General features: G+C 43.1%; 4 protein-coding genes and 1 long non-coding RNA gene across 28 annotated transcripts; 2 read left to right on the top strand and 3 right to left on the bottom strand.

Annotated features, from left to right (window-relative positions):
- Nucleotides 1–35,496: 35,496 nt before the first annotated feature.
- EPM2AIP1 (EPM2A interacting protein 1) lies at nt 35,497–43,221 on the bottom strand. Its single transcript, XM_027958010.3, has 2 exons — nt 40,494–43,221; nt 35,497–37,474 (listed from the first exon to the last, which is right to left on the bottom strand). The coding sequence occupies exon 1, from the start codon at nt 43,118–43,120 to the stop codon at nt 41,294–41,296; it is 1,827 nt and encodes a 608-aa protein (XP_027813811.1). The 5' UTR covers nt 43,121–43,221; the 3' UTR covers nt 35,497–37,474; nt 40,494–41,293.
- Nucleotides 43,222–43,494: 273 nt separating this feature from the next.
- On the top strand, nt 43,495–127,004 carry MLH1 (mutL homolog 1). Its single transcript, XM_004018218.5, has 19 exons — nt 43,495–43,722; nt 46,016–46,106; nt 48,189–48,287; nt 51,647–51,720; nt 53,263–53,335; nt 54,434–54,525; nt 56,109–56,151; nt 56,280–56,368; nt 58,565–58,677; nt 60,736–60,829; nt 61,926–62,079; nt 65,964–66,340; nt 68,792–68,940; nt 119,537–119,645; nt 121,506–121,569; nt 124,519–124,683; nt 124,954–125,046; nt 125,338–125,451; nt 126,685–127,004. The coding sequence occupies exons 1-19, from the start codon at nt 43,607–43,609 to the stop codon at nt 126,850–126,852; spliced, it is 2,277 nt and encodes a 758-aa protein (XP_004018267.2). The 5' UTR covers nt 43,495–43,606; the 3' UTR covers nt 126,853–127,004.
- Nucleotides 98,469–100,171, bottom strand: LOC105603612 (protein FAM98B). The gene is given in 2 exon segments (XM_012100303.4): nt 98,469–99,055; nt 99,057–100,171. Coding segments are annotated over 2 exon segments (1,251 nt in total). The 5' UTR covers nt 100,146–100,171; the 3' UTR covers nt 98,469–98,893.
- Nucleotides 121,749–238,119, bottom strand: LRRFIP2 (LRR binding FLII interacting protein 2). Of its 24 annotated transcripts, XM_042235836.2 has the most exons (29): nt 237,886–238,119; nt 216,686–216,810; nt 213,487–213,630; nt 193,948–194,034; nt 192,675–192,725; nt 187,139–187,195; nt 186,999–187,043; nt 181,796–181,837; nt 180,336–180,401; nt 178,254–178,328; nt 176,803–176,853; nt 176,677–176,721; nt 175,791–175,838; nt 175,275–175,331; nt 172,986–173,054; nt 170,658–170,747; nt 164,242–164,286; nt 162,767–162,883; nt 159,749–159,820; nt 154,939–155,109; nt 146,083–146,175; nt 143,574–143,666; nt 138,464–138,565; nt 138,084–138,216; nt 136,390–136,439; nt 131,686–131,806; nt 130,257–130,336; nt 129,573–129,677; nt 121,749–129,155 (listed from the first exon to the last, which is right to left on the bottom strand). In XM_042235836.2, the coding sequence occupies exons 3-29, from the start codon at nt 213,574–213,576 to the stop codon at nt 129,045–129,047; spliced, it is 2,166 nt and encodes a 721-aa protein (XP_042091770.1). In that variant the 5' UTR covers nt 213,577–213,630; nt 216,686–216,810; nt 237,886–238,119; the 3' UTR covers nt 121,749–129,044. The 24 variants fall into 24 exon arrangements, with proteins under 24 accessions (XP_042091770.1, XP_014957714.1, XP_014957716.1 ...); XM_015102228.4 differs by lacking the exon at nt 216,686–216,810; XM_015102230.4 differs by lacking the exon at nt 216,686–216,810 and having other exon boundaries at nt 176,803–176,850.
- A 5-nt stretch (nt 238,120–238,124) lies between these two features.
- On the top strand, nt 238,125–243,903 carry LOC121817208 (uncharacterized). Its single transcript, XR_006057000.1, has 2 exons — nt 238,125–238,461; nt 242,554–243,903. It is a non-coding gene; the product is annotated as an uncharacterized LOC121817208 (long non-coding RNA).
- Nucleotides 243,904–266,793: the final 22,890 nt, after the last annotated feature.

Genomic DNA, 266,793 nt, shown 5'->3' with positions numbered 1-266,793 from the left:
CCCGCCCCCGGACCTCTCGTCCCCTCCAACAAAGAAACTAGGGGGACAAGCCCCGGGTAGATGCGCCTCGTGCCCATCAGCTCCCACTTACTACCTGCCCCGGCTGAGTCTTATCTTGGACATGGAGTACTTCTTGTGTGCTCGGCCTTCCATTCTGGGGGTGCTGGTGGAAAGAAGCCGGCAAGGCCCCAACATCTTGGCGCCGGTGGAGGAGTAACCCTCTCACTGCAGGAGGGAATAGAAAGGAACCTCCTGGAAGGGCAGTGGTCCCCGAAGGAGTTGGGGGGGGAGCGGTTAGGACGACCTCAGACTGCATTTCCCTGGCGCAACAAGCTGCACAGCCTCCTACCCATCGCCTCTGCTTGGTCCTCAACTTCTCAGGGACTGGGATCCCTTTCCTCCACGCTGGGGATTTGGCCCAGAGAGCGGAGCCTGCAGCCCTCCCTTGAGCCTACTGGGGCCTACACTGCCTCCTGGTGATTCTCACACCCGTCTGGGGGAGCACTACAACCGAGGGGCTTGAACCAGAGGAACAGTAGAGTTTTCAGTGAGACAAGGAAGATTTGGTGACCCATGGACCCACCTATGGATGTGAGAGTTGGACTGTAAAGAAAGCAAGAGCCCAGAAGAATTGATGCTTTTGAACTGTGGTGTTGGAGAAGACTCTTGATAGTCTCTTAGACAGCATGGAGATCCAACCTGTCAATCCAGAAGGAAATCAGTCCTGAGTATTCATTGGAAGGACTGATACTGAAGCTGAAACTCCAATGCTTTGGCCACCTGATGCGAAGAACTGACTCACTGGAAAACGCCCAGAGGATGAGATGGCTGGATGGTATCACCGAAGAGATGGACATGCGTTTGAGTAGGCTCCGAGAATTGGTGATGGACAGGGAAGCCTGGCGTGCTGAAGTCATGGGGTCACAAAGAGCCGGACACAAGTGAACGACTGAACTGAACTGGGCACACCTAAGGCACACAGCTTATGGTACTTAACTGCAGCACTTCTGAGTCAAAAAGTAGCCTATTAGTCTAGCCAGTGTTCTCTGTGCTTCTCTAATCTTACCTCCTCCCATTTCTTCAGCGCATTAATCTCCCCAGACACCGAATCACATCACATACAGTTCAAAAACTGTCAATGGCACCTCTATTGCCCTTTAGTAGCTGGGCACTTGAGACCTTCACAATTTTATCCTACCCTTCTAGGCTTAGCCTCCTCATACACAGTCTACCCCAGTGGTTCCATGAGTTGACTGCACACTGGAATCATCTAAGTGTCTTTCAAAACTACTGGTGTTGGGGAATTCCCTGGCAGTCCCGTGGGTAGGACTCTGAACTTTCACTACAGAGGGCCTGGGTTGGAAAACTAAGATCCTGCAGGCCTGTCATGGGAGGGGTGAGTGGAGGGCAAAATAAAAGAAATTACTGATGTCTGGCCCCTTATCCTACTTAATCTGATTTAATTGGTATGGGGTATGATATGGGCCTGGGATGTTTAAAAGCTCACCTGGTGACTATGGTGGTGGTGGTTTAGTCGCCAAGTCCTGTCCAACTCTTTTGCGACCACATGGACTGTAGCCTGTCAGGCTATCCATGGGATTTCCCAGGCAAGCATACTGGAATGGGTTGCCATTTTCTTCTCCAGAGGATCTTCCCGACCCAGGGATTGAACTTGAGTCTCCTGCATTGCAAGTAGATTCTTTACTCCTGAGCCACCAGGGAAGCCCCCTGGTGACTATAACATGGGGCAAATTTGGGAAACAATGTTAGTCTCCAAATCATTGAAGCTGTTTGCCATTTCCCAGACATCATTGGTCCTTTCACTTTTAAGAAATTTGACATATCCTTTCTTCATTTCCCCAACATTTCCCAGTTCTGCAGTTAGGAAAGGCCCATGCAGCTTCTTCTAGCATGTCTCTCTGTCTCTGATGTGGGTTTTTTTTTTTTCCCAACTGCAGGGAATCACTTTTTCCCAGAAGGCCTAGCCAAGTTCTTACAACAAGGAGGGCAAGCCAGGAGATTGGTGAGTGCAGAGAGTTTAAAAGATGCCTCTGAATTTCGATGCTTTGACCAGTTTCTATAGCATCTCAGAATCTTTTTGTCATACTTCTTCTGTTTCTTTTACCATAGTCTTCAAAACAGTCACATCAACTTCGTTCTCAAGAGTTGCCTTCCTTTTAAAAATTTATTCTCTCCCTACTATTTTTATGTCTTTGTCAAAATTATTCATTCTCACAGTTAAAAGAGCAGTCCCCCCTTCCTCCTGACCTATCCACCCGGGGGCCACAAACCACTTTTACCTCTGTCAGTCATTTTGATGGCTGTGTTCATGTCCTGAAAAATGCTCCATTTCTTGTTGTTGTGCCTGTTTTTTTTTTTTTTTCCAGTTTTGTTCATCATCAAATAATTTTTTTTTAAGATTGTACTTGTCTGAAAACCTTCACTCTCAATATCATTTGGCTGGGTATAGAATGCTAGGTTAGAAATCATTTTCCTTCAGGACTTCGAAGCTATTATTCCAATGAGCACTAGCTCTCACTATTGCTGTTGGAAATTCTGAAAGCATACAATTATCCAATTTATGTGACCTCTTTTTCTTTTAATTTTATGAAACACCCAAAACCTTTTTATCCCAGTGCTTTGAAATTGCACACTGATAGTCTGTGATGTGGGCCTGTTCATCCATCCACTGAATACTGAGTAAGTTCTTTCAGCATTTCAGGCTCTTTGATTCTTGGAAATTATCTTAAATAATTTTGTTATTTCTTCTCCTTCATTTTCCCTATTCTCTCTTTTGGGGAACCCTATTATTCAAATAGTGGACTTCCAGGGTTGATCCCTATCGTGCTGCTGCTGCTAAGTCACTTCAGTCGTGTCTGACTCTGTGCGACCCCATAGACGGCAGCCCACCAGGCATGGACACTGGAGTGGGTTGCCATTTCCTTCTCCAATGCGTGAAAGTGAAGTTGCTCAGTCGTGTCTGACTCTTCACGACCCCATGGACTGCAGCCTATCAGTCTCCTCCATCCATGGGACTTTCCAGGCAAGAGTACCAGGGTGGGGTGCCATTGCCTTCTCCGGATCCCTATCATAAAGTCCCCTAATTTTCAAGCCACTTCTCGCCTATTTTCCATCTTCCTGGGGTTTCTGTTTTTTTTCTCCCTAACCTCTGAGAGAGTTCTTCTGATCTTTCTAAATGAGGCTTTTGTTTTTTTAATTTCTGATACCACATTTTGATTTTTCCGAGAGCTCTTTCTTATTCTGCAAGCATTCTTTTAGTGGTCCCCATTCTCTTTTCCATGATTACATACCTTTTCTAATTTCCCTGCAGATATGGTAGCTTTTGTTTTCTCTACATAGGCTCTGTTCCCTGAGTTCCTTTTTCTGTTTCTGCTTTTTGTTTTGTTCTCCTTGTTATGGATTTTCCTCAGATGGTTATCAGTTCAGGATTAAGAATGAGGGAACTAGATGTGCATTAACAGAGAACAACTGAATAAACCATGATATACTCACGCCATAGAGAACTATGCATGCTTTTGAGTCATCAGGAGGATCACTATTAAACACTATGGGGTAGTGGGCAGAAAATACTAAGTGGGGAAGAGTAATAAGGAGAGGTCAATATTTTAGTGCATGAGCTTATATTTTCAGAACAATGGAAGGAAAATAAAAAACTAAGACAAAAGATTACCTATAAGGGGAAACAGAGTAGAGGGGAAAGACAGGGAACCTAGGCTTCTTTAAATATACCTTGTTTTATAGTTTTGGCTTAGAAACCAAAGGAACCTTGAATATCATTGAAAATTTAAACCTAATTTCTGAAAAGTAGTTTCTAAAATTGAAACCATACTGTAACAAATTAATGTATATCAAGTGGGTAGCACCACCAAACAAAAATTATTTCAAATGACTTTAAAACAGATTTGTTTTCCCTAAGGGAAAAAAGAGCCAGCAGAGAAATCTTGACTTTCGTAGTCTTACATCCTTATTAAGTAATATTGGTATGTTTTACAAAAATTCTTAAAAGCATTTATTTAGAGACATTGCTTGGAAATATCTTTATTACCCAGTAGTGTGTATAAATTAGAATAAGCAAATAGTCAATTACAATCAATTTCATTCAGAATCAAGATTTTCAGTGTAAGAGAAAAGAAATACAAATATAAAATCAAAGAAGTTAGGGAAAATTGTATAAACTGAAAACTAAAATGGAAATATCAGAATGAATTTGCAGTTTATTGTCTGACTCTGTACATTCTCTTCATCTTTGATGTGATGCATTATTGCTGGGTTTAATAATAGCAGGCATCCCTGACACACAGGGATAGTCAAAGCTATGGTTTTTCCAATAGTCATGTATGGATGTGACAGTTGGACCATAAAGAAGGCTGAAGACCAAAGAATTGATTCTTCTGAACTGTGGTGCTGGAGAAGACTACTCCCTTAGATTGCAAGGATATCAAACCAGTCAATCCTAAAGGAAATCAACCCTGAATATTCACTGGGAGGACTGTTGCTGAAACTGCAGTTCCAATACTTTGATCGCCTGATGCAAAGAGCCGATTTATTGGAAAAGACCCTGATGCTAGAAATAATTGAAGGCAGGAGAAGAAGGGGGCAACAGTGAATTAGATGATTAAATAGCATCACTGACTCAATGGACATGAATTTGAGCAAACTCTGGGAGACAGTGAAGGACAGGGAAGCCTGGTGTGCTGCAGCCCATGGGGTCACAAAGAATCAAACACGACTTAGCAACTGAACAACTGGCACCCAGGAGGCACTCTCTAAACACCATTTCTTTCTACAAGGAACCAGGACTCTTTAAAGAAAATCATTGATTCGAGGATGGAGAACGAAATGCACAAGTTGAACCTGGTATGTTCTGTTGTTCCACAAAACAAAGAAGCTATCAGAGAGAATGAAAATGAAGAAAGCCTATGTGAATTATAGGATCATTGTTGTTTAGTCGCTACATCCTGTTTGACTCTTTGCAGCCCCATGGACTGTAGCCTGCCAGGCTCCTCTGTTATGGGATTTCCCAGGCGAGAATATTGGAGTGGGTTGTCATTTCCTTCTCCAGGGAATCTTCCCAGAAAGAGGTTGAACATGAGTCTCCTGCATTGGCAGGTGGATTTTTTACCACCAAGCTACCAGGGAAACCTGAATTATAGCATACTATCAGACGAAACGCTGGACTGGAAGAAACACAAGCTGGAATCAAGATTGCCGGGAGAAATATCAATAACTTCAGATATGCAGATGACACTACCCTTATGGCAGAAAGTGAAGAGGAACTAAAAAGCCTCTTGATGAAAGTGAAAGTGGAGAGTGAAAAAGTTGGTTTAAAGCTCAACATTCAGAAAACAAAGATCATGGCATCCAGTCCCATCACTTCATGGGAAATAGATGGAGAAACAGTGGTAACAGTGTCAGACTTTATTTTTTTGGGCTCCAAAATCACTGCAGATGGTGACTGCAGCCATGAAATTAAAAGATGCTTGCTCCTTGGAAGAAAAGTTATGACCAACCTAGATAGCATATTCAAAAGCAGAGACTACTTTGCTGACTAAGGTCCGTCTAGTCAAGGCTATGGTGTTTCCTGTGGTCAGGTATGGATGTGAGAGTTGGACTCTGAAGAAGGCTGAGCGCCAAACAATTGATGCTTTTGAACTGTGGTGTTGGAGAAGACTCTTGAGAGTCCCTTGGACTGCAAGGAGATCCGAGCAGTCCATTCTGAAGGAGATCAACCCTGGGATTTCTTTGGAAGGAATGATGCTAAAGCTGAAACTCCAGTACTTTGGCCACCTCATGCGAAGAGTTGACTCATTGAAAAAGACTTTGATGCTGGGAGGGATTGGGGGTAGGAGGAGAAGGGGACGACAGAGGATGAGATGGCTGGATGGCATCACTGACTCGATGGACGTTAGTCTGAGTGAACACCAGGAGTTGGTGATGGACAGGCAGGCCTGGCATGCTGTGATTCATGGGGTTGCAAAGAGTCGGACACAACTGAGCAGCTGAACTGAACTGATCAGACAAAGCAACATGTTATTGGAGTCCTTGAAGGAGAATCAATGGAGAGAGGAGCAGAAAGCTTATTTAAATAATGACTGAGAACTTCCCAAATCTAGGGAGAGATTTAGATATCCAAGTTTATGAAACTCATAGGTCCCTAAACAGATTCGGCCCAAAGAGATCTTCTCCAAGATATTAAAATAAAACTGTCTAAACTCAAAGACAAAGAGAATATTTAGAGTAGCAACATAAAAAATTCTCACATACAAAGGAACCCTCAACAAGCTATCAGTGAAACTTTGCAGTCCAGGAGAGAGTGGGATGATATATTAAAAGTGCTGAAAGAGAAACTGCCAACCAAGAACACTTTACCCTGCAAAGCTGTCTATTCTTCAGCAACAAAGGAGAGATAAACTCTTTACCAGGCACACAAAAGTTAAGGGAGTTCTTTACCAATAGATCTGCCTTACAAGAAATGCCAAATGGTGTTTCTCAAGCTGAAACGAAATGATGCTAAATAGGAATATGAAAATATAAAATAAAGGTAAGTATATAATCAAATCCGGAATACTTAAGTACTGTAACACAATGATGTTAATAACTTAATAATAGTATAAAGGTTAAGGGCTTCTCTTATGGCTCAGAGGGTAAAGCATCTGCCTGCATTGTGGGAGACCCAGGTTTGATCCCTGGGTTGTGAAGATACCCTGGAGAAGGAAATGGCAACCCACTCTGGTACTCTTGCCTGGAAAATCCCATGGATGGAGAAGCCTGGTAGGCTCCAGTCCATGGGGTTACAAAGAGTCGGACATGACTGAGTGACTTCACTTTCACTTTCAGAAAGGTTAAAGAACAAAAGTATTAAAAATAACAGAAAGATTGAGGGCAGGAGGAGAAGGGGATGACAGAGGATGAGATGGTTGGATGGCATCACTGACTCGATGGACATGGGTTTGGGTGAACTCTGTGAATTGGTGATGGACAGGAAGCCCTGGCATGCTGTGGTTCATGGGGTCACAAAGAGTCGGACACGACTGAGCGACTAAACTGCTTGACAGTTGACCCTTGAACAGTGAAGGTATTAGGGGCACCAACCTTGCACATAGTCAAAAATCCACATATAAGTTAAGTTGGCTCTCATATCTAAGGTGCCTCTTTATCTGAAATTATGCCTCCACATATTCAACCAACTGCAGATTGTGTAGTAGTACTTACTATTGAAAAAAGCCATGTACAATTGGGCAGCAGGTACATGAAAATGTGCTTAACATCAGTAATCGTGAATGAAATGCAAATCAAAGTTACAGTGAGATATCACTCCTCACTGGTTTCTGTTAGAATAGCTGTCATCAGAAAGACAAGAGACAAGTATTGGTGAGGATGTGAGAAAAGGGAACACTTCTGGACTGTTGGTGGGAATATAAACAGTATACAGCTTCCTCAAAAAACATAAAAGGAGAACTGCATGATCCAGCAATCCCACTTCTTGATATTTATCCAAAGGGAATGAAATCAGTACATTGTAGAGATATTGTAAGCCCATATTCACTGCAGCTTTCTTCACAATAGCCAACATTGGATATGGATAAAGAAAATGTGATAGATAGATAGATAATGTATAATGAAATATTATTCAGCCATAAGAAAGGTCACTTCGGATGGTGACTACGGCCGTGAAATTAAAAGACACTTGCTTCTTGGAGAAAAAACTATAATCAACCTAGATAGCATATTAAAAAGCAGTGACATTATTTTGCTGACAAAGCTCTGTCTAGTCAAAGCTATGGTTTTCCGGTAGTCACGTACAGATGTGAGAGTTGGTCCATAAAGAAGGCTGAGTGCCAAAAAATCAATGCTTTCAAACTGTGGTGTTGGAGAAGACTCTTGAGAGTCTTTTGGACTGCAAGGAGATCAAACCGGTCAATCCTAAAGTAAATCAATGGTGAATATTCATAGGACGGACTGATGCTGAAGCTGAAGCTGCAATACTTTGGCCACTTGATGTGAAGAGCCTACTCATTGGAAAAGACCCTGATGCTGGGAAAGATTGAAGTCAGGAGGAAAAGGGGCCAACAGAAGATGAGATGGTTGGATGGCATCATTGACTCGATGGACATGAGTTTGAGCAAGCTCTGGGAGATGGTAAAGGACAGGGAAGCCTGGCGTGCTGCAATCCATGGGTTCTCAGAGTTGGACACGACTGAGCAAATGAACAACGACAACATAAGAAAGAAGGAAATCTTACCATTTGCAAAAACACAGATGAACCTAGAGGACATTATTTCTGTGAAATAAATTGCACAGAAAAAAATAAATACTGTATGATCTTAGTTATATGTGGAATCAAAACAAACAAACAAACAAAAAAAAACCCAAACCCATAGGAACAGTAGAATGGTGGTTAGTAGGAGGAAATGGGGGCACACTGGTCAAATCTTTCAGTTCTAAGTTCTGGTGATATAATGCACACCAAGGTGACTCGAGCTAACAATACTGTATCGAACGCGTGAGGGAATTCCGTGGTGGTCCTGTGGTTAGCACTCTGAGCTTTCACTGCCAAGGGCTCAGATTCAATCCCTAGTTGAGAAACTAAGATTCTGTTAGCTGTTCAGGATGGCCAAAAAAAAAAAAAAGAAAGAAAAGAAACCCACAATAGACACTTGAAATTTGCTAAGCGAATAGATCTTACACATTTTCACCACACACTCACACACTCACATACACATAGTAGCTACGTAAGGTAATGAATGTGTTCATTCTGGCAATCACTTCACAAAGTATACGTATATCATGTACATCGTGTTGTACACTTTAAATATGAACAGTTTTATCTACCAACTGTACTCCAACAGAGTTGGAAGAATATTAATTTGAAGGAGCAGAAAAGTCACCTGGCAAGAGCATCCGTGTATCTCTCTCATCCGAGTCTGTAGTTTGTCCCTTATTATAGTGTTTTCAGGGCCAGAGCCTTGAGCCACATAGCTCTCTGCTTTTCACATGCGGTTGGTTGGATTTTTGATTGGTTCGGTTGATTGAAAGAATATAAGCTCTTTTTTCTTGAAAGTGTCCAAAAGCTCACTTCCGTGACCTTGAAAAACTGAAAATTGATGGGCAAACTGGGGAATTAGGCCAGAATCATCACTGTCAAAAATACCGTGAACACAAATGACAATTGAGTGACTAGGAGCCCCGGTGGCCACTAAACCAAATGAAGATACGGACCCAACACAAATAACTAACCAAGCAAGAAAGACAAATACTTAGATAAATTATCAGGAACATAGAGTACACTAATAAGTGTCAGCTGATTTTTTTTTTTAAGAGAAGAGCTTACCTAATGAGGAAGTACAATTTATTTTCACTCAATATTTATCAGCATTTATATTTTTTAAGTCTTTATGATAATTAAGTTGTTGTCAAGAGAGTCCGCCAATTAAGTCTGATATTATTAGCTCCATTTTAGAAAATGAGAAAGTAAAGAAATAAAAGGGCTTCCCTGATGGCTCAGTAGGTAAAGAATCTGCCTGCAATGCAGGAGACCCCAGTTCGATTCCTGGGTTGGGAAGATCCTCTGGAGAAAGGATAGGCTACCCACTCCAGTATTCTTGGGCTTCCCTTGTGGCTCAGCTGGTAAAGAATCCGCCTGCAATAAGGGAGACCCTGGTTCAATCCCTGGGTTGGGAAGATCCCCTGGAGAAGGGAACGGCTACCCACTCCAGTATTTTGGTCTGGAGAATTCCATGGAATTCATGGGCTCGCAAAGAGTCAGACACGACTGAGTGACTTTCACTTCACTTCACTTCAAAGAAATACAAGGTTAAATGATTTATTAGACAACCAGTTTGTCAAAGGGCTAAGACTAGAGAACACAGATGAATTCAGAATGGACTTGGCTATGCTTTTTGGACTCTGAGTTCTGTCCACCCTGGAATCTGGTGCTGAAGTATGATGTCATTGAAGACCATTGGGGTTATCACCCATTCATTACACATACTGTGTAACATCTTTTTTTGGCCATGTAGTACAGCTTGCAGAATCTTAGTTCCCTGACCAGGGATCGAACCAGTGTTTTCTGCAGTTAAAGTGCAGAGGACCACCAGGAAATTCCTAAAACTGTTTTTCATTTCAGCTTTACTAGAGCTGAGTCTTAGTGTTCTGAAAGTACCGATTAAGTGTCATATATGTCACTAATTAATCTTGCTGACATAGGAGGAGGGGCCGTGTGGACTATGTACAGTCCAACCTTGAAACACACAGATATCTATAACCACACACAGATACCTACACCCACACTGAGAATTGTACCTTCTCAGAAATGTGTACACAATGAGTAAACCAAATAACATGCTCGATCAAATCCATGCAGCTACACACACAGACACACACACACACACGGACCGCGTGCTCTGTTTTCATTTCCCCATCTTGAGCACACCTATTCACATCTGATGGAGAAGGAAGTGGCAACCCCTTCCAGTGTTCTTGCCTGGAAAATCCCATGGACAGAGGAGACTGGCAGGCCTCCCTCTGTGGAGTCACAGAGAGTCAGACACAGCTGAGCATATATACACATTCACTCGTGAGCCCACCAATGCTCCATTCAAACCCCTGACCAGCAGGAGCCACCCTCTCAGTCTCTGAACCAACCCTGCAGAGGCCGGCATTTAATCTGGAGCCTTCATGCTCACATTCCTGACCACTGATGACATCGACCTTGAAGGGTCAATCCTGGAGCCTCCCGTCCCCTTAGAACCGTGGTTTTCAACCAGGCATGAGTTTTCTCCCAGGAGACGTTGTGCTTATCATTACTCAGTGGGGGACAGAGGAAGGGTCCTGCTGGCATCTACTGTGTAGAGCCTGGGATCCTGCTAAACATTCTACAATGCACAAGTCAGCCCCTCATGGGGCAAGACCGAGAAACCTTGCCTTGAAGAATCAGGGGACAACTGTCCTGGCCTCAGCAACTTGCTAATAAATCGCTTGGGGCTGATTCCTCTGTGACAGCTGGCCATGGTTTGTGCCACAGGACCCCACCCCTGGACACAACTGTTGTAGGAAGGGGGAGGCCCCCCTACAGGGCCCCAAGAGCAGGCTCTTGTCTAACACTCGGAAAAGAACTGTCCGAGGAGACATGTGCTGACAAAGCAAGAGATTTTACTGGGAAAGGGCACCCAGGTGGAGAGCCGTAGGGTAAGGGTACCCAGGAGAACTGCTCTGCCGCATGGCTTGCAGTCTCGGGTTTTATGGTGATGGGAATTAGTTTCCGGGTGGTCTTTGGCCAATCACTCTAATTCAGAGTCTTTCTTGGTGGTGCACGTATCACTCAGCCAAGATGGATGCTAGCGAGAGGGATTCTGAGAAGTGGACAGACACGCAGTGTCTCCTTTCGACCTTTCCCGAACTCTTCCGGTTGGTGGTGGCTTATTAGTTCCGTTTTCCTTCCCAGGATCTCCTGTCATAAAACAACTCATGCAGATGGTTACTATGGTGCCTGGCCAGGGTGCTTCCCCTGACACGACCACCTGGACTAGATTGGGCAGCCATAGCCGACTAGCCGGTTCCCAGTGAGCCCAGCTGGTGCGAAAGGGGTTCCGACAGGGACCACAGCGATACTCTGAGCCAGGCCGTTTCTCAGTTGCTGTGAACGAACTCTAGCCTCCAGTTCCCAGTAACTGAGAAAACTGTCGAGTAGGGGCTTCCCCAGCGGCTCAGCCGGCAAAGAACCTGCCTGCAGTGCAGGAGACACAGGAGACTCAGATTCAGTCCCTGGGTTGGGAAGATTCCCCTGGAGAAGGAAGTGGCAACCCGCTCCAGTATTCTTGCCTGAAAAAAATCCATGGACAGTGGAGCCTAGGGGGCTTCAGTCCATGGGTCGCAAAGTCTGACACGACTGGGTGACTACGCACGCACAGAGCTAGAGCGGACACCCCGGGCAACTGATAATGGAGAGAAAGCAGCAATACGGGTCAGACAGATCAACCACGTTTATTGTCACTGATAAAACTAAACGTCTATGCCCGATCCAGTTGGCAATGGGAGGGAGCAGGGAGCACCTCAAAGGGTGGTTTGCCCTGACCTCCTGAACTCCAGGTAGCATGAAGAAATAATGTTGTTTACACAGGCTGTTTTTGCAGCCTGATAATGGCCTTGCTGCCCTCTTCCATGTGGTAAATTCCGAAAGTCTCTGGATGACTCATCTCCATCCTTACCTCCCTTGTAAACCCGGGCTGACCATCCACCAGCCCCGCCTCCCCCTCTTCACCACTTCCTGCTCAGTACTCAAGTTACAGCGCCTACCACAATTTACTTGTCATCTACGCCAGACAGCATCCAAATCTAGGATTTTCTTATCTTGTTGGTTCCGTACTCCCAGCTCCCTGGCACTTAGCTGACACAATGCTTGCGGAATTAAAGAGCAAATAAAACGTTATCCGTGAGGAAACTAAGGTCTCCTGGAAACTGCTGGCTGGGGTGGTGGGTGGGGGGAGGAGGGTTATTCAGCAGGATTTTGCCAAGAAATTTGCATTTGAACTGCGCGAAACCGATTTTCACGGGGCGGGGGTGGTGGGGAGGGAGGAGCAAAAGAAGAACAATACAGAAACGAAACCGAAAGCTTTTAAAAGGACTGAAAACCCTGCTGGGTTTTGAGGGTGACGATAGAAGAGGGCGCTGGGAAGACTGCAAGTGAAAGTCATTGGTGCGGGTTGTGTAAGGACGACGGAGGTGGCGCTTCCAGCGCCCTAACGACGGCCACCGCACTTAGGAAGGGCTTCCTCCCCAGCTAGCGGCGCCCTTGCTGCTTTGGAAATGCGCCACCGTGAGGCCGAGCGTACAGCTATACCCGGGGACGGGCTGGGGATTTACCTCCACCAGCGGAAACCGGTCCCATCACGTCCTGGCAAATAGTTGGGGGGAAGATGGAAACAGTGACAGACTTTATTTTCTTGGGCTTCAGAATCACTGCGGACGGTGATTGCAGCCATGAAATTAAGACTCTTGGTCCTTGGAAGAAAAGCTATGACAAAACCGAGACAGTGTATTAGAAAGCAGAGGTGTTACTTTCCCTACAAAGGCCCATATAGTCAAAGCTATGTTTTTTCCAGTAGTCACGTAAGAATGAGAGAGCTGGACCATAAAGAAGACTGAGTGCCAAAGAATTGATGCTTTTGAAGTGGAGAAAACTCTTGAGAGTCCCTTGGATAGCAAGAAGATCAAACCAGTCAATCCTAAAGGAAATCAATCAACCCTAAATACTCATTGGAAGGACTGATGCTGAAGCTGAAGCTCCAATACTTTGGCCACCTGATGTGAAGAGCTGACTCATTGGAAAAGACCCTGATGCTGGGAAAGGAGGAGGAGAAGGGGACGACAGAGGATGAGGTGTTGGATGGCATCATTGGCTCAGTGGATGTGAGTCTGAGCAATTCTGGGAGATGGTGAAGGACAGGGAAGCCTGGTGTGCTGCAGTCCGTGGCGTCACAAAGAGTCGAATACAACTGACTGAACGATTGAACTACAACAATGAGCAGAAACCACTCTGGCTCAGCGCTTCAGGGATGCACCTTCAGTGGCCTCTCAATAGAAACACAGATTTCTCTTACAGCAGCTGAGGACAAGCAGAAGGAAGACCACGTGCCACTCATCTCACAATCCGCCATGCCTGCCTCGAGGCTGACTGCTTGTCTCCAGTCTTCCTTCTAACTAGTCTGTAGACACTTTAGAGACAGAGATTTACTCATCTTTGCTTTCCTACGGGGCCTTACACTCTGTGTGTGTGTGTGTGTGTGTGTGTTTTTAAAGCTCTTTTTAGTGCATGTATATGAAGATGATGTCTTAAGCAAATTTGTTTAAAGCTCCTAAAACAAGTCAAATAAGCCAGGCCCCCAAAGGACAAAAACTGTATGATTCCACTTGTGTAAGATACCTAGAACACTCAAATTCATAAAGAAAAAGAATAGTGGTTACCAGGGACCAAAGGGAAAGGAAGAGAAGCAGTTGTTGGTTAATGCTTTTAAGACGTGATTGGAATGATGAAAAAGTTCTGAAATGATACAGAGGGGATTGTGAATGTACTTTATGCCACTGACTTCTACATTTTTACATTATGTACATTTTACCACAACTTTAAAAATGAAAGAAAGGAAGTCTAGCTTTATTAACATCACATAAAACAGAATTTAGGTCAAAAAGCATTAGATAGAGTCACTTCACTCTGACAAAAGTTTCAAGTCATTGAGAAGAATGACTAATTCTAAATATGTGTATACCAAATAACAACTTCCATATATGTAAAGCAAAAGTTGTCACACTATTTCTTCAATGAGAAAGTTACATGATCGTGGGAAGTTTTATCAATGCTATATAAGTAACCCGAAAAAAGTTCTCCTACACATCTCCAAGACATGTAAAAAAATGTTTTACAGCAGCATTATACACAATAGCAAAAACGAAAAACAACCTAATATCCATTAGTGGTTTCTGTTGTTTACTTGGTGAGTCCTGTCCCACTCCTTTGCAACCCCATGGACTGTAGCCTACCAGGCATTTCACAGACAAGAATACTGGAGTGGGTTGCCATTTCCTTCTCCAGTCCATCAGCAGAAGGGATGAACATATTAAGGGAATACTACCCAGCAATGAAAATGAATGAGCTGCAGCCTCAGGTAAAAACCATGGGGGAGCTTTAAAATGTAATGATTTTAGAGGTTTTCTTCCTTTTTCAGCTGGAGCAAGGTTTTATTTAATTTTATATTATTTTATTGCAGGATAGTTGATATAAAGTGCCGTATTAGTTTCACATGTACAACTAAGTGATTCACTTATATATGTACATAATGTGCATTTTTTTCAGATTCTTTTCTCATGTAGATCATCACAGCATATTGAGTAGAGTTCCCTGTGCCATACACTGCGTCCTTGTTGGTTGCCTACATTATATATAGGAATATATAAGGTAGATATATACTTATATATAGAAGTATATGTATGTTAATCACAAATCTTGATTTATCTCTCCCCATCACATTTCCATTAGGCTAACCATAAGTTGGTTTTCAAAGCCTGGGAGTATGTTTCTGCTTTGTAAGGTAATACAGTTCGTATCAGTTTTTTGATTCCACCTATAACTGATCCCATATGATATTTGACTTTCTGTGTCTGACTTGCTTCACAAGAGATGGTGATGTCTAGGTCCATGCTTGTTGCTGCAAGTAGTAATATTCCATTCTTTTTATGACTGAGTAACATTGCACTGTGTACAGGTACAACCTCTTCTTTATCCATTCATCTGTAGATGGATGCTTTGGTGACTTCCAGGTCCTAGCTACTGTCAGTGGTGCTGCAGTGAAGGTTGGGGTACACTTGTGTTTTCAAATGAGGGTTTTCTCTAGATATATGCCAGTGAATGAGATCGCCCGGGCCCTATGGTGTTTCTGTATTTCGTTTTCTATGTAACCTTCATAATGCCTGTCAGCAACGTACTTTCCCACCCAAGCAGAGGAGGGAGGGCTTCCTTTTCTCCAGTCCCCTCAACATTGATTTTGCGTAGACTTTTTGCTGATGGCCATTCTGAGTGGTGTGAGGTGATACCTCGTTGTGAGTTAGATTTTCTTTTTTTTTTTTTGAATAATGAGCGATATGGAACATGCTTTACTGTGATTTTCTGTATTTGAGTGTGAGTAGATTTCCCTCTGAAATTGGATTCTTGAAAGTCTGGCCTGTTTTGCATTATTTTTCAATGCCCTCTCCCAGGACATTTCTTGAAGGCCCATGTCATTTATAGGCCCTCAACCTCTGTGAAATGCCCCGAAGCCCATCTACTAAAGTTGATGTTGAGAGAAACGTCCACACGGGGGCAGCACCTCCTCCTGCCCACCCCTCTGATAACTCAGTCAAGCAGAGTCCCAGAGACTCCTGTGCCTGGGTTGGAAATGAGAATGTCACATGCCAGAATAGTACCCAAGGACTTATGTTCCAGTATTTTTACTCCTTAATTTTCACCCCCAGAAAAATCCCAACCCCTGCCAAGCCGAGGTATTGGGGGTATACCACTCGGTTTCTGGTGCATCTCTAAGGAAGGAGGCTGGAAGTGGGAACCCCACCACCTGGATGCATGGAGCTCTGGTGACTTTTGAAACCTCTTCTACCCACAGGGCCAGCATCCTTTAGCTACACTAGGCTCCTTTACCTTCAGAAGCCCCCTTCTCCTGGCTTGAGATTGTAAAGTTGCTGTTGCCAGAAATGTTGTTACCAGAATTTTTGTCCAGAGGGTACCAGGCACTAGAGGTCCACGGAGGTGCTGTCTGCTGGCACATTCTCTGCAGCAGCCTCTGTCCCCGATACTCCTTTCGGGAAATCAGGACCCTCAGGGTTAACAGAGGTGATGGCATTGCAGGTCACCGAGGTCTCAGTGGAATACAGTAGGCAGTCTGTATGGGTTTTTCTTTCTTCCTTTCTGTTTTAGTTTCCTCTCTCTTTCCTTCTTTTTCTCTTTGTTTTAAATTTTATTTCTTACCTTATATTGGAGTACAGTTGATTTACAGTGTGGCACTTGTTTCTGTTGTATAGCAAACCGTTGCAGTTTTACATACGCATATAGAGTCGGACACGACTGAGCGACTGAACTGAACTGATATTTATTTTAAAACTTAACCTATTTATGTATTTTTGGCTGTGCTGGCTCTTCACTGCTGCTCATGGGCTTTCTCTGGTTGTGGTGCACCGGCTTCTCATTGAGGTGTCGTCTCTTATTGCAGAGCATGAGGCTCTAGGGCACCAGTATTGAGTAGTTGTGGTCACAGGCTTAGTTGCCTCGCAGCACCTGGGATCTTCCCAGTCCAGAGAGAGAATGTGTGTCCCCTACATTGGATAGGCAGATTCTTATCCACTGGACCACCAGGAAGTCCTGTTTTTATTATTATTATCATATAGGTTATTGTCGCGTATGTTGTAGAATTTCCTGTGCTGTTCAGCAGATCCTATTTGATTATCTGTTTCAAACATGTGTATGTATATATATGTTTATGTGTACCTGTTAATCTGAGTCTCCTAATTTATTCCTCTCCCCCCAGCTTTCCACTGTGATAAGCATAAGCTTTTTTCTAATCCTGGGACTCTCTTTCTGCTTTGTAAAGTAATTCAACATATATTGGTTTTTCCATGCAACCTGTAAGTGATCGCATATGATATTTGCCTTTCTCTCTCTATCGTACTTCACATGGTATGACGATGTCTAGGTCCATGCTTGTTGCTGCAGTTGGTACGATTTCCTTCTTTTTATGGCCAGGTAATATTGTATGGTGTATACCTACCACCTCTTCTTTATGCACTCATCAGTCGATAGACCCTTATCTCACTTCCGTGTCCTCTCAGGTGATAATAGTACTGCAGTGAACTTGTGTCTTTTCCGGTGAGGGTTTTATCCAGTTACAGGTCCAGGAGAGGGATTGCTGGATCCTATGGTGGCTCTGTTTTTTTTTTTTTTTCTATGGAACCTTCATAATACATGTCAGCCATATGCTTTCCCACCCACAGCAGAGGAGAGAAGGTTCCTTTCGGCATTGACTGTGGGCAGACCTTTTGTAGATGGCCCTTCTTAGTAATACGATGTGGTACCTCGTTTGGGGTTACATTTGCATTTTTAATAATGAGTGATGAGGAGCATGTTTTTCTGTGTTTTTTTGTTAAAGCGTATGAGTAGCATTTCCCTCTTGAAATGGATTCTCTAAAGTCTGCCCTCTTTTACATAGCTTTTCGATGCCCTACTCCAGAACATCCTAAACGATGATGCTGTGAAAGTGCTGCACTCAATATGCCAGCAAATTTGGAAAACTCAGCAGTGGCCACAGGACTGGAAAAGGTCAGTTTCCATTCCAATCCCAAAGAATGCTCAAACTACTGCACAATTGGACTCATCTCACATGCTAGTAAAGTCATGCTTAAAATTCTCCAAGCCAGGCTTCAATAGTACGTGAACCATAAACTTGCACATGTTCAAGCTGGTTTTAGAAAAGGCAGAGGAACCAGAGATCAAATTGCCAACATCCACTGGATCATGGAAAAAGCAAAGGAGTTCCAGAAAAACATCTGCTTTGTTGCCTATGCCAAAGCCTTTGACTGTGTGGCCCACAACAAACTCTGGAAAATTCTGAAAGAGATGGGAACACCAGACCACCTGATCTGCCTCTTGAGAAATCTGTATCCAGGTCAGGAAGCAACAGTTAGAACTGGACATGGAACAACAGACTGGTTCCAAATAGGAAAAGGAGTACGTCAAGGCTGTATATTGTCACCCTGCTTACTTAACTTCTATGCAGAGTACATCATGAGAAACACTGGCCTGGAAGAAACACAAGCTGGAATCAAGATTGCCAGGAGAAATATCAATAACCTCAGATATGCAGATGACACCACCCTTATGGCAGAAAGTGAAGAAGAACTAAAGAGCCTCTTGATGAAAGTGAAAGTGGAGAGTGAAAAGGTTGGCTTAAAGCTCAACATTCAGAAAACGAAGATCATGGCATCTGGTCCCATCGCTTCATGGCAAATAGATGGGGAAACAATGGAAACAGTGTCAGACTTTAGTTTTGGGGCCTCCAAAATCACTTTGGATGGTGACTGCAGCCATGAAATTAAAAGATGCATACTCCTTGGAGGAAAAGTGATGACCAACCTAGACAGCATATTAAAAAGCAGAGACATTACTTTGCCAACGAAGGTCCATCTAGTCAAAGCTATGGTTTTTCCATTGGTCATGTATTGATGTGAGAGTTGTACTATACAGAAAGCTGAGTGCTGAAGAATTGATGCTTTTGAACTGTGGTGTTGGAGAAAACTCTTGAGAGTCCCTTGGACTGCAAGGAGATCCAACCAGTCCATCTTAAAGGAGATCAGTGCTGGGTGTTCATTGGCAGGATTGATGTTGAAGCTGAAACTCCAGTACTTTGGCCACCTCATTCAGAGAGCTGACTCTTTTGAAAAGACCCTGATGCTAGGAAAGATTGAAGGCGGGAGGAGAAGGGGATGACAGAGGATGAGATGGTTGGATGGCATCACCAACTCAATGGACATGAGTTTGAGTAAACTCCAGAAGCTGGTGATGGACAGGGAGGCCTGGTGTGTTGGAATCGGTGGGGTCGCAAAGAGTCCCGTACCACTGAGTGACTGATCTAACTGACTGACTCCAGAACGTTTCTTGAAGACCTGTCATTTACAGCTGTTGTTACCAGATATGTCCACAGGGCGGCAGCACTTCCTCTGATAACCTCAGGCAAGCAGCGCTCTAGCGATAGTCCTGTATCTGGGTTGCATACGAGCGTGGAATGTACCAAAACAAGACCCAAGGATTTGTGTTCCAGTATTTTTACCCCTTAATTTTCACCCCCAGAAAACCCCAAACCCTGCCAAGCTGATGTACTGAGGGTGGACTCAGTTCCTCATGCATCTCTAAGGATGGAGGCTGAGGTGGGAACCCCACCGCTTGGATGCCTGGATGCATGCAGGGGACTTTTGAAACTCCCTTTACCTGGGGAAGTCCCCTTTCCAGGTCTGGAGACTGCATTTTTGCCCAAAGGGGACCAGGTGCCCCGGAGGTGCTAATTGCTGGCACATTCTCTGAAGTTCCCTCTGCCCAGGATACTCCTTCCAGGAAACCCAGGACCCTCAGGGTCAACGGAAGTGAGATCATTGCAGGTCACCAAGGCCTCAGGGGGATACAGTAGGCATTTCTTTTTTTTTTTTTTTCATCTTTCTCTCTATTTGGTTTCTTCTTTCTTCTTTTTAAAATTTTCTTCTTGCTTTCTACTGAAGTATAGTTGGTTTACAGTGTTGTGTTTGTTTTAGGTTTAAAGCAGACTAATTCAGTTACACAGGTATCTGTTCTTTTCTGGATCTTTTTCATATAGGTTATTGTCAAGTGTGGTGTAGAATTCTCTGTGCTGGTCATTAGATCCTGTTTGATTATCTGTTTCAAACGTGCACATATATGTGAACTTGTTAATGCGCACTTGGGTGCTGAGTCGTTTTAGTCGTGTCCAACTCTTTGAGCAACACTGTGGGCGGTAACCTGCCAGGCTCCTCTGTCCATGGGGATTCTCTGGGCCAGAATACTGGAGTTGTTGTAGCCACGTGTTCCGGGAAACAAACTCACTCAGAAGGACAATGCAGATAGTGGAGTGCAGTTTATTATACCGGCGGCCCCAAGGCAGAGTCTCCTCTTAGCCAAGGACCCTGACCAGCATTTGTGAAACTCTTGTATACCCCATGTGCACGTGTCTGAACCCACCACCCCAAATTCCTTGAGACTTACATAAACCAAGGAAAATACAATCCCAGTAACCCCATCATTCATGTGCTATAAACAGTCAAACAATTAGCCAATAATCAATAAGCCCGAGGTTACACTCCGATAGATACAGAAAAGTTTCTGGCCTGTCTGGAGGAAAGGGTGATTAGTGTATGTTTTCTCTTAGGCGATGAGTAACCTAGATACGATCTTCAAGGTTCCCCTGTCTCGGAGCGGTGGGGTTGGGGGGGGAGGGGAGGTCTTATCCTTCTGTTGTTGTTTTCATAGGCACTAAACACAGTTCAGAGTCCATTGGAAAGGTGGCAGCATGAACAGGACCAAGATGGAGTCCAGGCCCTATGAATTCCTTCTTTAGAGTGAGCTGCCATGCCCTCCTCCAGGGACTCTTGTCAACCCAGGGATCGAACCTGCATCTCCTGCATTGCAGGCAGGTTCTTTACCCACTGAACCACCTGGGAAGCCGACTTGCTGATGGGACCCTCGTAATTTACTCCTCCACCCCTTTCTTTCCACTGTGGTAACCATACGTTTGTTTTCTAAGTCTGGGAGTCTGTTTTGTTTTGTTAGAAGAGTTCAGTTAGTATCAGTATTTCCATTCCAGCTCTAAGTGAGCAAACATGCTTGCCTTTCTCTGTCTGACTTAATACACTTGGTATGATGGTGTCTAGGTCCATGCTTGTTGCTGCAAATGGCATTGTTTCTTTCCTTATCTGACTGGGTAATATTGCAGGATGTATACCGACCCCCTCTTCCTTGTGCACTCATCTGTCAATGGACCTTTTTACACTTCTGTGTCCTCGCTGCTGATAATAGTACAGCAGTGAACATTGGGATGCACGTGTCTTTTGGAGTGAGGGTTTTATCTGGATATACATCTAAGACAGTAATCCAAGTCTATGCCCCAAGCAGTAACACTGCAGAAGCTGAAGTTGAAGGCTTCTATGAAGACCTACAAGACCTTTTAGAACTAACACCCATAAAAAATGTCCTCTTCATTATAGGGGACTGGAATGCAAAAGTAGGAAGTCAAGAAACACCTGGAGTAAAAAGTAAATTTGGCCTTGGAATGTGGAATGAAGCAGGGCAAAGACTAATAGAGTTTTGCCCAGAAAATGCACTGGTCGTAGCAAACACTCTCTTCCAACAACATAAGAGAAGAGTCTACACATGAACATCACCAAATGGTCAACACTGAAATCAGATTGATTATATTCTCTGAAGCAAAAGATGGAGAAGATCTATACAGTCAGCAAAAATGAGACCAGGAGCTGACTGTGGCTCAGATCATGAACTCCTTATTACCAAATTCAGACTGAAATTGAAGAAAGCAGGGAAAACCGCTAGACCATTCAGGTATGACCTAAATCAAATCCCTTATGATTATACCGTGGAAGTGAGAAATAGATTTAAGGGCCTAGATCTGATAGATAGAGTGCCTGATGAACTATGGAATGAGGTCCGTGACATTGTACAGGAAACAGGGATCAAGACCATCCCCATGGAAAAGAAATGCAAAAAAGCAAAATGGCTGTCTGGGGAGGCCTTACAAATAGCTGTGAAAAGAAGAGAGGTGAAAAGCAAAGGAGAAAAGGAAAAAGATAAGCATCTGAATGCAGAGTTCCAAAGAATAGCAAGAAGAGATAAGAAAGCCTTCTTCAGTGATCAATGCAAAGAAATAAAGGGAAAGAACAGAATGGGAAAGACTAGAGATCTCTTCAAGAAAATTAGAGATACCAAGGGAATTTTATGCAAAGATGGGCTCCGTAAAGGACAGAAATGGTCTGGACCTAACAGAAGCAGAAGACATTAAGAAGAGATGGCAAGAATACACAGAACTGTACAAAAAGATCTTCATGACCCGGATAATCACGATGGTGTGATCACTCCTCTAGAGCCAGACATCCTGGAATGTGAAGTCAAGTGGGCCTTGGAAAGCATCACTACGAACAAAGCTAGTGGAGGTGATGGAATTCCAGTAGAGCTATGTCAAATTCTAAAAGATGATGCTATGAAAGTGCTGCACTCAATATGCCAGCAAATTTGGAAAATTCACCAGTGGCCACAGAACTGGAAAAGGTCAGTTTTCATTCCAATCCTGAAGAAAGGCAATGCCAGAGAATGCTCAAACTATTGCATAATTGCACTCATCTCACATGCTAGTAAAGTCATGCTAAAAATTCTCCAAGCCAGGCTTCAGCAGTACGTGCACCATGAACTTCCTGATGTTCAAGCTGGTTTTAGAAAAGGCAGAGGAACCAGAGATCAAATTGCCAACATCTGCTGGATCATGGAAAAGCAAGAGTTCCAGAAAAACATCTATTTCTGCCTTATTGACTATGCCAAAGCCTTTGACTGGGTGGATCACAGTAAACTGTGGAAAATTCTGAGAGAGATGGGAATACCAGACTACCTTACCTGCCTCTTGAGAAATCTGTATGCAGGCCAGGAAGCAACAGTTAGAACTGGACATGGAACAACAGACTGGTTCCAAATAGGAAAAGGAGTACGTCAAGGCTGTATATTGTCACCCTGCTTACTTAACTTCTATGCAGAGTACATCATGAGAAACGCTGGGCTGGAAGAAACACAAGCTGGAATCAAGATTGCCGGGAGAAATATCTATAACCTCAGATATGCAGATAACACCACCCTATGGCAGAAAGTGAAGAGGAACTAAAGAGCCTCTTGATGAAAGTGAAAGAGGAGAGTGAAAAAGTTGGCTTAAATCTCAACATTCAGAAAACGAAGATCATGACATCTGGTTCCATCACTCCATGGGAAATAGATGGGGAAACGCTGGAAACAGTGTCAGACTTTATTTTTTGGGGCTCCAAAATCACTGCAGATGGTGATTGCAACCATGAAATTAAAAGACGCTTACTCCTTGGAAGGAAAGTTATGACCAACCTAGATAGCATATTCAAAAGCAGAGACATTACTTTGCTGACTAAAGTCCATCTAGTCATGGCTATGATTTTTCCTGTGGTCACGTATGTATGTGAGAGTTGGACTGTGAAGAAGGCTGAGCACCGAAGAATTGATGCTTTTGAACTGTGGTGTTGGAGAAGACTCTTGAGAGTCCCTTGGACTGCAAGGAGATCCAACCAGTCCATTCTGAAGGAGATCAGCCCTGGGATTTCTTTGGAAGGATTGATGTTGAAGCTGAAACTCCAGTACTTTGGCCACCTCATGCGAAGAGTTGACTCATTGGGAAAGACTCTGATGCTGGGAGGGATTGGGGGCAGGAGGAGAAGGGGACGACAGAGGATGAGATGGCTGGCTGGCATCACTGACTCGGTGGACGTGAGTCTGAGTGAATTCCGGGAGTTGGTGATGGGCAGGGAGGCCTGCCGTGCTGCGATTCATGGCGTGGCAAAGAGTCCGACACGACTGAGCAACTGAACTGAACTGAACTGAATGGAGGCTCCATCCCTCGTTTTTTTATGGCACCTTCATAGTTCCTGTCAGCAACTTATTTTCCCAGCTACAGCAGAGGAGGGACTGCTTGCTTGTCTCCAGTCCACCTGGCACTGACTGTTTGTAGGCTCTGTGCTGATGTCCATTCTGAATGGTGCTAGGTGATACCTTGTTGCTGTTTAGATTTGCATGTATTTAATAATGAGGACAAATTTGGAAAATGCCAGCAAATCTGGAAAACTCAGCAATGGCCATGGGATTGGAAAAGGTCAGTTTTCATTCCAATCCTGAAGAAAGGCAATGCCAAAGAATGTTCACACTACCGCACAATTGCACTCATCTCACACGCTAGCAAAGTCATGCTCAAAATTCTCCAAGCGAGGCTTCAACAGTATGTGAACTGTGAACTTCCAGATGTTCAAGCTGGATTTAGGAAAGGCAGAGGAACCAGAGATCAAATTGCCAACATCCGTTGGATCATAGAAAAAGCAAGAGAATTCCAGAAAAATATCTACTTCTGCTTTATTGACTAGCCTTTGACTGTGTGGATCACAACAAACTGTGAAAAATTCTTAGAGATAAGCATACCAGACAACCTTACCTGCCTCCTAAGAAACCTGTATGCAGGTCAGGAAGCAACAGTTAGAACTGGACATGGAACAACCGACTAGTTCTAAATTGGAAAAGGAGTACGTCAAGGCTGTATATTGTCACTCTGCTTATTTAACTTATATGCAGAGTACATCATGTGAAATCCTGGCCTGGATGAAGCACAAGCTGGTGTAAAGATTGCTGGGAGAAATATCAATAACCTCAGATATGCAGATGACACCACCCTTATGGCAGAAAGTGAAGAGGAACTAAAAAGCCTCTTGATGAAAGTGAAAGAGGAGAGTGAAAAAGCTGGCTTAAAACTCAACATTCAGAAAACGAAGATCATGGCATCTGGTCCCATGACTTCATGGCAAATAGACGGAGAAACGATGGAAATAGTGTCAGACTTTTTTTCCTGGGCTCTAAAATCACTTTGGATGGTGACTGCAGCCATGAAATCAAAAGACGCTTACTCCTTGGAGGAAAAGTTATGACCAACCTAGACAGCATATTAAAAAGCAGAGACATTACTTGGTCAACAAAGGTCCGTCTATTCAAAGCTATGGTTTTTCCAGTGGTCGTGTATGGATGTGAGAGTTGGACTATAAAGAAAGCTGAGCGCTGAAGAATTGATGCTTTTGAACTGTGGTGTTGGAGAAGACTCTTGAGAGTCCCTTGGACTGCAAGGAAATCAAACCAGTCCATCCTGAAGGAAATCAGTCCTGAATATTCATTGGAGGGACTGATGCTGAACCTGAAACCCCAATCCTTTGGCCACCTGATGACTCATTGGAAAAGACCCTGATGCTGGGAAAGATTGAGGGCAGGAGGAGAAGGGGACGACGGAGGATGAGATGGTTGGATGGCATCACCGATTCGATGGACATGAGTTTGAGTAAGCTCCAGGAGATGGTGAAGGACAGACAAGGAAGCCTGGCGTGCTGCAGTCCACGGCGTCACAAAGAGTCAGACACAACTGAACAGCACCAACAGCAACCCAGGGGGTCAGCATCCTTAGCTGCCCGAGGCTCCTTTACCTGCTGAGCTCCCAGCCCCTGGCCGGAGATTGTGGTTTTGTGCAGAGGGCACCAGGCACCAGAAGTCCACGGAGGAGCTGATTGCTGGCACAATCTCTGCAGCTCCTGCTGCGCAGACACTCCTTCCAGGAAACCCAGGACCCTCGGGCTCAGTGGAGGTGACACCATTGCAGGTCACCAGGGTCTCAGCGGCAGACGTTATACAGTCTATTTTTTATACTTTCTTTCTCTTTTATTTTCTTCTTTCCTTCTCTCTCTTTTTTTTTAAAAACTTCCTTCTTCCCTTATGTGGAATATAATTGATTTGCAATGCTTTGTTTGTTTTAATTGTACAGCAAGTTGTTGCCATTATGGAGATACATGCATCTATTTTTTTCTAAATTATTTTTCCATATAGGTTATTGTTGTATAGTTGTAGAATTCCCTGTGCTGTTCAGCAGATCCTGCTTGATTATTTATTTCAAAAATATGTCTATATATGTATATGTATATTTATGTGTACTTGTTAATGCAAACTTCCTAATTTTTTCCTCCGCTTGCCTCTTTCCACTGTAGTAAGCATAGGTTTGTTTTCTAAATCTGGGAGTCTGTTTCTTCTTTGTAAAGTAATTGAGCTTGTGTGGGTTTTCAATTCCATGTGTTGGTGATGCCGTGTGATATTTGCCTTTTTCTGTCTGAGTTACTTCACTTGGTAGGTTGATGTCTAGGTCCAGGCTTGTTGATACAGCTGGCATTATTTCCGTCTTTTATGACTGAGTAATATCGCGTGGTGTAAACTTACTATCTCTTCTTTATTCATTCATCTCTCGATGGACATTTTCCACGCTTCTGTGTCCTTGATGGTTATAGTCGTGCTGCAGTGGACACTGAGTTCCATGTGTCTTTTTAAAGGAGAGTTTTATCTGGGTAGAGGTCTGGGAGTGGGGTTCCTGGGTGGCTCTGTTTTTCATTTTCTATAGCACTTTCATCGTGCCTGTCAGCAATTTCGTTTCCCACCCACAGCAGAGGAGGGAGGGCTTCATTTCCTTCAGTCTCCTCCGTCACTGAGTGTGTATAGCCCTTTTGCTGATGGCCATTCTGAGGAATGCTTTGTGACACCTTGTTATGTGTTAGATTTGCTTTGTTAATAATGAGCGATGTTGAGCATGTTTCCCTGTGGTTTTCTGTTAAGGAGGATGACTAGCACTTCCCTCTTGAAATTGGACTTTTGAGAGTCTGTCCTGCTTTGCACTGCTGTTGGATGCCTTACTCCAGGACATTACATCAAGGCCTGCGTCATCTACTGCTCACACCCTCCTCTTAGTTCAGCTCAGTCGCTCACTCGTGTCCGACTCTTTGCGACCCCATGAATCGCAGCACGCCAGGCCTCCCTGCCCATCACCAGCTCCCCGAGTTCACTCAGACTCACGTTCATCGAGTCAGTGATGCCATCCAGCCAACTCATCCTCTGTCGTCCCCTTTTCCTCCTGTCCCCAATCCCTCCCAGCATCAGAGTCTTTCACAATGAGTCAACTCTTTGCATGAGGTGGCCAAAGTACTGGAGTTTCAACTTTAAGATCAATCCTTCCAAAGAAATCCCAGGGCTGATCTCCTTCAGAATGGACTGGTTGGATCTCCTTGCAGTCCAAGGGACTCTCAAGAGTCTTCTCCAACACCACAGTTCAAAAGCATCAATTCTTTGGCGCTCAGCCTTCTTCACAGTCCAACTCTCATATCCATACATGACCACAGGAAAAACCACAGCCTTGACTAGACGGACCTTAGTTGGCAAAGTAATGTCTCTGCTTTTCTTTCTTTTTTTAAAAATATCTCTTCTTTTGAATATGCTATCTAAGTTGGTCATAACTTTTCTTCCAAGGAGCAAGTGTCTTTTAATTTCATGGCTGCAGTCACCATCTGCAGTGATTTTGGAGCCCAAGTCTCACACTGTGTCCACTGTTTTCTCATCTATTTCTCATGAAGTGATGGGACCAGATGCCATGATCTTAGTTTTCTGAATGTTGAGCTTTAAGCCAACTTTTTCACTGTCCACTTTCACTTTCATCAAGAGGCTTTTTAGTACCGCTTCACTTTCTGCCATAAGGGTGGTGTCATCTGCATATCTGAGGTTATTGATACTTCTCCCAGCAATCCTGATTCCAGCTTGTGTTTCTTCCAGCCCAGTGTTTCTCATGATGTACTCTGCATATAAGTTAAATAAGGAGGGTGATGATATACAGCCTTGATGTACTCCTTTTCCTATTTGGAACCAGTCTGTTGTTCCATGTCCAGTTCTAACTGTTGCCTCCTGACCTGCATACAGGTTTCTCAAGAGGCAGGTCAGGTGGTCTGGTATTCCCATCTCTTTCAGAATTTTCTACAGTTTATTGTGATCCACACAGTCAAAAGCTTTGGCATAGTCAATAAAGCAGAAATAGATGTTTTTCTGGAACTCCTTTGCTTTTTCCATGATCCAGGGGATGTTGGCAATTTGATCTCTGGTTCCTCTGCCTTTTCTAAAACCAGTTTGAGCATCTGGAAGTTCTTGGTTCAGGTATTGCTGAAGCCTGGCTTGGAGAATTTTGAGCATGATTTTACTAGCATGTGAGATGAGTGCAATTGTGCTGTAGTTTGAGCATTCTTTGTCATTGCCTTTCTTTGAGAGGGGCTTCCCTGGTGGCTCAGAGATTAAAGTGTCTACCTGGAATGCGGGAGACCCTGGTTCGATCCCTGGGTCAGGAAGGTCCCCTGGAGAAGGAAATGGCAACCCATTGCAGTACTCTTGCCAGGAGAATGGAGTCTGGTAGGCTAAAGTCCATAGGATCACAAAGAGTCGGACACAACTGAGCGACTTAACTTTCACTTTTTTTTTCTTTGAGATTGGAAGGAAAACTGACCCTCCTCTTAAGCTCCTCTCATAAAGCTGTTGTTACCAGAAGTGTCCACAAGGCGGCAGCACTTCCTCATGCCCACCCCTCTGATAACTCAGGCACGCAGAGCCCTAGAGACAGTTCTGTGCCTGGGTTGTAAATGAGAGGGGAGAGAGTCAGAAGAGCACCCAAGGACTCGCGTCCAGTGTTTTTACTCCCTAATTTTCATCCCCGGAAAAAGCTCAGACCCTGCCAAGTCCCTATACTGGGCATGCAGTATTCTGTTCCTGTTGCATCTCTTAAGGAAGAGGCTGGAGGTGGGAACCCTACCACCTGGATGCGTGGAGATTAGGTGACTTTTGAAACATACTTTTGCTGCACTAGGCTCCTTTACCTGCAGAAGATTCCTTCCCTGGTCTGGAGATTGTGGTTTTGTCCAGAGGGGACCAGGCACTAGAGGTCCACAGAGGTGCTGATTGCAGGCACATTCTCTGCCAGCTTCCTCTGCCCAGGATACTCCTGCTGGGAAATCAGGATCCTCAGGGTCAATAGAGGTGACACCATTGCAGCTCACCAAAACCTCAGTGGAATACAGCAGGCAGTCTTTTTTTCTCTTTCTGTTTTATTTTCTTCTTTCCTTCTTTTTCTCTTTGTTTTAAAATTTCTTACCTTATATGGGAGTACAGTTGATTTACAATATTGAGTTTGTTTTATTTGTACAGCAAACTGTTGCACTTTCACAGATGCATATATATATTTAAAGTGAGTTAATTTATGTATTTTTGGCTGTGCTGGATCTTCACTGCTGCTCAAGGGCTTTCTCTAGTTGTAGTGAGCAGAGTCCACTCTCTAGCTGCAGTGCACAGGTTTCTCATTAGTCTGGAGCATGTGGGTTCAGTAGTTATGGCATAGAGGCTTAGTTGCCTCACGGCACGTGGGATCTTCCCAGACCAGGGATAGAACCTGAATCCCCTGCATTGGCAGGCAGATTCTTATCCACTGGACCAGCAGGAAAGTCCTCTCTCTTTTTGGATTCTTTTCCTGTATAGGTTATTGTCAAATGTGTTGTAGAATTCGCTGTGCCGTAATAGATCCCCGGAGAAGGCGATGGCCCCCCACTCCAGTACTCTTGGCTGGAAAATCCCATGGACGGAGGAGCCTGGTGGTCTGCAGTCCATGGGGTCGCTAAGAGTCGGACATGACTGAGCGACTTCACTTTCACTTTTCACTTTCATGCATTGGAGAAGGAAATGGCAACCCACTCTAGTGTTCTTGCCTGGGGGATCCCAGGGATGGGGGAGCCTGGTGGGCTGCTGTCTATGGGGTCACACAGAGTCGGACACGACTGAAGCGACTTAGTAGCAGCAGCAGAATGTATGTATGTATTTATGTGTACCTGTTAATGTGAACCTCCTAATGAATTCTTCCTCCCTAATCTTTCCAACGTGGTAAGCATAAGCTTTTTTTTTTTCTTAGCCTGGGACTCAGTTTCTGCTTTGTAAAGTAATTCAACTTGTATCAGGTTTGCGATTCCACCTATAAGTGACCACATATGATATTTCCCTTTCTCTGACTTACTTCACATGGTTTAACGATATCTAGGTCTGTGCTTGTTGCTGTAATTGGTATTATTCCATTCTTTTATGACTTAGTACTATTATATGATGTATACCTACCACCTCTTCTTTGGATAAAGAAGATAAGTGGAAGAATGTTCATCTGTCGATGGGCCTTTTTCTCACTTCTGCGTCCTCATTGGTGATAACAGTGCTTCAGTGAACTCTGGGGTGCACCTGTCTTTTTGAGTGAAGGTTTTATCTGGATATAGGCCTAGGAGTGGGATTGTCGGATCCTGTGGTGGCTCCATTCCTTGCTCCTGCTCCATTCCTGACTAGGACTTTCCTAGTAACTTAGTCATGTTTGGCTCTTTGCAACCCCATGGACTGCAGCACGCCAGGCTTCCCTGTCCATCACCAACTCCCGGAGCTTGCTCACACTCATGTCCATTGAGTCAGTGATGCCATCCAACCATCTCATCCTCTGTCGTTCCCTTCTCCTCCCACCTTTGATCTTTCTCAGCATCAGGGTCTTTTCCAATGAGTCAGGTCTTCGCATCAGGTGGCCAAAGGATTGGAGTTTCAGGTTTAGCATCAATCCTTCCAGTGAATATTCAGGACTGATTTCTTTTACGATTGACTGGTTTGATTTCCTTGCAATCCAAGGGACTCTCAAGAGTCTACTCCAACAACACAGTTCAAAAGCATCAATCCTTCAGTGCTCAGCTTTCTTTTTAATCCAAAACCATAGCTTTGACTAGACGGACCTTTGTTGGCAAAGTAATGTCTCTGCTTTTTTTTCTTTTTTTCCAGTTGTCTTTTATTTTATTTTTGCTTTTTAATATGCTGTCTAGGTTGGTCATAGCTTTTCTTCCAAGGGGCAAAGGTCTTAATTTCATGGCTGCAGTCACCATCTGCAGTGATTTTGGATTTTCCTAGTTCCTGTCAGCAATTTACTTTCCCACCCATGGCAGAGGAGGGAGGGTTTCCTTTTCTCCAGTCCCTTCTCGTATTGGTTGTACACCCTTTGCTGATTGCCATTCTAAGTGGTGTGAGCTGTACCTCGTTGCGGTTAAGATTTGCATGTATTTAATAATGAACGCTGTGGAGCTTGTTTTTCTGTGGTTTTCTGTTAAAGAGTGTGACAAGACTTTTTATCTTAAAATTCGAATTTTGAAAATTTACTCTAGGTTTATTTTTTGATTCCTTACCGCAGGATATTTCTGAAGACTTTGTGTTATTTACAGCCCCCAAACCTCTGTATATGAAGTGCCCTTCAACGCTTCTTGTGAAGTTGTTGTTACCAGAAATGGCCGCAAGGCGGCAGCACTTCCTCACGCCCACCCCTCTATTATAAACTCAGGCAAGCAGAGCCCTCCAGACAGTGGTATTCCTGGGTTGTAAATGAGGGTGGAATGTGCCAGAACAGCACCCAAGGTCTTGTGTTCCACTATTTCACCCCTCACTTTTCAACTCCAGGAAAACCGCAAACCCTGCCAAGCCGCCGTACTGAGCATGTGGTACTCCCTGGTGCATCTTTAAGGAAGAGGGCTGGAGGTGGGAACCCCACCCCCTGGGTGCCTGGAGACCAGTTGACTTTTGAAAACTCTTCCACCCAGAGGGCCAGCATCCTTTAGCTGCACTAAGCCCCCTTCCACCCGTCTTGGATTGTGTTTTGTCCAGAGGGGACCAGGCACTAGAGGTCCACGGAGGTGCTGGTTGCTGGCACATTCTTGGCAGCTCCCTCTGCCCAGGATACTCCGCTGCGAAATACAGGATCCTCAGGGTTAATGGCGGAGAAGGCGATGGCACCCCACTCCAGGACTCTCGCCTGGAAAATCCCATGGACGGAGGAGCCTTGTGGGCTGTAATCCACGGGGTCGTGAAAAGTCGGACACGACTGAGTGACTTCACTTTCACTTTTCAATTTCATGCACTGGAGAAGGAAATGACAACCCACTCCAGTGTTCTTGCCTGGAGAATCCCAAGGACGGGGGAGTCTGGTGGGAGCCTATGGGGTCACACAGAGTCGAACACGACTGAAGTGACTTAGCAGCTTAGCAGCAGCAGGGTTAATGGAGGTAACATCATTGCAGCTCCCCAAGGCCTCAGGGGAATACGTTAGGTTTTTTTTTTTTTTCTTTCTTTCTCTCTATTTAGTTTCTTTTTTTTTTTCTTTTTAAATTTTCTCCTTGCTTTATATTGGGTTATAGTTTATTTACAGCGTTGTGTTTCTGTTAGCTGTAAAACAGACTGATTCAGCTATTCATATATCTGTTCGTTCTTGGATTTTTACCCATATAGGTTATTGTCAAGTGTTGCATAGGATTTTCTGTGCTGTTCTTTGGATCCTATTTGATTATCTGTTTCAAACTTGTATGTATGTGTGTGTGTATATATATATATTTTATGTTAACCTCCTAACTTTTTCCTCTTCCGCCATCTTTGCACTGTGGTTACCACAAGTTTGTTTTCTAAGCCTGGGAGTCTATTTCTGGTTTGTAAAATTGTTCAATTTGTAGCAGTTTTTCCATTCCACTTGTAAGTGATCAAATATAATTTCCTTTCTCTGACTTACTTCACTTGGTATGATGTCTAGGTCCATGCTTGTTGCTGCAAATGGCATTGTTTCATTCTTTTGATGACTGAGTAATATGCGTTATGTATACCTGCCACCTCTTCTTTATGCGCCTGTCTGTCGATGGGCCTTTTTCTCACTTCCGTGTCCTTGCTGGTGATAATAGTACTGTAGGGAACATTGGGGTGCAAGTGTCTTTTCGAAATCGGGTTTTGTCCAGATGTGGGTTCAGGGCAGGACTGCCAGATCCCATGGACAGAGATGCGTGGCAGGCCTCAGTCCGTGGGGTTGCAGAGTGGGCCACGACTAAGCGCCTAACGCACACCTGGTGGCTCCATTCCCCGTTTCCTTTGGAAACTCCATGGTTCCTGTCGGCAGTTTACTTTCCCACCGGCAGCAAAGGAGGTAGGGTTTCCTTTCCTCCAGCCCCTTCTGGCATTGACTGCTTATAGACCCTTTGCTGACGGCCGTTCTGAGTGATGCGAGGTGATACCTTGTTGCAGTTTAGATTTGCATGTATCTAATAATGAGACTTCCCTAGTGGCTCAGACGGTAAAGCATCTGCCTACAATGCCGGAGACCTGGGTTCAATCCCTGGGTTGGGAAGATCTCCTGGAGAAAGAAATGGCACCCACTCCAGTATTCTTGCCTGGAGAATCCCATGGACAGAGGAACCTGGTTAGGCTACAGTCCATGGGGTTGCAAAGAGTCAGACACGACTGACCAACTTCACTTCCACTTTCAATAACGAGGACGATGTGGAGCTTGTTTTCTTGCGGTTTTTTGTTTTCTAATGAGTGTGACTAAAGTTTTTCTCTTAAAATTTGATTCTGGAAAGTTTACCCTGTATTTAATTTTTTTTTTGGTCCACTACCCCAGGACATATCTTGAAGACCTGTGTCTTTTTTCTGCCTGCAGTGCGGGAGACCTGGGTTCAATCCCTGTGTCGGGAAGATCTCCTGGGGAAGGAAATGGCAACTCACTCCAGTATTCTTGCCTGGAGAATCCCATGGACGGAGGAACCTAGCAGGCCACAGTCCATGGGGTCGCAGAGTCAAACACGTCTTCACTTTAACTTTGTGTCTTTTTTCAGCCCGGCAGCCTAACTATTAAGTGCCCTTAAGCGGCTCTTGTAAAGTTGTTGTTACCAGGAATGTCCACACGGCGGCAGCACTCCCTCATGCCCACCCCTCTGATAACTCAGCCAAGCAGAGCCCTAGAGACAGTCCTGTGCCTGGGTTGGAAATGAGAGTGGTATGTGCCTGAACAGCACCAAGACTTGTGTTCCAGCATTTTTACCCCTTACTTTTCATCCCCGGGAAAACCCCAGACCCTCCCAAGCCGCTGTCATAGGAGTGCAGTACTCTGTTCGAGGTCTGTCTCTAAGGAGGCTGGAGGTGGGAACCCCAGCACCTGGAGGCGTGGCGATCAGGGGACTTTTGAAACATCTACCCAGAAGGCCAGCATCCTTTAGCTGCTCTAGACTCCTTTACCTGCAGAAACTCTCTTACCCTGTCTCGAGATGTCGGTTTTCTCCAGAGGGGACCAGGCCCTGGAGCTCCATGGAGCTGTTGAGTGCTGGTACATTCTTGGTAGCTCCCTCTGCTCAGGATACTCCTTCTTGGAAACCCAGGACCCTCAGGGTTATGGAGGTGACGCCACTGCAGGTCACTAAAGCCTCAGTGAAATACAGTGGATAGGGCTTCCCCCCTTCAGCCCCTTTTCTTGTAAGAACAAGTTAACTATCATACTTTACATGCAGTTGCGGAGTGAGTGGGTGTTAGTCGCTCAGTTGTGTCTGACTCTTTGCGACCCCGTGGACTGTAAGCCTGCCATGGGATTCTCCAGGCAGGAATCCTAGAGTGGGTAACCCCTTTCCTTCTCTAGGACATCTTCCCAACCCAGGGAGGATTCTTTACCGTCCAAGCCACCAAGGAAGCCTGCAGTTTAGTGTTTCTTAATCACCTATAACATCAGCAAAGTTATATAAAAAAGTGGTGTTTGACTTCTTTCAGTTATTTGTAATATAAAGTAAAATGTACCAATAATGGTACATTTAAAGAAGCCCTTTATTATGAGTGCTTCGGCATGCATGCGTGCTAAGTCACTTCAGTTGTGTCTCTTTGTGACCCTATAGACTGTAGCCCGCCAGCCTCCATTGTCCATGGGATTCTCCAGGCAAGAATACTGGAGAGGGTTGCCATGCGCTCCTCCAGGGGATCTTCCCCACCCAGGCATCAAACCCACGCATCTCTTGTCTCGTGTATTGAGAGGTGTGTTCTTTACCACTAGCGCCATCTAGGAACTATAAGTGCCTTTGGGTTGTGCTTAGTATTAGCACTTATTCCAATGCCCTCTCACCCCTCTTCCCCCATTAGTACCTAGCTATTAGCATGTAACAGTAAATTTTAACAGTGTAATCAAATTGGTGAACAGTAATTCATAATCAGTGGAAGTATAAACAGGACCTTACAGATTTCTTGAATTTATCAAGTAGGTTTTACTTTTTTTAATCTCTAAATCCCTTTCAGGGGTTTAAAGACTGCTGTTTCAGTAACTATTTTATGCATAGGGCATATTTGCCTCTTATTCCACATACAACAGTAACTGACTTAATGTAAACCGGTGTCATGGCTTGTTACAATGATCTGTGTAGATTAAGTTACTTTCCTCGTGATCCAGTCATTAGGGCTCTGGGCTTTCACTGAAGGGTTGTGGGTTTAATCCCTGGTCAGGGAATTAAGGTCCCATAGAACCTGTGGCACAGGAAAAAAAAAATTGTCTACGAAGATTACAACCGCCCTAAGGATGGGGTCAAATAATCTTCAATTTGCCAGCAGTATGTACTTCAGAGTAGAGTGCACTGGGGGAGGGGAAGGGCTAAAGGACATGATGCAAGACGAGGTAGGAAAGAAAAGGGTCCTGCAGGTGGGCCACGATGAGGACCTTGGAGCTTATTCTAACTGTGACCGTAAGCCACCGGAGCATGCTGAGCAGACAGCTGGCATGCTCTGATCTACGTTTTAAAATACGATTAGTTCGTTGCTGTGTGACTCATTATGAAAGGAGTATGGAGCAGGGCATATACCAGAGAGAACAGTGGGAAACACGGGCGCACACATCCAGTGCAAGACAGACACCAGAATGTTCGTAGGAACTTTATTCGTAACAACTACAAACTGGAAACAACCCAAATTTCCACCAACAGTAGAATGGATTCATAAATTGTGGTCTAAGTCACACGAAAGAACACTACAGAGAAGTATTAATAAACGAATCACAACATGGATAACTCACAGATACAATGTTGAACAAGAGTACACAGAATTATTTACATGAAGCTTCAAAACAAATATAATCTCTGGAGATAATGGTCAGAACAGTGGTTATCTCTGGCAGGCTGGGGGTGTGCCTAGGCGGGCAGCAACCAGGGTGCTGGAAGCGTTGATGGGTTCTAGGGTGTACACAAAACCCCACAAGGTGTGCAGTAAGTCTTTGCATTTTACTAACCGTTAAACTTCACCGCAATTAAAAAGAAAAAATACTTTCAAAGAAATTTTGTAGAGAGAGAAATACAGCTATGTGTTAGTTGGTAGTATCATCTTCCAAATATTTCTGCTTTTCTTCCAACGCAGGCGGAAGGATCACACTCCTTGGACTTGGTATGGCCATGGGATCTGTCCTGGCCAGTCAGAGTGCTTAAAAGACCTGTAAGTGACTTGTCCTACTTTTTCATTTCCCTAAATGAGCAGCCACACCCTAGGTGATATCCGTTCGGTCAGCTCGAGCCCCAGAATGAGGACCATTTAGAGCATGGATCAGTGAACACTCTGAAGGCTCACATAGTGAATACTTTACATTTTGTGGGCTGGACACTTTCCTCTGTAAATCCACAACTCTGCCAGGGTAGAAGAAAAGCAGTCATAGATAAGGCAGAAACAAACAGGTAAGGCTGTCTCCTAAAGAAACTTTAGACGAACAGGCTGTAGGACACACCTTGCCCATGGCCTTCAACCCCTGACTTAAGAGCACCAGCCCTCGCCAGACCACCAGAGAACAGCTGGGAATTGTGGCTGTTACCGCATGGCAACCTAGCCCATTGATACAGAAATAGGTTCTGTTTTCAAAAAATCTAGAGTACTGAACACTGACTTAGTTGGCAGGTATTCTGGAAGTTGCTGCTGGAGAATGGAAGAAGTGATTTCTGCAGGGTAATGCCTGTTATGGAATGGAAGAATTCCCTGGAGAGAATCTGGAAGGCAGAGAATCTATCTTTAAGACAAGGAAACAAAATATTTTATGGTAGCTGTTGGTCCCATTTGACAAAACAGACAGGAAAGAGATGAACTCAGAAAAGAGTTCATCAGTTTGCAAGCAGAAATACAAGGGGATAAAGAGAGTTCACAAACTCAAGTACTTACTGGGTAGGAAGAGGCTACGTCTCAATTACAGAGAGAGATAAAAATGAGAAATCCTTTATGCCAAAGGTTGAGTAAAAACCAGTTTTGCAGCAAGGATCAAATCACTGGATGACAATCACATTCACTGTTAAAAATCTCTGAATTAGTTAATGGGCCTCAGGCTAAAAGTCCAATTAAGAGGGTAACACCAGTTCATCCCTTAAAACTGGAAAAAATGGCTCACGGATAAAAGAGACGAAGGGTATGGCTCTTTCACAACACCTGGAAGCCCAGGTGACCCAGCAAAGAAGTTCAGAGAGGCATGAGACCAAGGAAGCGAAGGAACAGAGCAGCTCTCAGCAGCATACAGTGAGCAAATAGCACTTCCGGGTTACCTTCCTAGGGGAGGTGACGCGTGATGAGGACATTCTGCAAGTAGGAAAGCATGTGAGCTGAGTACCTAGTGATCAGAAGGGCTGACTGGGTCCTTCTTCTAGTATTTTGTGAAATTTACTTACTTTAAAATCCCAGAAGAGCCAGAAACCATCTGTAAAGGAAAAGAGCAGGTGATTTTCTCCCAGAGTTGATGCTTACAGAAGGAAAACAGATATCAACTCTTAAGCAGGTATTATCTTTTTCTGGAACCGAATGCAACTGAAGTATTGTTTTAGTCCACTACCAAGTTGTCCAATCTTTCTCATCCAGGTTCCTTTGTAAGCCTGCCTTTAGAAATTAGAAAGAAAGAAAAAATGAAGACTTCTATTATCAAGGAGGTAAAGACAGTACTACATGGTGGATTATATGAGTATACTTCATTTTACTACTTCAAGTTTACAAGGGCCAATTATAGTGTTTCCTCAACAACATTCACACAGTAAATATTTGAGCCACATGCCACGCACTGAACTCAATTCTAGGAATACAATTCCCTAGTCAGAAAGAACTTAGTTTCATTTCTTAATTGGCAATCGGTGGATAAGTTACCCAGCAAGCAGGTCGTGGCAGAACTAGAAAAGGTCAAAGACTACGAAAGGGCTGCAAAGAGTAGAGCAAATATTTACTCATCCAAATATTTACTGAAAAGCTAGGCATTGTGCTAAGCATTAGACGGAACAGTGAGCAGGCATGTACATGGTCCCCAGGCTTGCAAAGCTCACAGTGTAGCAAGGATCAACAAGAAGGATCAATGAAGTGTGCTAAGTATGTGGCTGGGGAGAAACAGGGTATTTATCGATGCATAGTAGGGGCACTTAGTCTAGAGGGAATGGATGAAGGCTTCCTGGAGGAAGTGGCATATAAACTGCACCTTTTCCTAAGAGCAGTGGGTGAAGCAGAGGAGTGATGCGACCAGACTTCTGGAGCAATCTGGCTGCAGCGTGACAAGGGATCACAACCAGACAAGGGGAGATTGAGGGGCCACTGCTGTAGTTTAGGTAGGCTGATGGCCTGAACCAGGAGAGTACACTGGAGAATGTTTAGGCAACAGACCTCACAGAAAGGTGTGTGTGAGTGGATGTGCCGGATGAAGAGGGAAAGGTCGGAGACCTGAGTCTGGGGCTCGGGCTATGCCAACTGGATGGCTGGCAGTGGTGGTGCCATTCACAGACGGAGGGACCAGGAGAGGAGGAGCAGGTTTGGGGGACAAGGTCAAGGACATGTGTGATGCCTATAAGACAGCAAAGTGGACTTGAGTTAGCAATCAGATACGGGAACCAGGGAAGGTCAAGAAAGGAGACATTACCTTGGAGTCATTTGCGTACAGTTGGTAACTGAAGGGATGAAAGAAAACAAAAGATCAGCCGAGGAGATGATGTAAACAAGATAGCTTAAAACCAAATGAAAAAATCCCAAGGACACAGATGTTTAAGGGAAAGAGGTGCCTGCAAAGAAGATGGAGAATGCGTACTTGGAGATGGTCTCTCCCCAAAGCCAAACTAAGCAAGCGTTTCGAGGAGGGTTGGTCAGTGGTGGGAAGAGGGTAGGCGTATTGACAAGGACTTGGGAAACTTGGTAGAGTGATCAGAGCACAATACGGACAGCGGGAATACAAATATTTGAAGAAAAATAGTAGGAATGGGAGATATTGGGACACAAGAGTTTTTTTAAAAAATAGTACTTACTCTAACTATATTCACTGATATGACAGGACCAGTAACAGCTATTTTATAAAACATAACTTGTAAAGACTGCCATGCAGTTACAGAATTACTTAGTACAGAAAACAGTAAAATACACATTTTCTTTTTACAAACAAGGCTAACTTACATAGCAAATTCTCTATTTTCAGGGCTAATTTAAAATTCTGGGCTTATATCTCCCCCAGTCAGTGACTACAGAACTAATTTTATGATCACCCTAAGCAAAACATACAATGGAACTTCACAAAATGTACGAAACTTCAGTATTTGAGGAACTGGAGTTAGAAAGCAGAAGCAGCTTCCAGGTCTTCTAACTATCCTTTCCATAACGCGCCTGCCAAGTGAATACTCCAAACTGCTGGAAAATTACCGGCAGATGTTTTTGTTCTTTTTTTTTTTGGTTTTTTAATCTGTTTCTCCAGATGTTCAAGCTTACTCCCTGTTAACCCAATCTTAACTTGACCATTCTCGCTAAGTATCTTAGTAATATAGAACACTTTCTTTTCTGCCCTAATGTGTGTAATAAGACATATGTGGAATTATGTGTAATAGAACAGAGCCCTTTAATCTGGCCCAGTGCCAACTATTGATTTATAAATGCTACTGTGAGCTACCAGAATCTATCAGGGCCTTGACTGTATCTTACCAGCCAAATCTGGAATGCTGGAATTCATTTCCACCATCAAATGTTATCAATTAGCCTAACTTGCCCTTCTAATTCTGCTTCTACCGGTAATTTGCCTTCTCCTTCAAAATCAGATGACATACTCGGGTGGGGGGCGGTCTGCTGGAACTTTGGGAGGAGTAAGTTTCTACTGTGCAGTGCTATCCTATGCCCCCATGGGTGGGGGGGGGGGGTGTCATTCATGCTTCCATGCCAGCAGAACTTCCTCCTAAGGAATGTCACAATTAAAACCAGTCTCCTTTTTCCCCTACATTCTAAAGGAGGAGATACTGTCTGATTGAGAACCACTGGCAAGATTTTGGTTCTATTTTGATTGCTCAGGGTTCAATTCCTTCTAAACTGTTTATTCTAGTTCCTTGAATTTGCTGAATTAGTGACCACAGAGATATGCAGTCCACGAGTTGCGACAGGACCTGAGCACACGTTTTCAAATTGTACTTGAGCAGATCTCTAAGGTGGGTCCTGTCCTTAAATCATTTCACATATTTGGCTTTACCGTAAGATTTTTTAACGGCTAACATAAATTTAAAAATGACTGTTTTAGTCCAAAGCAGGTGTCTCACTAAAAAGTATGGAACTGCTACAATCAGTAAATAAAGCTGCTTCTGGAGAGTTAAAATATTTCCCCTTGTGCAGTCTTAAATACACAATGTGTGAGACAATGGCAGGTTGATAATAAATCCATTTAAAGTCACAAACAACATTTGATACATCACGTTAAAATAAAGGATTGCCTTTTAGCAGATTTCTTTATAAAGCCGTAGCACCCAGGCCGATGGGACAAATAAGCTAAAATAGCTCACACCTCCTGATCCTGTGATGCAAACATCTTCTCTTTCTCATCCTTTTTGACAGGGCTAAACTGTCTAGAGTACAAAAAAGAATGACTAGTGGGCAGCCCCTAAGAGTCTATACTTACCATAGTCTTCTACAGGCAAGCTCATAAAAACGGCACTCGGCTGTGAAGCATTCAGGGGAAACTGCCAAAAATTGGTTAGTCTGATCTCCAAACTGTAAAAGCCTCTTAAACCAGCAATTTAAAACAATTCTTGCTCCTCTGACTAAAACTTTACTCAAACTGAGTAAAATTTCCTGTCTATCATTATCGCTACCACGGGGCAAGGGAAGGTGAGAGACAGGAAATATGTCTAAAGTAAGTAAATATATTTACTTTAGACTCAGAAACATGTCTAGAAAAAAAATAGTCTCCAACATTTTGATAATTAGACAAAACACCTCTACTGTATGTTCGCTCCTCCTTTGCAGAAGCTTCTGCAGTTGCCGTGTGAGTTTCTGCAAACTGGCTCAAACATATATTTAAGAAGCTGATACTTTCAGACTATACGCATCAGAATTTTAACACTTTTTTGGTTAAAATAAGAGCAAAAGCTTCTTCGAGACACCTTAAAAACAGACTTCTGATTCAACTCACATTTTAGTACTAAACTTTTAAAAAAACAATTATATCATAAAAGCAAAAGATAATGACTTTGCCATGAAATTCTGTTTTAGAAAAAAAAGGTATCTGCAGGTGTCAGTCCCACGCTGCCTCGAGATGGGAAAAAAAAAAAATCTGTCTAAAGCGTGTCAATTGTGATCAATTTTGATGAAGAACATGATGCCTTCCCACAATCCAAATTAGCACACTTGAAAATCAAACAGATGTTTGCTTTTAGAATTGGATTCTTGTTGAGTATTTCAATGTTGTACTACAACAGTTTATGGATTGGATTCATTTCTTCCTCTCACAAGATCATCCCAGCGCGGCTCTATTTCAGTGGTGGCAATCCGAAACAGGGCGTGGAGGTGTTCGTCTGTCAAAGGCTGGCTCAAAGTGTGTTGGTTTCGAGTCAAATATGAAAAAGCCTTTTCACAGATTTTGCTGCTATCAAACAAGGATGCCACCTTACAGGCAACCCCTTTGATAATCGGGTAAGATTCCGCAGACAGTCCAGCATAGAACTGCCCTAAATCTTTGGTTCTGTATTCCTCCCAAAGGTTAGCACTTGCCTGAAGTTTTGTGAGTTCCACCCTTACTGAAATAGGTGCATATTCAGGTTTAAAGCTAAATGGATTAGCAAAAAGCTCTAAGTCCTTCTTAATGAACTTGAGGTCCTTGAAATGTCGCTCAAACTCTTTCTGTAGGCGACAGATCACCCCTCGATACCTCTCAAGATCGAGTATTTTTTCATCTTCTTGAAGATTCTCTTTAAGCTCATCAACCACTTGGCTCAAGGCAGCAAAATGGGTCAGATTTTTTTCTTCGACTTGTCTCTGAAGTAAATTCAGCTTCACCTCAAAGGCACAGATATGGTCAAAGGCGGCGGCAGCGAAGACTCTGTTCACTCTCAGTAGTTCGCTGATTTCTCCAAGGTGGTCCATAATATCCACCAGGAAGCCGAAGTCACAGAGCCATTCCTTGTCTGTGAAATGGACCGTCGTGGCTCCTATCGAGACCAAGAATGTTTCTATCTCTTTTCTTAAGGAAAATATTAGTTTCAAAGTCTTCCCTTTCCTAAGCCAGTTGTTTAGACAGCGTCCGTTAACCCTTTCACCGTGCTCTGATTCAGATTCAGTCAGTAAAGCCTGAAATTCCGGCCGCCTAACGCCTCTGGTCTTAATCAAAACTATCCATTCAGATACGGCATTTATGATCTGATTAACATCCACATCGTAGGAGCTCAACAGTTCCAAGTGAAGAAATCCCGAATAGTGGATCACATTCCAACAGTTGGGGCTTACAGCCTTTTCTCTCATGTATGACACCAGTCCTGAGTTCTCACCGATCATCCTCAGAGTGTGGGTCGTGGTCAGTCCAACCATGCGCTGCAGGCTAAGCCCGGCCGTCTGCAGGGCCTCAAGGATTGCCGCCATGAGGGCGCCAACACTGAAGTGATGAGTCAAGTTGATTATGGTCAGAAGCTCTTCGTGCACTTCCAAATCGTGGCTGACGCCGCGGACAAAGACCAGCAGGTAGTTCTCATAGGCCACAAAAGCTTGGTCGTCCAAGGCAAGGGAATAGGCTTTAAATTCCTTGGCTCGGTTAAAAAGTTGACTGCGTAGATTCTGGTGAATGTCCAGGACCCTCTGCCGCGTGGTCTCTGGAGATAAATCGATGCCATCCATAACGCCTACGTGGTCGGGCAGCACGTCTCTCAGCATCACCGCCATGCACCGGTGCACAAAGTCCCCCTCGCCCCAGCCGCAACCCTTCAAGGCCAAGAGGCGGGCGAGTCCCAGGCCTGCACGAGCTATTCTCTGCTCCGGAGTGAGCGGGGCGGCCTCCGGCAAGTCGCCCCGACGCAGACGCTCCACCAGCGCCGCGCGCTCGTCCTCCGCTACATACCGCTCGTAGTACTCGTGCTCGGCCTCGTAGTGCTGCTTGACGTCGGGTTCGCCCGTTGCTGCGACCAGGCGGCGACAGACCAGGCACAGGGCGCCCTCGCCCTCCGGAGGCTCCACCACCAGGTACCGCTGGGTCCACTCGGCCCGGAACGCCCGAGACTCGTCGATTTCCATTTTGCTCCTCTTGGGCGTCATCCACATTTCACGGAGGCCACAGGAGATGGGCCGACCTCTGGGAGGCCGCAAGCAAAGGGGAAGGAGGAGCAGAAGAGGGGCCCCAAGCGCCTCCTCCGCTCTGCGCCAAATCACCCCAGCGGCGGACACCAACCTGGGGCACCCGCGCGTCCTTTCCTATTGGCTGGAGATTTCGTATCCCCTAGCCCCAGGCAGGAGCCAATAGAAAGAGCAGGCAGCGATTGCAAGCGCGCAGGCGCACATCCTTCTAGCTGCGAGGCGAACGGAAGCCGTGTTAGGGCGGGACTAAGAAACCGGAATCACGGACTTCACGGGCATTAGAGCTGCCCAATCAGTAGCTTCCTGGTCCGGAAGTGACGCTACCGCCCGAGGGTTAGTCTGGATTTCGTCAACAGGATTGAGGGAAGGACGTGGGCAAGAAACTGTATGGAGATTGGCTGGAGGTACTTCCAGTGAGCTTCACGGCGTGACCCGGGATCGTCTGGCGCCAAAATGTCGCTTGTAGCGGGGGTTATCCGGAGGCTGGACGAGACAGTGGTGAACCGCATCGCGGCAGGGGAAGTTATCCAGCGGCCAGCTAATGCCATCAAGGAAATGATTGAGAACTGGTACGAAGGGAGTCAAGGCTTTCTCCAAGGCCACTACATAACGGACCGCTGCTACGGATAGCGCGGACACGCCTCCCTGCCCTGAACCCAAGAATGTGTGGTTGCGGCGGCGGCGGAGGCCCAGGCTGCTGTCTGCTCCCCTCACGTGTCCTCGAGCGTTGTCGCGAGACTTTAGGGTTGTTGGGGGAGCAAGGACAGTAAACCAGTATTGTTTTAATGATGCTATTAACTAAGAAACCCTTTAAAAACTATATATGCAGAAGGTGCAAGTTTTTGAATGTCTAAAAGTTTTATAATTTAAATTCCTTTCTTCTTTCAAACGGTATCAGTTTCTTGCTTATTCCTGAAGTCATCCATCTACGTTCAGCAGTACAATTCACTTTGAGTTATATTCAAACTTAATTGCTGGGATTTTAGGAGAGAACAGTGAACTTAGGGTTTAATTTGTGATTTTCCTATTATTGCCAGGTTAGCTCACTTTCGCTTTTCACTTTCATGCATTGGAGAAGGAAATGGCAACCCACTCCAGTGTTCTTGCCTGGAGAATCCCAGGGACGAGGAGCCTGGTGGGCTGCCGTCTATGGGGTCGCACAGAGTCGGACACGGCTGAAGCGACTTAGCAGCAGCAGCAGCAGCAGCAGCAGTCCCCATTTAGGATTTTTAAAATTAATTAAATTAGAGGCTAATTACAATATTGTAGTGGTTTTGCCATACATTGACATGAATCAGGCATGGGTGTACATGTGTTCCCCATCCTGAATCCCCCTCCCACCTCCCTCCCCATCCCATCCCTCTGGATCATCCCAGTGCACCAGCCCTGAGCACCCTGTCTCATGCATTGAACCGGGACTGGTGATATGTTTCACGTGTGATAATATACATGTTTCAGTGCTATTCTTTCCAATCACCCACTTAGGATTTTCTTACCCTTTTTGCAGAGTCACTTTGAAGATCCCTTATCTTTTGGGGGTATTCCGGGAATTCTGAAGTTTAGAACTGTCACACAACCATTGTGGAGGGAAGAGGTTAAAAACGTGGAAAGAAGGTTAGGTGTAAACTAAACTTCAGAAAGGACAGAGGCTCGTAGTATACCTAAATGTGTCGGATCTTTTGTGTTGAAATGCATTGATGTGGGGCTTTCCCGGTGGTCCAGTGGCTAAGATTCCGACCTCCCAGTGCAGAGGGCTGGGGTTCAATCCCTGGCCAGGGAACCAGATGCCACATGCTGCAACTAAAGATCCTGTGTGCTGCAAGCTAAGACCTGGTGCAGCCAAATATTTTTTTAAAAAATGCATTGATGTTAATACAATCCATACGTTAAAGGGGAAAAAAAATGCTCCAGTTGGAAGGTTTGTAAAGGGATTCTTCTGAGAACATAAACAACCATGGGGGTAATGAAAGAACAGTGGGTCAGAAAGGACCACCAGAAGAAAGGAAGAGAATTAGAAGGTGGACCAAAGAAGAAGCAGGGAACCTGAGCATTGTCTCTCCTTTTGACTTTACTTACATAGTTGGCAAAGGCTGGCTTTTGTTCTCCAATTTTAGAATTAACTAACAGCAATTTAAGTGTGTTGAGGTACCGTTCAGGAACACTACACACTGGCTTACACTTAAGAAATTATATGGAGTCTAGCTCTGCTGTTTTTAATAGACAAGTTGAGGTGGCTAAATGAAACTTCAATTCAGGGACTCCTGAGTAAGTTCTTTGATATTTAAGTAACTTATTATCTTATTTCTGAATAAATAATTGTCTTCCTAAGGAGGAGGTAACTTCTCTTTCTCATGCAGCCCCAGGCTGATTTATTTTCTCTTGCTCTATAGATGCTCTATGCTTGTAGGCTATTCTTTGAAGGGGTAATAAGGTGTATTTAATTTTCTGCAGCATCCTTTTTTTCTTTCTCCTAACATATCTTTTCATAAAGAGGCTAGTGGAGAAAAACTTATAGAATTTTTTACTCAGTGACATTTTATAAGGGTCATGTAGGATCCTGGGGCTGAATAAAGTTTGAGTAATAGATGGTAATTAGTTTAGAACTAGAGGAGCAGAAATATCGCTGAATGTCCTATTGGAAGTGATGGCTGCCCCCTCTCCCCTTGTCTTCTTTCCCTCCCTCTCTCACAACATGTAAGCTGATAACATTGTGGTCTCAGAGCCTTTAAGACAAAAGAAAAACACATTCATCTGTCTTGTATTTGTCTGAAATTTGTTCTTATGCCTTGATTCATTTTAAAATATGTGCATTGGAGAGTAACTGCAGACTGATAAATTACTATTTTTTGTTTGATTTGCCAGTTTAGATGCAAAATCCACAAGTATTCAAGTGGTTGTTAAAGAGGGAGGCCTGAAGTTGATTCAGATTCAAGACAATGGCACTGGGATCAGGGTGAGTAAAACCTCAGAGCAGCAGGATGTTTGTGTGCTTCTTGTGTTGCATCTGCAGGAAGTGGTGGAACTTTGCCCTGTTCTGGAAACTTCAGGCTTTTATGGATGGGATTGTTTGAGAACTTCAACACCAACAATAAATATTTATTGAATACCTATGCCATGCCAGGCAGTGTTTAGGAGAGTAAGGAGGTCAGGGATCGAGTCATGAGGCCGTTTAAAGGTTGAGTGTTCTGAGCAGAGAGAACGATACACACAAAAACGGCAAAATGAGAGCTTGCCTGACATGCTGAAGGACTAGCAAGGAGCTTGGGGTGCCTAGAACAGGGTGGTGGGGGGAGTGCAAGAGTAGCAGGAGAGGAGGTCTGAAGGGGAAGCAGGCTGAGCATGCAGGAACTTGTGGGACCTTCTGCAATCTTTGGCTTTTACTCTGGATGAGGAGGGATATGATTAGAACATTTTGAGCCAAGAGGTAACATGGTTTGGCAAGTTGTATAAGAACTCTTCTCTCTGCAGTGTGGAAAATAGACTGTAGCAGGACAGGACAGAAGCAGTGATATTCTTTGTTGGTGATGGTGAATAAAGCTCTCAGAATTTGCTGGTGTAGGGAGTAAGAGAGAGGAGTCAAGAATGACTTCAAGGTTTTGGCCTGTGCAAATAGAAAAAGAAGCTGCCATTTACTGATGGGAAGGCTATGAAACAGGCGGATTTGGGAAGATCAGAAATTCATCTGGGGGTGTGTTAAATTTAAGATGCCTGTTAGTTGGATCCATGTGTGCATTTGAAGTGCAAAGTAGAGGTTTGCGCTGGAGATAAAAATTTGGTGTATTTGCATTTAATGGTATTAAAAGCCATGAGACTCACACGAAGAGAAACTTGACATGATTAGTCATTAGGGAAATAGAAATAAAAACTTCAGTGAGATCCCACTTGACATCAGTTAGGATGGTTGTTATAATTGATTAATTAATAAAAACATTGTCACCATATCCTGCCTGCCATGTGCTTCATACAGTGGGGTGTCACTCCCGGACCTTTCTTCAGATGTGTAAGCTGCCTCATCCATTAAACCTTTGGTGTCTCAAAAAGGAAATATTGGCAAGGATGTTGAGACATTGGAGCTCTTGTACGTTGCTGGTGGGAGTATCAGATAGTGCAGCCACTGTGGAAGAAAATTAAACAATTGCCATATGATCCAGCAATTCCACTTCTGGGTTTGTACCCCAAAGAGTTGAAAGCAAGGTCTTAAAGAGATTTGCACACTCATGTTCACAGCAACATATTCATGATATTCCAAAGGTGGAGGCAAAAGATGAGTGGATAAGCAATATATGATAAATACATAGAATGGAATGTTATTCATCCTTAGAAAGGAGTGAATTTTTGACAAACGCTATTACATGGATGAACCCTAAAGACAGGATGCTAAGTGGAATTAGCCAGTCACAAAAGGACATATACTGTTTGTTTCCACTTACATGGCACACCTAGTGTAGTTAAATCTTTAGAATCAGAAAGTAGAATGGTGGTTCCCAGGGGCTTGGGGGAGGGGGAATGGAGAGCTTTTGTTTAATGGGTACATTTTCCATTTGGGGAGATTTCAGAGTTCTGGACGTGGAAGTTGGTGATGGTTGCACAATATTGTGAATGTACTTCATACACCTAGAGAGGGTTAAAGTGGTAAATTTTGTTAAATTTTTTTTACTGCAATTAAATATATCTAAACTTTTAATAAAGGAGTTTCCTAATACAGTAATAATTTTTGTACAATCTGTGAGCCTGCATGAGATCATCAAGAGAATGAGTGTGGACAGAGCAGAGGTCTAGGGATGGAATTGTGGATTATCTGCTGTCAGGGGAGCTGAGACAGAAGCAGCAGGCCAGGCTGAGAACCAGGTGAGTGAAGAGGAGGGAGTGCCAGGGCCTCGTGGAATTCTGGAGCCCAGAGAGGAGGCTCCTGCTGAGTTAGAACTCTTCTCCCAAGAGCATTTTCTTCCTGGAAGTCAGTCAAGAAAAGGGAAATTCAGAAAGATTGGGAAAAACGAGTAACATAATCATTTACTTGTTTCTTTGCACCTTGTAGAAAGAAGATCTTGAGATTGTGTGTGAGAGGTTCACCACAAGTAAACTGCAGTCCTTTGAGGATTTAGCTCATATTTCTACCTATGGCTTTCGGGGTGAGGTAAGCTGAGGATTGAAGCAGAGTGTAAATATCCTCCTGTGATAACATTTCTGCCGTTTGTCAGCCTATGTTTCTCAACAGGTCAGTAAGATATCATATTCTTTACTTGTTCAGTTCAGTTCAGTCGCTCAGTCATGTCCAACTCTTTGCAACCCCACAGACTGCAGCACGCCAGGCTTCCCTGTCCATCACCAACTCCTGGAGTTTGCTCAAATTCATGTCCATTGAGTCGGTGATGCCATCCAACCATCTCATCCTCTGTCATCCCCTTCTCTTCCTGCCTTCAATCTTTCTCAGTATCAGTGTAGTTTCAAATGAGTCAGCTCTTCACATCAGGTGGCCAGAGTACTGGAGCTTCAGCCTCGGCATCAGTCCCACTAATGAACACCCAGGACTGATTTCCTTTAGGATGGACTGGTTTGATCTCCTTGCAGTCCAAGGGTCTCTCAAGAGTCTTCTCCAACACCACAGGTCAAAGCATCAGTTCTTTGGCACTCAGCTGTCACATCCATACATGACAGCTGGGAAAACCATAGCTTTGATTAGATGGACCTTTGTTGGCAAAGGAATGTCTCTGCTTTTTAATATTATGTATCTCCAGAGACACCCAAGTCTCCTGATGGAAGAAGACCATACCACCTACCAAGTTTTCTTGTCCCAAATCAGATGTGAATCTCAGGCAATACTTAGATCTAAGTACCAGTATACCAAAAGTACAGAGAGTGAGGGAGCATGGTACAGGGGGCTGAGACTGGGAAATCACGTGATAAAAAACTTGTTTCCTATAAAGTAAACTGCACAGGGGAAGAAAGGCAAAGAAAGGAGCAAGAATCAGAGGTTAGGGGGATTTAAGAGGCATATGAGCCAGCTCCAACGTGTGGATATTACTTGGATCCTGATTTGCACAAACTAAAATTTTCTTGAGACAGATAATTGAACTCAGATTGATTATTTGATTTTATTGAGAAATTACTGTTAATTTTCTTGATATAAAAAGTTTTATGGGGTTTTAATTTTTTGATTCCTAATCTTTTAAGTTATATTCTGATATATCTATAAATGAAATTATATGGCCTGTCATGGGGACATATGATATAGAAAATGGATAAAAATACTTTTAAGACTAAATAACTTATATTTTTATGACAATACTCTGGATATAAAGATATCATTCAGTATGTGTAGGACTACATAAATTATAATGGGTATATACTGTTCTATTACTTATATGTACTGTAGTCTATTTAAAGTTTTCCTGTTGAACATTTATGCTCTTTGCCATTTTTTTTATGCCTAATGCTCTGGTGAACATTCACAGTACAGTGTGTTTTGTTCAGTTAATTTTCTTAGGATAAGTTTATAGATATAATGTTTGTGAGTAAAAATATGCATATATTTCCAGTAACTTGTATTAGCTTCCTATTGCTGCTCCCCCAAATGACCACAATCTTAGTCGTTTAAAACAACACACATTTGTTATCTTATGGTTCTGGAGGTAGGGGACATGGGTATCACTGTGCTAAAATCCAGGTGTTGGTCAGGCAGTGTTCCAGCTATATTCTGGGGGCTTTGGGGTACCAGAGAAACTGTTTGGGGGTAGTTATTTGGGGGGGTGAGAGGGAAGGGAAGGGAAGGGAAGGGAAGGGAAGGGAATGGAGCCAGCTATTTTTCATTTTAGGCCTTTTTGTAGTTTTTAAATTTTTTATCATGTGAATGTATTTTTACTTTGATTTTTTTCTTTTTTTAATTAAAAGGCAGCTTTTTATGACCCAGTTGCCACAATTCTGATCAAATCCAGGTGGTCTGAAGCACCCTCCTGCTCACAGTGATCCCCAAGTTGTTCAGGAAGGAGTAGCATCAGACTGTGAACCTTGAGGTTCCCCTGACTTCAAGTAGGTCTCAGGTCAGCCCTGGCAAAGCAGTTTCGTTCTGACTTTGCAACTCCCCGAGTCAGTTCCTAAGCCCAGGGCTTTCTGCAGCCTTAGCCTAGTTGTAGGATATCTTTGGGGTTGTGATTAAACAGGGAAGATTTACTGAGGGATTGCTATGTGCCATCCATGGTTCTCAGCCCTTTGTGTGTATTAACCCTTTCACACTTGACAACTCTGAAAGAGTAGGTTCTGTTATTATTGCCCTGTTTGACATATTGGGAAACTGACTCAGACTTTAAGAAGTGTGGCTGGAGTGTACAGCTGGAAAGTGGCAGAATGGGGAACTGAGCCCTGGCAGTTAGACTCCAGAGTCTGTGTTGTTATCCTCTTCCCCCAGTGCCTGTACAAAGGCCCCTGAAACAGCTGGATCATCTGCCAGTGGCTGGCTTTCTTCATGGTGTTGGGTAGTGTTGTAGTATTGGATGTATTTCATGTCTTTCCTTATCAGAATCTCAAAATCATTTAAAAAAAATCAAGTCTCAAAATCGTTTACATATTTAATAATGAAAATTAGGACTTCTCTATAACTTAGATGGTAAAGACCTGCCTGCAATGCAGGAGACCTGGGTTTGATCCCTGGGTCAGGAAGATTCTGGAGAAGGGAATGGCAACCTACTCCAGTATTCTTGCCTGGAGAATCCCGTGGACAGAGGAGCCTGGTGGGCTATAGTCCTTGGGGTCGCAAAGAGTCAGACTGAACTGGGTGGAAATTAGCTCATCACAATTCACCAGGGAAACCCAGCTAGGACCTGGTAATCTCTGAGCCTGAGCCATGGTCCTTGTTAATGAACTGAAGCTGCCACCACTGTATTTACTGTTTGCTCAGATGTAGTCACATATCACAATGCTTAGGTTGTGTTTTTTAATGCTGTGATGTCCTGTGAAAGGAGATACAGATTCCAAAGGGCCAGTGAATCAGTCTTGATTTTCAGGGGGAAAAATAGTCATTTTAAAAAAAATTTGTTTCATCTTAATTGAATAATTAAAAAATTTTATTTCTAAACATTAAATTGCTTACAGAAAACAGTTTTGAATACAGTTTACAACATGGTCAATTTGGAGTGGTTCCATTATCCTGTTTCTGAAGGCAGCTTTAAAATTGTTAGAAGACAAGTCATTGAGAATATTAAATATGCCTATAACTCTACACCTGAACACAGTTGCTGTTAACGTTAATTCTTGGTTGTGTTTTCTTTTTGGACTTTTATATGTATATATTTTTTCCCCTCTTGTTCTAGTAATTATGCTGCAGATTCCATTTGATAGCTTCCTTTTTTTTTTTTAACATGTCATCAAATGAGTGAGCAGAGTGCTCGTTGTTGCCATTTGTTAATACAAAACAGAAGAGCCAATTTAGGTAACTTCTCCCTTAATGCGAGATGGGGGTGATGGGGCGTTTCTTTCACTCCATGTCCTTTCCTTCCTTAGGCTTTGGCCAGCATAAGCCACGTGGCTCACGTCACCATTACAACCAAAACAGCTGACGGGAAGTGTGCGTACAGGTATAGTGCTGGCCCCTGCTTAGCGTACAGATTCATCCAGAAACATGCTTTTGGCCTGCAACTCAATGTAATCCTGTCTAAACAAGAATATTACCTATTTTTGCCTAGATCTTGGGTACATTTTCTTTCCTCCCTTTGTATTAGTTGATAATCCAAAGGGGTGGTTGTAAGTAATAATCTTCCTTCATGAACTTGTGAAAGATATGCTGTAATAGATTACAAGTGCCTAGCACCGGGTCTGTTATGCCGAGGAGGGCTGAGTCTTTGGGAGCTGGGATGTCACTCTGCCCCTTGGCCCTTCAGCAGGGCATGGCTTTGGCCTGATTACGCGGCTGTGAGGGGTGCCAGAGGACTGTGACTCCTTAGCTGCCTCTGATCCCCAGCCGCACATGAGTGCCCCTGTGGATTCCTTCCCACAGGTGCCCACTGGCTGTCTCTTGTGCTGGCACAGAACAGGAAGGGGATTCAAGGAATCAAAATCATACCTTTGCTCTCATAACCATTGGCCAGTACTAGTGAAAGATGGGTATTCAAATCTAATTCCTGCCAAAAAGGAGACTTTTTTGCTTATCATACAGAGTGTTAGTTTGTATAGAAAACAGCTTCAGCAGAGGGCGGTTCTGTCTGTTTCTCAGCCCTCTCCCACAGATGAGTGTGTGCCGTCATGGACGATGGAGCATTTCGGTCTGCAGCACTTGGTGCTGAAGGGGGTTGACTAGATGCAGATTGCAAATAGGGGAGGCGCTTGTGAGTGAATGTCTTCTGAAATAGCCTGGGGCACAGGCGCCATTTCTTTGCCTCTGGAGTGTTATGCCCCTGCTTGGAACCTCTCATAGCTCCCCCTGTGTGGCAGGATGAAATCCAGAGTCTTCGTCATAGCAGCTCATGCACTCCCCAGGTGCTCAGTCCATCTTTTCAGCCTGTCCCCACAGCCATGCTGCTACATATTCTAAAACTTTTGTGCTTTTGTCTATCTTTTCCCTTCCTGGATGGACTTCCTTGCCCTCTCCAGTTGAGAAGACAGCAGTCTAGGACCCAGGTGAAGTGTCATCTCTTCTGAGAGACTTCCTCCCATCCTACCCCAGGCTCAATGTTTTCCTTCTCTGGACCACTTGACACCTTGTCCCACACTTCAGGGAACAATCTGTCCCCTCACGAAATCAAGAAACTCCCAAGGCCTGTCTCTGTTTCAGGATGTTTACAGGCCTGATACATGATAGCCCTTCAATAAATGATTGCAGAATTATTGAAAAAATGTTACTGTCATCTTAGGCAGTGTCATAACTTTTGTTTGTAGCCCAGAACTCAGAAACTAAAAATGCAGTAGTTGGTAAACAAAGAAAAAAAATAGGGATCTTCTCCCCCCTTCTTTGGTACCCATTTAGGATGGTTATGGAAGTAGAAAAAGGGAGGAAGCTGGTAACTCGGATAACATATAACATGGCTATATTTTAATCTGTTGTTGATGTAACTTCCTTTTTTACTCTTTGGGGAAGTATCTCTTCTCTATTAGCTACCAGTATCTTTTATGTTTTGTGATAGAGCTCATTACTCAGATGGAAAGCTGAAAGCGCCTCCTAAACCATGTGCAGGCAATCAAGGGACCCAAATCACGGTAAGAATGGTACACAGGACGTGACATTGTTGAGAAAGCTTTGTATAAATACTGAAATAAAAGGCAAAGTTGTCTCTGAGTTCTCAAAGGATTGCTATAATGAATATTTACTAGTTAATAGAAGCCTCAATATATCACCCTGTAAGAAAGAGAAATGATGGTTGATTTTTATGACATGGCAGCCTGCCCACAGCCTCTTTTTTATAAGAGGCTGGGAGATTCTTCTATTGAGATGGCAGAAATTGGTGGCAGGATAGCTGCCATTGAAAGAACCTTAAACATGACTCCAGAAGACAAGTCCAGAGTCCTAACCTTGCCACTCAGCGGCAGCGTGTCCAGAGGCAAGTCATTTAATGGCGGTTCATCTTACTTTGCTCCTCTAAGAAAGAAAGATGGCACGAGGCATATCTGACCACTCATTCAAAGGGCACTTGAGTAACACAGTTGTGTCATTAATCAGGAGAAAGGCTGTTCAGCTGCCTTATTCCTGTGGTGCCATGTTGGGTGTGCTTCTCTTCCAGGATCCCGTAAATCACCCCACTATCACGTTACCTGTCCCACCCCTGCACCCCCAGCCCCAGTCAGGGCACATCTGCTTGAAGGCCCCAAGCCCTGGTCTTGATGAGGCAGGTCGGGGGCGCAGCAATGAGGAAATGAACGTGTACTTTGCATCTCATGTTAAGCAGGATCTTGTACCTGGGACCACCGTATGATTTCCAAGAACCCCCAAAAGATCTAATAATTATTTCTAGTTTGTAAAAGTTTCATACCATGTGGTGTCACAACGGTTTATAAGTTTATCTTTGCCCCACTAAATCCTGTGCTGTTTTGGGCAGGACTGTGTATTTTATAGGTTGTCTTATTCCCAGCACAAGGCAAAGAGCCTGACATGGAGGTGGACCCCAGTGCCTATCTGAGAAGTCAGTGAGTTAAGTGGGAGGCTTGCTTTCTCTTGTTAAGGCAGCCCCGTCTCCTGCCCTGTCTTCTAACACTTAGAACTGTGCTGGTGGTGAACATAGTTGGAGTCTCTGCCTTAAGACCATGCTGTGCTTCCATATACTGCTGTGAATTTACAAAAAACATCAACCTTCTGTTCAGGTGGAGGACCTTTTTTACAACATATCCACGAGGAGGAAAGCTTTAAAAAACCCAAGCGAAGAGTATGGAAAAATTTTGGAAGTTGTCGGCAGGTACAGTCCACAACCTGGGCGTGGGTTTCTGAGTCACTCTGTCACCAGAGCAGTGTGTTCCGGTGCTTAGAAATGGAGGAGAGTTGCAGAGCTGAATGGTGAGCAGCAATACCAGCCCGTAGATTGTTTCTGGTCAAAGATTAGGTCAAGGTTATTCTCTCTCTCTGAAAGAGAATAGCAGTGCAGGAGGTGTTCAGGCTACATTCTCAACATGTCTTTAAGACAGCCTAGATCTTTTGAGTTTGTGAAAATAAAACTATAGGCAAGGAGGAGAAAATGAATTCTGGGTTTTCTGTCATGTCCCCAGGAGAGAGCAGTTGTTTGCTGTATCTGTGAAGGGTCTTTGGTGGCAGGCAAAACAGACTGTAGCTAAACTAGGCCCAAAAGAAATTCACTGAAAGGCTAGGAGTGACTCAGCAAGTAAAAGAAAATGTAGACAGCTGCTTCTTGAAGAGGTCAAGAAGCAAGGTGGCTTCAGGGGTTTAATGTAGTGTCTGCATCCCAACTCTTTTCATTCCTCTCCTGAGTCTGCTCAAGGGTGTCTTCTGGGAGAGCGCATCTGATTGGCATAGCCTGGGTCCCCCCTTCATGTGCCCACATCTGTGGGGAGGTGATTTCTTGATTGACATTCTGAGAAAGGATATACAGGTGGAAGGGGGAGAGGTGGTGTCCCAAAGGAAAGAGTAGGGGCTGTTAACAGGGAGAAGGGACCCAGGGCAGGTGAAAACAGCATCATGTCCAGGATTGACTTAACCTGCTAGTACAGTGGCTGCAACGTGGCTCTTTGAGCCTGTGAGTTCTTGAGTTGCAACAGAGGTGTGTTACCTATTTCTAGTATTGCTACAAAATCTAAAGTCAGTAAAACATGTCCCTCTAATAAGGTGGGATGGACTTTGTTAGATAAAGTCCACTTTGTTAATAAAGTGGAATGGACTTCCACATCAAGTTTCTTTGCTTTTTCCCCTGGAGTCATATGAATCAGTATCAGAATGTTAATTAGCTCCTGGAAGTAGAGGCATTCTGGATGACTGTTTTGGTTCTAGGTGCAGTAAGTGAACTGTTACTGAATAAGCGCGTTTTGCTAGGCACAATCCTTCAGTTCCTGGGGCCCATGGAGGGAGGAGAAGTAAATGGGAGCCAGTGGAGAAAAGGCTGAGAGATCCTGAAGCAGGACCTCGTGGGGAGGAAGACATGGGTGAAGAGGGGGCTGTGTTAGGGACTTGGAGAGAACAGTACAGGGGGTGTTCAGGCTACATTCTCAAGAAGTTTTTGAGGCCACTCAGATGAGTTTGAAGATAAAACTAGGCAAGGAGGAGATTGTATTGAAATACCTCGAGTCTAGTCAGCAATGCATGGAAGCAAAAGGGAAACCTATTTTTTGTTCATTTCTGCCACATTTAGCAATGAGATCTTCATGCAGTCTCTGCTGGTTTATTTTCATGTGGGCAAAACATGATATTTGAAGATACTTTTGTATGTACGTATCTTTGTTTAGTTAACCCCACTGATTTAACTGCAGGGGACTCTTCCTCATATGGTGCATTTGGCTTCTCTTTTTTACTATTTTGTTTTTTCTCTGCCAGGTATGCAATACACAATTCAGGCATTGGTTTCTCAGTTAAAAAAGTAAGTTCTTAATTTATAAAGGATGGATATGTATTATAAAAGAAGAAGGGTTGTTTTTTTTTGTTTTTTAAGAGTTGGCTGTGGAGACAAGGTCATGGTATTTCAGTCAGCCCTGTTCTGTTTATCAGCAAGGTGAAACAGTAGCTGACGTCAGGACCCTGCCGAATGCCACCATCGTGGACAACATTCGCTCCATCTTTGGAAATGCTGTTAGCCGGTATGCTGATAACTTGCATTTTTAAAAATCTTCTGTGTTCTGTCACATTATTTTGGAATCTGTTTACACTTGCCTGAAGAGTTTTCTTTAACCAAGTACAGGCTTGTTTTTATGCTTCAGGCTTGTTGTCGTGCTTCAGATTATTTCGTATAATCAGTGCTTCTTGGGTGCACGTCATCTCCTAGGTGGTCTGGCTGCAGACTGTGTGTTCTCTCTAGGTCTCTGTCTTCAGAACATCTCTGGTGTAGAAGAATTCTGTCCTCCATTGTTCCCGCTTGTCCTGTATTTTCATAACTGTCACTTGGATTGCATGTATTACCACTCAGCGTTTATTAATTGCCTCCCATATTCTGGGCTTTGTGCCAGAAGTTAAAGATATAAAGACAAGTAAAATGTTTCTGCCCTTGAAGACATCCCTTGCTTGTGGCAAGCAGTGTCGTGTCCCTAGATCTTCATGGTCAAAGCCTCAGCAGGAAAATTGCTTGTATTCTAGATTTCTCATGGCACTCCCGTTGATGGGTGAAAGCTGCTGTTTCCAATACATATCCGTAGCTTAATCTCAGGGCTTTGCAAAGCCCAAAGTGTCTGCGTCATAATCTGAGGGGACAGTACTAAGCGCCTTCTGTATGCCAGGCAGGCCCCGGAAGCTGGAGGTCACAGATGAATGAGACCGCCCCTGACTTCACCTTTTCCAACAATCTTAAAAGCGGGAGCAGTAGTCCCACGACTGTTTTCTACTCCAAAGGGGACAAATTACTCACCCTTTGAACAAAACCAGGTTCCTAACTAGAGAACAGTCAATTTGCTTTTAATTACCCTTTTGTTACTAATCGAGTGTTAAAGAATTATTTTTCCAGTGTGCTCCCAGAGCAAACAGAGAGTTCTGTTGACCAAATTTTAAGACCCAGTGAAACTTTTAAGAGCTCCTTGGCCAGATTCTAAGATTCAGAATTGGTTATTAGTTATTATGAAACTCTTAGAGAGTATAAGAAACTGGAAATCCCACGGAGGAGCAGCTCCCAAAAGAGGTTTCCAGAAAACCAGCCTCTTTTCTGGGGAGAGAGGGCCTGCTGGTTCGCTGTGTGGGGAAGCATGGGAAGCTGTGCTCTGCGCAGACTTGGAGTACACACCACTGCCTGTGGAGCATCAGCCATCCTTCCAGCGAGTGTGTAATGAGCTTCTGCTCCTTGCTGGCCACTGTGCTGTGGGGTAGAGATGGGAGGAGGGAATAAAGCAGGAAGGGTTCTTGCCCTCAGACGACTCATACTCTAATTGGGAAGACGCAGGGAATAATTATTCCATTCATTAGTGACTGCTCAGTGGCTTAAAGGAAAAGTGAAAGGTGGGGCGTCTCCTGAGATCAGGGAGAGAGATTGTCGTGGAAGGCTCTTCAAGGAGGCGATGCCTAGATACGGTGGTAAGGAGGAATTAACTAGCCGGTGTGTGTGCCAAGTTGCTTCGGTCGTGTTTGTGCGAGCCCATGCACTGTAGCCCTCGGGGCTCCTCTGTCCACAGGATTCCCCAGGCAAGAATACTGGAGTGGGTTGCCATTCCTACTCCAGGGGATCTTCCTGACCCAGGGATTAAACCGGTGTCTCTTATGTGTCCTGCTTTGGCAGGCAGGTTCTTTACTACTAATTGCCACCTGGGAGGCCAAGCCAGCAGAGGGAACGTTCCAGCTGGAGGGACTAGCACTTGGGAGGCCCTCAGGCAGAAATGAGTGTGGCTCATGGGGGGACCTTGTTTCATCTTAATAGGTGCCCCTGCTCCCCGCAAACACTGGGGGGCACCACACAGGAGCCTGTCATGTTCCCCATCAGCAAAGTAAGAGATTCTCAGCAGAGATGATTTCTTTGGAATCTCATCTTTGGGACTGAGTTACTAAGGTACATAAAGGTTTCAGCAAAATAACATCTCAGAACTTGACTTGCCATGTCCCGACAGTGACGATTGACATATCATAAATGCTTGAAAATAGTAGCTAGGTGGGTGAATGGATGGCTAGATGGGTGGATGAGACGTTGGATAGACGGATGGATGGGTGGGCCTGGACGATCTTAATGAACCAAGTCTCTGGGATCCTTGGCAGGGTCAGTTTATGGGAAGGAGCCCTGATTTTTCCAACTCTGATTCTTTAGAGTGTTTTAATTTTCCAGTTTTTTGAAAAGCCTCAAAATTTCTCTCTTTTCCAACCAGAGAATTGATAGAAGTTGGATGTGAGGATAAAACCCTTGCCTTCAAAATGAATGGCTACATATCCAATGCAAACTATTCAGTGAAGAAGTGCATCTTCTTACTCTTCATCAACCGTGAGTGAGAAAGAGCTATGTGAAGAAATCTCTCCACAGGGAACTTTAAGGGGCCATGGAGGAAATTCTTATCCACAGGTTTGATTACACCCAGGGAAACCTTATGCAGGAACGTGGTTTAATTAGGAAGTAGTTACAGTTTCTGCCCTGAGTCTCCTCAGTCCTCTCACAGGTGCTCAGGGTTGGCTGCCAGTTGTGGAGTCTGGTTCTTGCCTCTGAGAGGATGCCCAAGAGAGGGCATCCCAGCCCCTGTGAGCCAGTGCAGCCTCCTCCCTGCTGGCTTCAGAGCCTTACCAGCAGGCCCAGGGCAGACCTTTGTTCTCTTCTTACATCAAGACCCACTGTTGGAAATTGCCCAGCACGGCACAGGGAGGGGGTATTTTAGGTGCAGGCAGTGTTTTTTCCTTTTTTTAATTGAAGTATAGTTGATTTACAGTATTGTATTAGTTTTAGGTATACAGCAAAGTGAATCAGTTATACACTTAAGTATATATTTTCAGATTCTTTTCCATTATAGGTTATTGCAAAATATTGAATATAGTTCCCTGTGCTATACAGTAAATCTTTGTTGTCTGTGTAACATACAGTGGTGTGTATTGGTTAATCCAATGCTCCTAATTTATCCCTCTTCCCCCTTTCTCTATTGGTATCCATAAGTTTGTTTTCTATGTCTGTGAGTCTGTTTCTATTTTGTAAATAAGTTCAATTGTAGTAGTTTTTACATTCCACACAAAAGTCATACAATAATTTGTCTTTGATTTATTTCATTTACCATATTGCTGCAAATGGCAATATTTCATTCTTTTTTATGGCTAATATTCCCACTGTGATATATATATATATATGCACACATAAATGCTTACAAAAATATACACCACGTCTTTGTCCACGCATCTGTTCATGGACATTCGAGTTGCTTCCATGTCTTTGCAGCTGTGAATTTTGGGTGCATTTGTATCTTTTTGAATTGGGGTTTTCATTTTTCTCCAGATGCTGGATTAAATGGTAACTCTATTTTTAGTTTTTTAAGGAACCTCTGTACTGTTCTCTGTAGTGGCTGAACCAATTTACATTCTTACCAAAGGTGGAGGAGGGTTCCCTTTTCTCCACACCCTCTCCAGCATTTATTATTTATAGACTTTTTAGAGGTTAGGTCAGACTCTTATGTATGTCGATCACTTATCTACACACTGGGCAGGCTCCCTCGGGTGGCAGGGACAAAGAACACTCCTCCAGCGTGTCTCAAGTTCAGAAACCTCAGCGGAGGGCCCCTTTTGTTAGGTTACGCAGCACAGCGACATCACCGAGGCAGCTGTGGTGACGTGGTGAGCACTCAGAGTAATAGTCTCCTCGCTCATGAGATCACTGCCTCTCTTTCATTGGAAATAAAGAGAGGTGACCCATCCTCCGCTCCACCAGGTCAGGACTGCAGATCGTCAGCAGGCCAAGAGTCTGGGGAGAAAAGAGAGCCGTGTTGTCTGAGAATAGATCTTCCTCTGATTAGTCTTATCTCTCCAGCTTTCATCCTTTTCTACCCTCTCAAGCCTACCTCATCTCCTAAATTACTCTCAGCACGTAGTCAGAGATTTGTACCCCCTGAAATGCCTGGAAAATGCACTTGCCCGTAAGTCTCTGTTCAGCTACCCCAGTGTTGGAGCTCCCTGAGCCAGTGTGGCTGCCGCCTCCCCCACCATTCAGCACACCAGCTCCAGTGGTGGTCCTTACCGCAGGGAGCTGGAGCTAGTTTTATTCACCAGCGTTTGTTTCCCTGCTTGTAGCCCAGAGTGTATATTTGCAGAATGAGGGTCTGAGCCTGGGCTGCCAGGGAAGGGTGAGGAAGGGAGCAGGGAGGCAGAATGGGCAGTTGCTGCTGCCCTGGGGAGAGGAGAGCCCCACGCCACCAGTGAGGTGCTGGGGTATCGTGATGGTAAAGGGGAGTGGATGTGGATGTCACCCCAGCCGTGCTCTTCCTGAGCTGATGTCCTGGCATGGTATTGCTGTGTACCTGTCTCCTCACCCTTTAAGACCGATAGGAGCTAACTGCCTTTTATTTTCTAGATCGTCTGGTAGAGTCAGCTTCCTTAAGAAAAGCCATAGAAACGGTGTATGCAGCGTATTTGCCCAAAAGCACACACCCGTTCCTGTACCTCAGGTAAGGCAGCACTGAATTCCTCATCCAAAACTCGTAGGGAAGGGAAATTCTATCCAGCTGTCCTCTCTGAAAGAGCTGTGGACTTGTTAATTATTAGCCCAGTGAGAGTGAGCCCCGTACCCCACTGGCACAGGGTGTTCCGTTCTTTTCACAGGTAAAAGGCACAGTTTTCCTTTATTTATTCACTTCTGCTGTAGAATCCCACCGAGAGCCTCCCTTGTGCCAGGCAGTATGTTAGTGAAACAAAGGTGAACATCACCTTGCCCCTGAACCAAGAGGAACCTGCTTTAACCTGGCAGAGAAACCCTTTTCTCCTACGGGTCTGTCCAGCGCCCTCTACCGGCAACACTTCACACCGCCATGCTCCCTTATTGGAGCTTGCAGTGATAGATGCTGTCTTTGACCTGAGGCAGTAAGCTGATGGCACAGACTCTAACCTGACTTTTGTGCAGCATTTTAATGTTAGAAAGTTCTCTCACATATATTATATTTTGTATATGTTTTTATCTCCACATAATACTGAACAGTTAAGTAGGGACAGGTTCGTGGTTACGTATGGGAGAACCAGTCCTGAGAAGTTAACACATTGTTGGCTGGGGAATTGTTGCGGAGACTAACTGACACCTGTCATTGATGAGTTGTTATGTACACGAATATTGAAACACTCTGGTCTATAAAGTTTGGGTAACAAAAAACATATTAAGAGGTTGCTGGTCAGCGAATTGTTAAATGCCTTGGCCGTGAGTTATGGAATGAGAAATTCCGCTGGCTCTGGAGTGATGGTAGTAACAGCTGATGGATGATAAATGTGCCGGGTGCATGCGAAGTGCTTTACATGAATTTAATCCCAGCACGTATTAGGTCCAATTCACGGGCATGGAAATCGAGGCATAGAAAGATGCTGTAACCTACCCGCAGCCGCTCAGCTCTCAAGTAGCAGAGTCAGCATTTGAGCCAAGGTCACTCGGATTTGACCTTGAAGTCTTAACTACGGCATCATTTGGCCTCCCCAAGTCTCCTGCCCACCGCAAAGACCGAGTGAATTTCCCCCGCGTTTCTCACTGTGTTATGTAACTCTTCTCCTTTTTCCTGCCAGTCTAGAAATCAGCCCCCAGAATGTGGACGTCAATGTGCACCCCACGAAGCACGAAGTTCACTTCTTGCACGAGGAGAGCATCCTGGAGCGGCTGCAGCAGCACATCGAGGACAGGCTCCTGGGCTCCAACGCCTCCAGGACCTACTTCACCCAGGTGGGGGCACCTCCCCAGCTCTTTCTCCGGGGCCTTTGCCACCGAAAATGTGCCCTGTCACCCAGGAGCGCCCAGACATTTCACTGTTGCCTTATAGGACTTTCTACTTCTTTGATAATTTTCTTTTTTTTTTTTTTTGGCCATGTCCTGCAGCATGCAGGGTCTTAGTTCCCTGACCAGGGAATCAAATGCATGCCCCCTGCAGTGGAAACTCAGTGTCTTAACCACAGGACCACCAGGGAAGTCCCACTTTGATAGTTGTCTTTCAGCACCTTTCTTGAACCCAACTCTGAAGGTTCATGGTGTTACCCCTGAGCCTGGAGTTGTAAGGCCTTGAGTTCTCTCTCTGCCTCTTTCTGGGAGCCTTAGACCGCCTTCCTAGGAAGAGGGGCTGTCTAAAACAGAGTGGGGCGCCTCTCCCCTGCATTCCCCACTGGAGACATTCAGAGGAGGCTGATCCCCCATATCTGGGGCAGAGTGTGGGGGCAGGGCCCTGGGCAGGGCCTTTAGTCAGGCCCTGTTACCACTGTGTGACTGACTTTCCCTGACCGCCACATCTCCCTCAGTAAAGATGGAGCTGGTCATCCCCACACCCAAGGACAGTTATAAGTGGTTAGTGAACAGCAAGTGGAAAATGTCTGGTCTGGGACCTGGCACCGTTCAACTTACTACAATTATCCAGGTTCTAACAGCATTGATTATAAACTGCTCCCCTTCTCTGGGGCCTCAGTTTCCCCATCTGTACAATAAGCAGTGTCTGGTTGCAGCTCTGAGGTGACTGCCCAGAGTAGTGAGGGTGGGTTCATCAGAAGCCAGCGGACACCGCAACTAGAGAAATGGAGCCTTTTCCCCCCTTAAGTCACACTGGGTCCTGCAAGCAGGAAATGGGCTTCTGTGAGCCCTGCTTCTCTGAAAACTTTCAAAATGGCCAAGCAGGTGAGAGCCTCCCCAGGAACATTCATGGTTACCTGCAGAGAGCCTCGACAGGGGGTGATGTGGGCTCCAGCAGTGAGCAGAGTGCCCTTGGGGCAGCCGTGCCTGCCCGGGGACCTGCACGCCTGCAGGTTGTTGCGGCCGAGCCGGGGGTGTGCGTGAGCCCTCAGAGCGGGTGCTGAAATGGAAGGGCTCCGTAACTGTCGGTGGTTTTCATCCATTGTTGCTGACTCCGCCTCAGTGCCCTTGACTGCTCCCTCCCCAGATACCCGCAGAAGCCCCCTGATGGGCTGCTGGGGTTGCAGCAGAGAAGGATTCCTCCCTTCACTGAGGCACCCACGGTCTAGAGTCCACATCCCACGTGAGAGAAAAGCAGACTGGGGAGGGAGGGGGATTTTGTCCCAGACTTGAGCCTCAGAAACGTGAAGGAAGGAATGTGGTGCCTGGGCCCCAAGGCTGAGAAGGAATTAGGTGGGCAGAAGGGGACCGGGGTGCACAGGGTGCTTCTGGCAGAGGAGAGGATGAGGATACAGGCCCAACCGGATGGTGGGCGAGGGCTGCAAGATAACAGGTGTTGAGGATCTGAATGCTCAGCGTGCTGTCAGCGTTCTCCATGCTGGCTGCCTGATGGGAATCACCTGGGCCCTCCCCGAACCAGTAAATCTGTCTCAGGGGTGGGTCTGGGCGCCGGTAGTTTTTAAAAGCTTGGCCAGGCATGGGCATGCATAGGTGGGGTTAAGCAACACTGGACATGTGTGAAGGCCTACGCTCACTGCAGAGTTCAGGTCAGTTCGAGGGGTTTTATCAGCAAGGTAAGGAGTGTAGACTTCAGTGTGATGGGAATGGACAGGATCTGGTCTGCATTTTACGGAGAGCTCTCTGGCTGCAGCATGGAAAGCGGATGGAAACCCACAGCGACTTGGGCAAAGTGAGGAGGGAACCTGGACAGAGGACGTGCCTCTGATCACTGATCAATAGTTGAAATCTGGAAATGCCAGCACCTGGGCCTTGGTTGGCTGGTGGGAAGGGGAGGAGAGGCCTGGAGGAAGGGGTTCACCAGAGTCCCGGGGGCGTCTGTGGCTCTACCAGGAAAAGAACCTCTTGACTTCCCTGCTTGTCCTGTCCTGCCTGAGGCAGATTTGTTAGATTCCATTTTATTTCCCGAGATAACTCTGCGTGGGTTCTGACCCGTGTGTCTTTAGAAGGAAGGTGGGTTTCTGGATCAGAGGACCCACCTCTGTCGGTCGGTTCACTGTTCTGGGTGAAGGTCTCCAAACTCAGACTGTCCCCGCTCCCCTGGGGTCCTCAGAACACCTTCTTGCCCTGGCTCCTCACTTTTTGGCCCTGGGTTGCCTTCCTCCTCCTCCCCAGCTTGGACCTTGCACTTCGCTCCTGGGGCCAGGGCAGCAGCAGCCCTGATTTGCTGGGTTGCCGTTCAGTGTGAAAATTGGGAACCCTGGTGGTGCTTGTGGTTTGTTCCAGCTCCGTCATCTTGGACGAGGTGTTTTACTTTTCCGGACTTTAAAGTGACTGTCTGCCAAGTAGTTTTGTTAGTTTCTGCCTCCCCAAACCCACTTGTGGATTGCACAGGCGGATGAAGTGAGTACATGGCAAGTAAGTATCGCTATGATGAGATTCATCTGGGCTCAGCTGCCGACTGCCTGATTCCTTCATCATGAAGGTCGCATTAGTGATTAGTTTCACCGTTCCTTGATCGTCATTGCCTGAGCCAGTTATTTTGTTAAGATTGTGAGATTATGATTTTCTTGTTTTTATCATTTCTTCTTTATTAATAAACCAATTTTTTTCTGTAGCAAATAATTTTCACTCGTTAGTTATTAGGTTATCCTGAAGTACAGTTTATGCCAGAAAGAAAAGATGAATGCTGAGTTCTTTGCCTTTGGTGATCAGTTTGCGGGGAAGTGGGTTGGTGTCCTAGCAGTGTCTGTTTAATGACTTTTTTCTCCCTATCTCATCGCTCTCCTTCCTGCTTTCCTTTCTTCCTCTCCATTTTTCTCTTTCTCTTCTAGTATTTTGTCATAGCTGTTAACAAACATCATAATTCAACTAGTTGTAGTTAAATTACTTCATCCTTGACCAGCTAAAACCACTTCAGGCTGGGGCTCTTGTCCTTTTAACCCAATTACTTGAATCTTTGATAATTTCCTTGTTTCTGATAAGATAGGATTTTTGTAGGCTCACCATATAGTTTCCCAGCCCATGTCCTGAAATTGGCCACTTTTCCAAAGAACTGCTTTATTTTGGTGGGAAATGGTATTTAGAAACTGTAATCTGGGATTGAGGGGCGGGGGTGGGGGGGCGGTCCTCATTGCTACTGGGTGGTTACTGCTTCCAGGCCTTACCAGTGCACGGAAGCAGGAAATACATATATTTAAAAATAGACAGTCAGAAGGTGGTTGCCAGAAGCTAGAGGAGAGTTTCCACTTGGGAGGATGGATGTAGGTGATGGTTGTGCAGTGTTGTCAATGTACTTATGTTACAGGACTGTACACATGAAAATGGTTAAATAAATTTTATGTTGTGCATATTTTACCACAATAAATCTCTTATGGCAACAAAAAATGGACAAAAACATGAGCTTTACATGAGTATTTTTATATCAAACCAATTTTTAAATTGTAAGGATTTTGCTGAATTTTTGATTTTATATTGCCTATTTCTGTCTTTATTACTTTTTTGGCCATGCTGTGTGGCATGTGGGATCTTATTTCCCTGACCAGGGATCTAACCCAGGCATTGGGAACTACCGGACCACCAAGGAAGTCCCTATATTTGTGTATTTTTAATTTCGTACTTCAAATTTTGGTCAGAATTCCTTCTATAATAATTCTGTAGTGATAATTATACCTGGTTCTAGCTTCTGCTCCGTTTTGGGGCCTGCGCTTCTCTGCTTATTCTGAATCTTCCCCCCATCTTCTTTTTTGGCACAGACTTTATTGCCAGGTCTTACTGGCCCCTCTGGGGAAGCGGTAAAATCCACAGCGAATGTGACATCCCCATCCACTGCTGGAAGTGGTGACAGAGTGTATGCCCACCAGATGGTCCGCACAGACTGCCGGGAACAGAAGCTCGATGCCTTCCTGCAGCCTGTGAGCAAGGCCCTGTCCAGTCAGCCCCCGGCTGTTGTCCCAGAGCACAGGACAGATGCTTCTAGTAGCGGGGCCAGGCAGCAGGATGAGGAGATGCTTGAACTCCCAGCTCCTGCTGAAGTGGCTGCGAAGAGTCAGGCCTTAGAGGACGATGCAACAATGAGGACTGCAGAGCTGGCCGAGAAGAGAGGGCCCTCTTCCAGCCCCGAGAACCCCAGGTATGATCTTGGGGGAAACGCAGCTGGCCTTCTTTGTTCTTTGATGAAACTGCCTTCTAACTTGAACTGTCACAAACTCCTTGCACCTTCTCTCTGCCTGTTCACCACCTCCCTCCAGCGGGATGGTCCACTGTCTGCCTTTGACCACAGCTTGAGAGTCACCCATCACAGTAGCCTTTGAAATACCTTAAATGTTCATGATTCCAAATATTATTTGAAAACACGTCAGAAAAAAAAAATCACATTTATCATTTAATAGTGAATTCTAGTAAAGCCTCAACAGCAGAGGTGGCTGGGAACGGGGACCTAAAATACCTGGAGGGTTCTTCATCCTTCTCCAAGCTGTTGTCACTCCTTTCAGAAGAAGCAGAGTTTCTCAGTTTAAGTTATGAAACTTCCTGAAGCGCATGGGCTAGTGGTGGAGAGCTAGAGAGAGGGGGACAGGAACTGCTGGACCAGTAACTGTCACTTTAATTCTTTAAATTGGAATATATTTGCTTTATAATCTTGTGTTAGTTTCTGCTGTACAACAACGTGAATCAGCTAATTGTGTACGTAAACCCCCTCCCTCTTGAGCCTCTACCCCCATCCCACCCATCTAGGTCATGACAGAGCACTGAGCTGAGCTCCTTGTTCTATATAGCAGCTTCCCACCAGCTATCTAGTTTGCTCATGGTAATGTATTTATGTCAAACCTACCCTCCCCTTCCTCCTGTGTCCACACGTCTGTTCTCTGTGTCTGTGTCTATTCTTGCCCTGTAAATAGGTTCATCTGTACTATTTTTCTAGATTCCACATATATGCCTTAATGTACAATATTTGTTTTTCTCTTTCTGACTTCAGTCTGTATGATGGATTCTGTGGCCATCCATATCTCTACAAATGACCCAATTTCATTTCTTCCTACAGCTGAGTAATACTCCCTATATATAAACACATACCACATCTTTATCCATTTCTCTGTTGACGGTCGTTTGGGTTGTTCCTGTGTTTTAGCTGTTGCAAGTAGTGCTGCAGTAAGCACTGGGGTGCGGGTATCTTTTTGCCTTACGGTTTTCTCGGCATAGTAGGATTGCTGGGTCATATGGTAGTTCTGCTTTTAGTTTTTTAAGAAATTTCCATACTGTTGTCCACAGTGGCTGTGCCAACTTACATTCTCATCAGCAGTTGAAGAGGGTTCCCTTTTCTTCACACCCTCTCCAGCATTTATTGTTCTTCGGTTTTTTAATGATTGCCATTCTGACTGATGTGAGATGGTACCTCACTGTGGTTTTGATGTACATTTTTCTAATACTTAATGATGTTGAGCATCTTTTCATGTGCTGCTTGGCCATCTGTATGTTTTCTTTGGTGTCCAGTGTACACTCTGTGGGTGCTCTAAGGACATCTCACTGGAATCTGTAAGGTACGTATTCCTTTCTCAGTGTGCAGGCACTGTCCCTGGAGCTCTGGGTGAAGTCCTTTGCCCAAGGCCATGTGTCCACCTGGTGGCTGACCACCAAAACCTTGGCTCTAAATGCCCACTGGAACTTGGGCCTGTTACTTCACCCTGGTTTGCTCATTTCCAAGTCAGTCTAGCAAGACGACTCCTAAGGATTTGTTTCCAGAGGATAATAAAGGATGCTAACACTTACTGAGCATCCGCTGTGTGCCAGATACTTTGCATTAGCTCAGTTCATGATCTTAACAGCCCTGCCGGGAAGTGTGACATTTCTGTTGATCACTTGGGAAGATAACGCTGTGAGCCATTGACTGCACAGCAAAGAAATCTTTTTAAACCAGGAACCAGAGTATATCACTCCTTTCTGAAAACCACTTGGGGTGAAACCAGCCTGGCCCCCCCAGCCCATCACTCTCCTCCCCTTTGTGGCCCTTTGGCCAAATTAGTCCCTTGGCGCAGGAGCTCTTTGACCTCTTGTCACCCAGGTCTCAACTCAGATGTCACCTCTCACCAGAGACAGTCTTTGTCCATTTAATCTAAAGTTCTTTCCTTTTCCCATCATTCTATTACCTTGTTTTATTTTCGTCATAGCAGTTGTTGCTACTTAAAATGATCTTTCTCCTGTTGCTGTTTGTCCCACTGGAAAGGCAGCATGGTGAGGGCAGGCACCTTGTCGTGGCTGTATAAGGTTGGTATTATATGACAGTGATGGACGGAGGGCTGAATAAATGAGACGTGGCGAGATCAGCACACTTGCTCGAGGCCCTGCAGGTCTCTGGGCTGAGCCATGTCCAGTGGTCCCTTGCTTGGGCCCCAGAGGTGTCTGAGAAGCAGTATCCAGGAGAACAGACTGATCTGAGTGGCTCCCTCATGGGAAGGTGCCCCCCTGCAGTATGTGCAGATTTGGCACATAGAAGTTACTTCCTTCTCCAAAATGCGAGACAAAACTTGACTGACTTTAAAAACTTTAAAGATAGTGTTGACCTGCCAGTTCTTCATCTCCTTTGCAGAAAGAGACCTCGGGAAGACTCTGATGTGGAAATGGTGGAGGATGCGTCCCGAAAGGAGATGACAGCTGCTTGTACCCCCAGGAGAAGGATCATCAACCTCACCAGCATTCTGAGTCTCCAGGAGGAGATTACCGAGCGGGGACATGAGAGTACGTAAGTGCCGAGGCCGCCTGCGCCTCCCGCGGCCAGAACTGCTCTGGTGAAGGTTTGGGAAATGCAGGAAGCGTGCATGTCCTGATGGTCTCTGCAGTGCGCTGATTGAAGCTTGCTTTCTTTACTAATCCATGGCAGCATCAGCTTCAAGATTATCAGCACTTGGGAGAGAAGAGAAAAAGTGATTCTCTGGTTTCAGCCAGAGCGAATCAGTACTCTGGTTAAATCAGGGAAGTCAGAGTAGAGTGGTCATTTAAAGCGGTGGTCCCCATCCTTTTTGGCACCAGGGACTGGTTTCATGGAAGACAGTATTTCCATGGACTGGGTCGGGGGGCGGGGAGTGGGGAAGGGGGGATTGTTTGAGGATGATTCAAGTGCATTACATTTATTGTGCACTTCATTTGTATCATTATTACATCAGCTCCACCTCAGATCATCAAGCATTAGATTCCAAAGGCTGGGGCCCCTGATTTAAAAAATCTTCAGTTTGTTTCTATCTTAGCTAAATACGGGGTATGCTGTGGCTGAGAGTACACAGGTTCTGGAGGGCCCTAGTTTGTATCCAGGCAGCTACCATGTGTGCTGTGTGACCTTAGCCTTTCTGTGCCTCAGTTGTTCCTTTTCTGTAAAATGAGGTTAATTTTACCATTGAAGATTACTGGTGCTCATTAGAGATAGAATGTAAGTGAAACACTTGGTACAGAGTAAGGAGTCAATAGCCATTTTTGTATCCTGAAGATAAAGTGAAAAATCATTATTATTTTCCTCAGAAATAGCTTTCAGAACACCCAAGTTATAGAGCTCCAGTTGAGTCCCTGTTACTCCTAAATGATGTTTATGGTTTTAGAAATGAAAAGAGGGCTCATCACCTCCTGGGGGTAAATTGATGCAGGGACTGAGGTTTGTGACAGTGACTTGTCCCTAATAGAAGTCCTGACCCCACTCAATGGGTCACAGTCATGCTCTGGGTAGGTCTGTCGTTGCTGGGCGGTGTTGCATCTGAGTCTGTGCAGTTCAGCCCTGTCCTTGCCATTTTTCATCTACGGCACATTTTTGATTAAGCAAGTTGCATTTTATAGCAATGTTGAAATTTATCTTAAAATATGACAACCTGGATTAACTTTTAAATGAAATGAATGGCCGAGGACCAATTCAGGGCCTTTTCCACTGATCCTTAGCCTTATAAACAGCTGTTGTGGCTCAGATGCCCCTTCCCTCTTCTCTCGGTTACCACTCGTTGGAATGAAGAGAGGCCTCAGTTTGCCTTTCCTTGCTAATTCTTTCTCATCTTCGCACTCTGGGCCCTTGTCTGTCTGCATGTGGGGAAAGACGTGGGGTCTGCTGCCTCGGGAAGGCTGCATGTTTCCTGTGATTAAGGCCTTGCCAGTTGTAGATGGCGCTGCCAACTGGCTTCTGACTTATGTTTCCGTGAAGATTTGTTCCCCTTGCTTCTTTTCCCTCCCCAAGCTGGGAGCTTTTAAAATCATTCTTAAATAATGAAAGGAAGGTGGGCCATGACTTGATTTATTTAGCAGTCTCCCTCACAGTTGTTTTAATTGACAGACTCCTTCAGATTTGGAATTTACTTAGTTTTCTCTAAGAGTTTGTATTCCTCATGCAAAGCAGGCTATTTAAAAGTTATAATTTCAGTGAATTTCTGAATAGTTGCAAACTATTTTCGGTAAGGTGTAAATCTAATCTATACCAAGTTTGGTTAGGTTTGGAGTCCATTGCTAAGGTGATGATGAATCGAAATGTTCTAAAATTGTATGTTCATGCATATTACCTCATTTAATTCTAGAATAGTCTTGTGAGGGAGGCAGAGCAGATGCTGTTATCTCTGTTTTAAAGATAAAGAAATGGAAGGTGGAGAGAGTAGCTAGCCTGGGTGCCTGTTTCGTGGAGGCAGGGGGGTTGTTCCTAGCCCAGCCTGCAGCAGGGGGGCTGGTCCAGGGCTTACATGCAAAACTAGATCAGCTGCTTTAGATCACGTGGTGGGATGAGCATGCCACGTGATCCCTGATCCCTCAGACTGAGGCTGTTTCCAGATGAGCCAGGGCCGGGTTTTCCAGAGGAGTCCTGATCTTGGTGTGGAGAGTAGGGCTGCCCTTTGGAGCCAAGAGAATTCGTTGAAGCTCCTATCACCTATACCATTCCGTAGCCAGTCAGAAATCTATTCACCTTTGTGGGGTACCTTTTGCATGTTCCGTGAACTGGTGCTTGTGTTACAGCCCTTACTTGGCTGTTGTGATGAACACCTGAGACATCTGAGCAAGGGGAGGGAGGGGACCTCTGACTCAGGTCCTGCCTGTGGCATCTGTTTATACAGCCCCAGCAGGGAAGCTGGTTGAGTACGCGGATCCCTCTGAAGCTTGGATTTGGGGAAGTAGGCTAGACCCTGGCTGTACTCCCACAGAGCTATGCCCTGGCCCAGGAAAGAAGTCAGATGCTTTTGATCTTAAGTGGCCTGGGCCAGCTTGAAGCAGGACTTGGATTCCCAGCCAGAGGTTGAGGTTGGGTCACAGCAGTGATAGTGTCAAGTCCTAGACACTAGACCAGTGGTCATTGACAAGGCCCTGGCCCTTTGGCTTTGCGGGTAAAGAATTCCCACAAAGACAGAAAGCCGTGAAACAAGTAAAGTATTTATTAAGAGGAAAAAGTTAGGTCCAGGTGGATAAACACAGCTGTACTGACACTGAGGGGACTCAGACTGTCGCTGAGTCTCGCCCTTGAGGCAGCTGGAATTACTGTTGGGGGCATTTTTTCCGGTTTTTCTTCGGCCAGTCAGTTTGATCTGCCTGGTTCAGAGCCTGTGTTTGGTATATCTCATGTGTGCACACTCATCTGTCAGCCAAGATGGACTCCATAGAAGAGGTGTAACTTAGCATCGCTCCCCTTTGCCCTACAAGGCGCTCTCTATTCAGGAAGGTCTCCTTTGAGACTGAGAAAATGTGTGGTCTCTTATCTGGGGAGGGTCCAGCCTCCTCTCTGGATTGTCTTGCTGTTGATATTTAGGAGTTTCTGTTCCCAGGGAACGAACTTCAGTTGGTCACATCTACCACCTGCCTCAAATCCTCCCTGAGAGACATAGACCCCAAGAAATTTTTATCAGGAGATAGATAAAGGGTAAAACTTTTGTAGCTTCTTAAGCTGGCCAGGGCTTCGTAGACCCTATGTAGCTGGGTTCATGGAGCGCTCTCCCTGTCTCCTTAAAGGGCGCCAGGTTGCTCTTTCAGCAGGGTCTGCTGACTGGAGCCATTCGTCACCCCGTTCTGTGATGCCCCAGAGAGAGCGAATTACTTAGAGAAGCAAGGACTAGAGGCCAGTAAAAGACTGTTGCAGTCAGACCCAAGCAAGGGTAGGGTCTGGTTACACAGGGCCAGCGTATCTTTGTTAATCTCTGGCTTAAATTTAGTATTTTTGTCTATTTCTAAAATAAAAGCTCTGAATCTGTTGGTCCCAGGCCACCTCCTTGGACTGAAAGCTCTTAGTTGCAGATTTGCAACAGTATGGAAAACAATGGTGAAAGTTGTTCAGTCGTGTCCAACTCTTTGCAACTCCATGGACTATACAGTCCATGGAATTCTCCAGTCCAGAATACTGGAGTGGGTAGCCTTTCCCTTCTCCAGGGAATCTTCCCAATCCAGGGATCAAACCCAGGTCTCCCGCATTGCAGGTGGATTCTTTACTAGCTGAGCCACCAGGGAAACCCACCAACAGAGCACTGGGCAAAATATAAATCAGTATGGCTGAGAAGAGGAAGTTTGTAAGAAAATGTTGCTAAGGAAAGGGTTAGGCAAGAGACATTAGAATTTTCTTCAATTGGAAAATGAACAATTCTGACCCTGTACATTACTGTTCTGAGTCTAGGGTCTCTGGTGGAAGACCATTTTCCTTCAGGAACTTGGTTAAAATTCCTTACGGGATGGGCTTGTGGTAAGCAAATCCAGCTTTCCGTCAACTCAGTGGAAGAAGCATGAATTTGTGCATTGCGAGCCAGAGAGCTCTCTGTTCATCCTGTGGATAAGGGAAAGAGGTATAGAAAAGCTAAGTCAATTAATAGCTTCATTGTAGCACCAGTCAGGCCATAATTGAGTCACCCAGTGTGGGCAGAGAAGTTCAGTAAATTCCAAGAGCAAGAGTGAGAGCAGAGAAGACAATAGTTATCCAAACCTACCAGAACACATCAGTTATTCTGTAAGTGGATTGGTGTACCAGAAGGCAAAAGGAAGATAGTAGCTATTGCTTAGCCTAGTGTCTAAGATGTCTTTTTGTCCTTTTTGATTAAGAGGTTTAGGTCTCGGAGTGGCTTATTCTTCCACCTGGAATTTTCAGGCTGTCTTGGGTCCTCTGGGTCCTGTAGAGCCGTGCTTCTGAACCTTTTTGGCACCAGGGACCCGTTTCAAGGAAGACAGTCTTTCCATGGACCAGGGTTGGGGGGCAGGGGATGGTTCAGGCGGTAATGCAAGCGATGGGGTGCAGCAGATGAAGCTGTGCTTGCTTGCCCACCACCTCCTGCTCTGTGACTCCGTTCTTAACAGGCCTCAGACCACTACTGCTCCACGGCCCAGGGCTTGGGGACCTCTGCTATACAGACTTGGAGAAAGGGGTGGATTCACAGGGATGATTGGAATGTGGGTCTTCAGGTTCCTGTAACATATCAGTGGAGACAGGTTTAATCCTGGACAGATGAACCCAGCTGGTGACCCCCTGGAGTTTGCTGTAGGAGTACTCGGCAAGATTTAGTAAGGACCTTTCCATTTTGGGAGTAGCTAGTCTCCAGGGGTTCACTTTCTAGGTCTTTAAAAGTACCCAATCTCCAGGGTAACTGGGACTGTCATCTGGAGAGGACTGCACTCTGTTGCCATAGTCTTGTCTAGCCTTCTGGACCTGGCCTAGGTTTATAATGTATCTGAGATGAGCCTGGGTTTCTGGGTCAGTTAGCATGTCCAGAGTAAGGAATGGCCTTCCGTGTGTCATTTTGCAAGGGCTTAACTTAGTGGTAGTTTCAGGAGCTGCCCTGACCCTTGGCAGGCTGTTGGCGGCAGGTGATACCACAGCTCTAACGTTTCCTGACAGTTTGCCCAAGGTTTTGTTTTGAGTACGATTATCCTGTTCCACTTTTCCTAAGGACTGAGGTCTTCAGGACAAATGGAGGTGGCACTTCATTCCCAAAGTCTGCAAAATCTGTTGTGTGATTTTTGTTGTAAACGGAGGTTCATTGTCACTCTGAAGGTGATGGGCAATCTGAATCTAGAAATAGTTTCCTTTAGGAGCACCTTAGCCACTTCAGTTACCTTCTCTGTTCCATTAGGGAAGGCCTCCATCTATATAGTTAGAGTACCTATAAAGACTGGTAAGTATTTGAAGCCCTGGAAAGAGGGCATCTGAGTGAAACCTATTTGCAATCCTCTTCTGGGTAAATCCCACATTGCTGGACTGGGCTGACGAGGGGAAGGCTTGACTTTGCCTCCTGGATTATGGGTGGTGCAAAGGGCACAGCCTCGAGTTACTCTTTGAATTGTCTCCAGGAGCCCTTTCCCTGTAAAAACGTGGAAAACAGCTATGGGCATTGCGTCTCTCCCCAGATGGAGAGAATCATGTTGCCCTTTAGTAATTTTCTGGTGGTTGGAGAAAGCAATGAGCTGTTTCTGATCTCTGTGTCACCAGCCATCTGTTCCCTTCATTTCCCCCTCTGTTTCCTGCCTAGGTCTCTTCAGAAATTGAGTACCTGGGTATAACATTAGAAGGGGGAAGGGATAGGATTAAAGCCATTTTTGTTATGGACATTAGGGCTACTTTGCTCGCTTCCCAGTCAGCCCTGTCATTTCCTCAGAAAATTTGAGAAGTTCCCTTTTGGTGCCCATGGCAGTGGATGCCTGCTACATGTTTTGGTTTTTGAACTGCTTCTGTGAGATGTAGAATCTCAGCCCCACATTTTACAGGGAAACTTCTTGCGTTTAGAAGTCTTCTCTGTTTCCAGATAGCTGTGTGGCATGTAAAACGAAGGCACAGTTTGAGTCTGTGTATAGGTCTATAATTTTTCCCTCCCTTAGGATTAAGGCTCACATTATGGCTCTTAGCTCAGCCTTTTGGGCTGAGGTGTTAGGTGGCAGAGATTGTGCTGCTTTAATACTGTAGTTGCTCACAGTAGCATACCCTGCCCTCCTGACTCCATCTTTAACAGAACTGGTGTTAGCGCTTCCTTCGTTTTCTACGGCCTGGTCTACAGGTCAGATCAGCGGGCACAGACCTGGTCAAGGGTTTTGAGGCAAGAATGTGTTAGCTCTGGGCTTTTGGTGGGCATTAAGGTAGTGGGGTTGAGTGTGTGGCAGATTTTGAGGGTTTGTTCTGGAGAGTCAAGGGGCAAAGCCTGGTACTTGATAAAGCTCCCTTCTAGTTTGCCTGTTATCTCTAAAGTTGCTGGTACTTGTGAGGAGTCTGGATTTCAAGTGGCTGTCCAAAGACAAGCTTGTTAGGTTTTTCTACCAATAATCCAGTGGCTGCTACAGCCTGGAGGCAGTCAGGCCAAACTTGGGCCACAGAGTCTAGTTGCTTGAAAAAGTAGCCTTTAGGCTGAGGCACTTCCCCTAGCTTCTGTATAAAGACCCCCAAGGCTGTCCCCTGCCTTTTAGCCATGTACAAGATGAATGGCTTTTCCAAACCGAGGGGACCCAGAGCAGGGGCGCTGGTGAGGGCCTGCTTGATATTATTAAAAGACTTCTGTTCTCCATTCCAAAGTAACAGTTCTGTATCTGGGCCTTTAATGGCTTCATATAGGAGCTTAGCCATTAGTCCAAATCCTGGAATCCAAACTGTACAAAATCCTGCCATGCTCCAAAAAAGATGGAGATGTTTCTTTGTCTTTAGAGTACTTAGGCCTAAGATAGTTTGTTTTCTGTCTGGAGACAGTTGTCTACTTCTGGAGTGTTAAATATATCCCAGATATTTAACTTGTTGCCTCGTGCCTTTTTCTGAGACTCTAACCCCAGGCCCCAAGGAAATTAGGGATTCCGATGCTATTTGATCTGAAGCCTCCATGGAGGGCCTCCGTGTTAAAATATTGTCCAAGTACTGTGGAATGATCCCTTCTTTTAGGTGCGTCTCCCTTAGTTCCTTTCCTAGGGCCTGGGCGAACAAGTGGGGGTTGTCCTGAAATCTCCTAGACAGTACTGTCCGTGTGTATTGTTGCATTTGGCCTGAGTCAGGGTTAGTCCACCTGAAGGCAAACAGACACTGAGATGAGGGATGAACTGGTATGCCAAAAAAAAAAAAAAAAGACATCTTTGAGTCTAGCACAGCAAACTGTTTGGCGTCTCCAGGAATCTGGGCTAATATGCTGCAAGGCTTGGCCATAAGGGGGTATATGGGGGCCACTGGATCTTTCACTGCATTAAAGTCTTGCGCTGTACTCTATTCCCCATTTGGCTTAACAGCTGGCAGAAAAGAAGCAGTGATGGAGCCTGGAGGGCGCCCAGAGGCCGTGTCTTAAGAATTTAGCTGCATGGGGTTGTAAACCCTTCTTTGCTTCCAGCTTGATAGAATACTGTCTCCTGTTGGGATAGGCAGTTTCTGGCCTAAAACTGATTCTTACATGTTGGCGATTTGCGGCCCTTCCAGTGATTCCTTTGTCCAATACTGAAGGGTCTGCTGTTTGTAGAATATGCCTGGAAATAGGACTTTGCTCTTGTGGCTGATGTTAGAGGCAAAATAAGGGGCTGCCCAGGTCCTCCTATCCGGAGTATGGCCCTGAGGAAACTCAGGTCTCTCCTAAGGAGAGAGGTAGGACACTCGGTACAGCTAAAAAGGCATGCGAAATCAAGTTCTGCTCAAGTTGGCAAGTGAGAGGCCCAGTAAAATAGTGGGTGTGAGCCTTTCCCTCAACATCCATCGCAGTGCAGCTTTTGAAGGAAAGAAGTTCAGCGCGAGGAATCAGGACAGGGTTAGTGGCTCCCTTATCAATTAAAACATCGATTTTCTGTCTGTCATGTCAAGGACTACCTGGGGCTCCTTGATGGAGATAGATGTCTCGTTGTGAGGGGAGCCACCAGAATCCCCGGGCCACCTCAGACGTCCAGCATGGCCGTCCCAGGAGCCGGAGCCCTGCTTCCCCTTCAGGAAGGAGTGAAGTCTCTCTTCCAGCGACTCGTTTGTTTGCAGTCTGGGCGCAGCCCAAGGGGATCTCTCTGGCACTCTCGGGCCCAGTGGCCCGCTGACTTGGTTTGCAGCATTTCCCCTGTCGGTGTTGCCTTCGCACAGATAGTTGGACTTTGTTGGTGCCGTTGGGTTGTCCTGAGGTTACAAGGCATGGGTGAGAGCAGTGGCCGTCAGTGTTGCCTTTCCTCTTCCTCCTCAGCTTGATCTCCATTATTAAATACCCCAAAGGCCACCCCTAAGAGTTGGGGCATGAGTGTGTGTGGGCCAAATTGTAGCTTCTGGAGTTTCTGCCTAATATGAGGGGCAGACTGGCTGATGAAGTGCTGTCCCAGTAGGGACTGGCCTTCACAAGTGGAGGGATCTGTGTTGGTGTATTTTCTAAAAGCCTCCGCACACCACATGTGAAAGAAGGATGGACTTTCTTTTTCTTCTTAGGTCATTTCTTGAACCTTTTCATAGTTAGCTGACTTTTTGATACACTTTCTCATCCCTTCCAATAGACATTGGATAAATCCTTCTTGGCTTCTGTTCCTTCCCGGGAATTATAATTCCAAGAGGCTTCCTGATCTAACTGTGTCTCCACTCAGAGCATAATGTTTGGGTTGGGCTCTGGCAAACTGGTCAGTTCCCTCTGGCCTGCTGTCAAGATTCTTTGTTTTTCCTCAAAAGTACAATAAGTAGACAGGACTGCTTGGACATCCTTCCGGTTAAATCATAGACCAGAGTGAGGACGTAAGACCATTCAACAAACTTACTAGGGTCTCCAGAAGATGGGCCCAGTTTCTGTCTGTACTGGGCTGTATCAGTTAAAGAGAAGGACACGCACTCTGTCCCTTTTCCATTCGCCACTTCTCTGACAGGGCATAATTTTCCTAAGGCTGCGTGATGGGAAGCTCCACTGTGAGTTACCCCAGACGGACTAGTCTGTTACTTCTTTGCAGTAACAGAGGGTATGAAGGGACATAGGGAGGTGGAGTTTGGGATTGGTCAGAGGGAGTGGGAGAAGTAGGTGACTCTGAAAAAGTACAGATGCTGTTGTTAGGAGTGGGGGGAGCTAGATTTCCCCCCGAGATATGAGCTTACCAGGGGATCATCTAAAGAGTCAGGAGAGTCTTCTGGTTCCCCAGGTTTTTCGTATATGTGCTGCCTAAGCGAGCACATTCCGCAGGGTTTGAATTATGAGACCTATATAGGGCGAGATGTTGGTGAAGGACCATGAAAGCCTGAACACGGGGACTCTCACTCTACTTTCCCATCTTGTGGCAGTAAAGATCCAGTTGCAGAATGGTATTACAATTTAGAAACCCGTTTTCAAGGCATTTTTCTCCATTCCCCAGTTTATACAAAGACCAGGCCCTGCGACAGTAGAATCTGTTTCTCCTTTTTTTGGTTGTTCAGTCGCTCAGTTGTGTCTGACTTTTTGCAACCCCACAGACTGCAGCACACAGGTCTCTCTGTCCTTCACCATCTCCTGGAGTTTGCTGAAACTCATGTCCGTTGAGTCGGTGATGGCATCCAACCATTTCGTCCTCAGGGAAGCTCTCTCCTTTATTAGCCAATTAAAATGTCCACTTCTTAACAATACACTCCAGAGTGTTTCTCCTGGCTTGGAGGGGGATCCTCCCATGTCGAATAGCCTGCAACCAAAAACGAGAGAGCACTCCTGGAATGGAGTGTGGCATCCTGGAAATGTTGACCAGGAGACATAAGCCTGAAGGGTTTTGGGGCGTCCCTGAAATTCTCTTCAAACCTGATGGGATTTCATATGTCTTCTTCACTCTCTGGTTGGTTTCTGGTCCCCAAGATACCCTGCGCAGGGCACCCAACCCAGCACAGCTGGCGAAGGGCTTTTGAACCAGTGTAGACAGGTTGCCAGGACTTCTCTCAAAGATCTGTTGTTTATAGAGCTTATGTCCTATCATAAGCCTTCCTATGCTGGAGCTCATTCCCTGAGACTGAGCATCTACAAAGTTTATATTATAATTCGGGCTTCTGGTAGTGGCCGGCCTGATAGGCTGGCTGTAGCAGTGTGGAGGCTGCCATGCCTGGAGTGAAGGGGGTAGGGTAGATGTAAAGAGGAATCCTTGGAGAAATTGGAGCTGGGTGCTATGGAAGGTGGCATGGGGTTCAAGGCTTGAGGGCCAGGAAGTGGAGAAATTCTCAAAAGTAAATTTCTGGACATTGAGGTGAGAGACTAGACCCCTGAAGAATCCCAAATCCTTTGTCCTATCTTCCTGGCAGCTAAGATAGAATTGAGGGGACTTCCTGGCGGTCCAATGGCTAAGACTCTGCGCCTCCAGTGCAAGGGGGCCCAGGTTCGATCCCTGGTCAGGGAACTAGATCTAACATGCCACAGCTAAGAGTTCTCACATGCCCTAACTAAGCAGCCAAATAGATAAATAAATATAGTAATGGAAAAAAAAAGAATTGGGAATCGTCTGGTTTTGACTGACACAGATGGCGCTAAATTAGGCAGTGGCAGGGATGCAGCTTAGGAATGATATCCAGGAGATTTTTCCATAAAAGGCTGCAGAGAAAAAACATAAGAAACAGACCTTTTTGTTCAAGTAAAGTGGGAAAGAAAACCTTAGTGGAGGTTTCTGTACGGAAAAGTTAGAGAGTGAGAGTGAGACCCCTTGGGCTCCTGCATGGTCGGAAATTGCGTTTCTGCTGTGTCCTGAAGGATAGTATCAGCTGTTACCCAAACATTTGAATCTGCGCAACCTGGGATATTCCCCTGCCATTCCCAGTTTTGCAGGGAAACATAATGCTGTGAGTGGGCAGATGTCACGGCCTGTGGGCCTTGAAAGGGAAGGGGATAATGAGAGAAAGCAAGCAAGAGTAAAAGCCACAGCTCGGCAAGCTCTGTGGTTTACCTTGACTTCTTGAATTCCCGAGTTTCGGCACCAAACACGATCTTGGGTGGCCTCGGCCTGCAGCTGCTTAGAGCTGGGCTTCGGTTCCCTAGCCAGAGATTGAGGTTGGGTTGCAGCAGGGAGAGCGCCAGATGCCTGCCACTAGACCAGTGGTCAGTACTGGCACTTCAGCTTTGCAGATGAAGAATTCCCACAAAGATGGAAAGTAGTGAAACAAGTGAAGTATTTATTAGGAGGAAAAAGTACAGCCCGTGTGGATAGACACTTGGGCAGATTCACAGTTGCCGAGGCGTGCCCTTGTGGCAGTTGAATTACTTTTATGGGGCATTTCTTCTCGTTTCCTTGGCCAGTCATTTTGATTTACCTGGTTTAGAGTCCAAATTTAGTTTATATCTCAGGATCCTCCCATATGTGGGTATGCATCTCTTAGCATCTCCTTGGAGAAGGAAATGGCAGCCCACTCCAGTACTCTTGCCTGGAAAATCCCATGGACGGAGGAGCCTGGTACAGGCTACTGTCCATGGGGTCGCAAAGAGTTGGACACGACTGAGCGATTTCACTTCACTTCATCTCTTAGCCAAGATGGATTCCACCCAAGAGGACTATGGGTAGTGAACATCAGTTGGCATCTCTCCCCTTTTTGGCTTGCAAGGAGCCTTTCTGTGCATGTATAATTGGGGAGGTCTTCCCTGGTGGCTTAGATGGTAAAGCGTCTGTCTACAATGCAGGAGACCTGGGTTCCACCCCTGGGTTGGGAAGATCCGCTGGAGAAGGAAATGGCAATCCACTCCAGTACTATTGCCTGGAAAATCCCATGGACGAGGTGCCTGGTAGGCTACAGTCCATGGGGTTGCAAAGAGTCAGACACGACTGAGCAACTTCACTTTTCACTTGGGTTCAAGAATGAGAAATATGTGGTCTCTTATCTTCTATCTGGGCAGGGCCCTGCCTCCTCTCTGAGCTTTCCTGCTATGCTTGTTTTGAAGTTCCAGTCCCCAGGGAATGAGTCTCCTATCGCTTTACCCTGCGGGAGCCCATCTACTTCCTGCCTCACTTTCCTTTAGCGACATTTTTAGTTGCATTTATTTGTGTAGTTATTTCATCATGGTGCCGGGCAGAGTGCCTGGCTTGGGGACTCAGGAGCTCTTTATTGAAGGAGTGATTGGGAAGAGCCACCTCAGAGGGGAAACCCTGGGATGTCAGGGTTGAACGCTCCATCAGACAACCCTCTTGAGTCTGTATTTATCCATCCCTCATGAATACACTTTCAAGCAACAAGTGAGGTTACTTTCTGGTCCAACATCCAGTCACCTGTTCCGTGGAATTAGGCTCATCCTGGATTAGTAACAACCAAGTTACTTATTGCCAGTCACGTAATTTTGATCCATTAATTAAGGAGGATGAGGAATGTCGTAAGTTATTTGCTAACACTTAAATCAGAAAATGTGCTTACCATTTTATCCACAGCTTTATCTTCTTTGTCTTTGGTGCACAGTCCTGGGTCTTAATGTATACACTCTTGTATGTTTGTCACCAGATGACAGGTTCTTTTGGTTCAAGAAGTCTGCTCAGCAGACATTTATCAGATGTCTTCTCTGTACAAAGTATGCTGTGCTGATCCCTGAGGCAAAAAGCCCACTGAATAAGCTCAAACCCCTGACTTAAAGGAGTCCATGCTGTTGTGGGGGGTGTTTGGTAAATTGCCGGCTGAGACGTAAAGGTTCAATGAGGGACATTCTGGGACAGAGACAGAAGGCCACGTCAGCCAGGATGACATTTTGCCTGGGAGGGCTGCTGGATCTGCTGAGGCAGGGCCAGAGGCCCTGGGCCCCGGGGGCTGCGCGGGCAGGTGAGAGCTTGCTCCCAGAGGGGCCCTAAGGAGCTGGAGGACTGCTCGCCCTTCCTCTGGGCACCTTCACTCGCTAGTGCTCAGAGATATGTGCTCAAGATGTAGGGTGCCCTTGTGAACGTGGATGTGTGGTTTGGCTTTGAAGCACAGAGGATTTGGTCGCATCTTGGTGCTGGTAGAGTGATAGGGAGATGCCCTCAGACCCCCAGTGCTGTGGGCATAACTAGGGAGGAGCCCTGCGTGTCTTCCTTGCTGACCTCTGGCCTGAGTAGAGCCCTGCCCCCGGCCAGGCTGCGCTTTGGTATCTGTGGATGCGTCAGAGCTCCCATGAAAAATGTGTATGGAAAAATCTCTGATCCTTTTTTAGTGGATTACACTGCTTCTCTTTTCTCCAGTGCCTCATTATTCAAGATTATTTGATGTTCTCCAGCTTTTAAAATAATTATTTTCCACCTACGCAGAACATCCTGTAGAGACGAGTTTCAGTGGGAACAGAGGGGAACACTTATTTTAAAATTGGGAAAATAAGCCTCTTTTGGGGAGGGGGAGCAGAGAGTGTTGCAGAACTTATGTAACAGTGCAGGAACTCACATGTGGTGCCTGAGTTAAAAAAAAATGATGTAGAGGCTTATTGCCGTCCCTAGACCCTTGCCCTATTGTCTCCAACCCCTCTATTCCCCTTTTTAGTGGTGGGGCTTTTACTTCTTTCATTAAATGTATATTTATGTACTCAGGTGCACAGTCACTCAGATAAATTAGTAGATGCAAAATTGTGCTTATAAAACCTCGGTGGGAGCTACAGGGGAAAACATGAACAACACCGGTGTTTAAAGAAACAGCGGTGTCTGACACCACTGCTCAAAGAAGCGACACCAGTGTGCTGCCTCCCCGTCCCAGCCTCTCCCTCCTCTCTTAGGGTAGCTATGACCTTACGTTTTGTGATTATTATTTCCTTTCTTTTGTTAGAATTTTACCACCCATGTTGTTGGTGGCCCTACAAAACTTATTGTTGTACAGATTGTTAAACTTTATATAAAGGGAAATATACTGTATTTTTCTGCAGTGTATATAAATACGCACACACATTGCTAAAATTCATCCATCTTGCTACACTCTGGTTTGCTTTTTCTGTTTATGACAGATTCCACTTTGTGATTCTGCCCTGAGTTTAATCATTCATTCTGCAGTAGAAGAACGTGCAGGGGACTGCAGAGCCCCCACCTCTGCTTCTCAGACCCCATCCCCTTTCCTAGACTTGGGCGGATCATGAGCTTGGCACACTGGCTGGCAAGCTCTGTGTAGGGTAGGCACACAAACCGGCTGGCTCCTAAAAGTGACAGTTTGTCTTCCAGATGGGCTGCTAAGTGTGTGGTCCCTCCAGCAGTGTAGACAGTTGCTTTGCTTCAGTTTTTCTCCAGTGTTTGATATTGTCAGGCTTTTTACCGGTTTCTTGGTAGTGAAATGGAGTCTATTGGTAGTTTTCATTTGCACTTCCTCAGCCATTGATAAAGTTGACTTAAGTATTTCCTCTTGGTCAGTGCCTGTTTCTAGCTTTCTGCCCACGTTTCTGTTGGGTTTTTGGTCTTTTCTGATTTTATGAGCATTTTATATAATGTAAACGTTAATCAGTTATATGAGAACATCTTCCTTCAGTTTAGGGTTCATGTGGTGTATTTTTTTTTATGAATGCTTGTGTGTGTGTGTGTGTGTGTGTGTACACACACATGGGGTGTGTGTGTGTGTGTGTGTTGCTCTATTGGTCCAACTCTTTGTGACCCCATGGACTGTAGCCCACCAGGCTCCTCTGTCTATGGAATTCTTCTGGCAAGAATACTGGAGTGGGTTGCCATTTCCTTCTCCAGTAATGAATTCTCCCCCCATATATATAGAATTTTTTTTAAAATTTTATATTGGAGTCTAGTTAGCATGTTGCGTTAGTTTCAGGTGTACAGCAGAGCAGTTTACGTTCCCACTAAAATGTAGGAGGGTTCCGTTCTCTCCACACCCTCGCCAGTGTTTATTGTTGGTAGACTTTCTGATGGCTGTTTTGACTGGTGTGAGGCAATAGCTCATTCTAGTTTTGATATGTATTTCTAAGCAATACATATCCATGTATATGGAGATATATATATATATATATCTCCATATATATATATACACACACATATATATCTCCTTGGGTGGGTGTATATATATGGATATATATACCTCCTTTTTCAAATTCTTTCCCAATTTAGGTTATTACAGAGTATTGGGCAGAGTTCTTTGTGCTATACAGTAGGTCCTTGCTGGTTGGTTGTTTTATATACAGCAGTATGTACATGTCAGTTCCAAACTCTCAGTCTATCTTCCCCCCAGTCCTTCCCCTTGGCACCCATAAGTTTATTCCCTCAGTTTGTAAGTCTGTTTCTGTTTTGTAAATAAGTTTATATCATTTTTTTTAGATTCTGAATATAAATGATATCATATGATATTTGTTTTTCTCCATCTGACTTAGTATGCTCATTTCCAGGTCCATTCTTGGCCCTGCAAATGGCATTATTTCATTCTTTTTAATGGCTGAGTAGTATTCTGTTGTCTGTGTGTGTGTGTGTGTGTGTGTGTATCACATCTGTATCCATTCATCTGTCGGTGTTTAGGTTGCTTCCATGTCTTGGCTATTGTAAACAGTGCCGTAGTAAGAATTATGGTGCATGTATCCTTTTGAACCATGTTTTTCTCTGGATGTATGCCCAGGAGTGGGATTACTGGATCATATGGTAGCTCTATTTTTAATTTCTTAAGGAACCTCTTTTAGTTTCTTAAGGGCTTCCCTGATCACTCACCTGGTAAAGAATCTATCTGCAATGCAGGAGACCCTGGTGCGATTCCTGGGTCGAGAAGATCTCCTGGAGAAGGGACAGGCTACCCACTCCAGTATTCTTGGGCTTCCCTGGTGGCTCAGCTGGTACAGAATCTGCCTGCAATGCGGGAGACCTGGGTTCCATCCCTGGGTTGGGAAGATCCCCTGGAGAAGGGGATGGCTACCCACTCCAGTATTCTGGCCTGGAGAATTCCATGGGCTGTATAGTCCATGGGGTCGCAAAGATTAGGACATGACTCAGCAGCTTTCACTTTCAAGGAACCTGCATACTGTTCTCCATAGTGGCTATGCCACTTTGCGTTCCCACCAAAGTGTAGGAGGGTCCTTTCTGTCCACACCCTTTCCATCGCTTATGGTTTGTAGACTTGATGACCATTTTGACTGGTATGAGGCAATAGCTCATTATAGTTTTGATTTGCATTTCTAATAATTAGCGATGCTGAGTGTCTTTCCATGTTCCTCTTGGCCGTCTGTATGTCTTCTTTGGAGAAATATCTATTTAGGTCTTCTGCCCACTTTTTTGATTGGGGATTTGGGTTTTTGATGCTGACTTGCATGAGCTGTTAATTTTGGAGATTAATCTGTTGTTGGTTACATCATTTGCAGATATTTTCTCCTGTTCTGTAATTTGTCTGTTTTGCTTATGGTTTCCTTTGCTTTGCAAAAACTTTAGAGTTTGATTAAGTCCCATTTGTTTTTATTTCTATTACTCTAGGAGATGGGTTGAAATATACATTGCTCTGACTTATGTCAGAGTGTTTTGCGTATGTTTTCCTTTAAGAGTATTATATGGTATCCAGTCTTACTTTAAGGTTTTTAATCCATTTTAAATGTATTTTAGTGTATGATGTTAAACAATGTTCTAACTTCATTTTTTTACATGTAACTCTCTAGTTTTCCCAGGGCTGTTTATTGAAGAGACTGTATTTTTTCTCTGTTGTGTAGTCTTGCCTCTCTTGTCTCAGGTTAATTGACCATAGGTACATGGGTTTGTTTCTGGGCTTTCTCTCTTGTTCCGTTGCTCTATACTTTTATTTCTGTGCCAATACTATATTGTTTTGATGCCTGTAGTTTTACAGTACAGTCTGAAGCAGCTCCGTTTTTCTTTGTCAAGATTGCTTTGGCTATTCGAGATCTTTTGTGTCTTCACACAAATTTTAAGAATTTTTTGTTCTAGTTCTATGAAAATGCCATTGGTGATTTGGTAGGGATTACGTTGATTCTCTAGATACCTTGGGTAGGATAGTCATTTTTACAGCACTGATTCTTCCAATCCAAGAATATGGCATGTCTTTCTGTTTGTCATCTTTGGTCTCTTTCATCAGCATCTTACAGTTTTTGGAGTCCAGGTCTTTTGCCTCCTTAGGTTTATTCCTAGGTTTTTGTTTTGTTTTTTGATGCAGTGGTAAATGGGAATGTTGACTTAATTTCTCTTGCTGATTTTTTTGTTGTTAATGTAAAGAAATGCAACAGGTTTTTGGGTGTTTATTTTGTATTCTGCAACTTTACTGAATTCATCGATGAGCTCCAGTAGTTCTCTGGTAGCAACTGTAGGATTTTCTATGTTTAGTATCATGTCACCTGTAAACAGTGGCCGTTTTACTCTTTTCTAATTTGGATTCCTTTTATATGTGTTTTTTCTTTTTGCTGTCACTGTGACTTCCAAAACCATGTTGAATAAAAGTGGTGAGAGTAAGCATCCTTGTCTTGTTCCTGACCCTAGAGGAAATGCTTTCAGCTTTTCACTGTTCAGCACAATGTTCGTTGTTTTGTCGTATATGGCCTTTATTATGTTGAGGTATATTCCCTCTGTGCCTGCTTTCTGGAGAGTTTTTATTATAAACGGGTGTTGAATTTTGAAGGAACCGTTTCTGCGTCTGTTTGGATGATCGTGTTTTTTTCCTTAAATGATTCATTTTCAGCTGTACCGTGCCTTCGTTGCTCTGTGTGGGCTTTCCTAGCTGCAGCGAGTGACAGCTGCTCTTCACTGTGGCACCTGGGCTTCTCGCTGTGGCGGCCTCTCTGGCTGCAGAGCATAGGCTGTAGGCACGCTGGCGTCAGTAGCTGCGGTTCGTGGGCTCAGTCATTGTGGCTCTTGGGCTCTTGCGGCACACAGGCTTAGTTGCTTCTCAGCACGTGGGATCTTCCCAGACAAGGGATTGAACCTGTGTAGCCTGCACTGGCAGGCAGATTCGAAACCACTGGACCACTAGGGAGGTCCTGATTACATGGCTTTTATTCTCCTATTTGTCAATGTGTATCACACTGATTTGCAAATATTGAAAAATTCTTGCTTCCCTGGGATAAATCCCACTTAATCATGGTGGGATTAAGCTGCCACCTGGCAGCTCAAACAGGAAAGAATCTGCCCACAATGCAGGAGACTTGGGTTTGATCTCTGGGTCAGGAAGATCTCCTGGAAAAGGGAATGACTACCCACTAAGGTATTCTTGCCTGGAGAATTCAATGGACAGAGAGGAGCCTGGTGGGCTACAGTCCATGGGGTCTACAGTCCGTGAAGCATTGGCCAGGACTGAGTGACTAGAGAGAGAGATGGCTCTTTTCATGTATTGTTGGATTCTGTTTGCTGGTATTTTCTGGGTGACTTCTGCATTTATGTTCACCAGTGATACTGGTCAGTACTTTTCTTTTTTTGTGGTATCTTTGTCTGGTTTTAGTATCATAATGATGGTGTTTGGGGGTGTTTCTTCCTCTCAAATTTTTGGGAAGAGTTTCAGAAGGATAGGTGTTAACTCTTCTCCAAATGTTGTGATAGAATTCACCAGTGAAGAATTCACCATTCATGTGATCCTGGACCTTTGTTTGTTGGGAGCTTTTTAATCAGTTTCATTTTCAGTACTTGTGATTGGTCTGTTCATATTTTCTGTTTCTTCTTGGTTCAGTCTTGGGAGATTGTACTTTTCTCAGAATTTGTCCATTTCTTCTAGGTTGTCCATTTTATTTGCATATAGTTGCTACAAGTAGTCTTCTCTAAGGGAAAATTTGTATCTGTGGCCAGGGTCAGAGCGGGTATTATTTATTTCATGAGTAGCCTGAACAGGATTGGTCTTACTTCTAAAATAAATTTCCTTATTGCTATCCAGTCAGAACCTTGGAAGGGAGAAATCTACCAGGGTAAGCCAGAAGTAGTTGACACAGGTAATTGGCCACAAACCCAATAAGTAGATTGATTTTTAAAATTAGCATAGGATGGTGCCCATGTTAGGAAGACATTTGATTCATATGCAAAGGTCCAAGAAGTCAGGAAAACTATAAATGATCATATGTGTCAGTTCCAGCATCCTGGGTAAGCTGTCTGCTTCACATGTCATCTTCTCATCCTGGTGTGAGTATATTTTCTCCTTTATTTAAGCATTGTTTTAAGGTGAGTTTGAGGTCAGCAGTCCTCTCTACGGACCAGTCTGTCACAGGGCCCCTTTTTAAGTGGAAAATGTAAATCCAACAGTCAGTTTCCTTTGGTTTTGCTGCGCATGAGCTAGTTAAGAGTGCCTGGTGAGGGCCTCTCCATCTGGGTTGTAGTGAGTCCTTTAAATGACATCTTTTCCAATATACATAATCTGTTTGCACATCATGGGATATCTGGTCTTCATCCAAAAATAGATTACTATGATAAACTTCAGAAACAAGCTTAAAATGCTCTTTTAGGAGTTCAGTTAAGCATTTACAATAATATAACATGTCCCCTTTTAATAATATATGTTCATAAAATCCTTCATCTAGTCTTATTGGTCTCCCAGCGGTAATTTCAAAAGGATACAAAGGCTGTTTCCCAAAGGAGAATTGATTTTAGGTTGAGGAAGACCAGTGGAAGGGGCTTTGGCCAAGGTAAGGAATAAGTATCTAGATTTTAGCCGATTAGTATTTACTTATTTATTTTTTCCAGTTGATTTTTAATTGTTCCATTTGTACTTTCTTCTAGCCTAGAGGCCTGGGGGTGGTAAGTACAGTGGAAATGCTTCATAATTAGACCAATTTTGCAAATTTTCTTGACAATTTGTGCAATAAAATGGGCTCCCCTATCACTATATATTTCTACAGGGACTCCCCAAATGGGAATCACCCTAGTATTCATTTGCTTACCAGCTGTGCATTTGCTCTTCTGTATGGAAATGCCTCAGCCCAGTGAGAAAGCATGCAAATTATAACAAGTACACGCTGGTAACCTCGAGAGGGGCCACTTGGATGAATTCAATCTGCCAAATTTCAGACGAGCCGGCAGATAATGGGAAACTTCCCTGAGAACTATGTAATGGCTTTCCTGAGTTGTATTTTGGATATTTGGTGCACCTAGAATAAATTTTCCGAGTTACAGTGAAGGAGCGCTTCCAAAAATACTGTTTTACCCCACCCTAATGTCTTAATCTGAGTTCCAGTGAGTTAGCTTATGAATTTATTGTAAAATGGGGTATTGTATGCTAAACAGAATACAGCTTTCCATTTGGGCCTATCCAGAGCCCTTTGTTGGAGCCAAACCTTACTCCTTTTTGTTTTCATGTTTCCTCTTCTCCTTTTGGTGCTGTTCTTAAAAATTTAGCAGGGTGTCAGCAAGGTTATTGGGAGGCTGAAAAGAGAAACCCGCTGTTAGTTGACTTATCATTTTGCAGAGCTGCCGTCTTGGCAACGTGATCAGCTACGGAGTTCCCTTTTGCTTCTGTGGTGTCAGTCTCTGACCTGATACCTTGATGATAGCTAATGCACTTGGTAGAAGAATTGCATCCAGTAATTCTGCATCTTGTCCCCTGAGGAAGTTAAAAACCCTCTGTTTCCAAAGCATGCTAAAGTCACGTGCTACCCCAAAAGCATTGTGGCTGTTGGTGTAAATATTACGGGATTTCCCTTGCCAAGTGTTAGGCTTTTGTTAGTGCCATTAATTCAGCTTCTTAGGCAGAAGAGATGTTAGGTAAGGGACCATTCTCAAGGATTGGTACTGGAGAAACAGCAACATAACTAGTACCAGTACATAACTGGTACTTTCCATGAGGTCCTCAGAGATATGAACCATCAGTGAATGATATAAAATCAGGATTATCCATAGTGCTTTCCCAGAGATTGATCCTGGGAGATAACAGATTGTCAGGTAAAACAATACATTCATCATTAACATCTAATTCCTCTGGTAGCAAGGTGGCTAGATGAAGCTTGTTGTGTCTGTGAAGACTTATATTTGGTGAGAGCAAGATAGTCTCATGGGAAGTTAATCGACTTGCTGAATAATGTTGTTTGTGATGAACGTTTAGTAAGACTTCCACAGGGTGAGGAACAAAGATGGTCCAAGAGTGACTCATGATTATCTCCACTGTGGTTGGACACAGCACAGCTGTCCCTGTGACAGCCTGGAGGAGAGGGGAGAGGCCCCTGGCTGCTGAACCTAGCTTGGCTGTAATAGCCTGCTGGCTGGCAGTGAGGGCTGTGGTGCTGGGCTAGTGCTCCCAGTGCAGGCCCCTGTTTCGTGAACAAAGAGGAGGAAGGGTAGGTCATAATTTCAGTGCCCCAGGGCAGGGCCTTGGCTAGAAGTTTTTTGTTTTTTTTTTTAAGATCTTCATGGCTTCAAAATGTTCTGCATTTCAGCAAAGAGGTTCAGGTTGGTCTTGTTTGAATAGATTATATACTAGTTAAGAAATGAAGGGTGGTGTCATCTGCATATCTGAGGTTATTGATATTTCTTCCAGTAATCTTGATTCCAGCTTATGCTTCTTCCAGCCCAGCGTTTCTCATGATGTACTCTGCATATAAGTTAAATAAGCAGGGTGACAATATACAGCCTTGAAGTAGTCCTTTCCTGATTTGGAACCAGTCTGTTGTTCCACGTCCAGTTCTAACTGTTGCTTCCTGACCTGCATACAGGTTTCTCAAGAGGCAGGTCAGGTGGTCTGGTATTCCCATCTCTTTCAGAATTTTCCACAGTTTATTGTGATCCACACAGTGAAAGGCTTTGGCATAGTCAATGAAGCAGAAATAGATGTTTTTCTGGGACTCTCTTGCTTTTTCGATGATCCAGCGGATGTTGGCAATTTGATCTCTGGTTCCTCTGCCTTTTCTAAAACAAGCTTGAACATCTGGAAGTTCATGGTTCACGTATTGCTGAAGCCTGGCTTGGAGAATGTCGAGCATTACTTTCCTAGCATGTGAGATGAGTGCAATTGTGCGGTAGTTTGAGCATTCTTTGGCCTTGCCTTTCTTTGAAATTGGAATGAAAACTGACCTTTTTCAGTCCTAAAAAGCCTCTTGATGACAGTGAAAGAGGAGAGTGAAAAAGTTGGCTTAAAGCTCAACATTCAGAAAATGAAGATCATGGCATCTGGTCCCATCACTTCATGGCAAATAGATGGGGAAACAGTGTCAGACTTTATTTTTTTGGGCTCCAAAATCACTGCAGATGGAGATTGCAGCCATGAAATTAAAAGACACTTACTCCCTGGAAGGAAAGTTATGACCAACCTAGATAGCATATTGAAAAGCAGAGACATTACTTTGCCAACAAAGGTCCGTCTAGTCAAGGCTATGGTTTTTCCTGTGGTCATGTATGGACTATCAAAAGAACCCCAATTTGACCATTTTAGGTTGAGATCTCCTTTAGTTATAGTTTCCACATTTCACTAAGTACTTTCAAATATGAGCTGCAGGTATGAGCTTTGTACGCGTTGTACATGAAGCTGGCTTGGGTGTTCGTTGGAGATTTGTTTTCTGATGCCCCTCATTTCTATGTTTGAGAGAGTCTATTTCCCATTTTAAGTTGAATTTGTCAGGGGTAACATTTAGTAATGAAGTCGTGTGGTGGGTCAGTGTGCTGTTTGTGAGCTTAACTCCTTTGGGAGTCACATTTGAGTCGTTTTAACCCTCTTCTTTGTCTTGGTTTTTCTCCCTTGGACAGTCTTAAGACCACCGTAGGTGCTTGGATCGCTGAATGGCCAATTTTTATTCATGACTCCTGGTGAGCAAGTATTTCAGTTAATGAGTAGTTTTCCTTATGTGACCCCTGCATGGTTATGAGAACGCTGTCTCCACCATTCCTGTAAACTTTTCAGTCTCCTGAGAAAGCCATAACTGGCTGAGAGGAGTCTTGTTCCATTTCTTCAGAGTTCACTTTTTTTGCGGGGGGTGGGGGGGGGACTTTGTTTTTTTTAATATAAATTTATTTATTTTAATTGGAGGCTAATTACAATATTGTATTGGTTTTGCTATACATCAACATGAATCCACCACGGGTGTACATGTGTTCCCCATCCTGAACCCCCTCCCACCTCCCTCCCCATCCCATCCCTCTGGATCATCCCAGTGCACCAGCCCCGAGCATCCTGTATCATGCATCAAGCCTGGTCTGGTGATTCATTTCACATATGATAATTTACATGTTTCAGTACCATTCTCCCAAATCATCCCACCCTCGCCCTCTCCCACTGAGTCCAAAAGACTGTTCTATACATCTGTGTCTCTTTTGCTATCTCGCATACAGGGTTATCGTTACCATCTTTCTAAATTCCATATATATGCGTTGGTATACTGTATTGGTGTTTTTCTCTCTGGCTTACTTCACTCTGTATAATAGGCTCCAGTTTCATCCACCTCATTAGAACTGATTCAAATGTATTCTTTTTAATGGCTGAGTAATACTCCATTGTGTATATGTACCACAGCTTTCTTATCCATTTGTCTGCCGATGGACATCTAGGTTGCTTCCATGTCCTGACTATTATAAACAGTGCTGCGATGGACACTGGGGTACATGTGTCTCTTTCAATTCTGATTTCCTCAGTGTGTATGCCCAGCAGTGGGATTGCTGGGTCATAAGGCAGTTCAATTTCCAGTTTTTTAAGGAATCTCCACACTGTTCTCCATAGTGGCTGTACTGGTTTGCCTTCACACCAACAGTGTAAGAGGGTTCCCTTTTCTCCACACCCTCTCCAGCATTTATTGCTTGTAGACTTTTGGATATCAGCCATTCTGAGTGACTGACCACCATTGTGGTTTTGATTTGCATTTCTCTGATAATGAGTGATGTTGAGCATCTTTTCATGTGTTTGTTAGCCATCTATATGTCTTCTTGGAGAAATGTCTGTTTAGTTCTTTGGCTCGTTTTTTGATTGGGTTGTGTATTTTTCTGGAATTGGCTGCAGGAGTTACTTGTATATTTTTGAGATTAATTTGTCAATTGCTTCATTTGCTATTATTTTCTCCCATTCTGAAGGCTGTCTTTTCACCTTGCTTATAGTTTCCTTTGTTGTGCAGAAGGTTTTAATTTTAATTAGGTCCCATTTGTTTACTTTTGCTTTTATTTCCAGTATTCTGGGAGGGGGGTCATAGAGGATCCTGCTGTGATTTATGTCGGAGAGTGTTTTGCCTATGTTTTCCTCTAGGAATTTTATAGTTTCTGGTCTTATGTTTAGATCTTTAATCCATTTTGAGTTTGTTTTTGTGTATGGTGTTAGAAAGTGATCTAGTTTCATTCTTTTACAAGTGGTTGACCAGTTTTCCCAGCACCACTTGTTAAAGAGATTGTCTTTTCTCCATTGTATATTCTTGCCTCCTTTGTCAAAGATAAGGTGTCCATAGGTGCATGGATTTATCTCTCTCGGCTATTTTGTATCATTGATCTATATTTCTGTCTTTGTGCCAGTACCATATTGTTTTGATGACTGTGGCTCTGTAGTAGAGCCTGAAGTCAGGCAGGTTGATTCCTCCAGTTCCATTGTTCTTTCTCAAGATTTCTTTGGCTATTCAAGGTTTTTTGTATTTCCATACACATTATGAAATTATTTGTTCTAGCTCTGAAAAATACCATTGGTAGCTTGATAGGGATTGCATTGAATCTATAGATTGCTTTGGGTAGTATACTCATTTTCACTATATTGATTCTTCTGATCCATGAACATGGTGTATTTCTCCATCTATTAGTGTCCTCTTTGATTTCTTTCACCAGTGTTTTATAGTTTTCTATATATAGGTCTTTAGTTTCTGTGAAAGTGAAGTCACTCAGTCATGTCTGACTCCTTGTGACCCCGTGGACTGTAGCCCACCAGGCTCTTCCATACATGGGATTCTCCAGGCAAGAATACTGGAGTGGGTTGCCATTTCCTTCTCCAGGGGATCTTTCTGACCCAGGGATTGAACCCAGGTCTCCTGCATTGCAGGCAGACCCTTTAACCTCTGAGCCACCAGGGAAGGCCCCTTAGTTTCTTTAGGTAGATATATTCCTACGTATTTTATTCTGTTCATTGCAATGGTGAAAGGAATTGTTTCCTTAATTTCTCTTTCTATTTTCTCATTATTAGTGTATAGGAATGCAAGGGATTTCTGTGTGTTGATTTTATATCCTGCAACTTTACTATATTCATTGATTAGCTCTAGTAATTTTCTGGTGGAGTCTTTAGGGTTTTCTATGTAGAGGATCATGTCATCTGCAAACAGTGAGAGTTTTACTTCTTCTTTCCAATTTGGATTCCTTTTATTTCTTTTTCTGCTCTGATTGCTGTGGCCAAAACTTTCAGAACTATGTTGAATAGTAGTGGTGAAAGTGGGCACCCTTGACTTGTTCCTGACTTTAGGGGAAATGCTTTCAATTTTTCACCATTGAGGACAATGTTTGCTGTGGGTTTGTCATATAGCTTTTATTATGTTGAGGTATGTTCCTTCTATTCCTGCTTTCTGGAGAATTTTTATCATAAATGGATGTTGAATTTTGTCAAAGGCTTTGTCTGCATCTATTGAGATAATCATATGGCTTTTATTTTTCAATTTATTAATGTGTATTACATTGATTGATTTGCAGATATTGAAGAATCCTTGCATCCCTGGGATAAAGCCCACTTGGTCATGATGTATAATCTTTTTAATGTGTTGTTGGACTCTGATTGCTAGAATTTTGTTAAGGATTTTTGCATCTATGTTCATCAGTGATATTGGCATGTAGTTTTCTTTTTTTGTGGCATCGCTGTCAGGTTTTGGTATTTGGGTGATCCCAACAGTTTCTATTACAGCCGCCAAATTGAGGAAAAGTGTCAGATCAGCTTCTTGCCTACCTGTTCAGTCAAGACCACCCACTGTCCTACAGCTGAGCCAAACCTGGTATCTTTCAGCCGAGCCCCCTACCCCACCCTCCCAGTATCTTCCAGCTGAGAGAGCAGGTACTTGTTACATACTGTCACGTAAAACTCAGAATCATCAGCCAGTGTGGGAGATCTGAGAACTGTAAGAGACTTAACTAAATTCATCTGGACTCTCCAAGGAGACAGAGGGGTACAAGGGGCCACTGCTGGTACCCAGGCTCTAGTTCCTCATAAAATTCAGGCCAAGGAGGGAAGTCCACTCTGGGTCACTGCGTGGGTTGCCATAAAACTGTCAAATGCACAACATGAGAGTTGTGAGTTAAGTTTTATTTGTGGCAAAATGAGGACTGTAGCCTGGGAGATAGCACTTCAGGTAGTTCTGAGAAATTGCTCCAAAGAGGTAGTGGGGAAGGTCAAGATATATATGACTTTGGTGAAGGGGAAGTACATGAAGTCCAGTTATTTTTGCAGAAGGTCTCCTGAGGGTTACTGCTAGTCACGAGGAGCACATGTTACCATGAAGGAATTTAGTGCTTTTCTAGATACGAGGAGATGCAAGAACTGGGCTCATAAAATGAGTTCCTGAGCATAATCTAACTCTCTGAAACCTGTTACGCCAGTTTTTCCCCAGCACAAAGTGCCTCATTCCTGATCTCCACCCCTTACTTCCTTCAGGGGATGTTGAAGGTCAGCAACTGCAGCCCACGTGACTTAATCCTTACAGAGGTGGATGGCAAGTGCCAGTTTGTAGTTGTCAGCATTGTGGTCAGAAAAGATGCTTGATATAATTTCAGTTTTCTTAAATTTGCCAAGGCCTCCTTTGGTGGCCCAGCCTGTGATCATTCCTGGAGCGTGTTCCTTGTGCACATGAGAGGAATGTACGTTCTGCTGCATTTGGACGGAATGCTCTATAAATATCAGTTAACTCTAATGTGTCATTTAAGGTCTGTGTTACCTTGTTGATTTTCTGTCTGAATAATCTTTCCATTGATGAAAGTGGGGTGTTAAAGTCCCCCACTATTATTGTATTATTGTCGATTTTTCCTTCTATGGTTGTTATTATTTGCCTTATATATTGAGGTGCTGGTATGTTGGGCACATATATATTCACAGTTGATACAGCTTTTTCTTGGGTTGACCCCTTGATTGTTTTGTAGTGCTCTTCTTTCTTTGTCTCTTGTAATAGTCTTTATTGTAAAGTCCCTTTTGTCTGATACCAATATAAAATATTGATATAAATATTGATACCGTGGCTTACTTTCCATGGAATACCTTTTTCTGTCCTCTCACTTTGTATGTGTCCCTAGATCTGAAGTGGGTCTCCTGTAGACAGCATATATGTAGTCTTGTTTTGTGTCAATTCAGACTGCTTGATATATCAGTCTCTGTATAAACAAGATTGTTTTAAATTGCTGGTATTTTAATCTCAAATGCATTTCCAGTATCCTGCATTTGTCAGTATCCTTTTCTCACAGTTGCTGGTTTTGATATTATATCTGCAAGCATCTGATTTCCTACCTTTTATTTTACGTTTGCCTTTACTAGTGAGCTTTTCCGTTAATGATTTTCTTGTTTCTAGTTGTGGCCTTTTCTGGCTAGAGAAGTTCCTTAAGCATTTGTTGCAAAGCTGGTCTGATGGTCCTGAATTCTCTTAGCTTTTGTGTGTCTGTAAAGTTTTTGACTTCTCTGTTGAATCTGAGTAAGGGCTTTGCTGAGTAGACGACCCTTTGTTGTTGTAGGTTCTTCCCTTTCTTCACTTTAAATATACTGTGCCAGTCCTTTCTGGCCTGCAGAGTTTCTGCTGAGAAGTCAGCTGATAGTCTTATAGGAGCTCCCTTGTATGTTTGCTGTTTTTCCCTCATTGCCTTTTAATATTTTTTCCTTTGTCTTTTGTTTTTGTCCATTTGGTTGGTTTGTCTTGGTCTGTTCCTCCTTATGTTTATCCTGCCTCGGACTGTCTGCTTCCTGCACACGGGTGATTGTTCCCTTTCCCATGTTAGGGAAGTTTTCCATTATTTCTCAGGTCTTTTATATATTTCTTTTCCTTCTAGGATCCCTATAATGTGAATGTTGGTGCATTTAATGTTGTCCCAGAGGTTTCTTAGACCTCATCTCTTTTCATTCTTCTTTCTTTATTCTGGTCTTTGGCAGTAATTGCGACTATTCTGTCTTCTAAGTCACTCGCCTGTTTTCAGCTCACTCTTCTTCTGCCTCAGTTATTCTGTTGTTGATTCCTGCCGGTGTATTTTTCATTTCAGTGATTCTGTTGTTGGTCTCTGTTCTTTAGCTCTTCCAGGTCTTTGTTAAACATTTCTTGTGTCTTGATCTGTGTCTTCATTTCCCCGGATCATCTTCACTGTTGATACTCTTTTTCCTCCAGTGGATTGCCTGCCTCCACTTCGCTTACTTGTTCTTCTGGGTTTTTATCTTGTTAATTCATCTGGGACACATTGGTCTACTCTAATTTTGTCTACCTTCCTGTGATTTTGGTTTCCATGTTGCAAGCTGCAGGGTTATAATTCTTTTTGCTTCTGTCCACCCCCTGGTGGATGAGTCTTGTCTAAGAGGCTTGTGCAGGCTTCCTGATGGGAGGAGCTGGTTCTTGCCCCCCGGTAGGAGGAGCCCACTGGTGAGCGGAGCTGGACGTTGTTCCTCTGGTAGACAGGACCACGTCAGGGGGTGCGTTTATTGAGCAGCTATGTGCTCAGGAGGATTTTAAGCAGTTTATCCCAACCTGTTGGCTGCTTAGCCTGAGGCATCCCAGCACTGGAGCCTACAGGCTGTTGGGTGGAAGCGGGTCTTAGTGAGAAAATGGCCCCTTCCAAGAGGGCTCACACTGGTGCCTTCTGTGTCCTTGTCCCCACAGTGAACCACAACTGCCCCCCTACCTCTGCCGGAGACCCTCCAATACTGGCAGGTACATTGGGCCCAGTCTCTTATGAGGTCATTACTTTTTTCCCCTGGATCTTTGTATACTTGAGATCCTGTGCACACCCTCCAAGAGTGGGGTTTCTATTTCCCCCAGTCCTGTGGAATTCCTGTGATCAAACCCTGATGAGCTTCAAACCCAGATTTTCTGGGGATTCCTACTTCCATTGCCAGAGCCACAGGTTGGGAAGCCTGATGTGGGGTTCAGAACTTTGAGTCCTCTGGGAGAACTTGTGGTATAATTATTTTCCAGTGTGTGGGTTGCCTGCCTGTAGTGTGTGAGATTTGATTTCATCACTATTGTGCCCCTCTCACTGTCTTGTTTTGGCTTTTTCTTTGGATGTAGGGCATCTTTTCTGACAGGTTCCAGTGGTTTTTTGTCAGTGGTTGTTGAGTAGTTAGTTGTGGTTTGGATGTTTCATTAAGAAGAGGTGAGCTCACGTTCTTCTCTGCCATCTCATCTCCTTGATTCCTTATACTTTAGTTACTCCTTGGTGTAAGAATGGCTGGGTCTGCAGTCACTCCACCTTCCTTTGGAGTCTCCTTCAGCTTCTCCAGTTCCTGGGCAGCTGTGTGTGTTCAGTTCTCTGACAAAGGGCTTCAGGCTCTGTTGCCAACACCTCACCCCAAAAAGATGCTAGTGGGCCAGCTGTGCCACTACCTAGGCAGTGGCTGGGCACTCTAGATCGTGAAGGCTTTTTCATGAACAGAAATTCTTAGATTTAATGTGGGCAGATTTTATGAGTTTATTACATGTTGGATTTATTTTTTTTATTTTTTTTACAGATGAGGCAATAAGTTTATATTCCTTTCCACTACAAATAGGGTCATTTATGTGTCTCAGACCTGAATAAAATACAGGTAACAATCTAAATTCAATCATGACAATAAAATACTTTCCATTTTCCAAGTATGATGGTAATAATATATTTACACTTTTAAAAATATTTTTTCCTCATTTTTTTTCTTTTTTAAAAAGACAGAACATGCTCAAGAGTACACAGAGTGTGGGAAAAATCATCACTTTGTCTAAGAGATCAAACAGTAATATAAAGCAGTGTTCTTTTACATAGTCAAGCCAATTCAAGAATGATACCATCAGGGTATCTAACATGGTGTTTACTTCAAAGATGACACTCAGGTAGTTATTTAGAATACTATGCCTAATGTACCTATCAAGAAGGAAGCACTGCTATCTAAATTTTGTGGCTTTTAGTATCTTCTATATCCACCACCACCTCCTCCATACGGATCTCTGTAACCTTTTCCACCATAGCCTCCTCTTCCTCCATAGCCTCCTCTTCCACCATAATCTCCCCTGCCTTGGAAACCTCCTCCTCTACCACCCCCTCCCCCAGCACCTCCCCACCCCCCCGCCCCCTCCCCCACCACCTCCCCACCCCCCTCCACCACCTCTCCCACTCCCACCACCTCCTCTGCCACCTCCCCCACCCCAACCACCCCTTCCGCTGCCTTCCTGTCTCTTTTGCCAAGGCGGCATCTCAGGGGGTGGTGGTTCAATTTCATTCGGCCGTCCTCCCCTGTCAGGCACCCTTCCCGTCAGCACCTTATTAATGGCACATGCTGTCTTCTCCCAGCTGGATCCACTACTTGTCCTGATGATCTTCGACAGATCTTCATGGGCAGCAAGTAAATGTGCCAAGGTTATTGTTGTCTTGGGTGACAAAGCATAACGCTTAGGTTGGTAAATTCTTGCTGTGTCATCTGTTTTTAACTTTGCTCTATCAGACCACCCAAAGGACTGCACTGTCACATCTAATCGTTTCATCAACATCCGCCGGCGGCACTCATATTCACTTGAAAGAGCATCATTGATTCTTTCCAGTTTTTCCGCCTGTTCCAGATTTAAATCAGTTTTCAGCAGTGGTTTTCCCACATGATTTTTCTGGACTTTTGAGAGAGTATCTTTCACCTTTGATTCCACTTGGTTTAGCATAAGCGGAATGTCAGAAGTTGTTGACTTGGGAATCCCAAGGGTATCGCAGATAGCCTGAACTTCCTGATAAATTTCACTATTTTTATCTAATTGAGAATTTTTACACTTCTTGTTCTGTAGTATCTGTAAAGCTTGAAGCTCTGTACTTAAAAATAACAGTAGTTTCAAACAATCTTCCTTCTTTTTTAAGCAGTCTTTAATATTTCCAGATATGAGTACAGAATATGGACATGCCATTTCTTTTAAAAAGCCACTTATCTCAAGCTGGAAGCTTTCTAGATCATCTCTCCCGGCTGAAGTGATACTTTCTTCCAAGTTGCACAGTGATTTTATTTGAGAGCTTAACCAAACACAGAGCTCTGAAAATTCAGGTGAAGACAGTCCACTCTCTGCTGCCTTTGTAAGTGCTTGCTCTTCTAACAGTGGTCCCTTATACCCCAGCGCCTCTAGAGTATCCAGCACGTCCCCCTCCATCGTAGGTTCAGGACCCGGATCCGGCCCTCTCATGGTCCTTCGGCCCGAAGCTGTTCCTCTGGATTTTTTTTTTTTAAATGAAGCATAGTTGATTTACAGTGTTGTGCTAATTTCTGCTGTACAGCAAAGTGATTTGGTCATATATATATGTTCACTCTTTTTTAATATTCTTTTCTGTTGTGGTTTATCATAAAATACTGAATGTAGTTCTCTGTTCCATACAGGAGGACTTTGGTGCCCATCCGTTCTGTATACAGCAGCTTATGTTTACTCACAGCCTGTCGCTCCCTCTCTCCCCTAGCCCCTCCGTCTTGGCTCACAGGCCTGTTCCCTGTATTCAGGACTGGGCTTCACAGGCAGGGTCATTTGTGTCGTAGCTGAGACCCCACGTGTGAGCAATGCCAGGAGCTGTTTGTCTTTCCCTTCCCAGCTTGCTCCACCGAGTGCGATGATGTCTGGTTGCATCCATGCTGCCACACACGCATCACGTCATTCTTTTGTGTGACTGAGGAGTGTTCCATTTTACGTGTGTCTTCTCTATCCTTTCATTTGTTGATAGGCATTTGCTTCCATGTCTTGGCTATTGTAAATTGCGCTGCTGTGAACATAAGGGTGCCATGTATCTTTTTGGATTAGAGTTTTGTGTGGATTTAGCTTCCCTGGTGGCTCAGATGGTAAGAAATCTGCCTGTAATTCAGGAGACCTGGGTTCGATCCCTGGGTGGGGAAGATCCGCTGGAGAAGGAAGTGGCTACTCACTCCACTATTCTTGCCTGGAGAATTCCATGGACAGAGAAGCCTGGAGGGCTGCAGTCCATGGGGTTACAAAGAGTCGGACATGAGTGAGCGTTTCGCATACACTGATGCATTAAGTCTCCACTCTTGACCACTGGAAGCAGAGTTGCTGGGTTCAGGGTTTGGCACACCTTGAAGGTAATGTCCAGGATGTTTGTTACAAGAGTCTGATATCTTGTTAACTTTCTGCCGGTCAGCCAGTGATGTCTTTTGACTTCCAGCACAGATTGTACCTGATGAGGGGTTAATACATCTAAGTGTTGTCACAGGGTGAGCTTGGATACCTCATTAACAAGCAGGGCTACTACTGCCCGCAGCCAGCTTGGCCATCCCAGGGCTGCAGAGTCCATTTGTTTTGGAAAGTAAGCCACAGGTCTCTGATCCAGTCCCAGCTTTTGGGTCAGGATGCCTACTGGCTAATCCCAACCTCTTCATGCACATTTAGGGTAAAGGGCTTTCCCACGTTTGCAAGCCCCACTGCTGGTGCTCTGTTAAACTCAGCCTTTAGAGCCTCAGAGGCCCTTTAGTTTATTGATGGTCCTTATTCTGTTGAAGGGGTTCCTTTCTCCTCCCTTTAGGGCCTCATGTCAGGGTTTAGCTATAGGGCTGTCATTTAGAATCCAGATATGACAGAACCCAGCTGTCCCAAGAAAGCCTTGGAGTTTCTTGGTGGTTGGAGATGGTATGCACTAATTGCTGTTTGATCTATGGCCAGGGTTTGTTTGCCCCTGAGGTCAAAACAAATCCTAAACATTGAACTCATTGTTGTGAAATCCGAGCCTTGGTTGGAGAGACTTTTATCCACTTTTTGCCAGAAAATTTAGGACCCTATCAGTATTTTGATCTGAATTACTGCTTATCAATGTCATCAACAGATTGTAGCAGAGTTCTCTTCTCAGGGCTCAGTTTCCTTGATTCCCTTGTTAATGCATTTCCAAAAAGATGGAGGCTGTCCTTGAAACCCTGGGGAAGCACTGTCCAGGCATATTGGTTAGCCCCCAGGGTGTCAGGGTCCCTCCATTCAAAGGCAAAAAGGCATTGAGAATCTGAATGTTGGGGAATCCAGAGAAATTCATCTTTGTGGTCCAAAACAGAAATCCTGGGTGTTCCCTCGTTGGGTGAGGAGGGTGTGTGGGTTTGGCACCAGGGGGTAAAGAGGGATGACTGCCTCACTCACTGCTGCTGAGTCTTGCACCAGCTGATACTGCCCGGCAGGCATCCGGACAGGGTGCTGCAGGGGGACTGGCAGGATCTGAGGAGTCCTGTTGTAGGAATTTGCCGAGCAGTAGTTGGAGTCCCCTCAGGGCCTCAGGCTTCAAAGGATATTGTCTCTTCCAGGGGTGTTTTCCTCAGGCCTTAAATCTTATTTTTTATTGGGGGAGCACATTTTGCCCTTCCTGGCACTGAGGTATCCCAAGCTACAGGATCTACTTATTGTCAAATTTCCTGAAGGATGTTGTGGGGGATATTTTGATGCCCACCAGGTGGGTCCTCTGGGGTTGCTCACATATGCATTCTCTGTTTGGATTCTTTACCTCCTTGGACTTCATCCTGTCCTAAGATTATGTAGCAGATCTCACCCGAGGAGGGGGCTGGGCATTCTGGCATGTACAGAAAGGAGTGAGTAATGATAATCCACCCGACGTTGACGTTGCAGGCGCGGGGGAGGCGTAAACCACCTTACCTTTAGCTGGCCAAGTCAGGGCAGGTATCTCCAGTGTCCACTGGAAGCCGCTTTCTTACCTGCCACATCGAAGAAGTCTCTCTGGAGTAATGAGGGTGGACAAGTGGGATGTGGGACCGGCCAGGCATCTGAGCCTGTCAGTTGGGGTGTGGAGATCGCTCACAGGGAACTGGGGCCAGTCAGGGTCACCCCTCTGGCATCCCACAGGAGGGTTAGGACAGCCCCCCTCCCGGTGCCCCCCTTTCAGACAAAAGGCATGACTGGTTCAGACCCAGGTGGTTTCTTGGTGGTGTGTCCAGCCTTCTCAGGCCTCCACGGTCCCCTCAAGGTGGTGGGTGAGTCGGAGCCACGAAAAGCTCTGTTTTCTGTATTAGCCTCTTATCTTGATTGGCCTCCTCCGTTAAGTCTTGGTTGTTATAGACCTTTACAGTGGGGTTTGGGCCCAGCCTCAAGTTTTTGTCATTTTCTCTGGATATCAGGAGTAGCCTGAGTGATAAAATGCACGGCCAGTAGTGTCTCCCTTAAGACTCAGGGTCTGTATCGGTGTCCTTCCCGAGTGTCTCTGTCACTGGCTCAGGAAGACTGCTGGGGTTTCATCTTTTTCCTGTGTAACCTCTCAGGCCTTATAATAATTTACAGGCTTTGGCACACCTTTTCACTCCTTCTGATAGACAAGTAATGTAATATCTCATCCTAGCCTGGCCTACACGATTGTCAAAATTGGATTGTGGGTCATGTTCTGGGGTTACATACCCGCCCCCCCTCTGAACCCCCCCTCCACCTGGTGGATTGGTGGCCAGTAGGCCATCTGCTATTTCCCTGGCCTTTTTCAGTGTATGCTGCTTTTCATCCGGGGTGCAGCAGTGGGCCAGAATAACCCTGATGTCCTGCTATGTGTGAGAGAAAGCCAACACCAGCCTGAGAAATTTACCCCTAAGCTTGTCAGGGTTCTCTGAGAATCTGGCAAACCTCACCTTGCAGATTAACCCGGTTCCTTTAAGATCTGTCTTTGGGGATGCCCTCCAGGGGCCCCTTAAAGCATCCCAAAGTTAACTGGAAGTCAGGAGAGTTTCATTTAGAATTTGCTATTTGAAAATTCTGTCAAAAAGTTTTAAAACACCCAGGTAGATAGGATCATAGGTTTCTGTGAAACAATCCTTACTCCTTGAGCTAAGGTGGGAAAAAATAAAAAGTCGATGTAGATCACTTAAAGGCACAGGAACTCACACGATCTGTTATCAAAAGGGCATCCAGGACAGCTTTTGTTCTCCTATGAGAGAGACCAGTCCAGTCCTACACCAGTCTGCTCTTAATAAAATCCATTTACCTAGTTGAATTTAATCCAACCTTAGAAAATCCTGACCACATACGGAACTCTTTTCTCATTGCTCCACTTCTGCAAATCGTCTGCCACTTTCTATAGCTATACATTGTGTCGTGGTCTCTCCCCATTCAGAGAGCCAACTCCAGGACAAAAGCATCTTTTTTCCTTTTAAACAAAATCTGTTTCCACTCCCCAGACTTCCTTTTCTGAATGCACACATCCTACTTTTCCTAAGCAACCAGGAACTGACCCTTGCATTGGCATTCATTCCGTTGTTGCTGTTCAGTCACTTAAGTAGTGACTCTTGTGACCCCATGAACTGCAGCACTCCAGCTTCCCTGTCCTTCACTGTCTCCCAGAGTTTGCTCAGACTCCTGTCCATTGAGTCAGTGATGGCATCCAGCCATCTCAACTTCTGTTGTCCCCTTCTCCTTCTGCCCTCACTCTTTCCTAGCATCAAGTGGTCTTTCCCAGTGAGTCAGCTCTTTGCATCAGGTGGCCCAAGTTTTGGAGCTTCAGCTTCAGCATCCATCCTTCCAATGAATATTTGGGGTTGATTTCCTTTACGATTGACTGGTTTGATCTTCATGCTGTTCAAGGGACTTTCAAGAGTCTTTTCCAGCACCACGATTTGAAAGCATCAGTTCTTTGGCGTTCAGCTTTCTTTATGGTTCAACTCTCACATCCATACATGAATACATGACTATTGGAAAAACCATAGCTTTAACTATATGGATCTTTGTTGGCAAGGGGATGTCTCTGCTTTTTAATATACTGGCTAGGTTTGTCATAACTATTCTTCCAAGGAGCAAGTATCTTAATTTTGTGGCTGCAGTCACTGTCTGCATTGATTTTGGAGCCCAAGAAAATGAAATATGACATTGTTTTCGCATTTTCCCCATCTATATGCCATGAAGTGATAAGACTGGATGCCATGATCTTTGTTTTTTGAATGTTGAGTTTTAAGCCAGCTTTTTCACCCCCCTCTTTCACCATCAAGAGACTTCTCCTCACTTTCTTCCATTAAAGTGGTATCATATGCACATCTGAGGTTGTTGATATTTCTCCCAGCAATTTTGATTCCACCTTGTGATTCATCCAGCCAGGCATTTCGCATGATGTACTTTGCATGTAAGTTAAATAAGCAGAGTGACAATATACAGCCTTGATGTACTCCTTTCCCGATTTTGAACTAGTCTGTTCCATGTGTGGTTCAAACTGATGCTTCTTGACCTGCATACACATTTCTCAGGAGGCAGGTAATGTGGTCTGGTATTACCATCTCTTGAAGAATATTCCATAGTTGGTTGTGACCCACATAGTCAAAGGCTTTAGCATAGTCAATGAAGCAGATGTTTTTCTGGAATTCTCTTGCTTTTTCTGTGATCCAGTGGTTGTTGGTCATTTGATCTTTGGGTCTTCTGCCTTTTCTAAACCCATCTTGTACATCTGGAAGTTAGCAGTTCACCTACTGATGAAGCCTAGCTTGAAGGATTTTGAGCATAATCTTGCTGGCATGTGAAATGACTGTAACTGTACAGTAATTTGAGCATTCTTTGGCATTGCCTTTCTTTGGGATTGGAATAAAGACTGACCTTTTCCAGTCCTGTGGCCACTGAGTTTTCCAAATTTGCTGGCACACTGAGTGCAGCACTTTAGCAGCAGCATCTTTTAAGATTTGAAATAACTCAGCTGGAATTCCATCAGCTTCACTAGCTTTGTTTGTAGTAATGCTTCCTAAGGCCCAGTTGACTTCACACTCGAGGATGTCTGGCTCTAGGTGAGTGATCACACCATCGTGGTTATCTGGGTCATGAAGATCTCTTTTGTACAGTTCTTCTGTGTATTCTTGCCACCTTTTCTTAATCTCTTCTGCTTCTGTTAGGTCCTTGCTTTTTTTGTCCTTTATTGTGCCTATCTTTGCATGAAATGTTCTCTTGATATCTCCAGTTTTCTTAAAGACATCTCTAGTCTTTCCCATTCTGTTGTTTTTCTCTGTTTCTCTGCATTGTTTACTTGAGGCTTTCTTATCTTTCCTTGCTATTCTCTGCAACTCTGCATTCAGTTGGGTATTATCTTTCCCCTTTTCCTTTCCCTTTCATTTTTCTTCTTTTCTCAGCTTTTTGTAAGGCCTCCTCCAACAACCGCTTAGCCTTCTTGGATTTCGTTTTGTTTTGAATGGTTTTGGTCACCACCTCCTGTACAATGTTAATGAACCTCTGTCCATAGTTCTTCAGGCACTCTGTCTAGGCACTCTACCAGATCTAGTCCCTTGAATCTATTCATCACCTCCGCTGAATAATCATAAGGGATTTGATTTGGTCATACCTGAATGGCATAGTGTTTTCCCAACTTTCTTCAATTTTAGCCAGAATTTTGCAATAAGGAGCTGATGGTCTGAGCTACAGTCTGCATCAGGTCTTGTTTTTACTGACTGTATAGAGCTTCATCTTTAGCTGCAAAGAATATAATCAATCTGATTTCAGTATTGGCCATCTGGTGATGTCCATGTATAGAGTCATCTCATGTGTTGTTGGAAGAGGGTGTTTGCTATGACCAGTGTGTTCTCTTGGCGAAACTGTGTTAGCCTTTGCCCTGCTTCATTTTGTACTCCAAGGCCAAACTTGCCTGTTACTCCAGGAATCTTTTGGCGTCCGACTTTTACATTCCAGTTGCATATGACTAAAAGGACATCTTTTGGTATTAGTTCTAGGATGTCTTGTAGGTCTTCATAGAATAATTTAACTTTAACTTCTCCAGCATTAGTGGTTAGGGCATAGACTTTGATTGTTGTGATGTTGAATGGTTTGCCTTAGAAATGAACCAAGATCATTCTGTCATTTTGAGATTGCAACCAAGTACTGCATTTCAGACTCTTTTGTTGACTATGAGGGCTACTCCATTCCTTCTAGGCTTAGCTCAGTTGGTAAAGAATCTGCCTGCAATGCAGGAGACCCAGGTTCAGTTCCTGGGTTGGGAAGATCCCGTGGAGAAGGGATAGGCTACCCACTCCAGTATCCTTGGGCTTCCCTGGTGGCTCAGCTGGTAACAAATCTGCCTGCAATGCGGGAGACCTGGGTTCAATCCCTGGGTTGGCAAGATCCCCTGGAGAAGAGAACGGCTGCCCACTCCAGTATTCTGGCCTGGAGAATCCGTGGACTGCATAGCCCATGGGGCTGCAGAGAGTCAGCCGACACTGAGCGACTTTCACTTTTCGTTCCTTCAGAGGGAGTCTTGGCCATAGTGGTAGATATAAGAGTCATCTGAATTAAATCCGCCTGTTCCCGTCCATTTTAGTTCACTGACTTCTAAAATGTCGATATTCACTCTTGCCGTCTCCTGATTGAGCACATCTAGTTTATCCTGATTCGTGGACCTAAGATTCCGGGTTCCTCTGCAGTATTGTTTGCAGCATCCAGACTTAGTTTGACCACCAGACTCATCCACAGTTGGATGCTGATGCTGTTGCCCCTTTGGCTCAGTCTCTTCCTTCTTTCTGTAGCTGCTTCTCCGCTCTCCCCAGTAGTATATTGGACACCAACCACCCTCGGGGGTTCATCTTCCAGTGTCATCTTTGGCCTTTTCATACTGTTCATGGGGTTCTCAAGGCAAGAATTCCATAAATTGGTAGAAAACATTTCAAGGTGGCACCGTACATCTTTAGTTTCTCTCTCACAAGACGAAAGTAGATAAATTTAGACCTTTTTAGCAATTAATGTTCCAGTATTTTATCTTATTTGAAATTGCCTGGATATTCAGTCAATTCCTATTGTTTAACTTATTTTTAAACTTACCAAAATTTGGAGGGAGTGTTTTAGATGAAAGTTTTCAAAACATGATTAGTCCTAAGGGGTTTACCGGAAAGTTCTTATCCCAGTTACCTTTACTTCCAGATTTAATCATATCCGGTTGTTTTCCCTGTTGACAGATTTTATAATGGAAACGCTGTGCACTTACTGATCTCTAGTAACCCTTGGCACAGTGAGAGTGTTACACTCAACATTGGTGCCTCTAAAGACAGCTCTGTATTGATTAAGCACACAGGGTTAAGCCAGACAAGCCAGTTTCTGTAGAACCAGAGGTCTCATAGTTCTCCTGCTTGAATTTAAAATGTACCTCTCCTTTTTTCCCCTCAGTCCAGGGGATCGGATCAATCCAGGGCTTGCTGAGAGCACAGACAGAGCAATTACGTTGCAGAGGGCGAGGAGAGAGATGCACGCCCCTCCAGCTCAGGCAGGAGGGGAAAATGCAGGCTCCTGTCTCTTCTTTCTGTTCTTTAAAATCCTACCAAGTACCCCAGGGCTGCCGTGTGGGCTGTGCTTGTATTTCAAGGCTGAAGTGCTCCACCGTGCCCACAGTGTCACAGAGACTGGCAGAACAGCTGGACAGACAGAACCGTATCACAAAGACAGCAGTCACAACACTTAAAGACACAAAAAGCTTTCAGGATAAAGGGGCCGGTGGTGTAGGAGTGAGGACTGAGGAAGAGGTACAAGGAGGAGGGGCAGAAAAGGCTGAAAAACAGAGAGGGCTGTTTCTACCCGCCCCTGCAGGTGGGCTCAGGCACCAAGCAGCGCTTCCAGAAAGGGCCAGTGAAGGAGGGGGCGCCCTGTCCGCTGCCACCCGATGGCCAAGCCCAGACACCAGCCCGTTGTTTATTGTCTGTGGGACTGCGACCCAAGGGTGGGGCTCTGACCGCGCAGTGTAGAGCATCCATCGTGTAGAGCATAACAGCAGTCTGCTGCTGCAGTCTCTTCCCAGCAGGGCTTCTCTTGGGGGCAGGAAATAAAGGTGAGAGTGTTGGGACAGTCAGACGTCCAGCCACTACACGACCCGAGGGTGGAACCTCTGTCTCTCTCCTGAATCTCAGTGGGAGCCCTGTGGCCCGGGCTCCATGCAGGGTGAGGCGAGCCTCTCCACCTCTGCTGGGCACCTGCCAGAAGGAGCAGGTCTCACAGGCTGAGAGGAGGGATGCTGTAGCTGCCTGACGTCCACCCTTGGGAGGGAGGACAGAGAGAGAGAGAGGAGATTTCAGGAGAGGGAAAAGGACAAAGGCGGGCGGAGCCGTTGCCTGAGTGAGGTACTGAGGCCCCTGGGGCCAGGAAGGCAGCCTTAAAATGAGGGGATGCTGAAACAAGGGGTCAGGTGGCCACTTGTCACCCAGGGGCAGCTGCATTCCTGGTCCCAGAGGGGCCCAGATCCTCTCCCCAGAAGGGGACGGGCCCCATGTTGGGCACTGCAGAATATGTTGCCAACCAGGGTTCTTGGCCTCCTTGATCAGAGGCCAGATGAAACATTCAGGTGCGGCCTTCTTGGGGCCCCTGCTGCAGCGGGGATCAGAGGGACACAGACAAACAGGTTCCCTTGGGCGCTCCCCACTCACTTTCAATCTGCGGGTGTCCTTTGCCCCAAAGTGGGGCTCTTGTGGGCAGCCTGTTGTAGGCTCTGGTTTCTTAATCAAGTCTGGCACTCTGTGTCTTCTGATTGGAGCATTTAGTCTGTCAACTTTTAACGGAATTATTGGTAGATATGCATTTATTGCCATTTCAACCTTGTTTTCCCAGTTGGTTTTGGATTTCCTCTTTGTCCTCTTTGTTTTTCCTGTTGTGGTTTGATGGTTTTCTTCTGTATTATACTTGTGTTCTCTTCTTGGTTTATGAATCTCTTGTATGTTTTTCATTTGTGGTTATCATGCTTTTCAAGTGTTAACCGCATCCTATATCTGCTTGCCTTAGGCTGAGAGTCTAGCACATTCTAGGAAATGAACAAATATATATACATTTTCTTTCCTCCCTCACATTTTATGATTTTGATGTCCTTTTCTGCATCCTTATGCTCATCCTTTTGGTGTTTTCACAGTGGTAATTATTGATACTGACCAGGGTTCTTAGCCTTCCTTCATCAGTGGAAATTGACTGCAGGCCAGATAAGAAATTCAGGTATAAGGCTTTATTCAGGCTTCTGTGCCGGCTGCAGGAGTGAGTGAAAACAAATAACACGCTCCCTTGCGCACTTGCTCCCCAAGTGGGGGACAAGCTTGTTCCTTATATGGGGTGAAGGTAGGGGTGTGTTCAGGGGTTCAGTGGGCGTGGCTTAGGTGGTTTTGCCCGCCTCTCTGGTGGTGTTGAGTGCACTGAGGGCATGCACAGTACCTGCTTTTCTCGAGACACCCAGGTTTTGTTCTTGGCTCTTCAGAAATAACATCTTTTTTTTCTTTTTGCCTTTGTTGTATCTTTTGGTCCCGAATTTGCCCCAACTGTACACACACAGGGTTGTTTTTAGTCCCAAGTAGTTTGTAGCTTGAGGAGAGGTGTGTGCAGGGCCAAGCTTTGCAACACTGCAGCAAAGGGTCCCAGGTCCCAGGCCTGTCTCATGACTTTCACAGATGGCGTTTTATTTTTTTGTTTTTAATCTGTATGGCTTATTTAGGTGATTTGCTTTCCAATTGTGAATTTCTATTCTCTACAGATTCTTATTTTTCTCTTTAGAGAAGCCTTTCTATATTTTGGGCTTCCCTAGTGGCTCAGATGGTAAAAGAGTCTGCATTGATCCCTGGGTCAGGGAGATCCCTTGGAGAAGGGAATAGCAACCTTCTCCAGTATTCCTGCCTGGAGAATCCCGTAGACAGAGGAGCCTGGCGGGCTACAGTCCATGGGGTTGCACAGAGTCAGACATGACTGAACAACTAACACTTTGAATATCTCTTTCACGATATATTTAACATTGCTATATTCTTTTAGTTTCTGGTTGTCTGAGAAATTGTCTTTCCTATTCTAAATGATAATTCTGTTGGGTAGACTGTCTTAGGTTGCAGATTTTTCCCTTTCAAGACTTTGAATATATCTTGCCAATCCCTTCTGGCCTGCAACTTTTCTAGCTGCAACTATCAGAAATCAGCACCCCACTCCAGTACTCTTGCCTGCAGAATCCCATGGGCAGAGGAGCCTGGTGGGCTGCAGTCCATGGCGTCGCGAAGAGTTGGACACGACTGAGAGACTTCACTTTCACTTTTCACTTTCCTGCATTAGAGAAGGAAATGGCAGCCCACTCCAGTGTTCTTGCCTGGAGAATCGCAGGGATGGGGGAGCCTAGTGGGCTTCCGTCTATGGGGTCGCACAGAGTCAGACACGATTGAAGCGACTTAGCAGCAGCAGCAGCTTTACAGGGGTCCTTGCTGCCTTTGTTTTTCTCTTTCTACCTTTGTAATCTTTTTGTTTTTAACTTTTGCCATTTTTCAAACAGTATGTCTTAAGTTTACTTTGTCTAAGAGCTTCTCTGCTTCCTGTACCTGAATATCTGTTTCCTTCTTCAGGTTTGGGAAGTTTTCAGCCATAATTTCTTCAAAAACATTTTCAATCTCCTTTTCTCTTCTTCCCCTTCTGGAATCCCTATTACCCATAGGTTGGCACCCCTTTGATTGTCCCATGGGTTTCTTGTGGGCTTCCTCGGTGGTGCCAGTGGTAAAGGATTCCCCTGCCAGTGCAGGAGATGCAAGAGTCGCGGGTCTGGTCCTTGGGTGGGGAAGGTAGGAAATGGCCAGCTCCGGTGTTCTTGCCAGGAAAATTGCACGGATAGAGGAGCCTGGCGGGCTACAGTCCATGGGGTGACAGAGAGTCAGACACGACTGAGCGTGCACGCACTAGAATCTACTGGGTTTCTTATATTGCTTTCATTTTCTTTTAAAATTTGGCTTTCTGTCTGCTGTCCTGAGTGGGTAATTTCCATTATTCCAGTCTTCCAGGTCACTTTTTCGTTCTTGCGCATTATTTATTGTGCTATTCATTGCCTTTAGTTCATGAGTTTTCTGACTTTTTCTTGGCTCCGCTCTGTAGCTTCTAGTTCCTTTTGATAATGGTCTTCATTTCTGTTGACTGATGTGGTGGTTCTGTCACTGTGTGGTGCCCAGCTCTTTGCACACCCGTGGACCTCAGCATCCAGGCTTCCCTGTCCCTCACCATCTCCCGGAGTTTTCATATGCACACTCATGTCCATTGAATCAGCGATGCCGTCAACCGTCTCATCCTCTGTCCCCTTTTCTTCTTCTGCCTCAGTCTTTGCCAGCATCAGTTTTATCCAGTGAGTCAGCTCTTCACATCAGGTGGCCAAAGTATTGGAGCTTCAGCATCAGTCCTTCCAGAAGAGTATTCAGGGTTGGTTTCCTTTAGGATTAACTGGCTTGATGTCCTTGCAGTCCAAGGGACTCTCAAGAGTCTGTTCCGGCACCACAGTTTGAAAGCATCAGTTTTTCATCACTCTGCCTTCTTCAGTGTCCAGCGCTCACATTCGTACATGGCAGCTGGGAAGATCATAGCCTGGATTATGTGGACCTTTGCTGGCAAAGCGGTGTCTTTGCCTTTTACCACACTGTCTAGGTTTGTCATCGCTTTCCTGCCGGGAAGCAGCTGGCTTCCAGTTTCACGGCTGCAGTCGCCATCCACAGTGATTTTAAAGCCCAGGAAGAGGGCCTGCGCCAGTGCTTCCACCTTTTCCCCTTCCCAGCGATGGGACTGGATGCCGTGATCTTAGTTTTCTCTTAACACTGAGTTTTAAGACGCATTTTTCACTCTTCTGCTTCACCCTCATCAAGTGGTTCTGTAGCTCCTCTTCACTTTTCTTCCATTAGAGTGGTATCATCTGCATATCTGAGGTCAATATTTCTCCAGGCAGTCTTGATTCCAGATTGTAACTCATCCAGTCCAGCATTGTGTATGACGTGGTCTGCATATAAGTGAAACAAACAGCCTTGTCGTACTCCTTTCTCAATCCTGAACCAGCCGGTTGTTCAAACAGGGTTCTAACTGTTGCTTCTTGACCCACATACAGGTTTCTCAGGAGACAGGTAAGATGGTCTGGTGTTCCCATCTCTTTAAGAGTTTTCCACAGTTTGTTATAATCTACACAGTCAAAGGCTCCAGTGTAGTCAACAAAGCAGATGTTTTTCTGAATTCCCTTGCTTTCTCTGTGATCCAGCGAATTTTGGCAATTTGATCTCTGGTTCCTCTGCCTTTTCAAATTCAGCTTGAACATCTGGATGCCCTTGGTTCACATACTGCTGAAGGCTAGCTCGGAGGATTTTGAGCATAACCTTACTAGCATGGGAGGTGAGGGCCATTGTCTGGTGGTGTGAACATTCTTTAGTTCTGCCCTTCTTGGGAATTGGGATGAGGATTGACCGTTTCCAGTCCTGTGGCCACTGCTGAGTTTTCCAAATTTGCTGGTGTATTGAGCGCAGCACTTTCACAGCATCATCTTTTAGGATTTGAAATAGCTCAGCTGGAATTCCATCAGCTTCACTAGCTTTCTTTGTAGTGATGCTTCCTAAGGCCCACTTGGCCTCACACTCCAGGATGTCTGGCTCTGAGTGAGAGAGCACACCATCATGGTTATCGGGGTCATGAAGATCTTTTTTGTACAGTTATTCCGTGTATTCTTTCCATCTCTTCTTGATCTCTTCTGCTTCTGTTAGATCTTCACCATTTCTCTCCTTTATTGTGCCCGTCTTTGGTTGAAATGTTCCTTTGATATTTCCAGTTTCCTCAAAGAGATCTCTAGTCTTAGCCTATCTGTTGTTTTCCTTTATTTCTTTGCATTTTTCATTGAGGAAGGCCTTCTTGTCTCTCCCTGCTCTTCTCTGGAACTCTGCATTTAGTTGGGGGTACCTTTCCCTTTCTCCCTTGCTTTTTGCTTTGTTTCTTTCTCAGCTGTGTGTAAAGCCGCCTCAGATAACACTTTGCCTTCGTGCGTCTCTTTGGGGTGGTTTTGTTTGTTGCCTCCTGTACAATATTACAGACCTCTCTCCATGATTCCTCAGGTGCTCTGTTTACTAGATCTAATCCCTTGAATCTTTCTGTATTTATCACCTCCACTATATATTCATAGGGGATTTAAGCCATACCTGACTGGCCTAGTGGTTTTCCCTGCTTTTTTTAGTTTAAGTCTGAATTTTGCTATGAGGAGCTGTGATCTGAGCCACAGTCAGCTCCAGGTCTTGTTTCTGCTGACTGTACACAGCTTCTCCATTTTTGGCTACAAAGAATGTAATCAGTCTGATTTTGGTACTGATCATTTGGTGATGTCCATGTGTAAAGTTGTCTCTTGTTTTGTTGAAAAAGGGTGTTTGGTTTTACCAGTGTATTCTCTTGGCAGAATTCGGTTGGTCTTTGCCCTGCTTCATTTTGTACTCCAAGGCCAAACTTGTCTGTTACTCCAGGTGTCTCTTGACTTTCTACTTTTGCATTCCTGTCCCTTATGCTGAACAGGATATCTTTTTTTTTTTTTTTTTTTTTTGGTATTCTAGGTTTTCTAGGTCTTCATAGAACTGATCAACTTCAGCTTCTTCAGTATTGATGGTTGGGGCATAGACTTGGATTACTGTGATTTTGAATGGTTTGCCCTGGAAATGAACTGAGACCATTCTGTCATTTTTAAGGTTGCACCCAAGTACTGCATTTCGGACTCTCTTGTTGACTCTGAGGGCTATTCCATTTCTTTTAAGGGGTTCCAGCCCGCAGCAGTAGGTATAATGGTCATCTGAATTAAATTCTCCCACCCCCGTCCATTTATTTCACTGATTTCTAATATGTCAGTGTTTACTCTTGCCATCTCATGTTCAGCCACATCCAATTTACCTTGATTCATGGATCTCATATTCCAATTTCCTATGTGGTACTGTTCTTCACAGCATCTGGCTTTACTTTCGTCACCAGACACACCCACAGCTGAGCGTCATTTCCTCTCTGGCCCAGACGCGTCATTCTTTTTGGAGCTGTTAGTAATTGTCCTCTGCTCTTCCCCAGTAGCATACTGGACACCTTCTGACCTGGGGGCTCATCCTTCAGTGTCAGGTCTTTTTGCCTTTTTACACACTTCATGGGGTTCTCACGCTAGTGTGTGGGCGTGGATTGCCATTCCCTCCTCCAGGGGACCACGTTTTGTTAGAAGTCTGCACTGTGGCCCAGCCATCTTGGGTGGCCCTGCACGGCACAGCTCACAGCTTCGCTGAGTTACACAAGCCCCTTTGCCGTGACAAGGCAGTGACCCTTGAAGGAGACTTCTGTCAATAACCTTTGTTAATTCCCTGAGTGTTTTCATTATCTCCATTTTGAAATTGGTGTCTTTTAGGTCTGTTTCATTGTTTGCTCTTTCTGGGGATTTCTTTTGATCATTTAACTGGGAGTGGTTTCTCTGCTTCTTCATCCTCTTGCTCTGAGTTAAGGAGAAACGGTTATCTCTGTTGGAGCAGGAATCTTGGGGGCTGTTTCTATGTGGGCGTTGCCGTGTAGCTTGTGCTGTGTAGCTTGTGTGGGTTTACTATAATGTGAGGGCTGTTTTTATTTTTGTGTTTGGCTGCACTGGGGTGCAGGATCTTCAGTTGCAGCAGACGGGGTCTAGTTCCCTGAGCAGGGATTGAACCAGGCCCCCTGCGTTGGGAGTGCTGAGCCATAACTGCTGGACCACCAGGGAAGCCCGTGAGGCTGTTCTCAGTGTGCGCCTGTTGACTCTTTCCTCAGCATGTGCTGGGCGTTCTCCCCTTGATGCAGGGGGGTATGCAGAGGGGGTGTGCAGATGCTGTGGCCGGTGCCAGCTAACAGATTTTTCAGTGGCAGTGATGGCTCGTGCGCAGCCCAGAAGCTTTGTGATGGGAGTGGAGGCAGCACGTGACCGCCTCTGGAGGCTGGGAGGGGGTAGCCCACAGCTTGACACTGCTCCTGCAGCCCAGGGGCGGCAGCGACTAGTGACGGCTCCCGGAGCTTGTCCAGCCACCCGCAGCCTCACGCAGGAAGAAAGGCTGTGATGGTGGGGCCTCCCCTCTGCCGTGCGCCCCCACACAGAGGTGCCTGGCCTCTATGGCGGCTCAGGCTTCTTCCTCAGAGCCCATCGGGTGTGGCCAAACCAGACTGCAGCCCCTTGTGCTGTGTCCACACAGCGCCCCCCGGCCCCATCCCCAGGCCCGCTCTCTGGGGGGTGCAGAGCTGTGGCACTGACCACCTGAGCGGGCCTGGCTGTGCTGACCGCCATAGACCAGACCGTGCTCTGCTCCGCTCTGAGGCTCTGAAGCTCCCCCTCCGTCCTGGCGATCTCCCTGCTGGTGAGGGGACTTCCCAGCACGCAGGACCTTTCCTCTTTGGCAGCTCCCTCCCTGGGGCACAGGTCCAGTCTCATTCCTTTCTTGCTTGTTTTTTGGTCCCTCTTGGTTACATGGAGATTTCGTGCCCTTTCAGAGGGCTGAGGCCTTGTGCCAGCATTTAGTAGATGCTCTGTGAGAACCTTCCTGTCTAGATGTGTCCTTGATGCACCTGTGGAAGGAGGTGAGCTTCACCTCCTGGTGTTTCACCACCCTGGATGGCTCCTGTATCACACGGTGACCTTTTCATCTATTTAGGGAATTCCTTCTCACTCTGGGATAACTAAATCATTGCTCTTTTGTTAGCTCCTAAAATGCTTATATGTAAATCTCTTGTCCACCTGGGATTTAGTTTTGGTATATGGTGTTATATTCACAGTTTCTATGTGTCTGATTGCTCAATATTACATTGTTAACTCTCCGTTTGTTTGAATTTATCCAGTATTTTTTGCTCATAATTCTTTTCCTCAGACCTTTCATGGTGTATGGACCTACTTCCTCTTTGAGTGGGGCCATGGATGGAAAGCTTTTTGTTTTGTCTAATCCATCTTTAGTTTGGTAAGTTTCTTTGCTGGCTTTAAAACTTCAGAGTTGCAGTTACCTTCTCTAAGTGCATTGAAGGTGTTAATCTACCGATTGTTGGCTTCTCTTGTTGTTGAAAATTCAAGTGTCAGTCGTCTTTTTTTTTTTGGCCTCGCTGTGCAGCTTGCGGTGGTCTGGGGGTTGAACTGGCACTGTTGGCCGTGAAAGTTCGGAGTCCTAACCGCTGGACTGCCAGAGAATCCCCTGTCAGTCCTGTGTTTTGTTACTCTGTGGTGGTCTCCTCTGTCTCTGAGTGCCTTTAAGGTCTCTCTTTGGTATTCTGTTTCTCTCAGGTGTAGATTTTGTTGGGCTTCCTGGAGCTGAGGCTTGGTATCATTCATCACTTTTGGGATGTTCGCTGATACTTTATCTTGAGAGTCTTCAGTTACTGTCTCTCCCTGTTTCCCAAACCTTCTGCAGTTTTAATTACATATTTATTTTCCTTCACATTGCTTAAGCTTTCATATTTTCATGTCGTCAGTCTGTGCTCCTGACAGTTCTACCTTTTAATGGCCTTGCCAGCTTTGTCCACTCTGTTCAGTTGATCTTGATTTTTAAAGATGTATTTACTTCTGATTTTTTATTTTTTTAAATTTTTTAATTGTTTCACTTCTGATTTTTTGACTGTGGTGGATCTTTGTCGCAGCACGTGCGCTCTCTGCGGTTGTGGTGAGTGGGAGTGAGTGGCGTGCAGGCTCCTCGCGGTGGTCTCTCTTGTTCCCAGCACAGGCTCGGAGCGTGCAGGCGTCGGTAGTTGCAGCACGTGAGCTCAGCAGTTGCGGTGCAGGGGCTTGGTTGCTCCGTGGCACGTGGGATCTCCCTGGACCAGGGATCAAACTGGCGTATTTGACTGCATTGCAAGGTGCATTCTTAACCACTGGATCACCAGGGAAACCTGGATCTTAATTTTTAATTTCAATTCTTGTATTTTTTATTTTTAGACATTTTGTTTGTTTTTTTTGAAATCTCCTTGATCATTTTTTAATATGAACTTTAAAAAATTAATTCTGATTTTAATTGTTATGGTTGAGTCAAAATAAATCATTTTCCCCATTGTTTAACATAAAATTCTTACCTTTCTCCATTAGTATATTAAAATACAAAAGACCTTGTGTCACATGACCTTGCCAGGGTACAGATAAAGACAGTTCTACTCTTTTCCTTTCATATTTTTACAGTTTGCTTTCCTTGCCTCGCTACAATGTTTAGAACCCACAATACAATGTCAGATAGAATGAGTGAGCATGGGAGCTGTTATCTTTTTCTGTGTTGTGCAAAGAATGCATTTACTGTTTCACCATTAAACATGATGCTCCTTGGAGGTTTTTCTTTGATAGGTTTTTCAGATTAAGGAAGTTATTTTCTATTCCTAGTTTGCTGAGGGATTTTTTTTTTTTTTTTTTAACTGCGCCACACAGCATGTGGGATCTTAATTCCCCAACCAGGGATTAAACCTGCACCCCCTGCGTTGGAAGTGTGGAGTCTTAACCAGTGGATTGCCAGTGTTAAGACAGTCTCTGAGAGTTTTTATTTAAAAATTGTTGTTGTCAAATACTCTGTCTGTTAAAATGATTATTTTTTCTCATTTATTCTGTATGGTGAGATTTTCCAAATGCTAAATCACCTTACGTTCCTGGCCTAATCTCGTCTTGATTATATTATTTCTTTTTTCATATTGCTGAACTTAATTTGCTAATTTTTTATTCAGAATTTTTGTATCTGTGACCCACAAGGATATTGGTCTAAAATTTTCTTTTTTTAATGTTTTCTCGTATTAGGGTTAGGATAGGGTTATGCTAGCCTTGTAAAGTAGGAATTACTCTGTCTTCCTTTATTTTTTGAAAGTTTATGTGGAGTTGTTTCTGTTTGTTTTTTCTTCCTATTTTTTAAGTTGATTTCAGGTGTACAGCAAAGTGATTGTTACACACACACACACACACACACACACACACACACACACACACACACACACACACACATTCTTTTTCAGATTGTTTTCTGTTCTAGGTTATTACAAGATATTGAAGATAGCTCCCTGAGCTATAGATTAGGTCCTTGTTTATATCTGTTAATCCCATACTCCTAATTAACCCCTCCCTACCCACTTTCCCCTTTGGCAACCATAAATTTTTTTTCTATGTCTGAGTCCTTCTGTTTTGTAGAAGTTCACTTGTAGTATTTTCTAGATTCCACATATAGGTGAAATGAATTTTGTCTTTCCTTGATCATTGTGATAGTCTGCGACTTACTCTGTGTTTTAATACCTCCTAAGCACACTGACATGCTTACTGTTTTATCATCTTTACTGGAATTTTCAATCTTTAAAACTTGGCAGATACTGACTTTGTGATTTCTTCTGGGTTCTAATTCTTGGTGCCTAGTTTTGAGCACAGAGGTCCTGGTTCTTTACCTGTGAGGAATTATTTGAAGTCTGAATTGAAGATGAATTTCTCCAGAGAGAATTTGCATTTGATTCTAGGAGGGACCTGGAGGAACAGTCAGCCCTGGAATCAGTTTAGATTAAAACCTCCACAGACTTTGCAGGCAGCCTGCTTCGCGTGAATCCTGGCTGTAGAAGGGGGCACTGACCGCCTGTCAGCGTCCCCATCCCACCCCATTCCTAGGCTGTTCAGAGTCTGCACAAACCGAAGTTCCTGAATCCTGCAGTTCCTCTGGTGTCTTAGTTTATAGAGTGGTTCAGAGCTCTTGTTACTTCTCTGGCTTCCTGCTTTAATCTTTTGGCAATTTCTTGTTGCATTTTGAAAGATCCAGTTTGAAAGATTAATTCTATCTTATTCCTTCTTTGTGTGTGTTTTCAGCAGGAGTTTTCCACGTCTCTAGCTCTGGTGCTTGGTGCTCTGGGGTGCAGGGAGGTGTTGGTGGGGGGCTACTCCTGACCTGTGTCTTGTTTTCCAGCTCTCCGGGAGATGCTGCATAACCACTCCTTTGTGGGCTGCGTGAATCCTCAGTGGGCCTTGGCACAGCATCAGACCAAGTTATACCTTCTCAACACCACCAGACTCAGGTAAATCGGTGCAAACGAGAGAAACACAGAGCTGCTAGGAGGGTGGTCCTGGAGACAGAGGCAGGAGATGCTGGGGAGAGCAGGGTGACAGGCGGAAAGGGCCCACCTTCAGAGGCAGACCCGTGTGGCTTCTCACCCAGGCCCAACATTTACCATTTATGTGACCGTGGGCAAGTCACTTTGATAACTGAGTCTCGGATTTCTCTTCTGTACAAGTGGGGTATCACCATTAATTCACAGGGTTTTGTGAAGGTAAGATGACGTGCTGTGAGCGGGTGTCGAGAGCTTGGAGCTGGTGGGGTGTTCCAGCCTGTGTGGTGTACAGCAGGGGCTGCGGGCTGCTCTGCAACACCAGCTCTCAGCTGCTCAGATCCAGCTGATTGGCTTTAAAGCTGGGATCAGGTCCTGTGATGCAGGGGCCGATTGAATTCAAGTAGTGGGGGAGGGAGGGCTGAGCCCCTGGGAGACTTTGAGGGAGAAACCCGCCTCTGTAACGGACCACCGTGGTGAGGAGGGAGATCAGATCAGTGCGGCCTCCAGGGCAGGGGAGGGAGGCAGGGGAGGGGCGAGAGGGCCTGACACCACCTCTCCTTTCAGCTTTGGGATGGAGCCAGGGCCTGTTCCAGCCCTGAAGAGCCAGTGGGGTCCATGAGCACGGGGTGGGCCAACTAGGCAGCGCCCTTTGCCCAGCACGCAGCCGGTGCCATTTATAGTTGTCTCCAGGGATCTTGGAGGACGAGCTCCTGTTGAGTCTAGAGCCTCTATTAAATATGATCGCGAATCAGTAGTTCAGGTGGGTGGTGCTGCCATCCTCCATCGCTGGACACCGTCACTTGGCCGTTGTGGGACTCTGTCCTGCTGAGATCCCACGTGACTTCCCTGAGCTAGAACTGCCCCACCGGGAGCTTGCTGCCGGCACACCCGGCCTTGGGTGCTGCTGACTCCTTCCTCCTAGGCTCGGAAACCCTTAGTGAGCTCAGCTCAGGGCCACTGTCCTGAGAAGCCGTGGGCTCACCCAATGAGCTCTTACTGGTTATTGGGGATCCTGCTCCCTTTGTTTTTTTCTTTGCCAGGAAATCTAACTGCGTGATTTCTAAGATGCCAAATCACAATTGTTTCAGTTCTTTCATGGTTACAAACCTAGGCCAGTCCTAGAATCCTAGCTGCTAATAAATGGGAAGAGTTTCCCAGCGAGCGTGTGAACCGGCTGAGAGCAGGGGTTTCAGACTTGGCTTCTTCCCTCCCCACTGACTGACTCTGACCCAGGACCAGCCAGCAGCTCTCCGGGTACCTTGGGGTCCCTGCTGCCATGCTTTGCCTACTTGGATAACCTAGTCTTTAAACAAGACCTGTGTGGTGCAAATTTCTTTCATAACTGTGGAGTACAGTTACTTCAATTCTGTGTTTCTGCAGGTAGTTCAGTATATTGTACACTTTGCAGCTGCCTAAACCATCCCCCATGTAGCCCGAGTCTGTCCCCTGCCCTCCCCGTACAGCCCATATTTCTAGATGGTGGGTTGTAAAAGAAACGGTTTATACAATTCTTTGCCAGTGGGGAAAAGTGAGCAAAAACTGCTTAACTTTGTCACCACTGGGTGTCAGAACCTTTTACTGCACCAGGAAGGTGGGGACAGAGCACGGTGTTGGCAGGGCAGGCGGTCTCAGTGCTGTGACCGAGTGCGGAGGCCGCCGCCTCCCGGTGGTGCAGGTCTCAGGACTGCTGGAAAGGCCGCCGTGAGGTAGCGCGTCTTCACCCTCACCGTGTCTCGGGTTCTCTCTCCCATTTTGTCCCTGCCCCTTGGCTCTCAAGCACAGATTCTGCTTTTCCTTAAATTAAAGTCACTTCATTTTTGTTTTCAGTGAAGAACTGTTCTACCAGATTCTCATTTATGATTTTGCCAATTTTGGTGTTCTGAGGTTATCGGTAAGTTTATTTCCTGCTTCTCATTTCTGAGAGTTCAACAGCTGGTCATTTCTGAAAACAGCCCTACCCTGTTATCTTATTTGTTGTATATTGAGTGTTTTAAAATGTGATTAGAATAGTTTATGTATGAGTTGCATATGGAAGTATCCTTATAATAGTTTTATACAAAGCAGAAGTCATTTGGTAGCCAATTTAAATGTTTATTTTTATAGAAACTACTACATATCTACTTAAAACTTAAGAGATAGAAGCAGAAATAAACATTCTCTAAAGCCCACAACCCAGACACAATCCCAACTAACATTTTAATTTAGAATTAAAACTCATACTATCCATGTAGTTTTGTATCTTCTTTTTACATGTGACATACAGAAAAGCCCTCTGGAATTTTTATTGGGATTGTGTTGAGTGCATACTATAGACCAATTTGGGGAGAAAAATCTCTTATTTCTTAAGTCACATTTTTTGGATACTATTGAAAAAGGCATTTTTGAAAAACTGTCAATTGTTTGTTGCTATTGTAAAAGTACAAGTGTTTTGGTAATTCTCTCTTGCAGCCTTGTTAAACTCACTTATTAGCTGTAGCTTTTTTATTGATTCCAGCAGATTTTCTAGGTATATGACCATAGTGTCTATGAATAAAGACAGTTTTATTCCTTCCTCTCCAACCCAGATGCCTTTTCTCTCTCTTGCTTGGTTGTACCGGCAAGAAGCTAAGTCAGGCTAAACAGAAGTGGTGAGACTGGAAATACCCCTCTTATTTTTAGTCTTGGGAGCGTTCAGTCTTTGACCATGAAGTATGTAGGTTTTTTGTAGACGGCCCTTAGGGCGGCTGAGGAAGTTCCTTTCTATTCCTTGAGTGCTTCAGGTTTTTATTCAGGAAGGGAGGCTGAATTTTTTTCAGATGCTTCCTCTGTATCTGTTCAGATAATTGTATGGTTTTCCCTTTTTTAGTTTGTTGGTATAGTGAATTACATTGATTGGTTTTCATATTTTAAACCAGTCTTGCATTCCTGGGATAAGCCCTGCTTGTACATGATATATTACCCCTTTTATATTTTACTGGGATTGACTTGTTATAATTTGTTCACGACTCTTAACATCTGTATTCCTGCAAGACACTAGTTTGTGGTCTAGTGTTCAGCCACATCCGATTCTTTGTGACCCCATGGACTGTAGCCCACCAGGCTCCTCTGTCCATGGGCTTCTCCAGATGAGAATACTGGAGTGGTTTGCCACTTCCTTCTCCAGGGGATCTTCCCAGTCCCAGGATCAAACCCCTACCTCTTGCGCCTCCTGTATTGGAAGGTGAGTTCTTTACAACTAGCGGCACCTGGGACGTCCTACTGGTTTGCAGTTTTCTTGTGTGGTGTCTGGTTTTGGTATCAAATACTGGCTTCATGGAATGAGTTGGGAAATAGTTATTCCATCTTCGGAAAGAGTTTACAGTTGTTTATGCTTTAAATGTTTGGTAAAATTAATCAGTTGCAGCCATCTGGGCCTGGAGATTTCCTCATAGGAATATTTTTAAGTGAAATTTTTAGTGGTATAGAGCTATTCATGTTAGCTTTGAGGGGCCTTCGTATTAAGTTTAAAAATACTTGTCCATTTAAGTTTTCGAATTTATTGGCATAAAGTTGTTCATAATCTTTTTTATTGTTCTAATGTCTGTACATCTGTAGTGATGTAACCTCTCTCATTCCAATATTGGTAATTTATGTCTTCTTTTTAACTTAATCAGTCTGACTAAGGTTTGTCATTCTGGACCCAAAGAACTGACTTTGGTTTCAGTGATTCTTCTGTTTTTCTGATTTCCGTTTCATTGATATCTGCTCTCATCTTTCTTTTCTTCTACTTAAAGTGCTGTAAAATTTCCCCAAGGGCTGCGTTAGCACACATTCGGATAAGTTTCCATTTTCATCCAGTTCAGAATACTTCTAAACTTCCTTTTGATTTTTTTTGATCCTCACATTATTTAGAAATGTATTATTTAGTCTCTTAATTACTTGGAGTTTTCTCAGAGATCAAGTATTGATTTCTAATTTAATTCCATTTTTGCAGAGAACATATTTGAATCCTTTTACACTTACTGAGACTTTTTTTATGGCCCATAGTATAATCGGTGTTGGTAATATTCCATGTGCATTTGAAAAGAATTTGTGTTCTGGTCTTGTTGAGTAGAATGTTCCACAAATGGCAGATGTCTCAAACTGTTGGTGATGCTGAAACCTTGTATATACTGATTTTTCTGTCCACCGGTTCTGTCAACTGTTGGAGAAAGGATATGGAAGCCTCCATGTAACTGTTTCTCTTCACAGGTCTGTTTTATTCTTCATGTATTCTAAAGCTCTGTTACCGAGTGCATAAATGTCTAGGAGAGCTAGGTCTTTTTGTTAATTGACTCTTCTGTTGTTACGGAAAAGAGTGAGCAGTGCACTGTGGGTCTGTAACATGTGAAATGTGTTAATGTGATGACAGCAAGTGTTCAAAGGGGAGAAATGGATGAAAACGGAGGCGTATTGTTTTCCACAACAGATTCCAGTCTCCTTCCCAACAGATGATTTACCTGAATGTCATTTGCTTTAACGTACTTTCCCTCCCCCTTGCTTTAGTAAAGTGGTAGGAAGAAGTGAAGGCTCAGCCTTGTGAGTTTCTGGAAATACAAAAGCGAGGTCTGTAAAGCTACACAAAAAGAAGTGCCTTCCCATGGCTTTGCCTTTCGCAGCTTTTCAGCAGGTCTTTGTCGGTGACGCCTTCTCTGTTGAAATGGCCATTGGTGAGGAGGACAGCCTTCTTTTGTAGGTTTTCAAGGGTTTTCTCTGGGGGAATTGAGCCATGAGTGCTAGATTTGTGGCTTGTCGCCTGCTGAGGTGGCAGTGGCCTTGTGGGAGTTCAGGCAGTGTTTGGAAGCCGTTAACGCTCGCTCCTAATGTTCTTGCCCCTTCCTAGGAGCCAGCACCGCTCTTTGACCTGGCCATGCTTGCCTTAGACAGTCCCGAGAGTGGCTGGACAGAGGAGGATGGTCCCAAGGAGGGACTTGCTGAGTACATTGTCGAGTTTCTGAAAAAGAAGGCTGAGATGCTTGCAGACTACTTCTCTCTGGAGATTGATGAGGTGGGTGACAGCTGTTTTTGTCTCCCTTGTAAGTCCCCCTTGATCTCTGGGACTTGGTTTGCTGTGTTCAGTTGGTGAGCAGACCTAAAGAGCAGGTGGCTCTGCTATGTGCCAGCAGAAAAGGCGCTCTCAGCATTTGCCTCTGCTGCCCCCAGGGCCCAACCTGGTCGCCGAGAATAGCAAGTCTGAGGACAGGACCTGGAGCAAGCACCAGGGAGATGGGATTGGTTTAAACTCTTAACAGCATGATGTCTTGTCCCCCTTGTCCAGGAAGGGAACCTGGTTGGATTACCCCTTCTGATCGACAACTATGTGCCCCCGCTGGAGGGTCTGCCTATCTTCATCCTCCGACTGGCCACAGAGGCAAGTGATGGAGCGCGTCCTGATGGCAGCCCTGTGGGGGGATGAGTGTCGGGGCGCAGGGGGGTGCGGGCTTGCAGCTCCCCATTCATCTGTGATGCAGAGGAAAAGGGTAATGAGGCTAAGGCCCCTCTCTTGCCCACCCACCCCAGCAGTACTCAGTAGCTCCAGTCTACAGCTTTAATGCCTAAAAATCATGCGTACTTTTTAAGTCATCTGTTATCTCCATTTAGAAATGAAATGTGTTTAAAGCATGTGCATATGTTGACGTGTTGAATTCTCTCTTTGGACCAGGTGAACTGGGATGAAGAAAAGGAATGTTTCGAAAGCCTCAGTAAAGAGTGTGCGCTGTTTTACTCCATCCGGAAGCAGTACGTGTCTGCAGAGTCAACCCTTTCAGGCCAGCAGGTACGAGGGTGACACACGCTGGCGCTCCAGAACTGGGCTGGCCCTCACGCGAGCCCGCCCCGCTCTGAACTGTGATCCAAGGCACATCAGCGTTAGCACGGTGGTCGGCTCTTACGAATTTTATCTCCTTCTGAAATGCTGCTGGAAGGTTCCTCTAGAGTGATCTCACTGTCAGATGTACAAACAAGCCATTGTGGTGAGAAACAGATGGGCTCCAGGGCTCGGGGGCCCATGTCCCCACTGTGAGCCTGGTGTGTGCAGCCACAGCTGTCACGTCCTGGTCAGTCCCCACCTCTCTGGCGTGTGCCCCACTCTGCCTCTGACACTGCTGTGCCAGACGGACCTGGCTGTAGTGGGCCAGGTCCCCAGCTCTTCTGAGGGGAGGTCCCTGGGTTCTTCCTGTTTCCATGTCAGATGACAGCGCTTTTCAATCTACAACTATTTCGGAGGGTTTGTTTGGGTGAGGAGAGGTGACTGTAACACAGGCACACCTTAGACATTTTGTGAGTTCCGTTTCAGACCGCTGCAATAAAGCGAGCTGCACAAATCTTGGGGTTTCCCAGTGCATATAAAATGTTGTTTACACCATCCTGTGGTCTGTTAAGTGCAATATATAGCATTGTGTCTTAAAGCCAGTATATATGCCCGCATTTAAAAATGCTGCTGCAGAGATGCCACCAATAGACGTGGTGCAAGGTTGCCAGAAACCTTCAATTTGTGTTTAAAAGCCCACAATAGTCTGCAAAGTGCAGTAACACAAGGTCTGCCTGTGGTGTCTGCCTGTGGTGTCAGATGGACACGTAGTCACTGTAGCCACATAACCGTCTTGGTGACGGTCCTCTGAGGTGACGGGCTGTGCTCCATTCCAGGGCTGAGGACGCTGAGGGACAGTTGCGTGGTGTGTTCAAAGGCTCCCAGAGCCTGCGTGATTTTGGAGTGTACATCCTGCTGCTGCTGTTCAGGCGCCACAGTCAGGAGGAGACATTGCTTTAGATGCTGCTACAGTGAACACAGTTCCTGAACGGAAACAGCTTCCATGGGGGGAAGCATCTCAAGAGCCCGGGCTGCTTTTCTTCCCCGCTCTCATTGCTGTGCTCAGGCCTGCGGGATCCCTGAGAGGCTGGCCTAGCAGAGAGAATTCTCAGGCATGAGGTCACACAGCCCCAGATAAGCCACCACAACTCCCCAGGCCTGGCGTACACGGGGATGCGGACTCTACCTTGTCTCTTCCAGAGTGAAGCGCCTGGCTCTACTGCAAACCCCTGGAAGTGGACTGTGGAGCACGTCATCTATAAAGCCTTCCGCTCCCACCTACTGCCTCCAAAACACTTCACAGAAGATGGGAACATCCTGCAGCTTGCCAACCTGCCTGATCTGTACAAAGTCTTCGAGAGGTGCTGACTGTGGTCGTCTGGGACTCTGGGATGGTCTGTTCTTCCTTTTGTGTCCTGATGTCGGTAGGTGGAACTTTCACCTCACGCATGCCTTCTCACTAGGCGCCCTGCTTCATGTGTGGCAGATTGACTATAAATAAATAGCCAAATCTGTCCTGAGCATGATTAATTTCATTGCAAATGAAATCCATTTTTACCTAGTGTATACCTGATTATGTTGAAGACTCCCAAAAATAGTTTGAAAGCCTCCTGGACATCTGATAAGAAGTCTAAATGGCCTTGAAAATTTTATATAGATCATGCATTGATTTCTTTTTATATTCTGATGAATTTCTAATATCAGGTGATAGACATTATGTTTTTTAATGCTTTTAAAAGGCACCTGAGCCTATAAGAGACTCTGATGGTGTTGTCCGTTCAGCTTCCTGCACGTTCAGTCTATTAGTACCTTTAATAACTAATTAGTGTAAAAACTGAACAGTCCTTACACAGTGCATAACAGGCATGAGTTTTTAAGTTAGCCTACTTTGTTAATGGCTATCAATAATACCAGCATATGATAAAGGCATTTCTAGGCATTTTTCTTTGAAGGATATTATAAAAATACAAACTTGAATTATCTGCCATTAAAAATAAATGTGCAGTCAGCACTGGGAGGAAGAATATCTGTAGTTTGGAGGTAAAGTCCAGCTCACAAGGCTCAGTGAAGAAATTTCTGCAGAAAAGAACAGAAGAATCTTATCTTATGAGAAGTGGAGCCATTCCATTTGGAAAAGAAAGGGACAAGGACAGGCTGCTCTGGGAGGAGCAGAGGTTGAGTGAGCATGGGTGGAGAGGAAGAGGGACTCCAAGGCCTCCAGCTGGACCACACAGTATGTCGGTTCCAGGTATGGGATTCTAGGATGAATCTGCGTCCCAGAACATGCCTCGCCACCGCCCACTCCCATATACCACCTGAAAGAAAACTTACAGGAAATCACCTCCATTCAGGACATTGGTTTCATATTTTAAAAACAGAGATAGATAATTATTCTAAAGAAGAGAATAATTATTACAGATCTTATTCATATTTAAGTTAACTTTATTACCTAGTTTCATGTCTAATTTTATCTTATGTGGCCTTAATTCATTAGACTTCCCCCGTATTTTTTGTGTAAACACGTTGAAGATACAATAATCATTTCCATAAAACCACCTCGATTCTGAGAACAACAGAGAATCACAAATACTGCAACATGGCTACACACTCCACGGCAAAATCCTCTTGAACTGGGTACCTTTAAAGATGAAACCAAAGTTCTTAAAAGAAATTCTGTATTTCAGATAATTTTTCCTTAAGGAGAGCAGAGGGGTTGAGCTCGGAGGGGCGTGACTGCCACGATTTGTTTTAAAGGCTCTTCTTAACAGAACGAATGTGTCAGCAGCCGACTGTAGTCAGCAGAAGGGTGTGTTTAACAGACTCTTGAGGCCGACCTCCGCCTGCCTGGCCTGCCCGCCCTCCTGCTCCATCGGGCTGGTCTGAGGTTTCATTCCACAAATAAGCAGCAGATGAAATACTTTACAAGATACAGCACAGCTGATGTGAAGACTAAGGACCCTACTCTTACTTTAAGAGCAACAGGCCCTGGGCGCCCCTGCCCCATGCAATAAAACAAGTTTTATATACACTCCCCATATCCTTTTCTAACATTTTCTTATATAAATATCTTACAAAAAAGGCTTTTTCCTCCAAACATACAAATTTGAGTGAAACATATATTCCCCACCTGTGAACTTGTTTCTTCACTAAATATAAACGCTACCTGATATTAAGGGTAAGTGTCTCTTGGCCCCTGGAGATCACTGTAGTCTGAATTGCACCGTGGAGAAGGCACTTGTGTTTCTGAGGTCTCCAGGAAGTATCTCAGCGGGCGCCGAGCCGCTGTCCTCCAGAGCTGGGCCCAGTCACTGAGGTGGCTGGGGAAAAGTGGTGAGTAAACTTGATTCTAAAATTACGGAAATAAAAAATAACGGCATGGACTAGTTCTCAGTCTAGAATCAAACTACACACAAAGTGTTCATTCATGAAGATTCAAGCCTGTTTCATCCTCTCATAAATTAGAAAATACAAAGGCGGCTATCTGAACGACAAAGCTCAAACAGTCCTGAAAGGGGTCTGCGTCCGGGCCGGGGGGCAGCCCCTCGGGGGCGGGCGGGGCCCTACTGCTGGGCCAGCAGCGCTGTCCTGTTGGCCTTCATCTTCTCCAGCCGCTTGGCCAGGTGGCTGTTAGTCATCTCCATCTCCTCGATCTTGTCCAGTGCTGTTCGGAGCTGCGGACGGGAAGACAGCGGTTACTTCTCACGGTCAGAAATAAAGCCCGCACAGGCTTTCCTCTGCACTCTTGGGGAGGTGGAATCACTGCCAGGCGGGGTGGTCTTCCATGGGACCCAACAGTCACTTTTTTTTCAGCCAGCCAGAGGTGTGAATCAGTGGTGTCGAGAGACAGGGCATACAGACATAGACCTCATCTAAAACAAAAATGAAACCTTTTTCTCACCAGCTGAGCAAAACATAAAAGTAAATGGCAGTCCCTGTGCAGGTTGGAAACCAACACAGAGTATAGGATCCCACTGCTGTGTCACTGAAGATTGGAGCCAGGATGAAATTCCTTACACAGCAAAGAATGTGTTTCCAAAGGAGCTTTTCTTTTTAGGAACGTATTTCAAGAAGCATAATAAAGTAAGTACCTCTCTTTGTAGCTTCCTCTTCTCTGCTTTCAGCTCATCCTCGACTTTCTCTGCATTCTCAGCAGCGGTTTTGTATCTCAGCACCTGCCCCTCCAGGCGGCTGATCTGTAAACACGAGAACAGTCCTGAGGGGCTGCCACTAGGAGCCACCGGTTTTTCTGCAGCCAAGATGCAAACACGACGTCATGACAGATTCCAAGTAAGCTAACACTAACGAGCCCCCTCAGGGCGAGTCAGAGGTCCTCTCAGAACCCAACTGCTATTTATAAACCAAGAACTGTCATCCCTTTAGAGGATGAGCTGTGCAGTCATTACAGGGCCAGTTTCCCATGTTCGGTTTTATGACGACTACATTGTTTAAGAGCCACAGTAACATCACCGGAGGAGACGCCCCGAATGGAGAAGTCATTAGGCTTTCTGAAATGTGCAAGAAGGGAATATATTATAAAGTACTATCTTCTTGAATTGGCTCCAAGAAATGGAAGTATAGCTTCAGTCTTCCTTCATAGAGAAGGCTGAAGTTTCCTGTGGCTTCTCCACTTTAATATGGAGCTTTTCTACAGATCCAACTGCAGAGACAGCTCAAAGAAACCTGGGCCCTCGCGGGGCTGGCCGCTGCTGCAGGAAGCAGGGGTGCTGCCGGGGGACTGACATCACTTGGCACCTCACACAGAAAGGACTTACACTTTGCTCCAAGGTGGTTATATCCTGTTCCGCTTTTGAAAGCTTAAACTTGTATTCACTAATTTGTCTGTTGGCGTCTCCTAGAAGAAAAGAGAATAATAAACCTCTTGCAGAGATGCAGGTGTGACGAGAGGCAGTGAGGCCCGCCTGCTGCCCGGGAGAGGGCTGTGCAGTGCAAAGCACACAGGCAACCGCAGTAGGTCCCTGCGCCCCAGTCCTGGCACATCTATGCCCCAGGACGCTCCAGCACTTGCACTACAGCACCTGGAAGAAATTCTGATGCGTGCAGGTAGAGCTCGAAGCGGGGAGCCCTGCTGTGAATACAGCAGGGCCCCTACTCCCACCTCTGATCTGAGTCTGACCCAGCCATTAAGGTCCTCAGTCCTCACCTTCATGACCCTCCACAGGCAACGCTTCTCCTTCCTCTGTTGCATTTTTTTTGCACTTAGGACATTATCATGTTTCCCTAACATATAGAACAGAGGACAACACAGGTCCACGTGTATGTCTCAGCTTTTTGAATGCACCTCCGTTTCCAGCTAAGTGCTCCGGACATAATGTATGCTTAATATTTACTGAAATAAATGCTTTTCAGTAGTATGTTGTGATAATGCGTTAGGGATAGAGCTGGGAATCATTAGCTGTATATCTGACCTAGAAGCAAACTATTTAAAACAAGAAGTTCAGAAATCCTAGGGGAGAAAAATTCCTTCCAGCAATCCAAATTTAACAAAAACATTAATGGTAGTAAGTTTTAATTAAGCCTTTGTCCAAAAAGGCCTACATGGCCTCACTCAGAATATGTAGATGGAAAGGTCACGGAGGAACCAGTGTTTTAAAATAAGTTACTAGCAACGCCTTATTCAAACTGGAAAAACAAGTGTCTCCCCTGTGTGGATTATACATTCTCCATATACAGATGTCTCCCTACTGTGGAACACTGGGAATACAGTAGGTGTTTACAATATTCAGTAATATGGAGTTAAAACCAGAAAGGCAGGAAAACTGAATTTAGGTAAACTGAATGGGCTCTGTGGCCTGTTTTAAATTCCATCTAATAAAGTTAAGACTATTTCTGGGAAAATTCTGAAACCACTCTGCAGTGGTGTGAGTTAGTTCCGAATATATCCCTCCAATCATCTAAGATAAACTCCCCAGAAAAACTTATCAGTAGGAAGGGTGCTTACAGATGACACAGGAATGTGAAAAACGACAGTGTCACGATGTCACTAGCTGCAAGATGTCCTAGAAATCATGCCACCCAGAAGGGGAGAGCCCCACCCAGGAAGCACGCCAGCTGGAAGCCGGCTCTCGGTCTGTGACCGACTGGGACAGCTTTTCTGGCCCACCTGAGGGCTAAGCTTTGGAACCACAGGCTCGAGCAGCCCGAGCACAGCCCACCCCGGGGAGCGCGCCGGCCCAGCCTCACTCTGCATCTCAATGAGCTGCAGGTCCGAGCCGTTCTGGAGCTCTGCCAGGTCGCCCGCTGTGCCGTCGCTCCTGGGGCACTTCTGCCGCTCCTCCTCCAACTGCAGCTTTAGTTTTCTAATCTGAAGAGGAAGTAAAGGCTCATCAGTGAGATCCAGCCTCTAATGAAACAGGTGCTTGGACCCGTGGCCACATCTTAGAGTAAGGCCACAGATGATTCACTCAGAGACCCTCTCCACTGTGCTCAGGTGCTGGAGGTCAGCTGTGACCAAATGTTCAAATGGAGTGAGCTCCAGGACCAGGGGTCCTAGTGAAAATAGCCATAAAAAGAGCCATATTTCATTATTTGTGTTCATCTGTAGAAAAGCACATCATTGGATATTTCTAAATTTTTGTTTAAAATGGAAAATCCCACGGCAGTTAGATGTTTCTTGTTCTAATTTGAGAGTTAAGTCAAATATTCTTATTTAGAAAGCTGTATACAGAAATAATTGGAAATATATTTTTGAGTTTGGCTACAAAACTTACCTTATTTTACCCAAAATAAAGGCCATTTATAGCAGCTTACTCATTAATAGCCCCAAACATGAAACTGTTGAAATGTCCATCAACAGAAGGATAAAGCAAATAGTGGTCCATGTATATACAATGGAATCACTGCTTGGCGAAAGCAGCAAATATACCGCTCACACGCAGCAAAACGCTGACTTTCAAGCTAAGCACATGCAGTGCAAAAACTCCAGCAAATACAAACTGAAGAGACAAAAAGGTACTTTGGCGGTTTCTGGAGAAGGGGCGAGGTAGGAGAGGAAGGAAGGTTTGCAAAGGGACACAGGGACTTGGGATTTCTGCATGCTTTTACCATGCTGAATGGAGTTTCACAGGTTGCTGTCCCCACAAAGTTCGTTTAAGCCCAGTGCCTCACAGTGTGATCTTATTTTGGAAACAGTCACTGCAGAGGCTCTCAGTTGAGACGAAATGATACTGGAATAAGGCGGGCCTTGAGTCTGGTATGCCTGGGGCCCTTACTCAGAAGAGTGTCACATGGCCAGAGGGGAGCCCTGTGACACACAGAGTGCTGTCAACAAGCCCGGGGGCCCAGCGGCCCGCCGTCCAGAAGAGAGGCCTGGGAGGCCCCCACAGGCCTCCGGAGGAGGCCGCGCTGCCGACACCCCTCCCTGGGCTCCTCGCCTCCACGCCGGGGGAGCCCCCTGCCCTGCACCGCCCATCCTGCGGTGCTCTGTCACGGCGCCCTTGGAAACTCATCTACGGGTGTGCATCTGCACATTTTAAGTGTGTGCCCAGGTGGCACTAGTGGTAAAGAGCCTGCCTGCCAACACAGTGACATAGATGCAGGTTCAGCCCCAGGGTCGGGAAGGTCCCCTGGAGGAGGGCATCGCAACCCACCCCAGTGTTCTTGCCTGGAGAACCCCCTGGACAGAGGAGCCTGGCGGGCTCCAGTCCGTGGGGGTCACACAGAGTCGGGCACGACTAAGCACACACAGCAGCTTGTTTTATGTCAATTATAACCTATCTTAAGTTTTTTAATTTATAAAATAAACTAAAAGATAAACTTGAGGGACTTTGGATTGGGAAAAAAAGAAGGTCCAGCTGGAGACAGCAGTCCCGTGAATGGAAAATAAGATTAGACGGACAGAGATGAGCTGAGGGCAAGCCCTCTAGCCCACCCTGTTTCCAGGCTGCACGGCTGGGCCTGGAGCCTCAGGCAGAAGATGGGAGGCGCTCTCTTTAGAGTTCTGACGAGCCTGAAATACAAGTCCAGCACACCCACATCGAAGGTTCCCAACCAAACAGCCAGCCACATCAAACTTTACAGAAACTCGGGTGGGCCCCACCAACAAGCTGCCCACCAGCTTTGTAGTAGTCTGCTTTTAAACAGAAAACTAAGTAAATCTACATAAAAGAACATCTGGAATGAAACCAACTACGCAGACAGAAAAAAGTAAAGGGGAGCAAATCAGCCAGGCTATCAATATTGTCCAAGATAGAGAAAGTGCATCCTTGAAATGACTTCAGAACTACAACTCAGTAAAAATAAGGCTAAGTTGAGAACATCTTTTAGAAAGCAGAACACATGAGATGAAAGGGATGGAAAACCAGCAGAGAGAGAGTATCTGGCTTGAGGTCTGTTCCTTCCCCTCAAATCAGAAATCAAAAGTCAAACTCCCTGAATGCCTGTAACACTTACCCCAGAGACACAGGAAGCAAAGCCCGCTGTCCTTGCCCACACGGGGCCACCTCTAGGGCCAAGCCCAGGCCTCGCCATGCCTCCCGTGCCCTTCCTCCTCGGGTCAAAGGTGAGGCTGTGTGCTCAGAGCGTCGACCGTCCTTAGCTCCATCCCCAGGGGGCACTGGACCAAGTCTGCCCACCCCACCATGGGGAAGGGTGAGCTAGGCACTAAGACTGAACCCATCCTTTCTGACAGCTCTGCCCTTTCAGCCACGACATCACTACCCGCCTCGGGGCAGCCAGGACTAACTCATCTTCCCTGCCGTTCCGCCTCGTGTCCATCTCAGAAAGGCCACTCTCCCTTCCCTGTTCGCGTCCCCAAAGGACCCTGGATGGTTCCGACTCTGTCCTCACTTCCTAACCTTCCCCAAAGCCCCACCCTTGCGCTGCCCCCTCTGGTTGCCTTCTGTCAGCAGCAGCCCCTCTGTCCCCTCTGCAAGTGCCCATCACCCCAGCCTGCTCCCCCTGAGGGGCAGCTTCCTGGGCAGCCCCGCGCCCCTGCTGAGCCCGAGGACGGATCAGGGTCCCCTGCTCTCCTTGCCGTCGCGTACTCGTCTCCCTCTGGCTCCCCTGAACTCCTAATGCAGCTCCCAGTCACATCTCTGCTTTACAAATGCTCATCGCCACCATCACCCCGCACTCTCGTCACCACTGTAGCTCCTAACTCTCATACCCGCAAGGTTATTCCTGCCTGAATTGTTGGCAAATTCAAAATCCATCTGGGCAGAGGATCTCTTAAAATCAATCCCTCCGTTTCTGGAACAAGGATCTTGCCATCTACCCCATCCCACCTGCAGCCACTTGCTCCGTCATGTACTAGATCTCTTCACTAGACACCAGCCAGCCCTACTCAGTGCAGTCCCATGCATCTTCTAACCACTACTCTTGATCTTTCCAGTTCATTCTCTCTGCACCCAACTCCAAAAATCCTTCCACCCCACGGGCTGCTGCTGCTAAGTCACGTCAGTTGTGTCCAACTCTGTGCGACCCCATAGACGGCAGCCCACCAGGCTCCCGTCCCTGGGATTCTTCAGGCAAGAACACTGGAGTGGGTTGCCATTTCCTTCTCCAATGCATGAAAGTGAAAAGTGAAAGTGAAGTCGCTCAGTCGTGTCCGACTCTTTGCAACCTTTGATGTCTTCTTGGATTTCCTATAAAGCTCCTTACCCAGCTTAATCTCAAGGCCCATCATCACTCTGGCATATGTCTGCCGGAGTCTCCTCACCTGGTGAAATCTAACACTCTGCCCACTCCATGCCTACACCTAAGCTGCTAAATGTGCCTGGAGAAACTAAATTCTTTCACACAAAACACCAAACCGCATCACTGAACTTTCATAATACTAGGGAGAAAGGAGAGTATGGGCCAAGCTTCCAGAGGGGAAAAACAGGTCACAGATAAAAAATCAAAAATCAAAATGTCCTTGAAATTCTCAATAGCCAAACGCAGGAAGGCAGAAGACAATGAAGCAATTTCTTTGAAAAACAAGATAAATGCAAATAATTACAACAAAGAAGTCCATACGCACACCAAACTGTTAATCAAATAAAGGGGTAAGGTGACATTTTCATTCCTGTTAAGAAAAATTTATTGCCCCCAAACTGTTCTCCAGAAGCTTCTGGGGGATGTACCCGAGCAAGAGAATGGAGGTGGAGGGAGGGAGGCCTAAGACACCGCGGAATGGGGTCCAGCCTGGAGCTGTACAGGCAAAGGGAACTTCAGATGATGAGCAGGGTGGTAAGGTCTCTGTCCCCAGGGAGTGAGCCAGCATGTTCCGAAGGGCTGCGCCAGATGCGCCAGGAACCAGAAAATGAGTGTGCACTGAGACTACTGCTGGAGAGTCTGCAGCTCTGAGAAAGCCGGACATCGGAAACCAGGCACGCGACACGGCAAGCCATGTCCTGACCTAAGGGGGCCACGGAGACGTGAAGGCGGTGAAAGGAGCCCCAGAGCACGCCCTGGGGTCCCGCTGTGTGCAGTGTCTACAGGCTTCTGATGACACGGAGCGACTGGAGTCACTGTCCCTTTGTGGGGAGGGAGTGGGGACGGGAATACAGATGTCAGGCAGGGAGAGGGGATGAAGGAAGTGAAGTCCCCACGCTCCACAGAGGGGTGTCACCAGGACTGCCTTAAGCAGAACGGCCGAGAAGCAACGTAAGCATGTCACACAGAAGCAGTGCGTACCACTGCAGTCAGCTAACGGGGCCAAACACGAGATCGGGGCTGGGGCCTTCTGTCTTAACAGGCTTATAGAGCTGACTCCCTAAGCTGTGTCCTAGAAAGACTAGGAGACAACAGTGGTAAATATGACTTTTTATCCTTCAACTCTTACTTGAGTAGTGATGTCTGAAATAAGCACGTCTTTCTAGTGCACATTTTAATTTGCTCACACTTTGCCACATGGTTTAGTGAGTTATAGTTAAGATGACCCTCCCATGAGAAGAAAGCCTTTACCTGGGATAGCAGCTCTTCCTTTTCCCCAGCGAGTTTTCGTAGCCTTACATCTAAAACAAATGAAAAGTTTGTAATGATGTAGTATATAAACAATTTAAAATAATTCTTCAAATTCACAAATAGCAAACATCTGATAAACAATTTACCACTTTGAGTATCAAAAGACATGAAGGCTTTAATGATGAAAGGAAAAGTACTAGATGATTCAAGACATATTTCCACACAGTCGATGTTTATCAGGCACTGAGTACAACATTTGCTCCCAAGAGCAGTGATTTTCCATGTGAAGACAGACGCAAGTACAAAGATCATTTCCTTGTTGCAAAAATTTGCAAGTTTTACCAGGAGACAATCCCTTTAAAGCCAAGGGTACCCCCACAGGCTTTTAAGTCCTTAGAACGAGAAAACAAACTGGGAGAAAGAACAGGGCTGAGAATGAGCCTGAGGGGGGTGCTGGAGCAAAGAACGCACAAGAACACAACGCCAGCAGCAGGCAAGGCCCACAAAGCCTGTGTGTGTGTGTGTGTGGGGGGGGGGTGTGTGGGGCGCACTGTAAGACGTGGGCTGGCAAGACTCGGGAGAGGCTCCGCAGCAGGACCACCAGGCGGCTCCTGGCCTCGGGATGGATGCTCCCTCCCAACACGCAGGAGAACAGGCCCCTGGGCCGATGGGATGCCGACAGAGGACGGGCTCCCCACAGTCAACCACAGTCACCGCCAAATGCTCTAGCCGCCCCCACGAGGCAGGGGAAACCCTGCAGCTGCCCGTGGCCGCGCTCGCCCACGCTCTGCGCATGCTCCACTGTCAGAGGGCCGATGGTTCTGCTTCCAGAGTTCCCTCCTTGAGAGCGGGCCTGCCGCTGTCATATACACATTCCTCTAGGAAACTGACATATATATGAAAACTAAAAAGGAAGAAAGCTCACTTTTAATATAAAAGTGGCTGATGCTACAGTATCCACCTGTGCCATCCTCTAGGCCTGGATTCTGAGTGGACACAGCAGATGGGCATCTTCCTGAGGGTAGTGTCATTAGGCTCTCAAAGCATCGAATTTAAGTGGCTTAGCCCTTAACACATTACTGGCTGGAAACGAACGCTGATGGCTGGCAATTTGTTATGTAAGTGACTATTGAAACGCCTCTGTCAATAACATTCAAGTAACCAAAGACCTATTAATAGTTCCTAGTCAAAAAGCTGGTAAGAGACTCAGAAGCCCTGCTCTGGAATAACAGTCCTCTGATAACTTTTGGTCGTCTGTTTGTTGCCTTAAGAAGTGCGATGGCAAAGAGCTACAGAATCCTGGCGTGAGTCACAGGACAGAAAACCAGATGCTCCCGGAAGAAGAAACTTCGAACACGCTCAGGAAGCCACTGACCAGCCCTCTGGCTCCCCAGGACAGGTGTGCTGGATTCTCTCTTCCCAGAAAGTAGTGTTTAAATGGCAAAGCCACATACACACACCCACACGCTTCCGACCAGGGGCCTTACCCCCTAACCCTCACTGCCTGGCAAGGGCCCAGGTGCTGCTTTCCCAAGGTCAAGGATGTCTGAAGACAGCATGCCCAGGTGTCTTCCTCTCAAGGATGTCGAGAAGGCTCAGACTGCCCTGGCTTTTGTTTTCCAAGACAGGATGTGACCAGGTTGATGTTCAGGGGGACAACACGAACCCCAGTCAACACAGCGGCAGCGTCTTACCGAGCGGCCCTTCCCCCGCCGACTCCAAGACCTGGGCGGCTTCCTGAGACACCACGGTGATGGCGCCGACTGCGGGCTCCTGGTGGATGTCGCCGTTGGGAGTGCCGTCAGGGATGATGACTAAGCCGTGTTTCTGCGGGGAAGAAGAGACCCAGTGTCTCAGCGGAGCCCCCAGGGAGGCAGGAGGCGGCAGCACGGTGGCCCTGTGATGACACACGCCTGCTGCGGGGACCCCTGGTCAGCACCAGCCACACGGAGTCCAGCTCTGCGGACGGACTCGCACCTCCCGGCTCCGGGCGGGAGAGCCAACTGCGCTCTGCGTTCAGGAGGCAGAGGGGGCAGGGCGGCAGGAGGAGCAGAGCTGCGAGGAGCCCACGTACCTCTCCCGCCTCCTCCGCCGCCTTCAGCCTGGCCAGCTCCTCCCGGAGCGCGTCCCGCTCGCTCCTGAGGCAGCCTGCGTGCTCTTTCAGTTTCTCAAGGGCCTGGTTTGGACGGGGCAGCGGGAGAAAGGGCACAGAGAGAGAGAGCAAATGAAAGGGAGCAGAGCAGGACCTGATTCAACTTCAAAGAGATAAAGCGTCAGGGACAAGGAGGCCTTAAGAGCTTTGGACACAAGCAGTTAGATGTGGAGGGGACACAGAGTCCTATGCATCTAGCTTCAGAAGAAAGTTTTGTAGAAAGTGGTTAATCATGTGTAAATCTGGCAAAGCATGCTTAGCACATCAGGCAAGAAAAACAAACCCTTTTTAGTCAGTGAAAATAAACAGAGAAGGAAGGTGAAGAAGAAATAACACTAAAATAAAGATTTCCTGACAAACCTCTTAAGTATGCTTTTATTTGGTAGTCCAAAAACCCACATTCCATGTTAAACTGAACTAGTATATTCAAGAATATACTTGATTTTTTAAGAAATAAAAACGGGTTCTGGAATAACCAGTATAGTGTATTTTAATTAAATACTGGCTGCAGTAATTGTTCTCTACATCACATGGTAAAATACTCCTCATATACCACTCAGTTAAAAATAGCTACCCCCCCCCCAATTCTCAAGGATATGTTTTTGTTAATTAAATGCAACTAATGGTTATTTGCTTTTCTGACATACGTTCAAAATGTGAAAAACTGATGAAATAAACCCAGCCCACTTATGGCAGGCAGCAGAATATGGGTTTGCAAACAGGCCGTCGAGTCCTGGCACCTACTAACTGACCCATGCCTCAGTTTCCTCACCAGAAAAAAGGATGATGCCAGCACCACCCACTGGCCCAGGCTGAAAGGAGTACTCAGCACCAGCACCCAGCAGTGCGGAAGACGCAAAGGTTCAGGAAAAGCCGGCCTGGGTTCCATGTATATTTTCCCTGTTGTTGCCTAAAGCTCACAGCTGTCAGAGCTGAGGACAGCAGAGCAGAAGCAGGAGCACGTCTGTTACTTTATGTCATAAAATAGTCCAGACTTCAAAAGCCACCCAGGTGTGTGTGCAGACATCTAGCAGCTGGGCTATCTGAAAAAGCCTTTGTCTGCACATTTGTTCCCGCGTTTAATGTTTTCAACCAGAGTTCCCATTCATGCAAGAAGCTGAACTACAACAGGTAACTCTCCTCTTGGTTTACAGAGTCTAGAAGTGGGCCAACTGCTTAGTTACTCATTGCTGAAAAACTGGACAACTTTCTAAATCATTATAATCCTATTTTCCAACCAGTAAGTAAATAAGGGATGATGGCAACTGCCATTTGTGTAGCTCCAGGTGTTAAAATTGATGTTTCTCATATATTTTTATATTTAATTTTTCCCTTACATACCCTGTACTTTTCTTATCCCCATTTCACAGATCAGAAAATTGAGGCTCCGACAGGCTACGTTTTTAACCCAAAGTCACAGTAAGTGGCAAAGCCATAAAATGAATCCACTGTTTTTGTTCAAAGCCCTTGCACACTCTATATGTCCCATCACCCCGTGAAAGTCACAATTATCTTCCCTTACTGTCACCCTGGATGCTACTGGAAAGTAGTTCACAAGACAAGTCCTATTCCTTCTTTGGCCAAACTGCAATGTGAACGTCCAGCTTCCTCTTTCAACAACTGACATTCATACTATGTGTCGAGAGTCTGCCTCTAAGTTAATACAGTGCATTCCTAACACCACAAGGCGTTTAGTCTAACACTTCAAGCCAGTATTATCACTCTGTTACATTACTAGCAAGTGTAACATTAGGACAGCAAAGCCCAACACCACCAGCCCATCTGTGGCAGCCTGTCCTCTCTGGGCTGGCTGTTTCGGGTTACAGGAGCCCACGTGCACCATCGTGCCATGCATTGCCACACACACCTGCGACGGCGGCCACTCACAACATGCTCGATTAACAACACTGGAGCAAACCCCTCAGGAACAGACCAACTTGAAACTCGAGTTCTAGCAAATGCTAGTACATGCTGTTGGTTCCTTTTCCCAATCTTACAGCAGACTGTATCTTTACTTTTGGACTTTCAAATTTCACCTTCCCATAATTATAGGTGGGAAAATAAGATACATCCTGCAAATCCTCCCATCTTACCACAGAGCTTGAAGGCCACTGAAATACCTTATAACTGGACCAAATGTATTCACACTGGATCTGAAATCCTCTGTATTCCCTGACCATATAATCACTACTCTTGCGCTTGTCTTCCGTAAGTGTTCCTACAGTAGATTTTTTTAGCGTAAAAAATACATGCTTGCGGAGCTTTAAATAATTTTTTACCCCTGACCTAACCTCAAATTCTAGGGTCAAGAAGGCCGAAAGGCTGAACTTTTGGACGACAGGTTATAATTACATACAGGCACAAATATCTTTAGTGAGAATGGGAGTGAGCCTTGTGCGAGGCTGTAGGGACATACAAGCCCTTCACACATACCAATCTGACACATGACCCCTGGGTGCTCAGAACGCCTCTGGTGCTAGACGAGCAACCACGAGGGTCAATGAAAGAATTAAAGCAAACTGAACTGAAATTAAAGAAAACTACATGAGAACAAGGGCCATGCTCCTTCATGGAGCTACTAAATTTAAATCTTGATAGTGAAGCTAGAGACGTAAGATATCAGGTAGTCACAGGTCATATTTAAAACGCATCTTTTAAAAGTCAAGGGAGGACCACCTCACACACATTATGATGGCTACTACAAAAAAAAGAGTGTTGGCAGTGATGGAGAGAACTGGAACCCTTGTACAGTGCTGCTGGAAAGGTAAAATGGTGCAGCTGCTACGGAACACAGTATGGTTGTTCCTCAAAAAATTAAATTACCATATAAGGTAGCAATTCCCCTCCTGGGTATGTACCCAAAAGAAATCACCAGAGAGATTTGCAAACTCATGTTCATAGCAGCGTTACTCACAGCAGCAAAAAGATGGGAGCAGCCAAGTGTCCATCAGCAAACGACTGAGCACACAAAACGTGGCGCAAACACGCACCGGAATGGTATTCAGCCTTAAAAGGGAGGGCTTCTGAGACAGGCTGCGCCATGTCCGAACCCTGAGGACATACGCTTAATTGAAATAAGCCAGTCACAAAAAGACAAATACTGTATGATTCCACATATAAGGCACCCAGAGTAGTCAAATGCACAGAAACAAAAGTAGAATGGGGGCTTCCAGGGGACGGAGGAGGACGCCCTGGGGAGGAGTTGTTTAATAAAGTTCAGTTTCAGTTCTGCAAGATGCAAAGAGGTTCTGTGGAGCCTCCAATGTGAATGGACTTAATACCACCTGACTCTTCACTTAGAAATGATTTAAATGGTCAATTTTATGTTATTTTTTGTATGTTACCAGAACAACAACAAAACAATTTTTTAAAACAAAAGAGGGACAAACTTTTGATGCATAAAGCACTTTGGATGAATCTTAAGGGGAATTATTCTCAGTGAAAAAAAATGTAATTTCAAAGGGTTACATACGGTGCTGCTGCTGCTAAGTCACTTCAGTCGTGTCCGACTCTGTGAGACCCCATAGACAGCAGCCCACCAGGCTCCCCTGTCCCTGGGATCCCCCAGGCAAGAACACTGGAGTGGGCTGCCATTTCCTTCTCCAATGCATGCAAGTGAAAAGGGAAAGTGAAGTCGCTCAGTCGTTCCTGACTCTTCGTGACCCCGTGGACTGCAGCCCACCAAGCTCCTCCGTCCATGGGACTTTCCAGGCAAGAGTACTGCAGTGGGGTGCCATTGTCTTATAAAATATTCTTAAGATGACAAATTATAGAAATGGAGAAGAGCAGCTGCCAGCACCTGGCATGGTGATGCTGAGGCAGCAGATACGACCATAAGAGAGCGATAGGAGGGACCTCTTACAGTGATGAAAATGCGCTCCACCTAGACTGGATCAAGATCAATGCCCCGACTGCACTATAGCTTTACAAGATGTCGCATTTTGGGAAAACTGGATAAAGGGAATGCAAGATCTCTGCATTATTTCTTACAACTGCATGTGGGTCTACAATGATTTCAAACGTTTTTTAGAAGTTTGGGCTACCCCGGTGCTGCTAGTGGTAACAAACCCGCCTGCCAAGGCAGGAGACGGAGGAGACATGGGTTCAGTCCCTGGGTCGGGAAGATCCCCTGGTGGAGAGCACGGCAGCCCACTCCAGCATTCTCGCCTGGAGAATCCCACAGACAGAGGAGCCTGGCAGGCTACAGTCCACTGGGTCTCAACGAGTCGGACACGACTCAGGGGCTGAGCCCCACCACCACCAGCTAATTTCAAGCAGAACACGACCTCCTTAGGTCCTCAGGCCGAAGGCCTCCTCCTCTCTTTTCCCCCATCTCCCCTGACAAGGTGAGTCTCAGGAACAGAGCTCCTATGCCACGAGGAGGTTGCCAGTCAAAAGGCTACTGGGATGAACTGGCAGGAATGTTTTCAGTCTCCAGAGTACTTGGGATCTACCTGAAGGGCTTAGCAAAAAGGCACTGAGGACTTCTTCCTTATCCGGGCCCCTGCCCTGGGGAGTTATCAGGATATAATTAGAGGTGACGTCACAGTTTGGCAGAGCCAGCAAAATCTTACATTCCTATCCACTTCCGTAATTAAAATGATTCTAATCTCTTCCTATTTTATTCACCAAAGATTTATGGGATGTTAATAACTTCTCCCCTACCACCCCCTATCCTCTGCTGCTTCTCCAGACTGTTACAATGTAAGAGTATCAAATTACCCACAGAGTTTGAATTAAATGCCTGTAGCTGTTTCTGCATAAAAATCTTGGGAAAATAAAGAACAACTTCCTTAGAAAGCTCCTGCTTGTACCTTTAACAAGCGCAGAGTCAGCTGGAGAGAGGAGTTCTTTCCAGGCATAGGATCGGGTTTTCCCAGGGAACTTTCTGCCTTCTGCTAATTTATATTTCACTCTGTATAAATGCTCAAAGATAATCAAAGGACAGAATTTTAGGAATCTCTAGATCACATTTACGTTGGTCTATTCCCTGTCTGTGAGCTTCGGGCCAAAGCCCAGTTCCACCTCATACCCTAATGCTCTTATCTTTCCAAAGCAGCGTCTCCTGGAGTTCGAACACCTCTTTTGTCATGGTGTCTATGTTCTGCTGCATACGCTGCTTCTCCTGCAGAGGAAGAGGGGAAGAGGAAAAATAAAAGAGCAGGAAGGAAAAGAGGATGCGGTGAGAGGGAGGAAAGCAGACGAGAAATAGAGCTGATAAGGAGACTGAACAAAAGGAGAAAGTCTGTGATGAACAGGGAAAGCAGGAGCTGCTTGCGGGAAGGAAGGATGGCACGCAGCGTCTAGGCACCGTGACTCCCACTGGCCTGGTGCTGGGACAGCCAGCGAGGGGACCGGGGACAGCTGTCCCAGCCACAGCCACGGCAGCCAGCCAGTGGGCTTCTGCACACGCCCAGCTAGCTCCACACGTGTGCTCTTCTGCTCATGACTGCCCTTCCTCAAACATGGCACACTCACACTTCTAGAGAGGGGAAGCCAAGACCTGCTCATGAGCACGTGACCCCTATCACTGACAACAAGCAGGAGTTTCTGAACTCTATTGTTTTAGGCAGAACTGAAAAAACCATGAGCGGGACACGGCTCAATCATTCTGAATTTCCTTTAGCAGCATCTATGATAGCAGGAACATCGTAAGCTACAAATGAACAATAGCAATTTTTAGAAACACTTGAATTTCAGCATTCAGCCATTCTTACCTTTTGAGTAGGCAGTGATGCACAGTTTATACCCTCTTATACTTAGTAGGTTTTCTTTTCTGCATTACTGGTAAATTATCATCTCCTACTTTCCCTACTTACACATCTCTCATGTACTTTACCGTGTGGTTCTCAATTCTAAAGACCAAAAAGCGTTATTTTGGATAGTCAAGATTCTTCAGTTATAAGTAAATGTATGTATTAACATCTGGTGGTGGTTTAGTCACTAAATCGAGTCTGACTCTTGCGACTCTACGGACTGTAGCCCTCCAGGCTCCTCTGTCCATGAGATTTCTCAGGAAAGAATACTGGAGGAGGCTGCCATCTCCTTCTCCAATATTAATGTTTGAAGGATGTTAATTCTAAACAAGAAAATACCTAAAACTAAAGTTTGTATACCCAGCACCTTAGGCTTTTAAGTTAGAGACCATACTGACAAGCTGTAAAAGTCAAGCATTAAAATTCCTCTTAAATGCAATCATCACATTCAAAATTAGAACACTTAATCAGTTCTAATGTAAGTTACTGAATTTGAGAAGCAGCGCCCAAAGCAGTTTTATCATTCTTTTGAAATTGTAATGGGGAAAAATATATATTTTAACTAGAAAAAGAAGTAAGTGGCTGGCATACTGACACACAAAAACAAGAAGACAAAAAAGGAGAAGAAGTCACACATTATTTTTAAATGCCAGCAGGACAGAGTTTGGATAAGATACTTCTTGCCATATATGGAAAAACTAAGACAACTAACTCCATATGTAACCTGACATTTTCAAAGGGTTATCTGTGTTTGCATTTAGAATTCACAAATTCTACCCGCTTTCAGCAAGCCAAGTTCAGTTATTCTCAAGAATGACAAAAAAAGTAACATATCCACAAATAGAATCACTTCTTTTCCTCGATTAAATCATTTTTAAAGTCATTCGCATGGGGAGAGATTAAGTGAGTCAGATCAGTGGAGGAAGAGAAAAAGGAGAGGGAAAAAGTAGGGGGAGGGGAGTTCTGAGCCACTAGGGACATGGATGAGCTGAGTGTGACACATGAGAGGCATCTCAGGGTCGCTGGGGCGGGCCTCCCTGACATCGCCACGGCACCGCTGCTCATTAACACCAGACGTGCTGGGAAAGCACGCCGAGGAAGCAAGCGGGAGTCAGTCCCAGCAAACCTAACCCCGTATTTATAAAAAAAATGGCAACCTCGGAGGAAAACCACATTTAAAGAAAAACAGAGATGCACGCCAGGTAGCAGGCCCAAAAGGATGAAAACTGCTGTCAAAGGTTTCCTGAAGGCCCACAGGGCTCCCCTCCTAGGACCCTGCCGTGGTCCTAGAGCTCCTTGCTGGGGGGAACCTGAGCCGCAGCCTCAGCCAAGCTTCGCCTTCTGGCTCCCACCAGGCATCCAGACAACTTCTTTTCATTTAGCCATTTCAGAAGTGCACCTACCTGAGTGAAGATCAAGCTTCTTCTTCCCCAAGAATCATGTCCCCAAATATAGCACTCACTACATTCCCAAGGACCATGGTATCCTGCAGTGTCTCCTTTTGCCCACTTCCTAAGACATCTTTAGGGGAGAACGTGCTTAGGAATAAAAGACAGTAACAAAAGCTCCTGCTATTAAGAAGAAAATACTTAGAGGGCTCCCAGTATTAATTTTTAAGCCTGCTCTCTGTTTCACACCTGTAAAATGTTAGGGTGCAGCCAAATGTGAAGAGACAAGGACAGGGTTGGTGGCATTTTAACCCCCTTCTCTCCCAACACACATGCCCTCATTCCACTCTGTGCATTTTCTCCTCAGAAAAGGCATTTCCACAGCTCCCGCACGCACCTCAATTAGCTCGTCTCTCTGCCGGAGGCCTTCTTTAAGCTCATCCATCTTGTGCTGGAGCACGCTACACATATGTTTCTGCCTTTCCAACTCCTGTTATTAAAGAAATGAGATGGTTAACAGAGACGGTGGCACACGACAGACTGGAACAGCTACAGTGTAATAACAGAGGCTGCGTGCGACCCCAGACACACGCCTGCACTGCCATGCACTGTAACTTAGAAAACTTCTGCATTCTATGGAAAGGCTCAGGAAATTCTCAATTTTCATCTCATATGATTACATAGCTAGAAAACCCAAACTAATCAATGGCAAAATTACTTTGAATAATGAAATGACTTAGTAAAACAACAGGTTATAAAATTAACATGGAAAATTCAAGAAGTGCCACAGATGCAAAAAGAGAGAAGATACAAGAAACATACTATCAAAAAATAAAATACAAAAATGTACATTTACAAGATATACCCAAAATATATATGAGGAAAATAATACAAAACATTCCTGGAAGACAAAGTAGGACTGAACCAATGGGAAGGCATACCATATTCTTAAATAAAACGATGCATCATAAAAATATAGGTTCCCCCTGAAATAACCTACGCAGCCCAAATAAAAATACCAACAGGTTCTCTCCACAGAGCAACATAAGTTGATTATAAAGTTTATTTGGGAGAAAAATAAGAAAAAATAGCTGGAAAAACACAAAAAGAAAAAGAAAGCTAACCTTACTTATTATATGGCTTTTATATAATTAAAACTGTTGTAATGGCTCATGAATACAGACCAATGGAACAGACTAGAAAAATCCAGAAGCAAGCCCAATTACGTATTAAACAACAACAAAACAAAAAGTGGTTCAAATCAATGAGAAAAGCTAGGCTTTTAAATCAGCAGTGTTGGCCTAACTGGATATAAACATGGAAGAACAACACTGGAACCAAGCTTCACAGTCCACAGCACGAGAGACGCGCAGAAAGAAGAGGGAGAGACAGACGGACAGAAGAAAGGGAGCTGGAAGCAGCCGCAGAGGGGAGACGAGCGCATCGCTCCACCAGGCAGTGGGTGGAACACTGCCAACAAACGACTCCCAAGTCCACGCACGAGACAGCGAACGGGGCAGAAAAACTGGACTAGGTAAAAATGTAGAACTTTTGGGAAATTCCCCGGAGATCCCGTGGTGAGGGCTTCGTGCTTCCACTAGAGGGCAGTGGTTTGAGCCCTGGTTGGAGAACTAAGATTCCACAAGCAGTTGCAGCGGCGCCAAAAAAAAACAAAACAAAACAACAACGTTTGCAAAAGCACTAGAAACAGCAAAGGCAAGCGACACGTGACTGCAAAAGACTGGCTACTAAGCCACATCAGAGACAAAAGGATACCCCCTTTTCAGATAAAGAGCCTTGGAAACTAGAAATAAGGAGGGAAAAACCCACTATTATTAGAATAGGCTAAAAAAAAAAAAAAAAAAAGGGACAGTTCACAGAAAAACAAGTACATTGCTCTGAGTATGAAAAGATGCCCATACTAAGAGAAATGCAAAATAAAACTGTGTTTCTCACCAAAACACCAGTAAAAGTCCCAAACTTAACAATATGCTCAGGGGAAAATAGCATGGAGAAGGACAGGCCCACTCTTACAGTAAGCAGGAATACAAAATTGTACAACCCTGACAAAAGGAGAATGATTCATGTCCAGCAGGGTTACCAGGCCTTCTGATGCAGCAAACTGATTTTTGTGACTCGCACAGATACCAGCAAAAATACAAAAAGACCTATGCAGTACATTGGTTTTGCAGGACTATTTTGAAGAGCAAAAAACTGCAAACAACTCAAATGTCCACTAATAGGAAACTGGTGGTACAAACTGTAGTATAAGTGATAAAAAAGAAAGAGGAAGAGCTCTCATCAGGTGATAGAGTCAAGATACAGAAAAATAGTACAGTATGCTACCATTTTCTAAGAAAGGAGAAACACAAATATATTTTATATTTTGAATGGGGGAAAAAGGTCTTCTTAGGATTAAAAAGAAAATGGGAACATAAACCACTTAATTAAAAAAATTCCCTTAAGGAAGGAGAAAAGAGGGATGAAGAGAATGAGACAAAAGACTGACTTCTTTCAATTCTTTTTTGTTACTGATTTGACTTCAGATCTGTGTAAATAATTCACAAACTGTATAAAAAAATTTCATTGTGGAAGCAACCTAAGTGTCCATTGACAGATGAAGGACAAACAAAATGTGGTACATAAATACAGTGGGATATTATTCAGGAAGAAAATCTCGCCACACGCTATGAACATGAATGAACCCTGAGGACAGTATGCTAAGTAAAATAAGCCCGCAACAAAAAGACAAATATGATCCGACTTATATAGGTACCTGGGGGAGCTGAGAAAGCAATGGCAGCCCACTCCAGTGCTCTTGCCTGGAGGATCCCAGGGACGGGGGAGCCTGCTGGGCTGCCGTCTCTGGGGTCGCACAGAGTCGGACATGACTGAAGGACTCAGCAGCAGCAGCAGCAGCAGCAGCAGGGGGAGTCCAACTCACAGGGACAGAAAGTAGGGCTGCTGCCTGGGGCAGGAGGAAGAATGGGGGGGGCAGGAGGAAGAATGGGGGGCAGGAGGAAGAATGGGGGGGCAGGAGGAAGAATGGGGGGCAGGAGGAAGAACGGGGGGCAGGAGGAAGAATGGGGGGCAGGAGGAAGAATGGGGGGCAGGAGGAAGAATAGGGGGCAGGAGGAAGAATGGGGGCAGGAGGAAGAATGGGGGGCAGGAGGAAGAATGGGGGGCAGGAGGAAGAATGGGGGGGCAGGAGGAGCGGCAGGGGGCCGCGCAGGGGGCGTTTAATGGGTACAGAGTTTCAGTTTGACAAGATGAAAAGTTTTCGAGAGCTGTTACACAACAATGCGAATAAACATTAATGAAATGCACACTTTAAGACAGTTAAGATGGTAAATTTTGTTATATGTTTTTTACCACAGTTAAAAGTAAAAACAATTTCATAATAAAAAATTTGAAAAAGCAATTCCTAAATATTGAAAAGAAAATGTAGTGAACCTAGCTATATGTATCCAGTTAGTGGTATAAGCACAGAGAAAGTATTTCAAGTAACTTTAAAAACAATGGTTGTACTATATACAGCCTAGCAGTAAAATAACAACCAAACACAAAAAACCAAACATGCTTTTAACTATTTTCAGTAATTATACTGCTAGTGGTAATGCTGGTATTGCTATTCTAGGTACTGTGGAATAAAGCGATGAAAATAGAATATAACAAAATCACTCCCATCCCGAGTGACTCTGAGAACTGGGAAGGGTAGTTTCAGAAGGAGATACGCATATGCAAAACAGAGAGGTCAGGTAAAAATCCTAAGTCTGAATATAAATTAGCACTATACACATATTTTGACTTTAAAAACAAAAGAATACCCCATATACACATCACCCTCATACAGCACTGAAAAGGTCTAGAGACAGTCACCAACACTGTGGCACGCACCCTGAGCACCCACACTGCTCCAGCGAAAGAGAACCAGGGCTCCTTGGGCTAATAGCTGATTCAGGTCTGCAGCAGAAAATGTACCAGACAAGCCCTGAAAACTTGCTTACACTACACAGCAAAGATGCTATCACAGCCAATCAGACTCAGGTCGAAATTACTTGGGAATCAACCTGAAGATGTTCACTTTAGATAAAAGTGGGACAACTTGAAAATCAGTAAGAATAAAGCTACAGTGGATGGAAACCATCAAACTCCTGCCTTTATGATGGTTTTCTAAAAATAATTAATAATTGGTCACTGTGAGAGGATGCTAAACAATTTCTTATTTTGAAAACTTGTAAACAAAGGAAAAGAGTCAAGCTTTTATCTTGCCTTTCCTCTGTAAACTGTTTCACTGAGTAATAAGGGATGAGGGGCAATTTACACTAATAAATAAAGCAGAGTCAAGTGAAAAGACAAGTCGTGGAATGGGAGAAAATATCTGCCAACCACGCATCTGATAAGGAACTTGGATCTAGAATCTACAAACTCTAACAATGCAATAACGCAAAGATAATCCAATTTAAAAATGGGCAAAGGATCTGAACAGACATTTCTCCACAGATGTACAAACAGTACACATATCAAAATATACTCAAAATCATTAGTCATCAGGGAAATGCATTCCAAAACCACATCTCCTCGGATGGCTAGGAAGAAACGCAGATAAGAACAAGTGTTGGTGAGGATGTGGAGAAATCAGAATCTGCACACACCGCCGGAGGGAATGGAAAACGGCGCAGCAACTTGGGAAAGGGTCTGGTTACTCCTTAAATGTTTAAATGCAGAGCTGCCAGATGACCCAGCAATTCTACTCCCAGGTATAATATTTAAAAGAAAGATGAATGTTCCCACAAAAAACCTGTACACAAATGTTTATAGCAGCATAATTCATCACAGATAAAGAGTGAAAAAAATGTCCATCAATACATGCATGGATAATCATGGTCTATATCTATACAATGGAATATTATTAGGCTATAAATCTGAATGAAGTACAGATGCATGTACCACACAGATGAACTTGAAAATATTAACCAAAGTGAAAGAGGCCAATTCTAAAAGATTACACAGTATATGACTCCACTGATATAAAAGGTAACTAACTCTACAGGGACAGAAAGTAGAACCAACAGTGGTTACTGAGGGCTGAGGGGCTGAGAGCGAGAGGATTGCTGAAGGGTACGGGGCTGCTTTCTCACGTGATGAAGCACTCCAAAATTGGTTGTGGTTGCATTTGTCTGTGAAGACGCAAAATAACCCATTGAACTGTATACTTAAGATAGATGAAGTATATGGTATGCGAATTATATCTCAATAAAGCTGTTTTAAAACAATGATGGAAAAATAAAAGAAAGCAGTAAAGATAAAAACAGAATGTCATTTTGCCACCCCTAATCAACTAGTGGATAAAGACACCCCGTTCAGTATCACAGAGATGCCCTACACCTGGACCTCCTGAAGGGACAGAACCTATGAAGTAGACTGAACCCGCATGTGATTAAACCTCTAAATCTAACTATTTTCTTCTAACACAGAAGAAAAATGAGCATAGTCAAGAACCGTGTTAATGAAACAGCAAAATCCCCAAGACTGTCAGAAACTGTTAAGACCAGCAGTCCAGTTTCTTCAACCCATAAACTGCAAGAGAGAAAAAGAGGTGAAAGGAAGCCTACAAATAGAGATTTGTAAGAAATGACAACCAACTCCAAGGTGTGGAACTCATCAAGACGCTAAGCATAAAAAAGAAAAATCATCTATCACATTTGAAACAACTGAAATTTTAACAATGACAGGATATACAGCATGAAGGACTTCTCAACTTTTCAGATGTAAAATGGTCTTGCCGTTGTATTTTTAAAAAGAGAGGACAATTTAAATTCATATTAAATTCAGGAATATCCTGGTGGTCCAGTGGTTAGGACTTGGCACTTAATACTGCCCAGGATCTGGGTTCAATCCCTGGTCAGGGAACTAGGATCCCACAAGCCATACAGTGTGGCCAAAAATACATAAATAAATAAATAAATAAACTCACATTAAAATATGGGACTTGCTTCAAACAAACCGAGTGGGGGAAGTGGACTTGGGAAAACTGGCTATGCACTGATGGCCTGTTTGGGGTCAGTGATGGGTTCAGGAAAGTTCATGATACTCTTCTCTCTTTTTTTTTGCAGGGGGTGGGGGGGTCTGTTTAAAATCTGCAATAAAACATTTTGTTATATCTCAGATAAACTGAAAAAAAAAAAAAAAGAAGGAAAGGAAAGGAAAGAAAAAAGAAAAATAATTCCCTACTATAATGCAGACATTCCTAACCAGGCATTCTGTCCCTAAAGTATAGACACAATATGTAAGACGCAGTTACCATAATCCCAGCAGAAAACACAGAAAGACATTTTGAAAGGTGGCATGAATATTGTTGTGTAAAGGAAACAGGAACATCTCCTGTGTGAGGCAGTATCTGTTTAGGAGAAGACAGGCTGGGCTGAAAGTACATCAGAGACAGACATGCCCACAAAGTCTTCTACATCACCGTATTTGAAGCAGATTTCCAGGGCATTAAAAAAAACACACAGACTTTTCAAAATCAAAAAGCACAAGATTTAGAAACAAAAACAAACTGGAAAAAAAAAACAAACCTCTATGTATACTAAGACATCTCTATATCCTAGAAAATTATAGGAGGGAAAATGAAGTTGGTTAAAACAGCTTATCATAGGGATTTTTTTTAATGCTCAAGGTCATTGGAGAAGATAGAAAGATAAGAACTCATTTTAGTACTGACCATTCAATACATAGCATGAGCTTTTCTTCTAAATTGTTAGAAGCAAGAGCCAGAAACAGACATGACAATGTGTGGCAAGGTAGAAAGAGAGTCCAAGGACTAAGAAAAGTACCACGGCTTGGACTCTCCCAAACTGGCTGATGAGATACAGGAAGAATCAAAGAGGAACCCATCTACATCACCACCTAGTCAATGAGCCACTGTCATCAAGGTGAAAATACCCAGAAACCTCTACCACCTTACCTAGATGCAAGTCTTCTTATCCTAATGTTTTTGTGCAGACATTATTTTTTCCGAGGAGTTTAAGGGAAAATCCAGCAGAAACTACAGAGTTCCCAAATACCCCTGAGCCCCCTCCCCACTCCCAGAACAGCCTTCCCCCACTATCAACATCCTAAACCAGAGGGACTATTTGTTGCAATCAACGAGCCTGCACTGACATGTCATGGTCACTTAAAGCCTGCAGCTGACATCAGCGTTCACTCTCAGTGCTGTGCATTCTGTGAGCTGTGACACACGTACAGTGTATGATACAGAGTAGCTGCTGCTGCCAAGTCCCTTCAGTGGTGTCTGACTCTGCGACCCCATAGATGGCAGCCCCCCAGGCTCCCCCGGCCCTGGGATTCTCCAGGCAAGAACACTGGAGTGGGCTGCCATTTCCTTCCACTGCTGCCCTAAAAATCTCCTGCACTCTGCCTCTTCAGCCTTCCTTCCCCTAGTTCAGTTCAGTTCAGCCGCTCAGTCGTGTCCGACTCTTTGTGACCCCATGAATCGCAGCATGCCAGGCCTCCCTGTCCATCACCAACTCTCGGAGTTCACTCAGACTCACGTCCATCGAGTCGGTGATGCCAGCCAGCCATCTCATCCTCTGTCGTCCCCTTCTCCTCCTGCCCTCAATCCCTCCCAGCATCAGAGTCTTTTCCAATGAGTCAGCTCTTCGCATGAGGTGGCCAAAGTACTGGAGTTTCAGCTTTAGCATCATTCCTTAAGGAAATGGCAACCCACTCCAGTATTCTTGCCTGGAGAATCCCACGGATGGAGGAACTTGGTAGGCTACAGTCCGTGGGGTAGCAAAGAGTCAGACACGACTGAGTGACTTCACTCACTTACTCTTCCAAAGAAAACCCAGGGCTGATCTTCAGAATGGACTGGCTGGATCTCCTTGCAGTCCAAGGGACTCTCATGAGTCTTCTCCAACACCACAGTTCAAAACGATCAATTCTTCGGTGCTCAGCCTTCTTCACAGTCCAACTCTCACATCCATACGTGACTACTGGAAAAACCATAGCCTTGACTAGACGGGCCTTTGTCTCTGCTTTTGAATATGCTCTCTAGCTTGGTCATAACTTTTCTTCCAAGGAGTAAGTGTCTTTTAATTTCATGGCTGCAGTCACCTTCCCCGAGCCCTGCTGCAAATCCTTCGTAACACTTTGTGAAAGTGACGAAAACAGACTGGAATGAGCATTTTCAGTCTTCAAGAAATCCCTATAGAGTCTACAGTAATAATGTGGGTCCCTTAGAGGTTATATTGACACCTTTTCTCCCTTTATTATGTACAAATACAGACTGTTATTGCTTCTAACAATTCACCAAAGCACATTTCCTAAATTCTTTTTTCTTTTTTTAATACAATGTACTGCAACTCATTTCTTCACAGTAATACCCATCTGTCCTCTGCTTGGGCTGATTTCAGCGCTTTAAAAAAAATCCAATACGCTTTTAAGGGAACGCAACTTGTTTCCTGCGGCTGTCAAAAGGCAAAACCAGGCCTTGGGCAGTGGCCTTTATTTTCCATCTGCACATTTTTACAATATAGCTTGCAAATCGCTAAAGAAAACATCTGCTGATTTCTGATCCACGTCTCCACACTGCTGTTTCCAAATAACTGGTTAAAGACTTCTCCCCAGTCATTTAGAAAACAGGTTCTCTTGAAAAATGAGAGAAGAAAAGGAGAGAAAAGAGAAGAAAAAAAGAAAAGAGAAAAAAACGAGCCATCTCACTGAAAGTCTTTGGAGCTTTGTGGAGTTCCAGTTATAACAGGAAGAAGTAATTCACTGTAATTGTCTAATTAAGAGACAGAAAATAAAGATAAAATTTGAACTGCATTCTATTTTCAGAAACTAAAGGAGGTGATAAGTTTCCCCTTATGAAAATAAATTAAATCTTATAAAAATTAAAAAAGGAAAATATTCCAGGAATGGCAGTCTTATGTTCTGTTGATTTCCTTGCACCAACCGGTTTTGAGGGAAATACCACTCCCCGGGACCTTGGCCTCTTCCATCAAACCCAGTACTTAAAAATTGTTTTTAATTCTCCTTTACTCTTCATCGATAATAACAACCATTCACTGAACACATACTATGTGCCAAATAAACACTTTACAGTCAGTAACAGTCATTAACCCCTCACCACAGAACTATGATGTAGGTATTACTGGCCCCATTTTACAGAAGAAAACAGTACTTTTTAAATAGCAGGTTTTAATTTTCTGACCCCAGAGAAAGGCATGACGTAAAATGAGCAAATTACCTTTGATTTTTCTTCATTTTCTCTATAAAATTCCGCCATCTGTTCCTCCTGCTCTTCAATAACATCCTTGAGGGTATCTACTTGGTATATCAAATTGTTCTTCTCATTGTCTAACTGTGCATTGGAAACCATGGCTTTCTTGTATTTTTCTTCCACTTCAGACAAAGACTCCTAAATGAAAGTCAGAGTCATCAGTCTACGATCTCAAACACAGTCATCACCTATAGCCCTGGCAGAAACACGTGAAGATGCATTTTTGCAAAATACAAGCAGTCTTGGAAGCTCTCTGTTTAGTAAGCATGCACATGGAACAGGAGGACGACAATAAGCCGAGAACGCCATTATAAGCACTTCACGGGCTCTCTGCTACCCAAGGAAACAAAACCAAGCGGCACTGTAGCCTCTGGAAGACGAAAAGGCATGCAGACATGTGAGAGTCACAGTGCGAAAGTCACAAAGCGAAGACTCATCAATGTTTTCAGAAACGCTACTCCTGTAGTTTTCAACAGCAAGCTATCTGGTACGCCGAACGCAATGACAGGGAATATAGCCTCTTTTTATATAAGCAAGTTTCATACTCCTTCCAATTTCACCATTTCTTGGATCTGTGTTTTCAGTACTTTCCTGTTCTGCATAATGTTAATAAATGTATTCACATTTCCTCTGGAAATTATTCAAATATTAGCCATTTAAAATAAGCGACACAAAAACAATTATTTTTTTAAAAAAGAGCTACCAGGGGAATTCCCTGGTGGTCCCGGAGTGGTTAGGACTCTATGCTTTCACTGCAGGGCCTGGGTTCAATCCCTGGCTGAGGAACTCAGATAACACAAGCCCGGCTGTGAGCCCCCCTCCCTGCTCCCAAAAAAGTGCTACCACTAAATGTCTAAATTTTTATACACTTCAAAGTTTTCTGCCTAAAATAGCTTACAGTCTGTTTTTAAATAGCTGCTTCTATTTTGGTAGATTACTATTACCTAGCAACATTTTTAAAGCTAAAAAGAAAAAACATTTCACATAGAAAAAGTCATCACTTCTGTATTTTTAAAATGCTGATGCAAATGTTAACAAATAAAAGAGCAATGATATTTGAACTGAGGGTTCTGAGAGTCCAGAAACCTTTACACATTTATGATTAACTGTTATTTGACAAGGGTGCCCAGACAACTCAGTGGGAAAAATAGGTTTTTTCATAAATTATGTTGGGGCAACTGAGATCCACATGCAAGCAAATAAAGGTGGACTCCTACCTCACACCATGCCCCGAAATTAACTCAAAATGGATCACAGTCCTAAATTAAAAGCCAAAATTATAAAATTCTTCCCCCCAAACACAGAAGTGAATCTTTATGACTTTGGAGTAGGCAGTGGTTTCTCAGATATGAAATCAAAAGAAAAAAGCAGACTTCATCAAAATTAAAAACTTTTATGCTACAAACTATATCATCAAGAAAATAAAAAAGACCATGCAAAAAATGGGAGAAAACATTTGCAAATCTTATATCTGATAAGGTACCTGTATCTAGAATATATAAAGAACACTTAGAAATCAAGAATTAAAAGACAGACAATTCAATTTTAAAATGGGAAAGGATTTGAACAGATATTCCTCCAAAGAGGGTATAAAATGGTAAGAATATAAAAATATTCTTAATATCATTAGTGATTAAAGAAATAAAACCAAAACCATAATGAGATACTACTCCAGACTTAATAGGATGGCTATTAACATAATCAAAAAGAGAGAGAACAAGGGTTGGTGAGGAAATGGAAAAACCAGAATCCTCATACACCGCTAGTGAGAATGTAAAATAGTGCAGCTGCTTCGGGCAAAGAGTCTGGGAGCAAGTCAAAATGTTAAACACAGAGTTGCCATATGACCCAACAGTTCTATTTCTAGGTAATCCGCCCAAGAGATATGAAAAGATATATCTATACAAAAAAACTGGACAGAAATGTTTATAGCAGCATTATTCATAATAGATCCAAACTATAAACAATTCAAATGTCTATCAACTAATAAAGGGATAAACAAAATGTAGTAAATCTATACACTGGAATGCTACCCAGCAATTTTTACACCTATACACACATACATACACACACAGATGCATGTTATGACATGGATGAATCTTATGACATGGATGAAAACATTAAGTAAAAAGTCAATCACAAAAGACAACATTGACTAGTGGTCTGGGAGTGAAGGAATGGAGAACAACTGCTGATTAGTATGGGGTTTCTTTCTGGGGTAATGAAGATACTGTAAAACTGGTGATGTCTGTGCAACTCTGAATGGAAAACAACTGCTGATTAGTATGGGGTTTCTTTTTGGGGTAATGAAGATACTGTAAAACTGGTGATGTCTGTGCAACTCTGCGACTATGCTGAAAAAAAAAAAAACCCAATACACTGTACACTTTAAATAGGTAAATTTCATGGCATGTGAATTTTATCTTAATAAAAATACACAAACACATACACTTAACTGTTTGCAAATCAGGACTATATTAATGTTTTGGGGTTTTTTTCCAGAAAAAATGAACAAACTTTTAGGCCAACCCCATACAGTGAAGAATTTAGAATGATTCTGATCCATCTTAGAGACAAATAGCAAAAAAGAAAAAAAAGAGAAAAATCCTCACAACTCAGTCCCATACAAAATGGGGTGTGACTGCATGAACACCAGAATCTGAGGCAGTTTAAGCAGCAGCTGCAAGGATACAACATATAAAATGAATGGAAGTTACTTTTCTTTAAACAACAGACCACAGAGGACTAGTTTAAGTGTCAAGGTAGTTTTAATGATTTTAATCTATTTCACACCAGTGATATCCATAAGGAATTAGTTTACTTAAATGTATCTTAGGAATTGACTTTCAGTGTAGGTTCTAGACTAGAAGCAACAACATTATCTAGGATCTGGCTAAAAATGCAAATTTTCAATAACCCATCCTAGACTTTTTGAATGAGAAAATCTGGGAGTAGAGTCCAGCAATCTGTGCTATTATTGAGATCCAGGTGACGATGGATGGAAGCTGGAGTGGGAAAACACCCCTCACAGGCAGACATACTTGAGAATAATGTCATAAGCAATGACCTAGCATTCTTTTTTAATAGGATATAAGTACATTGACAACCACTGTGCTTTGACCACCAACTGGATGATTTCGTAAATGATTTTTTTTCTTCTGTTTAAAAGACTCATTTCAAGGATAAACATAATCTGAAGTCAAGTTCAATTATATACTAACTATGAATTAAGAAAAGGGGTCTTATCTATTCAGAGTTTCAAATAAGGTGAATCTGTTTTCTGTATCCTTCAAAGAATGCAATAACGGTAGGTCAAAAAGAGGAAAATGTTCAAAATAAAATGAAAAACAAGTAAGAATTCTCTGAATCATTTGCTTTCCTGATACATTATATTACATTCAATACTTTAAAATGAATGTACTGATTGAAAAGTCCTGGATTTGTTCCCTTGATCTAAGGTACTTCCAAGTCACAGCTCCAAAACTTGAAGATGAGAGCAAAAAGGCTAAGGGAGCACATAGGCACACTAACTGGGATTCTCCTGATGTTCGCCAGTGCCCATACGTGGCTGTCAGTGGTGTCCAGGCGTCCCAGGAATGCTCTCCACAGGCCTTCCCACCCTTTCTGGTCCTGAGTCTTAACTGTATGCCCTCTGGGCCACAATCACCTGCATGAAGGTTTTGGCTGTTAGTTGGCCCAAGTCCAGTGATGCCAGGGCAGCTGAGCTTTGCCTATTAGGTTCACACTGTGCTCCTGGGGCACTGCCCAAGTCACCTTTCTGAACACCTTGTTTACACATTTTTAGAGGTCTGGTGTCTATTTCTATGTTTAATAGGGAACTACCTGTGTTCAGAGAAACTTACAGTAATTCATAATATTAGACCTGGACTTCTTAAGAAAACACAGGGAAGAGCATGGTAATCAAGTGCCATTTATAACTAAAAGGTCTGCCACACACCTACACTTCTATGGAAAACTGGTAGCCATTCTGGCTACCATTTAAAACTGAACGTGTTACTTGCTCAATCGTGTCTCTTTGTGACCCCATGGAATATAGCCAGAGCCCGTGGAATTCTCCAGGCAAGAAGACTGGAGTGGGTAGCCATTCCCTTCTCCCGGGGATCTTCCCAACCCAGGGGTTGAACCTGGGTTTCCTCATTGCAGGGAGATTCTTTACCGTCTGAGCTACCAGGGAAGATTCCTATTTAAATTTACCTCCAAATTCTTTAAGGCACTGAATGTGTGTAACCCTTTTTGACCTATATGTAAAAACAACACCAAAACACAGTCCTCATGCTTCAGGGTCTTTCCACCACAGGGGTTATTTATGGTAATGCTCTCTCTCTCTCTCAGATGTTTCTTCCTCCTGTTTCTAACACTGACTGAATTTGGTGACAGAAATAGGCAATGCTCTTTTATTTAACTTGGAAGAATTTTAAGGTTTAATTCTCAATAAAAAAATATTCTTAGAACATTTCTTAGGTTTTTGCCTAACTCAATTTTGTAAGGCTAAGATACAAGGGATATGTAAGTATTTTACAAGGTTTAAAAACTGAGTCCAGCTATCTTTTGCTGACTATTCCACAAACTACACCACACACGTAAATATCAGCAGAGACTGGAAGTTCGCCTTTCACTGCAGGTTAAGCACATGCTTGAAAGACCAACACTGTTAGTAAAGCCATGTGCAGTGGGGTTAAGAGGACCCGTGAAACCACCGTTACCGACACTTCTGCGCACAGACAGCATGCTTGGGCAGCAGAGAGGGCCCTGATACCTTTAGTTCTTTAAGCCCCTGCATGTATCTCCCTTCTACATCCTGAATCTGGTCCTTAAGGTCATAGATATCCTGCAGGACATAGGAATGAACCATTGCATAAAACCACATGCACAAAGTCTCAAAGGATTCATGAAAATGTGAATTACTTCTGAATAGACCAGACCAAAAGAAGAGAAGTCACAGTTCACAAACGTGACTGCCACTCGAAACAGCGCAGGTGACAGTGGGGCTGGGGAAGGCCCTAGAGTAACCAATTCAACAGAGTAAACATTTTCTTGGCATTGACTCCTGTTGAAGCAATATTAGCAAATGGGGGCAGGACTGTGTATGGACAAAAGCTATAGCTTATAACAGTTTTTAAAACACAATTTTGAAAATTGTATAAATCATTTAAATAATTTTGGTATAACACTTCACCGAGAACTAGTAAAATATGTAGCAGATTAATTACAAGCTGAAAATTTTACTGACTTATGCAGAAATATTTAAAAAATATAAAACTAGGTATGAACAAAGTTGTCTTCCAATGACTTGGTTACTGCCCACAATTCATTTGGGAGAAAGAGAAGTAAAGGGAGGGAAATTAAACACAAACCTTTTTAAATACAATGTCAAATGAGACAATCTATCCTGAGGACATCATTTAAATGATGAGAAAAGTCTTTACTCCAAAAGTTACCATAATCCTTATTAAAAAAGTAAAGCAGGTCAAATTTTAAATGGAAAATATTGTCTCCCTTGTACCCAACCTTGCTACATACGATCTATTCTGGATGGTTGATTCAGGTTGGAAATAACAGCTACAGGCCCTTGAACGTAACTCTACAACTACAGGCAGGAACAATGGCCCACTGCACAGAGTTACATTATATCAACATTTCCCCTGCCTCTTCACTCCCTCCCCAGTGGGCTTGTCTTTACTTCCCGGTTCCCTCAACAGACATTTATCAAGTGCCTATGCTGCGCTGTGCTTAGTCGCTCAGCTGGGTTTGACTCTTTGTGACTCCATGGACTGTAGCACGCCCAGCGCCTCTGTCCTTGGGGATTTCCCAGGCAAGAATACTGGAGTGGGTTGCCATTTCCTTCTCCAGGGGAACTTCCCAACCCAGGGATCGAACCCGGGGCCTCCTGCACTGCAGGCGGATTCCTTATTGTCTGAGCCACAGAGAGTGCCTACGAGGAGCCAGATACTGGGACATACAAGCTCATTTCCTTCCAAGAGGCTGTAAATGGTGAGCATAAGCTGAGTCTGAAGCTGGAAGGCCCCATCCTCCTGTCTTTTGCTGGACTAGAAAACAGCACTTAAAGGCAAGAACTGAGCTTATTTACTTTGCACCCCCCAATGCTTCTGCCTGGTACTCAGAGCTCAACAATACCGGCCCCTTCAGAGTCAGAGCCAGCGTGACCTGGGCCGCCTCCTGCACAGCCACTGCCGCTGCAGCAATCCTCCCGAGCCTCTGCTAATCCTCAGCCCACTGTACAAGCTGCCCATATCACACACCAGACTCCTGCTCCTGACCCGACTCCAATCTGATTCGGTCACTAACAGTCCCTCCCTCCTCCTCTACTGGGTCGGGGGAAGGGGTGCCCAACTCCCCCCAATCTTATCTGGACATTCCTCTCACCCACTCAGGCACTTTCTGATATTCCTCTCCTTTCTTAACTTCAGTCTCTCTCTACTGACTCAATCCAACCAATGAAAATAATAACTAAGGCTGCCTTTAAAAGAAAGCAAAAACCCTCTCTTAACACTGTCTATTGACCAATCAACTTCCAGCCTCCAACACTCTCTTCAGAGGAAGCTGCCTGCATTTCCTCCCATTACAGTTTTGACTTGCTCATCTCCTCCCCACTGTTCAACCACAGAGGAACAGTTCTTGCCTCCAAGGTTTCTTCCAGCCTGTGGTCAACCTTTAGGAATGCATATCAGATAGCACCGCTTCCCTGCTTCATATCCCACTGTGGTCAGGGTGAACCTGAATTCCTTTCAGTCGGCCACACAGTGTTCTGGGGTGTGGCCCATCATTACCTCTCCAGCCTCCTCTCTCACCCATTACGAATCCTCACTTTCCATCCTATCCTCTGGCAACTCTGCCACCCAGATAACCTCCCGGTTCTCCGAATTTATCAGAGAACACCTTCACGCTTCGGCTTCTTTGCCTGGTTACTTTTTACTGTTCCTTCACTCCTTGTCGCCTCAAAAGCCTTTCAGTATCTCTTCCAGTTTAGACGATGCTTCTCTGAATTCCCTTCACAGCCTTACTCTTGCTACTATGACAGCCACCACACCACCTGGCTTTACTGGTTCATATCCACTTGTCTTCCATGTGAAACAGTGAATTCCTCAGGTTTCCAAAGTATGTTTTACTGCCTGAACCTATGGGGCTCGATAAACACTGAATGAATGAATAAACGCAGTTTTTATTACTACCCTTGCCCCATTCCTCACCAACAGCATGCTCAGCAAATAGACATTCACAGACATCTTGAAAGGGTTATTAATGAGACTGGAGGCTCGCTCAACTAACGGGTTAAATGAGCTTTCATTACTCAGGTATTTCTGTCATCCCAAATATTATCATACTTGTCTTATCATGAAACTCTGAGAGATAACTGTATTCAAGCAGCCAAATAATACTATAAGGGCTCAAAAGACTAATAATCCCCAAAGTCTGGTTCCCTGTACATCCACATATTTTCCATCTAAAATGTGGCCAATTATTTGAAAGGATGACTTTTATATACATTAGAAAGTTTTTCTGGCATTTGTAAACTAGAAGAGCTCATTCCAAATACCGTCAAATGTTCAGGAAAGAGAACAGAAAAGAATTAACTAATCTCCTTCCTTTCAGACCCTAGTCACATTCTTGAACTGTATTAACAAATTTTTTTTTAAAGAACTCATACTTCTTTCCTTCCTACCAAGTCACATTAAATGTTAAATGGTTCTAGTATACTACAAAGAAGCCAAAAATAAAAAATGTTTATAAAAAGCAAACCAAAATGGTGGTTTACCCGCAATTCACTTAATGAGGTGTCTGGGTCTATTAAGCTGCTGGTATCCCCGCTTCCTCGCCTGGATGAGTTTCCACTTAGAGGGGTCGTCGCTGAGGCAGAATTTCGAGATGAAGGCTAGAGAAAAAGATAGATGACACTTTTAAGTCTTAGTTCTTTAAAAATAAATTTGATGTGGAAACTAAAAGTGGGGCAGGGTGATAGGAAGAGCTCTAACACAGTGTGGATAAGAAGTCACCGAACGTAGTCCACAAGCAATTTAGACTGGCCTTGGTGGGGAGAGGGGGCTGGGGGTTACCCAGAGATGCGACCAGAACTACTCAGCACAACTGCGTTTGCTCACTCTTTTGGAATCTAGGATTCATAATCACTAAGAAGGAAATAGTTCATGTGAAGAGTTGTCTGTTTTCTAAGTTTATCTTTACTGTACTATAAACAGTGCTGGGGTGAGGACATCAGCTGGATTTTGAACAGTTTCAGAATGCTCTGTTGGTATGCTAATTATTAGGTTCCGGAAGCTGCTTCTTTAGAAACTTTTCTTTTCCCAACACTTTGTTGATAAAAGCTGGAGACACTGTCTGCAGCTGAGAGCAGCAGCATTTTCCCCTCAGCTGTGGATGATGCTCCTGAATTAATAAACGGCAGAGATGTGGGCAGACAATTCAGCAGACAACTAGCCACATGCGGCGACTGAGCACTTGGAATGTGACTGGTCCAAACTGAGAATTCTTTCTCAGGTGTGAAATACACACCAGGTTTTGAACTCTTGATGTGGACAAAAGAATGTAAAACATCTCACTGATAAGTTTTCACGTTGATTATGCTTAAAATATTTTGGACATTGGGGTTAAATAAAATATATCATTTGAATTAATTGTATCTGTTTCCTTTTACTATTTTAGTGTGGCTGCTAGAAAATTCACATGTGGCTTACATTTGTGGCTTGCACTACGTTTCTACTGGACAGAACTGGCATATCATTGGGGGCATAGTGAAAAATTAATCCAGATAATTTCCTAGGATGACTTTCTAAAAATGTTTCTAGAAGAAAGTTAGAGACTTTTTTTTTTTTAAACACAAAGCAACTCCTTAAAAGGAATTATTTCACTTCAAAGAAATAATTTCTCTATACAGGAAAAAAGAAAGAAAACCTTCAGAGTCTGTCACCACTATTCCTAAAGACACTTCCCCATTTCCAGTGTGTAATGGTTTCTTCTCCGGGTGAAATTCTAGAGGACTGAAAATCAAAAGAGCAGCCACAAGTTTAAGAGGTGACAGGCAAGGAAATAAAATGCAGTGTCTCCTCTCTTCCCAGGGCTTCACATGATTCAACTGCAGAGGAATCTGGGGGTCAAGGACAGGAAGTAGATGAAGAAAGGAAGAGTAAGTCCATGAGTTAAACTGTTGTAAAATCAAGAATAGTAGTAAGCTGGTGACCTCAACAACTTAATTTCCTTAGGAATTTACATACTCACCCTTGTGTAATTTTCAGCATACTGTTTATCAGATTTTTCATCCAACTAGAAAAGAACAGAGATAAAAATCAGAAAAGACGTTGAGCCTTTCGATTTTTTTAAGGCGGAAGAAAAAAAGAAGTGACACCATTTGGGTTCTTCAAGTTCAACTGATATTTGGATCCTAAAAGTAAACATACTAAAACTGAAATAAAGTTGGGACACAGAAGACAAGATGTTAACTTCAATTCTTATTCAAGGAAGACCGAGTAAGCAAGCTATCCTTATGAAAAAGGTTAGAACTTTTGCATAGATTTTTCTTTTCATGGTATTTGAAACAATTAAAGAAGACTACATATAAATGTAAACTCTAGCATTGCAAAAGTCACACACACACACAAATATTCATACATGTCAGAAGAAAAAGTCTGATAAAACCAAAAGCCAAAACACTTTATTACATTATTAGTACACAAGACACATAGATAAGGCTAGCACACTCAGCCAAAAAAGTTCAGACTGGACTACAGCATGTTAAATGTATCCTCAAAAAAATTTCTCCACAGTCCGAGGATTTGGTTGTATGCTTTTTGTGTTTGCTTTTTAACAAACATGCACAAGTATCTAAAAAAAGAAAAAAATCAAACAGCACAAAGGGCATGTGCTACCCTCAAGGGCAATCTACTCCCAAGGCTTTACAAAATTCTAACAGTGGTGTCCCAAATACATCCCATATGTTCTCTTTCCCCTCACCATGTTTCAGAGATTAGAGAAAGAATTTTTCTTCATGGTATTTCTCACTCCCTGACCCCATGATACTTATTAATCTACTTCCTATCTGATCTCTCTCTTTGATGTAAACTTCACGTCTGTACGTTCTTTTCTGTATTCCTAACACCAAGAGAAGCACCTGGCATACAGAAGGACTAAAAACTTGTCAGATGAATGAATAAATGAACTACACTTCTTCTGCACCTACAGACTGACCTCATTTAACAGCTGCGTAGTACCCTACTGTCTGGAGATAGCATAACTAGTTATCCTCTCTCACAGACAGGCCTTAGGGTCGTTTCAGTTAGTGTTTCAAGAAGAGAAGTACCTTAAAGGTCTCGCCTAAAACTCTGACTTTACAGCTGAGGAAAGAGAAATTTTAGATCTTGCTGAAAGATGAACAACTAAATGCCAGAGCTGGATCCAGATCTCGGTTTTGTCAATTTTTCCCTATTATTTACTTGTATAGACTGTCCCGATTACCACTAGGGAGAAAAAAAATCACAGAGAAAGTTAACTAAGTGAAAATATACCCAGACCCCCAACTTCTAGACCAATAATCCTTCCAGCCCAATCTAGAGAAGAGATTTGAAAACTGTCTTCAGTTAATTATTAAAACACAAAACATCATTATTTCTGGCTCAGTTCAGATCACTTCACTGTAACTTCCTCATATTTTAAAGTCTTCTTTTTTAAAACATTACATTTATCATGTTCATTTTCTGTCTCAGTAAACAGCTTTTTCTATAAGTACTAAATCAGAACATAAATCCTGTCTTAGCCTTTGAATTATTTTTGCTGCTTCTTACTACAATACCCTTAAAAAAGAATGGACATTACTTCATTTTGACTTCTTAAAACCACATATGAAAGGTCTTAAAACAAACAAGCAATAACAATAGTTTTTCATGTTGGCAAATACTGCCATAAGAAGGAATTACCTTCCTCATGTCTATACTGGTAAAAATTTATTGCTTAATATTTAACGTGTTACTCCTCAGAACAAAAGAAATAACTACATCTAAATAGGCGGCCTTATTCTCCTAATGAGTTAAAGAGATAAACAGGCAGCATTCAGAAACAATCTTCCAGGTCCATCTGAAATTCTATCCCTTAATTCGCTCTCAAACAAATGACCCCCAACCCATCCATTTTTGCACAGGCAGACACATGAGAGAGATCTTACAGTTCAGAGGGGCATCCATGACCTAGTCGACCACAGGGCTGAGTCTCCTGCTATCACTATCCTCTGACAGAACTGCCGCAACCCAGGCTGGTCACACGCCAAACTTCAGGACTGCGGAGGCAGCGAAAGCGCTGAGAGCAGCCCCACCGCAGCCCAGTTATTTTGGCTGCAGGGACCTGGCCAGAGACTCCCAACTTCTCCTCATGCCACGTTATGCGCAGCCTTCCATTTAGACAAAAGCTAGCTGAAACCTGGTGTTCTAAATGCCCCAGGAGGTCTACATAGCTGCACTGCCACAAGAAGCTAGTGTTCAAAATGACGACCCAAAGATTCCACCAGATCCTGGAAAGGGTCTTAAATGGAATAAAATGGAGTCATATTTAATATGCTAAGGTATAAATGAAGGAAACGCTGCTGGTAAAAGGGTACAAACTTTAAGCTGTAAGATAAAGTCTGAGGATCCAATGTAAAACATGGTGACTATAGCTGATTTTTCAAAAATTGTTGTTTATGAATAACACGGAAAAAATGAATATGTAGTAATATGAAAAGTCAGAAAACAAAGGCTCTATGTATAGTATTATATGGTCACAATTTTGTAAAACAAGCAAATTAAACTGAGAAAGAAAAGAATACTGAAAACAAATCATTAGTAAAGACCTGAGAACTTGCTTATGAATACTGACGACAGCTTACTACTCTCAAAAACTTTCAAGTAAATTTCTAAATAATTAAATATGTATTTTTCCAATCAAGAAAAGGGTTTCCTTGATACTTGGAAATGGAAAGCTAGCTAACAGGCTTGTAATATTTTACATTCGTGTTAATCTGCAAAGAAGAGCACATGATGGCAAACTTCACCGCTGCTTTCAAGAATTTCAAATTATCAACCAGTAAGCAAAGTGTCAACTGTCATCTTTTCTATATTTTGGTGATAAATGCCTTTACCTTATCTATGTCTGGGAAATCTGAAAATGCTTTGCTTTTAATATCATAGAACACAGATTGTTTCTCTTTAAGTCTAAACTCCATGATTATCTGTGGAAATTAGCACATGAAAAACATTTCTTAGAATATATATCTTGTCAAATCTTTGAAACCCTCTGTTTCAAAGAAAGGTATTTCTTATTCTCAGATGAAGAGGCCCATTGGCCTTGTCTCAGCATATGACTACTGTGACCGATAATTTTGTCCTACTAAAATGGTAAAACATAACAGAATCTTTTTGAATGGAAACAGAATTTTAGTTGTGAATACATTTTAATACCGTCATTTGAAAGGGTTGTTTAGAAATAGAAAGAATTGTTTAGAAATAAAGATGCACTTTGTTCTAAATTATATTTCTTTTTTAAAAGGACACTGGAGATTTGATGTAACTGAGCTATGCACATCTGATATGGAGAGCCACTTTCAGCAAGCAGCAACCCTTCTGTCACCCATATCATAAATCTAATATAATGTGTGATCAAGAGATAAGAGTATTATATTAAGGCATTTGAACAAACTTTTTTTTTTTAAGGTATAAAATTATAATCCAGTGAAGTATTTATAGTATAGTTTGCTTATGCTTCCCTGGTAGCTTAGCTGGTAAAGAATCCGCCTGCAATGCGGGAGACCTGGGTTCGATCCCTGGGTTGGGAAGATCCCCTGGAGAAGGGAAAGGCTGCCCACTCCAGTATTCTGGCCTGGAGAATTCCATGGACTTTCACTTTTCTTTGCTTAAAGCAGTCACTGGAGTCTAATCCTTTGTTAACTTCTAGTTTATATGTATATACTGACTTGATAATGTTATTTAAAAATTCGATTTGGAGAAAACCCTAAAAAACAGAAGATCCAAGCCCCCAACTACAAGGATGCTTTTTTCAGGAGCAGTAGTAACTACTGGTTTGCCCTTTGTTCCTCACATTTTCTGAGCAATATTAAACTGGCTTAGGTCTTCCTGTCCCTCTCCCAGCACCTCAGTAAATCTTTTTAAAATTGTATTTAGTATAAAATGTAGTCCATAGGCATTAATGAGAAATTTGTTCAAAAAGTCACAGGATCATATTTAATAAGAAAATTCCTTTATAGATCATTGCTTCATGCCAAATTATGCTGTCCTAAAAATGCCCAGACTGAAAAAAGTACATTTGCTTGCTGAATAAAAGTGAATACTTCATCACTTAAAGAAAAAAACCCCAAGATATTTCACATAAAAATGCAGATTTCAGCTTATCCTTTTAAAAAGCATATGTGTGAGGGAGGGAGTGGGGGGTGGAGAGCTTACCAACATAAAGTCCACTTTTTGTTTATAATGAGCTGAATTACACTACAACCTTTAGAGGAAATTATTAGACATTGTTTTTTTTTTTTGCTCCAGAGAAGGGACCAACATATACATGCATTTTAGGCTGTGCCAAGAGACAAAATTAAGGATATTACATAGGTACTTGGACAACCATTCAGGAAAAAAAACAATCATTGCGGCTCATAGGCTATAAAACAGAGTGCTGGCCAAGTTTACCAACTAACGCTCTGGAGAATCCTGTGCTTATGTTATAAGGTGCACAACATGACTTGGTATACATATGCATAGCCTATATGGGGGCTTCCCTGGTGGATCAGTGGTAAAGAATCCTCTTGCCGATGCAGGAGATGCAGGGTTTGTCCCTGGATCGGCAAGACCCCCAGAGAAGGAAATGGCAACCCACTCCAGTATTCTTGCCTGGGAAATCCCATGGACAGAGGAGCCTGGCGGGCTACAGTCCATGGGGTTGCAAAAGAGCTGGACACGACTTAGCGACTAAATTAACAATAAGAAGCTTATATACATGTGTATCATTTCCAAATCATTCGTTATATATCTTTAATATGTATAATTTTTATTAAAATGTGTAGGTAAATAAAAATAATTACTGGGAGAAGAGTTTTATTTAATTACAAGCAGCAGTGGAAGACTTTAAAAATAAAGTCAATCTTTTCACTTCTGTATAGTTACTAAAATAAACTGCGAAGAAATAAACATAAGGAGGACATAACCAGTAATTCAGACATCACATTAGGTTCTAAACAGATTCAAAGTTTTCAAGGGAAAGGGGGTACATAATAAGCTGATTATATCTATGAAAAAACAGGTTAATATAAGCAAATTAATAAAATAGGCAGTATTTCAGGGGAAAGACCTGGGAGCCAGTCTTCTAACTTGGGTGCAGAGAGATTCTTTGATCTGATGAAAGCCAAGACAGGGGCTGTTGCTCAGCCAGCTTTGAGAGCCAACAATCTGGAATACTTGAGGACCACACTTAGAACTGTTTTCTAGGATCAGTCACTCAGAAGTAGCTATTTAAATATAATCTGTGATGTGCTAAATATAAAGAACTATCTCTTCATTAAAAAAAGGGTCTAATTTTTTGTTAAGAAACTCTGCCTCATCTGCTTCAAAGAGTTGATAACTAGAGCAGTTATTGGTTCAAGGGCAAAACAACACAAAACAACACTAATGTCAGCAACAGAGAGAAGGTGTTACACAGACAGAAAATCAGGCTGTTAGATATACCAGGCAGGCAGACATCTGCTGCTGTGGGTTCCTTCATTAAGGTAAATGCCTCCAGGCATTTCTACTGGACACTCTTTCCTAAATGCAGTTCTCAGTGAATGTGAGGGCTTGCCAGGCGGCCCAGTGGTAAAAGAATCTGCCTGGCAATGCAGGGAATTCAGGAAACACAGTTCGATCCCTGATTGGGAAGATCCCCTGGAGGAGGAAAGGTAATCCAATCTAACATTCTTGCTGGAGAATTCCATGGACAGAGGAGTCTGACAGGCTACAGTCCATGGGGTCGCAAAGAGTTGGCCATGACTCAGTAGAGAGCACACGTAACGAACGTGAAGGCAGCGGGCAGGCACTTCCTCAAACACAACGCCCTAGTCCAAACACTCAAAAGCTATTCGGATTCTTCCCAGCTACGGTGAATTAGTGACACTTGACTAAGTAGTGTATTTTATTGTTCAACCTTCAAAGTCCACCTAAAAATTTACAGATTCACCAAAATGAAAAGAGAAGAAAAATTTTAAGACCAATCAGGAGTATCTAAATATGGGAAAGGTATTAGAAGGGTTTAAGGAGTTTTTATCCTTTTCTTAGGTTTGATACAATAAATAAGAAAAAAGTTCTTAACTAGAGAGGCATACTGAACGATTTATTGGGAAATGGCATGATGTATGGGATTTGCTTTAAAATAATTCAGGGGAAAATAAGGAGGGAAAGAGGAAGAAAGAGATGAAACAAAATTGACCAATAATTGTTCGGGCTGCTTCTGGAAAATTTCCATAGGAAAAAGTGTTTAAAAAAATAAGAACATATCAATGTATACATTTTGAAACAAAACAAAAAACTATTTAATGCTAGTGTACTCAAATAAATTAAATTCTGATTTTAAAATAGCTACTGTATTAGCTGTTAGTCACAAGCCTGAGACAGTGGGTCCCCATGCGCTTCACTCACGCTGGTCAGATCTGGGATGCTCACGTCATCCACGTCAGAGACGACGCTCCCCCTACGATTGGAGCGACTAAAATAATCAGCAGCAGAAACCTTTCAGTTAGAAAAAATGAGATGCTTTAAAATTAAGAAGAGAGAGAACAAAACGATAACATTGTCATATGAGGGGAAACCTTCTTTTTTCTTTTTGTTGTGTGATAAAGTATCAAGAAATGAAATGAGGGAAGTGCTGCGATTACCCACTCAAGAAGGTAAGAAAGAAATGTAAAGGGCTCCAAAATGACTTCACAGCTCCCTAAAATAAACTCTTCTTAATTTTAGTCAGAGTTCTATGCTACAGAGATCACCATCTACTGCCTGAAGAGGAGCATCACCCTCATAACGAGGGATTCTAGGATAGCATTTACCTAAAGCCTCCACTATATTCCACAAATGTATAATGCATTATAGCTACTGACTCTGCTAAGCACATATATGCTGAATGCAGAACCACCTGCAGAGTATTTATTGTGCCTTTTACCCAGTTTCCTCTTTTCACATTTCTCAGGACCAGGAACTGTAGAACAGAACAATGAAGGAACTACATGGCCTCTTTCTGGTTCCCTAAACACAACCGTCTCTTCCCACCTTAGCTGCTGGCACTGGCCTAAGAACTCTCAGCTCCAAGGTCACCTCCCTTGGAGATGCCTTCTCTGATCACCCCATCCCGAAGGGACACACACTCCACTCAATGTCCTCTATCGTATCACCTGCTTTTTCTCTTCACAGTCTCTGGGTTTACTTTCTCTTTTTGTTCCTTCCTTTACCAGTTTCCCCCCCTATTTCTTTCATTAGGATGTAAGCTCCATGAAGTCAGCAATCTGGCCTGTGTAGCATTATTCCCAGCCATTAACACAGTGCCTCATATATAACTGGTACTCACTCCATAAGCATTTGTTGAATTAAAAAACAATGAACATTCTTTTCTTTTTATTGAAGGATAATTGCTTTAATCAATGAACATTCGTTACCTCACTCATCAGCTACTGCTTACCTCAGTTCTGTCTGATTTCCTTGCTCAAAAACTCTTCTCTTCCAGAAAGGAATCTGGAAGCCCATGCACACAGCTGCCTTCTTTAAGGCTTACAAATATGAAGTTTTATGAAGAGCTGAGATGATCATGCAATAGTATTCTTGTTTACAGTAACAGTAATGCAACTTAAATTTACATGTAATACTGTAAAGGTACCCACTATCTCAGAATTTCGATAGTTCATTTACGTCATATATTAAGCCTACCTACAAAGATAGTGATTACATGCTCATTAAGTAGGTAAAAATAATAAGTAAAGGAACCACTATTAACACAACTAACAGGTGGGAGCAGCGGTCCAAGCCCCTGCCCTTTCCACCCCACCACTTGCCAGGGTGTTTTCGGGTGTCGGGGACTGTTCTCTCCTCTTCAGCCGTGATGATGAGCATTATCTGGCTTGCCAAGGAACCAAAACTGTCTTAGTTCAATCACTGTATTTCTGGCAACAAAGCTCACAAACTCTTGCTGTTCCCCCTTTCTATGAAAAGCTTGGGTTCACAATCTTTCACAAAACATGACTCAAAGTAAATGGCCTTCTAATTTCTTAAAGGAATTATAGCCTCTATAGCCTCTCAGTTATTGGGCTCTCTTTTTTTCTTTTAGCTCTAAGCTGACACACCATTCTCAAAGTAATTTTCAAATCAATTCTTAATAAAGCAAAAATGTCAGCTCTCTGTAAAATTGCTTGTTTCATAAAAAAACCTGAAATTATATAGTTTATATTCTAACATAGCTATTCCTTACCTTTACAATTGTAACTCTAGTTGAATTCTAAGACAGTATTTTTAAATTTTGCCACCAGCAACTCAAAAAATTCACAGGTCTTAAAAGACATATAAACAATAGTTAAATACATAGTGAAGAAAACTACTAATTAATGGCAGCATGATTTGTAATCCATAGTAATGAGTTTTAAAGAATGTGGAAACATTAATCTTGTTTGAGAATTTTTTTGTTTTTGGTGAACTGTGCATATACATGCATGTGCATAAAACAGCAACAAAGAATAAAAAGTGAAAATCTGTCAAGTACATAATGACTAGCACATAAGAGGTGTCATTAGGAAAGTTTACACAGCCCACTGAGAAAATGTATTCTCAGGAATACATTTCTGAAGGTAAATTATTCATATAAACTAAATTTGAAGAAAATGCTCATTTCATCAAGTGCAAATTTCAGTTTGCAATAGATTTCATGTGATCACACAGTGTTGCAGTTTTAAAACTTATTAGATGTGTTTGCATGCAAAACACGCTCACCACGCTGTCCCTTCGCCCACGGCTGGCGCAACCAGAAGACGCAATGCTTGCAGTGTCATCGTCGATGAACTATGGATATTAAAAGTAGATAATGACAAAGATGCACTTTCACTATAGGTATATGGTCTTCCCGTGACCATAAGGACAGGAAGGCAGGCTTTGGGAAACACGCAAATGCTCTCTATGAGTATTGATTGCAATTAGCACCACTACTGTGCACCATTAAACCAAAAAGCTGTTTTGAGGCATAATGAATAATCACCAAAAACCAAAAGATAGTTCGCAAAAGCACAAAGATTAAAATAGTGTTTACCTTTTAAGTTGAATGAAAGAAAAAGGGGGGCAAAGCATGACTCTACTAGCCAAAACCTGCTAGGGACCTCATGCTTTTTAAACCTCTAGGCCCTCTGGGATCCACTTATTACAATGAATTATAATCTTATAATTCATTAAGTCAATAAACACACTGTCTTTCAGTTTGAGAGAGGAAAAAAATCATCTTCTCAAATGAAATAATATGTCAAACACAGAACTTCCTACACTGAGGACACTGGATTCATGACCCCTGCTGCCCTCCACTCACTCCTGCACAGCACATCTCCATGTGCTCCTCACGCTACTGCGCGGTGCCCTCCTCTGTCAGCAGCAGCGGGACGCACCTGCAGTGCGCAGGCTGCCTCCATTCTGACTTCACCAAGGAGCCATTCTGGCATCACTAGGGGAATAACTCTGAGTCCCAACTTGCAAATGAAATAACATGTAGCCAGCACACAAGGACAAGATTCTACACTCAACTAAAAACATTACCATAATCTTTTTTTGGGGGGCAAGGGACCATCACAGTTGGGACACTAAAAATGACATCAGGCTCAAGAATTGCCAAGTGGAATTTTATTACCAGGTGGGTTAAATATAAACTTCCTCCTGTGAAAGAGCATTTATCTCCTTAAATATCCCTTTAATAACTTTTTGTTAACTGTAAGAGTGGAATCCTTGATAAATGTCACTTGGAAATGGCAGGGAAAATGAGTCAAACTTATACATAGAGGAAAGTCCATATAACTTGTCTGTTCTACTCTACAAAGTAACCTATGCTGACCTTTAAGAAACTGCTTAATAATTTCTCCAATTTTAACACCATCAAGAATAACAAGGTGGTTCCAAGAAAGTCATAATTTGCTATTAAAAATAGTAATTAGTACAGTCTTTTTGGTGGGTAATATGGTAATATATAAATGTACATACTCTTTGGTTCCCATCATTTCATGATTAGCAATTTACCATGCAGATCTATCTACTAAGTACACAAAAATATATTTGTATAAGCATGTTCATTGTACAAGTATCTGTTGTAGCAAAAATCTGACAACCTAAAAGCTCATCAAAACGGGAGCAGTTTTTCAAATCGACAGCCCAGGCACTAACAGAATGATGATACATTGCCATTAAAAAAAAATGTGCTGACATAAAACTAATCTCCAAGAGGCACTCAGTGGAAATAGAAAGGGACATGACTTATTTTTGAAAATCTTTTAAATGTCCCCCCAAAAAAGAATAAAATAAATCTTTAAATACTAATTTGAAAAGATACTGTGAGTAAAGAAAACAAGTTAAGCATCATTATGTACACGAGTCACTTGCATACTGTTCAAACACAGGACACTCGTACAGACATAAAATATCTCTGAAAGGTTATATATAAACAGAGGTTGCATTCGGGGGACAGAAACAGGAGAAAAGGGCCAGAGGACTTCTACTTTGTACTTTCCTTAAGCTAATATTACATTTATAAATTTAAAACAAGTTTTAATACTCTAGAAAGACTGGGTAATTAGAATTGTCCCAGTTTCGTGTTTTATGTAGCAATTTTTTAAAAGTTGATATATTTTTTCTCTCACTCCACTGATCGAAGGGCTAGGAAGCAAGTGGAATGGTTCAATGTATAAAGGAGAGATGAAAAGGAGAAAGAAAAAGGACAGGGCAGCTAACTCACACCCTGCATTACCACCAACTGGGGGAAAAAAAAGAATTTCCAAATGACAGTTACAAAAAAAAAAATTCTAATGGCACTAGATTCAGACTCATTTAAGAATTATGTGCTAAGTCACATTCATACAGAAACCACCAATTCAGACAAATTAGTTCCTGAGTTTGTGTACTTAAGGAAAATGGCAATCCATGCACAAAAGGGTGAAACACACCACACTCTCGATATTCTGAATTGTGAGTACAGATTAATGAACCAATCAGAAGTGTCTACAGAACATGCAAAGAGACCAGGCAGCTCACCACAGGACTGCTTCGGGATGAACTCGTTCTTGATGAGTGAAAACTGTATTCAGATGGCTATAAAGTTTCCAAGAAGACAGGTTTTACAATAACGATCAGCTCCTTTTCCCGCTGGGAATACATCAGTGCCCCTGGACCTGACTCAGCCTGGTTCCCAGGTGAAAGTAACAGTTACTCCCCCGGCTGGAGGCCTACTGCACTCCTACTCTCATGACCCAGCAGCCCCCAGCAAGAGCAAGGAGAGAAGAAGGGGGTGCCCCAAGAAGCGCTATTCTCATCCTCTCCCTGAGGAACTGATGAGCCAGAAAAGAGGTTTCTCTGCTCGTACAGCCTTCACACTTAAGCCTCAGTTTGCAGCAGGCACTTTCTCACAGCTTGGGGGAGAGTCACAGTTGACAAGCTGATGGGTCTCACAGCTTGGAGAGTTATTACAGGTCAGATTAAATGGCTTTTTCTAAGTAAACTGTGCCCACCTACACCTCGCCCTCCTCACCACCTCCCCCTGCTTGGACTTACAGTTCGAGAACTGTAAGGGTTATATAATCCACCATTATACAATGACACCTGAAGAACAAAGGAAATGCCATTTAGCCATTCAGCGTCAAAGTTATTTTCAAAGTGATATAACTTCTTCAAAGAACTCAGTTCCAAAAAAGCTGAAGAATAGTGTTTGAGTGCACAGCCTCCCGAGGTGATAAGACTCGTTTATGTCTGCATAAATTCCTGCATCAGCCTCAGCAAAGCTTCAGGCTCACACTTTATTTCAAGCAGCACCACTGGTTAAGCATAGCCTTTCATCATCATGTTATGAGATTAGGAGAACATTTACCAGTTTATTCTCTCAAAAGAGGGAAGAAAACAGGTAAGAAAGTGAAGTACAGAAAGTTTTGCCCAGTGTCACGATAAAATTAAGCACAAAGCCTCAGGTTCCCGGTCACTAGAAGAGGCCACAACAAAACAGCCTGAAAGCAACCAACTCACCATCGCACATTACACAGAGCGATTGTTTTGGCTTTCGAGTCAGCTGGCTTCATCAGAGCTGAGTATTGATGTGGCCAAGGCCACAGCTGTTCCCCTCCAAAAATACGACATCCCATGCCTAGGCAGCCATCTCACACAAGTATGCAAGTGGAGCAGAACCCATGCAAATCCACCTCCTCTAGGAAGCCAATTCTAGGCAAGGGCCCACAACAGCCAGCAGTATCTACCACTGTGAGGAGAACACGCTCATTTTTACTCCCCTCAAGTTTTGTACTATAAGCACAGGCAGCACATGTTGCAGTACACACAGCACCGAAGCCTCGTGTCCTTGGCTATTTTGGAGGAAAGATGTCAAGCTAGAGTCAGCATCATGGCAATGGCTCCTCCAAGAGTACACACATTGGGAGTGGGAAATACAAACCAGACTGGCGCTTCTCAGCAGACCAGAATTTACAGTGGAGGAGGCCTATGGAGAAAGCGCATGATTTAACCCGAAGGAAAGGAGCCGGCAGCTCTGAAGGCACCACACTCCGCCGGAAGTACTAACCCTGTAGCTCTTGGATGTCGCCAGAGGGTCGCTGTACAGGGAGGAAGACTGCTAAGAAACGAAAACAAAACACAAGCAAGAAAAGACAGGGAGAACTGGTCTCACCATCATGAAAGCAGAAAGCTTATGCTTATTTTATATTCCATAATTCATCAGTAATTCCTAAGTGTTTAAGGCAGTTAAGTGACACACAAAATGAGAAAAACTTAACCATTAGAAATCTCTTTATCAATTTTAAGGGATCAGAAAGAAAAACACTTGGAATGGTTTTCTATAAATGTGTTTTAAGTCCCACTGGTCTCTGAACATTAATGTCAGGCGATAAGAGGGCCACCTAAGAAAATGCTCTGGGGACAAGGGCCACAGCACAGGGGGCGTGGCAAACCGTGACCACGTCGCAGTAGTTACCAGCAGCTCCTGTGACAGCGAATGGGCTTATCCCGATTACGGGGAGCCAGGTAATGAGCTCTGAGTTATTGCTATAAACACTCTTTTCCAAGTGGATTAGAAAACCTATATTTCAGAGTGAGCCATGGGCAAAGTGCCTTTGTTTAATTAGATAAATTATACTGGCCACAGTGAATCCATGCATTAAACAAGGCACAGCATTATTTTAAAAGGAATTAAATCTTTCTTCCTGATGTCATCTGAGTACACTTTCAGTTCTTTTTCACTAAGCCCAATCAGACATGGAAAATAAGACTAAATCATGTATGCAGGTTTTGACAACTGAATTATTTTAAATGCACTGCATGCCATATATTTAATATGTTCTAAACGTACGGCATGCCAAATGCCTTGAAAGAACAAGAGATTCTCACATTACATAATTACGTTCTTCTCGTCATGTATTTTTTTGGTCATGCTGCTCAGCTTGTGGGATCTTAGTTCCCCAACCAGGGACTGAACTCAGGCCCTGGCAGTGGAACGCTGAGCCCTAACCACTGGACCACCAGGGAATTCCCTCTCATCACACTTATAGTTTATATTTCCACATGTACACTTTTAGTAAAAGGACACACACCGTGCTATGTATTGATGCCTACAACTTCTTTTGAAATGTGCCCTTCCCAAAAAGATGGACTGATGGAAACACAGTGGGACAGTCAGATAATTACACGATAAAGGAAATACAGTAAAAATGTTAATTGTTGAATCTGAGTATAGGTATGTGGGTGGTTACTACATAATTCTTTGAACTTTTTTGTAAATGTAAATATTTTTCACTTAAAAAATTGGAAAAAAATGGTACTCATTAATAAATGTGGTGATTCAATAGTTACCATCATTTAAAGATACACTCACACAGACAATGTGAATTCAGTTATCACAAACCTGTACAAACACAGCCATTCACAGATTAGTCCTAACTAGTCAAAATGCAAAACAGGGGATTAGAAATGTGTTAAAGTTGGATAAAACAAATAAAGCCAAAAAATCTTGTGACAAACCCGAGAACAGCAGGCAGAGGTGGGTTTGCTATGTCTAAGACTGCTATAGTTTCTTTGGTCAAAGTAGAGGCCACTCTGCAAAAAGCAAAATCAAACACATTTTTCTTAGGTTAAATGCTGTTAACCTAACAATAATGACAAAATTGGATATTCCCAAATCCCTTCTCCAAAACAATGATTTTAAAGATTTGAATTATATTGTCAAAGTCAAAATAACAGCGATTTCAAGTCTCTCAAAAAAGACTAATATTAAAGGTTAACTTTCCAAACCAAATCATTGCTATTTTTTCTTTACTTTAAAAAGAATATAAACCCTCAGATAAAATAGAAAGGAAATAGGAAGTGAATTATTCTCATGTCACACTTAGGAATGTCCTTGAAAAACCCAGGATGAATGGATAATTACCACTTTTATAATCTATTTGGAAACATTACAGAAATCATTAAAGCTATTTTTTTTTCAAAACTCCTAATTCCATTGTTTGTTCAAATAAACTGATCAAATTAAATTACCAAAGAAAGAGTGTGAGCAGTAAATATGGTTTGGTCTACGGCAGGTTCTTCTTCAATACACTAAGGGAAGCAATTACATTATTGTGACTGCTTGAGGGGGGAAAGAAATCATCTAAACAATTTCAGCCACCTTTTTTGCTCAAGGTTAAGGAAGCCCAGGCAATCTCTGACTGAACGATGGCTCCTCCACTGTTGACACTGCAATAGGGGACAGCCCTCCTCCCATCGCAACCCTGCCCTGCCCGACCTGCCTGCACCACACCCTCTGAGAGACACCGTGACTCACTTCTCCCCAGAGCTCCCAATACTCCACCTGCCAGGGCCTCTCACTAATGTCCTCCCATTTCGTCCTCGCCTCCTTCCTCATTTCTACCAGCCACGGGTTCCCACCCCTCTCCCCACCTCGCCAATGGTCAGAGCCCTACCCGAGGGAGCCCTGAGTTAGCAAGGAGCTTGGGCTGCACTTCCTCTGCCAGTGCTGCTGCACCTCAACAGGGAGGAGGTGTTCCCAGCACCCCAAATAGGCACTGTAGACGGCTTTTTTCCTCCACAGCAATGCCATTTAGCAGGCTGGCTGGAATGGAGAGCACTATTAGTCCTACAGTTTAATTACACTATAGGTTGAAGAATTTTCTGCAAGACAGCATGGGAATTCTGCCATCATAAACTTTGTTGTTCTACCAGAATATTAATTTCAAGTTCCTCAAATCTCAAATCTATAAAAAACAATCATTCAGAATGACAGCTACACGTGAGTTTGGTACTGGCTATAATACCACAACTGTGCTTAGTCGTTCAGTTGTGTCCGATTCTTTGCAATCCCATGGACTGTAGCACACCAGGCTTCTCTGCTCCGAGGGATTCTCCAGGCAAGAATACTGGAGTGGGCTGCCATGCCCTCCTCTAGGGGATCTTCCCAACCCAGGGATCAAATCCAGGTCTCCCGCATTGCAGGCAGATTCCATCTGAGCCACCAGGGAAGCCCAACATCACAACTAAATCAACTCAAATATCCAAAATAAGTTATAAGAATCTCACTAAACCTATTAAGGTACAGTCCTCCAAAGGGCAATTCACAGATGAAAGTACAGTATTAATGAACTTAGTGTGACACTTTCCTAACTCTAGCCACCAGGGTTAGCATACGTTAGTGAAGTGAAAGTCGCTCAGTCGTTTCTGACTCTTTGCGACCCCATGGACTGGGGCCTGCCAGGCTCCTCTGTCCATGGAATTCTCCAGGCAAGAATACTGGTGTGGGTATCCTATCTTTTCTCCACGGGATCTTGCCGATCGAGGGATCGAACCAGAGTCTCCTGCGTTGCAGGTGGATTCTTTACCAGCTGAGATACCAGGGAAGCCCATCATATGTTAACTTGATATTAAATCTTGTACATGAACACAAAATTATTTTTAAATAAGGCTCTGGTAAGTTATGTTTCAGTACATTATCAGGTTTCAATAATGCCTGAAGAGCACACCAATGCAGTCATAATTCTTAATTTCCCTGAAAGGATCAGTGAATTTTACAACCACACAAAGTACTGTGATATGAGACACAACAGAACTAACCAGTGGGTCTTTATGAGAACCAGAAGATCTCTTCTTCATTCCATAAGAGTGACTGTAAGAATGATTCTGGAAGTAAATATTGATGTTAACTTTAAAGATCATATAGTGAAGTCTTAAGATAATTTAATAAAGTGCATCTTAAAATCATACATGGAAACAGGCCCACATGAGACACAGCAGTCTACATGCATGCTCTCCATTTCCCTCCTGCTAGTGGGAAACGGGCTCAGGCACACAGCCTGCCACACACCAGCATCCCCTCAGCCCCCCATGCCACCCAGCTCAGTGTGGAGCCAACTGAAAGCTGAATTAGGGCTCAGAACCAGCAGGCTCTAAGTGGGGGCCTTCACACCACACCTCATTTGAGTCTCTGCTTCTTTAAAAAGGTATGAGTGACAAGAGAGGCCACTTCCTTTTGCAGTCCTCCTTACTTAAAGGCCAAAGAGCAATCCTGTGCAGCCACCAAAGCATGATGAGAACAGAAAACGTTAACACTGCGCTGCCCGAGACAGTCCTCCTAACCCGAGTTACTGGTCCCACAGCAGGCGCCGCTCAGCAGAGAGCAGCCTACACAGCGTGGCCCGTCTCAAGCAGCAGCAGTATCATTAGATAATACCCTGACATCCTTGGATGTAACTTCTAGGAGTCAGAGCCAAGTGCATGTGAGGGGATAGAAGACAGCAATACTACTAAACAGGACAACTGGCAGATAAGAAGTCCAATGTGGATACGCACCTTTGGTCTGAAAGGAGGAGATGCAGCTAGAAGGGGCCTAGCAATCAACAGCCTGCTCTACACACATCACCTGAAACATGCACAGCTAGATCCTGAATCAGTGATTACAAATTCACTTTCCTTTTTTTTTAAAGTGCATATCTTTCTTTTAGACATTATTACTCTGAACATAAGAGCTGTGGCAACGTATGGATACATTAACCCAAGAAAAACACACTACAAGTAAACTTCCTTGGCCAAAATGACATGCCATCAAAAATAAACCAAATCAAGCAAAAATGAGTGGACGGAACTGATGTTTCAGTTGTCACCTGAATCCTTTCACACCTGCTGGCTTGTGACACAGAACATAAAACATAGCAGGTGTAGTTGTAAAACATGCTGCTGTAGTTCAGTACATCTCAAAACACCGCTGGAAACATGTCTTCCAGGGCAATGAGTATGTGTCAGCTGGGTGACTCATCACTTTAAGAAAAGATACTACTACCAATCTTAGTCCTGAATAGGAAAGCAAAAAAGTTTTTATATGATCCTGAGATCCTACAAGGCAAAGCTATTCAAGTGCTAAATCATGCCACAACTGCACACTAGAATTTGCCGTTAGTCATATATTTCCCCCAAACATCACAGCAGACCCGTGAAAAAGTTAGACATCATCTAGGATTAGCATCACCAATTGTTTATAAAGTGTAACTAAATTTAACACAAAGTCATGCAATACATACTAATGATGAAAGTCTTGATGATCTATCCTTAAGAGCATCATACTGGATTTCAGGAAAAGGTGAAAGTTGGTTGTATTCCCAAAATCAGAAATACAAAGGCGGGGGGAAGCAACATTCATAAAATTATGAAAAATCCAGCACTACTTTAAAATCCCCAAATTATTAAACATAACAGCTGTGACATGTGAATTAAAGAACACTCTCCCCCTCACTCTTTCCTAGTATAGGTTATTGTTAAACTATATGTACAGGAAAAACTTGATGTTCTCATTCAAATCCAGAATTTATAATCAGTAATGTTCAGATGATTCACCCCAGTACACTGCAGCACAGAACACCCAAGGAAGCCTTTAAATACAGGAATTAAGCATCCTAACGGTCTATGACCATCATTGTCCATCATGTGGAACGTGGCAAAAGCAAGTCATGGAGAAGCAATGAAGCAGGAACACATAGCTATGATGAAACTTACCAAAAAAACACAAAACAAAACTAAAAGACAAACAACAACTGCAGCATTAAAATGGGGAAAGTTCCCTTGGATCTGCTTGTGCACACACCTGGAAAACATTCCTTCTCAAGAACTTTCCCTGTGAAAAATAGTGAACAAAGCTAGAAACTCGGTCAGAGCAAAGTGTGGAGTGGATAGTATACATATAAGTGGCATGAAATATAAATCAAAGAAAATAGGTATAGAATTTATGACAAGACCAGAAAGCCATATTTCCTGTAGGGTCTTTAAGAAAATAATATGTTTAGCACCACATGTCAAATCCAAGAAACCAAATTAAATAGTAACTAACTACTCAGATTTGTGTTTTCCTAATTTTTTTAAGCATTCTAGTCAGATTTTTTAAGCAATCTTGCCCAGAAGAGCAATGTATAAAACAAAAGCAATGAACAAGTTCCTCAGGTAGTTTGGTAAAAATATCTTTCTTTTGCAACTCTTCTACCCATTTAGGATCTTAGGGAACACTATTCAGAAACCTGATCTAAAGTAATGTTTTTCTAAATGTGGACTGCAACTCATTAGTAGTTCATAAAATCAATTTATGGGTTCAACCAATATAAAAAAATACAAAATACTAGAGTGGATCGTGTACAGTAAATATTATTTTTGTAAAATTTGTTTCTGTATTTTTATACACTTATATACATACAAAAACAGGTACATCTCTGCATATGAATATTGGATTACAGTGTAAAATGTATTCCTGTCATAGAGGCTGTAATTTTACAAAGCCTAAAATAGACTAAAAGGTAAAATTTTAAAGTATAGTTCTAATAAAGCATTAATATAATAGTTCAGACAGAACAAAGGTTTCAATTCATGCTTAATGAGATGATCATTCACAAAAAATAATGCAGAAACTCCCCAAAATGTATTTTATAAGTATAAGGCTAAGTGGTATAATTTTATCACTGGCAAGATTAAATTCAGAGAAAATGATATTACAGTAAATACTAAGAGGTACTGAAGCAAAATATCTGCATTTGCATACTTTTCTTGTATTATCATGAAAACAGAATATAAAGTGTTACTACACGTGTAAAAAAAAAATCTTGTTTATCCAAAATTTTCTAAAATGCCTAATGGTGTGCATTTGGTGGTAAATGATGTGCGTGGTAAAGTCACTGTGGTGAATGACATTTCACTGAAAATAAAGTTCCTTCTCTATGAAAGTTTTACCTGCGACTTCTCTCAGTTAACAAAATACCTTTTTTGTTTAAAAAAAAAAAAAACCCATGACCAAAACATGTATTACTCAAATCACACATTCTTGCATATAAGCTATTCCATCCTCCCAAACAGGTAAGTTCATTGAAGGAATCAGTCTTAGTTCTCATCCTCTCTGTAACACCTGGTCTTCTGCAAAAGCATAAGATTTGACAAGTTGAACTGAAAATGATCTACTTTGATTTTCTTTTTCCAAAATATAATGCAGAGCTCAGATAGTTTTAGTTTATCTATTTATTCGGCTGTGCTGTGAGGCTTGCAGGATCTTAGTTCCTTGACCAGGGATGCAATCTGGGCCCCAGCATTGGAAGAGTGGAGTTCTAACCACTGGACCGCCAGGGAATTCCCTCAGTTTTAAAAACTGCTGAATCTGGTAGGAAAATCCACAACTTGGACATCCCAGTTGCTACTACTGGTTGTACACCTGGTGAACAAAAAGAATCCTCCGGTATGTGACAGTTGGCATTTATGTTGTTTAAAACAAATGATTCATCAAAGAAGAAAGAACTGAGGGCTCTAGCTAAACAAAATATTTCCAAACTTGCTATTATAAAAAGTATTAAAAAGCAGGCTACAGAAACAAAAGTTCGGCCAGTGCTTGTTTCTGTGGGAATGGACCTATTGCTCAGGCCCCCGGGGCGCTGTGAGTCAGCAGCGACTGCACAGTACTAACGCTGCACATTTCTCTGGCTACACGCCATGAGGTCTTCACTGCTGGGTGTACGGGCTCTGCTCCAACGTGTCCCTGTAACGTCCTTCGATGGGTTCTTCCACAGAATTAAACAGTGTAGGAGTAAATGACAGAATAAAAAATTCCAAGCATATTAAAATTAAATCATTAAAATTATACTAAAGCCACTGATAAATAGGAACTAATAAAAAACAACAGTGAAGCTCTCCACCAGTGAAAACTGTGATGTATCCCTACCACTCTGATTCAAGATTACCTCATTTTCTAATTTCGGATCTCTTCCTTATAGTCTTCTTGAATTTCAATACATAAAAGCAGTGACCAAGCAGTCAGTCAGAGTTTTTTTTTTTAAAGGTAGATTGCTTTTTAAAGAAGCACTGTTTCAATTCTAAACTCAGGGCTTTGATTTAATCTTCCTTCCCCTTACCTACCATCTTGAACCATCTTGAACTATCTCTGCTCTTTTTATACAGAAAGTCCATAGCGTTGATACCATCTCTAACCCCACATAGCTTCAGGCAGGACACCTTTCAAAAAAGGCAGTTAACTGGACAAAAGGAGAGCTCAAAGTCCGAAGAATGTGGCATGAAACCATAAACACATCTTCCTCATATCCAAGTACTGCTAATGTTCATGTATCGAATATAAGGTTCAAAAGTCTTAGACTTTTTAATATACAGCTCATAAGTTTAAAAAAATAACTAGAAAAGAAATACCAAAACCCCAAATAATATAGCAAACCCCAATAAAATTCAGGTCAGGGTTTTAAGCCATCACATGTATTTTTACAGGGAACACAAGTTGTCTACATTTTCGGTATAATGTAGATGGTAAAGTTATTCTAAAAGGCAATAATTTGATGAAAATTTAAAACTCCCAATATTATTAAGTTGGAAAAAAGAAAAAACTTATATCTCAACTATATTTCTTTTATACTGTGTTATTAGTAAGCTTTCATTTCCAATCAGACATTTCTAAGAAAGTCTAAAAATTTAAATATTCTAAATGTACACTAACAGTAGTACTGAAGTCTCTACAAGGTAAAAATTTTACTAATCTTGAAGTTCACAGACTGCTTTTTAAAAATATTAGGAGTCTTACTTTTTGCTACCATACTAGCAAATTTTCATAACTACCATAATGAAATAAAATACCATTTGAGTTCTAGCTATATCTTAAATTTATTTAATGATGTAATTTCCATGAAATGAAAATCAATCTCACTTTATAGACACCGAGTAAACAATTCCTTATTTAATTGCAGATTTATTTTTTGCTTGTTTACAGATTTGTTTTAAAAATAAATTAGGTTGAACTTGGATGGCTTTACCATTAGGTTAAAGTAATATGTAAGTTTCCCATGCATCTTTACAAATAACCAGCTTGAAGACTGTGAACTTCACACTATGAACATTACAATAAGTCATATATTTTTTAAAAAAAGGTGAGATGGGATTATTTTCAAAGCCCTCCAAGCTCAACTTTTAAGCTTTTGTTAACTCCCTGTGAGAAAAAAAAAGCACTACAAATCTCTCTAGGGAGAAGCATGACAAATTTATTATCTTAAAGCTCTTTTCCTTTAAAATCATTCTTAAACCACTAGTTAGATTTCTATAAAGGCTTTTTAATATTCTCTTAAATCTAAACTTTTATAATCAACCAAAATATTTGATTCAAGTACTAGCTTACTAATTTATTCTAAAAAGACAGTAGATTATAGTCACCAATGAGAAATATAACCACTCCTGGGAACAACTGTACATTCAGAAAACATCATCTCGCCTGCCATTCGATTTAGTGCATATGCGTGTGCAAAATTTATGGGGAAAGCTGCGCTCAGCCAATATGCAACAGATTGTAACAAAGGGAAAATTATCTAAAAATAAAACACGGTCTTAAGAACGGAAGTGAATTAAAAATATATATATATAACCAGAGTAAAAGACTATTTAAGAATGCAAACATATCAATAACTAGTAATACCAGAACACAGTATAATACAGTGTATTTTCCAGATAGGAAAATAATACAAGATAGGAATATTATACAAGACAGGAAGAAAACTAGACCTGGGGATATTAACAAACACAGATCTTAACAAGAACAGAATTTTACTGATGAAAAAAAAATCTAGATATTAGCACATATACTATATTAATAATGTACAAATTAAAAGCATTGCTCTAAGGCAATGTGCTTTAAGCACAATTCATTAAGAACAGAGATCAGATTTTTTGGCACAATATGCAAGCCTTTAATGAATAATTTCTCATTTATTTTGATTTACAATGATGTACACTAAAAACTTGAGACAAACTACAAAATATTAATCAAAATATTGAAGCATGATCATTTCTATAAATATGGTAAGATAGGCACTTTAAAAATCAGTTCAATTTTTCTACTGAATAAAACTATAATTAGTCACCCATGCCCCCAAATAATAAATTTCATTAAAAAATTATCATTTAAAAAAATCTGAAAGTAGGAAAAATCTGAAAGTTAGAACCATGCAGGTGTTATTTTATAAAATCAATCTTATTATTTTGTGATGATTTTTCAAAATCAAAAGTCCTTTTATAGAAAAAAAGTAAATATACATGTTAATAGATGAAAATATTTATGATTTTAGAATTGATTTACTTATAATAATAATTTGAGAGAAAATATCACTTTCTAATGAAAAGAACTTTGCCAATATTTTCTCTTTTTTTTTAGAAAAGACAAAGGGATATAGCTTTGCTATTAGGGTGTAAACAACTTAAAATACCAACCCTGTGACTGCCAAGACTTCGAATGGACAATGCATCCTCAACTCCCTGATAAGATAAAAACAACATAGTAAAGGTGTGTGAGTGGCTGCAGCAAGCTGTGAGGAAAAGTATCAGAGGCAAGTCTGTAGGTTATTACAAACCAGAGAAGGACGACGATGACTGGATCTGTGGGAATACCTGGCCCTTTCCGACTCTTCCTGGGAAAGGAGAAAGTACATGGACAGTTAATTACTGAGCAGAGGGCTGCCTATCAGAACTGAGCACAGAGGTGAGTTTCCTCAAAGCTGAGTTTGGGCAGTCACATCCCTCCCTCAGTTGGAAGGGAAGTAGAAATCATCTCAGCAATGTTTTCATTTGAACAACTGTATGTATGTCTGGCCATTTGTAGAATGTACTCGATACATGACCAAGAGAGCTCAATATACCAAGATAAAAATAAGTAAGTATACATAACCAACAGAAATTGAGGTCAGCATTAGAAGCAGACTTTGATCTATTTCTTTACGATGTTAGTTTATGCAAGGCAGGAAGAAATGTTTATTACAGATGTGGTTAACGGTGAAAACGTATTCTTTTAAAAAGGTTTGGGTTATAATTTTGTGCTCATTGCATAAACTTTTTTTCTTTTACCACTCTACTGGGAAAGCAAAGAACAACTAAACGAAATAGCCCCTGACTGTGTATTGTTAATATGAAAAACTACTTATAATTATGAGAAACTGAGTAAATACTTTAGAGTTGATAAAGTTGCTTCAGAAGCTATGCCTTATGAAGATTGTAAAAACAAAACACATACAAAAAAACCCAACTGACTAAATAAATTTAATTCTAATTTTTTCCATATTCAGCTATTAGCACTGTGGCATTAAGTACTCAGTCATGTGAAATTAAATGACTAGTCCCTAGAACCTAATCACCTGTAAGAAACTTCCGATCTTTCAGAATTTCAAAGTTTGGAGTGTCAATTCGCATTGACTAAGAATCTACACACAACTGGCCAACTGGGTTCACAGGTAACCGACACCACTTTTCCCAAAACACACCCAAACTTCAACACCCCATGACAAGACAGCACAATTATCACGCAGATGGGATAATTAGATGTGGCTCCGCCTGATCATTCACTGTGAATCCAGGGACAGTAATTCAACTGAAACACCGCAATTTAGTGCTTTGTTTTGGTCATGATCTTTGAATACAATTCCAAAAAACGCCTGCTTGTCGTATGTTGTGTACACTGATGCATCTGATCCAATCTGTTCAGAAGTCTGTTTATATGTACCAGGATGATTCAATAATTCAATATTCAACATGGTGTTCTGATCTTTAGGAATTCATCACTGATTCACGGTTTTGTTATGTAATAGACACATGTAATCTGTAAGAAGCCAAGCAAGTTTCTTTCCTCTCTTTGACTATCAGGTGATGTATCACAAAACTTTGGGGGGCACGAGTGTTAGCCCAGCAGGGTAGGAACAGCTTACTAAGTGGTAACAAGTTCTAGGCTAGTTAGCTTTGTTAGTTGAAGTTAATTCTGTGTGCCCCCTCCTAGTGTTATTTGGGGTACCAGGGGGATATATCAATACAAGGTTTAATGTTCAATCTTCTCTTTATTCTATCCTTTCTTTTGATTCCGCCTGCCACACAGGCGCACTTTTAAAACCTGCCTCTAAAGAGCACATCCCATTAACGATGCAGCAAAGACAGATGAATTCATATTTATCCTTAATTATGCCTATTATAAAAATAACTCTAAATAACAACACAGTAAGTATCGGAATAGCTTTAGATTTACACAGCTTTCTTTTTAGCACCATTTGGGGAAAATGACCTAATGAGTTCAGAAAACTACAGAATAAAGTATAAGCCCATACAGGCTGGCTAATTTAAAGTGACAGAACACAGTTTATTCCATAGTCATAAACTACACCTGAAGCCAGCACTGTGCAACAGGCCTCTCATCAGCAGTGGAAATGCGCCATGCTTGTGCTGTCTGATAGGCGGCCACCAGCCACAGGCGGCTACTACGCATCTAAACGGTCAGAAGTGCAACTGAGGAACGAAATTTTTAATTTTTATCAATTCAAGCAAGTCGAAACCTAATTACCCACATATGGCTAATGGCTACCATATGTACAGTGAGGCAAGCTCAAAGCAAATTTTTATTACACCAAAAAGACTCCAAGCACATATTTTACTAAGAGTCTGCCATGGAACACTACTCTTCCACAAAAAGACAGGCATTCCACGTGGTCTTTAACTACTGCCTTTATCTGGAATGCTACCGCACAGTGGCAAATAGGGAGAAACAGAAGGAAACCCCTGTGTGAACCAAAGACCCCAGCACCAAATATAGAATTATTTTTAAGAGCTAGAGGATCCTTAGAGGTCATCTAGTCTGATCCTTTCATTTTATAGTACATAAAACAAAAAACTGCATCACAAAAAGGTTAGGGGTCAACAAAGTTGGAAAGCTGGACCAGCATTCAGATCTTCTGACTCACCATACCACTGAACCAATCAAGACACTGTCCTACACTGGCCAAATCCAGATTTAATCACACAGAAAGAACATGAAGAAAGGGGCAAGGTATCCTAGTTTTGTACTCTGGAATACAAAGAAAGCTTCATTTCCCAGGTATTTCTAAAGGCATATTAAAACTGCCAAAAGGCTTTTTAAAAAATTAATCACCAGAAAGTCAATAGAAAAAGATTTCAGCAATGTTCTTAGGTACCATTTACAAGGCAGACTATCCCTCTCTTGCACAGTTCAGAAGACAAAATATTTTCACTGTCTTGGGAATCCTTATGAGTATTAAGGATGAATGAACAGGACAATGCCTTCAAAGAGGGGTATCTATCTTTTAAGCCTTCCTGGAAAATTATGTTTGATACATTTAAGTTAGATAAATGGAAGTGAAACATTCCCTGTTTTCAAAAGTTCTCTTGAAGGTTTTTTTTTTTTTTTAAAGCTCACAGCCCTCTGAATACACCTGGACATATCTGACAATAAATATTTGATTCAAGGTTGGAGCTATCCCCCTCAGTTTTTTTAAAAATTAATTCACTTTTTTAAATTGGAGTCTAATTACTTTACAACATTGTAGCGGCTTTTGCCATACGGTGACATGGATCAGCCATGGGTGTACATGTGTCCCCTATCCTGAACCCCCCTCCCACCTCCCTCCGCATCCCATCCCTCTGGGTTGCCCCAGTGCACCAGCTTTAATGCCCAGTTTCATGCATCGAACCTGGACTGGCGATCTATTTCACATATGCATGGTTCAGTGCCATTCTCTCAAATCATCCCACCCTCGCCTTCTCCCCCAGAGTCCAAAAGTCTGTTCTTTATATCTGTGTCTCTTGCTGTCTGGCATATAGGGTCATTGTTACCATCTTTCTAAATTCTATATGTATGTGTTAGTATACTGTATCGGTGTTTTTCTGACTGACTTCACTCTGTATAATAGGCTGCAGTTTCATCTACCTCATTAGAATGGATTCAAATGTGTTCTTTTTAATAGCCGAGTAATAATATTCCATTGTGTATAGGTACCACAGCTTTCTTATCCATTCGTCTGCTGATGGACATCTAGATTGCTTCCATGTCCTGGCTATTATAAACAGTGCTACAATGAACACTGGGGTACACGTGTCTCTTTCAATTCTGGTTTCCTCGGTGTGTATGCCCAGCAGTGGGATTCCTGGGTCGTATGGCCCCCTCAGTTTTAAATTAGGAAACTTCACAAACTGCATTTGCTCTTTCACATTCCCAACACATCACTGCTTCAGACACCCAGTTTACAGCAGTACTGGCTAACCTAAGACTATCTGGGGGCCCAGAAAGACACAGGCCCTTTCCTTCTTGGTCCGTCCACCTCCCACTCCACCATTAGCACCCTCGGATCCCTTTGAATTCCAGCTCTGCCAACAACTAAAGTTGTTCACTTTGCCAATCCTTTATCACCTACCTATAAAATGGAGAGAGTGGATCTGTCTTACAATGGGGACTGAACACGTATGTAAAAGGTATGAGCACAATGCTGGCACACAGACAGGCACTCAACATGAGCTTCATTCCTGAGCCTCATGCTCCCGTGTTCCCTATTCAGATCCAACAGCCCACTCACGGGCAAAAAAGTGCTACAATTAGGAGAAAATTTTAATATAGGAAGATTCTTCCTTCTAGTCATCGATAACCCAATTGTTTGTCTATGCATTATTTACTATAAATTTATTAGTAATTTATACACTGTGATGCTCACATGCCAACTTCTATGATAAGTTCATAGACAGAAAGCAGCCAGAAAGACAAGGATAGGATAAGAAGTTAGAGGAAGAATCAGTTTGAACAAACTGCCAGAAAGGGTCGGAATGTTAGTTATTCTATCTGAAATTAAACCCCACCTTCTCTGCCTGTCCAAATCCTACCTATTATTAACCCAAACTGCTCCTTTCAACGTAAGAATTAAATATTAGATTTTTAACATAGGCTTTTCCTATTTAATGCTTTGATCTGTCCTAAGATATTAAAATCCTAGGCAATTTAATTTGAGACCTATAATACATAATTAATTATAAGAGGAAATTAATATTTCCACTTTGGCAATTAAGAATTATTTCTCTTAACTCATGCAAAAATATTCTTAAGACATCACCAGTAATATTAAGCCAGTTACATGCAGAAGACACTTGAATTATAAAATAAGATAGCTTTAATAAGAAAACACACACATACATGAAGAGCTGCTTAATTTTAAGTAACCAAAATCTTTTCTCTCTCTTTTTTAAAATATCACAATGAGAAGTATGATGAAGTTTTAAAATTTGTACGTAAATATAATCATAAATATTTAAATTCTGGTTATACCTTAAAATGCTATTCTAGAAGGGATTTGCTTATGAAAGTTGCTTGTTAGGCAGCAATTAAACAGTGGTTCTTAACCTCTTAGGGATCACAGACTCCTTTTGAGAATCTGATGATAAAATTCCTGTGGCCATTTTCACATGAAAACATACACATACTCAAAACCTGGCATGAACAGTCCTTACCCCATCCGCCAAGCCTATCCACACACCAAGCTCGGAACCCCTGCAATCAGAGGCAGCTAGGGCACTCAGCAGCACTGACAAAAGCTCAAAGTTAGCAATGACTCACAGTAACTCATACATTACTGGCTGAAATTTGCTCTTGCAGCTAACAAATTTGGGAGTGACAGTCTAAGACTTGAAAGGAAACTGAGAGAACTAACAACATAAAAGTAATTTTCAGAGGGGATGAAAGAATGATTTGGTTCATCTTTCTATGAAGAACCTGATATAGCTTTTTAAAAAAGAGAGAAAAGAAGAAAGGGGCAGGGGAGGAGAAGGCGGGATGGAGGGGGTGGGCAAATTTTAGGACAGAAGAACAAATCCACAGAGAGAAAACACATTCATCTACTCAATCTTTCCTGGTCAGGAGCATTTATGAGATGAGCGTGAGGCTGTAACTACAACGAAAATGGCTGGACTCTGAGCACACATTTGGTCCACTACAGGCAGAAGAGACACTCTCTGACCTTTAGGTTCAAACATGGCAAACACTCCCACTTGGCAAATGATTAGTCAGTGTTTTACTTTGAGATTGCATATTTCAGCAACTGATCACAACATGCAGGGCAGGCGATTCCGGCCTACCAGCCACTTCTGAATCTGTCCCCATTTCCGGTCAAAGGAATGATGAGAGTGCTGCAAATGCAAAAGTTTCACAAACTCAAGTTTCCAACACACTGCCTGCTATGGACAGTCTTAAATTAAGCACACACATTTGTCCTGAAAGGCAATGACTGTTAATTCAAAGTTACACATTCAAAATACACAACATACTAAGCTAAATATGTTCAGTCTGCAGCTTACAAATAAAACTTAAACTTAATAACTCTATTCTTACAGTTCACTACAATTTTAGGAGCATAAAAGACAGTGCATTGTATTGTAGCATTTCATCTCAAGCCAAGAACTGCATTCAATATTTGAAGCTATGAGGTAAAAAAAAGAAAATTAGCAATACATTAACTGCTTTTGGCTTTGTTTTTGAGCTGTGACAATATGGACTCTATACACATCTCTAACTCATTAACAGAAAATTCACCACAAACCTCAAAATAAAGTGTTTAATATTGCCCTGCAGCTTTTCTCCCCCTTTGAACTAAAACATCAGAAATGGTTTTTATGGGAACTTTCAAAGTCAGGTCAATGTCAGAAGAGTAAAAAAGAGTATTTGTTTTCTTTTAAAGCAGCCCAATTTCTATATGTCTAATTAGAAATTTTTTCTTTTTTGCTTTTCCCAGTGATAATTAAAACAGATGGAAATGTATTAGCCATACAAAAGTGTAACATAAAACTAATCATAATCCCACCATAGATAAACCAAAGTACTGAGAATGATCACTTCTTTCCAGTAGTTTTTGATCTATACATGGATACTAATTTTCATAACACAAGACTAGAGTCCTAAAAGTGCTATAATTGTGGGATTTTTTTTTCCATTTTCTTACACGGAGATTTTCCTCCATTATTAAGTATGCTTACAAACTATAAGGCTGTATGATTTCACAGAACTTAACTATGTAGGTATCACAATATAGTCAAAATTCTAGGACATTTAGGGCTATAGTAAATAATTCTGTCATCTCTAAGCCTTCTCTGGCTATTACAAGGACTTTATAACACAACAGTAACTTATGACAAGAGGTGTATAGGTATCTGCTGTTAATTTCAAACAAATATTGCACTTAACTTGCTGACCTAGAATAGCTCGTCAAAACACATACATCAAGTTACTCTATTCCCAGTATTTCAAAAGGAACCAGGTTTACTTCAGAAGGAAACTAGCCACGTATTGATTTTGGGTGGGGCGGGGGGGGGGGGTGGGGAACACCACAAAATCAGGGTTATTTCCCCCAATTACCTCTTTTTGCTGCCGTTCCAGTTCTCTCATGCGGATATCTCTTGCTTCTGCCCGGGCAGCCCGTTTTGCTGCCAGTCTTGCCTCTGCCTGAAAAGTAATAGAAAGATTCAGCTTTATTTAAAAACCAGTGCTTCCAGCACCACACCTCTAGATCAGCCTGGAGGATAGAGAGCCAAACAGATGGGGACACGGGGTTGTCCACCAGCAGCCTGATGGCCTCCTCAGTATACACCCCTCCATAACTCACTTCTTTTTCTAGTCCCAGAGTCTCCTGAAATCTGGGCCTTTATGCACAACTTGACGACATATTCAAAACAGTTTACACTGTTCATTGTAGGTTTCTCCAAACTTGCTTTTTCCAGAATTTCTTTCCCCATCAGTTTAATCATACAAATTAGAAATGTCAGGGCTGGCTGGCCCCTATTTCACTGTGGGTATCGCCAATATTCACTCTCCAAGTGCTGTCAATTCTTGACCAACTCTTGGGTTGAGTTTCCCTCCAACTCATCTCGCTTTCTTTATGCTCACTATTCCTGCTTATTTCAGGAACTCTTCCTCTCTGAGATACACTTCACATGCCATCAGATTCACCACTTAAAAACATACAATTCACTGGGTTTTTAAGTATATTCACAAAGTTGCACAATTATCATTACCATCTAATGATACTTTCATCACCCCAATACCCATTACCCAACTCCAGCCCCTGGCAACCATCAGTCTACTTTCTGTCTCTATGAATCTGCCTCTTCTGGACAGAGCATATAAATGAAATCATATAATAAGAACTCTTTATCTCTTGGACACTGCAACTGCCTCCAAATCCATCTACCTGACTCCAGCCTCGACTCCACAATTCATCATCTATGTGGTCACATGACTGCCAGTCTGCCCTACAAAACACATTTCTGATCAAATCAATCATTTTGCTCTGTAAAATACTCCAGGAGCTCCCCCTCACTCACTGTTAAAGCAAAAATTCCACAGACCAGCACAAAGAGAAGACAGGAGATGAACAGCAAAAAGAGAGATGAAGTTTCTCCCAGTCAGTTCTCTGCCTTTTTTCCCCCAGTTGGCCCCAGCTTCACCAGTTGCATCCACCCCCCTCCATTCCTGGACCCCATCTCCTGGGCTGGGAGGTTCAGCCTCTCTTCACAGACTGTTTGCTGGCAGGAGGTATTCTCCGTTCTCTCTCATTCAGCGACCACACTACTTTCTATTAAGAGTTCCTCCAGCCCCTCTGTCACTACGCACACGCCCCTACTGTGACTTATTACACTGTGTTAAACGTATTATATGGTATTAAAGCTTCTGTCGCCCCGCTTTCATGCCTCGGTGTCTGCTAAACAAATAAGACATTTCCAGGCCATGGGCCAGTGTATCAAGGAAATGAGGCAACAAAACAGCCTGATGTACCACATGAAACTAAAAAATCTCTGGTTTCTCTGGGAGTGGTTTCCTGGGTTCTTGGCCGCATTGTAACTCTGATTCAGATCCCTCCTCTGATAAGGACAGAAGCTGCTGCTTCTCTTGTTCTGATAATATTTGTGCCCAAGTCTCACAGTAGGAAGGCTTCCCAGCTAGCACAACAATAAAGACTCTACCTGCCAATGCAGGAGACACAAGAGACGTGGGTTCCATCCTTGGGTCAGGAAGATCCCCTGGAGTCGGGGCAAGAATACTAGAGTATGGGCAGAGGAGCCCGGTGGGCTACGTACATGGGGTCACAAACAGTTGGACACAACTGAGCAATTAAGCCTGCAGGCACACTCACACTAAGAAGAGACTCAGCCAAGGTTTAGAAGGATCTACTGTGTGTAAGCACTACACTGAGTGCAAAAAATACAGAGCAGGACATGCCATTTCTGCCTAAAGACTTCACAGTCTAGCTGAGACAAACACACTGCTTAAAAGAAGGACACCTGCAGGAAGGGGCAATGGGTTTTGCTAGGCAAGGTCACAGAAGGCCTCTAAGAAGCACAGACAGTGTAAGAGTTACTACTTACTCAACTATCTCGATTTTTGGCATTTTCCTAGTCAGTTTTACATGTGTTTTAGTAGCAAAAACCCTGCAAAGTGAATTGCAATCTACCATCCTTAAGCTCTCACACCGTCATCACCAGAGCAATTAGTTTTCTCACATGAATTTTCCAATGGCCTCTATCTTTAAAACACCTACACTCGGACTTCCCTGGTGGTCCAGTGGATAGGAACTCACCTGGCAATGCAGGGGACACGGCTCAGTCCCTGGTCAGGGAAGATTCCATATGCTACGGGGAAACTAAACTCCTGCACCACAACTACTGAAGACTGCCCGCCCAGAGCTGATGCTCCACAACAAGAGAAGCCTCTGCAGTGAGAAGCCCTCATCCCGTCATGAAGAGGGGCACCAGCCCACTGCAGCTAGAGAAAGCCCACTCACAGCAACGAAGTGACCCAGTGCAGCCAAATAAATAAGCAGTTAATTTAAAAATATACCTACACTCTCCACCTTCTTTCCCCCTCTATGAATGATCACCACCTTCTTATCAGAAAGTGTATTTTACAAAAAAAGACTTTAAGGCTAAATTATGCTTCAGCACATAATAAATACATCTATACTTGCAGCCTCCCTTAGAAATTTATCAAGAATGCTGATTTAATCCTTCTGATATCTGTGGCCAATTCTGCACAATCTATTCTAAAATGGGAGTTCTCTAACCAAATGGAATTATAAATAATTGAAATTTATTTTCTAATAAATTCACTTGCACAAGAAAAGGGAAGGGACCTAACTGCTGTACAACAGAAAGACCATGGGCTTCAGAGCCACAAACATACCCTTCTCTTTGCTACTTAGGCAACTCTAAGCAAAACTTGGACGTTACCTCCCTTGGAGATAGTATTAAATATAGCAAGCTTTAAGAAGATAAAGAGGTTTCAAAACTACTTTATCTGTTTCTTTCTTATTCATTGCTTCCAGGTTCCTGATAGCAGGAATAGCAAGGGGCCAGCGGTCACTCCAATCTGGTAAGACAAGAGGTGCACTCTATTCTTACACTGATACATTTTTACTTTTTTTTTTAAATTATGAAAGTATGATAATACATTTATAGGAGACTTGGAAAACACAAATTATAAACAGTATTACAAGCATTTTAAATAGACAAATTAAGATTTTTAATTGGAGTTTCAAAATCAAATTCTCAAAAATTAATAAAATACATAGGAAAGTAGAAAGATATAATAGACCTGAAAAGCACTGTGAACCAATCCAATATAATTAGGATTTATACAATTTTCACACAACAGCAGGATACAAATTCTATTCAAATTCCCATAGATTATAAACCAGGAGACACTGGAACATATCCAGGGACATAAAACAAGGTGCAAAAATTTCCTGGTCTAAAGGTACTGTAATCATACAGAGTCTGTTCTCTTAACACTGTGGAATTATGCTAGAAATCAATATCAAAAACATCTGAAATTAACCCCCATATTTTCAAGTGCAATATGACATTTACCAAGAAAGATCTCTGCCTCAGCCACTGAAAGTCTCAATAAAGTTACAAGACTGGAAAAACACAGAGTGTGACTGCAAAGAAAGCATTTAAAGGAGAAATTAGTATCGAAATGAGAGCTTAATGTCAAAGATACTTAAAAAAACCCATGTATACGGAAATTAAATGTCCACTTAAATGATGAGTGTGTATAAGAAATCATAAAAAATAAAGTTAGAAAATATGTGTAACAGAATAAAAATGAAAAGAGAATTTATCAGAATTTGCTGCATGCAGCTAATGCTGCTCAATGCAACTAAATATAACGTGAAATTTTAAATAAGGTATGAAAACAAAGAATAGATCCTAGCAAAAAATTTTTTAAGATTTGAATAAAAACCTGTACTTTAGTTAATAATACTGTGAAGTGAAGCGAAAGTTACTCAGTCCTGTCCGACTCTTTGCGATCCCATGGACTGTACGGTCCATGGAATTCTCCAGGCCAGAATAATGGAGTGGGTCACCTCTCCCTTCTCCAGGGGATCTTCCCAGCCCAGGCAGGTCTCCAGCATTGCAGGCAGATTCTTCACCAGCTGAGCCATAAGGGAAGCCCAAATAATAGTGTGAAAGAGAAAGTGAAAGTGAAGTCGCTCAGTCGTGTCCGACTCTTTGCGACCCCATGGACTGTAGCCTGCCAGGCTCCTCAGTCCATGGAATTTTCCAGGTGAGAGTACTGGAGTGGGTTGCCATTTCCTTCTCCAGGGGATCTTCCCAACCCAGGGATCGAACCCAGGCCAGGGATCAAACCCAGGTCTCCCGCACTGCAGGCAGACACTTTACCGTAGCCATCAGGGAAGCTAAAATAACACTGTATCATATGTTAATTTCATGTTTGTTTGTTTACAACAGTATTTCTTTATATTCTCAGAACTGGATTAGAAGTTTCAAGTCTCATTCAAAAATTTTTTTAAAATTCACAAAATAACAAGCTTTCTAGACATTTAGCCATAATACTAGATAAACTGATATATGTTGAAACAGTCAAATTATAGGTACACAAACCACACTTCAAAGTAGCATACCAGCACCTTCCCCTCAGGATACAACTGTGGCAAAGAACTACCACAGCTTAGTTTTAACCCACTCTCACAGGTACAAAATAAAAAAGATAAAACAATAAAGGACCACAAGGATTGAATTAAGTTCAAAACAAAGGTTGGTTAATAAAAATGAAACATAGAATCACCACTTGACCCAATAATTCCACCTCTGGATACATACACAAAAGAACTGAAAGTAAAGACTCAAAGAGATGTTCACACACCAAATGTTCATAGCAATATTACTCATAAGAGCCAAAAGGTATAAACAACCCAAATGTCCATCGGCAGATGAATGAATAAGTAAAATGTACACGTTTTCCATACAATGGAATATTACAAATCCTTTAAACAGGAGGAAGCTCTGACTATATGCAACAACTTTGATGAATTTTGAAGACACTGTTGAGTGAAACAAGCCAGACACAAAAGAACAAATATTAAATGCTTCTGCTTATCTCAAGTTTCTAAAATAGTCAAATACCACAGGGATAGAAAGTAGAACAGTGGTGTCCAGTGTGGGAAGGAGGGGATGGGAGTTGCTATTTTAACGGGTACAGAGTTTCACTAAGGATGCTGAAAAAATTCTGAGGATGGGCAGAAGTCGTGACTGCACAGCAGTTTAAATGTACTTAACGTCACTGAACTGTACACCTGCAGATGATCAAAATGACTGACTTCATGTTATGTTTATTTTACGACAAAAAAAGGTTAGTTAATTTAAAAGTTAGCATAAGACATGAGTGAAATCAGAAGTATTCAGGAGCCTAAATCATGGTCTTTTAGGCTGATATGACCCAAACTTTTAAGTAAGGTGAATAGGAAACTTCAGGAACTGGAAATTCAGGTTCAGAAATTACCTGCAAATCTAGTAAGCACTGGACCAGGTTTCTAAACATGAATATTCCGAGAAAGACTGTCAAGAAATAACAACCAAGCTCTGGCAACGTATCAGGACCCAATTCAAAATGTACTAATTCTGTAAAGGGGGGATCCTCACCTTTGCTCTTAATATTTATAAAACTGAACAGTGCTTTGAGAATGATCTTCATAGAATCAAAACTCAAACTTTCAAGATGACAGAAAAGATGAGACCTCACACTAATATTACTACCATCATTTTAGATGATTATTTTCCTTTAATTCACAAAGTACCCACTTGAGGTACAGAAAGATGAAGTAATTTGCCTGATATCCCCTGGCCAGCAAGTACTGGAACTGAGATCCAGATCCTAAGAATCTGATTCCAGTTCACGCTCTTAACTATGTTGCTACAACTTATATCTTTATATCCCAAGTATAAGAACATATCCTTAGGCAAATAATAAAAGTTTACTTTGGATGAATTATCCTATGATTTTCAATTTAGCATAGACTCTCTCTTTTCTGTGAAAAGGTACTATTCTGGTTCTCTTTTTTCTTTGACCAGGACTTTACACCAAATGTAGTCGATCTTCTTTTGTTACACACAGCCTTTCTTCTCGTTTTTTTACTCCCCATTTTCAACTATCGACCAACAAGAATGACTCAAATCTTACATCTCGGGCTCTGACCAAAATCAAGACATATTTCTAACTGTCTGGTGGATCTCTTGTCATGCACTAACGGTGGATAAAAGCAACCTCATCCCCAAGAATACTCTATGCTTCCCTGTTTCTCAGTCTCCAGAAGTGAAACCCTTGTTGAAAACTCAGCCTCAGGGATTTCTACTTCTTAATCAAACTTTCTTTACACTATCCCTTGAATCCAACCTTTAATTTTCCTTCCAAGCAGGTCCTTACCACTTTCATCTATGATACTAATTGTAACTTCACTTTCTCCATTCCCACTCTCCTCCTATCCCTGCTATTCCATATTACACACTGTTAAATTCACCAAGAACTGACTCATTGGAAAAGACCCTGATGCTGGGAAAGATTGAAGGCAGGAGGAGAAAGGGACGACAGAGGATGAGATGGTTGGATGGCATCACTGACTCAGTGGACATGAGTTTGAGAAAGCTTCGGGAGGTGGAGATGGACAGGGAAGCCTGGGGTGCTGCAGTGCATGGGGTCGCAAAGAATCAGACACGACTGAGTGACTGAACTAAAGTCACCAACACCCAGAAGTATCCTTACACTGTTACAATTTTAAATTTGGATTCTGTTACTGCCTAGTCAAATAAACACAGGTAAATGGGCTAAAATAAACTCAGTGTGGCTCCCACTGGCATCCCAAATCAGAAACTCAACCAAGGCCAATCCTATTATAAGTATCTGTCCTGTGGGTCTACAAGTCAAGCAGGATCTATCCCACCCAATGGACAGTGCCCTGTTTCCTTGGAATATAAACCCCATGTCAAATTTCACTGTAAACTATTCTAGGGGGAACAACGTTATATTCATTTAAAAAAACAGTTTGAATCCATCATCCTAAGAGTCAAAGGCAAGAGTTTACTATACAGCTATATAACAAGGTAAATATATGTACAGACATGTAAAGTTATATAACAATATACACATAAAACATAGATGGATGTGTCTATATACGGAGACACACACACCCTCCCTACTATGATGTGAACTCCACCCTCCCCAGGGACCTTGCCTCAACTATCTGATCTTTCTCCTGCCTGCACTCTCTCCCTCTATTGGTTTGTCCTTCTCATCCTAAGTAGGTTAAAAGTCTCTCCTATCTTTAATAAACAAACAAACTAATGGGGAGTTCCCTGGCGGCCTAGAAGTGAGGGTTCCGGGCTTTCACTGCCATGGCCCCGGTTCAGTCCCTGGTTGGGGAACTGAGAGCCCATAAGCTGTGCGGCCAACAGACAAACCGTCCCATCCTGGATCGACTCTGTCTCATCTTCTCTCGGAGATGGAGAGGGCTAACTATTCTCTCACCTCCCTCCTCACTCTCTTCAAATGACTGCTTCCTGGCTTCTGCCCAAATCATTTCAGGAAGCTCCTCATGCCAAAGTCACTCATGACCTCTGACTACCAAACCCAGTGGAATTTTTCTCTTCCAGTCTTGCTTGTCCTTTCTGGATTTCCCATATCACTGCCACTCCGCTCCTTCTGAAACACTCCTCTCCGGGCTTTCTGCAATGCCACTCTCCCCTGCTTTTCCTCTTGACTCCCTGATCTGCCTTCTTCAGAGTCCGACATGGGCTACTTCCTGAAACTTTAATGTAAGCAAAGCTTCCAGACTTCATCTCACTCTCTTCACCCTATGTCCACCCTCAGTTCTCTCCCCGGGTGATAGTGAGTCTGCAAACCTCTGCGTCCAACACAGACTCTTCTTTCTCAGTCCTGACGCAACTGGCTGTCCCACTGGCACCTCAGATGCAAAGCATCACAAACGGAACTTATCTTTCCCTAAGTCCCTCTTCCTCTTTATATCCCCATCAGTGCTCCCATTACCCCCAAAACCGAAACAAAGGATCGCCCTAAGGCTCCTCTCTGTTTTTAGCCTCTATCCACACCCAGTCGCTATATCTCCACTATCTATTCCATCAAGATTCTCTCTCTACCATTTCTTCAATCCAAATTTCCCCTCCTTTCCCACCGTCACTGCCTGAGTTCAGGCTCTCGTCACCTCTCCCGATGACAACAAAGCCTCCTAACTCATTTTCTCCCTACCAGTCACTCTACATGGTGGCTAACTCTGGAAAAGGTTTTACCCTTCAGTGGCTCCCCTCAGCTGCCCCAATAAAATGTGAACTCTGCAGCATACAAATCCCATCCTGATTAGGCCCTCTGGCTTCTCCAACATTAGCTCCCACTCCCTCTAACCTCCCTTCAGCCAAACCAAGCTGTTATTCTGGCAATTCCCCACATGTTCTAGTTGTTTCACACCCCCATGCCTGAGAACACTTAGAAAGTGACACAAAAACCCATAAAATAATACTGTTCCTAATGATACGTGTTAGAACTTTCAGAAGAGGAGCAGGAAGGCTACCTCAAGATTCTACCAGAGTGGCTCCCTGCTGGGGTAAGGGAAGTGGAGCTAGGACGAGGGACGAAAGAGAAAGGGCCCTAAACTTGGTTTATGACGTCTTCTCCCTTCCTTCTTATCTTTTTAGGAAAAGGTCTGAAACAACTGTCCCAAAAGGATAGCATCATTTACTGTAGACTCAGGGACACTTACATTGTTCCTAAAACCTTTCTGCATTCAACCTTTTTCAAGAAGAACAGAACATGAAAACACACTCAAATGCCTTTAAAAGAACAGGAACCTCTAGCTTTTGAAACTTCTGTCCCACTATCATATGGGACAGTTTTAAAGGGAGGCAAATTCAAATTTCATGGTCAGACATAAATGCACTGAATAAAAGCAAACATGCAACTGCCAGCCTGCATGTACATCCGTAATACAAAATCCACGCAACCGGCATGAGGAAGAAAAATAAGGGGTGTGTGTGTGTTTGTCCCTCAGCTATGCCCAACTCTTTGCGACCCCACGGAGCCCGCCAAGCTCCTCTATGCACGGGATTTCCCAGGCAAGAATACTGGAGTGGGTTACAGTTTCCTTCTCCAGGGAATCTTCATGATCCAGGCATCAAACCTGGGTCTCCTGCATTGCAGGTAGATTCTTTACCATCTGAGTTATTTAGGCCTTTACAGACTATGCTTTAATTTCAAGAAATCTGAAATACAAAATTATACAAAGTGAAACTGTCAAGGAAAATGACTAATTCAGGTAACTAGGTCTCAAGAGTTTACTGTGTTTAATTTTGTTTATTCTTCCATGACACTCATGCCAAAAGAACACTGAAAGACAAGCTAAGACATAATATTTATTGTGTTGCTATGGTTTCCAAATTAACAAATAAAAATCATTACTCAACTTCCTAGCAACTTCCCTTTAGTAGAAAATCTTGGGTACCATTTTTCTTAATTTGATCTTACAATATCAACTTTTATTTTTTTAAAGCTTTTGGTAGTTGAAAACCAACTATACAAACTTCCCTGGGCATAAACAACAATATTAGATAAAATCTAGGGAATTTTAATCCATTTTCTTCTGATGTCTAACAACTGTATCTTCTTTTTATTCAGAAATCTTCTGACAGCAAAATATTCTTTCAGAATGAGAGAAGAAATTTAAGATTACAGACTTTACTACTGAGGTTTGAATACAATCTAATAAATAGATAGTACAGGAAAGCTGAAACTTTGACTCAGCAATGACATGTCTTGCCAAAGGAAAATGTGATTCATAGTCCCAGCAGAAATACTCTGTGTATGTCTTGGGGGCTGGGGGTGGGGGTTGCTAGTAATGGCTTTATATTGAGGATAATGTTACTGTGCTATCTGAATTTTTTCTCCAAATGCCTATAAGTCACAGGAATGGTGAAGATAATGACAATGAATTTTATACCAAACATATTTTAGTCACACTGACACAAAACTTCAGGCCCAGTAATCCTCCCTTAATTCTGATTAGAGAGATAACTCCAGGAACACTGACACCAAGAGGAACGCTGGCCATCACAGAGCCAGGGCTCTGGACTGCAGGGGGAGGGATGCCCCAACCACACCGGCCCCCTCTCTTTGCCTTAATTTCAGTGGGTAAATGGGAAAAAAAATGAAGACAGGTGCATTAATGCGCTAATGCCACTGGAAAGATTCCTAAATGACTAACAGTGACAACTCTTTCAAAGCATTTGTCTAATAAAAACATTAAGTACAGGACTTCCCTGGTGGTCAAAGATTCCGCCTGCCAATGTCGAGGAAATGAGTTCCATCCCTGGTCTGGGAAGACCCCACAGGCCGCGGAGCAACTAAGCCTGTGTGCACCCCAGCTGCCGAAGCCTGTGGACCTAGAGGCCGTGCTCTGCAACGAGAGCAGCCACCACAGTGAGAATCCCGTGCGCCCCACCGAGAGCAGCTCCTGCTTGCCACCACCAGAGAAAGCCCAGGCAGCAACCAAGACCCAGCACAGCAAAAAGTAAAGCAAAACATCAGTGACTACAAAGCGGCAGAAGTGTTTAAGAAAACCCTTAGCTGGGCAGAAATGGGAAGAAAAGCATTCATTTTTCATAATTCTGAAAAGTTAACTCATATTACATAATTTTTTATAAATTTTGTGTATCACCACTGAGTGTATTAAAGAAGAGTAATTCTGCCTTCTGTGGAGTTAACTTTTCAGACAAGTCCAATTGGGACAGAACAGTCTGAACCAAACACAAAAGGATGATCAAAGAAAGTGTCAGCATTAGGAAGACTTGAGATATGACCTGGAGTTCTTTAGGGCTCAGCCCGAGGAGGGCCTGTCCTCAACTCTACACTTTCTCTCTAGACAGTCTCATCCACAACTCATGATTTCAATCACTTTCTACATGCGCACAAGTCTCAGATGTGTATGTAGAGCCCAGATTCTCCTTTAAGCTCCTGACCCAAACCCCCAAACTGCTTCTTCAAAATCTCCACAGACACATTAAATACCACACAGCCTAACATAAATTTACGGTCTTCCCTCTGCAAACATCCTCCACACACTAACGTTGCCTACCATCCGACCGGATGCACAACCCCAAGCCCCCTGCCCTGCTACCCAACCACTGCCACTCACTAAGCATCTTCTCTGTCTCCACTCCAACCATCTCCCCTCATCCCCACAGTCGTCACTTTAGGCCTGGCCACCGCTGGCTCTCATGACTCATCTCCCTGCAACCACTACGGTCTCTTTCTGGTATTATTAATAATAGCATCTCCAACCCACAGCAAAGTCCTCTTTTGAAGGCACAAATCTGATCACGTCATACCCCTACACAAGATCCTTCATTTTTCCCCTTTCCTCTTTAGAATGCAGACCAAAATCATATTAGGTTCTCAACCTAAGCCTTACTAACATTTGAACCAGAGAATTCTTTCTTGGGGGGGAAGCTGTGCTGTGCACTGTGGCATTTTTAGCAATATCCCTGACCTCTCCCCACAAATGCCAGTAGTGACAGGCAAAACTATCCTCATACGTTGCCCACTGTTTTCTGTGGGACAAAGTCACTCGCTGCTGAGAGCCACCAGCCTGCATGGTCTGGCTCCTGCCTGCCTCTCCAGCTGCTCTCCTCCTTGCTGTCCATGTCAGAGTTAACAGCGATATCCTGGAGGCGCAGCAGTCAGAGTGTAGGAGCCCAGGTGCACTTGTCAGCCTGACGCCTTTCTATGCGACCTTGAGCAAGTTACTTCACTTTTCCATGCCTTGGGTTAAGCATGGATAAAATGGAAACAGCAGACCACCCCACAGAGTTATCAAGAGGATTAAGTCTGTTTAAAGGGCTCAGAACAGTGCCTGGTACATAATTAGAGCTCAGAAAAGTCAGCTGGTGCTATTCCTTGAATTCTCCATATCTTTCGGCCTCAGAAGCTTGTCCCATGTTCTTCCCTCTGATTGTAAAGCTCTTCCTGGAATCTGAGAGCTCCTCCTAAATCATTCCACTCCTCCTTCAAAACTCAACTGAAAGGGCGCTTCCTCAGGGAAGCCTTCCCAAAGCCATCAAACATGTCAAGTCCCCCATCACACACTCTTCAGTAAAATTATTTACTGTTCACTCAAAGCACTTAGCATGGCTGTAAATAAATATATTATTACGTTTGCTCAATTTTAAGAATGCCATTGGTTGTAACATACACTGACAACCACAGCTTTCAAGACAGAAATTACAATATTAAGTGTAGACATTAATTTTAGGGTCAATTTTTTCCTCTAGCATCTAAGCTCTATAAGGAGAATGACCACGTTAGACCTGTCCATCCCATGTCCTTAACTAACACAGCACCTACAAGAGTAGATGCCCAATAAACATTTACTAAATGAATGACACTCAAAATTCATGTTTCTAAAAAAACTCACTTTATTCTTAAATGAAAAATGGTATTAATACCCATAATCATTATTGATTATGGAAATTCTTTGCATTTTAAGAAACTGCTATCCTTGACAAAAGTTTTTTATCCTTAATTCAACACTGCCTAAAAATGGACAGATGACTAGAACAAAACAGCAAAATAACTATGAGGAAATAAGCTCTATCAAGCTATCGTGGCTGGTATTCCATAAAACAGTAATGCTGGACAGTATTTTTAAAACTAAGCACAGTTCTTCCCTTTGTATCCTTCTTCTCAGGCTGCTAATCCATAATCAAACTTCTGGTTCTCATTACTAAATGGCTGTAATCTACCATTTTAGGCAGCAAAATAATAAAATCCAACCAACTGTCCATCAACAGATAAGTGGATAAAGAAGATGCAATACATACATACAATGGACTATCATTTATCCACAAAAGAAGGAATTAAGTTCTTTAAAATGGAAGAAAAAGAGGAATGAAGTTCTGACACTTGCTACAACATGGATGAATCTTGAAGACATTACGCCAAGGAACCAGAAACAAGAGGACAAATACTGTATAATTCCAATTATATGAAATATCTAGAATTAGACAAATTCATAGGGACATAAAGTAAATTAGAGGTTACCAGCAGCTGAAAGAGCGGGCAAAGGAGTTATTGCTTAATGGTTACAGAACTTCTGTCTGGGGTGATGAAAAGATTTTTGAAATAGACAGTGGGATGGTTACACATATTTTGACCACAGCTTAAAAATTAGTCATGTAAAAACCATTGAATTGGTATGCTTCAAATGAGTGAATTACATGTTATGTGAATTATATCTCAATAAAGCTAGTGTTAAAAAAAAAAAAAAGAAATCCAAACATTCTAGCAGTGAAAAACGGTAAACAGCCATAGTTTCCTTTTGTCCTTAGTATTACAAATAGGTTTGCACACAGAATATGTTTACATGCAAACTCTGCTCAACATGACAGTCTCCACACGTTTCATTTGCTAGACTCTAACTCCTATAAAAGATCAGTTTCTATGCTTGTCATTGAGTCTGACTTTAATTTATTTTGTCTTGGCTGTGTCGGGTCTCCTTTGTGGCATGAGGGATCTCTGATCTCTGTTGTGCTTGTAGGACCTTTCTTAAGCTGCAGCGCGTGTGAATGCTTAGTTGTGGCGTATGGGATCTAGCTCCCTGACCAGGGATGGAACCCAGGCCCCCTGCCCTGGGAGTGCAGAGTCTTAGCCACTGGACCGCCAGGGAAGTCACTGTCAATGATTCTCCAGATTTAAGAGAATTGTGTAAGATGAGTATGAATTTTGAGGGGGTCCTGAATCTCAAAAGAAACCACAGAATTTTAGAACCAGAAAGAATTTCAGATCATCAGGTTCAAAAATAAGCAACATTCTGATGACTGACACTTGAAGGGAAGTGCAGACAACATGTTTTCTTCATCATTTCAGCTCTACAACAGGGAACGGAGTAATATTCCAGGCTTCGGTGATGCCGTAATCAGACTGCCTGCAGACCCTTCAAGACCCTTCTACTTCTCAGAAACACTCACTGTAACACTCACGAAACTGACTGTGGTAAGGCGGCATAACTGGCTTTCATCCTTCCCTGTCCTCCCTTTCAGAGGCTAGCTGCCTAAGGGTCCCCCAATTTGATACACTCTGTGCTTTTAGGTAATTTTCACTGACAGGCAACTCTCCAACTGCATTTCCCCCAAACCTGTGGGACAATCAAAGTCACACAAGCAAGAAAGGTAATAAGCATCCAGATGGGCCTCCTGACACCCCAGAGAACCTGTTGGGATCTCCCCCAACACCTGCTCTCACGAGCGCCGTGACAGACGTGCCCTCCCGAGAGAGCAGCAACACACCTACCACAGCACAGCAGGACTTCTAGATCCATCCACACTCGTTCTTCACAGAGAAGTCTCCAAACATTTCAACATTTTCAAAAATCCACACAGGTTTTACAAGATAAAAAGAGTCCTGGAGATAGATGGTGATGACGGTTGCACACGTGACTGTACTTAAACCCACAGAACTGCACACTTAAAAATGGTTACAGTGGTCAATTTTATGAGTATTTTATAACAATTTTTTAAACACACTCAGTTCCACATGTTGGCACGCAAATTATTCAGTGTGCAGAACATAATCATGCCCCTTTTTCCTTTTCTTCTCCTTCCTTCTAGTTGTCTGATCTGGTGCCAACTGAGAAGCATGGAAACTTGAAAGAAAATAAGCAGGTGGAAAAAGAAGCTATTTTTGTTTATTTATGGCATGCCTTATCTACCTCAAAAAACAGTTTGAAGTGAGGAAAGACAAATTAAACTCTTATGATTAAACTTTCAAAAAAAGATTAAGCTATTTGCCATTTTCAGTTGTTAGGAGGGTTGTTAGTTTTTATTCCTAACCCAAGGCGTGCGGCGTGCAGCGTGCGGCGTGCATGTGTGTGTGTGTGTAAGGATGATCCTATCAGAGAAAATAAAGATTGGGGACTATCTATGAATGCCAACTGTCCAATGTATGAATGGACAATGCAAGGTTGTTAGTTTTTATTCCTAACCCAAGGCGTGTGTGTGTGTGTGTGTGTGTGTGTGTGTGTGTGTAAGGATGATCCTATCAGAGAAAATAAAGATTGGGGACTATCTATGAATGCCAACTGTCCAATGTACGAATGGACAATGGAACTGGCTATGAAAACTTGAAAGAGAAAAAAGAATCATAAAGGATATATGAAAGAATTATTAACACTGCTAAACCTATTTCCTCTAAAGTTTCACAACAACTGCATCACACGTTAGGCATTCATTCTTGCAAATAAAGTCTTGAATCTTAAAAGTAAAAACTAGTCCTTTTAAATTTCAAGGTTTAAGCTGACCAGATCATTAGAGTTGGAATATTCATGTTCAGAGTTCGGAAGACAGAAATGAAAACTAGGAATAGTGGCCTCTTAAACTTGTTATAAAAATAATTATTGTAACTTTAAATATAATAACTGGATTAAACTTAGTTATTTCATAGCAAAGTAATAAGGTACAAGGAGGAAACAATCTGTAAGTAGCAAAAAACTGATCATCCAGAACGTGTTCTTCTGTGTACTTTGCTTCATGGTTCCCATGACTGGCCCATACATGAAGGAGTATGTCTGTGTATCTGTATGCGTGTGAGCACATGCCTGTGTATGTGTGTGTGTGTGTATTTAAATACAAACTTATAAGCTCACCCTCATAGATTCAGATTTAGCAAGTATGGGGTAAGGCCTTGTAATCTGTATACTGAAAAAGCAACCTGAGAGATTCTGATGATCAACCATGTTTTAGAGTTCAGTTCAGTTCAGCTCAGTCGCTCAGTCGTGTCCGACTCTTTGCGACCCCATGAATCGCAGCACGCCAGGCCTCCCTGTCCATCACCAACTCCCAGAGTTCACTCAGACTCATGTCCATTAAGTCAGTGATGCCATCCAGCCATCTAATCCTCTGTTGTCCCCTTCTCCTCCTGCCCCCAATCCCTCTCAGCATCAAAGTCTTTTCCAGTGAGTCAACTCTTTGCATGAGGTGGCCAAAGTACTGGAGTTTCAGCTTTAGCATCATTCCTTCCAAAGAAATCCCAGGGTTGATCTCCTTCAGAATGGACTGGTTGGAGAATATTTTACTTCTCACTTCCTATTTCAACTTATTAAGAAGCAACAAAATAGCCTACTGCAAGTCTAACACCATGGTAAAGTTCATATGCACTATTTACACGTGACAACAGTTCTGCAACACAGGAAAGGAAAGTGAAGTCGCCCAGCCATGTCCGACTCTTTGCAACCCCATGGACTGTAGCCCACCAGGCTCCTCCGTCCATGGGGTTCTCCAGGCAAGAATACTGGAGTGGGTTGCCATTTCTTTCTCCAGGGGATCTTCCCAACCCAGGGATCAAACCCAGGTCTCCCGCATTGCAGGCAGATGCTTTAACCTCTGAGCCACCTGGGAAGCCCCTATTATTCCCATTTTACAGTTGAGGAAACTGAAGTCCACAGTAGTTACTTAACAAGATTACTTAACCAGCAATGAGTACAGCCAGAATTCAAAGCCATGCTTGTAACTCTCCAAAGCCCAGCTCTTCTGGAAGTAGTATGATTTGGAAGAATGAACAACAGCTTTAAAAGCCGAGTTTGAGTCCCAGTTTTGATACATTTCAGACATTAATCGTTCAGTTTCATCTGTTTCCTCATTTGTAACTAAGGCTAATAACAACATCTACCCTGGGCTTTGGCCACCTCATGCGAAGAGTTGACTCACTGGAAAAGACTCAGATTCTGGGAGTGACTGGGGGCAGGAGGAGAAGGGGGTGACAGAGGATGAGATGGCTGGATGGCATCACCAACTCAATGGACCTGAGTTTGAGTGAACTCCGGGAGCTGGTGATGGACAGGGAGGCCTGGCGTACTGCGATTCATGGGGTCACAAAGAGTCAGACACGACTGAGCGACTGGACTGAACTGAGTGATCCTGGGCTTAGCTGGTGGCTCAGTGGTAAAGAATCTACCTGCCAAGGAGGAGACAAGAGTTCAATCCCTGATTAGGGAAGACGCCACATACTGCAGAGCAACTAAGCCCACGTGCCACAACTTCTAAGCCTGTGCTCTAGAGCCTGCAAGCCGCAACTACTGAGCCCATGTGCTGCAACTACTTACGTCTGCATGGCCTAGAGCCTGCGCTCTGCGACAAGAACCACCACCACGAGAAGCCCATGCGCCGCAACTAGAGAGCAGCCCCCACTCGCTGCAACTAGAGAAAAAGCCCTCGCAGCAACAAAGACCCAGCACAGTCAAACTAAATTAAAAAACTATTTTTTAATGAAGATTGTCTGTCCACTTGAAATGGCAGCCTTTAAAAAAAATTCTATCCTAACTTATAGGGTTATTTTGAGAATCAAGATGTGATCTGATTTAAAATCATGAAAAGGTACAGAAAAACAAACTATTAATGGAGAAGATGGAGAACACTAAAAACAGCATGGCACAGACTTCATTTGAATTTGTTATCTGAATCCAAGTTCTGCTATTTCCTTGCTGTGTGACCTTAGGGAAGTTACTTGTCTTTTCTGTGCAATCATTTCTTCATCTGTAAAATGAAGATTGTAATAGAACCAATTTCAGAATTCTGTGGAGATTAAATGAATTCAGTTCAATTCAGTTGGTCAGTTGTGTCCGACTCTTTGCGACCCCATGGACTGCAGCACGCCAGGCATCCCTGTCCATTGCCAGCTCCTGGAGCTTACTCAAACTCATGTCCATTGAGTTGGAGATGCCATCCAACCATCTCATCCTGTAGTCCCCTTCTCCTCCCACCTTCAATCTTGCCCAGCATCAGGGGCTTTTCAAATGAGTCAGTTCTTCGCATCAGGTGGCCAAAATATTAGAGTTTCAGCTTCAGCATCAGTCCTTCCAATGAATATTCAGGACTGATCTCCTTTAGGATGGACTGGTTGGATCTCCTTGTAGTCCAAGGGACTCTTAAGAGTCTTCTCCAACACCATAGTTCAAAATCATCAGTTCTTCAGTGCTCAGCTTTCTTTATAGTCCAACTATCACATCCATACATGACCACTGGAAAAACCATAGCCTTGACTAGACGGACCTTTGTTGGCAAAGTAATGTCTCTGCTTTTGAATATAGCGTCTAGGTTGGTCATCACTTTCCTTCCAAAGAGTAACCGTCTTTTAATTTCATGGCTGTAGTCACCATCTGCTGTGATTTTAGGGCCCCCCAAAATAAAGTTCATTTAAAATGCTTAGAAAAGTATTTGTCACATAGTCAGCACTCAAGGGTTAGATGCTTGAATGATACCCAATTTTGTAAATGAAGCATCATATCCAAAAAAAGAGTTAAAATACATAGTGACAGTTCAAAAAGAGCCTAAAACATACTGGGATTTTCTCCCTTTATAGAAATCTGGGTATGTAAATCCCTCCAATTTGGGGATCAAATATTCTGAGTAGTTTCAATTTTCAACTAAACTATGTGGCTTCCAAAATATTTCATTCAAGTAAATTCTTAAGATCACTGTAAAGTGTTAGCCAATGCTTCATTTTAAAATACCTTTTTCCTTTTTATCTAAAACTATCTCACCAATTAAAAAAAACAATTTTGTTAAGGTATTATCACAGTTCTATCATCAGATTTTAGAGAACTTCCCTCTGCCTCAAATATCCTCCCTACAAAATTTGACTTTTAATTCAAAAGCTGAGTAGCTTACAAAAGGAAAAACCTAACAATGAGCTAAATCCAAAAAAAGTCCGTGTGATACGTCAAAAGGAAACAGCACTAGTTTTACATGAGTTATTTACTAAGAATAACAAAGAGGAAGTGATGAGGGAACAATTCGCACCCAAAGAATACAATCTGAAAATGCTCTAAGTGCTTCTTCTGCCAAGGCAGTATATGATCAGGTCTGCAACTGCAGACAGAGTCTGAAATCAAGTTGGCTCCTCACTGAGAAATCACAGCTGGGAGTTATCTGACATGTCCAATATGCAACAGGAAATGCTGCCAGAGATCTAATAGGTGACACTCCTTTCCTTTTTGTCCTTTTTTCTGAGTTGTCAACAAACCAAAACAAAAATGCTCCAGAAGCTCTATTACTAGCTAAAAGTTAAACACAAAAATTCCATTGCAGTTATTTAAAAAACTGCTAAGATGCTGAATCTGAGCAGACACCAAATAAGGTCTGTTTCTGTCAACAATTATACAGTGCTTCCTGGAATATATTAACAGTAGAGTCCAAATGAGCATTTCTATAATAGAGCTGTCTATCATATCTTCAACATTCTAATTACCTTAAGCTTCAATAATGAAGATTAATTATAAATTTCAAAACATTAGGACAAGTCCCAGGAGGTCAACTAAACCACAAAAATAAAATGAAAAAATAATTTTAGATAACTTGAATAAATACCCAAGTAAAGAGACAGTAACTACATTTTATTCTAATACAGTATTTTGGAGGCTATAGTTGACATCTAATTCACAGTAAACACTCTAAACTAGCTCAATGAATGAATCTCTGTATTTCTCCCCCAGCATCTTTACAACATTCTCTTTCGTGCATCTCAGTGGTGAGGGGGGTTTTCCAGACATACCTCTCTGGCAATGCTGCTCAGAGCTTCATCTTCTGCAGAAAATCGGTCTTTCACAGGTGTCCTCTTCCTTCCAGAACCAGGAGTCCCCATCTTGTCTTCTAAATAGTCTTTAAACAATGAAATGTGACTTCACTGTTTTCAGCCCTGAAATTTAAAAAAAACAGAATAATTTAGGATGTTTCTCTTTATATAGTTTTAATACTCATTTATACTTTTAACAACGAGAAACTATATTTATGTATCAATTACTGAAATCAGTCACCACTTTGTCTTCCACTATCAGTTTTTTCCCAAATAAATTTTAAAATATTTAAATTTACACTAATTACTAAACCTCCTATGCTTTTCACCATATTATCCACAGCAATCAATGAGAACGTATTACATTAGCTTCAGAAAATGCAAACAGCAATAATTTTACTTAACAGTTTAAAGTTACTAGAGCTACTTCTAAAATCTATTTCCATTCTAGAGAGAAAAAATCATTTCACAGAAGTCTTTCAGCCTAAGACTTTGAGAGCACATATTCAAGAAAGTTTAATACAGAGCCTTAAAGCTACAAAGGCAAGTTGGCTTTTAGTGTAAATCAAGAAACAATTCCACTTAAACCACTGTTGTGTAGTGGCTAAGTTGTGACCAACTCTGCAACCCCACAGACTACAGCCTGCCAGGTTCCTCTGTCAATGGGATTTTATCGGCAGAAATACTGGGGCGGGTTGCCATTTCCCTTTCCAGGAGCTACTCCCGAACCAGGGATCGAACCTGTGCCTCCTGCATTGGCAGGCGGATTCTTTACCACTGAGCCACCAGGGAAGTTACCGCATTAAAAAAAAAAAATGTTTATTATTCTGTAATTAGCAATAAACAACAACATCTGTTGTTCAGTCTTTAAGCCGGGTCCAACTCTTTGCGATTCCATGGACTGCAGCGTGCCAGGCTTCCCTGTCCTTCAATTTCTCCTGGAGTTTGCTCAAACTCATGTCCATTGAGTCAGTGATAACTATCTAACCATCTCATCCTCTGCTGCCTCCTCCTCCTTTTGCCTTCAATCCTTCCCGGGATCAGGGTCTTTCCCAATGAGTTGGCTCCTCGCATCAGGTGGCTAAAGTACTGAAGCTTCAGCATCAGTCCTTCCAGTGAATATTTAAGGTTGATTTCCTTTAGGATTAGTCTTCCCCGGTGGCTCAGATGGTAAAGTGTCTGCCTGCAATGCGGGAGACCCGGGTTTGATCCCTGGATTGGGAAGATCCCCTGGAGAAGGAAATGGCAACCCACTCCAGTCCTCTTGCCTGGAAAATTCCATGGACTGAGGAGCCTGGTAGGCTACAGTCCATGGGGTCACAGAGAGTAGGACACGACTGAGCAACTTCACTTTCACTTCCTTTAGGATTGACTGGCTTGATCTCCCTGCTGTCCAAGGGACTCTCAAGAGTCTTCCCCAGCACCATAGTTCAAAAGCATCAATTCTTCAGTGCTCAGCCTTCTTTACAGTCCAACTCTCACATCTGTATATGACTACTGGAAAAATCGTAGTTTTGACTATATGGACCTTTTTCAGCAAGATGATGTCTCTGCTTTTCAATACATTGCCTAAGTTTGTCATAGCTTTCCTTCCAAGGAGCAAGCGTCTTTTAATTCTGTGGCTGAACCCACTGTCTGCAGTGATTCTGGAGCCCAAGAAAATAAAGTCTGTCACTATTTCCAGTTTTTCCCCTTCTATTTGCCATGAAGTGATGGGACCAGATGATCTTAGTTTTCTGAATGTTGAGTTTTAAGCCAGCTTTTTCACCTTTGCCCTTCATGGATCACAGTCTTGTGGCAAAGGGGCTTGTGTAACTCAGTGAAACTATGAGCCATGCTGTGGAGGGCCACCCAAGACGGATGGATCATAGTTGAGAGTTCTGACAAAACGTGGTCAACTGGAGGAGAGAATGGCAAACCACTCCAGTGTTCTTGGCTTGAGAACAAGCCCATGAACAGTATGACAACCAACGTCTAGGGCAACAAATCCTGAATGCCTGCTATTGCCAGGTAGGTACTATGGGAGGTATTAAAAATACAGTGATGAACAAAACAGTGATGAGATAGGCCAATGACTAAGAATATGTCTATGGGTCTATTATTATTGTTATTATAAAACAGATGTTATTTTTACAAAGGAGAGAAGAAAAAAGTCATCTGCTAGGATTAAATAACAAGGACGATAAAGACCATCTAATCTTTCTAGCACAGGGTATCTGAAATTAAAGACACTAGTGAGAGAATGCATCCCAAATTACATGAGTCCTTCTCTCCTATACACATTCCTGGGCATGTAGCTTTTTAAATGAAATATCCATTCGTTTTTTCCTAGCTTTAACAAAATAAACTGGCGAGGGACTTCCCTGGTGGTTCACAGTGGTTAAGAATCAGCCTTCTAGAATGCAGAGGTCACAAGTTTGAGCCCTGGTTGGAGGACTGGGATCCCACAAGCCATGGAACAACTAAGCTCATGAGCCACACTATTGAAGCCCCCAGGGTGTAACTAGAGAGCCTGTGCACAGCAACAGAAGATCCCGCGTGCTACAACCAAGGCCCGACACAAGTAAACAGAATAAATAACACATAAACCGGCAAAATTTCATTTGACGAGAAGCCACAAAGAAAATCTCAAGTAAGTCTGTCCTAATAGAATACGCTACTGAATATATTAAAAGTATAAGTGACTTTAATGTATTGGAATGAACTTACTTGATCCAAGCAAAATAAAACAGAACTCATCAATTCATTCTGCCCAAAAAAGTTCTCTGCTGAAAATTCAGGCCATTCCTAGCTTAGCTGACTCCGTTTTTTTAATTCCTACACAGCTGGCCTGTTATGTCTGTCAATCAGAATGAAGACTGATAATAGTTTTATTATTCTGCCACAGAAAATATACCTCTATACAAGAAAGTCCATGCAGTCCATGGGGTCGCAAAGAGTCTGACATGACTGAGCGATTGAACTGATGTAAGAAAGGGAGCATTTAAATGGAAACAGAAGGGAAAAAAAATAAGAATGTATATCTGAAGGCAGCACCTGATTAAATCCTAGCCACAAATCAAGACAATTTCTGGAAAGCACAGACGATTTTTTTTCCCCCAGAAATCTGCCATCATTCTTAGCCTCAGCACCATTTTAAAGATCATTCACTTGTTTAATAGTAATACTGTATAAATACCAGTCAGCCACTGAGAGAAAAGCAGCATGCAACAGAAGGTTCCTTTTCAGACTGGAGTGACAATTTAGCTGATGCTCTGTGGGATCATCCAATATTTGCCCTTCAGCCGACTGTCCAAGGACTCACTGAAAGACATTTCACAGAAGTGGGATACAAAACATAGGCATTTTCCAATTCCAGACATACAAAAATAGAGAAGAGAGAAAGATTTGGCTGGAACTGCAGCAAAGTTTAACAGTAGTTTTGTTAGAAGAGTGAGGTTTTTTCTTCTTGATTCTCTAAAATTTCAATAGCATTGGGGGGAAAGAGATGCATTTACAAATAAAAGCTTTTGTATCAGAGAATAAACTGGCCCCAAAGTGGATTGCACCCAAATCAGGCCCAATATGCTACCCAGCTGAGACACGCTATCTGACACCAACACCAGTGGCATGCTTTTGAATACAGGATTTCTTTCTCCTGTTTTCCTATAATCCATTTTCCTTCTTTCTCAACTAAGACTCTGCCTTAGACCTTAGAGCTGCCAGGATATTCCTTAGCACACAGATTTACATAATTATCTCTTCTAGGGGGCTTCCCTGGTGGCTCAGTGGTAAAGAATCTGCCTGCCAATGCAGGGGACATGGGTTCGAGCCCTGATCCAGGAAGATCCCCACGTGCCATGGAGTAACTAAGCCTGCGCGTAACTGCTGAAGCCCAAGCGCCCTACAGCCTGCGCTCTGCAACAAGGAAAGCCACTGCAACGAGAAGCCAGTGCACTGCAACAAAGACCCACACCGCCAAAAACACATTACATAAGCCAAAGTTTTAAAAGAATGACCTTTTCTTACAAATGCCTAAAAACCAAACCTGTTTCAACAAGCTCCAGGCTAAGCCACCCTGAGAGGAAGTCGCCAGCGAAAAGGACAGAGGCGCAGGATCACAGGGAGGAAGCGGAGACGACTTCCTGTCTCCCGTGTCCTCTGAGAGCCATCTACGAGGGCTCCCAGGCGTTCTCATGCACAGCTGGCCAGATCCCGCCACCTTTTTCATCTGCACGAGAGGCAGATCAGTCATTACCTATTTCAAAAAAACAACTGAGGGCTTTTGAAAAAATTACTTCGTTTGTATTCTGTAAGGAGACATCCTTACTGACATCAGAAAAATGTAAGGTTTTCAGTTCCAATGCAACCATCTTCTAATAACTCTGGAAGAGTCTACATCACCAACAGGGGGAAGCCTTAAAAGAAATAAGGATTCTGGCATAGACAATAGAAAACTACTTTTCAATGAAATGACAAAATTAAAGATAGACTCGAAGGTGACCTCAAATAAATTATTTCCAGTTTCTGATTCTAAAGGATTCTAAAGTAAATTTCTATTCCAAGGAGGTTTTCTCAAGAACAGTTTTCTTTGGGAGCCATGTTAATTTCTTCCAGCTTTTCCTTAGTGCTATCAACCAAACCCAGAGCTAAACGTTTACACCCCCTGACAAGAACAAAACTGCCTGCATTTTTGTGAACTCCTTTATCCAATGTCAAGTTGATCTTCTCCAGATGGTTTTGTCACTAAGTATTTGTCTACCTAAAGGAAAGAAAGGGTGCTGTGAAATATAAACCTTCCAAAACAGATATATCAATAAGGCTTTCTTTTCTCCAATAAGCTTCTCATGCAATACATTTCTGAAAAACAGGCGTTTTGCCACATTAAGTGCATTTCAATCATGATACAGTTCACTTTTATGAGAACAGAGTATCAGTGTGTCATATGCTAAATATAGCACACTTAGTTCTGGATCCTGATGGCTGCAGTTCCCTTATATCATAAGTATTATATTTCATCATAGAGAATTCAACATACTGGCGTTGTCTTTCGTGTCAGCATTGTCATTACAGGTAACCCAAGTCCATACAATAAAACATTTGGTAGTTACTTATAAGCAAATCCCAAGATCCAGAATGGCACCTGAACTGAAATTGGAGCGACTGGAGCTGCTGCCACTGGACAGGATTTAAAGCCAGAGGCCCCGAGCTGGCTGCGTGACCAGTTTCTGCTCTGCTCTTCCCACTGCCTACGCCTTCCTTTCTTCACCCAAAGAGCAGAAACAACAACTGTCCCCACTATCTGACACGGCTAATGTTGAGGCTCAAGTGAGTTAAGATAAATGCAAGCACTTAGCAGACAAAATGTTTCAAGTGTCTTGAACTAACTAGCTCTTTTACATATTTAGCTTATGAAGCTGACAAAAGGGCATTCTAGCCTTTCTTTAAAATTTTTTATTTTTAACTAAACAAAAGTATCCTCAAAATTGCTTCTACCAGTATGCTTCTTGTGATATCACTGGCCATGCTAAAAAACATTTTAAGGTACTCTGTGGTATTCAAAGTCTTTTTTGGAAAATCTGAATGAATACACAAGTTCAGAGGTATAACTGTATAATGTGTGTTGGTCACCTTATTAGAACACAAAACGACTTAGAAAGACAAAGGTCATTAAATGGTACACTTAAGATCTGTGCATATATCTCTATGCACCACCTCAAAAGAAAAGGACCTTCAAACAAATACTGACCTCTAGTCAATGATGCACATACTGAAACATTTAGAGTTGAAATGTACTGATGCTGCTGCTAAGTCGCTTCAGTCGTGTCCGACTCTGTGCACCCTCATAAGACGGCAGCCCACCAGGCTCCGTCGTCCCTGGGATTCTCCAGGCAGGAACACTGGAGTGGGTTGCCATTTCCTTCTCCAATGCATGAAAGTGAAAAGTGAAAGTGAAGTCACTAAGTCGTGTCCAACTCTCAGCGACCCCATGGACTGCAGCCCCCCAGGCTCCTCCGTCCATGGGATTTTCCCGGCAAGAGTCCTGGAGTGGGGTGCCATTGCCTTCTCCAGAAGTGTACTGATACCTTCTACTTATTTTGAAATGCATCCAAAAATAAGGAATAATGGATAAAGAGAAGAATGGATAAAGAACTATATGGGTGACAACATATAATAAAATATTAGTAGTAGAATCCAGGTGGTAGGTGTTCACAGACCTCTGTCAACTTTTTTTTCAGCCGTGCCATGCAGCTTGCGAGATCTTAGTTCCCTGACCAGAAATCAAACCTGGGCCCCTGCAGTGCAAGTGTGGAGTCCTAACTACTAGACCACCAGGGAGTTCCTCAACTTTTTTGTATGTTTGAGATTTTTTTTATAGTAAAGTGCTGGGAAAAAAGTAACTGTTTGACAAAGGTAGATGACTACATGAACAAAAGGCATAGTAACTGGGAATTGCAATTATAAAATCTTGCTTTGAAATAAAAAGGAAGGCAGAGGTAATCACAGTATAGAAGAATACCAATAGTTATGTATACATTAGAAAGATTATGGGAAAAGAAGAGAACATGAATTCCTGGACTAAAAGAGAAACAAAATGGAGGAGGGGGAAGGGCACAAAGAGCAGGGGGAGGAGAGGGGGAAAGGAAAACCAAGGAAGGAAGGGAGGGATTGCAAAGACATCAATTCTGAATATCTAGATGAGACCATTACCCAGAACCCACAAAAGCAACAAAAGGAACACCCAGAACTTGAGGCAGAGTGAAAAATGAAAAATATATAAGGCAAAACTGGAGGGCCTGGTAGGACAAAGAGAGAGAGATGCTAAATATAAACTAAACCTCAGGGAAAGTATCAGAACCTATAGCGGTTAATCTAAACTCATCTTCTATAAACACAAGGCCTATAAAAGGCCAAAGACTCGCATAGTCACATCTCCTACTTCCACACTCAGTCGTCCCAAGAGCTGCCAAGAACGTCTTTTGAAGTCTAATATTTTGGATATGCAGTATTCTTATATACCCAATACAACCAATAATCGTTCCATTTCCTCTTCTCATAAGAGTACATGCCGGGGCGAACTTCCTTCCTTGCTAACAATGTTATTCAATAAGCGAACTCTAACGGGCTGTCTGTTCAACATGATTTATAATACTACATCATCAACTGTGCAGAGCCGAAATCAGGAAGATGTACTCTTACCAACTGCATTCTCAGTCTGCCCTAAGGAGTAACCCATGTTCGCTCTTACCAACAGTTGCATTCTCAGTTTGCCCTAAGAAGTAAACCATGTTCAAGTAGTACCATTTGAATGGACTCCTTTCCCCACACCTGTAATTATCTCAGAAATGTATGGTTGCATGTTCAGAGACTGAATGGGAAGGAGAGAGAAAATTACATACAATTGAAGATAGGTCCCTCTTAAAAGTGTGAAATAGAGCAGAAAACAAGAAAACAGCAGAAGTACTAGGGTTAAAAATAGAAGCTCAGGTGACCAAAAAAACCCCAAACAAAAGTGATAAAATCCCAAAGGTGATAAAACCCCAAACAAAGGAAAAATGTAGAAGTGTGAAACAAGGATATGATTTTCTAATGTAATATGAAGGAGATTCTAAAATTAGGAAATTTTAATAAAAGAAATCATATACCTTTAATTTTTCCCTTTTCAATGAAGATCTACTGAAAATTTGCAAGGCACTATGTACATACTAATCACTGCCTTGTAAGTGGAAGAAAGAGTACAATAGGAAAATTAATATTGTAAAGAGGTCAGAGAAAAGGTAGCTATACCATTTCTATGTATTCTTTCCTTTTTTAAAATCAAATAATTATTTTATTTATTGGCCACACTGCAGGGCATGTGAGAACTTAGTTCCCTGACCCATGCCTCATGCAGCGGAAGTGAGAGTCTTAACCACTGGACATCAGGGAAGTCCTGTCTACATACACTTTCACTATTCAGAGAATGGTGTTCTCTGAAGCACAGAGGTTTTTATTTTGAGGAAGTCAATTCATCTATTTTTTCCTTTGGTTGTAAGACTTTGACGGTGCATAGCTATGAAAGCACTGTCCACCCCAAGGTGACAAAGATTTACTCCATTTTATTCTATGAGTTTTATAGCTTTAGCTTTTACATAATCCATTCTGAGTTAGTTTTTTATATGGTGTGACGCAGGGATCCAATTCATTCTTTTGCATGTGGATATCTACTTTTTCCAGTACCATTTGTTTAAAAGACAGTTCTTTCCCTCCTGAACTGTCTTGGTACCCTTGTTAAAAATCAACTAAATATAAGAGTAAAGGTTTATTTCTGGCCCCACAATTCCATTCCATTGATTAATATGTATATCCTTATGCCAGTATTACACTGTCTTGATTACTGTAGCTTTAGAGTACGTTTTAAAATTAGGAAGTATGAGCCCTCCAACTTTGTTCCTCTTTAAGATTGTATTGCCTGTTCTGGGTCCCTTATCTTGCCATATAAATTTTAAGATGGGCATGACTATTTCTGCACCAAAAATTGAATTCTGCACTGTCCAAGATCAATTTGTACAGCAGTGTCATCTTAACAATATTAACATTTCAAAACATGAACATGGAATGTCTTGCCATTCATACAGATCTTTAATTTCTTTCTCTAATATTTTGTGATTTTCAGTGAACAAGTCTTGAACTATTTAAACATCTTTTCCCATCACAAGGGTCATTTTAAAGATCAAGTGGATATGTTGAGTATGTTTTTATAAACTGTAAAATGTTTCAGAAATACAAGGTGTAACTGATAAAAAAAAAAAATCTGAAATCACAATAGCAAAAGAAGTGACAAAGCAAAACTCAGAAGTAAATCCCGTGGCGAAAGTTAATCTCGGTTGAGCCACAAGTGGGTGGGTAGGTGGGTGGGGAGCTGGGTTATTTTCAAACACAAATCTAAACCTAAATCTAATCTAACACCAGACCTACATACTTTGTGAGAAGGCATTTTTCTTTATTTCCAATTAACTAGATATGTTCAGTTCAGTTGCTCAGTCATGTCCGACTCTTTGTGACCCCATTGACTGCAGCACACCAAGCCTCCCTGTCCATCACCAACTGTCGGAGTTTATGCAAACTCATGTCCATCGAGTCGGTGATGCCATCCAGTCATCTTATCCTCTGTTGTCCCCTTCGCCTCCCACCTTTAATCTTGCCCAGCATCAGGCTCTTTTCAAATGAGTCAGTTTTTCGCATCAGGTGGCCAAAGTACTGGAGTTTCAGGTTCAGCATCAGTCCTTCCAATGAATATTCAGGACTGATCTCCTTCAGAATGGACTGGTTGGATCTCCTTGCAGTCCAAGGGACTCTCAATAGTCTTCTCCAACACCACAGTTCAAAAGCATCAATTCTTCAATGCTCAGCTTTCTTTATAGTCCAACTTTCACATCCATACATGACTACTGGAAAAACCATAGCTTTGACTAGATGGACCTTTGTCAGCAAAGTAATGTCTCTTTTTACTATGCTGTCTAGGTTAGTCATAGCTTTTCTTCCAAGGAGCAAGCATCTTTTAATTTCATGGCTGCAAACACCATCTGCAGTGATTCCCGACCAAAGAAAATAAAGTATCTCACCGTTTCCATTGTTCCCCCATCTATTTGCCATGAAGTGATGGGACCAGAGGCCATGATCTTCGTTTTCTGAATGTTGAGCTTTAAGCCAACTTTTTCACTCTCCTCTTTCACTTTCATCAAGAGGCTCTTTAGTTCTTCTTCACTTTCTGCCATAAGGGTAGTGTCATCTGTATATCTGAGGTTATTGATATTTCTGCCTGCAATCTTGATTCCAGTTTGTGCTTCATCCAGCCTGGCATTTCAGGGTGTTAAATAAGCAGGGTAACAATATACAGCATTGATGTACTCCTTTCCCGATTTGGAACCAGTCTGTTGTTTCATGTCTAGTTTTAACATTTGCTTCTTCGCCTGCATACAGATTTCTCAAGAGGCAGGTCAGGTGGTCTAATATTCCCATCTCTTAAAGAATTTTCCACAGTTTGTTGTGATCCACACAGTCAAAGGCTTTGGCAGGGGAGGGAGGTGGGAAGGGGATTCAGGATGGGGAACACACATACACCTGTGGCAGATTCATGTTGCTGTTTGCCAAAACCAATACAATACTGTAAAGTAATTAGCCTCCAATTAAAATAAATAAATTTATATTATTTTAAAAAAGGCTTTGGCATAGTCAATAGAGCAGAAGTAGATGTTTTTCTGGAACTCTCTTGCCTTTTTGATGATCCAACGGATGTTGGCAATTTGATCTCTGGTTCCTCTGGCTTTTCTAAATCTACCTTGAACATCTGGAATTTCACAGTTCGTGTATTGTTGAAGCCTAGCTTGGAGAATTTTGAGCATTCCTTTGCTAGTGTGTGAGATGAGTGCAACTGTGCGGTAGTTTGAACATTGTTTGGCATTGCCTTTCTTTGGGATTGGAATGAAAACTGACCTTTTCCAGTCCTGTGGCCACTGCTGAGTTTTCCAAATTTGTTGGCATATTGAGTGCAACGCTTTCAATAGCATCATCTCTTAGGATTTGAAATAGCTCAACTGGAATTCTATCACCTCCACTAGCCTTGTTCATAGTGATGCTTCCAAAGGCCCACTTGACTTTGCATTCCAGGATGTCTGGCTCTATGTGAGTACTCACACCATTGCGGTTATCTGGGTCATGAAGATCTTTTTTTGTATAGTTCTTCTGTGTATTCTTGCCATCTCTTCTTAATATCTTCTGCTTCTGTTAGGTCCATATCATTTCTGTCCTTTATTGTGCCCATCTTTGCATGAAACGTTCCTTTGGTATCTCTAATTTTCTTGAAGAAGATCTCTAGTCTTTTCCATTTTATTTTCCTCTATTTCTTTGCACTGATCACTGAGGAAGGCTTTCTTATCTCTCCATGCTGTTCTTTGGAATTCTGCATTCAAATGGGTATATCTTTCCTCTTCTCCTTTGCCCTTCACTTCTCTTCTTTTCTCAGCTATTTGCAAGGCCTCCTCAGACAACCACTTTGCCCTTTTGTGTTGCTTTTTCTTGGGGACGGTCTTGATCTCTGCCTCTTGTACAATGTCACGGACCTCTGTCCACAGTTCTTCAGGCACTGTATCAGATCTTATCCTAGGTATGAAGCAACATTAAAAAGAACTACCTGTTCTCCTACTAAACTTACAAGGGTGTGTTTTCTTTCTGAAATATGTGTAATTATAACTGAAATACTTTCATGAAAAAAAGTAAAAATCAAAATATGATAGAAGAATAAGGTATCTGCCAATTAGAACAAAGAAGTAACCATTAACGTTACCAAGTCTTGGGTAAGACATCAGTGTTCAACTCTACATGTTTAGACCAGTGCAAAATTCTTTGAAACTCTGGGTTTCTCTTTAGATCCCTATGATTCTTCCACCATGCATTCACCCACTGGGGGAAAAATAGTGGTGACACAAAGTACTTTTATAGCAGAAACGAAGATGCCAACATTTCCCTTCTCTTGGGCCATGCTGGTCAGGTTTGTGTAGCTTAAACTTGTCTTGCTGCTGCTGCTAAGTCGCTTCAGTCGTGACCAACTCTGTGTGACCCCATAGACGGCAGCCCACCAGGCTCCGCCGTCCCTGGGATTCTCCAGGCAAGAACACCGGAGTGGGTTGCCATTTCCTTCTCCAATGCATGAAAAAATAATTCTCTGAAATGGTAGGCAAGGTACTGATTAGGCTCATAAAAGGAAGAAGTCAACAGATAAAATATGATGTAAGTACAGAGTTCGTGAGGGAAGGATTAGAGAAGAGAGCACAGCTGTGAGAGTCGGTGATCCATGTGCCACTCCAATCCAAAGACACAGGCAACAAGGGCCACTCCAGACACATTACTTCTGCTCATAAGAGATGCAATACCAACACTTGGTGGGCTCCTTTTTATAAAAATGAACAGACCCTCCCATGCCTGCTCATCCACTACCCCCAACCCCCCAACACACACGCTGACATTTGCACACACAAAGAAAAAGAAATCATTAATAAAATAACTTCTCTGGGACCTCCCTGGTGGTCCAGTGGCTAAGATTCCACTCTCCGACGCAGGGGGCCGGGGTCTGATCCCTGGTCAGGGAACTAGTCCCGCGTGCCGCAACTAAGACCCCACATGCCGCAACGAAGATCCACTGCAGCCAGACTAATTCTAGAAAGTAACGACTTTCCTGAAGCTCAGGCCGTGAGTCACCAGATCCAAAAGGCCTACAGGATGCACAAGTCCTGAATCTACACCAAGGTATTTCACAGGGAATTCTTACAGTTAATTACAAGCATGGGAACAAAAATGATTTTACAAGTTTTCCAGGGATGAAAAGATCAGGTCACAGATAAAGGATTAACAATTAGAATGGTTTCAGTCTTCCGGGAACAAAAATAATTCTGGCAACAAGAAGACAACAGAGTGATGCCTTCACATTCCTGAAAGAAAATTACAGACCCCCGTGTGGCTTAAGCTCAGCCACACTGCTCTGTTCTCATGCACGGATGCTCGGCTGTGTGTGTGTGTGTGTGTGTGTGTGTGTTAGTTACTCAGTCATGCCCGACTTTTTGTGACCCATGGACTGTAGCCTGCCAGGCTCCTCTGTCCATGGGATTTTTCCAGGCAAGAATACTGGAGTAGGTTGCCATTTTCTCCCCCAGGGTCTATTCTCAAACTTGATTACAAAAGACTTCAGGCTACCCACGTTTTCAAAAAATTTATCATTTACACCCTATGTTAATAAGTTACTAAAGGTACCTCTCTAATAAAAGAGAAAATCAAAAAGGAGGAAACACAGCATACAGGAAATAAATCCAAGACCAAAGAGGTGAATGGGATCAAGCCATCCCAGGGTGATGGGCATCCCAGGAAGAAAGCTACAAACTGAAGCAGCCACTGGTTCCAGAGACATAATAGAGGGCGGCATCGCCCAAATCTCCACAGCCTTTGAGACTTCTTTTTAATATGAGCTGAGCTGGCCCTGGCTTTTAATCCGAATTTAGTCTCTCCTGACCCCACGCTGGTGAAGTTCCCATGGTTCCACCCTCAGCTGCCTAGATGGGAGGGAGGCCATATTTCACACCATGGATATATTCCACTTTTACCTACTGCTAACAGATGGAGCAGGAAGAGCCTGAGAGAACAGTGTACTTCCCCAACCATATTTCTTCTTGGTACTTAATACCTTGTAAAGACGTCAGCTCCACCAGGTGCCCTGACTGTGATGAGTCTTAGGGTTTCTCAGGACTTATTAGCAAACTAATAAGTCCCAAGGACTTAGCAGAAAGGACTCAAGAAAGACTCTGTTCAGCTCATCTGCTCCTGTCAGCCTTCATTTAATAGTAGCAATAACTAGGTTTATATTTGCCATTCAGTTTTTCAAAGCTGTCAAAATAGATACTGCCTAGGGATAAATACTATGGTAGAAATCGGCCTACTGTTCATCGAGTCATTTCCCTTTTTGGCTCACAGTTACACTACATTTCTGGGGCTTCCCAGGTTGCACAGCGGTAAAGAACCCATTTGCAATGCAGGAGATGCAGGAGACTCGGCTTCGAAGCCTGAGTTGGGAAGATCCCTGGAGAAGGGAATGGCAACCCGCTCCAGTATTCTTGCCTGGAGAATCCCATGGACGGAGGAGCCCAATGGGCTACAGTCCATGGGGTCTCTCAGAGTCGGACACGACCGGGCAACTGAGCACACACGCATGCTATGTTTCACGACCTTCCTCGCATGAGGAGCAGTTATTCGACTGAATTCTGGCTCATGGAATGTGGACAAAAATGACGTATGTACTAGTCCAGGCACACCAAACGTGCCATGGAACCCACCACACTCCCTCTCTTTGCCCTTGAATCTGTCAGCCAGAGGCGGAGAGTTCAGTGCAAGTGTGAAAGTCTCTGAGTCCCATGGAAAAGCACAGTCACTCGATGAAAGTGGTCTGGGTCCTCAGGTGACCAAGTGGAACCAGCTACTCCTTTGCCAGTGGGAGTGAGATAGAAGCTTTACTGTGTTAAACTACTGAGACTTCGGTGTTGTTTGTTACAGTAGGTTAGCCTAACCTGACAGACACAAAAAGGTGATCAAACCATTCAGTTTCTCAAAATTAAGTCACAAATTGACTAGGAATACATATTTGGGGGAAGGTATGTGATTACAGAGCAAGGCAGGGAATGGTTCCAGAAGAGTTAGTACCATGTAAAATGGGATTATGATTACTGGGAGGGGAAAGAGCTGCCATTTAAGAATATTTACAGGAAACTTTGAGGATACTGAATGTTCAACTTCTTGGCCTAGATAGTGAGACCATAGGTGCTTATTTTATTATTCTTCCTGAAACTGTATTTTTGTTTTCTATTTCTCTATAGGTATTTCACAAATAAACCACAAATTACTAAATTAGAAAGAGTAGACATGTGAAAAATCTATTGGAGCATTTGGGGAAAATAAGGTGACTAGAAAACCCTCTCCCCCTCCAAAAAAAAAAGGTCGTCCTTAAATCTCAGGGTAGGGGGGAGGGGTGGGAAAGAAAGTTAAACAAGAAAGGAAACAATCATGATATTAATTCTTGGCTTAAGTTGTAAATAGTATTTAGTTATAAGGAAGACACAACTATTGATTTAAAATTGCAAAACTAGAATGCTGCAGGGAGAAGTAGGAACAAATAATCAAAAAAATACTACAAAACAATGATAAAAAAACAGCAGTTTCCCACCATTTGAAGATACTCTTAAGTGCATATATTTTTTTACACTAAAATAGGTTTATCAAATACGTGCTTTCTGTAACCAGTTATGGCTGATGCTATGGTGGTTTCCCACTCTCGTTTACATCTTTGTGTGAACACCTCCCTTGGAAACTGGGCAGAACTCATGACTTGCTTCTACCAACAGACTATGACAAAGGTTCCAAGACGTCATTCCCATGATTATATCACACTACATGGGGCCGTCTAGCCTGTAGAATCGCCCTGGGCTTTCCTTGATGCTTTGATGAAGTGGTCAGAACATCAGAGGGTCAAGAACTTCAGGTTGACCCTAAAAGCTGAGAGCAGCCTTTAGGAGCCTGAAGACAGCCTACAGATGACCAAGCAACTTCTATTAAGCAAGAAGCCTCAGTCATAATTTCACAAGAAAATTAATTCTGCCAAAAACCCAAGTGAGCTTAGAAGCAATTTTTTTCCCCCAGTTGAGTCTTCAGGTGAGAATACAGCCCAGCCATGAAACTGTACTGCATGAGCTGATTGCAGTTTCATGAGACCCTAAGCAGAAGACAGTTTAACTTCGCTCAGACTCCTGCCCCCAAAGAAACTGCAGGATAATAAATGTGTGTTGTTTTAAGTTGCTAAATTTGTGCACTCTGTTATATAACACAGAAAGCAATACAACTGCTTTTAAAACTGGATGAATGAATTCAGCAAAGTTGTAGGGATACAAAATCAACACAAAAGATCAGCTCCATTTCTATACACTAACAACCGAATGAACAACTAAAAAGGAAAGGAAAAAAACCACCACCATTTATGATAAGAAAAAAGGAACAAAATACTAGGAATAAGCCTAACCGAGAAGGCAAAAGATCTGCTCACTGAAAACTACAAAATACTGCTGAAAGAAATGAAGGGACACGTAAATAAATGGAAAGCTACCTCATGTTCATGGATTGGAAAACTTTATATTGTTACAACATCAAAACACCCAGAGAAACCTACAGCTTCAATGTACTCTCTGCTGCTGCTGCTGCTGCTGCTAAGTTACTTCAGTCGTGTCCAACTCTGTGCAACCCAATAGACGGCGGTGAAGTGAAGTCGCTCAGTCCTGTCCGACTCTTTGTGACCCCATGGACTGCAGCCTACTAGGCTCCTCCGTCCATGGGATTTTCCAGGCAAGAGCATTGGAGTGGGGTGCACTGCCTTCTCCGAATGTACTCTCTACAAATCCCAATTACAGATTCTGCAAAAATGGAAAACCCTATCCTAATATTAAAACTTCTATGGAATCTCATGGGACTCCAAATAGCAAAAACAATCTTGAAAAAGAAGAAAAAGGAGGCATCACGCTTTCTGATTCCAAGACTTACTAGAAAGCTACAGTAGCCAAAACAATGTGTTACGGACATACAGAGAGACACAGAGGCCAATGGAATTTAACAGCACAAAAATAAACCTGGCATATATGGTCAAATGATTTTCAACAAGGGTGTCAAGATCAGTTAATGGGGAATGGACAGTCTTTCAACAATCGGTGCTGGTAAAACTGGAAATCCAAATGCAGAAGAATAAAGCTGCACTCTTACTGTATGTTGTACACAGAAATTACCTGTTAGCAGGTCAAAGAAATAAATACAAGCGCTAAAACTGTCTATACACAAAAAGGCTTCTGACGTCTGATATAGCAGATTTTTTGAAGAGGACACCAAAATCACAGGCAACAACAGGAAAAGTTAGAGGAAGTGGACTTCAAAACTAAAAAGTTATGTGTATTAAAGTACACTATCAACAGAGTAAAAAAAATCAACCCGTGGAATGGGAGAAAATATTTGCAAATCATATATCTGATAAGGGATTAGCATGTGGAATATATAGAGAACCCCTGAAACTCAACAACTACAACAACAACCCATTCAAAGACGGACAAAGGACTTGAACAGCTGCTTCTCCAAAGATATACAAATGATCAAAAAACACATGAAAAGATGCTCAACATCACTAATCATTATGGAAATGCAAGTCAAAACCATAATGAGATAGTACCACTTACCCACTAGAATGACTACTGTTTTTAGAAAGAAACAAAGAGGGAGAATCTTTGAACCTTCGTACACTATAAAATGGTGCAGTTGCTACAGAAAATGGTATGGCAAGTCTTCAAAAAAATAATCACAAAATTATTATATGATCCAGCAATTCCATTTATGGGTATACATCCAAGAGAAAAGCAAGCAGGGCTTCAAACAGATATATACCTGTGTTCAAAAGCATTATTCACAGGAGCCAAAAGGTGGAAGCAACCCAAAGGTCTATCAACAGATGAATGAACAAAATATGTTATATATCTATATATGATAAAATATTATTCAGCTTTGAAATCAAGTGAAATTCTCATACATGCTACAACATGGATGAACCGTGAAGACATTATGCTAAAGGAGATCAACTAGCTATTTTATAAGACAAATACTCCATGAGTCTACTTACATGAGGTGTCTAGAGTAGTCAAATTCATAGGGACAGAAGGCAGAATGTGGTTACCAGGGGCTGGGGAGCAATGAGGATTACTGTTGAATGGGCGAAGAGTTTCCCTCTGGGAAGGGGAGAAAGTTCTGGAGATGGATGGTGGTAATGGCTGCACAACAACGTGAAAGCTGTTGTGCGGCCATTACTTTAAAATGCTGAAAATGGTAAATTTTATGTTACATATATTTTACCACAATTAAAAAGCCACTTTGGATAGAGAGCAAAGGATGAGTGTAGTAAGACAGCAGGGTAGAATCTTCTCATTTCCTTGACTATCCACCTGGACATGGGGAAAAACACATCTAAATCGGATTTCTTGGGACGTCCCTGGTGGTCCGCTGGTCAAAAGTCCATCTGCCAATGCAAGGGACACAGGTTGGATCCCTGGTTCGGAAATCACATGGCCCCCCACATGCTGGGGGGCAATTCAGCCTGTGGGCCACAGCTTCTGAGGCCTGCGCTCTAGAGCCCACGCTTGTGCCGAGAAGGCCACACCCCAACTAGGGAAGGCCGGTGTGCGGCCACGAAGACCCAGTGCAGCCAGAGGTAAATCAATAATTTGTTTTTAAATGGATTGTTTTTCTATTTTTAGTGCCATAATCTTTGGATCATTTAGCAACAACACGTATGCTTACTAATTATGTTGTGATTATACAAGAAACAACACAATAAATACAATTTTGTTACCATGAGGGATTAAACCATTTAAGAGGGAAATAAACACTTCAACCTCCCAATTCCCTGCACACAGCAGAGTCTAACTGCTCCTAGCTGCTAAAATGTTTCTATTGAGAAAAGTGGGAGATGTAGAAAGAATAACAAAGTGATCAGAACAACTTAAAAGTTAAATTTGTTTCCTAAAGCTGTAATTTTATATCCAAACCAGTTAAAAATTTCCTGTTCCTAGTGAAGGAAAACTAAGATAGAGAAGGTTCAAACTGAAAACAATGGGAAAAGATGACTGTGATTTTTAAAGGAGGATTTTAATAATCTACTTCTGAGAAAATAAAAACACTGTGATAAGCTCTTGAACTTCAAGGTTTTCCCAACCTCTTTTCTGGTCTCCCTCTGCTCTGCTCTCATCTCACTCTTTTTTTTGGAGAAGGGAAAGGCAGGGAAGGGATATAACAAGATAATAGGAACATGACAGATAACAAGAAGAGAGAAGAGAGAAAAACAGTGATTATTTTTTCTACTCACACTGAATACTAAATACATCCTCATCAAATGCTAACAATCCAAATTTCTGAGGGAAAGGAAAAACTCAGTTTTCTGGAGTGCCAGCCTACTCTAAAGCAACAGAAAGGAAACCGCCTGCAGGTTTTGCATCTCTAAATGCAGCCTGTGTGCCAAATTCTGCAAACCACCTCCACTCTAACCAAGGATTTGGATAAATATGGTGACATGAGCCTTGATCAAACAAGTGGCACGCTAAGCTCTTTAACAGCTTTCTGGCCTAAGAAGCTCTGAGATCAGTTAAAGAACGTCAAACCCAAGCACTTTACTCACTAAGTACAGAAACACCAAGGTTTCATGAGAAAGCATCTGGTACAGAAAGGCAGCTATGCTGGGACACAGCATCTGGTAATAAACCAAAAATTTAGAGTGAGAAGTTTCTGATATTATACATGGGGCTGCACAGTTCTATAGGAAGAAGAGAATGAGAATTTGGGAAGAAGCTTATTTTCCTGTATAAACTCAATAATCCTTTTTAAGGTCTCTGAACTGGACTACTATTTCAACGCGGGGCATGGCCTCCCTACTGGGGTAAGAGTAATGTTTTTCCCCTGGTGTAGAGCATTAGACGGATCCTTGCCAAACACTCAGAACCAGACATGACATCAAGACTGTGCTCTTCCTTGTGCGTTCTTCTACAAAGCTGCCCTCGTTAGCTTTCCTTAATCAAGCTCATCCCGCACAGAGGGAAAACAAGAAACCCTGGATCTTAGACATGCACGCTAAGCACATTTTCACCCCCAAACTGAGCCTTAATCTTCCGAAGGCAAATGTCCTTCATAAGCTCCCTCTTCTGTTGCCATCTTCCTAAACCGCAGGCCTTCCTGACTTGCAGTGGGGCCAGGACAGATTGTGGTTATGTGGTAGGTTCTGTCAGGAGAGTTTTGACAAGGCCTCAAAATAGACCCTGGGCACCGGCCAAGGAAACTGCCACTCACAAGTTCCAACTTTGTCCTCATGCATTAGCTCCCCAGCACTTCCTACCCGCCCCCGCCCCTGCCCAGTCTCTTCTTTCAAAAGAATAAAGATTCTTGAACTCTTGCTAGTCTAGAGAGAGCTGTATAACACTGAAATTAAAAATCAAAATCTTCCTTATTCTGCTCAGGAACACTTTGCAGAATAAAGACTAAATCTGCACCTACCTTCTGCCTCGAGAAATTAATCCATCAATAGCATTCTGGTTTGTAAAATGATTTTGGATCTCAAACCCCACAGAGGTTTATTATAAATAGATTAGGATGTGGAAGGTAAAGGAAGCGAAAAAATAGGTCACTTATTTCCCATGTGACTAATATATGGCGGCAGACTTCTGCAGGGCAAGAAGTGAAACTGTGTATGTTTTTAATTGATATTGGTCATAAAATCCTAAAACAGTCAAGCTACTACAAAAGGCCCTCATTTAACTAGTATTACCAAATACGAATGAAGCAGCCTGTCTATGACAGCAGTCTTCAAAGCACAGTCCTTCTGCCTTTACCAGTATGAACAAAGTCACCCAGCTGTCACTCGAAGGTGTTTAAAAGTACCTTATAAAATACACTTGTAGTATATTTTCAAATTGCAAGGAGTAAAAAGGATACCAAGTAATTAACAGCTCTTTTCTCCTACAAGGTTAAGAAGAAAGGTAATCTCTAGTATAAAATAAATCCCAATATAAGCTTGAAATAAATTTTTAAAATTTCACAATTTAAGTCCCAACCTTGCACTCACACTTCCAGAAGTAAATTCCATATACACACACACCGTAGCAAAGGCTTATATATGAGCTGTTCATTACAGCAGTGTTAGCAGAAAGTTAAAAACAACCTTGTTGTTGCAGTTTAGTCACTAAGTCGTGTCCGACTCTTTTATGACCCCATGGACTCTAGCCCACCAGGCTCCTCTGTCCATGGGATTTCCCAGGCAAGAATACTGGAGTGGGTTGCCATTTCCTCCTCCAGCGGATCTTCCTGACCCAGGGATGGAAATCTGCATCTCCCGCATTGACAGGCGGATTCTTTACCGCTGAGCCACCAGGGAAGCCAAATGTCTTGAACAGGGAATGTTAAACTGTGGGAAATGAGCAAGTTTTGTTTCATATACATTAGACAGGTCAGCTAGTCCTTTTTGAAAAACAGACGGACATATGTGCTAATATAGAATGATGTCTAAGACACATCAAAGGTCAGAGTGAAAGGGACAGGGCATTTTTTTTTTTTTTTTCTAAACACAGGAGATTATATATGGAAGAGAAATTTTGGAGAGACACACAGGAAACCATTAACCGGAAGCCAGTGCTTGGATTACGGAGCTGGGTGGCAGAGGGAGTCAAGCCTAGAAGTTTATCGTGGAAAGGAAACTTCCTTTTCACTATGGGACATTTTCTCTTAAAATGTTTTATCAATTTTAAAAAGTTCTACGAACAACTACTGAAGCCAGAAGGGGAGCACTCTCCTTCAGTGGATGCCAGTTTCCCACCTCTTCTTAATCATCTGTACTCTTTCTTATCTACCGCTCTTCCCATCTCTGCTGCTGCTGCTGCTAAGTCGCTTCAGTCTTGTCCGACTCTGTGCGACCACATAGATGGCAGCCCACCAGGCTCCCTCGTCCCTGGGATTCTCCAGGCAAGAACACTGGAGTGGGTTGCCATCTCCTTCTCCAATGCAGGAAAGTGAAAAGTGAAAGGGAAGTCACTCAGTCATGTCCGACTCTTAGTGACCCCATGGACTGCAGCCCACCAGGCTCCTCCGTCCATGGGATTTTCCAGCCAAGAGTACTGGAGTGGGGAGCCATTGCCATCTCCTTCCCGTCTCTAGACCAAAATAAAAGCACACACATGGAGCAAATCTCAGAGCTTCCGCAAGAAACAGAATCCCTTCTCCATCCCCCAATCAAAACAGAGGTAAAACAGAACAAATGAAGGCGCGTCGGCATACAGCAAACCCAGTTTTTAGCCCAGTGTTGGATTCCCTTTAAGTCTGCCTTAATTTATCGAAGGCCAGAAAGTTTTTAAAGTGAAAGCACAATGTGCAACACAAATCATTTCTAATGGTGTCCTATCATCTTAAAAAAAAACAGTGGAGGAAAGGGCAACGTTATTTTACTCACAGGGTAAATTTTGCTCAACCCTTCTTTCTGAAGTTTTACAAGTTGAGTTTTGAATGATGGTCATAAACTTTTTACTGTTTTTCTAACTGAATAAGGTGGTACATATTTCCGGTTAAAAGACCATCTCTCCATTCAGATTCTCCAGAGAGAAAGCAAAGGCAAAGGTCTATGCAACCGCCTATTTGTAGGTACGATGGAAAGTGAACCTGTGGTGAGGACAGAATGTGTTTCCTCTAAAATGATCCTCATCAACATTCCCAACATGGTGCAGGGAGATCCCCCCCCCCCCCCCATATATTTTCGATTCTGTTCCTCTTCACACTAGGAGCAGGGTAAACAATTCACAAAGAGCTTTGCAAGAAACTGCTCCCTCTCGTTTCTAGTAAAGATCTGTTGTTGTTTTGAGAGAAAAAGAATCTACTTTGCCAAACATATTCTCCGAATCAGTTTTTCCCTTCATTGTGGAGATGCTTAAATCCTGACCTAAGAAGGATTCTCTTACAAATCTACCCATCAGGACTGTCAGTTCGGGTGGTTTCCACAAGGGATTTTCCAAAAGGGAATCTCTGTTCAACTGGAAACTGAAACTCACCATTAGCTGGACAAAAATCAAAAGCAATATTAGGGAACACTCTGAATATAAGAATGGATATCCAAGGAAATAAAATGCCAAAATTTAGTTCAAGAATTAAAAGAATTTACTAAGCAAGATCAACAGGGCAAATTTACCATTACTTAATAATTGATAATTAACTATACAGTTCTTTATAAATCAACATAAAATAAGCTGATTTCCAAAAATAGAAGAAATCAAGGCTAAGAGTATCAAGAACTCTGTGAGTCAAAGTCATTTTGCTTAGCAACACTTTAAAAGCCAAAAATGATCAAGTTACATTCCAGTAATTAAAAGTTATTTCTAATTTAAAATGAATTCATTCCCATAATGAATCACTACTTTAATATACGCTTTCTTCTACGACAGAACTGAAGCAGGAGCTCTGTATAGCCTTCCCAGGTGTGTCGGTGGTAAAGAATCCGCCCACCAGTGCAGCAGAGGCAGGTGAGAGAGCCCTGGGTCAGAAGATGCCCTGGGGGGAGGAAACGGCAACCCACTCCAGTATTCTTGTCTGGAGAATTCCACGGATTGGACTCTGGAGTCTGATGGACTAAAGTCCGCTGGGTCACAAAGAGCTGGACACAACTGAGCACGTATAAAGTCTCATTCCACCTTTTTAAGGGCAGATTTTCCCAAATGGGTAAGGTCTTTCCCTCAAACGACTGCTTGTTTTCTGTACTGCAGATTCTTTGAGTGAACTTTTTCCTACCTTAATGATGGTAGCTGTCCTTTTCACTGGCATTTATTTTGTTTCTAGACATTTATCTTCCTAGAGTGGGTAAAATCACAACAATCCACTTAGGAACTAACTGTTCTAAATCCTAAAGCTTCTGCAAAAGTCCACTATTTGTTTCTCTACTATACTTCATGACAATAATTATGAAGCAACAAACCTAACAAAAGCCTCAATGCAACACTTCCTAGGAGTGAAGGTATCTAATTAAACAGGCAGTAACAAACCTCAAACTTTCCTCTATTCCAAGTTTAAGAACCCTATCAATGATTCATTCACACAGCGAGTGACCTAACTTCCTCAATGAATCACACTTTCTGAAATTCTTATTCTACATGAGTATAATAGTCATCATCTCTACATGTGTTGAACACAGCATGAAGTTGGTTAAACTAAGTTAATTCTGTAAGACCTTCAAACCACAGCAACCTCAAGTTCCTGCCAAGTAACTTATCTGCAACACTTTGCCTTTTCCAACAATTGCACCTCTCCAAACAGATGCATCCCCAAAATAAACATTTAATCTTGAAACACTTATTTTAAACACTAATTAAGACCTGATTCATCCACACCCTGCCCTCCATCTCTCTGGTTCCACTACCGCATCCCCATTCTCCTCCCATTGTGATGCCGTGAAAAAGTAATGGACACTGTTATCCTCACACTTATCCTTCAATCAATGAACCTACACTACACTTTTTCTTTTTAGGGCATAAGTGCTGAGTCATTAAATGGAAACTCTAAGAAAAAAGAGCTACAAGCAGTTTAAGTTTAGGATCCCATTATTTCCCTGGCCAGGTCTCCACAGCCTGATATTTGTATATCCCACGGTAGAAAAACCAAAGCAAACACTTGAACTTTTTTTCCCCTCCCCGTCGAAGAAAGAACAAGAGATGGGTTTCCTTAGGTCCTTTGGCTTCCAGCAACATACCCACGGGCACGAGAAGCAGGCCCGGCTGGAGCTATATAACTTAACAATCTGGGTGTGAATAACGCCTGGCCGTAGTCAAGCATTAACCCTGACACTCCTAACAAGCGCTTGTTCTGCTCCTGCTTCATTCAGTTCGGGTCAAGGAGGAAGGGGAAAAAAAAAAAAAATCTCATACAAGCTCTACGCCCTCCACCAGCCTGACACCTTTCCCCGGGTGGCCGGCCGGGGACAGACCGAGGGAGTGGAGAGGGAGGAGGAGCCCTAGCACCCAAAGAGCAGAGACAGCGGCCCGAGTTCATTTCTCCCACAATGGAAGTATCGCCGTCCCCGCTCGCGGATCGAGGCTGCGCGTTCGAGACCCGGCGTGATGCCCGAGGACGCCGCAGGCAGGGGGCGACCTCGACCCCGGGGCCCGCTGGAGGGGGCCTGGCCCCCAGCAGAGGTCGGCGGCAGCGCGGACTTCGCCGAGCTGCAGAGGCCGGGAAGCGCGGGCCCCGCTCCCCGCCAAGGCTGGCGGGAGGAGCGGCCCTTACCTGTGTTCGGGCGCGGGCTGTGGCTGCGGGCGCCGCCGGGAAGGGCCGGAGCGCGGCTCGCCGACCGGGAGCCTGCCGGAGCTAAGGGCGAGGGGCGCGGAAGGTAGACTCGGTCCCAGGTCCCCGGCCAGGCGGGCCGGGCAGGACGCGGCGGCTCCCGGCGCCTACGGCCGGTCAGTCAGTCACGCCGGTGTCCCCTCGGCGCCGCGGCTGAGACAGCGGGAACCGGCCCCCGGGAGGAGCCGCAGCCCGAGCGGCGGGCGGCGGAGGCGGAGGAGGGGCGGGGCCACAGGGTCGGCGACCCGCTCACCCGGAAGTACTTGTGGTCGCGGCGGCGCGCGCTGCGCGACGGGCTTAACCCCCCGCGGCCGGCTGCGTGCCGCCGCAGAAGAGAGTGGGGACCCCGAGTAGGGTGGTGGCTGGGGCGGCCTCCTGAGGTGGTTCCTCCAGGTCCGCGCGGTCCACCCCGCCCCTCCGCCCCCAGGACGGGGGTCGGGAATGTGAACTGATGCGCGTGCCCGTTGGCGGCTACCCCTGCCTCGGTCACCTCTAAACTGTCCGGCCTAGAGGGCTTGGGTGAGTGGGCCGGGGCGGCAGTTCTAACCGTTGGAACGTAGGTGGGTGGGTGCGGCCGAAGCGCTGGAAGCTTTATTTCCAAAATGAATGATTTTGAAATGATTTCCGGTGAAGAATGCTGGGGGCGGGGCTGGGGGGAAAAGAGTCCGTTCAATATCTGATGGATTCGGAGCTGTCATTCAGTCCGAGAGTCTCAGTCGAGATCCACCGGCTTCAGGGCCCTGGAGAAAGACCAGAGGTCCTGCTCTTTGGGAAGCTCATCTTCTAGTGGGGTGGACGGATTTAAGCAAATAAGGTAATGACAGATTGCGGTGAGACTCCGCAGGTGATACACAAAGTGATGAGAGATCCTGTAGGCGAGACCTCTGGCAGGAGAAGACCTCCAGAGGGAAGTGGCAGTTGGGCAGCCTCCTGAGAAGAAGGCACAAAACACTTCGATACAACTTTACATCCGGGACAGTAGTAGGTTCCAGGACCCGCTGAATAAGCCCATGATTCCATGTTAAGAGCCTGGCTCGAATACCTTCTAAGGGCTGTTTGTGTGCTGCCCACCCCTGCGATTTCAGAAGGCTTGCTCACCTTTCAGAGTTCATGAGGGCTGGAGTGTGGCACTGCGAGGGAGGCGTGGATTACGGAACTGTGGTCTTTAGGCAGAGAGACACCAACAGGTGGCTTCATGGCAGGAGGATTCTCATACCATCAGCCTTGGAAAGACAAAGTCTCTAACCTCGCGCTCTTTCTCTTTCCATGTCGCTGTTTTTCTCAGACCTGTGAACAAATATTGAAACTTGTTTTTACCTGGGATCAAGAGGGGCTTAATGTCCCCAAAAGATCACACTATGTTACGATCTGAATAAAAGGATTAATTACGTGTTTTGCTAACTCAGTTAAACTAAAAAGCAGACTTGCAAGAGAGAACCTATTCAGGTACCTGAATAATACCAATAATCCAATAATGTTTATTAAGTATTAGTTTATATGACTGCATAATTAATGGAAAGACTGTTTGGAATGATATTAGGATTGGAAGGGACTTCCGTGGTGGTCCAGTGCTTAAGACTCCGTGCTCCCAATGCAGGGGATCTGGGGTTCAGATCCATGGTTGGGGAACTATTAACAGATCCCACATGCCACAACTAAAACATCAGGCATATAACAATAACAAGGAAAAAGATCCTTCCAGCCACAGCTAAGACCTGGTGCAGCCAAATAAATACTACAAATACGTGTGTGGGTGTGTGTGCTCACACAGTATTGGCACAACATTCTACTAAACTCTTAAATATATTATCCCTTTCAGTACTAGGACCAACCTTGAGATATGGGAATTACTATACCCATTTTAGTAGCAAAGTCATTGAGATTCAGGGAAATAATGATTTGCCTAAGGTAACAAAACTAGTAGATGAGAGAATGTGAAATTTGAACCTGAATTTGAAACTCTTGTCTTTCTGGCCCCAATACCCCTTTTACTTTATGCCGTGTTGCTGTAATTTTAATATTTAAGAGGGAAATATAAACGAAGCATCCAGCAAAGCAAATGTCTATGTTGCTCTTGTAATTTTATTATGAAAGTATACTTTAAGGTAAAGTGCTATAAGGCAATTTTGGAAATTTTCTGTTTTTATTTCTCCCACAGTAGGATATTTGCCATCTGTTACCCAAAAGAAATATTTCACTTGTTTCACATGTGTCTTTTGAAGGCTCCCAAGAATGTTCTGATGCTAACATTTTGTTATTGTAAGGGGATCCTTACTAAATGCATCACTCTGAACTGTTTCACAAGCAGTCTTTCCCTGCACATTCTTTCCACCAAAATATGTGTTCCCAGATCTTTATGGAATATTCTGACATGTGAATGCCCCCAGGTCTATGTGAGCTAGCTGCTTTAGGGACATAGTAATAGATGAAGGAAAAAGTTTTTTTGAGCAATGAGGTGGTAGGATTTGTACATTTTTGTTCATTTCATATCAAATCCTTCACATTTTTCTTTGATGATGTGAAGACATAAAAGTTTTCCTTTCTCAAGAGCAGATACTCATTTTTGCGGTTTTCACAAAATTGACTTTCGCAAACAATGCTATGTTTCACTCTACGCAGCTCTCTGGAAAACATTAGTTCAAACATTAAAAATAGGATGCTACTTTTCAGAGCCCAATCTTTTTATTAGTAAAGTGTATGTATGTAAGCACACATTGGAAGCATTTTTAAAATTTTTAAAACTCCTTACAAACCTGTGGAAACCTAGCAAAGCAACTGTCTTTGTTTACATTTATTTGCTTTAAGTTCTGTTTCCAAAAATGCTTTCTTATCTAGATTTACTACTTTTTCTTCCTTTCCTTTTTTGGTGAGGAGGGGAATTATAGACTCACAAGAAGTTACAAAAATAATACAGAAAAGACCTCTTTACTCTTTATCCAGTTTCCCCCATTGGCAGCATCTTATATATCTATAAAACATTATTAAAACTAAGAAATTGACATTTCACTGTCTTTTGATTAGTAGTTTCTTTCTGTGTTTCATCATATTAAAAACTTAACCATTTTGCAACAATTCATTTTTGGTATATTTGGCTCTTTTTTCTTTCCTAAATTAGCAAATGATAATATTAATAAGCTTGCCACAGTGCTTGTCTAGAATTACAAGTTTACTAAAAAATTTTGTGAGTCAACACACTTAAAATGTGATTTATATGTAAGATTTTTGCTTTTTCTGCTTATATTGTACCATATCTTCCTGCTCTAATAAACCTATAAATTTATACAACTTGCAAATGTGTGTTTTAATATATACCCTCTGACCACTGAAATATTTGCAAAGAGATTTCTAGTAAGGAATGAGAAAGTTCTCACTTGACAGAAAAGGGAGAAAAAGTTTGTAAACATCTAATTATTCACATGAGAATGCTATGATCTGTTGGTTTGGAAGCCATATCTCATGGCTAATTCTGACTCCATTTGGATTCTCCTAGAGAGAGCAGCTCATCCTTTCCTCTACCAGACAGCAAACAAAGGAAAGAGAAGTGTAATTTCCTTTCTTAAGTCTCAGTGATGTAGGAAAGGATGATGAGAAGGAAGAGTTTGGAGTTTCGTGTTGTTCGGTTACTAGGTCATGTTCAACTCTTTACGACCCCATGGACTGCAGCACGCTAGGCTTCCTTGTGTCTCCTGGAGTTTGCTCAGATTTATGTACACTGAAGCAGTGAAGCTATCTAACAATCTCATCCTCTTCTGCCCCCTTCTCCTTTTGCCTTCAATCTTTCCCAGCATCAGGGAGTTTGTTGTAGGTATCAGTTTTGTATAAATGCCTCATCGCGATGATTAAGTGATGGCTCTTCTGTGTTGTATGCTCTGTAAATGAGTAATCAAACATGCTTCGTATTATGGCTCATTTAGCAAACTTACTTGCCTACTGTGTAGCAGGCACCCAGTTTCTCACTGGTAACATAGGAACACAACAGGGTCTATTTTTAAAATGAGTATTAAGCTCTTCCTATGTGCCATCTATTTCCCAGATGCTAGGGATTCAAGGAGGAGTAAAAAGAAAGCTGTGTGAGAAGAAAGTCTTCTCTCATGAAACTTACTGTCTGGTAAAGGAGATAATCACACAAAATTCACTCTATAATCCTCAGGTGTTACTAAGGGTAGGTATGTGGTGCCTGAGGGTGAGGAGGAGGTAGAAGACCCCAGACTGAGAAGCTGCAGCTGGTCTCTTGCTGATGCTTCGAGATACGGCACCAACAGGAGCACTGAGCCCTGACTGGGTGCATTCTCACGGGTTTCTTAGTCTGACACACGTGCAGAGAAGGCCCTCAGTCTGGTGGAAGGACAAAGGAGGCAGAAGTCACCAGCTGGAATCCATCTCAGCTGCGAAATTCATGCCCACACCAGGACCAAGTGAGATGATGACTGGGCAGAACTCCCCCCTCCCCGAAAACTGCCCCTGTGTTAACAGTCTAAGCCGACCCTGTTGGGGGCAACTCGCTCCAAGCTCACCTGTGTGCTCCCTCTATACTATTTTGTTTTTTCCACACATACTTTGTTTCTTCCACACGTACTGTGTTTCTAATAAGTGCTTTTATCTTTTTCACAGTCTTGGTCTATTTTCTTTCATCAAAGGAAACAAGAGCTGAGGTCCTTCTTCCAGCTTTTCACCACCAGAATCAAGGGCATTAAAGAGTGGAATTCAGTCTAACCTGAGGTATCAGAAATGACTTCTAATAAGAGATGCTCTAAGCCAAGATTTCAAACCTCCTCAGAGAGAACTCAGAGCAGAAGTTGGGGAAGAGCAAGGAAGACCACAAAGACCTCACAGTGGGACAAGCAGAGTCCCAGGGACTAAAAAGAAATGAGGGAGATGATGCGAGATGAGTCCAGAGAACCAAAGGGCCACATGCAGGGACCTACAGTCTTCCTAAGGATTCTTACCTTCATTTTGAAAGTAACACAAACAAATTGGAGAGTTTTTAGTAGGAATGACATGATCAGACTTTGTGTTTTTAATGATCACCTTGACTTCAGTGTAAAGAATTCAATCCTTAAATAAATATGTCCTCGGTGCACACTACAGGCCAAGTACTAGTCTGGTCCTGAGTCCACAGCAGTGGACAAATGCGGACTCCCTGTTTTTGAGGATCTCATAGACAACACATAAATAGTACATAAGGTGGTGAGAAGTGCTCTCAAGATCATTGGAACCCAGGGACTTCCCTGGCAGTCCAGTGGCTAAGACTCCATGCTTCCAGGGCAGGGGGCCCAGGTTCGATCCCTGGTCAGGGAACTCGGTCCCACGTGCAGCAACTATGACTTTGCATGCTGCAACTAAGATCTGGTGCAGCCAAATATTAAAAAAGAATATTGGAACCCAGGAAGAATAAGAGGGTTAGGGTCTAGTTGTTTTATTAGTTTGAGCCATATGAAATTATTGCTCTCTTTGCATCTTTTTTCTCTTTTAACCTCAGGATGATATTTAGTTTATGTGGCACAGCTGAGTAGAATAACATTAGAATTACATCATTCAACCTAACACTTAAAAGAGTCAGAGAAGTCCTAATGAGGTGACCCAGAGGCAAGCCATGCAAATTCACAGCAGGGAGAGCCTCAAGCAAAGGGACAGCAAATGCAGAGAATGTACTTAGAGTGTTTGAGGAACAAAGAGGAGGCCAATGTGGCTGAAGAGTAATGGACAAGAGGGAAGACTGGTAGCAGGGGCCAGAATGTGCTGGGTCTTGTAGACCATGGTATGAAATTTGCTTTTCTTCTTTGAATGAGATGAGCTGTTGAGGAATTTTGACCAGAGGAGCTGCAAGACCTGTCATTTTAAAAAGGACTGTTTTGTTCATGGTAGATTTTAGGAAGCCAATATACAGATGGATCACTGTAAAATCTTTCAACTTTGCTGTGTTTTAAATTCTTCTTAATAAAATGAGAAGACTTTCCTCTGCTGGATTGTAAACAGACTTTGGTTGGGGGGTGGGGTGGGCAAGGAGGATGAGATCAGGAAGACCCATACTGCAATAATTCACATAGGAGTGGAGACAGAAAGAAATGGTTAGATTCCAAATAAATTTTGAAGATAGAGCCAATAAACTTTGCTTATAGAATGGATCCAGATGTGAGAAAAAAAGATAATGCTTAAGGTTTTAGACCTGAGCCACTGGAAGGAAGGGGTTGCTATCTCCTGAAATCTGGAAGGCAGTCTATTCAAACAGATTTGGAGGAGAGGACTTTTTGGACAAGATGAGTTTGCAATGCCTATTGGACATCTAAGTGGAGATATCAAATAAGCAACTGAATATACAATCAGTAATTCACAGTAAACATCAAGATAAAGATATAAAGATCAATGCCTTGAGAATTAAATGGAAATACTCAGTTGAGCCTAAAGCAGGTGACTCATGCTGTTGTTCTAGGCTAGTTTTATTTGTAGGTAGTTATCAGTTACTTTGTGTTACCATTCAGAATATTTATATACATTACTATGTTCTGTTCACTTATATGCATTACTATCTGCTATTCACAGATTTGTTTTTTAATCTTGGTCTTATTTAAACAGATTATACATTTCTTGAGAAAAGATCTATTTTCTCTTGCACACGTCACAATGCCATATCACAGACATTTTATAATGCTCATATAGTAAATTACTGGAATGTAGAGTTTGCTGTTATCATAAAGCATCCATTTTCTTACAAATATTTAATTTGGGCACTTGTAGCTCTCCTATGAAACTTATTATGGTAGAATTGTGATTTTCAGTCTATTGCACCTCCAAGCCCATATCAGGTCAGATAAGTAAAAGAGAGCCTTCTTATGCGACCTACTTAAACTCAAAAGCTTTTGCACAGCAAAGGAAACAAAATTTGAAAAAATACCCCAGATTGGAAGAAAATATTTGCAAATGATGTAACTGACAAAAAAAAAAAAAAAAAAAACCCTACAAACAGCTCATTATACTTAACAGCATCAAAATGAACAACCCAATCCAAAAATAGGCAGAAGACCTAAATGGACATTTCTCCAAAGAAGACATATAGATGGCCAAGGGGCACATGAAGAGATGTTAAACATTGCCAATTATTAGAACATCGCTAATTATTACTGAAAAATGCAAATCAAAACTACAATGAGGTATCATCTCACACCAGTCAGAATGGCTATCATCAAAAAATCCACAAACAAGAAATACTGGAGAGGGTGTGGGAAGAAGGTAACTTATCTTACACTGTTGGTGGGAATGTAAATTGGTACAGCAACTATGGAGAACAGTATGGAGGTTCCTTAAAACACTAAAGGGAGGGTTATCATATGACCCTGCAATCCTACTCGTGGGCACATATCCAGAGAAAAACATGGCCGAAAAGGATACATGCACCTCAATGTTCTTTGCAGCACTGTTTACAATAGCCAAGACATGAAAGCAACCTAAATGTCCATTGACAGAAGAGTGGATAAAGAAGACGCTGTACATAAACACAATGGAATATTATACAGCCATTAAAGAGAGTGAAATAATGTCACCTGGAGCAATATGGATGAACCCAAGATTGTCATTCTGAGTCAAGTAAGTCAGATAAGCAGAAACATTGTACAAGATACCTTATATGCAGAACCTAAAAAGATATGACACAAATCAACTTGTTTAAAAAGCAGAAACAAGCTCACAGACCTAGACAAGGAACTTACGGTTGACGGAGAAGGATGGGGGGAAGGGATAGTTAGGAAGTTTGGGATCAACATGTACACACTGCTATATTTAAAACGGATAACCAATGAGGACCCACTTTGCTCAATGTTATGTGGAAGCTGCAGCCTGCCAGGATCTTCTGTCCATGGGATTATCTTGACAAGAATACTGGAGTAGGTTGCCATTTCCTCCTCCAGGGGAATCTTCCTGACCCAGGGACCGAAATTGTGTCTCCTGAAGCTTTTGTATTGGCAGCTGGATTCTTTACCCACCTAGGGGAGAAGGGATACATGAATATGTATGGCTGAGTCTCTTTGCTGTTAACCTGAAACTATCACAGCATTGTTAACTGGCTGTAATCCAATACAAAATAAAAAGGTTAATTTAAAAAAGAGCCTGCTTAGAAAAAAGAAAGGCTCAGCTCTCCTCCATGTTAGCTTTAAAACTCAGACTTCATGTGATAGCAAGACAGTTCCCAACAAGTTCAAGTATACATGTACCCAGTCCAAGTCCAGCAAGAAAGAGATCCTTCCCTGGAGTCTTGGATTCATTAATGGAACCAATATGGCTACCTGCCCATCCCTTAACAAATTACAGAGCTTGGAAAATTCTGTGCTGTGATTGGCCAAATATGAGTCATACACTTTACCTCTGGTTCACCCAAAGAGCATGGACTATAGAAGAGGAGTGCTTCTCCAGAAGAAAAAACTGGATCACTGTCACTGAAATAAGGAAATGGATGAAAAAAAGTCAAAGTGTTAGTCACTTAGTTATGTCTGACTCCTTGTGACCTTATGGACTTTAGCCTTCCAGGCTCCTCTGTCCATGGAATTCTCCAGGCAAGAATACTGGAGTGGGTTGCCATTCCCTTCTCCGGGGGATATTCCTGACCCAGGGATTGAACCCAGGTCTCCTGCCTTGCAGGCAGATTCTTTACTATAAGGAAGTGGACTTTGTTGTTGCTAAGTCCTGTTCGACTCTTTGCAACCCCAAGAACTACAGCACAGGCTTCCCTGTCCTTCACTGCCTCCTGGAGTTTGCTCAGATTCTGTCCATTGAGTTGGTGTTGCTATCTAACCATCTCATTCTCTGCCAGCCTCTTCTCCTTTTGCCTTCAGTCTTTCCCAGCATCAGGGCCTTTTTCAGGATGGATCAGTTCAGTTCAGTCGCTCAGTCATGTTCGACTCTTTGCGACCCCATGAACTGCAGCATGCCAGGCCTCCCTGTCCATCACCAACTCCCGGAGTTCACTCAGACTCACGCCCATCGAGTCAGTGATGCCATCCAGCCATCTCATCCTATATCGTCCCCTTCTTCTCCTGCCCCCAATCCCTCCCAGCATCAAAGTCTTTTCCAATGAGTCAACTCTTCGCATGAGGTGGCCAGAGTACTGGAGTTTCAGCTTTAGCATCATTCCTTCCAAAGAAATCTCAGGGTTGATCTCCTTCAGAATGGACTGGTTGGATCTCCTTGCAGTCCAAGGGACTCTCAAGAGTCTTCTCCAACACCACAGTTCAAAAGCATCAATTCTTCAGCACTCAGCCTTCTTTACAGTCCAACTCTCACATCCATACGTGACCACTGGAAAAACCATAGCCTTGACTAGACGGATCTTAGTCGGCAAAGTAATGTCTCTGCTTTTCAATACGCTATCTAGGTTGCTCATAACTTTTCTTCCAAGGAGTAAGCATCTTTTAATTTCATGGCTGCAATCACCATCTGCAGTGATTTTGGAGCCCCCAATAATAAAGTCTGACACTGTTTCCACTGTTTCCCCATCTATTTCCCATGAAGTGATGGGACAGGATGCCATGATCTTCGTTTTCTGAATGCTGAGCTTTAAGCCAACTTTTTCACTCTCCTCTTTCATTTTCATCAAGACGCTTTTTAGTTCCTCTTCACTTTCTGCCATAAGGGTGGTGTCATCTGCATATCTGAGGTTATTGAGATTTCTCCTGGCAATCTTGATTCCAGCTTGTGTTTCTTCCAGTCCAGCGTTTCTCATGATGTACTCTGCATAGAAGTTAAATAAGCAGGGTGACAATATACAGCCTTGACGTACTCCTTTTCCTATTTGGAACCAGTCTGTTGTTCCATGTCCAGTTCTAACTGTTGCTTCCTGACCTACAGGTTTCTCAAGAGGCAGGCCAGGTGGTCTGGTATTCCCATCTCTTTCAGAATTTTCCACAGTTTCTTGTGATCCACACAGTCAAAGGCTTAGTCAATAAAGCAGAAATAGATGTTTTTCTGGAACTCTTTTAGCGAGGATCAAAAAACAATGCATGCTACACCTAGAACTGAAAAGGCCTAAGCATTGTTACTTTCTTCAGCACTTGAAAGAAGTTAGTGATGCCACGCATGCACTTTGAATCTCTTCTGATTCTGTCTACAATACTGCATGTCCCCCTGAATCATTCAGCTGTCACGTACTCACTCGTCACTGCTGAATGAACCTCAACCAAAAGTAACTGCACGAACCTCAAAGTTAACAAGCTGGAAGGGTCAGTATCTGAGCATGTCACTTTCCAGGATACTCCCACTGAGGCACTGCAGGTAGTTTCTTGTCCCGCAGTACTTTCCTATTGTCAGCCTGCCTGAAACGTTTTCATTTGCCCTCAGTACCCTAGAGGCAGGGTGGCTGCTAGCTAAGGTGCCTGGGAAACCACTGCAGAGGCAAGTGACAATGAATCAGCTTATTCATCTTCTAGAAGGATATCTACATAATGTAGAATCTTGAGAGCAAAATGTATCTACAGATATGTCTTTTTAGCTTCACCATTTCCATTTCTTTCTATACTAACAGGTTACTCCTCCGCCCCCCGCCCCCTCCGCACCACCTCCCCACCCCCACGCCTCTGCCCCGGCTGCAAGATGATCTAACTTGTTTGGCTTTTTTTTTTTTTTTTTAACATTTTAGTTCAAATATTGCTGCAGTAAATGGATAACTTTGGTATAAAGGAAATGTTGACTCTACCTATGAGTCTGGAATTTGGGTTCCTCCTCCTCTTTGCTGCTTTCCTGGACACCAAACATCACATTCTCCGTCTTAGGACCTCCTTCAAGTTGGTCATAAGACTGGCAGAAAATCAAGCCAAATCTAAATGAATGGTTGTTGAAGTTACTCTCATATCCTGGAGCTGTGTGTGTCACAAAACAGGCTGCTTTTATTGAGAAGCATGGTTCTGATCAGAACCACTGCTCTGTGGTCCTGTTCATCAGAATTTCATGTTTGGAAACTGGATTTGGGTCTGGCCAGTTTTAAATTTTCTAATGTGGGAAAAGGTAACATAGGATAGTGTTAACCACGCACTAGTAAACAGTATGTTCTAGATGATTTCAATATTGTTAATGCTGTACGTAGAGAATTACAAGAAGAGATACCCAAATGTTAACCTTAAGGAATGGAATTATCAGTTATTTAACTTGATTGCTTACTTTTCAAAATAGTCCTAGATGACATGTACCACATCTGTCTCAGATAAACTAATTTTTAGAGAAAGAATAGTTTATCATACCAATATCCCAGAGTCAAAATATGCAACAAATACAAGTGAAAAATACATCTAATTGTGCTTCTCACTGCTCAAAACCAGTGTGGATCTTTTTCTTCTTGGCATACATCATTTGTTCTTTTCTTTAAAAAAAGCAAACCATGTCCTGGATTCTTGGGAGTAAATGAAAAATGCAAGTATGGCTCCTGCCTTCCCAGAATTAACTAGCTAATTAACCAGCTAACTTTCTAGTGGAGAAATAAGCCGACAGCAAACCAAGGGTGTTATAGTCGATAACAGTTTTATGCATCCCTCACCAAAACACCCAACCCTCCTTCTACAGAATGAATTCTGTCCTTGGCACATCAGGGCTTCTGTGAGAGCTCAGATGGTAAAGAATTCCCCTGCAATGCAGGGGACTCTGGTTCGATTCCTGGGTTGGGAAGATCCCCTGGAGAAGGGATAGACTACTCACTCCAGTATTCTTGCTGAGCCACTTCCCTCGTGGCTCAGCTGGTAAAGAATCCTCCTGCAACGTGGGAGACCTGGGTTTGATCCCCGGGTTGGGAAGATGCCCGGGTTGGGAAGATCCCCTGGAGAAGGGAAAGGCTACCCACTCCAGTATTCTGGCCCGGAGAATTCCACGGACTGTAAAGTCCACGGGGTCGCAAAGCGTTGGAGGCGACTGAGCGGCTTTCACTTTCACTCACTTGGCACATCAGATGACAAGTGTGTTGAACTGTCTCATGGCAGAATCTGCTGCTGGTCAGTGCTTCAGTCTGAGCCTCATCCCTATCATGTGCACAGGGCAGTTTTCAGTTATCAGGGCATTGTTCAATTACTCAACTATTCACACAGATAGAGAACAAACTTAGGGTCACCACAAAGAGAGGGGGATGGATGAGTTAAGAGGCTGTGATGTGTAAAATAGATAACAACAAGGCCCTACTGTATAGCACAGGGAACTGTACTCAATATTTTGTAATAACCTACAAGGGAAAAGAATCTGAAAAGGAGTGTATGTGTAACCGAGTCACTGTGCTTTACACCTGCAACTGATACAACATAATAAATCAACTATACTTCAATTTTAAAAACAGAAGAAAAAAATGATTCGAGCGCTTATTCGCCCTTATTTTACAAAAATAAAAGTCCAAATACTAGTTACAGGAAATGTAGATTGTATAAGTGTAATTTGAATGATACAAAGATGAAATTGTTAAGTGTGCCAGAAGGAGTGAATCTCTAGCCTCAACCAGACAATCAGGCATTCAAGATTGTAAACAGAGTCAAAGAAGGAAGAAAATCAGAGAGCAAGAAAATCCTGGAAATATTCATTGTTAAATGTTGTAGCTAAAAGTTTAGGTATGGTTAGAGATTTTGATCTCATGTCTTAGCTCTGTAGGAAAGGAGTCCTCCTGAAACGAGTAAGTTTGTTTGATTTTTAGATACATTTGCAGAAATGCTTTATGTTTGAAAGCTGGAACTGCCTTTGGTTTTCACCATTGGCTGTAGAATGTATTCTAAAGCAATTATCACGTCAGTGATGTTAACATCCACAAGTTTATAGTGATACTAATAAAAGAGAGAACTTACAGGCCATCTATAAGTTGCTATCGTAAGTGGCTAAATTATATATTAATGGTAAAAGAAGAGGAAGAGTAAAACATGCATTCTGCCTTTCTTGGACAAATCGTATTTTAGAGTAGCCAAAGAGTTGTTAAGGAAAAGTCCTTCTGTATGAAATATTTCCTACTAATAAATGTAAAAGGAATGATTTTAAAAATCATTTCAGAAACTAAAAATATATATTTAAATAACAGTCATCAACGGTTGCTAAAACCATCGAAAGACTGATGGATAGAGTTTTAACGGATGGATTGGGGGGACAACACCTGGACCCACTGATCAATGTAACATCACTAAGAGTTGAATAACCATACATCATACACGTCCTAAGGTGGTGCAATCAAATATATACTGTGTCATCTACGAAGTATTTTTGCCATTCCCCCAAATACTTTGAGTTTGAATCCAATCATCCTACAAACATATCTATCAGTTTATGAGGAGAAGGGAGAATGAACAATTTAGGAAAGTGTCAAACAACACCAAGAAGATGTAATCAACTAACCCAAGAATGTGGAGAGTTCTACAGGACAAATGAGAAGATTTCCTCAATAAAGAAATTTACCTTAATAGGAAATTTAGACAGCAAACAACCAAATAGACTATGTGAATCCTGATTTGACCAATCAATTATAAACAGATGTTTCGGACGCTTTTGAGCCAGTGGGGAAATGTGACCAAAGGCTGGATATTAGATGATATTAATATTAAGGAATTATTAATTTCAAGGCTAGTCATTTGTCAGTGTCATAATGGTATTGTGTCACAAGCACACAGTGGCGATGTTTTCTAAAGCAATCTGTTGTCTATTATGGACATAAAATGAATTAAGGGTGAAATCCTATGATCTCTAGGACTGCCGTTAAGATACTCCACAGGGAAGGGAGAAACAGCAGGACAGATGAAAGAAGTTTAGGTGAGGGTTGAGAAGGGTTCAGACTCGGCGATGGGGACTTCCTTGGTGGTCCAGTTGGTAAGACTCTGTGCTCCCAATGCAGGGGGCTGGGGTTTGGTCCATGGTCTTGGAACTAGATCCCACATGCTGCATCTGAGTTTGCAAGCTACAACTAAAAGATCCTGCATGCTGCAACAAAGATCAAAGATCTCGCATGTTACAACTGAGATCTGTGCAGCCAAATAAATAAGTAAATAAAGATAAAATGTTTTTAAAAAGGCGGAGTGATGGGTTTATGCTGGAGATGGGGTATAATATTACATTCTCTATATTATGTGTATGTTTTATATTTGCTATATTAGGATGTGAAAATTTAAATCAATAATGCATACATACAGGCTTCAGGGCAGCTTATTTCTGCACCTGACTTGTTAGTTGGGGAAGAGATTGAGTGAATGAATCCAAAGAACTATTACACTGGGATCCCTGAATCATTTTGGGTGTACCTATCTAAATGTGTAATCCCAAGGGAAGGAGCATCTCCCTTTCTTTTTTTGTGGAACCCCCGAAGGGGAATACAGCAGGAACAGCCACTGTGAGGACAAGGCCCTCAATCCAAATCACTTCTTTTGGATGGCCTGTGTATCCACAGATGGCCAGAGGAATGGTCGCTGAAGCCCTCCCCCACACCCAGGGATGCAGGTATAATTATCTCAGACTGGGGTGTTCATACATGAGCTTCCCTGCTGGCTCAGTCAGTAGAGAATCTGCCTGTAATGCAGGAAACCCGGGTTTGATCCCTGGGCGGGGAAGATCCCCTGGAGAAGGGAATGGCATACATATAAGGTATAAGGACATTGTGCTTGAATCCTGCAGGCAGCAGTGGACATTGACAAGACCACTTTCCAAGGGCACACCTTTGGAATGTTCCAGAGTCAGCAATGACACCAGGTTCCTAGCTGTTACAGCAGTGGGCTAACACCTTTCAGAGCAGTCAGCCCTGGCTGCGGTGGCTGTGATGCCTAGATGCAGGGAAGGAGGTGGAGCCAGGAGAGAAGGGGAGGTCTGGAATTCCCAACTGACTTAGCCATGCGGGGCCGGTGCTGACCAACCAGAGACATCCCTACAGTGAGACTTAGCATGTTTGTCAGCTGGTGAAGCAGGATTTACTCATCACCCAGTTCTTGAATTACATGATTGTATCATTCATTATATTCCATGGAAATGACTCTGACCAGACTTGGTGGTGTGACGAGGATACTCCTCCCACTCCCTGTCTGTTGTGCAATATTGGGCGGGTTGACCTTCTTTAAACTAGGATAATAATATCTTGCCTTTCTACCTCCTGGGTTGTTGTGAGGCGCTTAAGAGATAATATATGGAACTATAATTTTTGTGAACTATCAAACAGTATTCAAATATAAGGGATCATTATGGCCATTAAGTGACCAGCTGATTTACATCTTAAAGTCACATATTTTTAAATTCTCTGCTGATAATAAATGTTTAATTAGTACATTAGATAACAAGATGGTCAAGAAACAACTACAGAGAAATTTAGCTTATAGTGTGATCTTTCTGTGTTCTCCAATGTGACATAGGAATTTCTGGAAATAAGAAAATTTTAGGACTTCCCTTGTGGTCCAGTGGTTAAGAATTCACCTGCCAAGGCAAGGGACACAGGATCAATCCCTGGTCCAGGAAGACTCCACATGCCGCAGGGCAACTAAGCCCATTTGCCACAACTGCTGAGCCCACGAGGCCATGGTCCACAACAAGAGAAGCCACTGCAACGAGAAACCCACACGCTACAACGGAAGAGCAGCCACCCCCGACCACCACCCCTGCTCTTCACAATTAGAGAAAGCCCACAGACAACAGCAAAGACCTAGCATAGTCAAAAATAAACAGAAAATCTTACTCAGGTAATATTTGATAGTTAGATCCTGAAAACACGTCCATCAATTTATGAGACAAATAAGTTGCTGTGTATATTCTACAAGTCACGCTTATTATTTTACAATCTCAATTTCATAATATTTCTTCTGTTCAATAATGTATAATAAACAGGGAAACTAGGCCAGGGTTGGCAAACTATGGCCCATGGAATAAATCTGGCCACCATCTATTTTTGTATGGCCTGCAAAGCAAGAACCATTTGACTTTTGGAAACTTTAAAAGTAACTCAAAACAAGAATATTTTATGACATGTGAAAATAATATGAAATTCAAATGTCAGTGTTCATTAATTAGAACACAGCCACACCCACTCATTTATATATTGTATGTGGCTAAAATGACAGTAGAGCAGTTATGAGAGAGACCATATGTCCACAAAGCCTAAATATTTACTATTTGGCTCTTTACAGAACAGTTAAGGAAAGATATAAGCATCTGAATGCAGAGTTCCAAAGAATAGCAAAAAGAGATAAGAAAGCCTTCTTCAGCGATCACAAAAATAGAGGAAAAGAACAGAATGGGAAAGACTAGAGATCTCTTCAAGAAAATTAGAGATAACAAGGGAACATTTCATGCAAAGATGGGCTCAATAAAGGACAGAAATGGTATGGACCTAACAGAAGCAGAAGATATTAAGAAGAGATGGCAAGAATACACAGAAGAACTGTGCAAAAAAGATCTTCATGAAAAAGATAATCATGATGGTCTGATCACTCATCTAGGGCCAGACATCCTGGAATGTGAAGTCAAGTGGGCCTTAGGAAGCATCACTATGAACAAAGCTAGTGGAGGTAATGGAATTCCAGTTGAGCTATTTCAAATCCTGAAAGATGATGCTGTGAAAGTGCTGCACTCAATATGCCAGCAAATTTGGAAAACTCAGCAGTGGCCACAGGACTGGAAAAGGTCCGTTTTCATTCCAATTCCAAAAAAAGGCAATGCCAAAGAATGCTCAAACTACCGCACAATTGCACTCATCTCACATGCTAGTAAAGTAATGCTCAAAATTCTCCAGGCCAGGCTTCAGCAATACGTGAACTGTGAACTTCCTGATGCTCAAGCTGGTTTTAGAAAAGGCAGAGGAACCAGAGATCAAATTGCCAACATCAGCTGGATCATGGAAAAAGCAAGAGAGCTCCAGAAAAACATCTATTTCTGCTTTATTGACTATGCCAAAGCCTTTGACTGTGTGGATCACAAGAAACTGTGGAAAATTCTGAAAGAGATGGGAATACCAGACCACCTGGACCTGCTTCTGGAGAAACCTGTATGCAGGTCAGGAAGCAGCAGTTAGAACTGGACATGGAACAACAGACTGGTTCCAAATAGGAAAAGGAGTACGTCAAGGCTGTATATAGCCACCGTGCTTATTTAACTCTGCATAGGCAGAGTACATCATGAGAAACACTGGGCTGGAAGAAACACAAGCTGGAATCAAGATTGCTGGGAGAAATATCAATAACCTCAGATATGCAGATGACACCACCCTTATGGCAGAAAGTGAAGAGGAACAGAAAAGCCTCTTGATGAAAGTGAAAGAGGAAAGTGAAAAAGTTGGCTTAAAGCTCAACATTCAGAAAACGAAGATCATGGCATCTGGTCCCATCACTTCATGGGAAATAGATGGGGAAACAGTGTCAGACTTTATTTTTGGGGGCTCCAAAATCACTGCAGATGGTGATTGCAGCCATGAAATTAAAAGATGCTTACTCCTTGGAAGAAAAGTTATAACCAACCTAGATAGCATATTCAAAAGCAGAGACATTACTTTGCCGACTAAGATCCGTCTAGTCAAGGCTATGGTTTTTCCAGTGGTCACGTATGGATGTGAGAGTTGGACTGTGAAGAAGGCTGAGCGCCAAAGAATTGATGCTTTTGAACTGTGGTGTTGGAGAAGACTCTTGAGAGTCCCTTGGACTGCAAGGAGATCCAACCAGTCCATTCTGAAGGAGATCAGCCCTGGGATTTCTTTGGAAGGATTGATCTTAAAGCTGAAACTCCAGTACTCTGGCCACCTCATGCGAAGAGTTGACTCATTGGAAAAGACTCTGATGCTGGGAGGGATTGGGGGCAGAGGGAGAAGGGGACGACAGAGGATGAGATGGCTGGATGGCATCACTGACTTGATGGGCGTGAGTCTGAGTGAACTCCGAGAGTTGGTGATGGACAGGGAGGCCTGGCGTGCTGCAATTCATGGGGTCGCAAAGAGTCGGACACGACTGAGCGACTGAACTGAATGGAACTGAGAATAGAGGATTCAAAGGGACAGAGATGAAAAAAATATTTTTTCTTGGATGCTAGCTCTGTCTTAGGATAAATAAACCTGGGGTACATGAACTCAAATTATGTATATGCAACAAAGGAAACCCTTAGTTATGGTTATAATATGCAATTGACCAATTCTGAGTCAATTAAAAAATTCTATAATATAGTAAGTAAAATGCAGATAAATGGAATACAGTTACATTGTTAAAAATATGTTCTCATTTTTCTCAATGTTGATGTCAAAATAAAGAGAACAGGACATAGTGTATTTATCCTCTAACAGAAAATAGAAACTGACTTTGACAAGGGAAAGAGGAAGTTTATTGGAAAGAGGATTCTGGAACAGTTCCAGAGGAAGGACAGGAAACTGGTGAGCTCCAGGTCGCCAGCAGCAAGAGACCCTGGTCCTGCTCTCAGAGCATTTCCACACGGTTTCAGGAGGCTTCTATCTGAAGTTGGGAAGAAACAAGCTGATGGGCCCAGTTTGTGGCCATGGAGGCCAGGGATGGAGTAATGTGAGTGGGAGTTTACTGGAATCCCATGGTTGGAATAAAGGAACAAAGAGGACGTGAAAGGGGAAAAAGGATGCCAGGCAAAGAAAATCTGACAGATGTTCTCATCGGGAGCTTCTCAGGAAACACAGGCTTTAATCCCAACTTCAGCCCCAGATGAGATGTGAATAAGTCATCTTGTTGTGTGGCAGGGGTATTTACAATTTTTGTTAGTATAAAAGGAGGGCCACAATTAGACCCACCTGCCATAAAACTATTCCTTGGTCACAGTACATAAAATTCCAACCCTCAGAACAAAATTTTTTAAGTTAAAGAACAATCCTTCCAGAGGGTCAGATTAAAAGACAACTGTGTAGACACTATCACCACTTCTATTCAACACTGCAGTAGTTTTTTCAGCCAGTACAAATCTTAAGAAAGTGAAATAGCCAAAGAGATTGTACGGAAATAAAAAAGTTATCATTTTTTTTTTTACAGAAGGTGTGATTGTATGTATATAATGCTAAAAAAATCTATCAACTATTGCAAATAATAAGTAAATTTAGCAATGTCACTGAATCAGGGTCAATGTACAAAATTTCATCTTATTTCTGTATCAGCAACACAATAACAACAAAAACAAAATGAAATTTTAAAAATGGTACCATTGACAAAAATAGCATAAAAACATTAAATATGGAGGAATAAATCTGACAAAAGATGTGCAGCCAATTTCCTCAAATTATCCATAAATTAATTCAATTTCAGTGAAAATCTCAGAAGAGCTTTTATTTTGGTGGAAATCAATCAGCTGACTCTAAAATTTATAAAGAAATGCAAAAGGTGAAGAATAGCTGAGGCAATTTGGAAGAAAAACAAACTTGGAGGATCTCTGTCTACTAGAATGGGCAACTATTCTAGTTTGCCAAGTTCTGAGGGGTTTTCTGAGATGCAATACTTTCAGTTTTAAAACCTAGAAAGTTAAGTATGTAAAATTACTATTACATATTATAGTGTTATATGTCAATTATACCTCAACAAAAATGTGGGGAGTGGGGGACTACAATGTACTGGGAAAACCCCAAGGATTTAGTATAGAGCTATCATTATTAAGATGGTATGATATAGGCACGTGTATATAAAAAAAATAAACAAATGAAAGAGAACAAAGGGGCCAGAAATAGACTCATACATATATTACCATCAGATTATGACAGATGGCATAACAGTAGTCCTTTTGGGAAACGATGGTCTTTTCCATAATTGGTACTGAACAAGTGGCTATCCATGGGGGTGGTGGAAGACACTTCGATTTCTAATTCAACCCAAAAAATAAATTCCAGATGAATTATGTTTCTAAATATAAAAGATAAAACAATAAAGCTTTTAGGGAAAGAATAGGAGAATGTTCAACCATGACACGGACAAAGATTTTCTAAATAAGGTACAGAAAATGCTAAATATAAAGGAGAAACTGGTAAATTGAACCAGATTAAATTTAAATGTTTGTATTCATTAAAAATATGTCTAAGAAAATGAAAATTCAAGCAAGTCACAATGAGGGAAGATACATATGATTTTTACCTATAAGTTATTAAGTTGCTAAGTTGTGTCTGACTCTTTTGCAACCCCTTGGATAAGCCCACCAGACTCCTCTGTCCGTGGGATTTCCCAGGCAAGAATACTGGAGTGGGTTGCTATTTCCTTCTCCTGAGGATCTTCCTGACCCAGGGATCGAACCCACGTCCCTTGCATTGGCAGGCAGATTCTTTATGGCTAAACTACCAGGAAAGCCCAAATATATGTGGGGTGTGTGTATATATATAATACATTAAATTTATGTAATTACAATTATATAAGCACATTTATATATGTTATACATATATTTGCATTAAATATTGTATTTAATATTTATATGTTCATGTTTATATCTAACACAAAATTATGTCATATATAATAAATATATTTTTATGTATAAATCACAAATACCTTCTCTCTGTATATGTGTTTTTATGTGTGTATATCTATAAATTTATATATCTGTACCTATCTTATCTGCTTATATAAACATTACACATAAATATACATATACACCACTTGTTAGGTATATATCTGCCAAAGGAACCATATACAGAATATATGAAGAGTTCCCATAAGTCAACAATAAAAAGACATATGAAATGGCGCTTGACTTCACTAGTCATCAGAGAAATGCAAATTAAATTCTCTATGAAAGAATACTATATGTCTACCTGAAGAGCTAAAATGAGAAAGACAGACAATACCAAGCACTGACAAGGATGTGGGGCAACTAGAACTTTTATACATTGCTAAAAGCAGTATCAAGCATACAGTCATTCTGGGAAGTTCTTTGGCAATGTCTGCTAAAGCTCAACGCATTCACACCCAATGACCTACAGATTCCAGTTCTGGGTAGAAACCTAGCAAAAATTTTCCTGAAGGGGTTTAGACCTGGGGACACAAACTCAAATGCATACAGAGAAAGGTCAGGCAAGTAATATCAATTACTGGCCAGAAGGACATTTTCAGCAGAACTGATTCAAGTGGACACATTAGACACCCTTTGGCATGGCTGCCCCTGAAACAGCCCCTAAGCATGTCCAGACTCAAGTTTCTGCCCAGCCCCCCTCTCAATGGCTTATTGCTCTTAGGTGGACACCTCACCCACGCCAGGTGCCACGGATACAGCTGGTGCTCTGCCCAGGTCCTCCTGCCTGGTGGGGCACCATCCGCCATCTGCTGTGCATGGTGGCTGCTAACAGCCCACAGAGGCCTCTTCTCTGGGATCACCTTGATCCGAAACGCTTGAGAAATGATGCCCTCTCCTGAAGGTAGCCCATGGTCAATAACTGATGCGTGTGGGGGTATGCAAGCGGGCTCCATGCTTTGAGATGGGGTAACTGCAGGGCTGTACGCTCTCCAGATTCCACAGTGAGATCAGCCTGAGACTAGACTTGCACCTCTTTCTCTTGCTCTGTCCTGCTTCCCTCACTGCCTATCAGCTTTCTCCTGAGAGCGTCCCCCCAATGAGTCACTTGCATCAGCACCCGAGGTCAGTCACAGGGCCCATAATGTGCTCTTTCCCCAAGGAGCTGAGAGCCTAACTGAGACAGTCCCATCAATGTCAACATAACCGCTGTTCCCGTTGCTGAGCTGTGGGTGTTCGGCTTCCCTTTGAATTCATAAAAGCCTTCAGGAGCTTCCCGATGGTCCTCCTTTCTGTTCAAGTCAGTCAAAGTCCATTACTCTTCCATGAAGCCAGGATAACCTTAACTAGTCTGATGGGTATTCCAGGCCCGACCTACAATGGCTACACAGATATGACCCAATGCTTTGTGGAAGAACATCAGTTGGAATCCTGAGGGAAAAACTAATTGATTACCCTTCCTATTCCCTTGGCTTCAGTAACTAGGAGAGTTGCTAGGAATGCTCCCTACCAATTAATCCCCCAGGAATTTGGAGTTAATTTGTTACCCAGGGCTGTTTCCCCGGGACCTCGATTCCCTGGAGGCAGAGAGCTAAATTCCTTCCACTGGTCGTCATCGCCTTGTAGCTCTCTGTTTCCAGTTCTGTCCAGGAAGCCTCTAGCATCTCTCTGAGCCTTCTTATCCCTAAAATGTACTTTTCTATGCCCTCTTTGTGTGTGTGTGCGTGCGCGTGTGTGCGTGCATGTGTGTGCGTGCGCCTGTGCGTGTGTGTGCATGTGTGTGCACATGTGCGTGTGTACAGATATACGCAGTGTGTTTGCCTACATGTTAGGACGGCAAAAAGATGAGGTGGGGGAATCACAGGAGGGTGGTCAGATTTCAAATCACTCAACCATGGGTTACAAAGAAAGGGTGACGCAGCACAAGCCTGATTAGTTCCACTCAGGATTGTTCACTGATTCATCAGAAAATTGATCCTTCTGACCCAGACTCTCCTCTCTCAATGGTCAAAGGCAGCTTTTGTTTGAGCCAGCCTCTACAGTAATTTGATGTAGTCTAGCCCAAGACAAGTTTCTACCCGAGCCAAACGGGGCTACTGCTGGGTAATATTTGAACGTGTTAACCTACATTCTGTTTTGCAGTGGGCATCTCCTCTTCTCCCCTGCCTCCTGTGAGGCAGACAAGGCTATCACATGGTCTCAGGGAAGCCACGCTGCAAGGTGAAGGGGGAAAAAGTTGAAGAGTCTCTCTGACTTGTTCCTAATGACCGGTAGAGGTCACACACTGATGTTTCACTGGTCTTAAGAGTGCTCACAGATGAGCGCCCATTGGACACTGTTTGGCCCCCATTGCACTTTTTGAAAGTCTCATTTGGGCCACACAGGGCTCAGCTCTCCAGTTTACCACAGTCCCCAGTACTCCCTACTGTCTGTCCCCATTGACATTTCCCACCAGGCCTCTTTCTGTGTACACTGGAATCTGTGACCCCAATACCAAAACCATTCAAGAAGATTATGTTTGCTACCCTAGAAGCAAATATTCTCCTCTCTGAGGAAAACAACAAAAGGATTAAGAGAGGAAGTTTCTTTCTCAGAAGAGAGAAAGTCACAGTGTAAGGCCCAATGACGGCTGTGGGCGTGATCTCACTGAATGCAACTTAAATAACAAGCCTAGGCAAGACTGATGGGTGATAGCCATCCTGAGTGAAGACAGCAATGTGGGTCTAAGAGAGAAGGGAGGGGGGGCTGTGGTCTAGGATCTCATCTGCTCAGCATCCCTTCCTCCCCCTTCTAGTTGGAGCTCCCTGATTATCCTTGGGAAACTGCCCCCATCCATGGCACAGAATCTTGGAGTGAAGTGAAGCGAAGTCGCTCAGTCGTGTCCGACTTTGCGACCCCATGGACTGTAGTCCTACCAGGCTCCTCCTACCATGGGATTCTCCAGGCAAGAGTACTGGCGAATGTCAAGGTGCCATGGCCAAGGGATATGTGTGGTCAAGTGACCCAAAGCAGCCCATTCACACTCTTCCTCCAGGAAACTGGACCTTGCACACAGGAACACAAGGGTGGAAAATCTACCCCAACGGAGGTTCCCTGAAGGGATCACCCATTAGCTCCTGCTACCCAGACTCCTCAGGGGTCCTTGTTCCTTCTCCTTCTGGGGCTTATCATGGCAGATTCTGTACGTTCTCTGAGCTTTCCCATGTTATTCCAATAAAGTCTCTCAAGGGTCAGTTTCTGTTGCTGGCAATGTGAGAACCCTGCCTTGGAAAAGAAGGTTCCTGGGGGATGTGGAATGGGAGCCAAAAAAAAAAAAGGCCTATTTCAAGTGAGGAGCATGTTCTCAGCAGCGCCTCTCAAGAACTCAGCTCAGCCTGGCTCAAGGGGAAACTTTAAGGGAGGAAGTGTGAGGAATCGGGGTGGAGGGAGATGTGGGGAAGGGGCTGGAGTGGGAGAATCCCTGTCTGCCTTTCTGCAGAGTGTGGCCTTTCTCTCAGCGCAGAGTTTCCCACGATGTGGCTGGAGACACCACCAAGCCGGAATCAGTAAGCAGCAGCGAACTGGGCAGCATGCACCGGAATCCAGGGAAGTGCCAAGGGAGCAGGCTCTGCAGGAAGCCTCATCCTCCAGTGAGTTGAGGCAGCAAAGAGCTTGGGATCATTACCGAAGAGGAGTAAGTGGAGTAGAGGAGGGGAGAATGCCAGAATGCCAAACCTGCTTGTGAAGGGCAGAATGGACTGGGCTTCCCTGGTGGTCCAGCGCATCAGAATCTGCCTGCCAATGCAGGGGATATGGGTTTGATCCCTGGTCTGGGGGAAGCCCACATGCCATAGGGCAACTAAGCCTGGGTGCCTCAAATACTGAGCCCGTGCTCCGCAACAAGAGAAACTATAGCAGTAAGAAGCTTGCGCACCACGACAAAGAGCAGCCCCTGCTTGCCACAACCAGAGAAAGCCCAAGCAGCCAAAAATTAAAGGAAAAAAAGAACACAATGGACTCCTGAATCAGTCTGCCTGTGTTTGAAACCTGGTTCCATCACTGACTTGGTGTGATCAGTTGTTGCACCCTTAAATTCTCCTTGTGCGTGCATGCTAAGTCGCTTCAGTCGTGTATGACTCTTTGAGACCCCATGGACTGCAGCCCGCCAGACTCCTCTGTCCAAAGGATTCTCCAGGCAAGAATACTGGAGTGGGCTGCTATGTCGTCCTCCAGGGGAGCTTCCCAACCCAGGGATTGAACCTGTATCTCTTGACTGTCTCCTGCATCGGCAGGCAGGTTCTTTAACACTAGCGCCATCTGGGAAGCCCTAATACTCCCTACCTCAATTTAATTTAGTGGCTGGCAAAAACCAAGCACTCAATAAAGAGTGAGCAGTGTTATTATTTTTATCAATAAAATGTTATTCCATTAAACTGAATCATTAATTGCCAATTTTTATTATTACCATTTAAACTTCATATTCAAAGCCACAGACCATGCCTGTGTACCCACACACATACAAAACACACAATTATATTTCAGAAATACCCCTGGGGCCCAGCCTGAAATTACAGACTTATAAACCTGAAACAAAGCCAGTAAGATACCATAAAACAAAAGGTCCAATGGGTGTAAACTTGTACCATTTTGTTAAAAGGGAAATACAGTCTGAGACACCAAGGGGAAGGACAGGGACCCAGGTGACTGGCAGAATTGGGACAATAACGTGGGATTACTTTCTGTTCTGATAAGACTCTTGGTAACTAGAAACAGATGGAGACCATGCTGCTTGAACAGAAGCTCGATGGCCTGTGACGGACCTCATGAGCCTAAGGAACTGGATCTGAAAATGTAACTGTATCATTGAAATAATTCCATGTATTGCTCTTTAAGAAGATGGAGTAATGGAGAAAGTGCTGGTTTGGGAGTCCCCAGAGGGCCCATGGAGGACTTCTGAGAGAGGTTCACTCTCTTAAAACCTGGCTCTCCCATATTAGCAGCCCCTGACCACAGCATGCACAGCTCTCCTCCACCCTTATGAGTATGGCCTACTCTGGAGCACTTTAATCTCACTCCTCCACCTCAGCCAGATGCTCTCAGGATCTCTGAGTTTTAAAACCAATGTGTGACAATTTGTATGGAAACACAAAAAACCTCGAAGAGCCAAAGCAATCTTGAGAAAAAAGAATGGAACTGAAGGAATCAACCTGCCTGACTTTAGACTATACTACAAAGCTACAGTCATCAAGACAGCATGGTACTGGCACAAAGCCAGAAATATAGCTCAATGGAACAAAATAGAAAGCCCAGAGGTAAATCCACGACCTATGGACACCTGTAAAAGAATGAAACTAGAACACTTTCTAACACCATACACAAAAATAAACTCAAAATGGATTAAAGATTTAAATGTAAGACCAGAAACTATAACTTGTAGAGGAAAACACAGCCAAAACACTCTCTGACATAAATTACAGCAGGATCCTGTATGACTCATCTCCCACAGTAATGGAAATAAAAACAAAAATAAACAAATGGGACCTAATTAAACTTAAAACCTTTTGCACACTGGAGGAAACTATAAGCAAGGAGAAAAGGCAGCCTTCAGAATGGGAGAAAATAATAGCAAATTAAGCAACTGGCAAATAATTAATCTCAAAAATATACAAGCAGCTCCTGCAGCTCAATTCCAGAAAAATAAACAACCCAATCAAAAAATGGGCCAAAGACCTAAACAGACATTTCTCCAAAGAAGACATACAGATGGCTAACAAACACATGAAAAGATGCTCAACATCACTCATTATCAGAGAAATGCAAATCAAAACCACAATGTGGTACCATCTCATGCAGGTCAGAATGACTGCTATCAAAAAGTCTCCAAGCAATAAATGCTGGAGAGGGTGTGGAGAAAAGGGAACCCTCTTACACTGTTGGTGGGAATGCAAACTAGTACAGCCACTATGGAGAACAGTGTGGAGATTCCTTAAAACACTGGAAATTGAACTGCCTTATGACCCAGCAATCTCACTGCTGGGCATACACACTGAGGAAACCAGAATTGAAAGAGACACATGTACCCCAATGTTCACTGCAGCACTGTTTATAATAGCCAGGACATGGAAGCAACCTAGATGTCCATCAGCAGACGAATGGATAAGAAAGCTGTGGTACATATACACAATGGAGTATTACTCAGCCATTAAAAAGAATACATTTGAATCATTTCTAATGAGGTGGATGAAACTGGAGCCTATTATACAGAGTGAAGTAAGCCAAAAGAAAAACACCAATACAATATACTAACGCATATATATGGAATTGAGAAAGATGGTAATGATGACCCTATATGTGAGACAGAAAAGAGACACAGATATAAAGAACAGTCTTTTGGACTCTGTGGGAGAAGGCGAGGGGGGTGTGATTTGAGAGAATAGCATTGAAACGTGTATATTACCATATGTGAAATAGATCACCAGTCCAGGTTTGATGCATGAGACAGGTGCTCAGGGCTGGTGCACTGGGATGAGCCAGAGGGATGGGATGTGTGTGTGTGTGTGTGGGGGAGTTCAGAATGGGGGACACAGGTACACCCATGGCTGATTCATGTCACTGTATGGCAAAAACCACTACAATATTATAAAGTAATTAGCTTCCAATGAAAATAAATAATTAAAAAAAAAACCAGTGTGTGAGATACCCCAGTGGTCCGGTGGCTATGACTTTGTACATTCACAGCCAAGGGCCTGGGTTTAATCCCTGGTTGGGGAACTAAGATCCCACAGCTGAGCAGGGTGGCCAAAAATGAATGAATGAATGAATAAATAAATAAATAAATAAATAAATAAATAAAATTACTATGTGTCCTCCCTCAGAAACATTATTTTCTCCCAAAGGTCAGTCGGCAAACATGGACAATGACCTTGGGTCATAATGCAATGCTGCTGAGTAGGCCACTTCCCTGGGTAAGGAGGCATAAGGAATTTAAGCTCTAAAGCCACACTTCCCACCACTCTTCTGCATGAAAGGAGGAACAGTTATTATTAACCTCATGTTCCAGATGAAGAAACTGAATCTTAGTGAGATGAAGTGACTTGCTCAAGATCACAGAGCTGGGGAGTGGCCACTGAGCCCCACATCCACCTTCTCTGCTTCAAATCCAGAGTTATACCCTAGACAGCCTTACTGTCTCCAGGTTCCGTAGGCTTTGAGGGACCTTCTGCATTCAGGGTCTGGGGAACAGTCCCCTCCAGGTAGAGGGGACACCTTAGGACGAACTCCAAGACACATCTAGAATCATCCTAAGAGGCATCTGGATTATATCTATGAACAAAGCACAGAGATCCCCATCTCTGGGGAATTTACCTCCTGGTTGGGAGGGAGAAACAGTGAACCATAAGTGTAACAAGTGGACGACAGTGTGAGCTTCCCGGGTGGTGCCAGCAGTGAGGAACACACCTGCCAATGCAGGAGACACAAGAGACGTGGGTTTGATTTCTGGTTTGAAAAGATCCCCTGGAGTAGGAATGGCAACCTGCTCCACTATTCAGGCCTGGAAGATCCCATGGACAAAGGAGCCTGGCAGGCTACAGTCCATGCGGTCGCAAAGAGTCAGACACGACTGAGCGACTGAACACACGAACACAGATGATCAAGTACTATTGAGAGGTAACAGAGGCAACTAAAAAGAAACAAAGAAAAAGGAATCAGGACAGGAGAAAGTGCTGCAGTTTTAAACGAAGTGGTCAGGGAAGGTCTCTCTGAGAAGATGACAATTTGATCAAAGACTTAAGAAGTTCAGAGGTTGACCCATGAGTTATCTGGACACAGGGGATTCCAGGAAGCTAGAAGAGATGGTGCAAAAGCCCCAGGGCAGAAGTATTCCAAATGTTTTGCAAGGAGGACAGAGTGAGCTGCGGGCAGAGAGGTAAGGGAGGCAGGTCACAAAGGGCCTCTCGGTGACTGGCAGAACTTTGACTCCGAGTGAAACAGTATGCCACGGGAGGGTCCTGAGCAAAGGAGTAACATGATCTGACTCAAATTTTACGAGTAACTCTGGCTGCTGTAGGAGGAGGAGATTGTAGGGAGCAAGGGCGGAAGCATCTGGGCCCATTAATATGAGCAGGTCAGGAAGACAGGAAACGAGCAGAAGAACAGAGAGTTAGGAGATCAACCAGAGTGCTTTCCTAGAAGCCACAAGAAAGAGTTTTTTTTTTTTTTTAATTAAACTATAGTTGATTCATAATATAGTATTAGTTTCAGGCATATAGCAAAGTGACCCACATACATAAGTGCGTGAGTATATACACCCACATATGCAAGTGTGTGTATATACATATATATGTATACTTTTTCCTTATGGGTTATTAAGATATTGAAGATTGATATAAGATATTGACTCTATTTCCCTATACAGTAGGTCCTTATTGACTATCCATTTTGTATATATTAGGTTGTATATGCTAATCCCAACCTTCTAATTTATCCCTC

This window comes from Ovis aries, chromosome 19 (genome assembly GCF_016772045.2).
Source record: "Ovis aries strain OAR_USU_Benz2616 breed Rambouillet chromosome 19, ARS-UI_Ramb_v3.0, whole genome shotgun sequence".
In the NCBI taxonomy this organism is placed as follows: Eukaryota; Metazoa; Chordata; class Mammalia; order Artiodactyla; family Bovidae; genus Ovis; species Ovis aries.
Note: the sequence above shows the minus strand (reverse complement) of the source record. Positions and strands in the feature narration are given on the sequence as shown.

Coding starts and splice junctions, on each gene's coding strand:
- EPM2AIP1 (XM_027958010.3), bottom strand. CDS start 43,120: ATGTGGATGACGCCCAAGAGGAGCAAAATGGAAATCGACGAGTCTCGG.
- MLH1 (XM_004018218.5), top strand. CDS start 43,607: ATGTCGCTTGTAGCGGGGGTTATCCGGAGGCTGGACGAGACAGTGGTG. Junction 66,341..68,791: donor TCCAGCCCCGAGAACCCCAG/GTATGATCTTGG, acceptor TCTCCTTTGCAG/AAAGAGACCTCGGGAAGACT. Junction 124,684..124,953: donor TCTCTCTGGAGATTGATGAG/GTGGGTGACAGC, acceptor CCCCTTGTCCAG/GAAGGGAACCTGGTTGGATT.
- LRRFIP2 (XM_042235836.2), bottom strand. CDS start 213,576: ATGGGGACTCCTGGTTCTGGAAGGAAGAGGACACCTGTGAAAGACCGA. Junction 175,839..176,676: donor TGCTGAGAAGCGCCAGTCTG/GTTTGTATTTCC, acceptor TTTGTTCTTCAG/GTGTCATTGTATAATGGTGG. Junction 162,884..164,241: donor ATGCTGAAAATTACACAAGG/GTGAGTATGTAA, acceptor CTTTTTCTCTAG/CCTTCATCTCGAAATTCTGC.